At 32.7% G+C, this 285,157-nt stretch overlaps 32 protein-coding genes, 5 long non-coding RNA genes, 1 other non-coding gene and 2 pseudogenes across 53 annotated transcripts; 16 read left to right on the top strand and 24 right to left on the bottom strand.

The window, feature by feature from the left end:
- Positions 1–2,448: 2,448 nt before the first annotated feature.
- LOC107946812 (uncharacterized) lies at positions 2,449–8,555 on the bottom strand. 4 transcript variants are annotated; one of them, XR_005906468.1, is made up of 6 exons: positions 8,159–8,555; positions 4,005–4,173; positions 3,826–3,887; positions 3,390–3,743; positions 3,164–3,264; positions 2,449–2,532 (listed from the first exon to the last, which is right to left on the bottom strand). It is a non-coding gene; the product is annotated as an uncharacterized lncRNA (long non-coding RNA). The 4 variants fall into 4 exon arrangements; XR_005906467.1 differs by lacking the exon at positions 2,449–2,532 and having other exon boundaries at positions 2,880–3,264; positions 3,390–3,738; XR_001697004.2 differs by lacking the exon at positions 2,449–2,532 and having other exon boundaries at positions 2,880–3,264.
- On the top strand, positions 7,122–8,514 carry LOC107946813 (uncharacterized). The gene is made up of 2 exons (XR_001697006.2): positions 7,122–7,520; positions 7,818–8,514. It is a non-coding gene; the product is annotated as an uncharacterized lncRNA (long non-coding RNA).
- A 2,493-nt stretch (positions 8,556–11,048) lies between the features above and the next one.
- Positions 11,049–12,846, bottom strand: LOC107947636 (uncharacterized). Of its 2 annotated transcripts, none has more exons than XM_041083348.1 (5): positions 12,303–12,846; positions 12,074–12,163; positions 11,914–11,962; positions 11,477–11,613; positions 11,049–11,313 (listed from the first exon to the last, which is right to left on the bottom strand). In XM_041083348.1, exons 1-4 carry the CDS (start codon positions 12,624–12,626, stop codon positions 11,525–11,527), a joined length of 552 nt encoding a protein of 183 aa, XP_040939282.1. In that variant the 5' UTR covers positions 12,627–12,846; the 3' UTR covers positions 11,049–11,313; positions 11,477–11,524. The 2 variants fall into 2 exon arrangements, with proteins under 2 accessions (XP_040939282.1, XP_016737710.1); XM_016882221.2 differs by having other exon boundaries at positions 12,074–12,169; positions 12,303–12,832.
- A 4,115-nt stretch (positions 12,847–16,961) lies between these two features.
- Positions 16,962–24,781, top strand: LOC121211464 (beta-galactosidase-like; annotated as a pseudogene).
- Positions 24,782–27,040: 2,259 nt separating this feature from the next.
- Positions 27,041–28,164, top strand: LOC121211091 (protein BOBBER 1). Its single transcript, XM_041083349.1, has one exon. It carries the CDS (start codon positions 27,207–27,209, stop codon positions 28,014–28,016), a length of 810 nt encoding a protein of 269 aa, XP_040939283.1. The 5' UTR covers positions 27,041–27,206; the 3' UTR covers positions 28,017–28,164.
- Positions 28,165–28,887: 723 nt separating this feature from the next.
- On the top strand, positions 28,888–30,336 carry LOC107946803 (probable disease resistance protein At4g19060). The gene has a single exon (XM_016881266.2). It carries the CDS (start codon positions 29,222–29,224, stop codon positions 30,221–30,223), a length of 1,002 nt encoding a protein of 333 aa, XP_016736755.1. The 5' UTR covers positions 28,888–29,221; the 3' UTR covers positions 30,224–30,336.
- Positions 30,337–37,139: 6,803 nt separating this feature from the next.
- Positions 37,140–40,202, bottom strand: LOC107946802 (uncharacterized). The gene has a single exon (XM_016881265.2). The coding sequence runs from the start codon at positions 39,722–39,724 to the stop codon at positions 37,313–37,315; it is 2,412 nt and encodes an 803-aa protein (XP_016736754.1). The 5' UTR covers positions 39,725–40,202; the 3' UTR covers positions 37,140–37,312.
- Positions 40,203–41,238: 1,036 nt separating this feature from the next.
- On the bottom strand, positions 41,239–44,086 carry LOC107946801 (uncharacterized). The gene has a single exon (XM_016881264.2). It carries the CDS (start codon positions 43,884–43,886, stop codon positions 41,418–41,420), a length of 2,469 nt encoding a protein of 822 aa, XP_016736753.2. The 5' UTR covers positions 43,887–44,086; the 3' UTR covers positions 41,239–41,417.
- An 876-nt stretch (positions 44,087–44,962) lies between these two features.
- On the top strand, positions 44,963–50,033 carry LOC107946800 (putative disease resistance protein At4g19050). The gene is made up of 4 exons (XM_016881261.2): positions 44,963–45,145; positions 45,524–45,745; positions 47,298–49,591; positions 49,685–50,033. The coding sequence occupies exons 2-4, from the start codon at positions 45,550–45,552 to the stop codon at positions 49,706–49,708; spliced, it is 2,514 nt and encodes an 837-aa protein (XP_016736750.1). The 5' UTR covers positions 44,963–45,145; positions 45,524–45,549; the 3' UTR covers positions 49,709–50,033.
- Positions 50,034–50,664: 631 nt separating this feature from the next.
- LOC107946799 (MOB kinase activator-like 1A) lies at positions 50,665–55,830 on the top strand. The gene is made up of 7 exons (XM_016881260.2): positions 50,665–51,195; positions 52,461–52,509; positions 53,455–53,563; positions 53,735–53,828; positions 54,553–54,686; positions 54,857–55,020; positions 55,566–55,830. Exons 1-7 carry the CDS (start codon positions 51,173–51,175, stop codon positions 55,638–55,640), a joined length of 648 nt encoding a protein of 215 aa, XP_016736749.1. The 5' UTR covers positions 50,665–51,172; the 3' UTR covers positions 55,641–55,830.
- A 1,968-nt stretch (positions 55,831–57,798) lies between these two features.
- LOC107946796 (protein ENHANCED DISEASE RESISTANCE 2) lies at positions 57,799–67,584 on the top strand. Of its 6 annotated transcripts, none has more exons than XM_041083351.1 (23): positions 57,799–58,067; positions 58,419–58,701; positions 59,071–59,145; positions 59,626–59,679; positions 60,277–60,342; positions 60,521–60,624; positions 61,293–61,360; positions 61,445–61,561; positions 61,713–61,753; positions 61,853–61,953; positions 62,102–62,197; positions 62,775–62,839; positions 62,930–63,001; positions 63,095–63,250; positions 63,638–63,870; positions 63,953–63,992; positions 64,105–64,259; positions 64,364–64,465; positions 65,311–65,355; positions 65,437–65,577; positions 66,672–66,767; positions 66,867–66,968; positions 67,319–67,584. In XM_041083351.1, exons 2-23 carry the CDS (start codon positions 58,564–58,566, stop codon positions 67,433–67,435), a joined length of 2,184 nt encoding a protein of 727 aa, XP_040939285.1. In that variant the 5' UTR covers positions 57,799–58,067; positions 58,419–58,563; the 3' UTR covers positions 67,436–67,584. The 6 variants fall into 6 exon arrangements, with proteins under 6 accessions (XP_040939285.1, XP_040939286.1, XP_040939284.1 ...); XM_041083352.1 differs by having other exon boundaries at positions 57,851–58,067; positions 58,318–58,701; XM_041083350.1 differs by having other exon boundaries at positions 58,012–58,701.
- On the bottom strand, positions 67,562–69,778 carry LOC107946797 (scopoletin glucosyltransferase). The gene has a single exon (XM_016881257.2). It carries the CDS (start codon positions 69,282–69,284, stop codon positions 67,731–67,733), a length of 1,554 nt encoding a protein of 517 aa, XP_016736746.1. The 5' UTR covers positions 69,285–69,778; the 3' UTR covers positions 67,562–67,730.
- A 906-nt stretch (positions 69,779–70,684) lies between these two features.
- Positions 70,685–72,740, bottom strand: LOC107946798 (myb family transcription factor PHL11). Of its 2 annotated transcripts, none has more exons than XM_016881259.2 (6): positions 72,374–72,725; positions 71,979–72,055; positions 71,805–71,868; positions 71,638–71,680; positions 71,382–71,451; positions 70,685–71,292 (listed from the first exon to the last, which is right to left on the bottom strand). In XM_016881259.2, exons 1-6 carry the CDS (start codon positions 72,531–72,533, stop codon positions 71,032–71,034), a joined length of 675 nt encoding a protein of 224 aa, XP_016736748.1. In that variant the 5' UTR covers positions 72,534–72,725; the 3' UTR covers positions 70,685–71,031. The 2 variants fall into 2 exon arrangements, with proteins under 2 accessions (XP_016736748.1, XP_016736747.1); XM_016881258.2 differs by having other exon boundaries at positions 70,688–71,292; positions 71,638–71,716; positions 72,374–72,740.
- Positions 72,741–80,671: 7,931 nt separating this feature from the next.
- Positions 80,672–87,469, top strand: LOC107946795 (CSC1-like protein At1g32090). Its single transcript, XM_016881255.2, has 11 exons — positions 80,672–81,505; positions 82,659–82,811; positions 82,893–83,028; positions 83,251–83,352; positions 83,448–83,567; positions 83,696–83,776; positions 83,907–84,247; positions 84,702–84,947; positions 85,725–86,049; positions 86,323–86,556; positions 86,746–87,469. Exons 1-11 carry the CDS (start codon positions 81,192–81,194, stop codon positions 87,115–87,117), a joined length of 2,424 nt encoding a protein of 807 aa, XP_016736744.2. The 5' UTR covers positions 80,672–81,191; the 3' UTR covers positions 87,118–87,469.
- A 1,406-nt stretch (positions 87,470–88,875) lies between these two features.
- On the top strand, positions 88,876–91,125 carry LOC107946794 (protein BASIC PENTACYSTEINE7). Of its 2 annotated transcripts, XM_016881254.2 has the most exons (3): positions 88,910–89,265; positions 89,613–89,695; positions 90,129–91,125. In XM_016881254.2, exon 3 carries the CDS (start codon positions 90,144–90,146, stop codon positions 90,846–90,848), a length of 705 nt encoding a protein of 234 aa, XP_016736743.1. In that variant the 5' UTR covers positions 88,910–89,265; positions 89,613–89,695; positions 90,129–90,143; the 3' UTR covers positions 90,849–91,125. The 2 variants fall into 2 exon arrangements, with proteins under 2 accessions (XP_016736741.1, XP_016736743.1); XM_016881252.2 differs by lacking the exon at positions 89,613–89,695 and having other exon boundaries at positions 88,876–89,265.
- A 516-nt stretch (positions 91,126–91,641) lies between these two features.
- On the bottom strand, positions 91,642–94,403 carry LOC107946792 (phosphoribulokinase, chloroplastic). Its single transcript, XM_016881251.2, has 5 exons — positions 93,387–94,403; positions 92,755–92,839; positions 92,572–92,656; positions 92,220–92,464; positions 91,642–92,137 (listed from the first exon to the last, which is right to left on the bottom strand). The coding sequence occupies exons 1-5, from the start codon at positions 93,947–93,949 to the stop codon at positions 91,886–91,888; spliced, it is 1,230 nt and encodes a 409-aa protein (XP_016736740.1). The 5' UTR covers positions 93,950–94,403; the 3' UTR covers positions 91,642–91,885.
- A 1,679-nt stretch (positions 94,404–96,082) lies between these two features.
- On the bottom strand, positions 96,083–97,736 carry LOC107946790 (geraniol 8-hydroxylase). Its single transcript, XM_016881249.2, has 2 exons — positions 96,852–97,736; positions 96,083–96,780 (listed from the first exon to the last, which is right to left on the bottom strand). Exons 1-2 carry the CDS (start codon positions 97,734–97,736, stop codon positions 96,166–96,168), a joined length of 1,500 nt encoding a protein of 499 aa, XP_016736738.2. The 3' UTR covers positions 96,083–96,165.
- A 107-nt stretch (positions 97,737–97,843) lies between these two features.
- LOC107946791 (geraniol 8-hydroxylase) lies at positions 97,844–101,218 on the bottom strand. Its single transcript, XM_016881250.2, has 2 exons — positions 100,242–101,218; positions 97,844–98,664 (listed from the first exon to the last, which is right to left on the bottom strand). Exons 1-2 carry the CDS (start codon positions 101,106–101,108, stop codon positions 98,065–98,067), a joined length of 1,467 nt encoding a protein of 488 aa, XP_016736739.2. The 5' UTR covers positions 101,109–101,218; the 3' UTR covers positions 97,844–98,064.
- A 4,547-nt stretch (positions 101,219–105,765) lies between these two features.
- On the top strand, positions 105,766–107,320 carry LOC121211092 (uncharacterized). The gene is made up of 3 exons (XR_005906469.1): positions 105,766–106,324; positions 106,434–106,800; positions 106,919–107,320. It is a non-coding gene; the product is annotated as an uncharacterized lncRNA (long non-coding RNA).
- Positions 107,321–108,252: 932 nt separating this feature from the next.
- LOC107946788 (disease resistance protein RPM1) lies at positions 108,253–111,577 on the top strand. Its single transcript, XM_016881247.2, has one exon. The coding sequence runs from the start codon at positions 108,704–108,706 to the stop codon at positions 111,506–111,508; it is 2,805 nt and encodes a 934-aa protein (XP_016736736.2). The 5' UTR covers positions 108,253–108,703; the 3' UTR covers positions 111,509–111,577.
- A 51-nt stretch (positions 111,578–111,628) lies between these two features.
- Positions 111,629–117,446, bottom strand: LOC107946789 (protein SENSITIVE TO UV 2). Of its 2 annotated transcripts, XM_016881248.2 has the most exons (11): positions 116,945–117,446; positions 116,686–116,724; positions 116,336–116,543; positions 115,920–116,233; positions 115,292–115,360; positions 114,459–114,541; positions 113,729–114,061; positions 113,539–113,645; positions 112,895–113,049; positions 112,427–112,623; positions 111,629–112,172 (listed from the first exon to the last, which is right to left on the bottom strand). In XM_016881248.2, exons 1-11 carry the CDS (start codon positions 117,371–117,373, stop codon positions 111,917–111,919), a joined length of 2,190 nt encoding a protein of 729 aa, XP_016736737.2. In that variant the 5' UTR covers positions 117,374–117,446; the 3' UTR covers positions 111,629–111,916. The 2 variants fall into 2 exon arrangements, with proteins under 2 accessions (XP_016736737.2, XP_040939291.1); XM_041083357.1 differs by lacking the exon at positions 114,459–114,541 and having other exon boundaries at positions 113,729–114,075; positions 116,945–117,407.
- Positions 117,447–125,435: 7,989 nt separating this feature from the next.
- On the top strand, positions 125,436–127,126 carry LOC107946787 (probable disease resistance protein At5g45490). 2 transcript variants are annotated; one of them, XM_016881245.2, is made up of 2 exons: positions 125,436–125,572; positions 125,682–127,126. In XM_016881245.2, exon 2 carries the CDS (start codon positions 125,695–125,697, stop codon positions 126,892–126,894), a length of 1,200 nt encoding a protein of 399 aa, XP_016736734.1. In that variant the 5' UTR covers positions 125,436–125,572; positions 125,682–125,694; the 3' UTR covers positions 126,895–127,126. The 2 variants fall into 2 exon arrangements, with proteins under 2 accessions (XP_016736734.1, XP_016736735.1); XM_016881246.2 differs by having other exon boundaries at positions 125,444–125,593.
- A 316-nt stretch (positions 127,127–127,442) lies between these two features.
- Positions 127,443–131,164, bottom strand: LOC107946785 (uncharacterized). 2 transcript variants are annotated; one of them, XR_005906470.1, is made up of 3 exons: positions 130,871–131,050; positions 130,465–130,581; positions 127,443–127,732 (listed from the first exon to the last, which is right to left on the bottom strand). It is a non-coding gene; the product is annotated as an uncharacterized lncRNA (long non-coding RNA). The 2 variants fall into 2 exon arrangements; XR_001697002.2 differs by lacking the exon at positions 127,443–127,732 and having other exon boundaries at positions 130,103–130,581; positions 130,871–131,164.
- Positions 131,165–142,408: 11,244 nt separating this feature from the next.
- LOC107947635 (uncharacterized) lies at positions 142,409–144,455 on the bottom strand. The gene is made up of 5 exons (XM_041083358.1): positions 144,378–144,455; positions 144,139–144,275; positions 143,972–144,047; positions 142,778–143,877; positions 142,409–142,537 (listed from the first exon to the last, which is right to left on the bottom strand). Exons 1-4 carry the CDS (start codon positions 144,400–144,402, stop codon positions 142,811–142,813), a joined length of 1,305 nt encoding a protein of 434 aa, XP_040939292.1. The 5' UTR covers positions 144,403–144,455; the 3' UTR covers positions 142,409–142,537; positions 142,778–142,810.
- Positions 144,456–144,473: 18 nt separating this feature from the next.
- Positions 144,474–147,613, bottom strand: LOC107914607 (uncharacterized). The gene is made up of 4 exons (XM_041083359.1): positions 147,475–147,613; positions 146,060–146,268; positions 144,788–145,950; positions 144,474–144,671 (listed from the first exon to the last, which is right to left on the bottom strand). The coding sequence occupies exons 2-4, from the start codon at positions 146,265–146,267 to the stop codon at positions 144,567–144,569; spliced, it is 1,476 nt and encodes a 491-aa protein (XP_040939293.1). The 5' UTR covers position 146,268; positions 147,475–147,613; the 3' UTR covers positions 144,474–144,566.
- Positions 147,614–153,141: 5,528 nt separating this feature from the next.
- Positions 153,142–155,889, bottom strand: LOC107946784 (uncharacterized). The gene has a single exon (XM_016881244.2). It carries the CDS (start codon positions 155,813–155,815, stop codon positions 153,332–153,334), a length of 2,484 nt encoding a protein of 827 aa, XP_016736733.2. The 5' UTR covers positions 155,816–155,889; the 3' UTR covers positions 153,142–153,331.
- Positions 155,890–164,055: 8,166 nt separating this feature from the next.
- On the bottom strand, positions 164,056–170,538 carry LOC107946783 (extra-large guanine nucleotide-binding protein 3). Its single transcript, XM_016881241.2, is given in 10 exon segments — positions 164,056–164,814; positions 164,994–165,166; positions 165,375–165,622; positions 165,932–166,109; positions 166,614–166,793; positions 166,869–166,973; positions 167,904–168,041; positions 168,165–168,584; positions 168,587–169,438; positions 170,246–170,538. Coding segments are annotated over 9 exon segments (2,580 nt in total). The 5' UTR covers positions 169,130–169,438; positions 170,246–170,538; the 3' UTR covers positions 164,056–164,219.
- A 2,483-nt stretch (positions 170,539–173,021) lies between these two features.
- LOC107946782 (phosphomevalonate kinase, peroxisomal) lies at positions 173,022–178,765 on the bottom strand. Its single transcript, XM_016881240.2, has 10 exons — positions 178,532–178,765; positions 178,237–178,387; positions 176,999–177,096; positions 176,646–176,755; positions 176,496–176,548; positions 175,724–176,110; positions 175,377–175,481; positions 174,959–175,186; positions 173,853–173,975; positions 173,022–173,513 (listed from the first exon to the last, which is right to left on the bottom strand). The coding sequence occupies exons 1-10, from the start codon at positions 178,537–178,539 to the stop codon at positions 173,247–173,249; spliced, it is 1,530 nt and encodes a 509-aa protein (XP_016736729.1). The 5' UTR covers positions 178,540–178,765; the 3' UTR covers positions 173,022–173,246.
- A 2,967-nt stretch (positions 178,766–181,732) lies between these two features.
- On the top strand, positions 181,733–186,311 carry LOC107946780 (uncharacterized). 2 transcript variants are annotated; one of them, XR_001697001.2, is made up of 7 exons: positions 181,733–182,123; positions 182,997–183,327; positions 183,549–184,200; positions 184,285–184,484; positions 184,562–184,806; positions 184,895–185,993; positions 186,106–186,311. XR_001697001.2 is itself a non-coding variant. In XM_016881238.2 (6 exons), exons 2-6 carry the CDS (start codon positions 183,059–183,061, stop codon positions 185,680–185,682), a joined length of 2,154 nt encoding a protein of 717 aa, XP_016736727.2. In that variant the 5' UTR covers positions 181,733–182,123; positions 182,997–183,058; the 3' UTR covers positions 185,683–186,243. The 2 variants fall into 2 exon arrangements, 1 of the variants encoding a protein (XP_016736727.2); XM_016881238.2 differs by having other exon boundaries at positions 184,895–186,243.
- A 1,270-nt stretch (positions 186,312–187,581) lies between these two features.
- LOC107946781 (protein IWS1 homolog 1) lies at positions 187,582–196,291 on the bottom strand. The gene is made up of 11 exons (XM_016881239.2): positions 196,236–196,291; positions 191,143–191,551; positions 190,291–190,410; positions 189,863–190,083; positions 189,649–189,778; positions 189,488–189,550; positions 189,312–189,389; positions 188,883–188,974; positions 188,703–188,765; positions 188,431–188,617; positions 187,582–188,167 (listed from the first exon to the last, which is right to left on the bottom strand). Exons 1-11 carry the CDS (start codon positions 196,241–196,243, stop codon positions 188,069–188,071), a joined length of 1,470 nt encoding a protein of 489 aa, XP_016736728.2. The 5' UTR covers positions 196,244–196,291; the 3' UTR covers positions 187,582–188,068.
- LOC107946778 (kinesin-like protein KIN-12E) lies at positions 192,220–196,242 on the bottom strand. Its single transcript, XM_016881234.2, has 7 exons — positions 195,654–196,242; positions 195,199–195,262; positions 194,763–194,828; positions 194,238–194,396; positions 194,039–194,143; positions 192,908–192,988; positions 192,220–192,671 (listed from the first exon to the last, which is right to left on the bottom strand). The coding sequence occupies exons 1-6, from the start codon at positions 195,740–195,742 to the stop codon at positions 192,911–192,913; spliced, it is 561 nt and encodes a 186-aa protein (XP_016736723.1). The 5' UTR covers positions 195,743–196,242; the 3' UTR covers positions 192,220–192,671; positions 192,908–192,910.
- Positions 196,292–199,541: 3,250 nt separating the features above from the next.
- LOC107946777 (probable xyloglucan endotransglucosylase/hydrolase protein 30) lies at positions 199,542–201,120 on the top strand. Its single transcript, XM_016881232.2, has 4 exons — positions 199,542–199,843; positions 199,922–200,022; positions 200,132–200,340; positions 200,492–201,120. Exons 1-4 carry the CDS (start codon positions 199,606–199,608, stop codon positions 201,021–201,023), a joined length of 1,080 nt encoding a protein of 359 aa, XP_016736721.2. The 5' UTR covers positions 199,542–199,605; the 3' UTR covers positions 201,024–201,120.
- A 1,056-nt stretch (positions 201,121–202,176) lies between these two features.
- Positions 202,177–202,248, bottom strand: TRNAQ-UUG (transfer RNA glutamine (anticodon UUG)). Its single transcript has one exon. It is a non-coding gene; the product is annotated as a tRNA-Gln (tRNA).
- A 452-nt stretch (positions 202,249–202,700) lies between these two features.
- On the bottom strand, positions 202,701–207,102 carry LOC107948896 (cellulose synthase). Its single transcript, NM_001398629.1, has 4 exons — positions 206,962–207,102; positions 205,878–206,673; positions 204,856–205,663; positions 202,701–204,587 (listed from the first exon to the last, which is right to left on the bottom strand). Exons 2-4 carry the CDS (start codon positions 206,630–206,632, stop codon positions 202,836–202,838), a joined length of 3,315 nt encoding a protein of 1,104 aa, NP_001385558.1. The 5' UTR covers positions 206,633–206,673; positions 206,962–207,102; the 3' UTR covers positions 202,701–202,835.
- A 9,527-nt stretch (positions 207,103–216,629) lies between these two features.
- Positions 216,630–219,203, bottom strand: LOC107946775 (protein DETOXIFICATION 44, chloroplastic-like; annotated as a pseudogene).
- Positions 219,204–227,819: 8,616 nt separating this feature from the next.
- LOC107946774 (alpha/beta hydrolase domain-containing protein 17C) lies at positions 227,820–231,827 on the bottom strand. Its single transcript, XM_016881230.2, has 5 exons — positions 230,838–231,827; positions 229,676–229,712; positions 229,155–229,391; positions 228,881–228,928; positions 227,820–228,513 (listed from the first exon to the last, which is right to left on the bottom strand). Exons 1-5 carry the CDS (start codon positions 231,155–231,157, stop codon positions 228,031–228,033), a joined length of 1,125 nt encoding a protein of 374 aa, XP_016736719.1. The 5' UTR covers positions 231,158–231,827; the 3' UTR covers positions 227,820–228,030.
- Positions 231,828–251,285: 19,458 nt separating this feature from the next.
- LOC121211094 (uncharacterized) lies at positions 251,286–252,509 on the top strand. Its single transcript, XR_005906471.1, has 2 exons — positions 251,286–251,729; positions 251,818–252,509. It is a non-coding gene; the product is annotated as an uncharacterized lncRNA (long non-coding RNA).
- A 551-nt stretch (positions 252,510–253,060) lies between these two features.
- On the bottom strand, positions 253,061–254,689 carry LOC107946773 (dolichyl-diphosphooligosaccharide--protein glycosyltransferase subunit DAD1). The gene is made up of 5 exons (XM_016881229.2): positions 254,404–254,689; positions 254,265–254,312; positions 253,741–253,828; positions 253,615–253,658; positions 253,061–253,369 (listed from the first exon to the last, which is right to left on the bottom strand). Exons 1-5 carry the CDS (start codon positions 254,491–254,493, stop codon positions 253,286–253,288), a joined length of 354 nt encoding a protein of 117 aa, XP_016736718.1. The 5' UTR covers positions 254,494–254,689; the 3' UTR covers positions 253,061–253,285.
- Positions 254,690–255,025: 336 nt separating this feature from the next.
- On the bottom strand, positions 255,026–257,557 carry LOC107946772 (uncharacterized). Its single transcript, XM_016881228.2, has 5 exons — positions 257,394–257,557; positions 257,205–257,278; positions 256,260–256,888; positions 255,917–256,028; positions 255,026–255,435 (listed from the first exon to the last, which is right to left on the bottom strand). Exons 1-5 carry the CDS (start codon positions 257,466–257,468, stop codon positions 255,396–255,398), a joined length of 930 nt encoding a protein of 309 aa, XP_016736717.1. The 5' UTR covers positions 257,469–257,557; the 3' UTR covers positions 255,026–255,395.
- An 18,188-nt stretch (positions 257,558–275,745) lies between these two features.
- LOC121211465 (uncharacterized) lies at positions 275,746–277,357 on the top strand. The gene is made up of 3 exons (XM_041084234.1): positions 275,746–276,331; positions 276,495–277,046; positions 277,128–277,357. The coding sequence occupies exons 1-3, from the start codon at positions 275,746–275,748 to the stop codon at positions 277,355–277,357; spliced, it is 1,368 nt and encodes a 455-aa protein (XP_040940168.1).
- The last annotated feature ends 7,800 nt before the right edge of the window (positions 277,358–285,157 follow it).

Genomic DNA, 285,157 nt, shown 5'->3' on the forward strand with positions numbered 1-285,157 from the left:
AATGATTCAGAAAGATATTTAGGGTTACCAAATTTGGTGTGTAGAGGGAAGAAAACAGCTTTTCAGAATTTGAAGGATAGATTAAAGCAAAGAATTGATAATTGGAGCATTAGGTATCTTTCTCAAGGAGGTAAAGATGTAACGGCCTAATTTTCAGTGGTGTCGGAAATGGTGATTTGAGATCACTAAATTCGACAAATAAGATTAAACAAGATAGTAATTTAATATTTATGAGTCAAGTAAGAATTTAGAAAAATTTGTGAAATGGTGAAATTAGTGAATTAAAAGAATTTATTAGGTCAAACGGGTCAAAAATGAGGTATCGAGACCTCAAAGTTGAAAATCGAGCTATAAATATTTTTATAAATATTTATGGAGTGTCATTGAGTTAGTATTAAAGTTTCGTTAGAAAATTTTAACGTTTGGATGACTAATTAATTAAAAAGGACTAAATTGAAAATAGCACAAAATTTGTTAAATTGTGAGTAAATAGCTTAAGTATTTAAAAAGATGGATTTAAAGAGCAATTAGACCCAAAGGTTAATGGCTGGACGGTTTGGGTATGAAATAAGCAAGAAAACAATGTGAACAAGGGGCAAAATTGGAAATAACATAAAAGTTAATAGTTAAATAATGATGTAATTGAAAAATCTAGACATTTCTTCATATTTTCTCAGCCAAAACGCCATAGAAGGTCTGGAGAAAGCTGGTTTTTCATATTTTTACATCATGTGAGTTTAATTCTTACTTTTCTTGATAATTTTTATGTTTTTATGACTTTTACAATTAGGTCCACTTGTAGAATTCATTAGTTTTTGATTTTATGGGTGAAATTGGAAGTTACCCTGGATGGATAGGGAAATTTTATGATGAATTATTACGAAATTTAAGTTCTAATTTCATATTAAGGTGGTTTTATTAAGTGATTTTGATAGGAAATGATATTTAGGACCTAATTGTGAAAAAGTTGTGAATTGAAGGTTTCTGTTGAAATTAAGAATATAAAAGGTTTTGAAATAGTTTATAATGATAAAATAAAGTGTTAATTGAGAAAAATTAGTTCAATTGATGGGTGAATTGAGCAGGGACTAAATATTGAAAACTGTAAATTTTGGGATAAAAGTGCAATTTCGAAATTTGAACAGCATAAATTGTGAAGTGAAATAGAATTGAAATGGATGCTAATGAAGGAATGATTTTATAATTATAGATCAAGAAAACGAACTGAATCGTGGAAAGGAGAAAATTCAAGAATAGTCCCTGAATTTCTACGAATTTTGCAAATTAGTCCAGGTAAGTTCATATGGCAAAGTTCAATGTTTTGATATGAAAATCTTATGATTGTTAAAGTATTTTATTGTTGATGAATACTATCAATTTGCATTAACTAATGAATAATATGTAACTAAAAGTACAAATTAGTAGGAACAATGGATTTGAGTGCTTCTATTCTGTGACCCTGATGAATTGACGAAAAATATGTGATAAGTGTGCCCGTTTAAGACCATAGCTGGGCTATGGCATCGGTGAAATGTGATAATGTGACTCCGTATAAGACCATAGCTGGGCTATGGCATCGGTATAATGTGATAATGTGATTCCGTATAAGACCATATCTGGGATATGGCTTCGGTATGATATGTGAACCGTGTAAGACCATGGCAAGGCTATGGCTTCGGTGTGTGATGCGTAACAATGTGAAAGTCCATAGTTTACTATGGCAATGTGATAATGAAGCACTCAATTCCCTTATTGTTCCCTAATTTGACAATGAAGTAAATGAGAAATGGGCCTAAGGGAGTTAAATTGTGAGTAGCCATATGGAAATTATTCCAATGAGTTATTAATGAAATTGTGATTTGGAGGATGAAATAGTTAAACTAATAGATATATGATTGTGTACGATATTTGATATGATTTGTGTTTATATGCCTATGAGCTTACTAAGCTTCAATAAGCTTACTTTTGTGTGTTTAATATTTTTATGTAGATTGACTTGAACTGAAGTGGGTAGATCGGATCAACACAACAGGGCACACTATTCAGATCAATTTTGGTAGTTTTTGTTTTATGTTTAAAGATTTATATGGCATGTATAGAGTTTGAATGAATTGAAGTAAAGATGTTATGAACTAGTTAACAATATTTGTACTAAAACAGTTTTTGGTAAGTAGCAGTAGTTTGACTTTGAAAATTCACCATAAATTGTGGAAATTGAGTTAAGGGCTGGGAAAAAAATGAGATTAAAGCCTAATGAGTCTAGTTTCATATAGAAGAAACGGCGTATACAATTGGATTTTATGTTATAAGATGTTTAAATTGTGGTGAGACAGAGTCTGAATGACTTCGAGTTTCCCCTGTTCTGAATTTAGAAAATCATTAAAAATTACACAAAAATAATTACGAGTCATACTGTATATGTATGGATTCCTCATTGGGTCTATTTTTCAGAGAAACAAACGGCATGGTTATTTAAATTTTGTACAGAGAGAAATTTGGTTCGTAGTGCACAGGGGTCAAAGTAGCCAAACCCTGAAACAGGAGAAGATTTAACTAATAAATTGTACTAATTGGACCAACCAAAAATTATATAAAAAATTTGGTAAGTAGATATATGAGTATAAATTCAGAGAAAATTTACGGATTTGGGTTTCGAGTTTTATAACTCGAGATATGAATTATTTAGCAACTATGACGCAGTTGGACAGCTTGTCTGAAAAGTAGGATATCAATTATCTAAATTTGGTTAAGTGCTCAAATAAGTTTAGTAGTGCCTTGTGCTCGACTCCAGCAACGGTCTCGGGTAAGGGGCGTTACAAAAGAGGTCTTTATCAAAGCCGTTTTACAATCCATTCCAACCTAGTCTATGGCTTGTTTTCGTTTCCTAAGTCTTGATGCCAAGAGTTGGAGGGTATAATAGCTAAATTTTTGTGGCAAAAAAATCGAGGGAAAAAAGGAATCCATTGGAGTGCTTGGAAAGATATTTGTGTAGCAACAGAGGCAGGTGGACTTGGTTTTCAAAAACTCGATAAATTTAATATAGCATTATTAGCTAAACAGGGTTGGCGTCTTATTAATTATCCGAATTCTTTGCTAGCCTGTGTTTTGAAAGCTAAATATTATCCAAATGCGTATTTTTTAACTGCCCTATTAGGTAACTCACCTTCACTTATCTGGAAGAGTATCTGGTCGGCAAAATGAGTGCTAGAAGGAGGGTTATGTTGAAGGGTAGGCAAGGGGGATCAAATTTCTGTCTGGACGGATCTTTGGATTTCGGGCAATGAAGAAGATAGATTGCAGCACCAACACATAAATGATAATTTCGTATTAGTATCGGATCTGATCGATGAAGTTAATAGAACATGGAAAGTAGACTTAATTGACAATACCTTCAGAGCGGATTTAGCTAGAAAGATCAAGTAGATTCTTTTGGCAAGTGTAGCACATGAAGACTTTCAAGTCTGAAAAGGAGAGCCTTCGGGTAATTTTTCTGTCCGTACCGCCTACAAACTATTACAGGAGGCTACTCTAAATCCTATTATTATACAGACTGAAACTAAAAGCTTTTTCAAGAAGCTATGGAGTTTACAGATGCCCTCGAAAGTTAAAGTTACAATCTGAAGGATATCTTGGAATTACATCCCAACTTTGGTTAATCTGAAGCAAAGACGAGTTGTTTCTGATGCTCGTTGTTCCCTGTGTCAACAGGAGGAGGAGGACTACTACCATCTTCCGTAGCTGCCCTACAACAATTGAAGTTTGGAGATTTTTAAAGCTTTCTTGGATATTACAAAATAACATAGAAAGTGTATGGAGCTAGTTAACCTGGGTATTCAGTTAAGGGACAGAAGAACAGAGTCGCCTTTTTGATGTGGGCTTTGGATAATCTGGGCAAGTAGAAATAAGTTAATATACGAAAACAAACACTCAACAAGCAGGAGCATTTCATCATAAATTCTAAATTATGTGTTAGAACTAAAAGGAGTTGAGGAGAAAAAACTTACCATAGACACTACATGGTTCCTAAGTCTGACAAAAGAAGACCGACTGTGACGATTTACTTTGATGCGGCTTTTGATCAACAACTCTCAAGATCTGTTTCGGGGCTAGTTGTTCGAAATGAGGAGGGGAAAATATTGGCCTCCAAGTCAGTCATACATTCTAATATTGCAACTTCATTTGCGGCCGAAGCACATGCAGGGTTACAAGCTTCATTTTTAGGAATATCTATGGGGTTTAATGTTTTGCAAGTAATAGGAGATTCAAGAACGGTTATTTCAAAGTGCAAAAGTTCAGAACATGACAGATCGGTGATTGGAGCTATTATTCGAGACATTCAGAATACAAAAAGCCACTTTCAAAACCTTAGATTTCATTTTGTTCCTAGATCAGAAAACATATTGTTGACACCATTTTTTGGATGAAAACGGGGTCGACTTGGATTTTGAAAATGAAACGAAATTGGGAGTCGCCACCAATCTTTTTTGATGAGGTGTGATCGGGTCACCTCGTAAAAACGGTTGTTTTTAATAAACGATTTAGATTTTATTAAAACAACGATTTTTGTCTACGAAATTCAGAAAAATAGGTTCGGGAGTCGGTTACGCACGAGGAAGGATTAGCACCCTCGATGCGCCCAAAATTGGTACCTAGTTGATTAATTAGTGTCTTAGTGTCAAAAATTGAAAATTTGAAGAGTTTTAAAATACGATCCTTAAAAGAAACTCTGATAACGTGAATTGAAATGTAAGATTCTCTTGTTCCGAAGGAATATCACATCCAGCACGTTAGGACACGATACTCTAAACCATCGAAACCAAGATCATCTTATATTTTAATGAAACCATACTTTGAAGCTTTAAGAGGATATTTCGCTATTTAGTCGAACGAGAAATCGAAACCCAGCACGTTAGGGCACGTTTTCTCGATTTTCCAAACGCGAAATATTGCCTCATTTAGAAAAATTTTCCTTTTGATGTTTAGTGTCAATGCTTGACAGAACAACAACGAATACGACAAGGTGAGCAAAGTAAAATGAGTAACAACAATACAATAGGCAAAATGAAATGACGAGGCGATTACATAAGCAAAGCATACAAATAAATAAATAGAACTAACATTTTAGAAAAAGCACAAGTGTACATGAATAAATAAACAAACGCCAAATAACAATGATGACAATAAATACAATTATGTAAAAATGTATATACATGTATAATTTTAAGCCATAAAATAAGAAATGCGTATAAATTATAGAATATGAAAACATAGATAAATATATACATACATAAAAAATCGGTAAATATTATAAAAATAAAAATGTAAATATGTGTTTATATATATTTATAAATTATGATAATATCAAATATATGTATGTGAATTATAAAATATGTGAAATATACAAAAAGCATTTTTAAGAATATAAAGAATATATATAAGTATGTATATGATGTAAAATATGCATAAATATAGGTAAGTATATAAGAATTATGAAATGTGAAAAATATATTTAAGTATGTATAAGTACGTATATATATACATATATATGAATTAAGATGTATGTATTTATGCCTATATCTATGTATACATAAAAATATGAAATATAAAAGTATATTTATAATAAATGAAAAGTATGTACGTAAATATATATTATAAAAATGTATCAACAATTTAAAATTATGAATATTAAAATATTTTAATATAATAATATATAAGATGATGACATATATATTTAGCGATATTAAAAATCCATATAACATACATAGAACATATATAGTATATACCTACCTTAGAAATGATAAGAATAATAATAAAACTATTTTCTATGCTACATAAATACATACACATATATATATATATAAACAATAGTATATACAATATAATATTAGAAAAATGTATATAATAGTGTAAAATGCAACTAATAATATTAAAATATATACAATGATAATATATATAGAAGATATATGTATATATAATTATATAATATAATATTAAAATATAATAATACAACATAAAAAAATATGACACAAATAAAGTATAGTATTAAGAACACATATATAATACATGAAGAATATCATAATACTAAAATATTTAGGTAATATATGCGTATATTAAAAACTAGTAATAATATTACTGAGGTATATACAAATATGTCAAGTATATATACGTATTATAAATATATAAACATATAACAAAGCATAAACTAATAAAAATAATAATAATAATAATAATAATAATAATGATGATAATAATAATAGTAAAATCGAAGAGCATCTAAAAACATAAATAAATGAACTTTTTAATATAAAAAGTTAAAGGAATAAAGAAATAAGTAGATGAACAAGATAATAAATAAAACAATTTAGTTTGAAATTATAAGCAGAAAATAAAATAAATAGAACAAATAAGACAAAAATAACAAATAATATTGATGGAGCAAAAAGGACAGGATATTAATAGTAATAATACAATGAGCAGTTGTAATAAGCCATGAATGTAAAAATAAAGACAATGGTGAAATAAAAAAAAATAAAAAAAAAACAAAATGGAAACTAAAAGAATTTGAATTAACATAAAAAATGAAGTCTAAGGCGTAAAATATAGGTAAATTAATAAATATAAAAATAAAATAAAATATAAAGGGTTGAATTTAAAAAGAGCAAGTAAATAAAATACTAAAGAAATAAAAATAAAAGCAGAATATTGAAAATAATAAAAAAATAAAAAATAAACAAGATTAAATAGTCAAGGAACCGAAAAAAGAAATGAACTTTAAGGGATAAATTAAAAAGTTAGAATTTGAGTTAAAGTGAGATACATGTAAGGGAAGAGGGACTCATATTGTAAATAATGAAAAGAAGGCCATCAAGGATCGAAATGAATCACGTTGAAACAACGAGGGACTAGCTGGAAAATATTCCTAGCCTTTTATGCGCAATGTTTCGAAGGACCCAGATGTAACCCAAACGAAATTTAAGAGCTAAATTAAAAAACAAAAGAAAATAAAAAATGGGGCCTGGTCGAATAGAGTTGCAAAGGAGAAGGACTAATCTAGCAAATCTCCTGTTTAGGGATAGTGCACACCCCACTCCACCAAACACGCCGCTTCATCATCATCATTTAAACCAAAAAATTTCCTTTTTTATTCCATTACCAACTTTCCCTTTTTTATTCCATTACCAACTTTCCCCTTTTTTATTTTTTATTTTATTATTCCATTACCAGCCTTCCCCAACCTTAAACAAAAAATAGAGAGCTTCCCTGCTCTCTCCCCCTTTCCCTTCTCTTTTATTTTCTGCTAGGGTTTCAAAGAAACCCATCATTGCCGCCCTTCAACCACCGCACCACCACCGCACTCGATGGCTGGCGATACACCAAAATGGGCTCCTTTAGCTCTCCCCTTTTTTACTTGTTGGAGGCTAGTTCCAAAAACGAAAAGACAAGGGTTCAACCCCCTTTTTAGACTCAACCACGCCGAACGGAGGGGAAGGCTCCGATAACGCGGCAATGGGCCGGATCTGGTGAGAATCCTTCCTCTTTCCTTTTATATTTTTCTTTTTTGTATCTTTGTTTAATAGATTTGTATAAAAAATAAAAGAAATATTAAAGAAGCAAGAAAACGAAAAACGAAAATAAAGAGAACAAAATCGGAGATCAACCTTCTGTGTGTTTTTTGTTTGATTCCTTGAAAAATATGCGAGTGATACAATTTTTTTGGATCCCCCCCTTTTACTTACAACATTTTCATTCGGGTTTTATAACTCCTCCCCTTTTTTTTTTTTACATCCATCCTCTATTATTTCTGTCTTATCTTGCAGATGTTGGAGAGGTGGAAGTGGTAGACAGCATGGGAGAGTGGGAGTGGCGCTGGTGGCAGACAACATGGGAGAATGGGAGTGGTGCTGGTGGCAGACAGCATGGGAGAATGGGAAGAGGCAAGTGGGAGTCTAGGGTTTTGGGATTGGGCTTGGATGTTGGGCTAGGTTGATTTTAGGTTTTGGGTTTGAGGATGGGTTAAATGGTTTAGGGTATTGAGCTAGGATTTTGGGTTTGCTGTATTTTATTTTATTTGGACAATGGGCCCAGCAAATTTGGGCTTCTACACATATTTGCTCATTTTGTTGCAGTAGAGGCATTAAAGAAGGGGGAAGGTCATTACCTGGTCGGAGATATTCCCAGATCCGTCCGTTGTGCTGTGGAGAGGAAGCGTCCGAGGCATCTAGACTAAAAGAGAAGGAGTGGTTTGAAAATGTAGCAGAAAACTAAAAGATATGAGGAGATCTGCTACCATTAAGGCTGTGTCGGTGATGGGAAATGAAATGACTTAATGGAGGCCAGCTGTCTATCGACTGAATTTTGAATAGGTTTTCTTTCTTGTCATTTGATTAGGTTCTCTTTTTGTCGATTTGTTTCTATTTTAGGCTTTGGGCCAGTCTGTGTGTGGCCCGGTTCCTTTTCAGTTTTTCAGGTCTACTTTATTGGGTCTTAAGCTAAATTTGTGGTTCTTTTGTTGTTTGGATACATTTTCTTTTATAATATTTAGTCAATTTCTTCAACAAAAAAAACAACTCGATTCAGAACTCAATTCTATAAATCAAGTCAATGAAATTATATATAGAATGATTTTCATATTTAACATGAAAATATATTAGTAAAGGGTTAAGTAATTAAATCAATATAATTATTAATTGTAGTGTAGAGATTAAATTATAAAGATGTAATCGTTAATAAATTTTTTACTTGAAAAATAGGGAAGGGTCAAGGGACCTTATTGGATATTATGCCAAGGACATTAGAGTAAATAAACATTAAAGAAAATTTGTTAGTGTTGAAACATGATTATTATCACCTATTAATAATACTAAGAACCTTTAACTTAATTTTTAACCTTTAAATATTAAAATAAATATGTTAATTAAAAACTTAAATTATATAAAACATATTAATGAATGAAAAAACCTTCAAACCTTCTTCTCTCCTCGCCGAAACCATTAGAAAGAAAAGGAAAAAGAAAAAGAAAATTTCCCTCTTTGATTCTTGTTTGCCGTCCAACAAAATTAACTAACTTATTTTGATAATTTCTTATAAATTTAAGCTTAAATAAGTTGGATTTAACAAACCCAATATTTAGATTAATGAATTATCGATGTTTTGATTAAATTTTCATGGTTGAGAAGCTTAGAAAAATTAGTTGTTAAATGCTCAAGTTCATGCATGGTGTTGTTAGTTAATTAGTAGGGAAATGGTGGATTTAATTTGAAATTCAACTAAATTATATAGTTGATTTATGTTATTAGGGACTAAATTGAATAAATTGAAAACTGATGAGAAATTATAATATAGATTAAAAGTACAATGTACTTAATGAGAGAATATGAAATTTGATTTTTGATTCGATGTTAATTATCGAAAAGTATGAGCATTTCGGATATAGAGACTAAAATGCGGATTGTGTTTAATTTATGTTTTTTATGTGATTTAGTGAAAACTAATATCATTTCTATAATTGAATTATTATAAGTAGCTAAAGATAATGTTGAGTCATCTCGAGATAAAGAAAAGATGAGGGTCGTAGACGAGTAGCTATTCCAATTTGTACTTTCATGATTTAAATTCAAATTACATGTATGGATTTTTGCAATTAGCTATGTTTAAGGTAATGAACTTAATTGTCTTATGAATAGATAAGTATAAATTAGTTGGTAACTTGTGAAATTGTGATAATATGCACATGATGATATGAAATGGTATGAATTGAATTGAATTGAACATGATGTAAATTAACTAGTTACAAAACTGTGAAATGTGGATTAGGAATATATGTTTGAAACATTAACTACCCTATTAACTGTTTCAGACAAAGTTGAGTATAATTGACATGCAATAGGATTAGTATGCGAGATTATACTTTGGTTTATACCAATGAGATGCGGAACGCATATTATACTTTGAACATTCCGATAATGTGCTAGGCACATTAATGTACTTTGATTTAAACTGATGAGACGCGAAGTACATATGATACTTCAAATGTACCGATGACACACTAAGTGCTAGATATATTGGTGTGATAGTTAGATGATTCGTGTATGCGTCTTGAATCCATGTCCCGTTAATAGGGAGTATGAAAACATGTATCTTACCCATTGACATTGGTTAATTTTTTTTTATATAAATATTAAATGAAAATAATAAATGACATGGTATTATATATGTTGTAACTTGTAATATATTAGTTACATAAGATTTTAGAAATAACATAATTAATTAACGGTTTAACCAAACGAAATTTTAAAATTTGAAATTTAGATAAGTTAAAAAAAATTAAACTACAACATACAACAAACCAACTAATAAGCAGAAATATTAAATAAACTAAAATAAGGAAGTGTAAGGATCAATCTTGGTTAAAAGAAGAGTTAATTACACCTACAACATTCATTTTAAATTCATCTTTAAACTTTTTAATTACAATTTTTTAATTATTGAAGTTGTATAAAAGGGTCTTTTATTAAAATTATTAATTTATCTGTTAAATAAGATATCAAATCTTATATGACATACTTTAAAATAAAAAGAAAAAAATTCTAAAAATAAATATTGTAAAAATATTATTTTTAAAGTTTTCAAATTTTTTACAAGTTTTTTCAATAAAAAAAATCAAATGAATTCAAAATGGCACGATCTCGGGGCAGGGGATTGTGGAAGCATAGGGTGAAATAGAATCCAAAAACCAAAAGAGAAAAGCAAGATGAAGAGGAATTCAGACCGATATATCTCTCATTCTCTCTCTCCGGTTTTACTTAATTTTGAATTTTAAGTTATGCAAAAGCATTTTACTTTTCCTTAAAAGTTTTATTTTAAATTACAATACCTTAGATTTAACATATCATTTGACAGTTTTAATAATTGAAGGACAAAATTAAAATAACGTCGATAGTTTAAATATGAAACTAGAATATTTTGAAGTTTTAGGGCTAATTTAAAATGAAAATTATAGTTTAGGGATGTGTAGTAAAATTAACTGGCAGAAAAACAACAAAAAAAAAAAAATAAACGGGTTGTTTCATTGAGGCATGTTTTTGCCCGTGTGTTGAGATGATTTCTACTTCCACCTAAATTGTTAGCGGAACCTTGAGCCAACATTTTATTTTTGATCTGTTTTAGCTAATTAAGCTTAATTTTCCCAAAACAGAAACAGCTAGCTACCACGACATAGCAATACACTACACACACTATTTGTCCAACAATAAAAGTCCATTGCTCTGCAAATTATACAGGTCCTCCAAAAGCCAAATTGCTTTTCATCAGTTCCTGAAAATCACAGCTTATTTCAGATACATCAGAAGACGATTACGTAAAATTTAAAGTTATTTCCTATGGGAAGCTGAAACAAAAATGACAAACATACCAAAAAGGAAGTTTATTATATAAGAGATTCATGTAATTAAAAAAAACAAAAAGGTGATAAAAATACCAGAAAAGAAGATCCAGAGGGGAGTGTCGTTCAGTTTCAGAATCAAATCTAAGCGGATGGCATTCCAAATTGGCTGCGGAGATCGTCAATTCGTTTCTCAAATGACTTAGAAAGCTCAGAAATGGAAGTTTTGCAAACTGACAGCAACACAAATGGACAATAAGATGATGAAAATTTCACTAAAATGTAAAATATGTGTGGCGTGATGAAAACTAGATTTACATAGGTAAAGCTAGATGAAGGATCCACCGATTTAAAAGCAACTTAAACATAATCAGTTTCCAGATGATCTTTTATGAACTTTTTCGTTAGGTTCCTATTAATTTTAGACAAATCAGGGAACTCTGCTAAGCAGTAAACACTGTAACACGTATCAATAATAATGAAAGACCGTGTTGAAATAACAGTGGTGATGAAAAGAAGTAGCACGAAAATACCACGGGAAGCAGTGGCTTGTGCATCTGCCATGAATTCTGCATATGAAGCCTGAAATTGAACACAAAGAAAAGGAAATTAGATGATGGTGTCGGAACTGGGAAAAAAATTTAATTGTAGAATATGGTTAATTTCTCATTTATTCAGCGGAGAAATATTTACTTTCATTGCTTCATGGCTTTCATCAATCTTTTCCAATATCTTCTTGTATTCCTTTTCAGCTTCCTCAATCGCTTGTTGGCATGCTTGTGTCTGGATCTGACAAATTAGGAAAAACAATTAGCAGTAGAATAATTTTAAAAAAAAACAGTTATAACAACTTTTAAAATTCAAAGGTCCCCTGATTTCATGTAAATAATCAAACGGATCAGCAGGAATAAGTGAGAGAGACCTTGAAGCGCTTATGGAGGCGCGAGTGAGAGGCGTCAAGATCCTTAAGAATCTCAGAGTGAGATCGGTCGATGAGGTTATGCTTTATATCCTCCAGTCGAGAAGACACAAATTCCTTGAGGTCGGAGATGGTGGTTAGGGTTTTGTGATTAGGCGGTGAGGATTGGAGGTTGAAGAAAGCGGAAGCTGGAGTCGAACGGGAGGCGTTAGCTGCAATAGTCCTCTTCCTTTTGTTGAAAATGATTGATTTGAGCGGAGAATGGTTATCCTCTGGAGCAGGAGATGCCACTGGCAATGGCGATGGTCGATTACTTCTCCTCTGCATTTTCGTTCGCAGGAGCCAGCAATTTTGCTTTCAACTGAATGAATTATATTTGTAGTTGCAAACTGGCTGGCGGGTTTTATTGTTCTCAAATTTCTGTGGTAACCATCTGGAATTACTCGAGTTATGGACGCTGTGTGCTACCAGCTGTATGTGTTAACACGTGGAAGTATATGTCATATCTTCCTTTCTTTAATTCTGAAATTTTGTACTTTTAGGTTTTTCTGAGAGCCAGTTATAATGCATAACAGATCAATCCGCTCTTGGTAATATATATATGGTTGAATTTTCGTCTATTATACATATGATAGTATTAGTATTTTTTTTGGTAGAAATGAAAGCCTAAATATAAGAAAAATTAGTTACTATTTGATTTCATAAAAATACTCGAACGACTATCATCTTCTAGAAAAATCATAATATCAGTTGGTGGTTCTTTAAATATCACTAAATGATCAATAATATTGATAGTATATATTGATATTTATTCAATACATTGATAGTATATATTTATACATTAACAATAAATTATATTGCTAATTATATGTCCTAGAGCATTGCGAACAATGCTGTACTGCAAGAATCGCGACGACAACTGCGCACGAAAAAGGCGGGTTGAGTGAGTATGCATTAACAAATTATAATACATGGATAGTGTATAAATTTATGTATGGAAAATAAGCTACATTGGTAATCTTATGTCCTATGCATGAGTGTTGCGAGCAATACCCGTACATGCAAAATTGGTGACAATAAAAAGGCCGGTTGAGTGATTATGCATTAACAAATTAGAATACATGGATAGTATATAAATTTATGTATAAATGCTAATCTTGTGTCCTATGCATGAGTGTTACGAGCAATGCACGTAAATGCAAAATTGGTGACAATTCCACATGCAAGCATGCAAAAAAGGCTGGTTGAGTGAGTATGCTGGTCCCAAGATCCTCATCCTCTAGATGTGGATGGTGGAAAAGTAGGGCCTAAATATATCATCCAAGTTTAGAAATTTTAGACTCAAAAACTCAACATTCTAACTTTTTAGCCTTCTAAATTTAGTTTTGAAAACAATCTATATTAATTGTTTAGAGAATATTTAAAGTTTATATTTCGCAAATTATAAGATTAATAAATGGTGCATAAATTTAAGTTGTGACCTATTGATGGAATGTTTAAAGTTTAATGTTAAAATCTCATTAACGACTAGTTCAACATTGTTTTTGAAAAAGGATGTGAAAAAAATGTTTGATTAAGATTTAATTGTTTAATATTGTTGTCAAATGTGCCTTTGAAAAATAAAATGTTTGTTCTAAACATGATTTTTTAAAGTAATATATATATATGGATTTAGATAATGTTTAAATTCATTAATATTATATTATTTTAATAAAATATGAGAAAAATATTCTTAAACAATTTTTGAACTAATAGTAAATTAAGTTTATAGATTATATTATAAATTCTATATTATTCTTGCATCAACATGTATTTGATTAAACACTTTATAAACCTTTTTCTATAAAGGTTATATCTTAAATTCTACATTAATTTGCGTGGAATAATAGTAATCGAAATATCATAAAAATGTAATAAAGTTGGTTTGCTATTATAATGGAATGATTAGATTTGCTTCTCATATTCTAGAGTGTTAATAAATGTTGTTTGCAGGCCCGACCTTGGGGGTTGTATGGAGGTGTGACCGCCCAAAGTTGAGAGGAATTCAAAATATTGTTTTCCAATTTTTAAGAGGCCCAAAAAAAGAGTTTTAGCTTTTAAGGACCCGAAATTTTTTTTACCAACTTTTAAGGGACCTAAACAAATTTTTCTTCAAATTTTAAGGAACCTAAAACTCCATTTTATTGTTTTGCCTAGGACCCCAAAAATATTAAGAACGAGCCTCGTTGTTCAGGAGAAGTCTTAAAATAAATTAAAAATTGCATCTGATAATCCACAAAGTTAGTTATACAGATAATAAAAGTTCTCTTACACCATATAGTTGGGTACAATACCATTTAGGAGAATGAAATTAAACACAAACACTAAAGACGGCTCACAAACTATTTAATCTGAGACATTTAAAATTTAGAAATGTGATTGGGAGGATATTTGTTGCCCTAAAAAAGAGATTTCTCATATTAACATTACCACTTTAATGTAGTCTAAAAAATAAGGTTGGATCATGCTAGCAAGTTACTTCATAACTTCATTCGTTGTTTGAATCGAGATGACACATTCCTTTAATAGTATATGGAAGAAGATCTTGGTAATATTAATGATACAAATTCATATTTCGATTAAAATGATGAAGAAATCGGTCAATAACCAATAGATCAATGAGTATATGTTAAATGCTAGAGAGAGAACAACTCAACAAATATGGAATATTAGAACATTTAGATAAAATTGCATATGATCTTTATTTTTATTTGTAATAGTAATGTCGACTATTTTCCTAAACTAACATATTACATATGATAGTTTGACTTCAATTTCGTTGTTTATTTAAAAAAAAACTCCTCAATAATTTTTTATAGTGATTAATTAATATTTTTTTAAAAAATTTAAATTATATATAATTATATTTTTTACCACGAACATAAATTTTTTTATATAATTATATTTTATTATCCAAACACGTTTAAAAATTTATTATTTTTTATAATCATAAAAAAATATAATTACTATTTTAAGCTTTTTATCTAATTTATCAAAAAAATCAAAAACCCCATCTTCCAAGTTATTGTGCTTGTTTCCTTTAATTTTTCGTTCTTTTGATTTGGAATTTTCTTTTAAGTGAAATCTATTGATTTAATTGATAAGACTATAGATGATGTCTTTAATCATCATCTTAAAATGGGATGGGTATCATGCCAATTATCTGAGTAATCAGTAATAGTTTAATTATTTATATAAAATTCCTTATTCTACCAAAAAAAAAGCCTAATTAAAAAAATATTTATTATTAGGATGCTTTTATTTTAATTACTCAAAATAATTTTTTTATATTTTTATCACTTTACTTTTAAAATACTTTCATTTTAGTCACGCACTCTTTAAATCTCTAGCAATGATTAACTATATATGCCACATAATATTTACACTTTCATTTTAATCACTCAACTTATTAGTCGCTTTCATTTTGGTCATCTAAAAAAATTATCATTTTGTAAGTATTATTAAGGTAAAAAAAACATGAAAGATTAAAGTGAACTAAAATAATACTTAAAAAAATGGTCAAATTGTGCCCCTTGCTGAAAATTCTAATTTTTTTCAATATTTAAATTTTAATTTTCAAACACATCAAAATTAATTAAATAAATTATTAAAAAAATTTTATCCCATGATAATGCTAGTCAATGTATTACTATAATATTGAAATTAATTAATTTAATCTCTTTCTAAATTTTAAAATTTTATTTTATGCTTCCAAATTTAAAATCAATTCAAATAACCATCTTGAATAATTATCTATGAAACACAATTTTTTTGTTATATGATCTTGAGTCTTCTATGTTAAGCTAAAAATAAAGAAAAATTCTCACAATTAATTAAATTAATTAATTTTATTTGTCATGCCAAACAAAATCCATACTTTTTTCATCACTTTTTTACCCAAAGAATAAACAAATGATTTAATTAATTGTAATTTCTTTTTTCTTTTCTACTTTAAGGGAAGATTTGAAATTATATAATCAAAGGAGATATAAGTTTCATAGACAGTAATTAAATATGAGTTGAGTTGAATTCTTTAAGAATAATATGGAAACATAAAATAAAATTTTAAAATTTAGAATGAGATTAAATTATTTAATTAAATTAAATTTCATATTATAGTAACAAATCGGTTGACATGGATAAAATTTTTCAATAATTTATAGGTTTTGATGTTTTGGAAATTTAAAATTTCAATACCAAAAAAGAAGAAGAAGAAATTTACAATTTTTGGCAATATGATAAACAAGTACAATTTAATAATTTTTTATGCATTATTTTAATTTCTTTCGTTTTTCACTTTAATCCTTAATTTTTTTGGTACCTCGATAATACTAACAATTGAATGACTAAAATAAAGGCACAATAAAAGTTGAGTAATCAACTAAGATAATTTACCCTTAAAAAAAACATAAATCGAAAGATTTGTGATATTTATTATACTTGGATAAATGGTAGGATAAAAATTACGATAAATAATAAAGAAATTCCAGATAGATATGTTGAAATATTAGATGATGAAGATAGATATGGAAATCCAAAAATTTAATTTATGCAATCATTCATCCCTATATAATAAGGCACCATCTACTCTCGTCACAGTAATCAATTTCAGAGTTTGCAAATATGTGGAACATTTGGATTCTCGTGATTTATTCAACTCTGCTATGCCTATGTAGAAGCTCAGCAATAGAGGTTGATTATGATCCCAAAGCCTTGACATCGATGGGCAACGTAAACTAATATTTTCTGGTGCAATCCACTACCCTCGTAGCACCCCTGTGGTATATTTACTTGAATTTGACCTTTCATTTCTATTTAGGTACATGGAATTGATTTCTTGACACACTGTTTATATGTTGTATAAATAGATGTGGCCAGATCTTATACAGAAAGCTAAAGATGGGGGCCTTGATGCAGTCGAAACATATATCTTTTGGAACGCTCATGAGCCTATCCGCCGACAAGTGATGCTTCTTTTTTCTCATCTTATAATCTTTAAATAACCAGCACTAATCTGCCAATGTCAACCCTTTTTATTAATGGTTTAAAACAGTATAATTTCGAGGGAAACCTGGATTTTGTAAAGTTTTTCAAGCTAGTTCAAGAGGCTGGACTATATGGAATCTTGAGATTAGGCCCTTATGTCTGTGCTGAATGGAATTATGGGTAACATATTTTTCTTCTATCACCTAATGAATTCAATACATTTTGGAATTAATATATATATTTTATGTCGTATGCAGGGGATTCCCTGTGTGGCTAAATAATATTGAAGGAATTGAATTAAGGACAGATAATGAAATATACAAGGTTCCTGCTTTCACTAGTTTTCATATTTGAAGTCTGAACATATGGATTTCAACCATTTTTATCACTTCAAATGCAGAATGAAATGAGAATTTTTGTAACCAAGATTGTGGATATGTGCAAAGAAGCAGAACTTTTTGCTTCACAAGGTGGACCCATCATTTTAGCACAGGTTATCTTTCCTTCCTTCTGTAAATATTTAGCATTGAAGATTGAGAACTTTTGAGACAAAATTCAACCCTTTCTCATGACAGATTGAGAACGAGTACGGAAATATTATGTGGGCTTATAAAGATAAAGGGGTGGCATACGTCAATTGGTGTGCTGAAATGGCTGCAGCCCAAAATATTGGAGTCCCATGGATTATGTGTCAACAGCAGAGTGCTCCACCGCCCATTGTAACTTTTGCTGCTTTTTTTTTTATAGTTTTTTTGTAATTGGTTTTATTATGGTAAATGATGTTTTCTTCTACAGATTAGCACATGCAATGGGTTTTACTGTCATACGTTTAAGCCAAAAAATACCCTGATCCCTAAAATGTTTACGGAAAACTGGACGGGATGGTATTCAATTATGTTCATTTCCTTTAATTTTTTCCCCATTTTCAGATTAAACTAATAAATATATTGGACTATCAAATGTAGGTTCAAAAAATGGGGTCAAAAAGACCCTCACAGACCTGCAGAAGACTTGGCTTATTCAGTAGCTCGTTTTTTTCAAGCTGGTGGAGTGTTGATAAATTACTATATGGTATGGTTATTACTTATCACCTCTTTGTTGTTGAACTTGGCTCCCAATGTCTCTTTCTTTGATCTATCTTTTTAACAAATATGCTTTCAGTACCATGGAGGAACAAACTTTGGACGTACATCTGGAGGGCCATTCATCACAACATCCTATGATTATGATGCCCCACTTGATGAATTCGGTAAGTGAGCCGAAGACTAAAAGCACAATCCTCCACTTCCAAAAACGTAGTAATAGTTAAGATTGGTTCCTGTTTTCAGGCAATTTAAACCAGCCAAAATATGGTCATCTTAAACAACTCCACGCAGCTATTAAAGTGGGGGAGAGGGTTCTCACTAATGGTACAGCAACCACAAAGGTTTATGGCAATGGGGTTGAGGTAAGTGACGGAGTTTTAACGAAATGTGGTAGACGTTGTAGATTTAATGCTGAATGAAATGGCTGTTTTGAATTCGAAATTTATCCAGCTGACGACGTATACCAATAGTATAACCGGGGAAAGTTTTTGTTTCTTGAGCAATAATAATCAAATTGAAGAGGCGACTGTTGTCTTGGAAGAAGGCAATATATTCGTTGTTCCAGCTTGGTCTGTTAGTATCCTTGGTGGCTGCAATAAGGAGATTTTCAACACTGCAAAGGTAGAAACTCTATTTTTTCATGCTTATAAGTCTATCACAGTTTGCTTGAAATAGAATAATAAGCTAACTAGGCGTTTAAAAAAAAAAAACAAACAAATATTGCCCACAGGTTAACACACAGACCTCTATCATGGTGAAAAAACAAATGGATGGTGAAACTGCTAAATTATCCTGGATGTGGACTCCCGAAACAATTAAAGACACCCTCCTTGGGCAAGGAATATTTACAGCTAGGCAGCTTCTTGAACAGAAAAGAGTAACTTCTGATGTTAGTGACTACTTGTGGTGTATGGCAAGGTAATGTCGAAATCCAAAACACATCCTTGTGGTATAAGGTGATTGAGTTCCTTAGAAATGGTAGAATTTTTTGTTTTCTCATTATTATCTGTTGGAGACAGTTTTGATGTTAACGGAACATCCTAGAAAGATGCTACTCTGTCTGTAAAGTCATCCGGTCAAGTCCTTTATGCTTACGTGAACGGCCATCTGATCGGTATCGTTTAACTATATGATCCAAATATAAATATATTCTATTTGCTCAAAAGATGATCAGAATAAATTTACATTTAATTTGTTTGAGCTTTTTTTTTTTTACAGGCTCTCAATCAGGTTACGCATTTCAGTTCAAGAACCCAGTTTCACTGATGCCTGGAACAAACAATCTAACTTTGCTCAGTGTCACAGTTGGTCTACAGGTAGGCAGGCACACCTTAGTGTCACGGGGCTGGACCTTTCGTCTCGCGATCCGTGCGGCCTTAGGCGATTCGCTCGTCCAAACTCGCCCAAGTCAGCCTTTACTCGAATGAGGATTCCTTAAGAACTCCTCCAAGGCACCAACTCGTACAGCGGAAGCAAACTTATGCCAAAAGAAGCTTATAAAGAACAAAAGAAAGGGACGCACACAAAGTGTTTGAGTAAATGCTCTCTATTCTCTTATTCACAAAGAATAATGAAACAATGAATGGAGTGTGTACAAATGAGGGGAGGCTCTCTATTTATACTTGAGCTCCCCCAAAATCGACGGTCAAGATACAATTACATCGACGGACGAGATTAAAGGTTACCTACCATCAAATCTCTAAGAATATAATATCATATCTTCTAAGATTCCATATCTTAGATAAGATATGTAATCTTATAAAATAATATCTTATAAGATTCCATATCATATCTAAGATCTCTAAGATTATAATATCATATCCTCTAAGATTAGTTACCATATTTTGCCTAAGTTGCCATGTCTTCATCATTGGGCCAACCAGGCTTCAATCTGATAGGCTTCTTTAGTAGCTCTTTGAATCGGGCCAGTTCTTGTGGGCTGAATGTCCCCCATCTAATCGATAGACCTCCATGGGGCGCTTCTTGCGGCATGGTCACGGGCTTTGCACTTTGGCCCGTGACATTCTCCCCCACCCAATCTCGCAACGCCCTCGTTGCGTTTTCTGGATGACACTGACTTGATTCATTGTGAAACTCTTTCGTTGCCTCGGCTTCTTCCTGACTCGTCTTGCGATCAGGTTGTCCCTTCCTTCGGAACTTATGCCTCGACTTCCGTCGCCTCTTATCTTGAACTGTTCCACTCGTTGGTACATTCTGTTGGCAAGTAGTCTCCACTTTAACTTGCCCCAATTTTGACTTGTTTCTGTTGGAATCCCCTCGATTCTCATACCTCGGCTTCGTACCGCCCACAGTTCCTTGGCCTCCTCGCTTATGAACTTTGAAAAGGCCCCTACGACCTTGCCAAGCCAACAAGTCAGAATTCAAAACACTATCAGAGTGTTTGCAATGTACCTTACTCGTAGCATTTACTCGTCTCGACTGTCCTTGCATCGCTCCTTTTCCCTTGAAGCCCGATGCACAACCCACCTTTCCCAAAGGTGTCAGCTCCACAGTCGATCCCGCAGGCTTCATATCGGTCCCTTGCGCCACTAACACTTCCGAAGAGGCTTTCGTAGCATTCCGTTTTGCCGATTTAATGTTTCTCCCATACGAAACATCTTCGACTAGTTGGATTGACGACAACACCTTAGTCCCAACTTTTACATCCCGATGCACCGGCACAATACTTTTTGTTGATGGACCGGTGGTAATATGGATTTGATCGGCCCCTATGCCTGAATCCTGACAAGGAAGTTTAAGCCAAGCACAAAATCGTAATCATCTAATTGGATTACCTCGAATTCTTTCTTGCTCTTCCATTCGCCGATTTGTAGTTCCACATCACGAACTACTCCCACAGTTGGGGCTTTCTCAGAAGTTGATACCTTGATCTTCTTATTCGATTTCCTAATCGGCAGACCAAGCTTCTTCGCAGCCATTTCCGACATGAACAAGTCCGATGCTCCCGTATCAATAAGAGCACTCCGCTTCTGACCCGCAATGTTGACGTCCACAAACATCAACCCTTTTCCATTCCTCTTCCCAGGAATGAGTACCATCGAATTGACTTTCGATGTGTTTCCCTCGGTAGGCTTCGCCTCCTCCTTCGGCTCATCATTCTTTGCTGAAATCATCACTTTATTTGGACATTTACGCGCCATGTGTGGTCCTTGACAAAGGAAGCATTTCATCTTCTTCCTCTTGTCCCTTGGGTTGTCTAATCCCCGCTTCGCATCTCGTGGTTTCCCATTGCCACTTGTGCTATCAGTACTGTTGCCCCCATCGCTATGTCCCCTTTCATCTTCTTCATGGTTTCTCTCACCATTGCCCCTTCCATTGGGCTTAGATGCCTCAAGCTTGTCTCCCGCCGGATCAAGCTCAACAAAGGACTCTGCTTCGGCCATGGCTACAGTAAGTTCGGTGATTCCTTGCCTTCGCAACTCTTGCTTTGCCCACGGCTTTAACCCATCCTCGAACCAATAGAATGCTTCTTTCTCGCTCAAGTCGGAGATTTGAAGCATCAACTCGCTAAATGCCTGCACATACTCCCGAACAGTGTCTTGTTGCGTGAGACGACGCAACTTTGCTCGAGCCTCTTTCTCGGCAAACTGAGGGTAAAACTGCTTCTTCAACTCTCCTTGAAGCTCCTCCCAAGTTCCAATAGCCGTTCCTCCACGTTTCTCATCCGTGGACCTACGTCGCCACCACAAGAGAGCAACATCAGAAAAGTAAATCGAAGCAGTGTTTACCTTAATGCCATCATCCTCGATGCCCATCGCTCGAAAGTATTGCTCCATTTCCCGCAAGAAGTTGTCCACATCCCTCGCGGATCGTGCACCCTTAAACTTCTCCGGTTTGGGAACATCCATTGCATGTTGCTTCGGCCTTGAAGACAACATCCCATTACTCAAAGCGGCTTTGTAAATCGCGAGCTCCCCTTTGAGCTCCTCCATTTCTTTCTCCATGGCTAGCACCATATCCTCGAGAGCTTCATCCCTCTCTGCCAGCTTTACCTCAGTGGACTCGAGTAATTCCATTATCTTTTCCCTATTTGCACCGAGAGAATCCAACACAAAATCTCTGAGTTGCTCCTCCATTGAGTCTAACCCATCTGTGCGTCCCTCGACCAATTCAAGCGTCTCTTTCACGTTCCCTACGGATTCCTCGAGATTCACCACTCGATTTTCCAAAGCTGTCAGCATTTCCCTCGAGCGACTGGATTTTCTAGCCCTCCCACGGGTCTCCATTGGCTCACTCTGACCAACGACTTCTTTCGACATCCCAACAGTGCCTTTGAACCAATAGCTCGGATACTTCTTGGTTCGAACTCTAGCTCTGGTACCACTTGTCGCGGGGCTGGACCTTTCGTCTCGCGATCTGTGCGGCCTTAGGCGATTCGCTCATCCAAACTCGCCCAAGTCAGCCTTTACTCGAATGAGGATTCCTTAAGAACTCCTCCAAGGCACCAACTCGTACAGCGGAAGCAAACTTATGCCAAAAGAAGCTTATAAAGAACAAAAGAAAGGGACGCACACAAAGTGTTTGAGTAAATGCTCTCTATTCTCTTATTCACAAAGAATAATGAAACAATGAATGGAGTGTGTACAAATGAGGGGGAGGCTCTCTATTTATACTTGAGCTCCCCCAAAATCGACGGTCAAGATACAATTACATCGACGGACGAGATTAAAGGTTACCTACCATCAAATCTCTAAGAATATAATATCATATCTTCTAAGATTCCATATCTTAGATAAGATATGTAATCTTATAAAATAATATCTTATAAGATTCCATATCATATCTAAGATCTCTAAGATTATAATATCATATCCTCTAAGATTAGTTACCATATTTTGCCTAAGTTGCCATGTCTTCATCATTGGGCCAACCAGGCTTCAATCTGATAGGCTTCTTTAGTAGCTCTTTGAATCGGGCCAGTTCTTGTGGGCTGAATGTCCCCCATCTAATCGATAGACCTCCATGGGGCGCTTCTTGCGGCATGGTCACGGGCTTTGCACTTTGGCCCGTGACACTAGTGGAATGATGATTTGCTAACAATTGAAAATGAACTTCAACATTCATGTAATGTAAATTACCAATTTCAAATTTATTTATATATCATGCTTTCTTTTCGTTATTCAGAACTATGGACAATTTTTTGATAAAGGACCTGAGGGATTAAATGGGGGTCCAGTTGTATTGACTGACAACAAGAATGTTACTATAGATTTGTCATCAAATACTTGGAAATACAAGGTAAGTCTCAAAAGTTAAGGAATTAGAAAATCTCTATTATAGCAATATTATATACAATATTTGATTGAAACTATACTTTATTTTGCCTTGGATAAAGATTGGGTTGAATGGTGAAGCCGAAAGACTTCATGATCCAAAATCTCCCCATGCTAGACTACAGTTTTCATCAGAATTTCTTGAACTTTTCATCGGCATGCCTATGGTTAATTTGGTACAAGGTACTTAAAAGTATAATTCAAATTAACTTTTTCCCTTTTGATTGTGGATTCAAATTATGATTCTAAGCAACTTGTTTTTGCATTGTGTTTGTTTAGACTGAATTCAAAGCTCCGCCAGGAACAGACCCTGTAGTTGTGGATTTACAAGGCATGGGCAAGGGGCATGCCTGGATAAACGGAAACAGCATAGGACGCTTCTGGCCGGCACGAATTACTGATAGCAATGGCTGTGGCACGGAATGTGATTATCGTGGGAAATACAATGAGAGAAAATGTTTATCAAATTGTGGCAATCCTTCTCAAAGATGGTATAAACATCACCTCTCACATAATATTGGTTTACCAGCAACTAATTACTCTCAAAATCCGAAACCTGATACGATATACGTAATGTATTTGTAACAGGTACCATGTACCGAGATCATTCCTAAATGACGACAACAACACGTTGATTTTATTTGAGGAAATGGGTGGAAACCCTTCGCAAGTGTCTTTTCAGACCGTCACTGTGGGTTCGATTTGTGCAAATGTAAGCGAAGGCAACACGTTGGAACTATCATGCCAAGGAGGTCAAACCATATCGCAGATAAAATTCGCCAGCTTTGGTGATCCTCAGGGAAAATGTGGCTCATTCCAAAAAGGCTCTTGTGATGCAGATCTAAGCATATCTTATTTGGAAAAGGTACGTAGTCACGACTACTTTCTCGGCATCAAGATACAGATTATATGTTTCTGTATCTGATAACCTAGTGTTATTAAGTACAAAATATATATTGGTTTCTTGCAGGAGTGTGTTGGGAGGAAGAGATGTTCGATTGATGTCTCGGATGCAACATTTGGATCAACGGAGTGTGCCAACTTTACAAAGAGGCTAGCTGTTGAAGCTATTTGCTAATATAGGATGTTGCACCAGATAAAATTTTAGAAAATTATTTCTAGAAAGTACAACCAATCTAGGCGAAAGAAGTTTTATTGTTTTTCTATTTGTATTTAAATACATATGCTTTTACGCTAGGAGGCTAATAAGTAAAAAAAATTTCAAACTTCATTCAACTCACGAAAATCAATTTTTTTTTTTAAGAATTTTGAGTTAATGAAATTGAATATATTATTAAAAAGTATAATTCTAAAAAAATATAAAATAATCTTTACAAATGAAAAAAAACCCTATAATTAATGTTAAATTATAATAATTTTATTTTTTTTAAAATGATAAATTCAAAGCTTTAAATTAAAAAATTATTAAATCAATTTTATCATATTAAAATATATTATTATCATATTAAAATATATTATTTATCTCTTATTTTGATTTGAAAGAATTGTTGATATATATAAAAATTTACATGTTCTTAGAATCTATTCATAAGTTTTAATTTAATATTTTTTTTTCGATAGTTCACTACTGAAAATTTTTAAATTTAAATTAACATGATAAATTAAGACTTAAAGCTTAACAACTCAAAATTTTTTAAACTTGATACAATCCACAACCTTGATTTCTTTTTCTTTTGCCTTGAATGCTTGCCCCTAAGTCAAATAACTCTTTGTTTAAAATTAAAGATATAAATTTATATAAAAACTTATTTTACTATAATAACTTCAAATAATAAATTTAAGAATTATTTTTGGTATTTTAATACCATAAGAAAATCTAGGATAAATTACATAAATAGTCATCTAATTATCAAAATTTTTCATTTTAGACACTCAAAAATAAAAATTTACAATTTAAACACTCATATTACATAGTTTGATCAATTTGATACTCTCATTACTTTTATTTTAATCTATTCAATGAAAAATTGAAACACGATAATTTCTTGTTGATTCCTTGTTGACATCATATCTAGATAGATAAAATACCTTATTAGATAACTATAACTGTGTAACGACTTTTGCTCTGGGTTTTACATAGACTCATAATTGCTGTTATATTATTATAATATACTTGAAATTCAAAAAGTTTTTTTTTATTGAAAAAAATCAATACTGCTTAATTATGTATCCAGTTTTATTTTCTTATACCATTAGAAAAAGACAAGTAAAGAAGAATCGTCCATAAATTTGCAGTCAATAGTCAATGGTTTCAATTTATTTGTCCTGAATTTTGACTTTTGTAATTGAGAATCCACATTTTCTTTTTCAATAGAAAAAGAAAGGGAAAGTTTTTAGATATTGTGTGTCTTGAGATACTATAACCAATTGAAGGTATGGATCCGATCTAAAAAGAAAAAAGAAAAGGGAGATACTCTCCTTTTTTTGTTTGTAGCCTTTTGGTGACATGGTCAAGCGGTAAGGCGAGGAACTACAAATCCTTTATTCCCCAGTTCAAATTCGGGTGTCGCCTAATCAACAAAAAATCCCCCGGCAAAACTGGGATAAAGTTGAGCCAAAAGATCACGATTCAAGATAAATTCATGGGGAAGTGGGATCTCTTTAGGGTCTACTACAGCATTTAGAAATTGTTTTATCGGTAAAGATACATGTACTTGATGCCCCGCCCAAGAAAGGGACCCAAGTCCCAATGGCTTTGCTAAATGGTGACTTAACATAGATTCTACATCTTGGAACCAAACCAATTTTGGGGCCGCTTTGTGATAATGGAACCAACCGGCAAAAAGCATTAAGGCCGCAAAGACCAATGCACCGATTGCAATACAATAGAGTTGTAATTCACTAGTTATTCCAGATACTCGCCAAATTTGAAAAAAAACTAGAGGTTATTTGTATTCCTTGGAAACCCCCACCTACATTGCCATTCAAGATTTCTTGGCCCACTATTGGCCGAACCACCTGGGCACTAGGTCCAATGTGAGTAGGATCGTTGAACCATGCTTCATAATTGGACAAAGGAGCACCGTGGAAATAAATGCCTCTCAGCCAAAGAAAAATGATGGAGAGTTAGCCAAAATAGGCACTAAATATTTTACGAGAGGTGTCCTCCAAATCACTAATATGGCTATCAAAATTGTATTTTCTAAATAATAATAATATCTAAAATTTTAGTTAATAATATCTTTTAGAACATATTAGAGATTATGTAAGGTGAGAGATTAAATTATAATTTTTTATTTTTAAATGCTTAAAATAAAAACTTTTTGATACATGTAGGTTGCCCAAAAACATGCTGCAAACTGAATTAATATATCTGTGACGAAGGGCTTCCCACTTTGATTTGAACTCGTATACTCCAGGCCTATATCTACGTTCGACGCCTTAAGTCTCCTTCAAGGAAGAAAAAAAGACCTAATAGTTAGTAGATCATCTGTTTCTCTACGCCTCAAACCCTCTCCCCCCCCCCAAGAATTAATTTAACCATGGCCATCCTCTCTGGTTACATAGAAGATGAAGACAACAAGCAATCATCTACTTCTTCTGCTTTGTCTTTCAATGCAGTTCTAGACCCTTCAAATCCTCTAGGGTTTCTCGAATCTGCCTTCAACTTTGTGTCCGAAAACTCTGACATGTTCAACACCGATTCTGTGGAGAAGAAAATATCATCTCTTGTGAAGAACATCAAGGAAAGGACAATGAAAGAAGAGGCAGCAAAGAAAGAGCACGAGACGAAGGAAAAAGAGGAGATCAAGGAGAAGCCGAAGCCGAAGCCGAAGCTAAACCCAAACAAAGACAACGGTCTCGACATGGAGAACCATTCATGGGGACAAAACCTGCAAGAGGTTACTGCTACAGTTCCTGTCCCTCTGGGGACCAAATCCAGGGACGTTATATGCGATGTAAAGAAGGATTATTTGAAGGTTGGGCTCAAGGGTCAGACTCCTATTGTTGATGGGCAGTTGTTCGAGACCGTGAAACCTAACGATTCGTACTGGAGTTTGGAGGACCAAAAGGTAATATATTTGCTAATGACCAAGTGCGACAAAACCAGTTGGTGGAAATCGTTGTTGAAGGGAGGACCGGAGATTGATACTCAAAAGGCAGAACCAGACAAGAGCAAGTTGTCTGATTTGGACATGGAAACGAGGTCCACTGTGGAGAAGATGATGTTTGACCAAAGGCAGAAGCAGTTGGGGCTTCCCACCAGTCAGGAGACAGAGAACCAGAACATGCTCAAGAAATTCATTGCTCAGAATCCAAATTTTGACATCACCAATGCTAAGATGTTTTAGATATAAAGAGCAAAGGTTTAGGATCTTTAAGGTTTAATTAGATAGTAAACAACAGTATCTTGTTAGCACCAAACTCTAATCTCAGCAATTAGTTGTTTATCCGTTTATCAGTGTTTCATAATATAATATCAAGGTTTTTCCTTAGGAACAAGGAGAGATATTCATGAATGATACTAGTATATTCCATGCAAATGCTACAACATGTTGAACCAATGCTGTCCGAGCTAAGCCCAAATTACGTTTGATCGTCTCATGCACGAAAACAGCCCAAGGCTTTTGCATAACGACACTAGAGAGCTTTGTGTTCTTCTAGATAACTGAAGCCATCTATCTGGCCCAAGGTTTTGTTGTTCTAGTTAACGTCTTTTTCTTCTTAAAGGTGTTGGAGTTGGATCGAGTCTGCTGGAGTCTCTCTGATTAGTATAAAAACAAAATAAATTTAATTTTTATTGTTTAATGTTGTTATCACTTTATCCTTAATTTTTTAAAATTATTTCTTTTATGAAAAAGTTGACGGGAAAATTAAAATATGAGCAATATTGATTTGACAATTTACATATTATCTCAAAATTTAAAAATATTCATAATTTTTTTTTTAAAAATTACACATACCTAAAATGAAGTATACATACTTAATTTTAAAGAATCAATGCCAAAATAAAATAAAATAAAAGATTAAAGTGCACATTATCTCAAAACAAGAAACAAAAAATATTAAGAAAAAGGGCTAAAACCATCCAAATTATTTAATTATTAATTTTGGGAACAATAATTAAATTATCTTGTGTATCCATCTTTCTCAAAGGATGTTGTAATAGTAAAATTTTTAATGATTAAAAAAGTTGTCCCGCTTGGCTGCAACATGTGAGAATTTAGCAGTTTTTTAATAATTTTTTATTCATAAAATTTTTAAAGCTCTCGACTTTGTTCATTGACCATAAGAGTCGTGATGTGTTAGTGATAAAAATAGGGTCCCACTAACCTTTTCTTTTTCTTTCATTCAAGTGAATATGTTTCTATATCATTTTGAGGGTTTTGCATAGGATTCCTTGTTCTTTCACTCCCTGTGTCTTCCCATCCATCCTCTCCCATCTCAGCCGAGTGATAATCATTGCGAATCTCTTCTCTATTAAACCATTCGGTTGTACTAGTAGTAATATAAAAGATCTCAACTTTGAAGCAGCTTTGAGTTTGAGAGATAGAATATGGCCGCACCCACTGAACACCAGAAAAAGACCCTGTACGACAAGTACCAAGAGACTTTGACACCCCAAGAGAAGAGCAGCAAGGGGAATTCCTCTCGCTTCTGGAGAAATAAAGATAAGAAACAGAATGGATCGGCCACAGCAGCAGCTGCCCCACCTGCAGGTTCAAACGGGGATGTTACCCCAAACAATCCCGGCGAAGGGAGCTCATCAGAGAAGAAAAAAATTAAAAAGACTTATAAGCCTGCAGCCGCTGTGCGTGGTTTTAAGAAAGATGAGATGTCGCTTGAAATAATGCTTCTCAAAGGTGGATTTAGGGATGAACCCTTCAAGACAATCGGTGTTGTAGGGCTGCCTGGTGTTGGCAAAACAGCCCTTTGCAGGTTCATTCTCCGAAATGAGAGGGTGAAGAGTTGCTACACGCAAATGTTTTGGATAAGCTTGTGGAATGAGGCAGAGGAAACTGAGGAGGAGGTAGAGGAAACTGAGGAGGTGGTAGAGGAAATTGAGGATACACTTCCAGGGGACATCATCAAATTCAAATCCGAAGTGCCTCATCTTCTTAGACGCCTGAGCGATCATCGGGAGAAACTAGCGGAGAACAAGTATTTAATTGTGTTAGATGATGTGGGGGAGGCAGAGGAAGACGGGTATTATGAAGAACTCAAGAAATGCTTGAGCGATGAACATCTTCCAAAGCAGAAAGGGGGAGCGGTTATCGTGACGTGTAGGTCGGAGGAAGCAGCAAAGAAAGTGGTGGGAGACGACAACTTGCATCGACTTCAGCCTCTCAATGATCCAAACAGCTGCTGGTGGATATATAACGAGGCAGTGAAAGGTAAAAAGACAAGTGAAGACACAACAATTTCAAACAAGGTGAAGGAGGAACTGATGAAGAGGTGTGGAGGTCTACCTGGGGCTGCACGAATGATGGGTGAAATCAAGAAGGACAAAAATAAAGCTAACCACACTGTGTCCACTCACTCCACATTTCATGCTTAATTAGATGTGGTATTATTTCTTGTATTTGTATTTTGGAATTGATGAACCTTTTTGCTTGTACTCTGCTCTTTGCCTGCCATGGTAGTTAATTTTAATTCCCAAGTTTTTCCTTCTTTTTTTCTTGTAAATTGCATAATTAGTCCCTCAGCTTTTAGCTTATTTTTATTTGGTCATCAAAGTACCGCAAAAAACTTTCAACCATCAAATTATTGATAAAAATATTGCAGATGTTATCAATTTAAATAATTCAATAAATTTAACTGTCAATAATTACAAATTTTATTTAATATATTTAATTATTTTATAACTTTTTACACCTAGCTCAAAAAGCTAATCTTTTTGGTTGCTTTCACAAAAAATTTCCATTTATTACTATCATTCATCACCTTCTTTTTATACCTAACCCTTTTACCTTTTAATTTATTAAAAGCCATCATTTATCTTTTTTTCTTTGAGAATTACTCCTATATAACCTTCTTCTCTCTCCTTCTTTTTTAATGATTATTATTGAAATCGATTTGAGTAGTGGTGAGTGTTTGATCGAATCAAATTAAGTAAGAAATTTCGAACTAATTAAGTTGACGAGTCCTATTTTATCATCCTAATTCGATTCAAAATTTTTTTGAATTGAGTCGAATGAATTGAAATTCAAAGCGAGTCGGATCGAGTGAAATTGTTCGAGTTAAATTTAAAAAAATTAAACATGTCAAATTAAAATCTTATTACAGTATAACTAATCTCATGTTATAACACATAAATTTGAAACCATATATATTTGAAAAAAAATTCAAAAAAAAAACTTTAGTACGATAAACTTGAACCATTAATTTACTTATTTAGGTTCTAAAAATTATAATTCTATAAATTTTTTTAACTTATATATATATTTAGAATTTTTTAAATATATATTTATAAAATTTGGATTTTTTATAAATATTTTGAATCGTGAAAACTATTTTATAATTTTGTTGAGAGATATCAATTTACTCATTTTCAAACTTAACAAATGCCAAAAGTATATATACAACAATCTGTTATTCGAATTATAAAATTCAACTCGATTCAAATTCGAAACTTGAATTACTAATTCGAGTTGACTCAAGATTTAAATTTTTTTCGAATCAAATCGAGTTTTACTCGCTCCTAAATTTGATTACCCTCAATATTTGAAAGTATAAATCAAGGCTTCTCATATCCTTTAAATCCATCGCCCAATCGTTCTAATATTTCAATTATGGCTTTGTATTCGCTTTGATCTGGCTTGTCATCATCTGAATCTAAAACAAAAATGCTTCAAGCTCGAGTATTTGGTTTGAACAGGAGCTTTTAGGGTTTCTTTAGTTTCTCCTTCCTTTTTCGCTTGTTTGGGTCGGTTAGGGATCCTAGTAAGTTGAAGTGTTTATGGAGTTTTAGATTATCTAGTTGAGTAGATAAAGTTGGCTTCGGCTTGTTAAATGTTACTTATTTATAGGGTAAATTATAGAAATAGTCATTTTTTGTCTCAGATTATATTTTAGTCACTTATGTTTGAAATATTACGTTTTAGTCACTTAGATTATTGTTAAAAAGTGGTCACTCTACTCTTAAATTTCATTACCTCCGTAACGGCTGTCCTAAATGGCAGTCCAAATGGGTTTTAAATGCCAACTTGAATGTCCAATTGTTAGGATGAAAATAGGTTTTCAATTAAATAAATTTAATTTTGACTGTCTCGCAGAATATTTAAGTTGACATTTAAAATTCATTTGGATTGCCACGTAGGACCACTGTTAGGGAGGTAACGGAGCTTAATGGTAGAGTGACCACTTCGTAACAAAACGATAACATAAGTGACTAAAACATAATATTTCAAACATAAATGAGTAAAATATAATATAAGACAAACAAAAATGACTATTTTTAAAATTATAACTATCAATTTTGTTCGGAGTTTTAAAGAAATTAAACAAATAGTAAAAATTTACAAGTTAAAATTGCTACACAACTAACGAAGTGTTTAATGACTAAATTGATGAAAATTATATATGTAGAGAACTAAATTTATTAAATTATTTAAAATTAAGCATGAAATGAGTTTTTCAAAAATTAAATAACGACATTTGCATTATCTCTTCTCAAAACTGAAAAGTGAAAACTGTGAAGCCCATTTGTTGAAGCAATTCACCTGTCACCTGTATTGTATTATGATGGTTTATTATTATTATATATATAATGCGAGAAAATTTTGGTTCTTTTTTGACATTTTTGGAACCTAAAAAATAATAAATTGGGATATTTGTACAAAAATTATAAAATATAATATAATATAATAAAAATATATTAATAATTTATGTTTTATTATATTAAATAAAATAATAAAAACAATTTAGGCCCTTTTCAATCTTGGGTCATAGACAGCCATATTTCTAGGCTATCTCAAAACCGGTCTTAAAAAAATATAAATTTAAACGTAAAACTTATATTTTTCTTAATTATTGTTGTAATGGCCCAAATTTGAGGTTATCGGAACAGTGGTTTCGGAACCACAAATCCGATGAGAAAAAATTTATTTTTCTTATATTTTTATGGTCTACAATTTCACAAAATGATTTTTTGAAAATTTCGTTCGAAAATTTCGACGTTTGGGCACTCAATTTAGTCAAAAGGACTAAATTGTAAACAGTACAAAAGTTGAGTTCTACATGTTAGAGGTGTCCAATTGTTATGAAACTTTAAATTGGAGGTCCTTATATGGTAATTATACCATTGGTAACTTGGTAGACAAAAATGGACATGAGATAAGTGAAATAGAAAATTTTTAAGTTAGGGGCAATTTGGTAATCTAGTAATTAAAATGAATTAAAAGGGAAAAAGATGGCAAAAATCATCATCTTCTTCATATGAACGAAATCAGAAAGGGGGGAAGCCATAGTTAGGGTTTTCAAGCTTCCAAGCTCCATAGTAAGTGATCCCAAGCCCCGTTTTTAATGTTCTTTACGTTTTTTAGATCCCAGTAGCTTAATTTAGCTTATTCTAGCAATAATTTAACCTAGGGTTTATATTTGGAAAAATACCCATAGGTGAAAAGTGTTTATTTTGATGTTTATGATAGAATATGAAGCTAGAAATTATGTTAAACAACTTTTGCTAAGCGATTTTAAGTGAAAACGAGTAAAACGACATAATCGGTAAAAATACCTAATGTTCATAAGTACATGTTAGAGTGGGAATTTGATGTTGCCATAGAAGGGAAAAATGTTCAGAATGTTATAAAACATAAGAATAAGAGATGAAGTTTAATTTCCGAGCCTTGGGGCAAAAATGTAATTATGTAAAAGTTTAGGGGCAAAATTGTAATTTTGAAAAAGTTAGAGTCGAGGGCTGTTTTGATGAATGTGATTATTAAATAAGTTAAATTTACTATTTTAGATCAAGAAGTACGAAACTCGAGGTTAGACAAAGGGAAGAATAAAGTTGAAGACTAAGTTGGTGAATTTGGCTATAATTGGTACCGAGGTAAGTTTACGGTAAATAAATGCAATATTTCAATATTTATTATTAATGCTGTTAATTTCCAGCAATTATGAATTTATTTTATGAATTTATTTGATGATGATCCAAGCATGAAATGATAGAGAATTAAAATTTAAAAGTCCCGTTGATACATAAGGATGGTACTGGATACGAATGTCATGACATTTGGGTAAAGAGATCCCATGTAAGACCATGTCTGGGACATGGCATTGGCATCCTTAAGATCATGAGAGGTCCCCTGTAAGACCATGTCTGGGACATGGCATGGGCACCGAGACGAGAGGTCTCATGTAAGACCATGTCTGGGACATGGCGTTGGCACCGAGATGAGAGGTCCCCTATAAGACCATGTCTGGGACATGGCATGGGCACCATCACGAGAACATCCCATGTAAGACCATGTCTGGGACATGGCTTTGGCATGTTATTATCAGAAGAGACCCGAGTATCCTTATTATTCCAATGTACCTCAACGGGCTTGTAAACGAATCATGTTCATGAAAGTTCAGTTTAAAGCATAAATGGCAAGCTCAGGTAAGTTGTAAGACTTAAGAACTTATTATACTATCAATTGATGTTCAACGATGCAGCAAGGATTGAGTAAGTTATGCACACAAGTATTCTAAGTAAACAAGTAAGAGAACTAGTATGAGATTAACTAAAGAGTAAACTAGAGATATAGACATTGAGTTTAATTATTTAAGTTAAATATTGTTATTTATTTGCTAGTAAACTTACTAAGCTTTATGCTTACTTCTTTTATTTCTCTTTCTCTTATAGTATTGCAAAGCTACTTCAAGGATCCTAAAGAAGTCGGAGATCGTCCACACTATCAACTACAACTGCTCGGTATTTTATATCGAAACACGTTTGAGTTATGGCATGTATAGGGATTTAGTTATTTTGTATGTTTGTAATGATGATTTTGCTAATGAGTGATGTGTAAGTATTTGATGATGTATGGTTATTAAAATGATTAAGGATGAAGGTGTTTGTTGTTATGAAAGATTAGGTGATAAATTATGCATGGAAATCATGAAAGGATAAAATTTTGCAAAGAAACAGAATTCAGGCAGCACAGTGACGTGAATTTGAAAAATCACCCAAGATAGTATAAAATGAATTAGAGGGTGAATGATATATGGAATTAAAGCTTGTTGAGTCTATTTTCATGGAAAAATAATGGTGTAGAAAAAGGAAATTTATATTTTAAGATATGTGAATTTTAATAAGATAGGGTCAGAACTGTTTTTGGAGTCCCCTGTTCTGAGTTTAGAAAATAATTACAAATTGTAAAAAAATGGTTATGAGTTGAAATTTACATGCTTAGATTTCTTAATGAGTCTATTTTCTGTAGAAACAAGTAAGAACTTCACATGAAAATCCTACAGTGAGAAAACTTATTTTTAGTGACTAGAGGTCAGGGCAGTCAGGTGGTGAAACAGGGGAGACTTTAACTAATAAACTGTACTAATTTGCTGAACCAAAAATTCTAAAAATTTTATGGTGAGTAGATATATGAGTCTAGTTTCAGGGAAAATTTACGGAATTAAATTTCGAGTTCTGTAGCTCAAGTTATAATTAATTTAGTAACTGCTACGCGATTGGACAGATTTGTTGCGAATAATGAAATAAATTTTCAAACCTAGTTTTTATGCTCCGAATTGGTAAGATAAGCTAAGTAATGCCTCGTGCTCGACTCTGGAAACCGTCTCGGGTAAGGGGTGTTACAATTGTAATAATAATAATGCTAATTGATTTTTTAATTATAAATTAATTTTTAATTAATTTCATTAAATAGTACAGGGTGAGTTATGTGATTATGTCATACATAAACATATTATTAATTTTTATTTTAAAAAATGAAAGTGAAATTTTAAAAAATAGAATGACTATAATATAAATAGGCCATAAAATATAGTAGAAATAAATTTTTTGACATAATGATAAATTTAATATATAACATTTATTAATATTTACTTTGACCCTAATTTTTTTATTAATTGATCCAAAATTTTAAAATCTAATTAAAATTGTATATTTTTGAACAAAAAAAACCTGACTAATTAATTACAATTGTAATAATATTGACATGATAATTTATATGAGTATACGTAGATAATTTTTTAAAAAAAAATTGTGCATAATTGAAATTTATTGATTTATTTAATGAATTTCTTTTTAAAATTTTTATTTTTCATGGGAGTTGTGAAATAAAATTTGAATAGTAAGCCATAGAAAGAAAAAATAACGGCTATTAGGGGTAAATTTGTAAAATGATTTTCCCAGTCCCCAGCTGTGTACCCCTGTCGTCCTGGAGTTTTAATGCCACGCTATTTGCATTGGTTTGTGGTGACTCAGGCTTGGATGCAATACAGCCAGTGGGTGGACTCTATCTGCCCTAAGTCAATGGCCCAACTGTATGGGTTGGATTTGGTCTATACAAAAAAATTATTTAATTTTCATGAAAAACAAAATAATTATGGATAAGGGCATAAGGCTAAGATACTTTGAAAGCACCCATATTCATCTCCCAGTCAAATTTTTTAAAAGTAAATATTTAAATTAAATTATTATTTATGTTATTTTTTTAGACCAACATTTGATAAAATAAAGTTATAGATAGGGGAGAAAAGGTGATCAGTTAACCAAGTGGGTGAGTATTGTGATATCATAATCATAATTATAGTAATAGAACCGATATTTTTTAGTACCAATAAATTATAAAATAAAATATTAAATAAAATTGGGACTTTTTATTTTGTTTTTTTCCTGTATATAATGAAGTGTTGATAAAAAAAACTTTCTGCATTTTAAGTTTTTGTGGCCTCAACAAATTTTTTGGTGGCCTCTTTCAACCGTAGGCTCTGGATCGTCGCACTTCTAAACTACTCTCAAGGTCGGGTCTGTTTAGTGGTAATCAGAAGTAAATATTATGGAAATAAAAACTTGAATGTGATTAGCTAGTCCAAACCTCTTAAAATCATATCTATTCTTGTTAGGTGTTCGCGATTTCCGACTTATTATCCAATTTAGGTTGATCCGACCCTTTTTATCGTGGTAAGTATATAGTTAACCAAAGCGTATAATTCGCCTCCATGAGTTCGCATTTGATGGGTCCGCGCTCTCATGCAGGCGAACTCATATTCGAGAGGCACGTGTTGACTCAAGAGTAGAGTACATGTTGATACGTGTGAATATCTATCTAATCCTTGTACATCTCATCGAGAAAATCATGCTTTATAAATAGAAAGGAGAAAATTTACGAAAATACTCAACAATTCTCATTTAGTAGTAAATAATTTGGTAGATTATGTTGATGAATAATCTACTAAAGTTGGGAAATAGGCATTATTAAGTTTAGATGTTAAAAGGTAAAATTAATGAATATAGATAAAAGAGCAGAAAAAACAAGACTTTGTTGGATAAAGAAAATTACCATTTCTTCCATAAAGGAAAATACAACAAACTAGGAAAAAAAGAAGGTGAAACTGAAATACAACACAAACTTGTCCGGTGAATTAGAAACAAAGAAACAAGAATGCAAAGTAAATTCAAATGCTCAAAGGTTGAAGTTTATTTGGATTGGACGAACTTTTGCCATACTCCATCGGCATCGCATGGGCAGAATGTGATTCTTGGGCATCTAAGGTTCTCCAAATATTTCAAATTGGGAAATCGTTGCTGCATTTCTTTCCAGTTCATCTTGAAGTTCACCAAAAACTTCAAACGTAAGGTGTCCACATTCCACTTCTGGCCATCCTTATGATTTAGGTAACCCAGTCTTCCACCTCTAATCGACAAATTCGTGAGTTTCTTCATTTTTCTTGGTACCAGCCAAGTAGGTGGTTCCGAGCGAGGGAAACACTGGAGGTCCAGTTTCACCAGTCTCTCAAGGCCTTCCAGATTTTGTGGTTCTCTCCCTTTCATTGACAACCTCCTCCATTTCTTAGCCATCAAAGCTATGTTGGCTGTCCCTCTTAAACCACCTCCCAGCTTCGCGGTCTTTGAATTTGCTTCACCTGCTGCTGCGACTGCACTCCTTTCCCGGTTGCCTTTCTCCTCTCCCTTGTTCACTTTATCAGTCGAGGCTTTTGCTGCTGCACTACTAATACTACTTGCCTGCTTCTTCTTGGTCTTGGATTGCTGTTGTTCGCTACTACTGTCTAGCGTAGAATCCTCTTTTCCTGGCATTCCCCCCCATCCCCACGCTATCCTCAACTTCTCAAGTTTCTGAAATTTAGCGAGAGCGTCCCCTGCCTCATCGATATTGAACTTGGTAGTGTTCACATTGACGCTTAGTTTTCTCAGACTCGATAACTCCGACAAATCATCAAGTGTGCATGAGTTTTTGGCATCCAGAATCACAAACCCTTTAAGGACTTGAAGTTCCGATAGTTTATTCAGCTGTTGGGGAATGTAATCAAGCAGATAGCATTCTGATAAATCCAAGTAAGTCAACTTCTTAAGTGACCCTATCCTCTCTGGTAGCTTCTCCAGATCGTGACATGCTCTTAGATCTAATATCCTCAAATTTTCAAGCTTGCACAGAGTGGTGGGAAGCTTTGGGATACCGGAAATACCTTGAAGGCTAAGAAGCCTTAAATTCTTCATGTTTTTGAACCCTTTTAAGAACTCAATGTCTTCCACCTCAATATGGCGAGCTTGCCCAGCCGTGGCTTCCCATCTACCCAAATAAAGAACTTTAATGCCCGTCATCTTAGAAAACCACTCCGTAGGTAAATCTGGAAATTGCTTACTCAAGTTGAACAAAGTCTGCAATTTATCAATTTGCTGACTAGCACTTATCAATTTCTCCTTATTCAGAAAATTGAACAACATCTGCAGCTTTACTAGATCTGCAGATAGCTTTCCTTGCTCCTGATGTTGCTGCTGCTCTTTAGGCTTTTCTGAATTGCCATCCTTGTCATTGCCTTTAAGATAATCAGCGAACCAGGAAGCAGTAGCTCTTTCTGACTTCACCATACATGCCTTGTTGCAAGATGAAAAATCCATGATGGGCTTTCCATCCGGGTCATAATCGAAGAACCCCGCTTTCTTGGCAAAATGGATCAAGCACGAACGAACAATTGGGGTCACCTTATAGCTTCTGGGTTGTAATCTGTTTTTTTTCAGAACAGGCTCGATTAGCCTCTTCTTCACGAACGTGGTGAGAGTGTCGTTTAAATCTCCCATCTCATCGTTTCCATTTTGGGGGATTAAGTTTTCTCCGACCCACCAAAATCTCAAAAACCTCTTCTTTATCTCCGCATTTTCAGGGAAAATTGAGAAACACAGCAAGCACAGTTTCTGCCTGTCATCAAGGCTTTCATATTTTTCCTCAATTTCTTTAAAATAATAGCTATTTTCAAATATAGGTTGACGATAGAGGTAAGGCAAGTCCCCGGCCTCGCCGGTGGCAAAGGTTGTCTGCAAAGCACGATTACCATCGGAATTTATACTGGCGGCCTGAAGTTGCAAGAGGATCAGGATTTTGACTCGGGTGATGTTGTTTCTGAACACACGTAGATTGTGCTGAACCTGTTTTCGTAACTCGTCTTTTTCGAGATCACTCACGATGTCGTTGACATTGGCCTCAAGAGTTTTGAATGGTTCTGTTAGACTATTTTTTAAGTTCTCCAGGTTCTGGAATGACCTGATCATATAATCGAGTTCTTTGCATAGTTTTCCCAGCTCGTACAGCGGTTCCTTCTTTTTGTCGTTGGTCTCCTGGGCCTGGTTAGCATCTCCATCCTGTTTGTTGGTCCCATCTTGCTCATTTCCAGTACGGTTAGAGCCATCTTGCTCATTTCCAGTACGGTTAGAGCCATCTTGCTCATTTCCAGTCGGGCTATTAGCCGCAGTGTTGGTGGCGACAGTGATTTCGGCCTCTGCACAATCGCTAGTGAGGAGGTTCTTCAGGTTCGTTATGATATTGTTTATGTCCTGAATGGATAAGGGAGGTGGCTTGTCATCTGTTGAAGACATGGCTAGGGCATTAGCTCAAGAAAGTGAGCCTGGACAAGAATATAAACACACACCAGGTAAAAAAGAATCTCTCAACCCAATTAGTAACTAGTCTGCAGGAGAAGCTGGGAAGGTTCCCTTGTATATTCCAAGAAGGAAAAGAGTAAAGAGAAACAAAAAAACAAAGACTTGATTCAGGTCAACAAAAGGGACAAAGTGAAGAAACTTTAAGCAAAGTTACAGCCAAACGCTGCCTTGAAAACTGACAATGACATGGTAATATTGGTAGATTAATCAAGGAGGGAAAGAGTCCAGCCACTTCCTCGGGCCACTTCTTTATTTTTCTGAAAATTTTTGTAAAATATTTTTAAAGACTCGTTGGTTTTTAGGAGTAGATTTTTAACCGAGTCAAGTCAATGCCCTTAAATGATTGCTCGCCGAAACATAAATGCTTTTCCTTTAAACCAATAATTCATTTAGTGAAAGGACACAAGGGTCATCTTTGGAAGAGGAATCTTATTTTCTTTTAGGGAAACGTGGAGTTTTATACAGAAGATGGGACAATTTTCTTCTTTCTTTTTTTTTCAAATAAAAGTCGTGTTTAGATAAATATGAGCAAACAGGGATGTCAGGCTTGTTTGAGTTCCCCACCAACTCTTCATGGCCACACACCAGGTTAATTAATTTACTTCGATGCAACCTTGCCTGCTTCTTTAATCTCCAGCAGAACCCATGAGTTTTTTTTATATATTACGTGTAAGTTCAATGCATGTTCCTTCTGCAAAACAATTAAACAATAGGCAAATTGTATTTTCTCAACCTAGTACACCCATGTAATCCAAGCTGCTGGTAGCAGTGGGAACTGTGAATTTCAGTTTTTCACCCTTAAAAAATGGAAGAAAAATAATCCTAACATGGATGGGTTTGCCCGTTGCTGGTTCCATTTCGTCTTATTAACAGCCAATCCAATGGGTTACATCAAAAAATAAATCATACAGTACAATCTTTTATCTAACTCTTGCTTAGAAAGTTGCAAAGTTTTTTTTTTTAACGAATTACAAGAAAACTTCACATGTATGAGTGTGTCGTGTTATGTTTTTTTATTTTATTCTCTTTTTGTTATATAAAAATTCAGAATGGAGAGCCTTTCACACTTTAAAAAAAAAATCCAACATGCTTGGAAAATTGCAAAATTTTTCATTTTTTTGGGTAATTTGAATAGTGAAAGGCATCCTTTCAGCTGACGCTACTGAATGCGATTTTTGTAGGACATATTTTTTCCTGTCTCTCCTATTTAAAATAGTATAGATCAATACATTTTTAAGAAAATAGCATATATATTCAAATAATTTTTTTTCCAGCATATATTGGAAAAATAGCCCTTTAAAAAATAAATCCAATATGCTTGGAAAATTGCAAAATGTTCCACTTGTTTTTTTGGTAATTTGAATCGTGAAAATAACAGGGCATTTGATCCCTTTCAAGTTGTGCAATAGGCAATGAATAAAAAAGCATACCAAAAATTTGTTCGTTGCTGAAGAAAACACCATAATCTATGATCTTGCGCAATATTACATTTTCCATTTCTCCACAGAAACTTGGAATTTAGCACAATAAAAGCAAAAGCAAACAGAGATGACAAACTTCATATATAAAAAAGACATGATTTAAGGCCGTGGTGGACAAGCATTGATGAAATGTGCGTGCAAAGTGGTTACTTTCCGACAATCAATTTAGCCCTTGCATGTCCCTCGTTGATTTGGAACTGCTCCCCGAGACCAAAATGAGCCATGAGCAACCAAATAAAAGTAATGAGCTCCCCACCTTTGCTGACCTGCTGTGCGTGCGTGTTTGCTCTGCAATGGCTGGCAGCATATGACATCAATTCCACCCAGACTCTGCTCATCAATTTCCATTTATCCAGACCGTCCCCCTCAAGCCTGTTTAGTTCTTGTGCCAACATGCTGGCATCAAACAGAACAGATTTACTTCTATCCCCCTTCACCGCCACAGGTTTAACATTTGTTGTCACCGAAAGAATCGCCTCGCAGGCCTTGGCTTCTACACTTCCGCTCCCTTTCAGCTTTTTTACCAGTGATGGTAATCCCCGGCTAGCAAAGAATCTGTCAGCCTCGGCATAAGTGTCCCTAAATCTTATTTTTCCAATGCCTCCTACAGCAGACATCATTGTTGGCTGCCAGATTAAAAGATACAACATGTAATCCGAAAGAAGCTTACTAAATTCTCGATAATTAAAGCTTTTCTTGTCTAATTTCTTTCCATTGGAAGTATAGTAACATAGATCAGTAGCAATGTGCCACAATATAATGCTTTCATCGTACTGGACATCGGTAATATACGGCATCAGCGAGCTGCGATCAACTTTTGTATCACTGTCTACTATAATCCATTCACCCCTCGCCGCAGATATCCTCTTGGCCGTTTCAGGATCATCTGCATGGTCGGCTTTGGTTTTCAGCTCATCGAATATGAATTCCCATAGCTCTTTGGTGAATGGCTCGCGGGATACATATAATATCTCATCAATGAAGTCCTTGAGCCCCATACTTCCCATGATGAATGTACGAACATGGCCACAAAGTATACTTGTCTTTTTTATGACATGCTGTAGGTTGAGCTTATCGACAACATAGGTGATAGCCGTGCTGACTTTGTTGTTGATAAAATCCAATATCACACAAGACCGTAAACCGGTGATTGCATTGGTGAATTTTTTGATCAAATCAACAGCAAAGTCGAAACATGCGTCAATGCGCAGAAAGGTGCTGATGTCCTTAGCGATAACGAGTGGCCATCTCGTGAATTTGTGGATTCTTCTAGTATGGCTCTGCAGGCAATAACTTATGAAATTGAAGGATGAGAGAGATCCAGACCACCTTCGGAACAAAATGGGAGTTGACAAAACCTTATGACTGATCATCTCAATCGGTTTCTCTTCTGGTTTAAGAGGGGTTGTACACTTGCAGCTTTTCCACCATGGCATCCTGAACCGAAGGAAGCTACTGAAGAGCCAAGCCAAGATCCCGGGATTGGAATCAGGGTCCTTGATGGTAGCAAACGTCCAGTCGGAAAAAATGAGCATCAATAGGGCTATAAGATCCAGGACCACCGCACCCAGGAGCAAGGTGTAGGTGATTCCCACATCAAATTGGTTAAGGTCGTGTTTCCTTGTTCTGAAATGGAAGATAGAAAGAGCTGCTACAATAGAAGCAAAGGCTACACATCGGAATATATATCCCCAAGCGGAATGCACAACTTGTACTTTAGTGTAAAGAACCTCGTATATGAAGTTGAGTTCAACCTCGATGACCCTCAGAGCATCGATTGGTTTTCTCTTTTTGAAGAATTCCCGGCTCTCGTTACGCTCACGGAAGCTAAATATGAGATCCACCACAAGCCCCTTGAAGATTAGGAAGTACTTATAAGCATAATGCACTACTTCGAGATTGTTCAAATTGCCTTCCTTAACTGGCATATCAGTAGCCCTGGCTTCTTTATCAGGCTCTGGAATCATTATAATTCGGGTCGGAAGTTTGTTGTCTCTCTTGGAAGCGTACTCCTCCATAAGCTTTGCGTAGTTAGGCCCAGGATCAGCCTCTTTGAGCATGGAATCTCGAAACCTGTCCAAGCTCGCGAGATACAGAGCACGCGTCCGCTCCACATACTTGATGGTTCCAGCCACAAACATTAGCACGGTGGGAACCCAAAACCTGTTCTTTGGGAGTGACTGAGCAAAGACATAAAGAGTTGCAACAGCTTGAAAGCCGAGACCGAGCAAGTGCCTAAGCCAAAGCTCGTTATCTTCAAGAGCAAAAGCAGTGATTGTATCGGGACCACCCAGATGCAACAAAAGAAAGGGAGCCCAGAAGGCCAGGAGAGCATCGTTACTATGATGAGAAGAAGACTTGGACGTAGAGGAGCCAGATTTTTTAGAACCACCGCCTTGGTTATTGGAGATGAGACCCACAGTGAAATTAGCAGCAGCGTCGGCGAGCAAGTAAGCGGACCAGATGAGCATGATTAAGAGTCTTTTCCTTGTAGATTTGCGGTATGGGGCGAGCAAAACCAGGAAGGTCTGCAATGAGAGACTGAACAGAATGGTGCCTCGGATATTCCATTTGTCCCATACCTTCTGCACCTCCGGCGGGATGGGGTCGACCATTTCTTCACTATTCCTTCTTCTTTCTTTAGTTTTGAGTGTACTTGTCTAGTGAGGAAAGCTCGGTTTAGTTTATAGATTGAAAGAACGCCGAAACTAAGGAAAACCAATAGATTACCATCTTTTTCTTTGAAAAAAAGAAAAAGAAAAAGGAAGGAACTCAGTTATTGCTTGTTCATTTTTATTTTTTTATTTTACTATCTTTCTTAAGGCCGTGTTTGGTAGCTCCACTAAGTGATTTTACCTTTTAGTGAACTTAAGTCAATACTTCAAGCCAATTTTAACCATTTCATTCACAATAAATCTTAAAATTATATTTTTAATTAGATTTATTGTGTATATAAACTCATTTTATTAATTATATATATTAAAATTTAATTTTAGTTAAATGGTATATGTGAAATTCATGCAACTAAATATTAATACGTGATTTAGATGATTGATTAGGAGTAGTTAAGTAACAAATGTTTGTTTAATAAATTATTAAAAAAATGTTAGTTAAATTTTAGTTCGATTGATCGGTATTGTTGTCAATAAATGAGAATATGGGTTTGAATTATTCTCCTATAAAAGTTGAAGAGGGGTTATTATTAGTTTTAGGTATTGCATCAAAAAGAACAAATATGATATTGCTACGATTAAAAAAATTAAATTTATTGATTTAAATTTTTATGCATATTTGATAAATCAAAATAAACACAATTTAATGCAATTTATTTTTATAAAAAATTGTGAAAAATAATAAATAAATAACTGTTAATATTTTCAATTGTTTCAATTTTATTTTATTTATTTTAATTTTATATTATTCTATAAAATTTAATTTAAAATTTAATTTTTTATTTAGAATAAAATGAAAATTTTAAAAATTAAAAATATAATGTAAAATATTTCATAATTTAAAATCTATATTTATCAAACAATTTTATTACATTTCATGATTAATTTAAATAATATAATAAATATATCTTATATTTTTTTTTCAACATTTAATTTTTGGACCTAACTTTTTATAATTATGTTTGGATAATTAAAAACCTAGGGATATTTAAGTCAGAAAAATTTGGAGGACAAAAACATTGACTTGGTCAATTTGATATCCAAAGCCGAATAAGATAAGAAAAAGAATCAATATTCCACAAAACCTCAACTTCAAGCAAGCAGTCAAGCATTGTAAGCAGAAAGAAACGCAAAACAGAAAACACTGATCGCTTACTGAGATTGGGTTCTGCTTCATATCGTTCAATATTCAACCCACTCAGGTTTTTCTTTTTTCTTCCTTTTCTGTTTCCCTTCTTATCTTCTTCTTCCCTTCAGTTTGCTTCATTTTTTGTTTCAGCTTCTAGTTTCCTTTTACTATCTTTATTACTTAGGACAAAGATGAATGGTTTATGTTCATAGTTTCACATGCCTCAGCATTTGGGGAAAGGAAACTGATCTGATTTAAGTGATTATTCAGAAACAATTCGAGCTATATATTTCATTTCTTTTTCATACCTTCTTGATGCTTTCTACTTAAGAGATTTTATTTCCCCCGCTTTCAGGAATCAGGATTGTACTGTGTGCTTTTACTCCTCTTTTATTCATATTAGGTATTATAACTTACTAATTATTCATTTATATACTAATTTCTATACAAGGGAGGGAATCCCTGAGAGTTTGAGAGATGAGTACTAAAGGCAGTTCAAGCCCAGATATCACTGAAGAACCCAATGTAGGTAACACCCACGAAGAGATCAATGAAGAAGCCATTGAAGGTAATACTGACGGTGAAGGATCCAATGGAGGGAATAACCAAGAAGATACCAGTGGAGAACTCAATCAAGGCAGTACCAATGACATTAATGAAGAAGACACTGAAGGTAGTCTCTGTGTGTGTGTGTTTTAATTTCAATAATATTTTGTTGTTCTTATGGCTTTTGTAGAGAACCTGTTTCTGGAGATCTAGACAGTAATAACCCAACTTCAGATTTCAGAGTCAATGCAGGAAAACAAGTTTTAAAAACCTATAATTAGAATGAAATGTAGTAAATCTGTGCCATATTAACCAGGTAATTATATAAATGTAGCTAGTTTGACAGTTCAATTTTGAGAATATAAGCATCTTTAATGGTACTTTTAGATGTGAGGGTGAACTGTAATTGTTGAGATTGAAAGATGGGAAGGCTACATTTGTTTTAGGGTAAAGTACACCAACCCAACTTTGGTTTCAATAACAAAACAGTCACTAAACTTTAGAAAAATAACAAACAGTTACCGTAACCATTTTCGTTACAGACGTAAAGGAGCTCTCATTTTCTTCCCTCTCTCCCCCTACCACCGCTCTCCCATCCCTCTCCCTCTTCCCCACCATCCCTCCCCCTATTCCGATTCTCTCCCTCTCCCCCACCGTCCCTCCCCCCTACTCCGACCCTCTCCCTCTCCCCCACCATCCCTTTCCCTCTGCTAACTCCGATTTCCCGCAAGCTTCAACCTTCTCAATTCACTCCACCAATCGACTGACATATTCTTAATTTTATGGTTGCTTTGTCTTGCGATTATTGCTCTCATCTTCATTATATCGTTGCTCCAAAATCCCTTGCTTGCATTGACCAAATTGCTTCTAAATTATTTGCTGCAAATTGCCGATTGCAATGCTTCCAAAATAGTTGCTGCCCACGTTTATACCAGCTGCCATTTGATCCAATTTCAATCACCAAATAGCCTCTAAACAGTCGACTAAAAAGCCTTCAATATTCTTTAAATAAGCTGCTTCGTTGACCTGCTTGCTTGCTCTCTAATTCACTGCCGATCGAACAAGTATTTGCTGCCCATTGCACCGACCATTGCTTCAAAGAGACTGCTGGTTAGCCAAATTTCTTCCACTGATCAGCCTGGAAATAGTGGCTACTAATTACCATTCCTTCCTCACCGATTGCTCCAATTATTTGCTGCTATTATTTGCTTCAAATTGATGTCGTAATTTCATCCAATTTGCTGCCCCAAATGCTTGAACTTGTTGCTGGATATTTCTTTTTTCTGTAAGAGAAAATTAGGAGAGGGTTAGCAGAGGGAAAGGACGGTGGGGGAGGGGGGAGAGGGGAGAGGGTCGGAGTAGGGGGCAGGGATGGTGGGGCAGTGGGAGAGCGGTGGTAGGGGGAGGGAGACGAGGGAGGGGGGAGAGGGACGGAAAATGACAGCTCCATTATGTCTGTAATGGAAAATTGTTAGGGTGACTGGTTTGTTATTTTTCTAAAGTTTAGTGATTGAGTTGAAAGCTTAGTGACTGTTGGTGTAGTTTTGCCTTTGTTTTACTCTGCTATATGGTGTAGAAAAGAATTTTTTTTTTCTCATAATGTTATTGAAATTCTTTTGTTTAAATTTGATTATCGCTCTCTTATTCTCAATATTATCATTTTCTTCTTGAAATAACAGTTGAAAAATTGACGGCGACAAAGGACAATGCACGGAAGATATTTGATCAGTTAAAAGAAGACGATGTGTCAAAAATCATTCTCCTTGGGGAGACTGGGACTGGGAAAACATGGATGGCAAGTAAAATATGTCAGGTTGCTGTGGAGAAAAAGTATGATGAGCCCATTTGGATCTGTCTGGACAAAAAGCATGATAAGAAGTCTTTTCTGGACACTGTTGCCCGTCGGTTTTCTCTCCCTACTAGTGCAGATGAAAGAGAAGAAGATGGAGAAAAGGAGAAAAAGGATAAGAAAGTGAATAATGCAAAGAGAGTGGCGGAGACAATGATAGGAAAGCTTGACGCGGTGAAAAAGAAAGGTAAGTTTATTCTATTGGTTTTGGATGGTCAACTAGAGATGATGGAGAAAGACCAAAATGAAGAGATGGGGATTGAATGTTACATCAAGGAAGAAATTTTAGGTTTGAAAGATAGCATGAATAATATCGACAGCTTGAAGGTTCTTATCACGAGGAGGAAAAGTGAAAAAGGTGATAATGCTGTGAAAGCAAAGAAGTTTAAACTCGAACCCTTTTCTGAGTTCGAGACATTGGAATTGTTAAAATACAAAGTTGATGTCAATGTGTGTCCTGAAGAGTTTCAAAAAGTATCCGAGCGATGCGGAAGGAAGCCTGCAGAAATCCTTATGTTAGCAGGAACCATAAATTATATTGCAAAAGATAAATCTTGGGAGTTAAAAGCTGCTTTGGAGGCAGCTGCTAATGGTCTGGAGCAACTTCTGCGTTTTGCATATGATAAGGAGCGAGGAAATTCTATGATTGACTGCTTTTGGCATAGTTGGAACTTCTTGGGAAAACATGGTGGTGTTCATTACAATGAGTTGATCACTAGCTGGATAATGGAAGGTTGTCTCAAACACACCAATCAGATTGATAAGGCTTATCTGGAGGGACATGATGTCTTGATGAAGCTTATAGAGTATCACATGCTGAAACTGCAAGAGGACAATATTGTTGTTGTGGAGGGAGCAACTCGTGAGATGAATAAGTTCTGCCGCCGTGGATACTTGGGAACAGCTGATCCTGGTTTGGCTAGCGTGCTCAAGGATATTGATGAAACAGATCTTGAAGAAATACCACCAGCTCAAGTTCTCGAAGGAATAACACCAGCTGATGGCATGATGAGAACACTGTGTGGTGATAAGAAAGAGAAAATGGTCTCCTCATTACTAATTGATGGAAGTCGTCTATGCAGAGAAGTTCATGATGCTTTCTTTGGAGCTAAGGAGAACCTGAGTCTGCTTGCTATTTTTTCTCCCCGGCTCAAATCTCCTGAGGAACTTTCCATATCTAGACCGGAGAAGCTGCTTGTGCTCATGCTCAGAGGCTCTTACCTGTTGGAGAATGTAAATATTGTTGAAAAACTCAAAGCCTTAACTGTTCTTGAAATATCTGGTTCAAGAGCCTGGACGATAAAACTCTCGGATAACTTTTTCCATGAAGTGTCCCGACTTCGGAGCCTTGACTTAACTGGAGCCGGATTTGAATCATTACCTGATAGCTTCTCTGAATTGACTGAACTGCGGAGGCTCATCCTTAGGCAGTGTTCTTCCTTAACACAACTTCCAAAGCTGGCAAAATTCAGTAAACTTGAAGTAATTGATCTTTCTGAATGCACAAGTTTGAAAAAGATCCAAGAAAAGAGCTTCGGGAAACTTGAAAAGCTTAAAGTGATCAACTTTTCCCATACAAAAATCGAGAAACTACCTATTGTTAAGACTCTTAGAAATCTGACCATACTCTTATTAAAAGGATGCAGTGAGTTGTCTGCAATGCGCATGCTCAAACAGGTGTCAAGCCTCAAGATCCTTGATCTTTCAGGTGCAACTAACATAAAAGAAATTAGGTATGACTGCTTTGAAGAAACAGAAAACCTTAGAGAACTCGATCTATCAGAAACTCAGATACAATATTTGCCTCCTGAGATTGGCGATCTTCAGAAACTGAGACTGAAGGGATGTAAATTATTAAGAAATCTACCAGAACTGAGTGGGCATAGTAGACTTGAGGAACTTGAGCTCTCAGGTTGTGAGAGGCTGGAGAACTTGCCAGAGCTGAGTGCTCTTCAAAAACTGAAGATTCTCAATCTAATTGGTTGCAGCAACCTCAAAAGCCTTCCAGATTTAACATCCCTATTGAAACTTGAGAAGCTCGACCTACAAGGTACTGAACTTTGGAGCGAAGATGTGGTTAAATCCCTGAGTCATATTAAAGACCTCCAAATACTACCCCGAAAGGTGAGTACATCCATTTTCAGCATCTCCTGTTACTGTAAGCTTTCACTAAATGATTTAACAAAATTCCACGTTCTACTTCTTTCTACGATCCAGGTGAGCACATTGCCCCCTTCTTGACAGCCATAATTTCTTCATGTAACTTTCGATGAGAGGTTGTTCAAGCTTACCAAGAGGTCTATTGGGAACTGGAGTTGAAATTTGCTTTATTATGGTTTGCACATTTAAAGCACCTTCATCTGCTGGACTTGAAGTTTCCCCCAGAACAAGTTTAGTAGCCTACTGGAGGAGCAGTTATGTGTGTAAAAATAAACTTTTCATTTTGTGTTGGAATTGTGATCTTGCTTGTCTGTGTGTGTGCTATCTATTTCGTACTGTTAGTGCTAAAACTGAATTGGTGTTTGAGGATTTTATCGTAAACTCGAGAACTTTCTGTTGTGCTTTATTTGTTACACTTATTCTCCATAGTAGACTAGTATGCTGTGATTTAGCTTTAGATCTATTAGGCGGAACTAGAAAGGAAACATGGTATATCATGGGTATAACGACCTTTTTTTTTCCCTCTAACTTTACCAAAAAAAAAAAAAATTAATTATTCATTTTTTTAACCTTTTAAACTTATAATTTTTTATCAAATCACCTTTAATGGGTAGAAAAATTAACATTTGTTAGTTTTCTTGATATAACATATATGTGAATCATTACGTAGATGACATGTTAATATTTAATTAATTTATTAAAAATTTAAGAACATAATTTTTTTTATAATTTTTAATAATTTTAATGACTTAATTTTCAGAAATAGTTTTTATAAATTTTTTGAATTTTTAAAATTTTTAAAATTTAATTAAATGTTGACTTGTCATCTATTGGTTAGTTCTCGTATATATGATATTAGCAAAATTCAAAAACATTAACTTTTTATTTATTTAAAAAATTATTTTTATAAAATTAAAAGATCAAATAATTTATTATACGAATTTATGGGGCGGCATTTCCCTTTTAAAACCATAAAAATGGCCTTAACTCTAGTTTTAGCCTCATAACAGTTCTTCTATATCATTATATCAGCCCAAAAGTAGGCCAACTGAACAAAAAAAAAAGAAAGAAATAACAAATTAGATCTCAGAATATTGCAAAATTTGAAACTATAACTTAAAATAAATGGGCTTTAGGATTATTTTGAAAAACGCATTTGATTTAGGTCAATAGTGAATACAAGTGAAAAATATTTGATAATACCTCATACCTATAAGTATCGAATTCTTACCTCAAAACATCCTCACATGTCACACAACTCACAAGAGGCAAGCCCCATCCGCGTCCCAGCCTTTTCTGTCTCCAAATTACAAAACACCCCCCACGAATTTCTTTTATTTTATTTTTTATTTATTGGTTCTTCTAAATCTAGAGTAATGGAACAGAAAGAGATTAAAAAATGCATAAATAATTAGATTATATTTCTCGTAAGAAAATAGTAGGAGGAAAAAAGAGAGGTGAAAGGAAAAGAAAAGAGGCTTTTTCATTTTTCCCACCTGAGGAAACGAAAATCAAACAGTCTTTTTTCTCAATCCCTCTCTAACAATGAGTCTCTTCGGTCTGGGAAGGTGAGTTTTAATTTCTACTTTTAGAGAAGTTTATCTTAAAATGCTTTGTTATTTTTCCTTTAATTAATCTTCTTTTCGTTAATTCCTTCTTTTTTTGCTTATTTCCAATTGCTGCTCATAATTTGCATGTCAGATCTATTATACTTTTGCAGCCTTTTTCTGATTCAAGATCAACGAGCAACTCTACTTTTTTTTTAACCTTCATTAAGTTTAATTCAGATTCTAAAAACATTTCATCTATCATCCTGATTTTACTCCCTGATTCTTTTGTTCCTCTGTTAACTGTAACAACTACAATCCAATTGTTGATTTTGTTAATCCAGTCCCGTTGAGGTCAATTCAATCATTGATCATGGTTTCTGCTTTGAAAATTTTGCTTATATTATTATGTTGAAAAAATCAGTAGCGAATCTTAATGCATGTTGAACTTCTCTTAATGTTCTGGTGTTAAGTAATTAATGATATGTTCTGATTGCTTACGATTCATTTGGTTCAGTGTTAGAACTAGGATTAAAAGCTATGTGACCATGGTTTGTTTTCATGATTGGCAACATTAGAAAGGTCGAAAAGGTCAAGAGCTGAACTCTTGGTTTTTTTAACCTTAAAAGTTATATTGCCATAATCCAGAAGTTTTAGCTTTGTATCATGAAGCGTCGCAAACTAGGTTTGTTGGCACTTTGCAGCCATTGTTTGAAGACTTGTGGTGGCTGAATGAAGTTGAGGAAGTTGAATCAACTGGACGAGAAACAGGAATGTATAAATATAGTCTAATGGGAGCTAATTAATTTTCTAAAAACCAATTGTATGATCAGTTTCAAAGGATGCAGGAGATCTTCTATAGTCTTCAGTAAGATAGGAGTTTGGGCGATTTGTATTGCTCTCAATCATGTATATGCGTCCATGTATGCATGATCAGCTTTGTTCATTATTTCAAGCCATTAAAAGAGAAACACACTGAAAAGTATTTTTTATATTTTGCTTAGATCCAATTACTCTGAACTATTTTGTTTTGAATCTTTATCCCAACGTTACATGCAGTACGGATATGAATACCTTCAATGTATAAAAGCTGTTATGATCATATATATAAATGCAGTAACTTCAAGCTACACAAGCTATGCCATGATCCTATATATAGAGAGAGGAATTAGTGAAACATTGAACGTACCTATTTTAGATGTGTGTATATTTCTATTTCTATTCCCACGTCCGAGCAGTATCTTTTCAGTTGAGATTTTTCTGCTAATAAATTGCTCTGAAAACAGAAATCAGAGAACATTCCGCCCCAAAAAAAGTGCACCTTCTGGAAGTAAGGTTCGTTACTTGTTCCTTCTTTATCTCTATAATAAAGCATAATTAGTTTTGTTCATCTCCTGCCTGTTGAATTTGATATGATATGTTCTCTTACTCTGTGCTTGAATCTGGTTGTTAATTTGATCTGATCACCTTCGCAATTCCCCCCTTCGGAAGTAAATGTTTTCCTGTTTTTGACGACTAAGAACTTCTTCGGTGCGAGCGTGCAACTTTAGCACACTGGAAGTCTATTAGAAGGTGTCCAGAAATATAATAAAAGCAAGCCGAACTTAACACCTAAGACCTAATGCATCCAAAAACCTAAAAAAAGACCCTAGAAAGTTGGCTTTATTTGCAAACAATCTAAGAAAATGGGCTACTGTATTTTTTATTTAATGCCTTCTACTGATTCTTCAACTTGGGTTTTTAGCTACTTGAACGGTTGCCATTATTTATTTGCAAACAAACCAAGAATTCCCACCTTGCCTATCGAGAAAGAAGAAGAAAAGCTCACTTTGCCATTCATATTTCTGTTTTTTAGATTTCATCACTTTTGAAGTCACTGGTTCAGAAAATAACTTTACGTTACAGTGTCTCCTTGAATTTTCAGCAGCAAAGTTGAAATTCTACAAACTTCAATGCTATACTCGCATGCATGACGGTCCTACAGCCTCACCTGTGGGACCCACTCACGAATGTTTGCAAGCGTTATATACACGTACTACATGTGATAATTGTTTTACTAAACAAGCATCTATGTCTAAACTCTAAACATGGTTAGTATTAATGTGTGGTTGAATATGATAATAATTATTAGCCTTTTTCTGGTTCCTCTACAGTTCCTGAGAGTTGTCTTATTTATTGTTTCTTTATTATAAAATACTTTCTGGACTTCAGTCTTCTATATTAGTGGCTTAGCAGTCTTTGCAGTTCTCATCCTAGTGTTGTAATCTTGACATAATGCAGGGTGCACAACTTAAAAAGCACATTGATGCTACCCTGGGCAGTGGAAACCTAAGGGAAGCAGTGAGGCTACCTCCTGGGGAGGATTTAAATGAATGGCTCGCAGTCAACAGTATCTCTCGCTTCCCCTCTTTCTTTCTTACTCACATACGCCTGGATAGCACATTCTGCATAGATCATTCAATATATTTGTAAAACTTTGTATATAATCTATCTATGATTATTCTACTTCAGTATAACTGTGCTGTTACTTACAGTCATAACTGTGTTGGGTCTTTTTCAGCTGTGGATTTCTTCAATCAGGTGAATCTGCTCTATGGTACCCTGACTGAGTTTTGTACTCCTGAGAACTGTCCTACAATGACCGCAGGCCCTAAGTATGATATATAAAACTTGATTCCTTTTGCTCTTTTCAATAAATTAGTTGTACAAATTGTAAATTTCAATATTTTATTATGCTGTATGCTGTATGCCTATGTCATGTTTGTATCTATTTGGTGGTATTAAAAGTGTTTCCATCAGATAATGGTTGGATGTGTTAAGTCTCCAAGGAATTCAGATAAATCAAGACCCCGTTGACTTATTTAGGCTCTTTTATTTCTTTAAAACATACATGCAAATTGCATTTAATTTATTTATTTAGTTATTTAAATATATATAATATGCAAAATGTTATTGAAATATGATGTCTGAATATGTAGCATGAACTTGTCAATTACATGGAAGGACAATGAGCTATGCATTATGTTTTTATTGATTTCATTAATCCTAATATTTGTTGTTGTTTCCATTCTTATTGTCAGTTCGATTTAACTGGTCACTATAATTTGAATTTTTCCTTATATTGTTCAAAGGTCGGTAGAAAAAAATAAAATATGTTTAGAATGTTTTTAGGAATTAAAAGTCCATGTAGTCATTTGATTTTGTCCAATGATTAAATTTTAGTTTTCATGTTTGGTTCTTTTACCTTGCACTGTCTGATCAATCAGTTTAATAATGCTTGTGCACCTTAATTTAGCCTACTCATTTTTAATAATCTTTGAAAGCATATTTCTTGGGTTTTCGGTAGTTGATTATGTGCCATCTTACAAAACTTTACAGGTATGAATATAGATGGGCAGATGGCGTGCAAATCAAGAAACCTATCGAGGTTTCTGCCCCAAAATACGTCGAATATCTAATGGACTGGATCGAAACACAACTTGATGATGAATCAATATTTCCTCAAAAACTGGGTAAAATCTTCAATTCTCTGTGATGAAGTCTGACTCGGACTAGAGAAAGATATTTGTTTATCTATTTATGATGACAACAGTGATGATTAAACTTTAATATATGAAGTTACTTGCCTCTTATCTATCCGGAATATGTTTATATATGTCATTGCACATTTGAAATTTGCTAGGTGCACCATTTCCTCCAAACTTCAAAGATGTAGTGAAGACAATATTCAAAAGACTGTTCCGAGTATATGCCCACATCTATCACTCTCACTTTCAGAAAATTGTGAGCCTTAAGGAGGAAGCCCATTTGAACACATGCTTTAAGCATTTCATACTTTTTACTTGTGTAAGTCTTTCTCTGCTTCTGCTTGATATATATATATATATTATTCTCTGCCCTTCCACTATTTATCTATTTTATACAAATTTAAATAGCAGTTAAATCAGGGCCAATAGCTTAAAGATGTTTGATGCAAATTCCAAAACAGTTAGTTGATGGTTCTTTTAAATCATCGCTAAGTATAAGCTTGCCATTATTTTCTGAATAAGAGTCATGATTTCTTGCCATATATGTATCATGGTTTTCAGAGAAGAGTCTGTTACAGTGACCAAAACAAAAACGGAATATGGTTTTAGTTGTGGAAAGAGAGATGGGCTAAAATACCTTTTGTTCTTCTTTAAGTAACAAGAAGGCACACTGGAGTCTCAAGTTTAACCGTTTAAGATATTAACCTCAATCTTCACCACCCGAGTTAAGGGCCAGGTGACAAGAGTTGAAATGTTCTTTGTATCTTTTAGATCTCTGAAACATTCTTGTAAGAGTTTGGAATTCATGCTTAGTTGAGTAGGAAGTTGTTGGGTTTAATTGAGATTGTTGTTTTGGATGTGCAGGAGTTTGGGCTGATTGACAAGAAAGAGCTAGCTCCACTTCAAGAGCTCATTGAATCCATCATAGTCCCCTACTAATTACAGGACTGGACTTTGGATATCCTGATGATGTTTCTTTCTTCTTCTTTTTTTCTTTTTTTTTTCTTTATTTTAGGGATGCAAAGTCAAATAAATTAAGAGACTGTTATTGCAGACGACTTAAGAAACAAGTGTCTCTAATTTATATCTCTGTGTTATAAATGCAAGTTCATATGTCATGTTCCTTGAATGCCTTGCCTTACATCAAGCATTTTCGAAAAGAAAGCAGCTTGCACTTGAAAGTTATCAGTGTCTTAATTTCCATTTAATTATTCTTCTTATATATGTTGGACAAATTGCAAGTGAATTAATAAAAGGTGGCCAGGCCAGCAGCCCAGAAGCCGAAACCAATCTACCAAAAATTAAATATAACAGATCATTGTTAAACTAATTATCTTGGTTTAAAGATAAGTTTATGTGTAAAATTTTGTTTAAATTTATTTCAATTAATTGATAATGATTTTAATCGGAATCGTTAACATAAATTATAAATTCAAAAAATATATCTATTATAGAGAAAGCTAATAGGTTACTTGGTAGGCACTTGGGAGTGGCGCGATAATCAAGTATCCTTCGTGTTAGGCTTATTACACTGAATAATGAATGGTCCTAACCTGATGATTACCTCGATCCACTCGTTTGCCGCCCGTCTTTTTCTTTAACTAAAAGCCTTCCCCTTTGCCCATTTCCGGCCACGGAAACGAACTGAAGATTGAACACCAAACATTTTGAAATTTACCCCTCCACACATAACAATCTATTTGGACTGGAAAAGCAAACCATTTAAACGCATGACTTTTTAATTAAATTTATGATATTTCATACCTTTCTTTGAATTCTAGTAATACTAGTAACATGTAGCTTTGGGGGAGATGGAGAGAGAGTGGTGGTGGTGGTGGTAAGACAAACCTACAAGGTCATGTAAGTTCCCTTTCAAAGAAACGGGGTCCTTTAATTCCAAAAATTGAGAAAAAAAAGCCTTGGTTGCAGCAGTAAACCCACCCATGCATCAGCCTTAGTTATCACCATCATGAAAGACAAACTCTTGGACTTGGAGACTGCGTCGTCTTCTTATGATCAACTCATCTAATTATCTTAATTTTATATAATTTTCTATTACGATTGAAGAGTTAGTTAAATCAAGTCAATATATATAAACAACATCAACCATTAAAGTAACAATTTTTTTCTCTCTCTTGTTGGTTTCCTAATTTATTATCTTTATTTCAAATACTAAATTTTTGTTGAAACTCTACATATACTGTTAATTTGTTTTGTTGATTTTTTTTTGTGTGTTTATAAAAGAAAAGAAAATCAGAATTAGTTAGCCCTCGTATTACAACATTCTCTATTATAAATATATTATAGACAATAACAGGAGAAACATCATATTTACTATGATAAATGGCGAAACACAAGGCCAATCTAATTAGTTCATCTGTTACTTTATTAAGCTCTCATAGCACGTGATTAATCAGAACCAACTAATATCGTGATATAAGTCCTTTAATTCTTCTGGAAATTGGTAAACTCTCCTCTTCACTTCCTTTAACAATATCGATTGTTTCCTTATAATCCACTTCTGACACAACTTTCGTAGCACCTCTCTCCTATGTGATCGAAAGTCTCTCATAGGCTCCTCATAATTCTACCTCCGATATGGGACATGAGTCAACCCCTTTACTAAAACCTCAAATCCAACAATCATCATGATTTCATGTAATTCCTCCTATTATTGCCATAAAATTAAAACTTAATATACATCCATCCGTATTAACTTTAAACCATTTAAAATTTGAAAATCACCCCACAAGATAATAGAACTTGTGATCATACTACCTCTCATTTTTTTTAATTATCTTCTGACTACGTATAAAAACATTTCATTTCTTAATAGTTTTAGGGGGAAAAAACACATACACACACAAAAATATAGATAATGACAATTTTACACATTATTGGGTGAGGCGTGAATAATCATTTCGTCCATCCAAATTTATATGCTGATACTGACATGGGACCATACATATTACTTTGAAATGCCTTAGGCGCTAGGACTTATATGTAATTAAGCTATTTACTAGTGGCCTAAATATTTGCCCTTTTTCCCCCTGAAAACAGATAAAAATAAGATTTTTCAGATCCAACCCAGCAGCGCAGCCCCAAAAAGAAAGTAAAGTAAACTTGGAAGTCAGCCCTCCTTCTCATTTAAACTTGGCAAAGCGTCACGGTTCTAAAGATACCTCATACCCCACTTACCCAATCATAATCAGACACGTGGTGTCGTATTTGTTCGCGCTCCTCTTTTTTACACTTACGTGGGATCTCTCAATCTCAAATCCAACGTCCGTTAGAATCTTTTCTTCAATTGCGTCGTCGGCATTTCCACTCCACACCATCGCCGATCCCCCCCCATTACCGCGTTAGGTCTCTCCCCAGATTCCCCCCACCCCCGTTATTATTATTTTTATTTTTAATAATATTCATATTTGTAAATTAAAACTAAACATTTCATTTTTTTCTCATTGTTCCATTTTCTTTTTCTCTCAAATTACGGTTTTATATTTCTTCTTCAATTGTCTTCTCTGAAGTTCACTTGATCTTGCTTGCTTTTATCTCTTTGTTTTTTTTAACTTTACTGTTTTCTACTTTTTCTTTTGTCGTCTCTTCGTCGTAGATTCGCTTTTGCGATTCTCGAGTTCACCGGAAATGTGGAAATCGAATACTCGGATTCTTTGAGAAATGATAATTAGGAAACATTTATTTTCTGATTTCTAGATTTGGAAGGTAAAGTGAGAGATGATAAGAGATCAAATGACTTAAGCGGCACTACTTTAGCGGAAGCAAGGATTACGATCTAAGCTTCCAATTTTGCTTGGGAGGAAATTCGGTTGTTGTTGGTGGAATTTTTGAGAGGACTGAAATGTCGAAGGTGGTGTACGAAGGATGGATGGTGAGATATGGAAGAAGGAAGATCGGCCGATCTTTCATACACATGCGATATTTCGTACTCGAAAATCGACTTTTGGCTTATTACAAGCGAAAGCCACAAGATAGTCAGGTGTTTTATTATTATTTTTAGAGTTCTTAATTTTGTTTAGGTTCTTGAATTAAACATGTTATTGAAGCTTTTTACGGTTTTTTAAAAATTTGAAATCGTTTTTTTGGGATTGGAGAAGAGAGAAAATGCTTATTTAGAATGTTAGTGCAATTATATTTTATTTTAATTTTTAATAATAGAACTTGTGCGGCTGGCGCTGCTATGCTTTTAGTAAAAGGAGGAGCATCTTTGTTTACAAAGGTGTCTGAAATCTCTGGGTTACTTCACTGTTTAGGGAAAAGAGAACAGAGTAATTTTTATTTTCGTTTTTCTTTTGAAAAGGCTGTTTCATTTGACTATTCGCTCCCCCCCCCCGGTGGTCTCATTTAGGTTCCAATCAAGACCCTTTTGATAGACGGAAACTATAGAGTGGAGGATCGAGGCTTGAAGACACACCATGGACATGTGAGTTTCCCCTTTTATATGTGTTTGCCTGTTATAACATTTGTGTTATAATGGTAATGACAGTACAAAAACAATGCTTTCGATGGCTGAGAACTTAGACTGTCCAACTTCATATATATTCATCGTGTACACATGCATGTACTCGAGTGTGTGCATAAACATATTGTTAAGTCATGAATAATTATCCATTTCTCTTGCTAAAGATAACTTTGTGTTTTCTATTATCGACTGTTATTGATTTAGGACTCTCCTATTGACCAATTGTAGTTTTATGCTTTGCTTAATATATTTTACTGCTCTTTTATTCCTTTTCTTTCTTTTCATCCGACTCATGCATGCTCTTATTGCCTCAGTTTTTGCATGACAGTTCATGTAGTCCACTATAATGTTCCATTAGCATTTATGCTCTGGTACATGATGAAATGTATTCGTTTAGATGGAACACTCATTTATACTTCCATTAGCATTTATGTTTTGCAGATGCTTTATGTTTTGTCTGTTTACAACAAGAAGGAGAAGTACCACAGAATCACGGTTTGTTGTTTTCATTTTCCTTTTCTTTAATGGATATAGTAAATGAATACGCATTCTTTGATGCTTAATAACCTGAGCTTGCTTGATTGGTTATTCAATTTGGAGAAATTGAAACAAGTTCTTGGCATCTTCTCTCTTAGGCTTGCCACTAATGAGGGGAGGGTGTAGGAATGGATCCCTTGCTATTTATACTTTGCCAAATTAACAGTGGTTTTTTTGCGAGCTCTATGCTGAAGGACTTAGGTCACATTATCAAATAGTGGTCTTGCACTCGCTTTTACCATATGGACATTATCAAATAGTTGAGTTAAAACCCTATTTTTTGAGTTCCGAACTTCAATTTATTGTTATACGGGAGTGAAAGCTTTTCATGATGGAATTAGAGTGGTATCTGTTTAGAAGTGATACTATCCATTGTGTTTCTCTTTGATTCTGCAAGCAAAACTGACACATGCTTCAGATTTACTATGTGGCTTCTTTGACCCGTGTTCATTTTCAGTTTTCGCAGTCTTTGTGTCCTATATATCCTTTTGTGAAATCTTATGCTCTTGAATATTGGGAACCTAAAATAAGTCATGTTTGTATACTTCTTTCTAGATGGCAGCATTCAACATCCAGGAAGTCCTAATATGGAAGGAAAAAATAGAGTCTGTAATTGATCAGGTGCATATCCCGCTTTTTGCATGTTTTGGATTTGCATTGTGAACCTGCTTTCTTTATCAACTTTTGTCACAATGGTTTAGGGTTACAGTTTCTTTACTGAATTGAATGTGTTTTCTTAATATGTTAACCCGTTAGCCAGACTGTTTCAATTGTCTAGTTACATTATTTTTATATGCAGCATCAGGAGCCTCAAATTGCCAACGGTAACAAATATGTTTCTTTTGAATATAAATCTGGGATGGATAATGGGAGGACTGCTTCTTCTTCGGACCATGAATGTCAGTAAGTGCCTGTCTATCACTGTTTTTTAATTTTCTGTTGGTTGTATGTGCTCATAAAAGTGAACGCTTCTTATGTTAGCTGTGAGTCAGCTAGGTCTGTGGCTGAGGACTTCAGTCGAGCTGCCTGAGTGCCTAGAATTCTTTGAGTCAAATACTCATGGGCTGAGGGGTATTTTTTGTAAATGAGTGGGGGAAAGTTAGAATAATTAGTTGTTGTATGAAGAGGTCTTATATTTTGTGGGACTTCATCCTCGCCTTACATCTTCTGAAGTATTGTAACTTCTAAAATATAGCATACATGAAATACATATTTCATGGTTGGAGCAAGTAAATAGTTTTGATAAATAATAGCCAAAGCCTTGTGACTGGTCTGCTGGTTATGATGAATATCAAATGGTTCAATTGCCTTGCTTTACTGTTGGTTTAATGCATATTATCTGCTTCTTGTTAAGTTTATTGGCAAGCTGAATAAAGCACTTGTTCATTTGCTTCAATTTCTATTAAAGGTTGATTGTAAATCAAAATGAAATAAGGTGCCTTGATTCTTATCAGTTCTCAGCCTTTCCCTGATTTTTCTCTCTCTATTTTTATTTATTTTTTCCAATGTCAAGAGAAGTCATTTGTGATCCTTGGTCAATCTTGAAATTTCTTTATTTATTTTTTCTTAAGGTTCAGTGCCCAGGAGGATGAAGTTGGTGCACCATCAAGTTTGCTAAGGAGAACAACAATTGGAAATGGTACACATTTGATTTTCTTTCTCATCTACTTTGAACTATTTAGTTCAATTATCAGAATCTCAACATTTCTAGGAAAAATATCAGGTCCTCCGGATTCAATATTCGACTGGACACAGGAATGTGACTCAGAATTGGCAAATCACAATGCCAACAACCAAGCATTTTCTGGAAAACATTGGCGCCTCCTTCAATGTCAAAATGGTTAGTTTTTCATTTTATTGGCTTTAAGGTTCAATTCAGGTATGAAAATCTCAAAAAAGTAGTTTGTACTGGAAGGGTCTTTTAATTACCACGATACTGTAGTGGCAGTGAGAGATCATTATGAAACTAAACTTTTTCTTTGATTTGACAGGACTTCGCATTTTTGAAGAGCTTGTTGAAGTTGATTACCTTGTATGGAACTATTTCATTGCTTTCTTTATGCCCTGTATTTATTTTTCAGTCATAAAAATGTTTTGGTTATTAAATATTGCATATATTTTCTTAATGCAGCCAAGGAGCTGTAGTAGAGCAATGAAAGCTGTAGGTGTTGTGGAAGCTACTTGTGAGGAAATTTTTGGTCTTGTAATGAGCATGGATGGAACTAGATTTGAGTATGTTTCGTATATTTTCAATTAAAAAATATATATTGTAGTTTTCAATGCCTGAGACAAAAATGCATACCTTTTTTCATCCACACAATATGTTTTAGACTTTTGGCAACTTTCCATATTTTATTAGTATTTTATTTATCTTCTGCAGGTGGGATTGTAGTTTTCAGTACGGTAGTTTAGTTGAAGAGGTAGATGGGCATACAGCTATACTTTATCACAGGCTTCAGTTGGATTGGTTTCCTCTGTAATACTTTATCTCCAATTTAAGTGTTTTCAGTTTATGCTTTATTTCATTGTATATTTATCCTTTGAAGTAGAACTGCCATAGTTTGTTTTGTTTTGGAACCAAAGTAGTCAGGAAAACACATAGAAGAGCTTGTGAATCACCTTTTAGCACATTTCTTTGATTGTTGATATTTTAGCTAACCAAGGCATATAGGAAATTCCAGATGTGGCCAGGTTAAGCTTAGTCTGGATACATGTACCAAAAAAAGGGATGAGATTAAAGGAAGGAATGAGAAAAGATTAAATTCACTGTATCTTTAAAATAGAAGGAAGAAAAAGAAAGAAAAACTGTGGAAGTGGGAAAAGACATAAGAGAAAAGACCTAGAGAGAGCATTTACTTATTATGATACATAATAGGAGTGAGCCTACTTATTATTCAAGGTTTATGATCACTTATGTTCACTTCATTGAGGATTATTTATGCAACATTATGGAATATTTTTAGATTTATGCTAGTTTTCAAAAGATTTCTTCTTTCTTCTTTCTTTATGAAGAATGTGCAATTTTTCAAGGTTATTGCTCTGTGCTTTTGCAGGTTTGTATGGCCCCGTGACCTTTGCTATGTGCGTTATTGGCGCCGAAATGATGATGGAAGTTATGGTAAGTCTTGCAGATTTACATATTGAACTGTATGCTTATTTTTCTAGCTTCAGAATTTTAACTTCTTTTCTCGTCTTGATTATTGTGCAGTTGTATTATTTCGCTCTAGGGAGCATGAGAATTGTGGCCAACAACCAGGATATGTGCGGGCTCATGTTGAAAGTAAGCTCTATGTGAATTCCTTGGTTGTGCCAATACTTGAAAGATGAGTATTTAATTTAGAGTATATTGCATACTATGTACTAAATTTCTCAGGTGGAGGGTTCAACATTTCCCCCCTGAAATCTCGAAATGGGAAGCCTAGAACGCAGGTGCAGCATCTCATGCAGGTTGATTTGAAAGGATGGGGTGTGGGCTATGTTTCATCATTTCAGCAACACTGTCTTCTTCAGATGTTGAATAGTGTTGCTGGTGAGTTATTTTCTCTATCCTGCGTGTTAAAATTTATGGTTTTCTGGGAATTTGACGTCACATTAAAAGATAGGATGCTTTTTCATGTTTCTATAGTTTAGTTCTTTTTGTTCTCATATTTCAATAACATAAAGAAATAGGGAAATATATTCTTTTTGTTGTGATATCTATCTGCATTGCATCTTGACATCCCACACTTGTCCAAATAATTATCAACTTGAAGAAAAAGAAAAAAAGAGAAGAAAAGAAAGGTGTGAGGAGGTGCGAGGGGATGCCATTCCTATAATATATTTTTCAGTCTGATATTAAGGAAACTTCACTCCTATAATATTTGTTTCAGTCATTGCTCATCTACCTTCTGAAAATTGTTGTTACCTATCATGACAGGATTGCGTGAATGGTTTGCTCAAATAGATGAAAGAGGTGCTCCTCCTAGAATTCCTGTTATGGTCAATATGGCCTCATCTTCAGTTTCCTCAGTTAAGACTCAAAAGATAGATGAGTTATCTGTTCCCCCTGGCCCTTCTCTTGATCAAACAAATGCTGCAAGCAGAAACTCTGTGATGATGGATGAATACTCTGACGAAGATGAAGAACAAATGCCTGAGGCAGAACAAGAGGTTTTATATTACCCTTATCTTTAATATTTTTTGTTTGACTTATTATTAACTATGGGGTTTATTGTTTCCTTAAAATTTCCAGGCATGTCCAACAAAAAGCGACAATGATGCCAAGAGAACAGGTGGTGGTCCTAATAATATTATATTGGTTTATTTCGATGTGATTGAATAAGATTTTTAATTTATGAGTCTGACTTCTCATCCCAAATATACTATATGTTTGATGAATTAAAGCCCCCAAAGAAGAACCATTTGAGAAAATTGATTTGTCATGCTTTTCTGGTAATCTACGACGTGATGACCGTGAGAATTCTCGTGATTGTTGGAGAATTTCGGATGGTAACAATTTCAGAGTCCGTAGCAAGCATTTTTGTTTCAACAAAACAAAGGTTCCCATTCTTTTGCTTGTTACTTCTAGTTACTTTATTTACATCTAAATTAATATCTTATGTCTTTGTTTTGTTGTTACTTTTTCCCCTTGTATGCAATGAAGATTCCTGCTGGGAAGCATTTAATGGATCTTGTTGCTGTTGATTGGTTTAAAGACACAAAAAGAATGGACCATGTTGCTAGGCATCATGGCTGCGCTGCACAAGTGAGTCTGAGAAGTTACCATTTAATGTTGTTTGCCTCTGTACTGTTCCACTTCAGAAAGCCATTTTTTAGTATTTCAGTGATATATTAAATAATTCGTACTCCATTTGCTATGCATGGTTTCTCTGTTCTGTTATTTTGTTTATTAGGGAAGTGCCGTGAACATTGTAATCCACATGGGCAAATGGAATTTGATTGCATTAAAACTGATTGGTTCACTTGTATTTTTGAGTTGCATACCTTGCTGGAGTAACTCCATAACCTGCCTGGTAGTTATTGGAATTAGATTCAGGCCATGCATGTGCCATATCAAAATATTTGTCAGGTCAATCGGTTAGGTTGCAAATTGGAAGTATCAGTCCTTTGCCCATCCTCGTATCTTGAAGCCAAGACTTCAGCCTAGGAGGCTAGGACCTCATACTTCTGTAGTAGTGTACCGGGGGTAGAACCACAACCTACATATTCACATTTCTTGAACAGAAATTATATCTTACAGATTCAATACAAGCTAATCAGGAAAAAATTTCTGGAAATGATGAAGGATTAACTTAAACCAGTAAATTTAGTAAAAGGAACTTCAAATTAGGGTAGCTGGTTGTGTTCCTACTATGAACAAGCCACACTTTTTTTTTCTAGGGGAAAAAAAAGGAATGAGTAGGAATCACATTTATTGGTTGATTGCATTAGATCTGAACTGACAGTTAACGGTTAACCTACCATTCTCCTAAGAACCTAAGCATGTACTGCTTAGGTGTTTCTTGGGTTGTCACTATCAACTTTATAGATGTAGAAAACCTATCAATTCTCTATGGAGTATATTTTACAGGTCTTTTCTTGTCTTTGTAGGTTGCTTCAGAAAAGGGGCTTTTCTCTTTGGTCTTTAATGTTCAAGTAAGTTTCCATAATGTTGGTAGTGTTATATCTCAGACTGATGGATCATGACGTTGTCTGATTATGTTATTTTTGTTCCAGGTTCCTGGCTCAACCCACTATAGTATGGTCTTTTATTTTGTGACAAGGGAACTAGTACCTGGGTCCCTTTTGTATCGATTTGTTGAGGGTGATGATGAGTTCCGCAATAGTAGGCTGAAGCTTATTCCCTCAGTGCCAAAGGTATCTATCTTTTTTCATCATGCAAAGATAAATGTTTAAATCAGGATGTTTAGACAGTTGGAAGCAGTCTTCATCGTAACTGTGCCTCCTGAATTTTTGTCATCGCTCTTTATTAGTCTGCCAAGTCCATATCACACACTTGATGTGTGTCACCATTCAAACAATGTACTTTATTCTTAAAAGCTCCTATACGCTGTAAATGCTATTAATTGACTGCACTGCCCTCTTGAGTATGACAAATGTGCCATCTAGATTCTCATGAGCAGTTTCTGAACGTGATTGTCAAAATTGTTTTTATTAATGCCGTAGGAAAACTGGAGTGTAAGTTTTTACATAATATAACACAATTTTTACTGGATCATTGGTTTCTAGTCATGTTCTCCATGATATTCTTAATCCTTTTGACTTCCTTTTATGCATTCGAGCATGAATATATGCATGTTAAGGGTGTACTTAGTTAAGTGGAAAAGTGGAATGACGAAAAAAGGAGTGGAAAAGTGGAAAGAAAATAAATTTTGAGTGTGTTTGGTATGAAAGAGAAGAGGAAAGAAAACAAAAGAGATGACCATTTTCTATCCTAATGCATAAAAAGAAATCATTCCAAACTGGAATGATAAGAGGAGAAAATGAGAGAGATGTAAGTTCAAAATTCTGCATTTTTCAAAAGTTTCATTTCCTTTCCTCTCATTTTTCAACTCTGCCGAGCAATTGGTGAAAAGAAAATTACTTCTTTTTTTTCAATTTTTCAATCTTTCTTATCAAGCACATTAATGGAAAATGTATTTTTTTCTTTCTATTTTTCTGCTTCTTCAATGTTCCATATTTCTAATTTTCTTTCCACTCTACCTAGCAAAGCCTAAAAGAAATAACAAGGTGGATTTGTCAATATTACATAGGTTTTGCTGTTTCAAAGTTACAATTGGTGAACCACTTTTCTAACATAGCTACCTTTAATTAAAGTTGGACATAGTCCTTATCTGCAAACCTGATCCTTAAGTAACATATTGTTGTTATAAATTATTTTGTTCGTTTAATTGTAATTTTCACTTTGCACCTTTGAACTTGTTCTGAATTGTTCACATTGAATTTTGCAGGGATCATGGATTGTGCGACAGAGTGTTGGGAGCACCCCTTGTTTGTTGGGAAAAGCAGTTGATTGCAACTATATCCGTGGTCCCAAGTACTTAGAGGTAAGGATCCTTATGGCTTCTTTATAGTACACATAAATGTAGCATTAAGCAGGGGTCCTTGTTACTGATATGTGTTTACTTGTTCATGTGTCTCTCTAGGTTGATATTGACATAGGTTCTTCTACGGTTGCTAATGGAGTTTTGGGGCTTGTCATTGGTGTAATCACAACATTGGTGGTTGACATGGCTTTCCTTGTACAGGTACGTTCTTCTAAAGCACCAGTTTTTGCTTGTTCATTGTTGATGGTAGCCATAACACATACCAACTTGCTAGCAAAGAGAGTCAGTAGGAAGCAGCATAATCTGATGCAATCAATGTTGTAATGCACATTATTTTCATTATTAATGGCATGTCAATAGCAAAGAGTGCATGATAGTAATATAGGGGGCTCCAGGTAGTAGTTTTACCTAATTCTTAACCACAAAGCGTGGCTAATGTTCAAAATCATTGCCCATTGTTGCTAGAAATTAGGCATGGAGCTCTAAGTTGCATTAGTGGCTTACTTTTGTTGTATTAAAAGTGCTTGCATGTTTTCTTTGCTGCCCACTAGGCAAATACAACAGATGAGCTGCCAGAGCGGCTAATTGGTGCAGTCCGTGTTTCTCATATAGAGCTATCGTCTGCCATAGTTCCGAAGCTGGATGCGGATCCATCACGATTGTATTGACCACACACAGTTCATCTATACGGATTATTTGTTCTAATATTTCATTCACATTTCCTCTTTTATCATTCAACATTACAAAAAAGAAGCCGTCACTTTTGTTTTTCCACATAAGATTTTCAGGAAATGTAATGAAAATTTTAACTTCTATATATAGAACAAAAAAAGTACATGGATCTCTAAGATCAGGATGCCCAAGCAAAAGAAATTAATAAGGTAAATAATAATCCTCAGAATATGTCAATGAAATACAAAGGAATTATATAAATAGATTCCTCCGTGACAGAAACCTTTGTGCTTAATGTGCATTCAGGTTAACAATAAAATCCTTGAAAGCATCCAAAGTAACAGTTGAACTCGCTGGGAAACCCTGCTGAAATTTAGTGCTAAGCATCACAGCTTGCGTTTTAATTTCTTCGTTTCCCATGAGCTTCTCAATCCCTTCAGCAATATCATCCTTCTTGATATTCTGTTGTGCCAGATTATCGGAAATCATGCACCCCACTTTGAGATGATTCACTACCAATTTGGCATTGGAGTGCTGGTCGCCCCTAATAGGCCATGCCAATAATGGCACCCCACGTCCGATTGCTTCCACGGTAGAATTCCATCCACAATGTGATAGAAACCCACCCGTCGATGCATGGCTTAATATTAACAACTGAGGTGCCCATCCGTGTATGATCAATCCTCTTTGACCGACCTTTTGGTCCAAACCATGTGGGAAGTAACCCTCTTCTTCAAAGACTACATCATTGGAATCAGGTTGGTTCCCTAAGAACTGAGGTGGGCCAGGTGGTGGGCCAGATGGTGGACCTGGTCGGCCCGACCCATGTTGGATCACCCATATAAATGGCCTGTTCGAGGCTTCTAATGCATCAGCCAATTGCTGGAACTGTTGTTTGGTGGGAGCAACTTCAGTACCGAAAGACACGTATAGCACTGAACCATGTGGCTTTGAATCTAACCATCCCATCACTTCATCTTCCGTAACGTTCGATTGTTTGTTGGCTCGGATTTCACGATCGTGGAGTAAGGAATCGGATGATTTCCAAAACTGTTGGGGCAATAGGGGCCCAACACCCCAAACTGGTTTACCAATTTGGAGCCTTAAATAGTCAAGAAATGGGCCTTCAAGCTCATGGCAACTATTCAGCATTAATGCGACTGAGTCCTTGGCAGTTTCCATCCATTGTGGTTGTCCACCTGGTTGGGGTGGTCCCATTTTCGGTGGTGGATGTCCAAGAGGAAAGCCGTGCGCTGCCGGCGGTGGTGGTGGTCCTGGAGGCCCACGTGGAAACCCGAAGCCCCCAAGCTGGGGAGGAGGTGGTCCAGGTGGTGGGCCTTGTTTAAGATCGGAATCTGTCAAAGCCATTTCTTCAGGTAACCCAGGAAGCAAAATTGTCTCTCCAGGCTTGATATCTACTACGCGAGCCTTCCACATGGCGAACTCCAGAGCTGCTGAACACGCACCCGAGGTGAAAAACGCAATTGTTGGAATCTTAAGTTTCTTGAAAATGTCTGCTGTCCAATCCATCATATTATCTATTACGGCACAGGCAGGTTGGGAGGTATTCTCCAGCAGACTGGCAATGCCCTGAGCTAAATCTGAGTGATGATGATGGGGGCCGGAACTGAGCTCTGGTGGAGTAGGCGGTGAAGAGGGTATTTGGGCAACCTGAATGAGAGGATGATCATGGAAGGAAGAGGGTATAGAAGAAGAGAGATTGGAGGAAATGATGAGAGTAGCTTTGAAATTGCGAGAGGCTATGTGCTTGCACAGTTCCATGGATGGGAGGAGATGGCCTTGCCCAAAGAACGGAATCACCCATATCTGGCTTTCGCTCGACATTCTTGTTGAAATGAAACAGCTTTGGCTTGGTGATTTCTCAATATCCAAACACGATTGATTCACCCAATTTATAGAGCGGGAAAAGGTAGGAATAGGATGAGATGAAGACTTAGAGGTTAAGGTTTTCACTGGTAGGTGGTCAAGGAAAGAGGGTTGGACTTGTAGTTATGAAAAGTGAAGAGAACCAAATACAAACAAGTCATCAATAATGATGAACAATCTGGAACTTTCCGTGATACTGGATTTGTCCAATGAAGAAAGTTCAATTAAAGTAAGGGTCTATGAAGCACCGGGAAACCTCCTCTTTCCAGTGTCATAAAGGTGCCCGACACGGACACACCACCGACACGGCTGGATACGTATCGGATCAGAAAAAAAAATCAAATTGAACAGTCACAGAAACAGAGAAAAAGAAACAGAATAGAGAAGAAAGACAAGGAAAGATGGGGAAGAAAAGAAACTGAAATGAAAAAAAATGTGGAGAAATCGAAAGGGGCATGAAGCTGAAAATTTTGTGCAGCTCATTATTTATAATTATTGAAGTTCTTTTTAGTACATAATTATTAAAGTAAGCAAATATTATGCTAAATATATATAATGTTTGTCTAATTTATTTATTTATTTTATTAAATTTTAATTTTTACATAAAAAGATTAATTTTAATTATAAATAAATAAATAAAATTATTAATAATTTCATTTAGAAAAGAAACATTATCATGTTATTATTGTCATGTCCACTATACTCGTATTCTAATTCTTTTTAAAATTATCATATCACTATATTCACATCCTATATTACATTTCTGCGTTCGTGCTTCATTAAGTAAAAATGAGAGATCTATAGAATAATAAGAGGGCCAGAAATGCTAGGGTAAGCAAAGCATAGACTGGGAATTTCAGCAGCCCTTGAATTGCATGGATCAGAGTCAACAAACCCGAGGATGAGATTTGATAATTGTGGCTATTGTGGACCAAGACACGATTAAAGCAACAGATGATCTAAGGAATTTGTTAAGAATAAATTAATAGAATTTATGAAAATATTAAAAGGTAAATATATCATTATATTATAATTAAAGAAAATGTCACTGTCATTATTTCATTTATTATGATAAACTAAACAGTTTAATGATAGTGCGAGATCAGCTTAGAGATTGAATTATCGGGTTTAATTATAATTTAAATGTTTTGTTTGATTTTTTATGTTAAAATTTAGAATATCTGAAATGATTTACTCTTGCCACAACCAAAAGGGTATGCTAAAGCTTTAATTCAAACAGGTTGCTTGAAGGCAATCAATGCTATTCAAAATGGATATTTAGGATTTTAAGCAGATGTTAGGCATGTCCTATGAAGAGAAATTAAATTGATTGTTTAACAAACATGTTTTCTATTGAGATTGATGATATGCTGAGAGTAACACATGTGCATAAGGAATTGATTTAGCGAGACAAAGCTGCTGCTACTTTTGTTATCTCATTTTTTATTCACCAAAAAATCTGTCTGACCGAAGTTGCTCTTTCTTCCTCGTTATATGGACACTAATGTGTCATTGCTGTGCTTTTTTTGGTTTCATTTTCTTCTCTTTTTTTGGATAGAAATTGGGTTTCAATTTAATATTTGATACCAAGTGCCTTTCGTGTGTGCTTTGACTTTTGATCATCTTCTGTTGAAGTTGAAGAGTTTTTTAAGAAAAAACTCATGAAAACATGCGGTTTCCATTTACAGCACTAACAAACTTGTAGCTATGTCTGGTCTTTTAAGTCAAAAGCAATGGAATCTCCTTCAACTTCAAGCTTAACATCTTTGCTGTTTTCTCTCCATCTCCCTCCATAATTCTGGAAAGCAGAGCAGTTGACCTTGTTTAAAACGTTGAAGTTTGTTTCTTCCTCACCATTCCCTTCGCAATAATTTATATCAATCGAGACTCTCTTTTGGGCTTTCTCTAATATTGCTTGCAAGTACTTCCCTTGCGCATCTATTCTCATCTGCAGTTTCTTCTCTACCTACAGTAAATACAAATTACAAGCTTGAATAGCAAAATTTGCCAACTAACAGAATATACTACTGTTGTTCTCTTAAAGGGTAAATTAACCTCAAGTTGCTCTTGCAACGTCTGTTGTACTTCCACCTGATTCTTCAATGCTTCTGCCACTGGGATTTGTCTGTTTCATTTGCATATTCAGTGCACTTTTGACAGACCCAAAAACGAAAAACAGTCTGAAAAGATGATATCCTAATTTGATTCTCAATTTCTAGCCGCTGTAAAGTCTGATGTAACCAGTGAATACTCAAGCAGAAGCAGAGGTTCTGATTACAAAGCAGAAATGATAAATAGAGTTGCGAAGTACCTTTGCTCACTGTCAGCTCTTGGTGAATTGGTGATGATAGTCCCTGAAAAATGATTGCTACATTGTACATATGAACTCCCTAAATTAAGGAATTGCAGCCATCACCACAACAACCAACTTATCACCATTTTAAGAAATATTTGTATATTTCTAATCAACAAACTTACCACCATTTACTTTGTTTAGGTCTACTGCATTTTGTTTCCGTGTCTGCTGTCCTAGTCTGTATTTCTATAAAATAAGCAAAATCACCACAGTGCAATGTTAAAAAAAAATAATTGAAAAGCAAAAGGGAAACATGAAGCTTGAAAGCATTAATGGCATTGTCCTATGCTATTTACCTGTAAATGGCTCTTCAAATGGTAGAGTGTTAAGCCCTTCATGCCCATCAACCTTAGGACGGACTTCGGAGTTGCTTCTGAAAGCAGAATTTCACAATAACATCAGACTACAATGTAAAAACTATGCCAAGGTGATATTTCAATATACTTATATCATTTCATTAATAATAAAAAAATAGAATTACAATTTAGTACAAGAAGAAGATTCTACTTAACGAAAACCAGAGTATTTTTCTACTATAAAAATTTTGCTAATAACTCATACACGAATGCCTTATTTGTTTCGTATTGTCTATAACCTGCTTCTTGTTGCACCGTTTATGAAGGAAATTGAAAGATATGTATCTAATTGCACAAAAAAGTAGAAACATCGTAAAGAGTTAGAGAAGACTAACTGTCAGGGCCACCAAGTTTAGTTACGGCATCGACAAATCGGTCGTGAAGATCAGCCGTCCATCTCAGTCTCGGCTTCTGGTCTCTGCTCATCACTACCTCATTTTCGTACCAATAGTTCCCTTCTCCACCACCGCCTCCACCATAGCTTAATCTCTCCATCTCATCAAATTCTCTCCTTAAAACTGAAAGGGAGTTGATTTTCCAAATGTCAAATAGGATTCTTCTGAGAATGAGAATTGTAAACAGAGTTTTTGCTGCTTCAACTTCATATAGATTAGTAGAGTATTTTTATTTTTGATTTACTCAGAAATGGACAAAGAATTTTTATATCTTAACCCCAGAACATGCAGAGCAAAGCTCGGTGACGAATCTTAAAAGCAAACAAACATGATTTGCATTTACAACAGAACAAACGCAGCATAATAATTTTCTCCCACTTCTCCGGTCTACATTTACGTTAGGCGTTCCACCGTTGATTTTCCTAGTTTGATGATCCAACGGTTATTTGAGAGACAATAAAAGTGGATGCAGCTTGGAGGGAGACGTAGCAAATTGGTAAAAAGGGTTCGTGACGGTGCCACGTAAGTGCCAGCGTGTAATATTCGGCGGCAAAAGAGAGGAATGGAATATTCGATGAGTCACGTGGCGGGCCCACAGACGCAAGCGTCATTCAGGATACATCGTCGTCTTTCCACATGGCGTGGGCCGGCAAGAAGGCACGTGTCATATTATCCGTCAATAACGGGGGACTCAATATTTGCAATGGCTCGACCCCAACATGGAGGTAAGGTGCAATGCCCGTAAAAAAGCCAAAAATGGTGCCCAACGAATTAATTAATACAAATTTAATAGTATTTATTTATTTATTTTAGAGTTTTTGATGAGGTGCTACTATATATTTCATTGTTGATGTATAGTGAAATATAAATATATGTATAAATTATTAATCAGCGAGATGATCAAGGTTTTTCCATCTTATCAATAGTTGAAATTTAATTTTTATTCTAGGTATGAAGTAATTTTAAAACTCGTAGCTAGTATTTATCCATTTATTGAACTTACCAAACGTAAAATATTAATCATTAGACTCGCTCAAGTGAATATTTTGGGCAACTAAAAAAAAATTAGTAACCAGTTGTTTAATATATGTCTAAATGGTCCTTAGTGAATCAATACTAAACCTTTTAGATTGGTCCTTAGTTCAATTTTTGTTCACAAGTAGACCTATTTATGGGTTGAACTATTCGCCCAGGCCTAAAAGGCTGCCTGAAATTCGAGAAGATTTGGGCAAAAATATTAAACTCGAAAAATGTGCTTAAGTAAAAAAAAACCCGTTTAAAATATGAGCCGGACTCAGGCTTGAACATTCAAGACTTGAGCCTGGCTCAACCCGACTAGTTTTAAATTTATAATACTTTATATTATGTAATTTTTATATATTATGTAATTTAGAACAAATTAAAAATAAACTAATACTGAATATATAATACTACTCTAATGTAAACATTAAAAAAATGTTAAGATGACTAAAAATTTTCAATAAATAAAAAATATATAAAAATATTAAATATTAAAATAAAACAATATAAATATATTAAAAATATATGGGCGAGCCTAAAATGGGCTTAGATTAGTCTTTTGCAAATATAGACGAGTTTAAACAAAATTTTAGATTCAGATTTACGGTCGAGCCGGGCTTGAACAAACGTAAAGTATATTAACATTATACTTAAGCTCGACATAAACTTGACTTGGCCCAGCCCATGAACACCTCTATTCACAAGTATAATTAATTATTAATTATTATTTTATCATATAAAATTTCTTTATATATAAAGTTACTGACATTAATAAAATTATGCAAAAAGCTATTTTTTAATTTAAAAAAATAAATGAACTGAATCGACTCAACTGTTAGAATTGTGCCTTTAATATTCAATTTGATTTTTTGTTAAAAAAATTAAAATATTGTTGAACAGCCATAAATTTTTTTTTAAAATTCAATCTAAACATCAACATGCACAAAATATATACTAATTTTTTTTAAATAATATTATATATGTAATGCATTATTAATACACGAGTCTGGTACACTATCATTGAATTATATTTACTCACTTCATTAATTAACAAAATAATGAAGTACCTATACATAAATATCCCTAAATTTATTTAAATTGGAAAATTGATATACATTCAACACCATCTCAATAGCTTATTATGACCATCATCATCTTATAAATCATCATTTATTATGTTTAAATAAATTTACGGATATTTATTTATTTATGTGTCTTCCAACATTTTTATTTTACTTTATTTATTAATGATATGATAATTTGTGATTTATTAATAATACATAAGACTCATATATTGAGAGTAGAGGGGAATTCTCGGGGCTGCCAGGGTCCGGCCCCTCTAAAATGAAAAACTATTGTTTTGACTTTTTAGAAAAATTTTAAAATTTTAAATTAATAAAAGTAAAATTACACTTTAACCCTCTAAAATTATGAAAATTTAATTTAATCCTTTAAAACTATAAAGATATAGACTATTAAAAATTAAAATTTTATTTTGGCCCCCTAAGAATATTTTCTTGCTTCGCCCTTATTGAGAGTGTATTTGAAAATTTAACCTGGAAATAAAATGATGAATTCTTAAAGAATTGTGAAATAATTTTGTACACCATTAAAAAAAAGTATTTTTTTTATAAAAAAAAGCATTTTAATATGCATAAAATTATAAAAACATTAGAGACAACTTATTACCATTTAAAGGGTAGATATACCTTATTACATTATTTTCTACAATTTTTAAAATTTTAATTTTAAAAAATATATATTTTTATTTTTGAATTTTAAAAGTTTTTATTTTTTATTTTTAATAAAATTATATATTTTAAAAAAATTAAGATTTTATTAAAATATGATATTTTTAATTTTGTTAATAACTATGCAGTTTTAAAAAGTGAGTATCAAATTGAAAAAAATTATAAATATTGAAGAGCTAAAATGTTATTTTACCTTTATTTTAATTAGTACTACAACAACACTAGCAATAAAGTTGGATGGGGGGCTAATATTTTTAAATAAAAAACACAAAGATTCAATGTTTACAAAATTAAATTATAGAAAAGAGTATGCACATTAAAAACCTTTTCTAATATGGTAGTTTTACACTTATCTATATATATATATACCATTGATATTTTAACGATCCAAACGTCATATTTCATATTCTATTGACATATATGGTTTATGTCAAATTTAATGTGAATTTAAAATTTTTAACTATTTGTTTTATGGAAAACTTTCAACCGTTTAATAAATATTAATATATACAATATCTTAGATTGATATGATAATGATATCAAATTAATTTGAAATTTTATATGCATGATAAGTACAATTATATCGATAGATTCAACAAATGGATTCGTTAAAATATCAATCGTACAAAAATGTATGAGAAGATCTGAAACTATTTTAATTTTATACAGATATAAGTGGGCCTCTCCCTACATATAATTTCTAATTTTTCAGAATATATAATTTTTGACTTACATTTGAAAAACTGCATGTAGTTTATTGGATCTTAGTTCAGTTGGTATCGACATGGTTGTCAGTGTAAAAAATGTGAATTTGAGAGTATTAAAACATATTATCTTCTTATTTAAAGGTCGGAAGGGATATGAGTAGTTATAATATTGCATATAAAAAATTCATACACTAAATCAAAACATTTTTGATACAACAATTGCCCATTTAAAATTCAAATCCTCCGTAAGCAAATTAAAACATTTTTTTATTAACACAAATGAATAAAAAAAAAACAAATTCAACATTTAGCCTAAATTATTTCAAAAGAATTAGGATTACAAAAAGGAAATTACCTTTTGACGGTAAAAGAAAACCCTTTAATTATTCCCTTTTACTTGGTTCCTATTCCTATGCAGCTTCCTCTCCCACAGCCTGTTTCTTTGCATTGCCATCAACTTTGCTCATGCTCATGCTCATGCTCATGCTGTCGCTCTCATCCAAGCCTTTGGTGATGGGTGAAGCCGTCTCGCCGTCTTCACTCACAAGCCCTGCGGCTACTGCTCCTCCAACGTCGCTTATGTTCGCATATATCGAAATCACCATCGCCACTGCTGCTGTGCAGAAAGCGGTTGCGAAAGAAGTTCCAACATTTCCAGCAGCGGCTCCCGACGCTATTGCAAAACCTAAACAAGTCCCCACCATTTTCACCCACGAGTACCAAACTGCAAATGCGCCTTCCTTACCAGCTGGTGAACAGTCCATCAACAAAACTCGCCCAAAAGCATGCAAGACTCCTGCCGATGTGCTTTGCACTGCAGCAAAAATCAGTATATGATGTCTCTGCCAGTTCTCCTTTCGGAACTGGAACCCTGTTCCTGAAGTTACTAGTGATAAAATGAGTCCAAGCAGATGCATTTTCACTGCATTTGCCTTAAAAACAAGCTGAATTGGTTGCAGCAGCGGCAAAGAAACTGAGGGGAAAATGAAATAAATTAACCAGAAATAGAGCAAGAACACTGGCTTGAGGCAGAGTTGTCCAACCAAATAAAGTACCCCTCCTGTGAAAATGCACATTGATGTGAATGAAGAAAGCCAAACAATAATAAGGCTTCCAAGTCCATGATGATATTTAAAAATGGAGAGGAAATGATTTGTTGGTGAAGGAGAGGTAATGGCTTCCCCAGGCCTCAAAGTAAAGACGTGAACTATTCCAGCTAGCCATTTCAGTCCACTGAAAATGGAGACCACCCACAAGCCAGTAAAAATATCTTGAATTCGAAGCATATAATACACGAATGCTGCTATTACAGAAGACCCCAAGCAACCAGCAGCTGTGGCATAGAGCGAGAGCCAACTTGAGACACCTCTTCTAAATGGGAAATGATGTCTTTGAATGGTGGTTCCAGAGAATCCTCGGACCATTAGGCCATGATGGCGGGTGTGAGAAGCAGTAGCAACGATAATGGCAGCCACCACTGGAGCAATATATATGGGGAAGATCCATGTGACTTTGAAGAATCCAACAGGCAGACAAAATAATGCTCCAATGGCTGTTGCAGCTCCAGTAAAAACTTGCAGGTTCTGCCCTTGGTCAAGGTTGGTGGAAATGGAACGGAGTGCCGGTGCAGCCAGAACTAGGCCTATTGCCCAGGAGATTGAAGTCCACTCTAAGGGGGAAACTTTGGAATTGCCAACTGATACTGAACGCTGTGTAAGTCGCTCATACCTGTAATATTTAAACAAGCATATATTATTAATTGCATGATCTTAAGCTGAAAATGATTCGAGAAATATATACCAACTCAACGACGCTTACAGTTTCATTTCATTGATCTTACAAGCCAAGCCCTTGGCACTCTCGCTCCATCCTCGGAGTGGCTCAGTAGGTTCCTCAACTATTTGACCGATAATTAGAGAAAACACTACAGGTATAAGAACTGTATGGACAAAGTAAGAGCACAGTTCATAGGCATACCAAGCCCAAATTTCCTGTCTCGTAGGTTTATGCTCAACCCTCGAATATGTGCTATAAGCTTCCTTATTAGCTCTCTCCAGTTTCATGGAAGTGCCACCCACGTCAAAGATCGACCTAACGATAATTTCCCTTTCATTTGATTCTGGTGCATGGACTAGTCCTTGAGTGTTTTGAAATTCAGAACTCTCTTCTGCCATGTTGGCTGAGTCTTAGCTTTGTTAGATGAAAATTTTGTTGTTTGGGAAAATGAAGGTATACACAGAGTACAAATAGACAAAGATGATGAAGAAACAATAGACGATAAAAAAAATATTTGTCGAGTAACGAGGTCGGCAGTCGATTGGCACTAGGCAGAATGGTGAAGGAAGAGAGGTCGCTATGAGGGTGAAATTGAACAATGTTGGAGAGTATGAGAATAATAGAATATGTTTCATTGTGGTGTGAAATTTTCAAGAGTTTGGGTTTGGCAAAGCAAACCTCGTTGTGTTCATTTATGAATTGATATCGTGGGGATATATTTGGCATCATTCTTTTCCCTCATTCACATTTTGTCTTTATGTGTTCTTTTCAACTCTCAGAAGGAAAAAAGATATATATCAAAGATCTTGTTAAGAATCATCAGTGATATAAACAATGTAAATATCCATCTAAACTAACATTGTTTTCTCAGTTCCTGTACCCAAATTAAAGACCCGCGAATTGGCTTGACAATTTATTGCTCTAAATTTTGATGGGCATATTCACACTAAAGCTGAGAGATCATGGAATTTTTGTCCACAAGCATTTAGCCCAAGACTCCGGCCTAATTAAATATAACGGTGATTTTACCTTAGATTTTAAATGAAAATATTAATTTTTTTTTCTATTTTAATTTATCAAAATTGAATTTTTATACTCATTTACAAATTGAAAAGTTAATCCAATTAAGATAATATTGTTAAATTAATTTAGAAATTGATAATTCAACCACTTATATGCCTATAATTAATAAAAATAAATAATTTAATAATTTATATCCAACAAATTAATAAATAATCAATAATTTAAGCTCATATATTTATCAAAAACGGGACAATTTCTTAATATTTATAAAGTAAAAATATTAAAATTTAACAAATTAAAATTGAAGGATTTTTTATTCAATTATAATAAAATAGATATATAAAATTCAAAATTAAATCAAATGAAAGCTATCCCATCCATCCTTATTTAATTTTTTGAACTTAATCAACTTAATGAGATAATCCTGAATTTAAAAGCCTGAAATAAAATATGTTATGTATTGAGAGAGAGTATCAAGGTTGACATCACAGTATGTTAAAAGATTATTAAATGAATATATTCATAGTTCACTGTATGAGGAGGTCTTTATCCTTATATATTCCTAATTTTTAGACATGTATTTTCATTTTCTATAATAAAAAAAATGAAATCTGTTATAGCTTCTTAAATCTTTATACTGATTGTAATTTTTTTTTTTAAAAAAAGAAGTGAAAGCATGCAAGATAAAAGCTCACAAAAGAAGAAGAATGTGTATGAAGAATATTTTCTTAAAAGGGTATTTAATATGTAATATCTAAACATTTATTTTTTTGATTTTTTCCACCAAGTTGTAAAGCTAAGTACCTAACCATACTCTTGAGGAAAGTGGCATTAATACTGTGGACCGCGTGGGTTCACAACAGTAGATTGTAGAAGTCTAGAGCTTAGACTCTAGTGCACTTTCTCCACCGACCTTATCGAATATGCCCAACATTCAACTAACAAAACAAATTTTTTTTAGTTATAAATAAAATCCATTATAATTAATTTAATTCGAATGAATTAATATAAGATTCGAATATGATACCAAATAATTTTATCTCATCAATTTTCCCTCTTGCCCCCTCCCCCCCTTTTTTTTGTGAATATTTTCCCTCTTGCTTTAAGAAAAAAAAAAGTTGGCATTTTTAAGAGCCTTTTCTTAAATGGAATGTATTCCACTTGTATTAAGGACCGAAAAACAAGCATTAACATTGGTCGAGAAAAAAAAAAGGTTAAAAAAGAAATCCTTTTTGGGATTTTAGAGGCTTGGCTTGGGATTCCAAAAGTCAAAGCTTTTATTTTATTATTATTTCTTTAAATAATTTCATTATAATTTTTTTATTATATTTACTCTTTTAAGATAATATTTTTCTCTAATTCATAAATAAAAAGCTCCAACACATTTAAATTTAAATTTTATTATATTAATAATAATATTTATATAAATTGAATTACCACTCAATCAATAAAACGCCGAAGAAAACAAAATAAGTAAAGCAAAACTTCCCTTTTTTGTTCATCATCATCGATGGAATAAAGCAAGCAAAAATGTGTTAACCTTTTGGAGGGAAAACGATATAATAAAAAGATTAGGAGAATACAGAATCATATCTTTATTGTCTTTTATGTTTAGTACTTTATATCTGATTAAGAAAATAAGAATCATACTTTTATTGCCTGATTTCAAGGCATTGATGGGGGCATCCATCTATCACCTTTCCTCTTCAAAGTATGAAAATATGAAATGGAGAATTATAAATATTTATAATCCTTGTACTATATAAATTTACACTTTATTTCATCTTAATAAAATAAATAAATAAATAAATAAATAATACCGTAAATTCAAAAAAATTTTAACAAACAATCCTTGATGAACCCAACTGCTGACAAAGGCAATATAAACAAGTCCAGAAAAAGCAAACCCCACTTTTTCTCTCTCATATAATAAAACACTAAACAACATGACAGTCATGCTCACACAGTCACATGCACATGAAAACGCTTCCTACTGAGCCCTAAATTCAATTATTAACAACCCAATCAATTATAGTGGTAATAAGTACTTCTTAATTATAGCTTGACAGATCAAAACCATTAATTTCCCACTTCAAAAAATATATATATTGCGTCCCTTCCTTTTCTTTTTTCTTTTTTTTCATTTCCTTTCCTTTATTATTAATTATCCAAAAATATGGTTAAAAAAATAATATTTTTTAAATGTAAAATATATTTTTTATTGGAATCTAAACAAAATAATAAGTAATTAACTCTATTTTCTATTATAAAAAAGAAAACTTTGTTTTCTTCTTCTTTCTTTTTCTGTACGTCACCTTTCATTCTGTTTAGTGTTTACATCAGCAGTCACATATTTTGGACTATTAGGTGCTTGTCTACTTGTCTTGCGTTTTTGCACATCTATTGCGTCTTTTCCTTATCTCTTTCAAAACATCTTCACATCACATGCTTTGTTTTCCTTTTGCTCTGCCTTTTTAGTGAATGGCTACTCTTAGTGATATTGGGGTGTCAGCGTTAATCAATATTCTGAGTGCATTTGCGTTCTTGTTGGCTTTTGCTCTGTTGAGAATTCAACCAGTTAATGACAGAGTTTACTTCCCAAAATGGTATATCAATGGAGAGAGAGCAAGCCCAAGAAGGGGTGGGAATTTTGTGGCGAAGTTCGTCAACCTCGATTTCAAGACTTATCTTACTTTCTTGAACTGGATGCCTCAAGCTTTGAAGATGAGTGAGACCCAGCTTATCAACCATGCTGGCCTTGATTCTGCTGTTTTCCTCAGAATTTACATTCTTGGGTAGTCTTTCCTCTTTTCCTTCCATTTTTAGTGTTCGGTTGTTCATTGCTTGTGGCTACTATTTTCTTCTCATCACAGAAACATTGAGTTTTGAACTATAATTTTCACCGTTTCAAGTTATTTCCATTGTGGGTCTAAACACAAAAAGGAAAAAACTTTACATTTTATTTTCTCCTGTGAATGCATACTCTACGGTTATCAATTTTCTTGTTTTATTCTTCCCTTGTCCTTTTTCTACTTGTTTTAGGTTCTGAGTAGTATTATATTTCTTGAGAAAATTCTGGAATTTGAAGGATAAAAAATTGTGATAAAGATTCGTTTCAAATTATATTTATGTGAAATGATTTCTGGAATCAGATTCGTAAACTTTGACTTAGAACTAGCTCCTTCCCCATTCATTTGAATTTTGATGTAATGAATCTGCTTTTCTATCTAAGTTGACCGCAGTATATGGTTACCCCCTGTGTTAAAGTCATAGTGTAATCCTGTATCGAATTGTACGCGAAGTGTCACATTAATTGAAGTTGGGGTTTCTTTAGTTGTATTTATGTGTGCTTTGAATAACTTGCATTACATTGACAGGTATCAGTTAAATTTTTCTGAAACTGCATTTGTTGTAGAAATATGTAAAGCAGCTCTTTCACACGATTTAAGAGTTCAAAGGCGTGCTACTGTTCCCCATTAATGATCCCTTCCAACCTCCTGTTGATTGCTGTACAGATTAAGCATTGTTTGTAGGACTTAAAAAGGATGAGTAGACTTCATTCATGCTGTTTCTTTTTGTACACTCAAGTCTAGGATGATGGTTTTTACAGATTAGTATGTTTTATCATCTGGTTACCGTATTTCACAGTCATGAAATCTTGATATTATCTGTACTTGCATATTGAGCTTTATCGAATAGATGATTTTATGCATCTTCTCTGTGCATCAATAATCTTAATACTTTTTCTTTTTTAAGAAAAGGTCAAAGTTTCGTTACTTTCACATATTGCCTGCTTCAGAACCATGACTGCTTTTCTTTTCTTCTTCTTCTTCTTTTTATCATTATTATTATTTATAATTGAAGTATTTATGTCCATTTTCAAGATAAGAAAAAGAAACTTTAATATCTGTGACCATCTTTTTAACACTGTTGTTTCTTCTCTGACAGCTTAAAGATTTTTGTGCCCATAGCTGTTGTGGCCCTTCTAATCCTTATTCCAGTGAATGTGTCAAGTGGAACATTATTTTTCCTGAGGAAAGAATTGGTTGTGAGTGACATTGATAAGCTTTCAATATCAAATGTTCCCCCTAAATCTATAAGGTAAATTTAGCATGATATCTTTAATAAACATCTCATTGCTGATTTGATAGCATTTCTAACGAGCTGTGGGTTGAATTTCAGGTTTTTTGTTCATATTGGATTAGAATACTTGTTCACAATTTGGATTTGTTACATGCTCTACAAGGAATATGATAATGTAGCAACAATGAGGTTGCATTTCTTGGCCTCTCAGCGTAGGCGTGCAGAACAGTTCACTGTGAGTTGGGAGCTCTATTTTACTATCTTAAGAACAGTTACAGCATATTTAAAGTTGAGAAGAAACTGTCATGTAGTTGTCTCATCATTCATATGAGGATTAAGATTTTTCTTTTAATTCACTTGAATAACTCTAGTAACCATATCAGTCCCACTTCTTACAATGTTTGCTATCAAATGGTTTATTCAAACATTTGTGGGTAAAATTTTGGTGAATTTTCAGGTAGCTGTGAGGAATGTGCCGCAGATTCCAGGTCACTCAATAGCAGAATCTCTAGACCACTTCTTTAAAACAAATCACCCTGATACTTATCTTTGTCACCAGGTAATCAAATGTATAATATACATATAACACATCCTTGTCCATCTTTGTGGGGCTTTACATGGCGCGTTATAGTTTCTGCATTTTTTTTTATGCAGGCAGTATATAATGCAAACAAATTCGCTTCACTGGTGAGGAAAAGAGATAGGCTTCAAAATTGGCTGGACTATAATCAATTGAAGTTTGAAAGAAACCCGGAGAAGAGACCAACAAAAAACGTAGTTTATGCTTATACAGACCTTCATGGTTATTTATATGTTTTTGTTTGAGATTTTTATCAACTTACAATTTGTCCAATATTTCATGGACCCGGTCATTTGATGCCCTGAATGCTTTCCACTTTCAGATAGGTTTTCTGGGGCTATGGGGTGAAAGAGTTGATTCCATTGATTTCTACAAACAACAAATAAAAGAATTTGATAAAAGAGTAAGCTGCTGCTATTTTGTTCCAATACATTCAATATTCAAATGGTTTTAGCCTATTTTCTTCCTACACTTTTCTAGACCTTTGGATGGCTCTGATACCCTGTCTATTGCATTGTTTTTAATCGTCTCAGATGAAACTAGAGCGCCAGAAAATTCTCAAGGACTCCAAATCTATCCTGCCTGTTGCTTTTGTATCATTCAAATCACGTTGGGGGGCTGCTGTTTGTGCCCAGACACAACAAAGTAAAAATCCTACACTGTGGTTAACAGATTGGGCTCCGGAACCCCGTGATGTTTATTGGCGAAATCTGGCAATACCATTTGTCTCTTTGACCATTCGGAAGCTAATTATATCATTATCAGTATTTGCCTTGGTATTTTTCTACATGATACCCATCGCATTTGTGCAATCTCTTGCAAATTTAGAGGGTCTTGAAAGAGTTGCTCCCTTCCTTAGGCCAGTTATAGAACTGTAAGTTATCTTTTCAATTCTTAGCATATAGATGCAACATTAGTAATTTCCTATATGCATTTATATTTTTAGATGCTCTAAACATTTTTTTATGAAAATTCATGCTTAGCTCTAGTGCTTACTTTTCATATTTATCTCTTCATATCACTTACAAAGGGATAGTCTATGCTTACTTTTCATATTTATCTCTTCATATCACTTACAAAGGGATAGTCTATGTCTTTTTATATACACTGCTGTATACAAAAAAATGGGGTAACGAGCTTTTGTTGGGCTCCATTTTACATTTTCAATTTTCGTATTCTCTGCAACATAGAAGACTTTGGTGATATAATCACCATTATAGCAACTTTCAAACTACTATTATCATTTAATCAAAAAATGGAGTAGTATCTTGCAACTTTGTAAGTTCTTTCAGTATACTCAGAAAGTGTTACTTGAAATTAATATGCAGGAACTTCATCAAATCTTTCTTGCAAGGTTTTCTTCCCGGCCTTGCTCTTAAGATCTTTTTGTATGTTCTTCCTACAATTTTGATGATCATGTCAAAAATTGAGGGACATATAGCCATATCAACTCTTGAACGACGAGCATCAGCAAAGTACTATTATTTTATGTTGGTGAATGTGTTCTTGGGGAGTATAGTGACTGGAACAGCTTTTCAGCAGTTGCACTCGTTCCTTCACCAACCACCAACCCAGTAATTCTCCATTCAACTTTGGTGTTCTTTTTTTTTTTTTTTAATTATTGTCTTAAGATGTTATATAGTTGTTCTAAATTGCTAATTTTTTTTCAGAAACCTGAGATCTCGAGGGTGAAGAGGAACAATAATTTAACATGAATGTCTGCTAGTTTATTGTAAGGAGAGAGACCTACAAGTCTAGATCCCTTTGAATAAAACCTGACTACTATATTTAGCAATCTTAGATGGACTAACATGACAGTGACCCTGAAAACAAGGTCTGACAGAAAGAAAACTATAAAGGGTTCCTTTTGAGCTTCAATTGTTGACAGCACGAAATAGGTTTAGTAAAAAGAGCCTCTCAAGATGCTGGGAATGTGTGCTTCTTGAGATGCTGCAATGGTGAACCTCAATATGCTAGGATGGGGCTGCCTAATAAGGGGATAGAAATCTATAACATGATGCAGCCCTTGAGACCTTTAAAAATACCAACACAAGTGCAACTCATGTCTGATGTTAATTTAAAGTTGGTTCCACAAGAGGCCTAGAGCTTCTGGTGATGCAAACATTAGCCTAGCTATGAACAGTAGTGAGCTGGGAAGATGGCAAAGAGTATTAGTCTTGGGATTTGTTCTTGCGAGTAGAGTAATAGTATGTAAATTTAGCACACTGCAATATTAAGGTCGTGTAAGTCATCTTTCATCCACTTTTAACTTTTGCAAATTTTAGATGATGTTTAGTGCATGGCTTTGAAGATGTCTGATCATGTGATCTGATTATTCCACTCTACTGCAGGATCCCCAGGACCATAGGGGTGTCAATACCAATGAAGGCCACTTTCTTTATTACATATATAATGGTTGATGGATGGGCTGGTATAGCTGGTGAAATTCTCCGACTGAAACCATTGGTTATTTTTCATCTCAAGAACATGTTTTTGGTGAAGACTGAAAGAGACAGAGAAATGGCCATGGACCCTGGCAGTGTGGACTATCCGGAAACTCTCCCAAGTCTCCAACTCTACTTCCTTTTGGGAATTGTATATGCTGTAGTTACTCCCATTCTTCTTCCTTTTATACTAGTCTTCTTTGCCTTTGCCTACCTGGTTTACCGTCATCAGGTTAGTTTATGAACAATGCTTTTCTATTTATATGTGTTCTCTTTCTGCAAGGTCATCTGATAATTTATTCAGTTACTATAAGCCTACCATAAAATGTCTGCATTTGAAACTTAAAACTCAATAGGATGCTCATAGGTCATAACTGATAGAAACCTTTACTCTCAAGAGAGATAAGTCGATTAATTTGAAGATTCTTTTGCAAATTATGTTAGTTGTAGATCTTCTCTTGTTTTTAGAGTTCATTAATCTTATTTTCCATTTGATCATACGCAGATAATTAATGTCTACAATCCCCAGTACGAGAGTGGTGCTGCATTCTGGCCACACGTGCACAGCCGCATAATAGCAAGCTTATTGATCTCTCAACTTCTATTGATGGGCCTGCTCAGTACAAAAGAGGCTGCTAATTCAACTCCTCTGCTTGTTATCTTACCAATATTGACATTATCCTTCCATAAGTATTGCAAGAGCCGCTTTGAACCCGCATTCAGAAAGCATCCACTGGAGGTAAGTTGAGTAGAGCAAATAGCTGACTTTATTGCAATGACAGTTGTAGGTTTTTGGTGGGCAAGGTAGAGAGATTCCTTTTGCCTGCAATTATACTTTCATGGTCTTTAACTGGATGTGAATTTTAATCTCATAAGATTTGAGAATTTTGTTCAAGTATGATGAAAGTTCTTTTATCTTCTTTTGCAGGAAGCAATGGCAAAGGACTTAATGGATCAGACCACTGAATCTGATATAAACTTAAAAGCATTCTTGGCTGATGCTTACTTGCACCCAATTTTCCGATCTTTCGAGGAAGAGGAGTTGGTAGAGATCAGAGTTGATAAAGTTAGAGTTGATAGACACCAATCTTATGCCGACAATGCCCAAACCAGAGATGATATCAGTTCCCCCTCCCCACCTCATCATGCATATCATCCAACCTCCCCCCCTCACCATAGCTATCATCAGCCCACCACCTCTCCACCCCAAGATATCTATCACCATGGCATTCCGCCCCAGTATGATTATAACCTTTATGGCTATCATTATGAAGCAGAGTCATGGACTTCAAGGGACTAAAATGCTTAGAAAGAATCTTAACCAATTTGTCCAATCTCATAACTTACCACCAGGGACTAGTAGGCATTGATGATGAGTCCTTTCCTTTCCTGTAATTATTATTATTATTTAGATTAAGTACATATGGTTCTATCAGTTTGAAGGCATTTTTATTAGAAATTATGTTGAAGTTCCAGCATGCTAAATCTGGTGTCTGCAAAAGAAGTGAGAGATGTTCCGAGTTTCGATCTGTTTGAAGATTTGAACTTCCCTTTGTTACTCGGTTGTAATTTTTGATACTTTGGTTCAATGATTTTCTTTCCTCCTTTATTTGGAAATTATTGATTTGTCAATGTAAAATGACTTTAACATATATCCTTGGCGTAACAGCTCAATTTTAAGCAGGATCATTACTGTTTTAGGGGATAAGGATTCTTTAGCAAGATTATTATTGTTTTAAGTAAGGCATAAGAATGATTCAGAATTGATGTTAATTAACGATTTGAACATTTTACATGCGGTTTAGTTGACTGATTGAATATTGTTTGGATAGTACCTTATGAAAAACAGGAAAAAAGAAGAAGAGAGAGAGTAAAAACAGTGCCAGAAGCTTAAGTTTCTTGGGTTGGGCTTCAATTCTTCTGCAATTTGATTTTTTTAAAGTATAACGTAGATTTGATTAATTAGATTAAGAAATGATTTAATCTAAATTAAAGCAGCAAATTGACTGGACTAACAAAATTAAAAGTCAAACGTGACAATTGTACATGATGACACTTAGAGACATACTTAAATTACGTATGGTTATAATTTTTATGATTTTTAATTTTTAAATCTTGAAAAGGCTTAATTGAATTTTTTTTTTGGTACTAAAACTTTTTTGATATTTTAACCTTATTAATTTTAAATTTTTTTATTTACTTCTAATAAATGAGTAGGGGTTAACTGTATATATGAAACACCAAAACAACTATTTAACCCTAAATTTTAAGGAATGAGCTGTTTTCCCCTAACTTATTCATTTTTCAATAAAAATAACTAAAAAACAATTTAAGATACAATACAGAGATTTTGTGGTATTTTTACAGCATAAATCCTAATGCAGACATTTTATGAATCCTAATCTCCCTTACAGCGTCCCAAAATGTCAGACTTACAACCTGATTCTTAGCCTTGAAGAATGATCCTATGGGCTTTGGCATTCCCTTTCTATTAGTAAACTGTGCAGGGCAGTATCTGGCACATTTTTCGTGCCCCTTGCAACATCTGGACAAAACCAGCAGATAGCTTCATGTAGTAAGACAGGCACTTCTTGTAGCAGAAAGGTATAATGGTTTCATCAATTTATTTTGTAGCCAGAAAGACAAAAGAATCATTGCACTGCTGTAGGGGAAGACAAGCTTACGGCAGAGGAACCATCAATGTTGGACTACTGAATCTGATATTTCATTGTTGAGGAGTCCTGTACGCAGAGTACTGTCTTTGAAGTGGGCTCATTTAGTAGCTCATTTCAATTTAACTTTTACTTGTTCTATAAGAAAGACTCATTTAGCAGTTCAATAACTAATCTTCGTGGCTCATTATAGCAGCCAATTTCTTCTCAAGTCACTCCCTAATTTGTGTATATCTAATATACATGAAACAAGAGATGAGTTTGGTAGTTTTTGTTGGTTTTTAAGGACAAGGAAATAATAATAGTATGCTTTTTCTTAGAGAAATGATAATTTGGACTTTCATAACATGTTAGTATAAATTACAAAAAGAAAAGAAGATTATATTATGAGACAAATGTACTAAGTTTATGCCGCATGGAACATATATCTATGCTGGTGGGAACATCCTACCCTAGTCCCTTGTGCATTTATGGTAATGCTAGCAGTAATGTAAGAGTTATTCGAGGGAAATTAAAATCTTGGGTAAACTTGAGATTTGAGTGCAATAAATAAAAACGAATATTTTATCAATTTTTTAGGCAAAGATAGAAAAGATAGTAAGTTCAGTTACAATGCTTTTGGTGCTCACTGTCACTGCTCAGACAGACTGAGAAACCACTAAACCATACAACTGGAAACTTTCTTTTGGAGATGGCAAATCACTCTGTTCTTTGCCCTTAGATTTTTCAGCCTGAAACTTGCCTAGACCTACCCTCCACTAGATCTTACCAAGCTTGTAAGTTCCTTTTAATACTATATTAATATTTTTTTTCCAGCTTTTAGTGCTTAATATCTTCTTTTCCTTGATGGTTTCTTACCTTATGGTCGCTAGTTGTAAAAAGTTCTCTCTTTTTCCCCCCCTAGACCTGAAGTCTTTTGCCTTTGATTTTTCAGGCTGAGATATGGGTTTATGCAGTTTGTTATTAGTTAGCTTTTATCTTTTATGGTTGCTTTGATGCTTTCCCTCAAATGGGTTTTTGTTTGTAGATCAGGGTTTCGGGTTGTTTCATCTCAATGGGTCAGGCTTTTGCCTTTTATTTGTTTGTTTTGAGATGAGGTTTGTGTGGAATGTTCCTGTTCCAGGTAGCCATTTACTTCGGTTGAGATAGCTTTATCCCCATGTAGTCTGCTATGGTTTTTTATTCTTCAGTTTCTTGGAATTTGGAGTGAGTTCCTCATCTCTCTAATATCTTTTGTTCCTTTTCTTGATAGTAAATTTTCTGTCATGCAATCTGTTTAGCAGCGTTTGCATCCAATTTCTCCCGCATTTATTCATATCTTTAGAACTTTTCCCTTTCTTTTTTAAAAGATGTATATGTTTATGCATGCAAGTTCTCAATTTTTGATGTGTAGAAAAGAGCTTGTGGTCAATATATGGCATTGCTAGGGTAATGTTTTTGTTCTGCGCCTACGCATCCGGCATTGTCGATCAAGGGGAAAGCGGAAGTAGATAATAGGACATTGAATGATATATAAGACATAAGCGGGGCTGTGATTTTTGTTTCTTGAATGCTTAGAAATCATTTATTGTCCTGAGATAATTCTAGAAAATTCTCAAGTGCCTATTGGAATTTTGTTTTCGTTAATGTTTTGCTGCAGGCTCAAGTAATAGCTATGAAGATGAGGTCTTACTCCGATAAGAACGTGATGCCTGAAACTGAAATAGGATCAACCGGTTCACCTTTTTCTTGGCTTTATCATTACAACCCCACATCCAAACCTGGCTTTAGTTCTCTGCAACGAACTGGAATACACCATGAACCTGGTCTTATTGTTTCTCCCATTCGTACCATTGCTGCCACAACTGAATCAGGGAACAACAATGATTTGGGGACCAAAACTACAAAGGTGGGGAAACAGAAGTCTTCTGTGAAGGGTTCTAATCAAATAGCTCCCAAGGTTCTGGGACCAAAGCAGCCCATGAAGAAACCCTCTCTTCCTAAGAAGGGAAAGGGAGCAAGCATTCCGGAAACCAAACGCGAGAAGAAAAATCCCAACATCAATCTTGATGGAACGAAGTTTGATTTCTCTGGGGTGCCTTCCCCCATTTGCTCTTGTACTGGTGTTGCAAGAGTGTGCTACAAGTGGGGTGCCAGTGGTTGGCAATCCTCATGTTGTACCATCAATATATCAGAATGTCCACTTCCCATGAGTCCCACCAGGCCTGGTGCTCGTGTGGCTGGGAGAAAAATGAGCAATGGAGCATATTTCAAACTTCTTCTGAGACTTGCAGCTGAAGGATATGATCTTTCTCATCCTGTTGACTTGAAAGACCACTGGGCTAGGCATGGTACAAACAAGTTCGTTACAATCAAATAGAGATGCAGATGGCTGGTAGCTGAGCATAATATCAATAGTTTCAAATATTTAGTACCCTGCTTTCTAGTTTGAATGTAATTTACTGTTATACCCTAGAGATGATCCGACAACTCGGATTGTAAATATTGTCTCTCTGACTTTGGCTAAAACTTAGAAGGGTATGTTGTTACTTTGCGTTTGGAAGCCTGATGTTGTTAAAACAAAGTTCATGCTATTTGCTTCGACACTGTTTGCTTCTCTGCAGAAAGTTTAGTTAGCAAAGGCGGTTGTAGATAAAGATAGTTGATTTCTGCGCACTAATTTTTCATACTGTTCTTGGTATTAACATATGTAGTTGCTCTCCATTTCGAAGTCTAGCTGTTCAGGATAAAAGCTGCTAAATTTTCTTCCTCCTTTTTCGACCTTGTTGGTAAATGTAACAATTGGAATCCATCTGCCATACTTTTATGTTTATCATCGTTTCCACAATGCAAGTTTAAAGGATTTAAAGCCTTTTTACTCCATTTCCAAGTGAAGACTTGCCAGAAGATTGAGGATGCTTTCAGTTTGTATATCTGACATCAGATCATAGAAGATTGCTATGCTATAAGTTCTATCAGGTTCTACTTTTTGGCTTATTGAATTAATTATAAAAAAGGTTAAACTAAATTCAAGGAAAACGTCACATTATGGCCACGCTTCCATAGCCAAATCCTCTTTATTTGGAGTAAGAAAACCAATGATCTTGACATCATAAATGGTTACAACTTACAACAAGAAGCAGCAATAGGGGGAAATAGAAGTGGAGAGATGATGTCGAAAGGCTTTGTCTTATATGAACTTCTCAATGTTGAAATTGAACTCTGATTTTGTCTCTCTATATTACATATCTCCACTGAATTACAAACATAAAATAAATGCACAGGATCATACTCGACTCTTATGAAAGCAACAACAGCCTAACACTCAAATAAACCTTCGATAGAGGAAAGCTGGAAAGAGGATAATTGGTTATGGACCCAAGGTCTAGTCCAATGTATGAAGAAACTCTAATAATCTTAGGCTTTTGTTGCTTCTAGTGGAGCTGCAGTTTTGCTGGAAGTAATTTGCTCATAGAGATCTCTTATCTTCAATCCGACAATGGTCTGGAAGAGGCCAGTTCCGTTGTTACTTCCTGGGAAATCCGCATGCTTCAACATTTGCTGGGTGACTTCTCCATAGAACCTGGTGGAGATGTTGCTCAAATGGCTTTCAACATAAATAAGTTCATCTAATCTATCAAATTGGCCGTCCATCTCCAGAATAGAAACCTAAAGACAAGCAATGATACCATCAAATTCTGTTGAGAAATGGCTGGCTAAACTAGAATATGGAGAAAGGAATGTAACATACCTCGTTGCCAAAGTAAGTGTCAGGGCCATAGTGGAATTTGATGCCAGGGTAAGAGCAAGTGAGCTTCCTTCCGCATGGTATCCATGAGATGGTTGAGCCTTCATCAAACAGATAAACAGGACTGAAATGCTTAACCCCTTCTTTCATTATCAACCTAACTCTCAAAACCTTCCCTTCATTGTCGTCTGGAATGAGCTGAGTTGGCAGCACTTCGATCACTGCATCAGCATATTTCTTTTGGGGATCTGCACCCAACAAATAGATAAATAATGATCAATGTCTGTCTACAGCAGCTCAAGCAGCTGGGGCTGGGGCATTGACACGGTATTGTGTATATATGTAGTGTTTTTACCAATATAGGCATCGAAATCGGGTTTCCTGGCTTCAATACTAGCTCTAATGCTTTCAAGGCTGTGCCCTCTCTCAGCCATGTCCCTCTGCAACGTTTTCAACAAAGTCAGATCACGCTAATAAACAAAAGCCAGGCATTGAATTTGCAGAACATTTTTTGCCATTAGCGTACAAAGTTTATCACCTGAATTTTCCATGCAAATTTGACCTCATTGCTGATGTCCAAATAGATGCTGAAGTCCAACAGATCCCTCACACGCTCATCGAACCTATATATTAGGACAAAACCCCACATTAAGTAGGTATTTCGAATAAAGATTTGTAGTAAAAGTGATAAAGAAAACTATTAAAATATACCGGAAATAATAAAAAATTAGACTCGTAATAATGCAACATCCTGCATACCAGTAACAGTCAGAGAAATTCAATAAAAGAAAACGTTAGAGGCCAAAAACTTTTGCTGTGAAGTTAAAACCAATAACTATAGTGGGCCAAGTTTTCATTCAGAACAAGCCCAAGTGGCTCAGAACAGCAACAGAACATTTCATGATCCCAAAACTTGTCAGTCAATAGATTTTAATCAAAGATTAATGTTTAAATTGATCAAAATTGAATCAATTCGGGTTTATAAACAGAGTACGAGGAAAGTTATGTTTCTAGATATTAACAAAATCAGTTTTACGGAATCTTCTACTTTTCATCAAAACTGCCCAAAATATGCAGGTAAGATAGTTCCAAAATTTTATGAACAGATGTTTGGCTGAGAAACTGAGAAAGAAATAAATGGGGGACTCTAGTTTTTCTTTTTTAACTTACATAGGGTGTAGTCCTTCGATGACAAGGATCTTAGGAGGCTTGATGAGCTCAGGAGGATCTAAGAGACCAGTAACATGGTTGTAGATAGGCTTGTCCACAGCAACACCGCTCTTGATAGCCTTAACTTGCTCATACATGAGGTCAAAGTCGTTAGCTCTTGGGTCAAGTGCTGTCACCCCCTTCTCTTTCCTTCCAGTTCTGTCGAGTGAATGGTAATCATCTAAGCATATCACAGTGGTCATATCGCTAATGAGCGTGTTTGAATCAGGGTTGCCTCCCTTCGGTGGCTCGGCTGCACCACCAAACACACTTGTTAGCCTCCTCATAAAGGTACTCTTCCCACATCCTGAGTCTGCGGCCAAACCAATCACAACTGTTTGTGAATCACCGGCCGAGCATGTTATCACGCATGGGCCGCTGCTGCTGCCGCTGCCACCTCTCTTGCTGCTTCTCCTATAGAAAACTACTTGCTTTTGGTGAAAACCTAAATGGGTTTTCGCTGGTGTGGAGATTGAACACGTTGAATGGAGGGACTGGGTGGTGTATGCTGAGCAAACTGCCATTGCTTCAGCTCTTTTAGGCTCACCTTGTTTATCTTTCAGCTCGGGAAAGGGAATTTAGAGAGCTTTTTAGACAGGAAGAGAATGTTAAAATGGTGCTTACATGGGCAATAAAAAGACCACTTAAAAATGAGTTTGTCCTCTTTGTCTCCTTTAGATTTCCAAGGAAAAATATGGAACACAAATAAGAAGAAAAGGTTGAAGAAAACAGATGGCAGTGACTGCTGAGTGCTTAAGTGATGGAAAAGCTGAGGTGTCTTTTGTTTGTGAGTTCCATTGACTGCCCCTAGTTTTGGACAAGTTTGAAGGTGATAATAAGGCGCGAAGGAAAGGGACATGAACGGCTTTGACTCATTTGGCAGTGGGTAGAATAGTCATTTCAAAATTTTCATTTTCCTTGGCAAAAGTAAAACTGTTGTAGATATTTTTAGCTACGAAAAAGAATTGTTGATGAGATGATATGAGATGAGGGGCATGGGGGAAGCTTGGTGGTTATTGTTTCAGTTCGGATAATGTGATGCCACGTGGCATGAAAAGGGTGGCTGGTTAAAGACGAGGGGTTTGGGGTGTAGAGTGGTTGAGGTTACATGGTGACCGCGCACCATGCAATGCATTAGCCATACCCAAATTCATTCTTTGGACGGTTCCTGTGTGAGGTGTGGGACACCTACTGTATTATATCTCTCAAAGTATAAGTGTTAACAAAGCCTACGGTTTGCAAATGCTTGTTTTGTGGTACCATGGTCTTCTTTTTTTTTTTTTTAAATTCCAGCTGCATATGAATATTCTATGCAAAAAATAGCATCTTTATCGGCCTTCATACCAAAATCACTAGAAATGAATGGAGATCTCTTTCGTTGATGATTTTTTTTAATAATTTGACTACTATGACTTCATGAAAGGTGAATCTTTATAAATAAATTAAATCTAATTTAAATATTTATATTATTAATCCTAACATTTAGATTAAAAAACAATTTAAGAAAATGTAATTTGGATTTTGATTCTCTTGTTGTTTTCTAATTCAATTTAATTTTTTAATGTTTTAATGTTTAGTGTCATTTTTTTAGTATTGTGTGATTCAAATCTCACTACTTGTTAAAAAATAAAATAGAAAGGCAAAATAGGAAGATTTGGACGGCCGAAGTTGAATCCGTCTAGAATTATAATTTTTCTAAACATTGATTAGGGTTTAAAATTTAAAGTTTAAATTTCACAATATGAATTTTTCACATAAAATTTGTGTGTTAATTTTTTCCCTTTTTACTTTACAATCATTTTACTACCATTATTGATATTTATTATAACATTCTCCATTAGTTTTTAATCTATTTTCTTTTCATTCGACTTCTCTCATCCATCTGGTTCATTTGCTTCAAAATTATGCTTGATTTCACCCTAATAAGAAGGCCAGGAGCTCCTAAGCACAAAATCATACAATACGGTTTCTGAGTTGGATTTTACTCTAATTTCAAAGATCAAGAGGGTTGAGCTTGTTGATAACTTACATTCCAAAGAAAATGCGACTTTCATCTGGTACGAATTGGAGATCGCTCTTCATTTCCTATTCTATAACAACACTGAGACTTTCTAATTCTAGGGCACTCAATGAAGGCTTTATTAGTTTCCTTAGAAGAGCCAAAGGAGTGAGACAAGAGGATTCATTGTACGCTTATCTCTTTGTGATTTGCATTAATGTAGTTTCAGTATGTTGTCGCTAACCATGATGTTTTCTAATTTCATGTTTAATGCTTTGTTGATGATCTCTTAATCTTCACCAAAGGAACATTGCACTTGGTTGCAACAATTAAGACTGTAACAGGGCCTAAATACAAAACTGCTACTATTTGGTAACAAGTTAAAAATAGATAAGATAAGGTCCCCTAACTTAAATTGATATGGACTAACTCCCATCTCGTTATGAATTTTGGTACCTTTTAATTTCCATATTTTTATTTGATTAATAAATTTCGATCCCTTAAATAGCAACATTTTTTTTAATTACTTTTAGATGAGCTTAAATTGTTCATACTTTATTATATATTTTATGCTTAATTTTTTTTTCCTTCGTTTTTTTAATTTATAATTAACGTTTAAAGGAATCAAATTAGATCTAATGGAGCTTACCCTACAATATTAAAGAAAAAAAAATAAGTTTATTTTGGAAGCTTTTGTCAGACAAAATAGGGTTGTACTGATAACATGCTCTCTCTCCATGTTTAATCAAAAGTTTTCATAACAGGGATAGCATAAAGCGGTACAGCTTTCTTCAAAGTCATACCAAAATGCTCTTGCATGTCCAAGTCTTCTGGATTGATCCCCTGAGGAAGTTGCCAATCAAATGAAAGGATCATGGAAGCCAACATCAAATGCACCATCCGAGTAGCAAGAGGCAACCCAAGACACAATCTTCTCCCTGCTCCGAACGGTATAAACTCAAAGCTTCCACCTTTATAATCTATTTTCGACCCAATGAACCTTTCTGGGGCAAATGTAAGGGGCTGATTCCAATACTTTGGGTCTCGGTTCATAGCCCATATATTCACCAAAGCATGAGCTCCCTTCGGTATGGTGTAACCACAGATTTCTACATCAGTCCTTGCTTTATATGGTAAGAGGAGAGGGGCTGCTGGGTGCAGCCGCAGGGTTTCTTTTACAACAGCTTGGAGATATGGGAGTTCATCTATGTCTGATTCTTTCACAGTTCTTTCCGAGCCAATAACTTCAAGGAGTTCCTTCTTTGCCTTTTGCATAACTTGGGGATTTCGAAGAAGCTCTGCCATTGCCCACTCTGTAGTTGTTGCAGATGTCTCACTTCCAGCAATGAACAAGTTCTGTCCAAAGGCTTGATTGTTAAAAGTAAAACAAATGATGCTAAGTGATTCCATTGAAACAAATTTTTTACCTGGATCAAAGGCTTGATTATTTCACGATTGAGAATTGATCTGTTTTCTTCCCATTGATCAAGAAGCACGTCCAAGAAATCACCATTCCTGGTGGTTGAATCTAGTGCTCTGGCCTTCATTCGTTTATCAATCATGTCGTCAAATATCTGATGCATCCCGTCATAATGCAGCCTTGCACGCTTTCTTACTCCCTGCAAATCAAACCTCTTCAGCACCGGAAAATAATCTGATAAATTTGGTTTCCCTGCGTTCTCCACTGTCTTCCACACCAGATCCTTCAACTCTTGAGCTCTACTAAATTCCGGGTCAACAATATCAATTGAAAACATGGTACTGAAAATCAAGTTCAAAGTAGTAGCGAAAACAACTTGACCTATATTAACTTGGGTATTTGAAATTTCACAATGTTTTTTGATATGTTGAATAAGTTGCTCAACTTTTTTGTAGCGTAGGTATTGTAGAGAGTTGAGTTTTTGTCCACTGAACAACTGGGTGCTGCATATTCCACGGAGTTTCCGCCACCTATTGTCATCACTAGGGCCCCATACCAAGGAGGTTTCGAGGTTGGGCATGGAAGCAATAGCATCGGGAATCGGGCGGTCGGAGAAGGATTGAGCATGAGTTTGGAGGACTTGTTTCGCCATTTCAGGGGAGGATAGTACGATAGTTGTGATGGAGCCTAGGCGGAGAGTCATGATGGGGCCATGGACTTTGGCAAGCTCCGCGAGGGACTGGTTTGGATGAGAGCCTAGGGAATGGATGGAGCCGAGTATCGGTAGGCCAATGGGGCCTGGAGGAAGGTTTAAAGTCTTGGAGCGGTGGAATAAGGGCTTCAAAAGTAGGAAGAAGATGGAGATGCAAAATAAGATGATGTAAAATTCCATCTCGGTTAAGATTGCGACCAGGGGATGTGTATGAGAAGTGTATGCGAATATAAACTGATTTATTAAGAATCTATCCAAAAACCCTGCATTATGACTGTTTTTCCAACTTATGCAAATAAAAATATAAATTAACCATTCAAGAGCTAGAGTAGTAGCTAAGCATGCTCAACAAATAAAATACAGGCCAACCATTCAAGAACGTAGTAGGTAGACATGCTTCCTCCTACTAGTACTAGTAGAACAAAAGACAAATAGTGGAAGATTTAATATATATGTTCCCAACAAAGAAAAACAACAAATAGTTTAACCTATTTTGTGTACTATATAGCTAAATAGGAATAGCACAGAGCGGTATAGCTTTCTTGAGAGTCATGCCAAACTGTTCTTGCATGTCCAAGTCTTGTGGATGGATTCCATGAGGCAGTTTCCAATCAAAGGAATGAATCATAGAAGCTAATATCAGATGCACCATACGAACTGCAAGAGGCAAACCCGGGCATATCCTTCGACCAGCTCCAAATGGTATATACTCAAAATAACGACCTCTGAAATCTAAGCTGGAATCAAGAAATCTCTCAGGGCAAAACGAAAAAGGGTGGTTCCAGTAATTGGGGTCTCGGGCAATAGCCCAAGCATTCACCAGAAGCTGAGTGTTGTTGGGTATGGTGTAGCCACATATTTCGACATCATTTTTGGCTTTGTAAGGTAGGAGAAGAGGAGCGGCAGGATGAAGGCGCATTGTCTCTTTGGCCACAGCTTCAAGATATGGGAGTTTATCGAGGTCTGATTCTTGAACAGTTCTTTTAGTTCCAATGACTTCCATTAGTTCCCTTCTTGTTTTTTGTAGCACTCCAGGTTTTCTAAGGAGTTCTGCCATCGCCCATTCTGTTGTTATTGCAGATGTATCACTTCCAGCAATGAATAAGTCCTGTTTAATATTTAATTTTAAAATTAAATATGTGAATTGAGAAAACGTAAAATTGAATGACATCTGAACACTTAACATGCACATAGACAATATAACAATATAACGATAACATACAACAAACAATTAACTATATTGTTTAAAACTAATTATTAATAATACATAAAATTTGTATACTATTAAAATGAAAATATTGAATATTAACAATTTTAACATTAAGATAAATTAATTTACCAATATATAAAATAAATATCATGTAAGAAATTATTAATAATACATAAAATTTGTATACTATTAAAATGAAAATATTGAATATTAACAATTTTAACATTAAGATAAATAAATTTACCAATATATAAAATAAATATCATGTAAGAAATTAATAATATTAATATTATTTAAATTATAATATATTAATATTAATATTCATGATGAATTTTTATATTACTTCAACATTAAATATCATTAATATAAATAATTTTAAATTAGTTAGATTTTTAAAAAATATTTTATAATTGCATTACTTTTTCAATTTATTAATGATTTTTTGAATAAATTCACTAAATTTTTTTAACAAAAATTAATATTATAAAAAAATACTCTAAATTTAAGGGAGGACGTTTTTGGGCGTTACCCTTTTTAAAATGATAAATTTACATTTTAATTTCTCTAAAAATAATAATAAAATTAATTTAATTATTTTAAAATTATAAATATATAAATTATTAAAATAATTTTAAATTATAATTTTATTATTATAAAAATATACGATTTTCATCTAACAGTAACGTGGGTCGGTGAAATCCTAAGAAAGAGTAAGGCTTTCGCTAACTCTTTAATAAAACATAAAAGTGGCAATACTTGGATGACAAATTTCATATAAAAACAAGCTATTTGCCTAGTACAGAAACTCGGATTTGGACAGTTGTCCTACTTAAATCCCAAAACTTTGATACTGTCACCAAAAATTGACATCTTGGAACAATAATGGTGCAACTTCTTACTTAATTAGTTGAGTTAGTTGGGCTTTTCTTTTAATGATGGGCTGAATTAATATTTAAATTAAAAGATATTTATAAACAACAGAAGGCAACCCTTACTTGCAATGAATTTATTTTTTTTAATATAACTAAAGTATTTTTTATGTTTAATTTATTATATAAAGATTAGAATTTATAATTGTTATCTTTAAAATTTTAAAATTTTTACTAAAAATGCAATGAATTTTACTTTCACATTTGCTAATTTATTTTATTATAGGTTAGGGATTGGCTAGTAATTCATCAACTAATCAATAATTCAGTAGTAGCCTACCAGATCCACTTTTTATATTTAAAAATGTCAACTAAAATTTTATCTTATTTCTTTTCACGAGGCTATGTGACGGGAAACGTAACAACTAAAAGATACTGAAATTTTTTAAAATGCTTGTATTATATCTTATAATAATAATTTACACGAGAGGAAGTAACAATGTCGAAATCTTTCATACCCCAGTTTCTAAAAGCATTTTTCTTGTGTCTTAAGGAATGAAATTATTTTCTCATTATTTATGAAAATGAATTAAGCGAAAATCTTACCAGGATCAAAGGCTTGATATTTTGGCGAGTGAAGTCAGACCCATCCTGTTGGCACTGATCAAGCAGAACATCCAACAAATCACCATTTCTGGACACGGAATCTGAAGCTCTAACCTCCATTCTTTCATCTATCATCTCATCAAAAATCTCATGCAACCTCGTGTAAGACGGCCTTATATGCTTTCTTATCCCTTGCAAATCAAACCTTTTTAAGATAGGGAAATAATCTGACAAGTTGGGTTTGGCTGAATCCTCCATTATCCTCCACACCAAATCTTTGAACTCTTGCGCAGTACTGAATTCAGGGTCCACTATATCCGAGGAAAAGATTGTAGTCGATATCAAGTTCAATGTGGTTGCGAAAGCAACTTCCCCTATCTTGACTTGGGACCCTGACGCGCGTTGTTTGTTGATGTGCTGGATAAGTTGCTGGGCTTTTTGGTGTCGAAGGTGTTGAAGTGAGTTGAGTCTTTGCACGGTGAACAACTGGGTGCTGCATAGTCTCCGGCGGTTGCGCCACCTACCATCGCCCGGCGCCCATGCGAGGGTCGACTCGGGGTTAGGCTGGGAGGCCACGCAATCAGGGACAGTGCGGTCGGAGAAGGACTGCTCTTGTGTTTGGAAGACTTGTTTAGCGAATTCAGCGGATGAGACGATGACGGTGGTAACATAACCTATGCGGAGAGTCATGAGAGGGCCATAAGTTTTAGCTAGCTGGTAGAGGGATTGGTTAGGGTGAGAACCTAGGCGATGGAGGGAGCCAAATATAGGAAAGTTGATAGGGCCCAGAGGGAGGCTGTGGGCGGAGGAGCGACGACGAAAGAGAAGGAACAAGAAGATGCAAAACAATAAGATGTAGGGTTCCATCTATGTTCAATGATTATTCGGCTGCTGGAACTTTGTATGGCTAAGGCATTTTAAGTAGCGATGTTGTTAAAAGAGACTTCGGCTTTTTATGCAATTATATATATAAATTTTGATTTTATATAATTTTATAATGGGATGATATTTGAGGGATAAATTATTAAACAATTAGGTTATTTAAAAAAACAAGTTTTTTATTGAAATAAATTAAAAAAAATTATATATCAAAATAGGTTGTCAGATAGATTATTTACTAAAATGGATCATTTTTTTTATTCGTGCTTATTTGACAGACGCGATCCTTTTTTATATTAAAATATTTTTTTTAGATAAAATAATTTTTTTTTATTTTCAGATCAATATAACCCGTTTATAGATACGAATACAGGTTGCGCCTATCTTAGAGGCGCGACTAGTTGAGCTTTTTTCAAAGGCGCAACTAATTGTACCTATCTCAAAGGCACAGATGGTGAGGCCCATATGTTGCTTAGTTTTTCCCCTATTTAGACCTTAAAAATTGTCAATAAAAATAAAAAATAAAATAAAATTACATTATATAAAAATTACATTAAAAAATAGAAAACACTAGCAACATTGATATTTATGAGTATTAAATAATTTATAACTTAATCTTAAATTCACCAAATTCATTTTTTAACCTTATTCTTATTAGTAGATGAAGTCGTAGGACTATATGATTCATCAGAAAAGGGCATGATAGTCACCTTTTTCTGTATAACAGGATTATTAGTCACTCGTTGGATTTATTCAGGACATTTCCCATTAAGTGATTTATATGAATCATTAATCTTTCTTTCATGGGGTTTCTCCCTTATTCATATGGTTTCCTATTTAAAATTTAAAAAGCGCAAAAATAATTTAAGTGCAATAACCGCACCAAGTGCTATTTTTACCCAAGGCTTTGCCACTTCGGGTCTTTTAACCAAAATGCATCAATCTGCAATATTAGCACCTGCTCTCCAATCCCAGTGGTTAATGATGCACGTAAGTATGATGGTATTAGGCTATGCAGCTCTTTTATGTGGATCATTATTATCAGTAGCTCTTCTAGTCATTACATTTCGAAAGGCCATAAAGATTATTGGTGAAAACAATAATTTTTCATTTTCGTTTGGGAAAATCCAATACATGAATGAAAGAAGCAATGTTTTACTAAACACTTATTTTCTTTCTTCTAAAAATTATTACAGATATCAATTGACTCAACAATTGGATCGTTGGAGTTATCGTATTATTAGTCTCGGGTTTATCTTTTTAACCATAGGAATTCTTTCGGGAGCCGTATGGGCTAATGAGGCGTGGGGATCATATTGGAATTGGGACCCCAAGGAAACTTGGGCGTAGATACTAAACTAAACACAACATTGATATTTGTGGGTGTTAAATTTTTTAATTAAAATTTAAATAATTTTAATAAAAGCATTTGTCAATATCTTAATTCATACTTAAAATCAACAATGCATTAAATGGAATTCGAAGATTCATATATTATTTATATTTGTAGATATAAATATCCATATCCCATATTTTTTCACACAGTCAAAACTCTACTCCCATTGTTCAAAATATTTCTTAATTATGAGTTTTGGGAAACGCTTTTAATTGATACTATTAATGTATTATTATAAATTCTTTAATTTTTTTAAGTTGCTGTTAAGTATTGGTATATTAATATTCTTCAATATTTCTACAATCATTATTTTATAAAAATAATTTTAAAGTATATAAATTTATGAAAAAAGTCTGTTATGATTAAACTTGGACAAATTTATATCCAAGTTGATATAAAAAATATGAAATGAGTCTGCAGTAGCAGCAGCAGATGGCACATGGGGGCTGTTTGTGCACTGTTTGGAATAGTACCATTTGCGCCTATCTGTCAAGAACGATTAGTCGCGCCTATCTGATAGGCGCGACCCATTCTCGTGTATTTTTTACTCGTATTTTGACCAGTTGACGATATTTTTACATGTATATAAATTTAAATATTTTTAATAAAAATTAAAAATAATATTTTATTTAAAAATATATATATATTTTAATATAAAAAAAGAGTCGCGCCTGTCAAATAGGCGCGAATGAAAAAAACAACCCATTTTAATAAATAATCCAGCTGACAACCTATTTTGGTATATAATTTTTTTTAATTTATTTTAGTAAAAAACCCTAAAAAAAACTATTAAACAAGTAGGCAACTTAAGTAAAGATAATAAATGGACAATAATAATTCGATAAGGTAGCCCTACACTGGAATTATTGTACTACATTTTCTCACCACATCGACCTTACCCTGTATTCGTAAATACAATTTAAGCTTAAGCTCTCATCTAAGGTTGATATTACAATTGTTCTTGGATCGGGTTGGATCTTGAAGGCTCATTCGAAAAGTGAAAAGATTTAAACAAAAATGTATGTACAAAACTTGAGTTTGGGCAAAAAATAATGTCAGTTTAAAAATGGGTTGGGTCTCAAGTAATATTTTTTGCCTGAACTCGGTTCGAATATGCAAAAAAAGTAATTTTTTTTTGTTTTTTACTGTTTTGTTGCTATTTTGTTACTATTTCACTATTATGATACTACTGTTTTATTGTTATTGTTTAGATATTATATAACTTTTGTTTTATTGTTAATTTTGTTACTATTTTAGAAAAAATAATTTCAATTTGTTAGGAAACATATATTTTAATGTTTTTATAATATTATATATGTTTAAATTTATATAAAAAAATAATATAAAAAATTAATACGGATGAACCAGATTGAACTCAGGTTTTAGTATTTTTATCGAAATCGGACTTAGGTAAAATTTTAAGTCTATTTTTTAAACCGGACCTAAGCCTAACAAACAGGCCTAAAATTTTAGCTAGACCCAACTCAACCTATAAATACCTGAAATTCATACCATATAAGTTTTAGGCTCAAGTTGTCAAATATCGAGATCATAATCAAGCTTGAGACTTAACTGTCAAGATGAAATCTTGCTACCTAAAACTCTCATGGCTAGCCAACAGTTTCAGGCTGGCTTAACTCGGAAGTTGGCCTAGTATTAAATTCGATAAAATTTAGGTCATGTTCAACTAAACTAACTGTTAATAAGCTAAGAAATGGGAGTACGAAGGAAAGTGACGGCCAAAGCGGGTATTTTTTATAAAGCTACGATAAACAATAAAAAGTTTATTTACGTAATTTAATTTTCATAAATTTATAAAGTCTAATTCGATAAGATGAATATATTATTTTTTGAACTCAATACAACAAGAGACTTAACTTCTATGATACTCTTATATAGTAACTTTATTTTTGTACTAAAAAATTAGATTTTTTACCACTAAGTTCGATATCATCAATATAGAGATGTAATGAATGATGAATGTAAATGAGACATCTGTGCTCATAAACTGCTTAGATTCGATTCAATAATTATCAAGGTGAGTTTGAGTAACTCAAGCTATCAATTAAAACGAAATTGAGCTTAATAATATCCAACTTAAATGGCTTGCAAATTTATTGAGCTTTTCATTTTTAATATATATTTAAATAATTTTATATTATTAAATTATATTATTGCCCTTAATATATATATTATTAATCTTAAGTTTAATTATTAAATCAAGCTTGAACTCAAATATGTATGAACATTCGAGTTCGAATTTAAACTTGAGTATGAAAATTCATAAATTAACTTAATTTATATCTCTAATTAAACTTAATCTTAAAAATAAATATTCAAATAAGTTTAAAATTAAATATTGAACTTTTAATTTCGAATCCAGTTGGATTACCCCTACATCAAGTGTGAAATATTTTGGTGATGCTTGGGATTTTTACTTTTGTCTTATTGACTTGAAATGAATCATCAATTGGTCTTTACCAAATGATATAATCAAAATTTTTTAATCTGCATGACTATATTTAATTTACAGTAACTTTTAATTAATTAAAATAATAATGTAAAAATTGTATTTCAACAAATAAATAGTAAACCATTTATATTCACTCGCACAGTGTGTAGGAAAAATTGAATACGAAGTAAACATCTGGTTTGCGCAAAAAATAAGTCCAAGGGCCAAGTTGAATAGCGGTGGGAGGTGAAGTTTTAAAATGGCATAATGGTAAGTTTAGGTGTCAATGCCTGCATTTTTTTTTGTTAATTTGATTTTTATTTTTTAAAATTAAAATTGAATTTTATTCTTTAAAAAAAATTAAATCGTGTTTTTTTAATGAAATTACTGATGAAAAGGTTAATTTTGTTAACTTGCAAGACAATTCATGTATATTTTCATATTAACATGATATTATTTGTCTTATACATTATATCAATAAATAATTTGAAATATATCAAAAATGAAATATTTAAAATTATAAAATTATAAAAAATTTGTAGAAATTGAAAAATTAATGTGAAAGATATGTGGTTGTCATTTGAAATATCATATTAAAAATTTAACATTTTAATTAACATATTTGTTAAAAAAATAATAATTTAATTTTTTTTTAAATGTTCATGATCAAATTAGATTTTTTTTAAAGAAAAAATTAAGAGTCTAAATTAGTTAAAAAATTGAAAAAATAAATAAAAATTGAGATATGTACTTTACAAAAATGGCTTTTAAAATCGGACGCTTTCCAACTATTTAAAACTCTTAACTTCCCACACTCAACAAACTGTTTGGGGTCGGGTTCTCTTCGTAGCTCTGCTTCAAAAAATGACTCCATCAAACATGAGCAATCAATCAATCAAGACCAAGAAGAAGAAGAAGAAGAACAACAACAAATTACCAACATTAGAATACCAAGATGAAGAAAATGTGAAGCTCAATCACCAAGAAACTGAAGAAATTACTCTCAGTGAGAGCAAGAAAGTTAAGAAAAAGCGCAAGAATGACAAAGCAAAGAACTTGACTTCCAAGAAGGGAATCGAGAAGAGAACAAAATGCAGAAGAAAGAGGAAGAAAATGGGGAATTGTGTGAAACTATAAAAGAAAAACAAGATTTAGTTTCATTTGATGGGAAGGTGGGAGTGAGTGGAAAGAGCGCCGAAGAAGCAAAATATGCGCCACTGAAATCGTTTCCTGACTCTAATGTACCAGAGAATGTTTTGGAGTGCTGCAAGGATTTTAGTAGCCCATCTCCCATTCATGCCTGGCCCTTTCTATTGGAAGGTCGTCATTTTATTTGAATTGCAAAAACTGGCTCAGGTACTTACATTTTTGTACTTAACTAGTCTTTTAATTCTTACATAATTGTTGTCTTATGCTGAATCTAAATTTATCTGTGTCGTGTTGGGGCATTGGTCTTTGTGATCAGACAAGACCTATTGACCAAACGAAATGGTAAATCATCGAAGGAGAAGAATCCACTTTGCTTTGTACTTCCCCCTTCCCTACAAGAGAGTTGGCTGAATATGTATGCATTCGTTTGACTTGCTCTTGCATTAGCAATTTGTTTATGGTATATGTAGAAACTTTATGTGTGGGCTGTACTTACATAGTTTCTTCTATTTAGATGTCTTTTTAGCATATGACATCCTTTCCTGGATTTGGTTCAAATTTTCTTGGAGCTGGTTAGGTTGGTGAATCAGTTAAACTAAGGATATAGTCATTAGAAGACCTGGTCGTTTGAAGGATATGATGAATATGGAAGTGTGTCAGCTTATAAGGAGATATCTTTTGTGGTAAGTGGCTGCTGCTTTCTAGTCATTAATGTTTGGAATTATTCACTGGTTCTTCTTTCAAATTGATTTCTCATCTTAATTGGCCCCAATTATATGCCGGTTGGAATGATGTTTCAAGCCACAATAAGAACGTAACGAGGCACTGTCATTATTCAATAAAGGAAGCTGTCGTTTGATGGTATGCTCTTGCAAATTAATTAATGAACATCATTGCTCTAATATTTATTCTGGAACTGGATGTTGACAACAGCAGTGGGATATGTGATTGTTTATGGTGTTGCTATGGTCCAAACAGAAAACACACACACGCATGACACAACCCCTGGGGTTCATGTCAAGTCTACCAAGCATTACTTTTATGTTTTATTTACTTCAAGGAAATTGCTGCTGATGCTCCAAAGGCTAAAAAGTTAATATTTGACAATTCCTGTGACGAAAACTGATTCATGTATGTGGGGCTGCATCAAATTATGATGAATCGGTACATCACCTTTTTATTCTATGATTTTCCACCCTATTTTATTTATTTATAAATCATTGGTTAAATAAATTACAGATTTCGTAGATAGGTATTTAATTAAAATTATTGAAAATCTTTGCTGTACAAAAAATATATATATTGGAAGATTCTGCGAAATCTGCACAAGAGATGAGAAACAGTTTAGTCTTGTGGAAAACTGTCGCTGCACTCTTTAACGACTCAGACAATAGTATTTGACTTTTTCTATTTGTATAATTGTGTGGCTAAGGAGGTTTTACTAATTATATTCTTGTACGCCAAGCTAAGCAAAGCTGCTAATAAATCTTATACATGCACTTCGATCATTCCGACGATAGCCACGTCCACAAGCTTACAAATCATATTCCGAGATTTCTGAGGGCTGAGTTTTTTAACTTCACAAATATGATTTTTTTTTTAAAATCATTATTATTTTTAATATAGATCATACAGATATGTATCTATATATATCAATTAATTGAATTAAATTGATAATTTAGTTTAGTTCGAGTTTTTTATAGTCAGATTCGATTTTAATTAGTTAATATCATTGAATCACATCACATCACATCACATCAATTCAATTTTATTTTAATTTACTTTTTTTAACATTAAAAAGTAAAAATAAAAAAAATCGTTTAAAATTAGAATAAAAATCCTAATTTTTTTTAACATATAAACCCAATAAATAAAATCATTAAAACTAAACAAAACTCATTGGTGCTAATTTCTAAATATAACTTTTATTATACTTTTACCTTTTCTCTAATATTATTATTATTAAATTTTGTTATGTACACTAGTTCGATTTTGATTTGGAAAATAGAAAAACAGGATACTCCTATTGGTTTAAAAAAATCAAACCAATCTTACCATAATTTTGAATCACAGTGAATAAAATAATAATTCAAGAAAATATTTTACAAAAAATACACAAGTAATCAAAGAAGGAAAATTTTAGTATCCTCCCATAAGCAGAGTTATAACCAGATTGGAGCTTTGGGTCGATTTAAAGGATGTAGCTGTCCCATTGCCTAGGAGTGAACAAGCGTCAAGGACTGGGTCTATGGATATCGATGTTTCAGCTGGTTGTGCTAGTCGCCGAACCTATGTGTTCCATTTTCCAAGTCTACCTATCCGTGTCGAATTGCGCAGAAATTACAGATTTGGGTTACTGCGTAACTATTTCTGAAGTGTTTGCCATGAAAGTGGCTAAGGCGTCTGGAATCCGAAGCATATGCCAATTTGTTTGAATAAGTATCACGATTTTTTTTCCTTCTGTGGAATAGTCGACACAAAAGATGATATAGCTTTTAAATGCAAAAAAAAAAACGCGTATATGCCCAAACTACTATAAAGGACATAACTTTGAACTCATAAAACTATTGTATTAGAAAATTGAGGATGGCTGAAATTGCAGTATCATTTCTTCTTGAAAAGCTCACAACTTTTCTGCAAAATGAGGTGGGGCTTTTACAAGGGATCCCTGAAGATTTAGAGTACATCAAGGACGAGTTGCAGAGCTTGAAAGCTGTCCTGAGAGTGGCTGACTCGGTGGGGGAGAGTAACCAAGAACTCAAGGTATGGGTTCAGCAAGTGAGAGAGATTGCTTACGACACTGAAGATACCCTGGATGAATACAAGCTTGACGTTGTCAATGACCATAGGCATGGGCTTGATGCTTTTCTACACCAAGTTTGTTGCTTTACGAAAAACTTGAAAGCCCAACATCGGATTGCTTCCAAGATAAATGGCATCAAATCCAGAATTAGTAACTTATCTGCCAGGCGTCCGAATTTTGACAACAATGGGACTAGTGAGCAAGGTCCAAGCTCCATTGCCACCGTGAATCCATGGATAGACAGAAGAGGGGATGCCCTCCTCCTCGATCGCGTTGACTTAGTTGGTATTGACAACTCCAAAGAGCAGCTCGTCCAATGGTTGGTCGAGGGAAACTCCGGCCGCAAGGTGGTTTCTGTGGTCGGAATGGGTGGCTCCGGAAAAACCACCTTGGCGAAGCAAGTTTATGACAACACCAAAGTGAAGAAACATTTCGCCGTACATGTTTGGATCACCATTTCTCATCCTCTCAAGATAGAGGAGCTCCTAAGAAACATGGTACGGCAACTGTTTGATTCGATCAGGAAGCCGGTTCCTCAAGGTGTCGATGACATGGATTCGTTTCTCCTGAAAATGATAATCAAGGGTTTCCTTCAGCAAAGGAGGTACTTGATTGTTTTAGATGATGTTTGGCATATGAATGAATGGGAAATGCTCGATCACGCATTAGCTAACAATGGCCGTGGTAGCTGTGTGTTGCTCACAACGCGTAACTCTGAGGTAGCTTCGACGTCGTGCATAGAATCTGAAGATAAGATCTTCAACTTAGAGCCCTTGTCTCCGGACGAGTCATGGACTCTTTTCTGTAAGAAATGTTTCCAAAAGAACTCATGTCCTGCTGAATTGGAGAGACATTCTAGACGTATTTTGGACAAGTGTGAGGGGCTGCCCCTTGCAATTGTGGCCATTAGTGGTGTTTTGGCTACTAAAAGGCATACAGTTGCGGAATGGGAGACGGTTTATCGTAGCCTCGGTGCTGAAATTGAGGACAACAGCAGGCTCATCAACTTTAAAGAAGTGCTTTTGCTGAGCTTCAATGATTTGCCATACCACTTGAAATCTTGTTTCTTGTATTTAAGCCTCTTCCCTGGGAACCATCTGATTGAGAATATGAGACTGATTCGACTGTGGATTGCTGAAGGGTTTGTCGAAGCCAAAGAAGGAAAGACACAAGAAGAAGTTGCAGAGGACTACCTTAATGAACTCCTCAATAGAAGCATGATCCAGATAGCCGGGATGACGAACGATGGAAGGGTCAAAGCATGCCGCATTCATGACCTTCTGCGAGAAATCATCATTTCAAATGCTAGGGACCAGAACTTCGTTGCAGTTGCTAAAGAACAAAATGCAACATGGCCTGAAAAGGTTCGGCGCCTTGCAATACATAACGCATTGGCAAATGCACAACAGAATATGAATGCTTCTCATCTACGGTCTCTTTTTGTGTTTGATACGGGTGATCCACTCTCCTCTTCACCAACAGATACATTGATTCCTAATAGTTGCAGGCTGCTTAAGGTGTTGGATTTGCGAGCTGCGCCTATAGAGAATTTTCCAGAGGAAATTAGCAACTTGAGACTGTTAAGGTATCTTAGCTTGAGAGATACCAAAATCACGACAATTCCGAGCTCTATAAGGAAGCTTCAGGACTTGGAGACATTGGACCTTAAACATTCCCAAGTTTCGGAATTGCCAGTTGAGATCCTAAAGCTCCGGAAACTTCATCATCTTCTGGTATACCGTTATGAGTTCACCTCGTATTCACGTTTTCACTCCAAATACGGTTTTCAGGCCTTGTCAGGTATAGGAGCTCTACAATCCCTTCAAAAGCTTTGTTTTATGGATGTAAACCATGATAACGCAATTATCATAGAGCTGGGAAAACTGGTGCAACTTCGAAGACTAGGCATTACAAACATGAGAAAAGAAGATGGAAAGATTTTGTGCTCGTCCATCGAAAAGCTGATCAACCTTCATGCATTGTCGATTGTTTCATCGGTTAAGGAAGAGGTCATTGATCTGCAATGTCTTTCTTCTCCTCCTCAACTACTTCAAAGGCTATACCTGTATGGGCGATTAGAGAAGTTACCAGAGTGGATACCTTGTCTCGAAAGCCTGGCAGTGATATATCTAAAATGGAGTAGGCTGCCAAATGATGCACTTGAATCTCTTCAAAACTTGCCCAACCTTGTACATCTTGAATTGCTGCAAGCTGTGGAAGGAGACACTTTACGTTTTAAGGCTGGCGGTTTCAAGGAGCTTAAACTTCTGGGTATAGACAAATTTGAAGGGCTGAGATGCATACAAGTAGAAGAAGGAGCAATGCCTTGTCTTGAAAAGCTGAGCATCCAACGTTGTAAATTGCTGGAGAGGGTGCCATTAGGGATTCAACATCTGACCAACTTAAAAGTACTCGAGTTTTTCGATATGCCCGAGGAATTAATTATGACCCTTGGTCCTGATGCAAACATTCCAGAAGTTTATTATACTTACTGGAGGAATGGAGAATGGGAGGTCTATTCTCTAGAGGGTTCAGCTGAGAATGGGAGGTCCATTAGCACTGAATCGCTTCAAAGTCGTTTTAAATGATACTAAAATATTTCTGTTTATTAATCTGAATTTGATGGGTATAATCTTCCTTTGCTGGACATTTTTCGACATATGGTAATCAAGTTTGTTTGTTTGTTTATTGTTTTGGCTAAGTATGTATAATGCAATAATACTCTATTTCAAGATTGAAAAAAATGACGATGACCACAACGTAGTATAAGCAGATTGCGTAGAGTTAGGAATCAGCTGTGTTTCAAAATTGCTTTGGCTTTAACTACAAAATATATAGCCAAAATTCCCGGATAAGATCATTTAGATTCAACATCTTTACCGACGCCTTGCTTTCCACCCTGCACCAAAATCTCGGTTTCTTTCTCCAAGAAAAAGCCGTAATCAGGAGAAGCTATGCATTAGAAAATGTAAATCTGATGTTTCACTCACAGCAAGTCACTCTCCAAGATAAGTAGAAACCCTTCTCTTGAACAGTCGTCCCAAGTCAACAATTTCAGATTCTCTCATCTGCTTGGTTATGCTGTCAGACAGCCTTTGAATCTGTTCTTTTCGGGACAATCTGTTTGCAATATCAACTGTTAAACTGACCATATCCCTGCTGTTGGTTAACAATCGCAAGACCGTGGCAGAGTGTATCGGGTTTGACACGAGTCTATTGAGTAATATCAGCACTTCCCGTATCAATAATGTCCTGCAGAAATGCAACTATTACATGAGCAGTCAATGTTTAAGACAAATAAAGTAGAACATCAAAGATTGTCAGCAATGTTTTCAGTATGATTGAAAAAGGATTGCAAGCATTGAGGGCAAAGAGCAAATAATGTGACTCGCAGTTGGGGAATAATCATGCAGGCAGAGCATTGAATGCAGACAATTTCATGCTAACCCAAGCATCACAGAACAATGAAACAAACAGGCATACACACGTACAGAGCCATAGCTTACCTTGCCCTGAAGGTTTCATCAGACTCTGCATTGACTGAGGCTTCCAAGTCTATCTCAGATGCCAATAGTTGCATAATTAGTGTTAGAAAATTTGCTTCTCTAGATAGCTTGTTATTCACTAGTATTTCAAAACCAGATTTTCCAGATGAGGCCACAAAAGCAAGTAAGGTGATTGCATTTTTGCGTAGTTCCAAGGCCTGAAAAGTTATTAGCTTCAGCAATCATATTCCATTACTTAAAAAAAAAAAAAAAAAGAGCAGCAGTCTTCTAGGGAAACCTTGGATAATCTTTAGATCTATTTTTCTGTACCAATAATGCATTAACTCATGAAATAAATCAAGAATGAAACTCTTTAATGTAACCTACTAGTGGAGAACCTAGGATAATCTTTACAACTTTTTTTTCAGTACCAATCATGCATTAACTCATGAAATAAATCAAGAATGAAATTTCTTTAACGTAACCTACTTGTAAACTGTTCCCAGAGCAAGCTATACAGTCAGCCAAACCCTCAAGAATCATAGTGAATCTTTCAGTAGCAGCAGTGTTTTCTGTGCCATTAGCAGCATCAGCACTAGCCTCCGTTGTACAAGCAGAGCAGAATGTGACCACCAATTTAGGACCTTCATCCAACAAAGAACCATAAGCCACTGGGAACAGGCACAGAGATAAAATTTAGTTTGGTTCAGCTTTTATTGAAAAATAACACTGTATTCCCCGGGGGGAGTCTAAAGACATCATTCTATCCCTGGCCTTAAAACCTGAAGATCAGCAAAGAACACATACAGTCCAGGGATAGAAAAGTTCAAATGATCACAGGAAGGAGATTGAGATGGAGTTCTTAAGTTCATGCTTAGGTGCTCCCCTCTTGTACCAAAAAATTGTTCATAGAGAATATTCTAATTGAAAATGCCTAATAGTCTGTCTTGATATTTGTAATATGCTGACTTTAGTATTTAATTTGTTGCCATCCCTAAAGCAACATGTGATTTTAAAGCAGAATAAAATATGTATGATAGATCAACTAACTACTGAGTAGAAGAATAAATTTCAAGCACATTGTTTCCTTTGCATTGAAAGAAAGAGGAAACAAGAAGCAGAAAGAACAGTACAATTTAAAAGCAGGTAAAGAGAGTGCACAGCCTCCTTCTGTACAAGCAATCCAGCTTCCATTTTCAGTAGTTGTGAAACACTTTCAAACACTTCACTGAGGCCAAACCTAGCTCAAGAAAAATAACTTTTAGAAAATAAAAGTATCATATCATCCTAGAAATTTGCAAAAGAAGTACCATACAAACTTACCTTTCTCTCTCTGTGTAAGCATCACTTCTCATTAGAATGACATTCATAATTGAGACTGCTTCCAATCTTACACATTCTTCACTACTCTTCATCACAATTAGATGCATGAATTCAAAGAGATAAATCCAGTTTACATGGGAAAACAATGATGCAGAGCTAGTATCCCAACGTCCTTTCCCGCAGATATATTTTGCTTCAGAAGGTGTTACTCCAGTTGGCATGCAACTAGTGTAAGTCCCATCCATTCCAATGTGTACCCAATCTCGAGTTTCATATCCAAATATATCATCAATGCTGCTCCCAGAGTGAAGATGCTCAGCCAAGAAGTTTTCCCTGAGTAGAGTGCACTGGAAAGATCAAATCAAAGTTCATAAGCACGCAATATGGATAAAGACTTAGAAAGTCTTCCCTTACCAAAGCATAGAGCATTTCCAGCAAAATGAAAAATTGAAAAGCATACAATAGATAAATGGATAAGTACAAATCACAGCTTCATAGACAATACTACAAGTTGTTATTTGGGGGAAGGCATAGGATAAACATTTTGAACATTGTTTCCATTCATAATAAAAGGAAAATTAGATAAAAAAAGGGCAGAACTGCATAAATCCAACCCGATTTTCTGACATATTGAAAGAGATGGATTCTACCAGCCAAAGGTTCAACAAAAGCACATAAAAACCTCATGTCAAAAGGAAAATATGAAACAACATACAAGTGCTAGCCATACCTTCCTCTGGATTTTCTTTCAAAAGTTAAAAGATGACTCAACAAGACATGTAGTATACGCAGTGATCTATAGACAATAACCACCTGTATCAAAAAGGATGATCCTCAGGAATTGCCAATAAAATAAGTAAAACTTAATAATTAAACAAAAAGCACATATTTACACACACAAAAAAGTAACAAATATCTTAGACGCTTTTACAAGGCATGATCAATTAACTTCTCTTCTTTTTCTTTTCGGCCTTGGTGAATGTAGGGCAGCAAGGGGGTTGAGGGAGGGCATACCACTTTTTAAGTAGTTTGATATTGGTCTATAATGTTATTAATGAGTAGAATTTCTTTCAGCAATTTCAAAAATGTTGAATGGTGTATAGTGTCATTCAATCTCTCCTGCCACTGTATCAGACCTCACTAGTAAACTAATAAAGCCAATGGCCATATTGGGTTCTCATGTTACCTAAGCAGCTAATTAAATAAAAAGCACTCATCTAAAAAAATCTAATACTTGAAATGGGAAACAGCATTTATTCCTCATAAGCTCCAACCATTGGCTCTTGATTAGTGGGTCAGGTCTATTACCAAAGGCTAGGTCTAAGGCCCAAAAAACCCTCATAACTGTCATCTAATAAATGGGTGTTGAAATTATTAGAATACCTTTTCATTTTCCAACTTTTTGACATGAATACTTCATGTCAATTTAGTATATATTTCACCATGCACAATTTAATTATATCTTAAGTGAAAAATGTTAACAGAGCATTGCTTCAACAACTGAAATTAAAGAGTGCTTAAGCCATACTCATACCAAGTCCAAATAAGAAATTTGCCACTCACATTTTCAACAGTACAGAGATCAAACAAAGATTCAAATAGATCCTGCAGCTGCAACATTCCACTACTGGTCTGCAACATGGAAATAAATCAATCAGAACAGAAAACATTAACTCTTAAAAACACAGTTAGCTCCAAATATAGATCAATATGTCAAAATGAGGTCATGATCCCATGCCTATTTTACTATAGATCTAATCTCTATTAAGTTAAATAGTTCATTCTTCAGATCAGAATTTCAGGATGAGCCTTGGCACAAAAGTAAGGTTGTTGTCATTTAGAACTGGAGGTCACATACTTTCAAGATGCAGCAATAGCCCGTCTTCTAATCAAAAGTAAGGCTGGCTGTTTATGTTTGGCCCTCCCCAGTGCCCAGACCTCACAATGCAGAAGCTTAATGAACTAGGACCCACCTTATCATGGTGTAACTTTCTTTTTGGTTACAGAAATAGGGAAAAGAGGCGAGGATAGTCAGGAGTTAACTTATCATGATAAAGCTAATATCTCTCATGAGAAATCCTGGTTTTAATTGCTTATGTCTCTATACTTCTTTTGCGCTAAAGATGATAGAACAAGGTACTAGCCCTATCATGTTTAAACAACCATAAGAAACAATAGGATTAAGTAGGACCTTTGTCAGAGCAGAGTAGAAACAAGATATTTTTGCAGCTTCAGCACTAAGAAAAGGATGGATGGAGGTCTGTAGAGACATATCATCTGAGCTCTTAACCGCCGGTGGTTCCATTGTTTTGGAAGGTGAGCTCATTTTAATGAACCCAAACAGGACATCAATATCTGCCGAACAAACTGCAAACAACTTGGATATCAAATTTCTTCCAAACTTTTGTTCACTTGGCAAACCCCAGATGCCCTGCAACTTCTCAGAAAGATCAAGACAAGCACTGAAATTTGTCTGAATTCCACTTGCTTGACAGCTTGACTTGACTACAAAAGACAAGGAACAGAAGCATGAAAAAATATATGTTAAGAACTAAATTAGGGAGGCAGAAGAAACAAATTCAACTATGTCTCCAATTAACTTCTCACCTGTACGTTGGCCAATCTGATCATTAAACGATTTTCTATTTGGAAACTCTTGTACAACCCCATGATGAGCTGCAACAGGGATTCCATGTTCTCTGTCATTGACGCTGATGTCATTCGCATTAGCCACTTTCGCCTCATTGTTTGAATTGGGAAATTTAAGCTGATCCTCCTTGTTTCTTTCCTTCTTAAGTTCCGAACACTCATGCTCCTAAATAGATAGAAACCAATACTTAATTTCAGCAATCTTGCAACAATAGCTTTCAGATTTTTTTTTTTTGGGGGGAGTTGGGGGGTGGGGGGTTATTGGCATGCAAATTCATATTATAGTCATTCAAAACAAAATAACATACCAGGTCCGCAAGCTGCTTTGAAACACGTCCCAACTCCTTCTGCATTAAAAATTCACAATATTTCAATAAAAATTCTCTTATATAGGAAATATTTCCAATACTCTTTTTATTTTTCTTCCAAATACCCAAGTCAAAATCTGTAATGCCATCAATTTCACCGAAACATTTTAAGAATCTCTGATAACTGACTTCTTCTTTTTTCTTCATAAAAGTAAATACAGTAACAAGAGCTCAGAGTAAAGGAGCCTGAAACACTAACCTTTAGGAGCTCGATTTCGAGATCCTTGGCTTTGGAAGATCTGCCACCGCGCCGCGCTGGAGTCGTAGGCGTGGCGCATTTAGCAATAACATCACTCGAATTAGAGGCGCCGCCCAAATCAGTGGGTCTCTGGGAAAGCTCTCTCGGAGGCGAGTAACTGATGGATGGGGGCGGCGTAACATGTATGGGTTGAGGATGTGAGGATAGTGGTGGTTGTGATGGCAGATACGGTAAATAGGAAGAAGAAGAAGTAGGATTGTTTTGGTTAACCTGAGAACGAGAAAGTGCGAGTTCTTCAAATTGGATAAGTTCCTCCAAGAAACTGGCACCCCATTCTTCCAAATTTTCTTCGCTCATAATTTCCTTTTTCGTTCCTTGCTCTGTGCACTGCTTGGGTGAGAGCAAATGACAGTGCTTCTGAGTTTTCATCAGCGGTTTCTTTTTTTTTTTTTTTTTTGAAGTTTTCAAGTTGGGCCAACTGTTGAACTGGTGATCCAGACTTGTGTCCATTTCAGCTTTTTTTTTTCTCTCTTTTAATTTGTTTTTGCAATTAATTAAGTACAAAATTATTAATTTTTAAAATCAACATAAAAAATTAAATATATATTTTTATTCAATAACAGAAAATTGTTATAAATATTTTATTATTGAGAGAATATCTATTAAAATTAAAATATTTTTTATATACATTAAAACTCTAATTTCAATTAGAAGTCGAGTTTTATATTATTTAATTATTATGAATATTATTATGGTTTGACTTCTTTTAAATTGTTTTAAATCTAATTGAATTGTTAAATTATATTATCAAATATTGATAGGTTTATAAGGTTTACTGATGAACTTTGTAGTCTGTTATTTTTACATGATTGTCTAAAAATGTATGATATTTGAACAAAAAAATGTGGTATAATAATATTTTTTTCTTATTTAACATTTTAAAGGATCGAGTTTTGGTAGAAACATATTAGTATCATGTTGTTTTATATTTTAGTACATGTAGTAATTTTTGTTTGGATTGTTTTAAATATTCTTTATTGTTTAAATATATATTGATTGTCAATTTAAATATACGATTTTGTAATATTGAATCCTTTTAAATAAAGAATTTATTGAGACTATAACATCCATTGTCCAACCTAATTGTCGAGTTGAAGTCACAGGATGTTACAATTATTGTTAAAGCAACTAAAAGCAATCATACACTTTTTGACCATTTAAACATATAATTGAGCATTAAATATATCCACAACATCTCACAAAATCATTTATGGGTCTCACACGAGCTTACGAAAGCTCCTTTGCTAACTTGAGTGTGAATCAAGAGCAAAATGTAAAGTTTTTAAGTCTCGAACCAACGTGCATATCCACGTCGTGACGCTACTCGCTATCAGACGAGGTTGCGACGTCAAGGATCCCTCGCCATGACGTTGCCCCTATTTTTGGCTACTTAACACATATTGATATCTATTTACATGTCTTCAACCAAAGCATTTTGTCACAAGCATTCATTTGTCCATTTCATGCCAAACCTAACAAAACATATCAGAATGAACTTGTAACAATTTGAAATTAACCATTTAGCAAAATATACAATCATGTCATTCCTTCAAATTCAATTTCATCATTTATTTATCTAACCATGAAAATTTTGCTTACCTTAGATCAATATATGCATATCTACTCATTTTGAGTATCAAGTGCCCATATGACCTTGAAAAGAACCAAAACAACCATACACTTAACATATGTTTCAAGCATGACCATCATTTTTACCATTTTACAAGTCATTTAGCAAATTAACCATTCTAAGGGTTTTTTTTACTAAAATAAGACAAAAAAATAAAAAAATGTCAAAATAATACAAAGAAAAAATTATGTACCAAAATGGTACATTTTGGTGGTGCCGCCTACGGCAGAGGAGTGACCACCCCATGTCAAATAAAAAATTACTGTTGCTTCCTATCAAATTGCGGCATAGGATTGAAATGTAATAATATAAAGTATTTAGGGACCTGTTATGTAATTGTTTCATTTAGAATGGCTAGTGAAAAAAAAGGGAAAGGGTGCCGCCATATGGCTAATTACCTTGTTAGCCCTCCTTATTTATTATTATTTTTTATTCTCTTTCAACTCACTATATTGTTTTTAAACAAGCCCTTAACCTATTTTTGTAGTTAAATAAGTCTTTAACTTATGGTTTTTACTCATAAAAGGCATCTATTTTAATATTAAAGTAAATATATTTTGAATTTCAAGCTTTTATCTTAATTTTTTGTTGATGCAATAAAAATTATATACACTTTAACATCAACATAAAATCTAAAAAAGTAATCAAAATTTTCGAAAGAGTAGTTAAGAATATCATGTATATAAGCACTCTCAAGAAATTTTAAAATTTTATTTTTTATTTAATAAACTATTCACATTAACATAAAATTTTAAAATTCCTGTACATGATTACATATTTCATTTACGAGTCCTGTAATCAATCAACATTCATATTAGCACCCTGTACTATTTCATAATAACCAATATTCACATGATTTTTTCAATTCAGACTATTTTAAGCCATATGTTCCAAAATCACTAAATTCTACTTAATTCTAACATATAAATAAATTCAAACATAAAATAAAATAGGGTGGTAAGTTCCTTATGAACTTGTTCAAAATATGTAAAGTGGATACTTCAGGGGTTAATCTACAATTTTAGCTTTTTATAGATTAGCTCCACTTCATCTGATTCTTGATCTAAACAATCATTTTATATCATCAATCAATACCAAATATTTTCATACTATGCTATGATATGCATGAACCTATATAAACTTGATTTTTCAATATCTTTAAAATTTTACATTTTATTCAATTTAGTCCTTGAACTCAGGATAGTCATAACTTTCAATTCTTAGCTTCGGATTAAAATCCAATTTCATATATTTTCATCAGGGACCTTATACTTTCTATTTATAACATATTTTCATGAAATATTTTACATTTATTCAATTTGGTCCCTAACATAACAAAGTTAACAAACAAGCTAAATGAATTGTGCAATCTAGTCAATATATATATATATATTGTAAGCTTAAAACCTATCAATTTCAAGCCTAATTCTTCAAGAATCAACAATGACAACTTTCTAAAACTTTAACAGATTTATAAATTGGTACATGGGCTAGCTAAATCAAGCTTCAATGATCTTAAATTCATAAAAAAGTATAAGAAAAAAAAACTTGAATTTGATTACTAATCAATGATTGAATGGTTTGGCTTCAAAATGATTTTCTTCATTTTCTTCCTAGGTTAAATACGGTAAAAGAGACGAGGAAGATGACAATTCTTTCTTTCTTCTCACTTATTTGATTATTTATAGCATAATTAAAACTTAATAATCTTAATAATCATGTTAGTTTAACTAAATTAATCATTAAAAAGCTTAATAAACATGTCATCATCTTCCACTAAAACTTGATTACAAATGGTTTAATTACCCTTTTAGACATTTGGTTAATTGTAATTTAAATCCTCAAGTCTTTTGTCAATTAAAAATTTATTGTGATTAGACTTTTAGAATTTAGTCCCTAAACCTTAATTAATTATTTAATTGACAAAATTTCTCGACCAAACTTCAATATATTTTATATAATAATTTGTAAATATTAATATTTAACATTTACGAACTCGATTTACAGAAATAAAGTTCTGAAACTGCATTTTTTGGTACTACTAAAAATTGAGTTGTTACAAAAACGTGTAGAAGTTCATTCTACTAAATCTGTTGCATTCCCCGCTTTGAAGGCAAGAATTAAAAAAATTAAATACATAACCATTGATGTGATAAGTAACATAATAAAAACTACTAGAACTGAAAATATAATAATAAATTAAGGATATATTCTCTTTTGCTCTTCTATCTCATGTTCTTTTTACTTATTATTATTATTTATTTCATAACAAAAATTAATTAATCTCTACCAAAAGTTTAATTGAAAAGAAAGCGCCGCGTAAGAATAGCTTAATATATTTCTTATTTTTAAAATATACCATGTTTCGGATAATCACAAATAGTTTATCATTTCACTTAAAGAGAAACTCAAGTTAGAAAAATAAAACAAATCTACGTCTATTAATTATATAAAAGGGTGGTCTCATAAGTAGTCTCTGTTTGATTTTTTTTTAGACAAATGATAAATTTTCAATTTTAGATTATATAATAATAGTTAAATTTCAATTTTGATCCCTACGTTACACTCAAATTTAAAATTCAATCTTTATACTTTAACTTTTTAATATAATTTGATACATCATTTTTTTACAATGTTATTGATTTACTCAAATACTTTGTTTTAATTAAAATTATAATATAATTTTTAAGAGTTATTAATAGTATTAAAATTATTTGTTAAATTATTCATAAAAAAAATTATTTATTAAATTTAAGTCAATTACAATATTTATTTTTTGTTATATAACTATTAAGTGATTTTTTTTATTTATTTCAAAATACTACACCAAAAAATTTAATAAAATAATTTAATAGTATTAACAATTGAATTTAAATTTTTAAATTTAAAAAATAAAAAGAATAAATTTCTACATAACTATATATAAAAGGAAAGTCTACTTACACGTGGAATAGCCTCTTCTTTTCTTTTCTTTTTTGCAGGTAAAATTTTAATTTTAATCTATATGCTACACTAAAATTTTATATTGTAGAATAATGGTCAAATTTTAATTTCGATCCCTATGTTACACTCAAATTTAATATTCAATCTTCATACTTCAACTTTTTGATATAATTTGGTACCTCAATTTTTTACAATGCCATTGATTAGCTCAAATATTTTGTTTTGATTAAAATGTTGATGTAACTTTTAAGAAATATTAATATTATTAAATTATTTGTTAAATTTAAGTCTATTGCAATGCTCTTTTTTTTTTCATTACATGGCTACTAAGTGAGTGTTTTTTAAAATTTTAAAATGCTACACCAACGAATTTAACAGAAGAATTTAATGGTGTTAGCAATTGGATCTGAATTTGTAAATTTAAAAAATAGAGAGACTAAATTTTTAAAAATAAAAATACAAATACTAAATGGTTAAATATCAATCTTGGTCTCTTTGATATGTCTACTTTTGAGATTTAATATATATACTTTAATCTTTAACATAATTTATTCTTTATACTTTTATAATGTTTTTAATTACCCCAAATAGTTAATATCGTTAACTCTTCGATTAAAACATTACGTGGTTATATATAATTAATTACCCTAAGAGCCTTAAAGATTAATACGTGACTTCCCATCTTTTAGATTTGAGTAGGTTTTTTTTTTTAATATTATAAGACAATGGTCAAATTTATTTTAGCGTCTACTGTGCTGAAATTTGAGATTTAATTTATATACTTTAATTTTTAAAATAATTTGCTTCATCTACTTTTATAATGTCATTAGTTAGTTTGAATAGTTAATATTGTTAATTATTTCAATCAAAATATTGATATCAATTTTTATCAAGAGCACTATTCCAATAGAAGAAAATTATTTTATCGTGATGATTACAAATGAGATTTTTTTTAGAAAAAAATTATAACAAGTATTTTCAATGGTATTTTTATTATTACATGACTATTAAGTGAGTATTTTTATTTTAATTTCTAAAATTTCACACTTTTAACAGTGTTAACAAGTGCACTTGAATTTTTAAATTCAAAAAGTAGTGAACTAAATTCTAAAAACTAAAAGTATGGAGACTAAATTTCAAACGTACAAAGTGTACAGGGATTTAGAGCATATTTTAACCTTCAAATTTTTATTTTTATAATTTGGCACAAGCAAATAATCAACCTTTCATTTTTTTTTTGCATTATATAAGAAAATGGTAAATTTCCAATTTTAGTCTGTGTGCTACATTCAAATTTTATATTATATAAAAATGATCAAATTTCAATTTTGACCCTTATGCTACACTTAAATTTAAGATTCAATTTTTGTACTTCAAATTTTTTACATAATTAAATACCTCAAATTTTTTACAACGTCATTAATTAGCTCAAATACTTTGTTTTGATTGAAATATTGATATAGCTTTTAAGAGATATTACATTATTAAAATTATTTGTTAAATTCAAATCCACTACAATGTCATTTCTTGTTACATAACTACTGAGCGAATTTATTTTTTTATTTCAAAATGTCACATCACCAGTGAATTTAATAAAAAAATTTAATGGTGTTAACATCTAGATCTAATTTTTTAAATTTGAAAAATAAAAAGACTAAATTTCTAATATAAAACTATAAAGACTAAATTTTAAATATTCAAATACATAGACTTAAACTATATTTTAATATTCAAATACTCACTCTATAATTTGAAAAAAAAAAAATAACTGAACGTAAAAGGGTGAGAGTATCCATACTACTGACTATATATCTGTTGACACGAGTGTCACCAAATTTTTTCCTTTTTCCTTTTTTTTTCTGTATTTTATAAGAAAATGGTAATATTTCAGTTTTGGTCCCTGTGTTAATATACCTATGTATAACACGCGGGTCACTTTTTTTTCCTCCTTTTCTTTTTGCATTAAAATGGTAAAAATTTAGTTTTGGTCCCTATGCTATCATCAAAATCAATATTATACAACAACGGTCAAATTTTAATTTTCATCTCGGTGCTACATCCAAGTCTAAGATTGAATCTTTATACTTCAGTTTTTTGATCAAATTCAGTACCTCAAACTTTTACATTGTCATTTATTAGTTCAAATATATTATTTTGATTAAAATGCTCATGTAACTTTTAAGAGTTGCAAGTACTGATAAAATTATTTATTAAATTTAAGTTTATTTCAATATCATTTTTGTTATGTGACAACTAAGTGAATATTATTTTAACTGTCAAATATAACACTAATAAATTTAACAAAAGAATTTAACGATGTTACCACTTGAGTTTGAATTTTTAAATTTAAAAAATAAGGAGATCAATAAAAGTGTGAAAACTAAATTTGAGACATAAAAAGAGTATTGAGACTTGAAAATTTAGCTCAAAAAACAATACACCAACATGAATCATGGTAGAAACCATGCTATAGTTATCCCTTTTTATTTTGGATATTTATTTAATATTAAATTTTAAGAGTTGAATATAAGTGAATTTAAATTTATATCTTTATACCTTTTTATTTTGTTAAATTCTATTTTTAGTCCCTCTATTATAATTAAATTTGGGATTTAGTTTGTATATTTTAATTTGACATAAATTGATCCTATAATTTTATAATTACATTACTTAATCCTAATAGTTAACACCATTAAATGCTTGGATAAATCTCAAAATTATACATGAACTTTGATTTGGCGCAATTATACATGTGAAGCTCTAATTGTGGTTCAAATGTATACTTGAAACTTTAATTTGATTTAATCATTCACATTTAAAGAAATAATCATATAAATATAAAATGATGTTATATCAATAATTGTGTTAATAATTTACAAGAATTGGACCAAATCAAAATTTCATGTATAAAATTACACAAAATCAAAATTTATGTATACAATTACACATTAAATCATAGATCATGTATTGTTTTGGGATTTATCCCTAAATGCTTCAATTAAATTTCTATGGTAGATTTTTCGTCCAAACACCTAGTCGAATTCAATAGATAAGTAAATAAATAAAAGTTAATGTTAGCATAATCAATTGGAAGGGGTACTTTAAAGGAAAATCCACTTCATTATTTAACAAGAATAGTTAAAGATGTTAACACTTTAGATTAATTAATGATATTATAAAAGTCGAGAAATTAAATTAAAATATAGAAATTAAATTTTAAATTTTAACATAATAAAGAAACTAAAACCACAAATTATACCAAGTATTTGGTCAAATTTTATTAAACGTCCCTCTAAAATGCATATTGACAAATTTTGCCCCTTTACTATAATTGAATTATTTCTAATTTTCAAAATGTGTTATTTTTAGTCCTGAATCATTTTTTTTAATTCCATCAAATAATTTAACAAGTAACAATTTTTTAGTACATTTAAAAAAAAGATAAAAACGAAAGAAAGAAAAGAACTCGTTATTTTGTGTCTGGCATTCACTTTATTCGATTTTCTGTTATATCTAAGTAATTCTTTACTTGGTTCAAAAGTTTAATATTTATTTGTTCAAAAAAAATTAATATTTATATATTTTTTCTTAATTAATTTGTAGAGATAAGTTATGTATACGTGTTTGAATAATAGAAAATGAAAAAAAGAAAGATGATGATTTAGAGTGTATTGATAAATCATTTATACATGTTAATATTATTTTAAGATTTAAAATTTTTATTTAAATATTCTCAAAAAAATTATATGAATAAATAAATAATTAAAGCATTTAGATTCCATTGGTTATCGGTTTATTATTTGTTTTGCTTTCACTTTTCTCTTGTATATATATCCAAGGCTTCATGATTCGTAGTTTCCTATTATGTTCTGCTGCATTCTAAAGTTATTCTTTACTAGCTTCATAAGTTAAAGATTTTATACGTTGATTTTTGTGGGAGTACTTGTTGCATTCTTTGTTTTCCAATAAAGCATCGTTGAATTTTTGTTTTCCAGGTAAACTTCTGTTTTCACATGGTAAGTATATGTGTGTTAATGATTTTAACTTGAAATAATTAATCTGAATGTATCCTCTCTTACGATAATCTGATTTCTGGGCATACAGCAAGCAATCCATCATGAGTCAGCAGAGTAGTAACCAAAATGCAAGCACCGACGGCTCCAGCGAAAAGAAGGCTTGCTCCAGCGAAAAGAAGGCTTTGTACGACAAGTTTCGGGATGGATTTCCTGAAGATGATAAGGGACCTCAACGATATGATGTATTTTCCATGGAAAAATGTCGGTTCTTTGATCTTTCTAATAATCCATCAGGTTCTAGGGACTATTCTGTTGCAGATGGGGACGGGGAAGGGGTGCCCAAAGAAGATTCGGATTCAGATTCTTTCAACCTCAAAGAAGAAGAAATACCACAATTCTTAAACAAGATTTACCAACCGGTGAAACTGGACAAGGTTCATGGTTTCGATTATGACGAGAAGACATTAAAAATGCTGCTTCTCAATGAAAAGAGCCAACAAGACGAGTTGAAGCTACTGGGGGTTGTTGGGATGGTTGGTGTTGGAAAAACCACACTTTGTCGCTTAATTCTGGAGGAAGAACAAGTGAAGCAGAGCTATTTCCCAAGGCTTCTGATCACCATGTCCGGCTCCATGGAAAAGGTTGTTGAAAAAATGCTGGGACATCTGGGAGTTGAACTCGACGAAATAAAAAACTCCATCGCCAACGAAAACAAACTTCCAGGTTTGCTCTATGCTCTTCACCTAAAATTGGAAGGTAAGAAGTTTCTGATCGTGCTTGATAATGTAAAGGAGGAAGATGAGTACTATGAAAAGTCAATATCTGATGTAAAGAAGGAAGGCGAGTACTGTGATAAGCTAATATCTTGCCTAAAATCCGGCCATGGATTCCCCAAGGGGTATGGGGGAGCAGTCATTCTGAATGGTAGAAATGAGGGAGCAATAAAGAAGATAGTTGGAGAACGAAACTTGCACCGACTCCAGCTCCTTTCCGACCCCAAAGACTGCTGGTATATATACCGGTCCTTAGCTTTTGGTGACGATGACCGACCAGATGCTCGAACAGATGAAATTCCAAGCAAACCAATCGAGGAACTGAAGAAGAAATGTGGAGGTCTTCCTTTAGTAGCCCGAATTATGGGTGAATTGAAGCAACGGCAAGACAAGATCCGAGAAAAAAAACATGCCCCACATCAACCATCCAATGGTTCAGGGGTTGATCCAAATGACTCGACTCCGCAGGACAATACGGGATCAAAATCGGGAACACCTGATCAAACTAGAAGCACCAAGGAGGCGTAACCTCGTCTAAATGTCTTTGCTTTTTAACTGGATTGGACTGCCCTTTTTCTCTTCTGTATGATTTGGTTTTTACTACTAGTGATTACATCAAGTAACCACAAAATCTATGCGTGTTTTTACTTTGCTTGTATTTTCTTTTATTGCTTTCTTTGTGAGCATATGTTTATGTTTGGATTCGTGTTTGAACTTTGAGGGTTTTTATTTATTTTTATCATATATGGCTTACTTTTAATTTACTAATTAATTTCATAAATATTGTATATTCTAGAGTAATTTACATTTTTAAGTCATTTAATTTAGCATCAATTTTCATTTAGATCACAAACCTTTATTTTTAATCAAATTACATCTAGAATTTTATCATTAACGAATTAAGTTATTTACGATAAGTCCATTAATTAGTTCTCATGGAAATTTGGCTCAAAATATATAGGTGATTCAACATGAATTACTTAATGGAGTTAGTATAAGTGATTTAATTTGTTGATAAAAGTTAAGTGATGTAATTTGATGAAACTTTCATAAAAAAATTTATTAATTCAAATATCTAAAATAAAAATTATCTTTTTTAAGAAAAAATTCATTAATTCATTTCATGAATGAAATCATACAATTCGGGTAAAATAAAAAACAACAAATGTCTATCATTAGTGGTGAAGGTCAAGCTCCATCAACACGACAAAGGCTTTAATTTCAGTATCAATAGAACATTATGGCATGTTGACAATCGACTTTGTCATAATTCAAGCATGTCCATGTCATTTTTAGAGTGATTGCAAGTAATTATCACAATAAGGAAATTAGCTCTAGATAGTCCAAAGCTGCGGGTGAGCAAAATCTGCAAAAGAATTGAGCATCCATTAAACTAGAGAGGGCAACGACAAAATTATCCCTAAAATCACTTGCAAAAGCAATACTACATGCATAAACAAGACTAAGAAACGTGTTTCAAGAACAGATAAAAATTTCTAAAAGTAAAGATTTATTAAGTAGTGGAAAACAAAAAAGAAATATATAAAACACGAGACAACACGAGCCCAAACCGACTTATGAAATTATTTATTATTAGAAAATACTTTCAAAACTAAAACAAATTAATAAGCCGACGAAAAGCTACCACTTTCTAAGAGAAACTGATGGTGGTTGTGGAGTTTCAGCTACAATAGGCACCATTATTTGTTTATCACAACTTGTGAAGACATCAAAAGATCCTCATAAAATATATTTGCAAATTAAGAAGAGATAAAGACACATTAAGTGAATGAGGAGAAAAAAGCAGGTTGGTGAGAGAGACAAAAAGGCAGATAATAGTCAATGCGAAGACTAACATCGTCACTACTGAACAAATTAAAACAAAAGAGAAAAACAAACAACTTAGGAAAAAAAAAAAGGAAAAGCTTTTAGGGTTTTCCCGAACTTGCAGATGTTGAAATTATCTTTGTTATATGAGTGTACATTACAAGACGGCACCATGAAGAAAATATATTACAATTTTAAGTTAGAAACTACAAACTACAAAGTACTTAATAAAAGCTAACGTGTTGAATAAAAAAAATTTAATTAAAAAAATGAAAAGAGAGAATAAATCATGGAGATAAGGAGGAAGTTAAAAATTTTGTTTGAAGAAGTCGATATAAAATTTTAAAATTTTGAGAGGGTTGAAGTTAAATATTTTACACTAAAAAGATTAGGTTATATAATTAATTTTTAGGAGGGTCAGAATTAAATTTTATTTATTTATTTAAATGATTGAAGGACTTAAAATAAATAATTAATAGGTGACAGGGATTAATGATGAAATTTTCTCATTTGACCATGGGACCAAGACCCCTGCCTCCCTTCGTCTCTGCATAGAGAAAATATTGAGAAGGGGAAAGGCATTAAGTAAAGAGTGAAATCAGAGGGTTTTTTACCCAATATTATAAAAAAAAAATTACACAAAAATGGGTTGTCAACCAAATTAATTACGAAAATGGTATACTTTTTAGGGTCGTGCCTACCTAACAGGCACAACCCATTATTTTATTATTAATTTTTTTTTGTTTTATAAAAATTATTATTATATTATTTTTAATATTTATATTAATATATGGATAAAAATACGAGTTTTACACGGATAAAAAATACCCGAAACGGGTCGAGCCTGTCAGGTAGGCACGGCTAGTCGTGCCTGACAGGCAAGCAGAACACCCTGCACATTTCATTTTACAAAAAATTTATCTTATATCACTTTTGGTCCCTCTACTAGGCCTAAAATTAAAATTCTATTTTTATACTTGAATTTCTATAATAATATTTAGTCCTATTTTTTATAATTTTTTTCCAAATAACTAATATTGTTAATTACTCTGTTAAAGTTTTTGACGTGCTTTTTTAAAATGATATGTTAAGTTAGAATAAATTTTAAATAATAAAATTTCTAATAAAATTGTATTAAAATTTTTGTTAATTACTTTGATAAAATTTTTGATTAGTTTAACAAAACAATGATATGTTAAGTTGGAATAAGTTTTAAATAATAAAATTTCTAATAAAATTGTATTAAAATTTTTGTTAATTACTCTGATAAAATTTTTGACGTGTTTTTTTAAACAAAATATTAGTTTAACAAAACAATGATATTTTAAGTTGAAATACATTTTTGTTAGAAATTTTATCATTTAAAATTTATTACAGCTTAACATATCATTGTTTTGTTAAACTAAACACGTCAAAAATTTTATCAGAGTAATTAACAATATTAATTATTTAGAATAAAATTATAAAAAAATAGGACCAAATATTATTGTAGAAATTCAAGTATAAAAATAGAATTTTAATTTTAAGCCTAGTAGAGGAACCAAAAGTGATATAAGACCAATTTTTTGTAAAATGTAAAAAAAGAAACGGAAAATGTGCAGGGTGTTGTGCCTGCCTGTCAGGCACGACTAGTCGTGCCTACCTAACAGGCTCGACCCGTTTCGGGTATTTTTTATTCATGTAAAATCCGTATTTTTATCCATATATTAATATAAATATTAAAAAAAAATATAATAATAATTTTTGAACATAAACAAAATAATAATAAAATAATAGGTTGTGCTTGTTAGGTAGGCACGACCCCAAAAAGTATAACATTTTCCTAATTAATCTGGCTGACAACCCATTTTCGTGTATAATTTTTTTTAATATTAGGGTAAAAAACCCAAAATCAGATAAAGAAAAGAAATAAAAGAAAATTAGAGAAATTTATATATATATATAGATTCAAGAAGATTTTTTTTGTACAACTCACATGCTAAGATCATTAGTCGGCAATTCTCGTTATTTGATCGAGTTTTGATGTTTTATTTTTTTTTCTAATTTTGATACTTAAATTATTTTTTCTTTAAAATTTTAGGTTCAAAAAGTTAACTGTAAGTACCCAAATTTGCCCAGGCCAAATTAACCAGCCTAAACAATTAAGAAAACATAAAAACAAAAAAAAACAAATAACAAATAGTCCAAGTCCAAATTTGAGCCCAAAAAATATAAAGCCCAACAGGCCCAAAATGTTAAAAATTTTCAGAAACCCTAGGGTTTCTATCCAACCTCTGCGCCGCTACCCATGTGCGTCATACCAGCAGCCTCCGCGCCTGTAGCACCACCCACGTGTCTTTGACACTCCTCGTCCTTGCACCAACCCCGTCCCATCACTTTCGTCTAGACCTGCAAACGAAACAAGGAAAAGAGCAGAGAGACACGCAAAGTAAATAGAAAAACAGAAGCAACAAATAGAAATGGGTAGCAAAATAAATAGGGATTCGGCTATGAAAAAAAGGGGGGATTTTGGAAAAAAAAAGATTGTATTAAACACGAAAAGAAATAAAAAAAATTAGTTTCAAAAGGTGATTTGCGATTTCAATTTTTTTAGTTTTCGAATCTCACTTCTTTTCTATTCTTTAGTCTTTCTTTCTTTTCTTTTGCATAAAGAGAATAAAAGGAGAATAATCCTTACCTCCGGCCTCTCATTGCGTTCCTTCTTCGCGTGGTCGGCCACCGAGTCCGATGGTGGTGAGGTGACGCTCCAAGGTTGAGGTCGAAACCCTAGCTGAAAGGAGGAAGGGAGAAGGAGAGAGCAAAGGCTCTCTGTTTTTTTTTTTTTTTGAAAGATGGGGTTGGAAATGAAAATAATTTTTTTTTAGATTTAAATAATAAACATGAAACAACACTATTTTGAAGTTTAGGTTCAGAGGCCAAAACGACGTCGTTTTGGCCTCTAACCCGAGACCCAACCCAGGAAGGTGGAGGATCCGCGTGTTTTAGACCAGATGGTCTATTTTCCATATAGGCCCTTCTGCATTTTTAAATGTTTTTAAGTCAATTTTTTCTTATTTTTAATTTATCCCTTTAATTTTGTTTCTATTCCATTTCGGTCCATCTGATAGTCATGCACATGTGGACAAAAGGGATATTGTCCCATTCAGTCCCTGTTCTTTTAGCGTGCCTTATTTTGGGCCTTGTTTCTTTTTATAATTTGCAATTTATACCCCATATTTTATTTTGATTTTATTTTCATCCTTAGTCGGTTTAACTCGTTTTTCATTTCACTTTATTTTTAGTCTTAATTTTTTAGAAAAAAAGGTTGTTTTATTTTTTATATATATGCTTCATTTCATTTTTAAAATCGAATCTACATTAAATTTTTTATTTACTTAATTATTTATCTTTTATAGCTCTTTTTTATAGGTATTCTTTTATAAATGTTTTTATATGCATACTTTTATTCCATTTATCTATTATTTAGCTAGTCACTTGTTTATTATTATTATATAGGTTCTTTTAAAAATATAATTGTTTATAACCTCTTATTTACTCCAAATTTTACTATTATCATTATTATATTCTTCATTGTCACTTATTTCCTTTGATACTTTCACGTTTGTCATTTTTTTATATATCATGCATATTCTACTTTCTATCATTATTCTTTTAATATTATTATTTACATTGTTGTTGTTATTATTATTCCTGATTCTATTATTATTCACGTATTATCATCATGCTTCATTTTCATTATTATTATTATTATTATTATTATTATTATTATTATTTTTGAACATATCATGTATTTTAGATTATTATCAATTTTAAATATTTTACATATATTATTTCTTTCAAACTATTATGCGTATTATTTATTTTTAAATTTTTATATACATCTTTGTATTTTAAACCATTATGTATCTATACATATGCATTATTTATTTTAAATTTCTTATATGCTATTTAGTTATATCGTTTTATATGATAACTGTATTAAATTCTTTTATTATTTATTATAAATCTTTCTACTACTATTAATTTTAAAATTTCATATGTTATTTATATTAAACTTTTGCATATATCTTTTATATGTTAATGATTTTAAATTCTTTTTATTGTTATTTATTTTGAACTTCCTATATATTACTTATTTTAATTTTTTTATCTTAAAATTTTACTTTGGATTATATTTATATATAAATTTTCATTTAAGCTGTTTTTGCATACGGTTTATTTTAAATTTCTCACTTATACATTATTTATTTTAAGCTCTCTTATATGTATTTGAAAGGGACCCCTTTTTTATTTTATTTTATGTATTATTTATCTTAATTTATTTAACATATTATTTATATGAAATTTGCTTTATAAACTATTTATTTCAAATTGATTTATACTTTATTTTAAAATTTATATATTGTTTATTCTGAACCGTTTCATATATTATTATTTTAAACCTTTTTTTATATATTATTTATTTTAAACTTTTTATTTTGTACTTTAATTGATTTCATTTATCATTTATTTTAAATCTTGTTATCTTATTTATTTTTATATTATTTTAATTCATTGGTCTTTGATTATTTATGTTGATATTTAAATGATGTATGTTATATATATATATATTTTATTTTATTTTTTTCTTTTTCATTTTCATTTTATTTCATATATTATTGTTTCATAGTGTCCATTAGTCTTTTGTGTTGCTATCTTAATTTTATTTATCTATGGTTGACAACTTGTTATAGTTTTATTCTGATTTGTTTCTTTAATTAGCTATGTTTTTTAGTTTTCATTATTTTGATTATTATTGTTTCGATGTGAGCTCATTACTATTGTGCGTATGTTAATTTGTTTTTTTTATTTTTATACTATTTTCATTCATTAATAAAGTTCGCTATCTATGTATATTTTTCCATGTTTATTCGCCTTTCATTCGCAATTGTCGCATTGTAGTTTTCAACTTATTAATCCAATTAATGATTCCATTTTATTTCAAGTCAAATTAATGTATTTTGAGTTGACTTTATAAAACGAAAGTGATGTTTGATGTTTAGAAATTCGAGGGATTGTGCCCTAATGTGTTGGGTTTCGGTCTTTCGTTTGTCTAAATAGTCAAAATTTCCTTTAAAATTTTGTCCGCGTTTTCTAAACCTTAAAACGAAGGCGATATTTGATGTTTAGAAATTCGAGGGATCGTGCCCTAATGTGTTGGGCTTCGATCTTTTATTTGTCTAAACAATCAGATTTTCATTTTAAATTTCATTCGCATTTTCTAAGCTTTAAAACAAAAGCGACGGTTGATGTTTGGGAATTCGGGAAATCGTGCCCTAATGTGCTGGGTTTCGATTTTTTGTTTATCTAAATAATCAAACATCCCTTTAAAATCCCATCTGCATTTTTCTTCATAAAAGACAATATTTCGTGTTTGGAAATTTCGAGAAATTGTGCCCTACGTGCTGGGTTTTGATTTATCGTTTGACCAAACGACCGAATATCTTTTTAAAATTTCAATGCATAAGTTTTGGAAATTATGAGATGATTTTTGTAACACCCCCTACCTGTATTCCGAGCCTAGAATAGGGTACGAGGCATTACCGAACTTAATATGATCAATCATGTAAAAATCAGCCATAAAATTTCTTCTAAATTAAAAACTTTCATACATATGTTTAACGTCCCTTATATGGGCCTACGGGGCTCAAAACATACATTCAGGGTGGTTCGGGACCAAACTGTAAACATATGAAACTTTTGCAACACTTAGAAAATTTTCACACTTTGGAGAGTCACACGCCCGTGTTTTCAACCCGTGTAACTCTTTGTTTATAACTTCATCACCCTTATTAGTCGTACACTTCATATAAATAACAAGAAACATGTATGGGCTCAATTCTCATTAAATTTCTCATATATATACACAATTTCACGTTAAGTAATCATACAACATATATCAGCCATATATCTGTAATCTAAATATATTTTCATAACAACTTATCTTGATTTCATACTATTTCATATTTAAGCTTAAATAACCAAAGTATTTGAAATATCATCTTTATGCAAATAGTACACATGAGGTATATAATTCCATAATTATGAGTAAACACATTTATCAAACATTTTCCATATTCATATATAAATGTCTCATGTCTCCATATATCAATAATCGTCATTTTCATGAATTCTGAGTTCAATTTCATAATTATTTGTCTCGTGTTCAATTTATTCCATGTCGGAACTTTATTCATTAAAACATTTGAATTATCAATACATATGGACAGTACATTCAAGATGAACAATTATATAATCACAAATGAATTCATTTATCAACCAAGTTCTATACTCATATCTTATCAACTCGTACTTCCTTGTATCACATAATTCCATGTAACATTTACCAGAATTTGTCAAATTAGTGAACGTCTTACGGATTTGAATACTTCGTTTTCTCGATGCCATAGTTCAGCTATGGTCTTACACATCTTCACATAATGATGCCATAGCCCAACTATGGTCTTACACATATTCATATATCGATGCTATAGACCAGCTATGGTCTTACACGTAATCACATATCACATATCGATGCCATAGCCCAGCTATGGTCTTACACGAATCACATAGCCATAGCCCAGCTATGGTCTTACACGAATCACATATCTCACTAATGCCATATCCCAGATATGGTCTTATACAGTAGCATATATCACACTGATGCCATATCCCAGATATGGTCTTATACGGAAATCACTTGTCACTTGTAGCAGAGGCTACCACTATTCACTGATCAGGTAGCCGGAGCTACCACTTTTCACTGATCAGGTAGCCGAAGCTACCACTTCACTTGTTATTTGTCCTTGATCAGATAAGTGTAGCCGAAGGTATCACTTATCACTTTCACTTGTCTTTGATCAGATAAGTGTAGCCGAAGCTATCACTTATCACTTGTTGCCATGGTCCAACCATGGTCTTTTCCTTCAATTCATCTTGTCACTGAACTGAAATGCTCAATTTGATCATTTATTCAATTTTCATGCTTTTACATTATTCACGATTTTATCATCAATACATATGAAATAACACATCATGAAATTCATAAAATTAACAAATAATCACTAAAATTTAGCCATATAAACTCACAATTCAATTTTTGTATTATAACGATAATCTTAATTTCATAATAAATATTCCAAATAAAACATTATATCATTTCTAATCCAACACTTATCGATTAAAATCGGGCATGTGATCAATTTATACACGAGTCATTCATATATTTTTCCTCCTCCTCCTATCCATACACATCCTTGGTATAAATAACACACTTGTAAGTAACCTTATCCATAATTTTCACTAATTACTTATATGAATATTCAAGCTATCCACCCGTGTCATAGTCACTAAATTATTTATATCTGAAGCTAAGGAACTCCAAATTAAGATCTGATAATTTTCCCTGAAACTAGACTCACATATCTTCTTACCATAAAAATTTCATAATTTTTGGTTGAGCCAATTAATACAGTTTATTCATTGAAGTCTCCCCTGTTCTGCTGTCTGACAGTTCCGACCCTTCTTCACTAAAAATTAATTATCTCCTTGTACAAAATTCGAATGATGTTCTCGTTTGTTTCTATTAAAAATAGACTCACTCAGGATTATAAACATATAAATTTAAGCCCATAATTATTTTTATCCAATTTTTGATGATTTTACAAAGTCAGAACAGGGGAACCCGAAATCATTCTGAACTTGTCTCACAAAATTTATCATATCTCATGATTTACAATTCCATTGCTTACATCATTTCTTCTATAAAAAACTAGACTCAATAAGCTTTAATTTCATATTTTATTCATCCTATAATTCCATTTCTACAATTTTTGGTGATTTTTCAAAGTTAGACTACTGCTGCTGTCCTAAACAGTTTTAGTGCAAAATGTTGATTTCCATTTTGCCCCAAATTTCACAATTCATACAATTCAGTCCTTACTCAATTAACCCCTCAATTAAGATAATTTTCTCAATTAATACTTTTCCTAAACATTATAAGTTATTTCATAACTATTTAAATTCAGAATTTTCATATAAAACTCTAACTTCAAACTCTTTTACAATTAGGTCCCAAACATTCACTTTCTATTCAATTCTTTCAATAAAATCAGCATATAAACAATTTAAAGCTCTAATTCCATGCCAAATCATCATATAATTCCAGCACATATTCATAGAAACTTTCAATTTCTTTCATATAATCAAAAACTAATGAATCCAACAAGTGGACCTAGTTGTAAAAGTCACAAAAACACAAAATTTTTTAAAAATAATCAAGAATTGAACTTACTTGAAGTAAAAATATGAAAAACCAGCTTAAGGAAACTCTTACATGGTGTTTTTTCTGATGAGAATGCAGAAAAATAAAGAGAAATCTAGATAATTCCACTTTAGTCCTAGCTTTATTAAGTAAATTTTGCAATTTCCAATTTTTCCCTTAATTCTCCTTATTTTTCTTGCTGATTCCATGCCCTTGCCGTCAAGCCCAAAGAGACATTGGGTCTATTTGCATTTTAAACCCTCTTTCTTTTATCATTTAAGCTATTTAATCATTTTCCACAATTTTACATTTGATACAATTTAGTCCTTTTTGTTCAATTAACTATCAAAACTTTAAATTTTCTTGACGAAACTTTAATACTAACTTATTAACACTCCATAAATATTTATAAAAATATTTATGGTTCGATTTAAAATTCTCGAGGTCTCGATACCTCGTTTTCGATTCTAATTATTTTAAAATTTATTTTTAGTACACTATTCACTATTTCAAATTTTTTCCTAACTTCACATTTAACTTATACTCACTAAATTAATAATATTTCCTACTCATTTTTCGGATTTAGTGATCTCGAATCACTGTTTCGACACCACTGAAAATTAGGCTGTTACAATTTTGGTATCGAGGGTTCAAAATATCGTGTCCTACGTGCTGGATGTGATATTTTATTTCTTCGAAACAAGAGAATCTTAATATCCACTTCAAGCTATCCAAACATTCATAAAAAGGGATCGTGTTTTAAAATTTATTTTAAAATTTTTTCAACTTTCGACTTTAAGACGTTAATCAATCGATTAGGTACCAATTTTGGGCGTGACTAGGGTGCTAACCTTTCCTCGCACGTAACCGACTCCCGAACCCGTTCTCTCAAGTTTCGTAGACCAAAAATGTCGTTTTAGTAAACTAAAATGTTTTATTAAAACAAAGATAATCCGATCACACCTAATAAAGATCGGTGGCGACTCCCAATTTTTGTTTATCATTTTCAAAACCAAAGTCGATCCCCGTTTTTCAAAAAAATAGTTTCGACATTAATGATATTGAAATAAGTATGATACACTTAATTAATAATGTGTAACATATTGAACTTTCATTTATGTCATTAATAACATGACCATTAACCGCTGACCAATAGTTGATCGATGTTTACTTGGACAAATAGATGTCCAACTTCATTTAAATTTGAACAATCATTTTTCATGTTTATTTTAAGTAAGATTGAAAATATAGAAATTAATAAAAATTATAAAATATAACAAACGTTAAAAAGGTGTAAAATATTTTAAAATTACGCTAAAAAATATATAAACTATTAAAAAGTTAAAATTATTTAGAATTGTAAAAAATTGTCACTAAAGGAGTAATATACATAGATACTCAAATTTGTATTCCCATCTCCATCACTTTTTATCCCACCCCATATGCACCCTTATTCATCATCTTCGAAACGAAATTAAGCCTAACCCTCCCCCAAGCAAATTTGTTAAGCTTTTAGTTAATTGAAAGTCAAATTTATATGTAATCTATGTACCCATAATTTATATGAAAAGTCAACATGAAAATATCTTTAAACGATTTTTTTTTAAACATTTTGATGAATATTCAATTGTTTGAATGGTTGAACTTGATGAAATAATATGAGTTTTGTGTTCATTTTTAATATGTTTCAGAAATTTTCAAATTGGGCACATGCACAAAATTTACGTATTTTTCATAACTTTTATTTTTAAAATTTTCATAATTTTAAATTTTTTAATTATTTTTATAATACTTTGAACCACGTTCATAATGAATTTGAACAAGTAGTTATCTATATTCAAACGAACTAGATGTCCATGTGTTTAAATTCATTTTGGACATGCATTTTTAGTTTTTATTTTTATTTTTTAGGATTTTTAATTCTTTTATAATTTTTAATAATTTCTACAACTTTTTATTACTTTTTATAATATTCTAAATCACGTTCAAAATGAACCTGGTCAATATCAGTCAACAACGGTCAACGACCACATCATCGATGACATGAAAAAGTCAGACATGTAGATTGTTCTCATTGATTAAGTGTGCCACCAACTTTTTTAACATTATTTTTTTGGATTAAATTATAATTAAAGAATAGTTTAGGTACCAAATTGAAATAAAAAATCTAGATACCAAAATAAAAAACAAATATAATTTGAGGGCCAAATGTGACATAAACCAAATAAGAACAATAAAGTGAGAAATGCAAGGGCAAAATTTAGAAGAAAAAAAGAGGAGGAAATAATGAAGTAGCGAAGGTGAAAGGTGAAGTAAACGAAAAGTCGAAAAAAAGTGAACAACAAATAAAAATTATCTAAGAAAATGAAACTAATAAATAAGGATTGAGTGAAGAAGAGTAAAGGAAAATATTAAAAATAATTTCAATGAAAAGATAAAGTAGGTATGAAAATTATATAAAATTAAATAATTATTAAAGAATTAAAGGTTAGAGAAAATAGGGAATAAAAGAAGAGATGAGGACAATTTTTTAAAATGAGCCAATTCTGATTATCAACTTTTAGCAAAAAAAAAGTTAAAATAATTTTTTTAACGAGAATACTAATTAAAATGATAAAATTTTAAACATAACAATCTACATGATAATCCACATGTGTGTATATATATATATTTGTTTTTATTTTTATAATTTTTGAATTATTTATTGATATGGCATATAAGACAAATGATGTTATGTTAGCATGACGTGAACATGGACTATTACGCGAGTTGTCATACTAACAATGTTAAAAAATTATGTTTTTGCCATTATTTCTATTAAAAAATTATTTAATTCTTTTTTAAAAGGTTAATGTTTAAAATTAATAATTTATCATTATGTTTTTTTTTTTAAATATGATAAAATTTCATTAAAAAGACTTTCACCAATACAAGTAAAGGGCGCATAAGGGAGCAAAAAGTAATGCTCCATTACATAAAGAAGCATCCGATTTAACTAATTAGTTACATCCAACCTACTGTAAAAACCTTTTGACTAATCTAAATCTAACATACTCCAAACTCTAAGGAAAGGAGTATCAAAAAACTGCAAATCCGCTCAAGTCCACCAATATGCTTCTTTTTTTTTCTTTTTTTTTTATCTAAGACATAAATTAATATATGTGTCAGACTATTATTACAAGAAACACTAAAATATCACGAATGACATAAATTAACATGCACATAAAAAAATAATTTTCACTAAACATTCCAACCCAAAATTTTATAAGAATCAAAAGCATAGTTCCAAGATCTAAACCAATAGATAGACCATGAATTAAACCCTAAACCTATTTTTCACTTAAGCTTCCTTTAAATCTTAAAACCCACCGAAACCAAGCCAATGATAATATAATTTTTCTAGCATATTTAAGTAAAATAGTTCTCGCGACAGACATGAAAATTCACATCTCAATATTTTTTACTTAGCAAGAAAAATCAATATTATCAAAGGAAAAATGAGCATTACCCCCCCCCCCAAAAAAGCAATGACCATAGAAAAAAAAAGTTATATTACAGAGCAATACCTATGTTGAGAGCGTTGATTTCAGTTGTGCCGTTGTATAAGTTATATTCATCTTCTTCAATTTCACATGTATAATTTGGTTATTGAATTTCATTTTCATTAACAAGAGCTCTCTCTTTAAAATTCTCTTTAGATATAGATTTGCTTCCAAAAATTCATCATGAATCCCTTGAAATTTACCTTTTCCTCTACCTCGACTAGTCATCCTTTACAATAACATATATGTTAAATATGAATAAAAACAAATATAAAAATAATAGTGTTTAGTCAAGTCCCACGTTATAGTAACTATGTCTATTTAGGAAGCTTTGTCCTGGCTCAAATCACCTCAGAAAGATTATATAATTCTAGAGTTTGATTATTTGAAAGTAGTTAATGCATTGAATCCGCGTACATCATATTCTTCCAAGTTTGGTTTGATCTTACAAGATTGTTTAATGTTAGAAATCTCAGTTTCATCATTAGCCCTTCCAATGGACTCGACGGAGGACAAATAAGGCAACTCACAATCTTGTTAGGGTGGCTTTATCTTTTGCAACCCATTTTTCTTTTAGTCTTATACCTGATCGCCTTTTGAATATTTTGCAATTGGATGCTACTTTGGACACCACTGTAGAAGAGGATCATGGGACTGGGAGTATTGAATAAGCCTATTGGCTTGGGATTAGAGTGCACCTTCTACATTGGTTTGTGATCTTTCTCTCTTGTTTTAATGGAATTTGCTTTATCCTCAAAAAAAAAAATTGATGAAATAATATTAAATTGTACTATTAAATTGTACTCATACAATAATATTCTCACAAGAACAAATTAAGTGATTAACTCTCTTAATACATTCACCTATGCAAGTCTTTCACTTTGCTTTTAGACTTGCTTACATACAAAGATCTATATCAATTCCCTAGCTTAAACAATAATAAAATAAGTTCAGTACATTATAATAATAACAAACAATGTAAATATGAACTTTTGACAACTCAGTAACTAGAATCAGGATTCAATCTAAAGCCCAGAATCTAAAAAATTATCTTAAGTAATTTCAAATCAATCCAATCACCAATATAAAATTCCCCAATAATATGATATTCTATAATGGATGAAATATCAATCGTATAATTAGTATAGCTCAAATAATGTATTTAATAAATTATCAACACTTTTAATATAAAAATTTTCTCAATACAAATTATCAAAATTAGGCACTCACTCAAACGTTTCAAATTTTTCAACAATTAATAATATATACATGATATTATTATTTCAACCAAACTTTTGAAATATGAGACCAAGTAAATTAAATTTTATATTAATATACTATAAATTCTTGTAATAATTTACTATTAACTTTTTAATATGCTATAAGAATTAATTAGTTTCTCGTTCAAAAAATAGTATCAACTGAAAACAAAATTGTATTTAAAAGGAAATGAAAGGAAAACTAGCTTATATATAAATTTTTCTATTTAACGCTGCACCGGCATTATCGGCCTGCAAAAAATGGAGTGACTTGCTCTGATAGCTCCTGAAAGAAATGAAGCCAAGTCTCTTGATCTTACTACGTTCGTTATTGCGTCAGTTACACAATTACCTTCTCTGTATATATGCACTACCCGAACCACCCAAGACCACTGCAGCATTTGCTGGATTGCTCTGATTGAAGCGTTTGCAAAAACTTTCGTATACGTCTAGCCAATTAGCTTAACTGCCGCTATGCTCTCCATCTTAAGAATGACCTGCTGCGCACCAACTGCCCAAGCCATATTAAGGCCATCGTATGCCCCCCAAAGCTCAGCATTAGAGTCTGTCGAAGTGCCAACCTTCCTTGCAAAACCAGCAAGCCATTTCACAGCATGGTCACGCATTACACCACCACAAGTGGCAAGTCTCGAATCAGTCATAAGTCCTCCGTCACTGTTTATCTTCAACCACCCCAAACGGGGAGGATTCCACCTTATCCACAGCAATTGTTCAGTCCTTGCGGGCCGTGTGATTCCGAATGTTTCTCGATGGGTATGCAGTCATGCCCAGGGATTTAAATTGCGGTCGCGGTCGCGTTTTCGGTCGCGTCGCGTTTGTCGCGGTCGCGGACATAACGGACGCTATTGCGGTCACTGCGGGTATCGCGGTCGTGAATTTTTTTCAAATTCGCACAACTTACTGTAAAACATAGTAATTATAATTATAATTATAAAAAGTCACTTTTAATGATTTTTAGAGTGTTTTCTAACACTTATGAACCTTTATTAATATGACATGAGAACACAACTTTTATAATCATTAATTATTCTTATATTTATTTACGAATTTTCTAAGAATGTTATATTAACTAATAACAAAGTAAAAAAAAAGAAATATTAAACATTTATCATATTTAATAAGTTTGAAAGTTTTTATAAATAAAAGAATTGAGAATTCATACATGAGAGATGTCTTCAATATTTCTTGACAGCTTTGAAGATAGTGAAGATATAAATACGCTGCAAAAGGAAAAAAGGAATAGATAAATTAATGAATAGATTCTCATTAATTATTCCTATTTCCTACCACTTATTCTCATCTCATTCTACTTTCATATATAATTTAACATGCTTCGATTCTTCATTATCTTTTCATAAAATATACTTCATTCATTTATCTAAAGATATATATTATTTTAAATGTTTTAATATCATCAAAATTAAGAACAATAACAAAGGATTTCTTTAAAAAAAACATACCTTACAAATAATGATAGTGGCACGATTTAGTTTTCACCAATTAGTGGAATGACGAGGAAGATCAAATCCTTCACCTTCACTTTGGGAGCGTTCTTGACTTGATTCTCTTGGCCTTTGTCCAAAAATATATCCAAAAAAAGCAACATTTTCACCTTGGTTTTCATTCAATTGATATGGAGGATATATTTGAGGAGGAGGATACATGAAAGGTGGAGGTGGGTGATACATTGGTGGAGGAGGATACATTTGAGGCTGGTATGGCACACCATAATTAGGAAATGGTGGATAATAACCATATGGTTGTGGATAACCATGTGAAGGTTGTTCTGGTGGATAAAAACCTTGAGTGCTAGTAGATGAATCACTATACCCAAGGTTACTAGAACTCGATCTCCTACCACTACCAGATGAAGAGCCTATAGAAGTATGCTTCTTGCCTTTTCCCTTTGATGGAGCTCTAGGTTCACTTCTATCTCTCCTAGGTTCAGGAAACATATTTCCATCAAACTCTGATCTGTCACGAAAATGTCCACCAGTGGTACCACCCTCATATTCTCCTCCATACTGACTAGAAGACCTAATTTCACCTCTATCACCACTATATCCGTCATCCTCATCAATTGGACTTAAACCACCACCATCGGGTCCATCGCCACTCTGACTTGGAGTTGAACTAGAACTTGAATGAGACAAAATTTGTTGTTGCGATTGATCAACATCCATTTCATCATCAGAGGTATCCACAGGCAACACACCGGCATTTTCACCATCTAACAATGGATTCTCTTTCTCATGAAGCCATTCTGATAGTGGATCAACATCTTCAAAGATATAATCAAGGCTGATAGGATTAAAACTAACATTTATATCATCAGTGCTCATTCTTTGTTGATGCCTCATCTTAAGCCTCATATTATAATAGGTAAACACTAGTTTTTCAAGTTTTTTATACTTTAACCTATTTCTTGCCTTGGTGTGAATATAACTAAATGTGCTCCAATTTCGTTCGCAATTTGATGCTGAAGTTGTTTGACTAAGCACTTTAATTGCTAATTTTTGTAATTCGGGAACACATGTGCCATATATCATCCACCACTCAGCTGCATAATATTATTTAAATTTCAAAATAACTTTAAAATGTACAATATAATTAAATAATATAAATTAAATTAAATAATTTAATTAACTGTTTACCCGGATTCATTTGCTTCCAAGCTCTTTGTGCTTGTGGAGTACCGAATGTCTCATGTTTATCTCTAAATAATAACAACTGCATAAATAAAAGATAGAGTAAAAATAAAAATAAAAATTCTATTTCAAATTATTTAACTAAGTTACAAATAATAGTAGTTGAATCTAACCTGATTAACCATTCTGACTTGAGTATCCATAGAAGGTTCTAATCTTTCAATTACTGATCGTGTACCTTCTAATGTTTCTATTAATACATTCTCAGAATGCTCCACCCCAAATTGAAATTGAGGGTTGAGAAAATAACCTAAGTATAATTTATAAGAATATCATCAAATAATAATAATCTAAAGCTTAAAATAATAAAATATAAAAATAGTTCTTAATTATATGAAATATTTTATCTTACCAGCTGAATGCAAGTCGGAATGCATAAAATTCCATCTATTGTCAATAATCTTTTCATACTCTGTGAAATATCGACAATTTTGTTAAATTGCTCGTTTAGCCCTATCAATAGCCTCATAAATAAAGCCCATCGTTGGTTTTTCATCGCTATCCACAAGTCTCAATACTCTTACTAAGGGCTCATAAACTTTTATGAGGTCATTGGCTTTTTTCCAAAAATCTTTTCCCAAAACAATTTTTTTGCTTCATAAGCAGGCCCTGACTTTTGCTTTCCCCATTTTGATTCTTTAAATTCCTATATATTCATAAGAAAAATTTTAAAATAATATAATTTAAATTATTTGGAACTAATAAAATCACTAAAGGTTACTATATTTAAGTAATTATATTAACTAATTATAAAATACTGACCTTTGAATTAAACATTTCTCTCAAACCTTGCTTTTGTCTTGTTATCTCTTCAAGTTGAATGAAATGAGTTGCAAATCGAGTAAGAGCGGGTCGAAGTATTTGTTTCCCTTGTGTATACTTCTTCATCAAATCAACAGTCCAAATGTGATTGTATATAAAGCAAGTCACTTTCTTTGCCTCATCTAACACTTTTGCTACACTGGGCTTTTTCCCAATATCTTCAAGGCATAAATCTAAACAGTGAGCTGCACATGAGGTCCAATATAGATGTTGTCTTTTCAACATTAACTTTTTTCCAGCAGCTTTCATTGCTGCCTCATTATCAGTCACTATTTGGACAATGTAATTTTCTCCAATTTCTTCTACAACTGAATCTAACAAACGGTAGTAGAATTCAGCATCTCTACTACGGACACTTGAGACATCTACCGATTTCCAAAAAATGGTTCCTTTACTGCAATAAACAAGGAAATTAATGATGTGCATTTGATTCAAACTGTTGGTCCAACCATCACACATTAGAGTTGCACCCAATTCTTTCCAATGAGTCTTTAGTACATTTACCCAATCATGAACTCGTTGATACTCTGACTCCAAATACACATCTGAAACCTCATAAGGTGTTGGGAGCTTTACACCTTGTCCAACTTCTGTTGCCACTTGAATTAAGTTATACAACCATGGAGAGCTTGCTAATTGAAAAGGAAGTCTTTCATATATTATAAATTTAGATACCGCTTCTCCTATCTTCCTTCGAAAACTCTTTAAAAAAGAGTCATTGACCTTTGGTTGCTTTGAACTTTTGCTTCTAACCAATTCAGGTATAGCTCCCCTTAAGGTAAACTCAGACTCACCTAGAATAGATTTACTTGTTCTTTCTCTATTATGTTCTCTAGCTGATCCATGAGAAGATCGCCCTTCTTCATAAATGTTATCCCAACCACCAGTACTTCGTCTGAATTCTTCCCTTCTATGCCACTCGTGTTGTGATTGGATACTTTCTCGAGTTGCTTGCCTTATAGCAGAAACCTCATCAATGAATCCCTCATGCTCATCCTCCTCTTCTGTTAATTGAGATAAGAATTCATCTTTTCTCCTCTTTTTGTCTATTTTCTTTGTGTTGCTTTCTTTTAGTACATTCATCATACTTTCTCTAATGACACCTGTTAATAAAATAAAAATAATTCACACTTTATATTATTATCAATTATATATAATCTTTATTGATAAATTTACAATAACATTTAATAATAATAATAAAGTATCACATACCAGTAACATTAGGGCATGGTGCAACATTGCCGGTTTTATGAGCAATGTGCTCTTTAAGTCGTGTTATTCCTCCTTTCACAACTTTACCACAAAGTTTACATACGATACTTCCTCTCGCATTTGGCACTAGAGTTCCAAAGTGCCAACCTATATCATTACTTGGTGCACCCTCCAATCCTTTAGTCGGGAACTCTTCACGTGGTGGCATGCTTTATTTTTATTTATATAAGAAACATAAAATTATATTTAGAAATATAAGCAACTCATTACTTATATAGTTATATTATCAACAATATAATACCAAAAAAAGTAAACAAAATTTAAAGCTAAAGTAAAGACCTAATATTATAGAAATAAATAAATATTGTGTAAAAAAATTTAATAATAATAATACTGGTAATAAATAATAATAATAATAATAATAATAATAATCATGATGATGATGATGATGATGGTATTAATAATAATAATAACAATAATAAAAATCTTAAAATTAAAAATTATATGAAAGGATATACTATATAGATAAATAAAATGATATAATAAAATAAATGTATTTAAAATATTTAGGTAAATAAATATGAAAAGAAATATAATTGAAATAATAATGCAAAACTAATTAAATTTTAATAATATGGTAATAATAACAAGTAAATAAATAATAAAATAAAAAAGGAAAAATAATAATAGTAATAGTAATATTAAATTAATTAATTTAATAATAAAATAGCAAAAATAACAAAAAGGGACTAAATCGAACTTAAAACATAAATTTGCGGCAAATCCGAAATAAATAAAAAGAAAAAGGACCAAATTGAATGCACAAATAACAAAAATGGATCAAATGGGAAATAATCCCCATCCTTCAAAACGCACAGCTTCAAGGTGGACCAAATTGAAATACGAAATAAATTATAGGACAAAATTAAAAAAGAAATAAGCTTGATTGTAAATAATAAAAAATAGGAAGGGCTAAAAGCGCAATTAACCCTTCTGTTAAAAACACGCAGATCCTAGGAAACGGGTCGGGTAAGTGCGCGGGTTAGGCCGAAACGGCGTCGTTTTGGTGCCAGAGTGGCCTGCCCAAAACGGCGTCGTTTTGAAGGCCTATTTAAATGAAAAATTTTCAGAATCTTCATTTCAGCCATTCTTCAAATAATTTTTTTGCCTTTTTCTCTCAATTATTTTCTTCTCTGCCGTTGCCCAGAATCCGGCCATCGGCCACCGTGGCAGCCGCCGATCACCAGCGACGGCGCCGCCGTGCACGGTGGTCGGAAATCGCTGAAAACATTTTAACCCCCTTTTTTGTGTAGAATATAGATCTAGGGATAAAAATATCAAAAAATCACTCTATGTTGCAGATTCAAGACATGCAAGTACTTTACTGGGTTAGACGGTTAGTTTTCTCTACTTACTTGATCTATTGCTTTGCTTGCTGCCTGTGCCCTGTGGCTGTGTTTTTTGCCTTGCCGAAATATGGAGAATGAAGAAATATATTTTGCCTTTTCGTTTGCTTGTGATTCTGTGAAATGTGAGTTTGTGAGTGAGTTTTGATTTTTTAATCGACTTTCAGATTCAGTCTTTTACTTTACTTTGTTTTGATTGCAGGTTGGGAGGGAATATATTCCCTTGTCTTTTGTTTTATTATGAAGTACAATTATTCAGTCTTTCTTCTCACTTTTCACTATTCACTTCAATATTTCATTCACCAGAATCATCATCCATGTCCATCTACACTCTACAGCACTTGATTTTTTTTTAATTTACGGAAACGAAAAATAACGGGAATAGCGGCCCGTTATTGCCGCAATTGTCCGTTATCCGTTAAATTGCGGCCGCTATCCACCGTTATCGGTGTGAATCCGCTTCCCTCCGTTATTTTCAGCAATAGCGGTTTCGGTCGGCGGCGCTACCGCTATATAACGGCCGTTATTCTAAAAACGTTCCGTTATTTGAATCCCTGGTCATGCCATAACCGAATGCTTCTCTCCCATACCCCCTCTCACAGTCAAAGATCATCTTATTGCGTCTCGACATAGACACCAGCAAACAATACCGAACCATACATCCCAATCCCTTTTATTTCTAGCGAAACGTTCAGGCCTGGAGACATTCACAAAGACCCATTCCTTTATATCCATGCTCATACACTTAGCCAGCTTTTCCCGCTTAATTTGTTTTGCTCAAATTTAAAAGGGATAATGTCACATTTGATACCTATACTTTCATGAAATATCCAATGTAGTACTTGTACTTTGAAAATGTTCAATTTCGTACTTGAACTAACAATATGCGTTTCATTATAGTACTTGCACTTTCATATAATGTTGAATGTGGCGCATGTACTTTGAAAATGTCCAATGTGATACCTAAACTATCAATATGTGTTTCATTACGGTACTTGATGTTAATACCTTAGTGAATTGCTAAACTAGCCAATAAAAATTTGACATGTAGAATTATTTTCTAAATCATCAAATCCATGTAGATAATACAACATTATGTGAAAAACTAAATAAAACAAAAAATTAAATTAAAAAAACAAATAACTAAACATATGATTAATAAAAAATATTAAACTTAAGCAAAAACATCATTTTTTTATTTAAGTAAATGATCATCTTCTCCAAAGAATTTTTCATTTGAAATAATATTTTGAACTGATTTTTAAATAACATTTTTATTATCCACGAAAATACAAGTATTTTCATGTTAAGTCTAATATTTAGTTCCTTTTATTAATCATATGTTTAGTTATTTGTTTTTTTTAAATTTAATTCAATTTAATATTTTTTTATTTAGTTTTTCACATAATATTATATTATCCATGTAGACTTGATCATTTTGAAAAAAAAAATTGTGTCAACTTTTCATTGGTTAGCTTAACAATTTTGTAACAGCCCGATTTAGACCCTAATTGGAACGGTGGTTTCGGGATCACGAATCCAAGTCAGAAAAATATTTTAAAATTATTTTCTGTGTTTATTATATGTAAATTTATATCTGTGAAATTTTTATGTTTTAATTTTATCGTTTAAGTGTCCGATTGAATAAAAGAACTTCATCGCGTAAAATAAAAATTTGATGGTTAATTATAAAAGGGCCAAGATGAATGTGTTTTTATAAGAGGAAGTGCTTATGTTGCAATTAAGCCATTTACTTTATGTTTGGATGGCATTAGACATATAATATATGGTTTTATTATAAAACCATTAAGGTTAAATAAGTAAATTAAACATTAAGTTAATATATGTTATAATATAACATAAAACATAAAAAAAAAATAAAGCCATTTTAGTGTTCATATTGTTCTTGCCGAATACAAACGAAAAGAAAAAGAAAATAAACGGGTTTTAGAGTTCGGCTACCTCCAACTTGATTCAAGGTGAGTTTTAGCTCGGTTTTTGATAATTTTTACGTTTTTGAGATCGTTGCTAAGTTATCTACAAGACCCATGCTTGAATTTTTGATTTTGATGAATATTTTGAGTTATGCCATTTTTGAAAGCTTGTGATTTTTGTTATTTGATGATGAAATATGAAAGATATGTTTTGTATTGGAGTTTTTGATAATTTTGAGTAATTAGGACTAAATTCTAAAAATAATAAATTGAGGGACTAAAATGTGAAATAAATGAAATATATGGACTTGGATGGACACTAGGAACATTTGGCCTAACATAGGTGTGTTGAAATTTTGCATATTTTGTGTTTTGTGCAATAGGGACTAAATTGTAAAAAATATGAAATGTCAGTGGAAAAAGTGTAATGTACCCATTTATGTGTTTCTGGATGAATTTGATTGAATATTTGATTAAATAAGTTTAATTTATATTAATTTAGATCAAGAAAAGAAAAAATCAGATTTGGATCGGGGAAAACTAAAGTTGTCGACTAGTCATCCCGTTCCGTTTTTCATCGTCCGAGGTAAGTTTATAAGTAAATAGATGTTGTTTATTTTAATTATATGCAAGCTATATATGCTGAAATGAAATATGTGAATATATATTTAGAATAGCCGAATGTATACAAGCTTGGCAACTATGTTTGTGAATTCATTATGACCGAGTTACGATGTTCGAAAACCCCGTATGAACCTTAGGAATAGCTAGGATACATATGTCATGACATAGGATTCCAATATGTGATGTGCGAGTAAGACCATGGCATCGATATATGTGTGTGAGTAAGACCACGTTTTATATGTTGGCATCAATATGTGACTCCGATATATGTGTGCAAGTAAGACCCTGTCTGGGACAGTAGCATCGATATGTGATTACATGTAAGACCACGTCTGGGACGTTGGCATTATACGATATATGTGATTATCTAAGTGTCCTATCCAATTCCGAATGGTTCATTGGGCAATGATAGGTTGTGATCGAATGTGCAAAATGAGCTAAAATGATCAGGTATGAATTGGTTTATTACCTATTTGAGATAAGGTAAATGAGTTACTAATGTGGACATGTGTGCTATGTGAAGTATATTTGGCCATTGCTATGTATATGTATATGATATCATATTTTGACTCAAGAGTATATGTATATGTGTTAACATAATGATAATTAGCTTTGAAATCGAAAGATATTTTGTTAACATTTATATATGGGTATTCAGCCTTTAGTAAACTTATTTGTAAAAGTATATGTTATAAGTGAAACCATAAGATTCTAGGTCTAATATGATTATGTTAGTATAATTAAATTTACTTTAAATGAATTGTTCATATCATTGAATAGTTTATTTGCTTATGACTTACTAAGCTATAAAAGCTTACTCTGTGTGTGTATGTTTGTAATTGTTTTATAGATTTTGGATCAAGTTACAAGCTCGGCGATCGTCAGCAAATCAGACTATCGACTGTCTTCAGTATCTTTATATGTGAACTTTAAGATCTTTGGCATGTATAGGAAGGATTATGTTTTGAAATGTCGGATTTTGGTTATGTACAATCTAAGCCATGCGAAAATGGCTTAACCTTTAATGTTTGAATTCGGTTATGTTGAGTATGGTTTATGTTCATATTGGTTATGTAGTTACATGCCATGAATGTTTAGTATGTGTGGTTGGTACTATATGCCTTGAAAATGGTTGATAGTTTAGGATGTACATGTGGTTGGTTTGGTTAAGGTTGTGCATGGATAAAAGCATATGTGAATTTGGTTGTTATGTTTGATCTAGGTGTTAATATGTGTGAATTGGCATTAAAGGATACATGCTTATGTTCGAACATGGTAGGAGTTTATTATAGTATGTTGTGTTTTGTGGATGGTTTAGTAATTAGGCTTAGTAATGGAATAAAATTTTGATGATATATATATGTGTGTATTCGAATGAGTATTGGTCAATTTGTTTCGGTTTGTAATGGAAATGTATATGCATAGATTATGTTTGAATGATTGATAAAATAGCTATGATTGATGAAGATAAGTAATGAATATTTATTAGGTATGTTTTGTTAGTTAAATGGATAGTTAATAAGTGACAAGTATATATTTGTATTCGAAAATGAAAATGGTAAATTTTTAACTTAAGATTGAATAGTGAAATTAGTATGATTTTAATGATTAACTTTGATAGCCGAATAGGTAAGTAAATGAATTGAATATGTATCTGTAATTTTGTTATGAAGTTAGCTTATTGATTTTGATATGTTTGATTTGATTACATGATAGTTAAACATATTATTTAGTTAGTATATTAAGTGATATTATCATGTTTAAATTCGGTCTTGACACTTTATAGCATTAGACAAGAGTATGTTATGTGAACTAGGCGGATATGTTTCATTATTAATGTATGAAAATGGTACAAATTTAATGTGGTTAAATACATAAAGAGATTTTAATGTTTAACGGAATTTATTTGATCATTTTGTGAAATTGATAATGCCGCATATGTTAATGGACAAAATGCCATGTGATATGTTTTATTTGGTTAAACATGTGCATGTATAGAATTAAGAAGTAAAATGTTTGATTTTTATTTAGGTATTTGATTATCATTAAAGTGATGAACATATGATTCGTATATCCAATATAATTTATAATGTATGTTAAATTTTTAATTAGTTATATGCTTTTTATATATGAATATGACTTGTGTTAATATGAGAATGTTCGGAACTGTGCTTTTTTTCGGTAATGCCTCGTAACTCCATTCCAGTGACAGATACGGGTTAGGGGTGTTACAAATTCACTGACGATGTTAAAACCATATACCATAATAATACATATATCGATAGTTAATGTACCACATTGGACATTTTTAAAGTAGAGATATCATATTGAACATTTTATAAAAGTAAATGTACCAAAAGAAAATAAATATTGATAGTTCAGGTACCGCATTAAATATTTTCAAAGTACAAATACTACATTGAACATTTCATGAAAGTACAAGTACCAAATGCGAAATTTTCCCAATTTAAAATTTATGCAATCACTTTTGAATAGATTTTAATTTTAAATTTAAATAAATTATTAAACAAAGTTATCTAATTAACATATTTTAAATACTATCTTATATGTAATTAAGAGGTGATATTCGGTAGGCATTTATGTCAATTAACACTTGCCAAGTTATCATGTATTGGGTTTTAAAATTTACTAAAAAATATTAAAAGTTACAATATTTAAATATAAAAATAAATATGAGTACATGAAATTATTTTAAAAAAAATTAATGATTATATTCGGTTTGTAACTTATAAATGTTTAAATAGATACCGAATTTAGTCAATAAATTTATTTATATATATATATAATAGAATAAGATGTGTCTTTTGATATTAATGGCAGAGTACGAAAATTTTTTTCAGGCGGAATTAAATTGTATATTTTTATAATAACAAAAATATAATTTTATCATTTTAATAATCTATATCTTTATAATTTAAAAAGTGTTAAATAAATTTTTTATCATTTTTGGGAGTTAAAAAATATAATTTTATCATTATTAATTTAAAATTTTATAAATTATAAAAAACCTAAATTAAAATTTTATCAGGAGCATGGCCCTCCTACTTCTCTACGAAGCTCGACCACTGTTTGAGATATTAGAACATTTTCTAAGAACTAATACCAACTCATCTCTTTAATTTATTGCAGTTAAGATAAGCATAACTCCGCAAAGGGGGGAGCTTACAACACAGTAATTGACTAAGCAAGCAACTACAGTACATGACACTTATTTCTAGCTGAGGATTTGTGCAGTAACAATAAAAGATAAAACAAAGCATGAAAATGGAAAATAATTGTTTTTTTAATTACTTTCCCACGATTAATTTGGCTCTTGCATGTCCTTCGTTGATTTGGAACTGCTCCCCCAGACCAAAGTGAGCCATCAACAACCAAAAGAAGGTAATAAGCTCTCCACCTTGGCTTACATCTGCTGCATGTGTACTTGCTCGGCAATGACTTGCCGCATATGAGACTAGTTCGACCCACACTTTGCTCATTATTTTCCACTTATTGTTCATCTTATTTAGCTCTTTGGCCAGCATACATGCATCGAACAACACTGATTTACTTCGGTCTCCCTTCACTTCCTGAGGGCCAACATCCGTCCTCACATCCAATAATTCTTCGCAAGCTTTCTTGTCCTGATTTGGATGTAAATCCCCTCTCTTAAAGAACCTTTCAGCCTCAGCACATGTGTCACGAAATCTTATTTTCCCAATACCCGCCACAGCAGACATCATGGTTGGCCGAAATACTAGAAGATACAGCATGTAATCCGACAGGGTTTTACTGAACTGCCGATATGTCAATTCCTCCTTCTCATCTGTCGGATTCTCCACGTCACCATGCTGCCCACCTGTCGGATTCTTGTTGTGAAATAAATTCCAACAGTTCTTCTTGCCATCATCCTGCTGATTTGTATTCTTCCGATCCTTCTCATCATCAGGGTAGTAGCATAGATCTGTGGCAATGTGCCACAAGAGAATGCTCTCATCATACGGAACCTCAATTAGATACCTCAGTAGCTTGCCACGTTGTGTTTCTTCACAAGCATCCGTCAAAGCCCATTCACCTCTGGCTGAGGATATTCTCTTTGCGGTTTCTGGAGTATCTGCAAACTCAGATTTTGTTTTTAGCTCCTCAAAGATGAACTTCCATAGGTCCAGACTGAATGGCTCGAGGGACACATACACCATCTCATCCATAAAATCTTTCGCACAAAAGGAAAAGATTTTTTCGAAACAGGGCCAGAAAATTTTACCTAGACCTTTTCTAATAGGGCTTAAACATTCTTCAATGACGTTGCAAATGCAGGTAGCACATATATTAAAACATTCATAGAGTTTCAAGAAACGAAGTATGCTTTCAAACATGATCTGCCACCAACTAGGGAATTCATGGATGCTTTTCCTATTGCTTTTCAGACAGTACCTTATTAAGTTGTGTGATGAGATGGATCCAGACCACCTTCGAACTACAAGGGGAGTGGCAAGTAGTTTGTGTTCGTGTTTGTCCTCGGGTTTTTCCTCGGGTTTGTCCTCGGGTTTGTGCTTGTACTTACGGTTGCATGTACAAGTCTTCCACCACGGCCTCATGAGGACAAGGAAAGCTTCGTAGATGGGTGCCCACCAGGGTGGACGTTCAGGGTCCTTTATAGAAGCAATACTCCGATCTGAGAAAATGAGCATGAAGATGGCTATTACATCCAGGGCAATGGCACCAAGAAGCAAGGTGTAGGTGATTCCAATATCAACTCCACGGAATTCATGTTTGTTTACTTTGAAATAGAAGATTCCAAGAGTAGCCAAAACACATGCCAGAGCTAGGAATCGCAAAATATAGCCAACATAGATCTTCTTCGTCTTCCAGTGTAGAACTTCCACCTTGGTATAGAGAGTTCCATACAGGAAGTTGAGTTCAGCTTCAATTACCCTTAGAGCATCTTCAGGTTCCCTCCTTTGGAAGAAATCACGGCTCTCGTCGCGCTCACGAAAGCTGAAGATGAGATCAACAACAAGTCCCTTGAATGTTTTGAAGTATTTATAAGCATAATGCACCACCTCCAAGTCCTTCAAGCGGTCATTCTTAGGTGGAATATCAGAAGCCTTGGCTTCTTTATCAGGCTCCAGTGTCGAACTGATTTGTGTTGGGAGTTTGTTCTTTTTCTTGAAGTCATATTCCTCCATAAGTTTAGCGTAGTTGGGCCCAGCATCCGGATCTTTGAGCATGGAATCTCGAAATTTGTCCAAGCTCGCCTTATACAAAGCACATGTCCGCTCGCCGTACTTGATCATACCAGCCACAAACATGAGTAATGTGGGAACCCATAGGTTTATGTTGGGAAGTGACTGGATGAAGACATAAATAACAGCCCCTGCTTGAAAGCCAAGGCCCAGAAAGTGTCTTAGCCAAAGCTCATTATCTTCGAGAGCAAAAGCTGTGATGGTATCAGGGCCTCCGAGGTGTAATAGAAGGAAGGGCGCCCAAAATGCTAACAGATCACTGTTCTCCTGGGGCTTCTGGTTGGCCTTGTGGCCGGCCTTGTCATTTTGATTGCGTTGGCTGTTGGAGATGAGACCAACTGCAAAATTGGCGGCTGCGTCAGCCAGCAAATATGCAAACCAAATGAGGATGATATTGAATTTTCCTCTGGCAGATTTTCTGAGTGGAGCCACCAGAATCAATAGGACCTGCAACCAGAGACTGAACAAAATGGCCCCTCGGATGTTCCATCTGTCCCAAACACTTTTCACTGCTTCAGTGATGTGTAGAGGGATGTAAGGAGGCATTTCCCCGCCCCCCTTCTACACTCTTTTCACTCTTCTCACTTGGCTCTTGTTATGGTTTGGTTGGGTAGAGGTTTGAGTAGGAGTTAAATACTACAGAGTTTTAAACACTGGTGCTTTCGTAGCTCTTACAAAAGCCAATCTTTCGTCATTCATCTTCCTTCACATTAAAGCTAAAGCTTGTGATAGAATAGATACCACCAAAACATTAAAGAGAGCTAAAAAAAGAAAGCCAAAGTAATCATGAAACTAATCTGTCCATTGTTTATACTAACATGTTCAGTAAAGTACGATATATTTATTTTCCTCCAATTTTGGAATAACCCAAGGTCATCACACGTTTATACTTGGATGTGATTCTTAAGTAAGGAATTGTTAAAATATTACACTTTTTTTCTTTTTGCACTTTTATCCGACATGGACATGGTTTAAATGCAAGTCATTCTTATTCCAAGAGAAGGCAATTCATTCATTTGATGATGGAAGTGAGTGAAACACAAGCTCCATTCCCCATTTTAGTTTTGCACTTTATTGCTTCTTCCCACAAGTATTTCACTTTATTCTCCATCCTCTTCCATCGCTGCCATAATGTTTTGGATCGTTTAGCAATGAAGGCCTCATGAATCACGTGGATCTTGCTTAATTATTTGTTTTCTAAACTTCTTAAAAACTTTCCTATCTTCGTATTGAGTTTTAAAACTTTAATTTTAAAATAGTTATATTCCAGTGTCACGAGTAAACTCGACATTAATTCGGTTAACAAATTACTTAAAAAATCTTATTTTAATTAAGAATTGAGTGTTGATATAAATGTGTTTTCATCTTTTTACTACTTTTATAATGACATATTTAACTAAAACAACAATAAAGATATATATATGTATATGTATATAACCAACAAGTGATGGATAGAATGTTAAAAACACATTACAATCTTAAGAAAGAACACAAGTTTAAACTTTGAAAAATATTGAATATGTGCGGTAAAATGTACATGAAAAATATTAATATATATAAACTCGAAGCCTAAAAAATGCTTATCTATAATTACTTCACTATTTCACCTATAACTCGGTTGTTGATTATTTTTTACAGGGGTGGATCCTTCTGGGGGCGTAAGGGGACTTGGTCTCCCCAAAATTTTAAGAAATTTTGATTTCTCCCTTGAATTTTTTAGAAACTTTTAATTAGACTCCCAAAATTTTCAAAAAAAATTACATTTCTCTCTTGAAGTTTTTAGAAAAATTTAATTAGTCCCCTTCAAAATTTTAAAAATTCTCATTATACCTTTTAATTTTTTTTTTTGAAAATTTTATTTAAACTCTCTTAAATTTTTTGAAAATTCTCATTAATCTCACAAAAAAATTAGTATAAACTATACAAATAGCCACACAACAAAGACTGTGTTCCTATTTCGGTCACTCAACTTTAAAAATTCTCAATTTAGGCATTAATATTTGAATTTGTTCCTATTTTAGTCACTCGTGGTTAAATTGATAACGAAAAACCTTTTTCTAACGAGTATAATAACACATTTAGTCCTCAATAGTTACATATTCTATTAATTTGATCTTAATTTTAAATAATTCAATAAATTTAACCCTTCATATTTACAAATTGTATCAATTTGATCTTGAAACTTCTTAATCAAAGCTTTCAGCTTTTAAAACATAGGCATTCCACATCTATTAATTGGCTTATTTATGGTTGAAATTATCCAATTCAGTACATAAAATGGAAAAACCTTTAAAAAAAATACTTTAGACTTACTCTTATTATTAATAGTATGATATTTTTCCTTCAAGATACATAGAAATAGTCCTCAAAGTTGGTCCTTGAAATTGGAAACTAAATTCAAAGTTAAAAAATATGGCTTTGAAAAATACAATTGTTAAATCAATTATTATACAAGAAAAAATTATAAAAAATTGTGAAATAATTAATTGAATTTTATTTTGTTGCATTGATAATGATTTTTTTTAATTTTATAAATTGATTAAGAGATTATTATGTGTTTTATTTATTTTTAATTTTTAAATCCATAATAAGCAATACTTATCAATAATAATATGATTTAGTATCAGATCATTTACTAAATTAATTAAAAATTAAAATTATGCTAGTTAGAGTGAATTTATTTTTATACAAATATTAAGCTATTTATACAATTTTATTATATATTATATTACATTTTAAAATTTGTTTTTCTATTATTTTTAAGAGATAAATCTTAAAATTATGCACGAAATTTTGTTTAATGAGCAATTGTATACGTGAACTTTAGTTTGGTGTAATTATACACGTGAAACTCTAATTGTGGTTTAAATGTATACTTGAAACTTTAATTTTGATTTAATTATACACGTTTAAAGAAATAAATACATCAGTTTATTTTTATATTGAATAAATATAATTTTTTATGTATGCAATATATAAACATAAAATGATGTTATATCAATAATTGTGTTAATAATTTACAAGAATTGAATCAAATCAAAATTTCATGTATAAAATTGCACAAAATCAAAGTTCATGTATACAATTACACATTAAAATATAGTTTATGTACAGTTTTGGAATTTATCCCTATTTTTAATGGTGTTTAGTTAATTTCTAACCCTAACTTCTTAAAAATATAAACAAAAAGGGTTATGTACCGAATTGGATAATTTCAACCATAAATAAAATAATTAATAGATTTTGAATGCCTCTATTTTAAAAGCTGAAAGTTTTTGCTAGGAAGTTTGAGGATCAAATTGATAAAATTTGTAAATGTGAAGGGTTAAATTTATTGAATTATTTAGCATTAGGATCAAATTGATAGAATAAGTAAGTATAGATGACTAAATGTGTTATTATAACAGTTAGAAAAATACTTTCTATTATCAATTTAACAGCGAGTGACCAAAACAGGAACGAATTCAGATATTAGTGCCTAAATTTAAAATTTTTAAAATTGAGTGACCAAAACAGGAATGCATGCATAGTTGGGTGACCATTTTGCCTAGTTCACTAAAATTTTAATCAGACCCCCAATTGTTTTTAAAAATGTTCTCATTAAACTCCTAAAAAAATTGAAAATTTTACTAGACTCCCCACAATTTAGTCCCAAGATTTGCCATTGACTTTTAATAAATATAATTTTAAGGATTATATGTTAAAAAAGCCCTTAAGAAAATGCAAAAAAATTCAATTAATCAATTAAGCCCTCTGATAACATTTTACATCTTTGACCACGTTGACCATTAAAATAATTGGACCAACCAAATGGTAACATGTGGCAACTTCTGGTTTAATCTAATATTTTCCCATAAAATGATTAAAAAATCAGAAAAAATATTAAAATATTAAAAATGCTAAAAATATTAAAATTGATATAAACTTATTAAAATTATAAAAACTAATAAGTATTATAAAAATAAAAAATCTAATAAATTGTAAAAAATTATAAATTAATAAAACTTATTTAAAATTAAAGAATGTATTGGACTTCTTAAAAATAATAAAATTGATATAAACTTATAAAAATTAAAAAAAAATCATAAAAACTTAAATTGGATTGGATAGCCCAAAATAGGCAAGGGTACCAGTCTAAGGAAAGCCATTAGACCGGTTGACTTGGGAATCAGGTGGTTGAACTGATTTTTTAAAAATATTTTTTATCAAATCAAAATTTCATTATCCAACTATTAGCATATATTATAATGAAATATTTTGACTAAGGTTTTCAAAATCAGACTGGTAGCCAAACCGGTCATGTCATTGATTTGCTAGTTCAACTGATCCGCCCAGTTCAATTAAATAAAACATTAAAAAATAGAAAAACATTAAAAAAAATCAGTTCAACCAGCCCGTTCTCATGTCAATCGGTCTAATAATTTCCTTCGAACCAACACGCTTGCTGATTTGAGTCTAGTCGGTCCAACCAACTGATCAAATCTAGTTCAGTTTTTATGATTTTTTTTATAATTTTTATAAGCTTATATCAATTCTAATACTTTTAATATTTTTTTATTATTTCATATATTTTTAATATGTCTTTATAAAATTTTAAATATTTTTATTAATTTTATAATCTTTTATAGTTTATTAGATTTTTTAATATTTTTATAATATTTATAAGTTTTGATGGTTTTAATAAGTTTATATCAATTTTAGTATTTGTAATATTTTTTAATATTTGATTTTTTTTATAATTTTTTAATCTTTTTTAGGGAAAAATATTAAATTAAACCAAAAAATTACTACATATCATAATCTGATTGGTCCAGCAATGTATTTTAACGGTCAACGCCTTTAATGACGGAAATCGTTAACGGATGGGATTAATTAATTATTGTAATTAACGACAATAGCCTAATTGAATGTAAATTTAATACAAAGACTTAATTATTTTTATTTATATTTTCTTAAAAGCTTTTTTCGGCAAATAAATCTAATTTTAATATTATGTTTTTTATTCAATATATGGCAAAACGTATAATTTAATTGTTTTTTCATGTTTTATGAATACAAAAATATACATGCAAGTGCTACATTAATAAAATAAAAACATCATAAGTCTCAAAGCTCAAACTAGCTCCCGTCGGCACCACACTTGAGTCGCCCAACTAGTTTAACGAATTGAATAAACACAAAATGAAATTTTAAATTATAACAAGAAAAAAAAAACTTAGTGAATAAATAAAGGGTGAAATCAAATAAAAGAAAACTAATGAAAATGAAGATTAGAGAAGAATTAAGCATAAAGAAATATGACAAAAATATAAAGTAAATAAATTAAGGTAAAATGAGAAAAGCATGCAGAAATAAGAATAAAAAATTATTATTCGGTACATTAGTGTTTTACGAGTAAATTGAAATTTTGTCACATATCCTTATGTTGTATTAAAAATAAGTAAATAGAATATACGGAAAAATTTTAATCTTACTTGTGAAGTTAAAAAATTCTACTTATATGTACCAAATATTTATTGTAAAAAGTTTAGGAAATAAAAAAGAAATAATAAAGATAAAAGAGAAAAGAAAAAAAAAGGTTTAATATGTAATTTGTCCCCTGAATTTGTCCAAAAGTACCTAGCTGATGCCTAATTTTTTTTAGACCTAGTTGATACTTGAACTTGTACTCTCATATAGTTTGGTACCTTCAAATTTATACTGATGTGATACGGATAGCCAATCACACTGTGACATGTGATAGGGCTCTTTTTGTGACACTGTGACAGATAAAAATACAATTTTAAAAATATATATATATAAATTGATTAAAAAAAGAGTATAATATTTTTCACATTAAGATGTGTTTTTAATAATTTTTATATTTTAATTTTTTACGTTATTATTATTTTGAAAAAAATATACAATTAAAATTTATAAAAATATAAAATGCATACAATTTTTTTCAGGTTCATTCTTGATGTTATTTTTTTATTTTTATTAATTTATATATAAAAATATAAATAATTTGATTTTTTATTAAAATATATAAAATTACTAAAAAAACACATTTAAAATGGATCTGGGCAAGTGGTTGTCCAGATTCAAATAAACCTAGACAATAATTTGTTTAGGTTCATTCTTGATGTGAAAAAGAATTATACTTTTTAATTGATTTATATATTTTTAAAGATTTTTTTTTATATCTGCTATGTGTCATGATGAAAGGTTTTTGCGTGTCATAATGTGATAAACTATTGTTAGAGTTGTGTGACCCGAATCCCATCACTTGTTAAAGAAATAAAATATAGTGGCAAAATAAAGGGATTTGTTGGGGGGTTTAACCTTTTAAATAGATGTAGTTGAAACTTCTATTATATTATTCATTTTTCAACATTAGTAAATTTCTTCTCCTCTGCCTATGTTTTTTTTCTCGAAATGATTTCCACGTAAAATCTATGGGTTTTATTTTTTCTTTTCTTATTGTTTTGATGTCGTTTTATTGTCATTATCAACGTTTATTACAACAACTATCTATGACACATTAGAACAACCTAAAGTTGTTAGTGCAGAGATATTACGGTGTGACAAAATACAAGTTTAATTATCAATTAAGTTTAAAATTTAAATGCCAACTAAATACGTTTAAATAAATTCGGGGAACAGACTATGTATTAATCTAAAACAAAATGTATTTGTGAAGATCAAGTAATTAAAAGGAAAAAGAAAGAAAAAACAAATAAAGGAGTGGAAAAGAGAAAAGTGAGCAAATAAAAATGATTTAGGAAAACAAAACTAACCAATAAAAAAAAAGAATGAAGGAAAAAGAGGGAAGGAAAAAAAAAGTAGGAATGCAAATTATATAAAATTAAATAATTATAAAAGAAAGAAGGATGGAGACTTTATTTTTTTTTTCAGAAATAGAAAAGAATAAGTGAATATCAAGTAAATAAAAGGGAAAAGGGAATAAAGGAAAAAGAAAGACTAAACTATTATTATCAAAGTGCAACAATTTAAGTTGAAGACTCTATGAATAAGTGGTAAATACACCATCTTATTATAGATTTGAATTATATTTGTCTTTTAAAATACAATATTTAGAACTACTTATAGCCTCTCTCAACCCATAAATAAGAGGATCATGCGCTTTAGCGTACTCAAACCCATGTCCTCTTACATTGATAACAAATGCTCATGTCAATTAAGATTATAAAACCATTGTTAAATCTTAAATTTCACTTTTTATCTTAATACAATGTTGAAGTTTGAAAAAATATTCAACCTTGAATTTTAATTTTAGTTTTTGCACTTTAATTTTTTTTACATAATTCAGTTTTTTTCTAATTTTATAATATTTTTGGTTAATCTAAATATCTTATTCTGATTAAAATCTTGACTTGAATTTCTTAAAATTGTTAATACCGTTAAAATTCTCCATTAAATTCAAATCTATTATAATATTTTTTTTTGTTACATAGCTACTAAGTGAATATTTATTTGTTAATTTCAATATGTTACACCAATGAATTTAATAGAAAAATTTTAACAATTTAATCACTGAACTTAAATATTTAAATCCAAAAAAAGAAAATAAAAATAAAAATATGGATGGAGATTAAAATTTTTCTTTTTTGAATAATCTCATTATAGGTTCTGATCATAAACACACTACAAAGAACTATCCATGGCTTCCTCCCAACCCATAAATAGGAGGATAATGTATTTTAGTGCACTTTAATCCATATCCTCCTATATTAGTAACAATAATGTGCCAATCAAATTAAGACTAAATTAGTAAATGGAGATTAATCTTTAAATGTAGAAAAGAAATAAAAATACTAATTAGGTCTCAAGTAAGCTAATCCAATGCAAAGCTTGGACAGTATCCATACTAGTAATTAGGGGTGTGCAAAAGTTTTACAAACCCAAAATGAATGGAACCGAAAATTTTCATTTTTTTCATTTTTGGGTTTAGTCGATTTCAAGGTTTAGTTTAATTGATTTATTCACTCAGTGTTCAATTTTGATATTTTAAATTGAATAAATTAAATAAAAAATTAATTATTAGACCTAAAACCCATTTACATACCTAAATTCAAAATAAAATAAACACTCAATATATATACCCAATACTCAGTAAAACCCCAACCCAACTGATTTATCAAACACTAAATATACATTTCATCTTTGGTTTCAAGTTCGAGAAAGTATGGGAGAATTTTAATTGATAAAATAATTTTAGTTAGACAAATTTGTTAAACATACTTCCAGGACTTTAGATTTCAGTTGAATTGATTTTGACAAAAAAAATTTTGAAAAATAGAAAATTTTCAATTCAATTTAAACTTTTTAATTTGGTTTAATTTAATAATTTTTATGATTAATTTGGTTTATTTAATTTTTAATATATAAAATCCGAACTATTTAGCCGATTAAATTTTAAATCGATTGATATGGACATTATTATTAATGTAAGAAGATGTAGATTCGAATACTTTGAAACATATTATTTTTCTACTTATAAGTTGAGTTGTAAGCATTATAAATCTAAATCTTCGAACCGAAATGCATACCCATATTAGAAACATTTAAAATATTATTTTCCTCAAAAAATAAATCCTCACACCTATTCTCTGCCAAAATATAATAACCGTACAATAAAGTAACATTTAAAAGACAATAAAGTGATGTGCCCGCTAGGCAATCCAGGCCCATGGCACAAGCGACAACTACAACGAAATCTGAAAAAGCTCATTAGGAACCAACCTCTCACCTCTCGCAACAACGCAGTCTGGGAGAATCAAATATGAAGCAAATTTCACTGATATCATTAAATTGATATATATATATAATACAAAAGAGAATAAAAATTACAACAACTAATCCTTATTTAATTAAGTAACAAGGCAAGCACAACACTTATACAATCTTCTTTAAACCGGAAGAACACAAGTAAAATTCAGAATGCACCTCATTCTTGCCTCACAAATGGCGAGGAGCTAACATCTGTGCTGTAAAATGAATCTTCTCCCCCATAGTAGTTTTCATCTTTCTCCTCTTCCCACTTGAGAACCTCCCTTATATACTTAAATGCTTCATCGATACTCACCCGGTGGTCCCTTGCCTTTGCTTGCCAGACAAATAGTTTCCGTCCAGTAAGGGATGCATACAGATCCTTGAACTTCATTGCCACGTAAAAATAGGCCTGTTGAGCCAGGGAGTGATGGTTATGGAGAGGCCTAACTGGACTGAAATCCATGAACCACTCGCATGTACTTAACGGCACCCGATTGACTTTGTCCTCAAACAGATCATACTTGTTTAGTATCAACACGAATGGGGTATCCTTAAAGCAAGGATGCCTTATCATTGTTTCAAATAGCTCCTTTGTCTGCAACATCTTATTTTGAAGTAGCGTTCCACTGCCACTGCTCTCTGGTGATATCGATATCTGATCATAATCACTAAGGGCCACGCAGAAGACTACAGATCGCACATCTTCAAACATTTCCACCCACTTGCATCCCTCATTCATCCCCTTTGCATTTACCCTTATAAGTTGATACCTGTAAAAAGTAAAATTAAAAAAAAAAATGATAAATTAGCTCACGATGCAAGGATGACCTAACATGACAATCTGTAAGATGCAGCACCCCATTGACAGAGTAGGAGGTAATTACATGATTTAGAAACAAATCCATAAATCTTAAACATATGATAATAACAGAATGGTTGGAATAATTACTTGGTCAGGGGCAGGGATGGAGCTTCCAAATTGTCAGTGTAAGTTTCAGACATTGGACTACGATCATCAAGAGAAAACTCTATGAATGCCAAACCATTCCCTTGAGTGATCCCTTCAGCATAAAGGATATCTCGATGAGATGGTTCATATTCATTGCTTGAAACCTCAACGGCCTGAAGGAATCAAAAAGTATATCAGATAGGTCAAAAGATTGCTGTGAATTTGAGATGAGTTGTTTTTTTTTTTCTCTTGGGATCTTCCTCGAGTTGAATAACTTGAAAATCAAATGGCCAAGAAAAATTTGGCAACAATTAAGCCAACATACTAAACATAAAACGTAAAATACAGGCAACAAAGTCAACAGAAAATAAAATGACACACCCTGCTTAAGAAGTACTCAGCAACATCTGGAAGAAAGTGGAGCTCGTCTTTTCTTTTATACGTTTGCTGTATAGCAGGATCTTTCCACAACTCCTCAACCAATGGAGCATACTCACGTGTTGCTGCAGGGAAAAAAGCATCCAAATCTCCGGTGGCTATAATGTCCAGAAGCCAATCAGAAAAATGCTTTAGCCTTGGGTTTATAGAATAGATGCACTGGTTAGTTTCACTAGAGTCGACCTCCCCACCTGAAACAAGATTGAAGTATAGTTTAGATGCTGGAAAAGTTGCGACGCGGTTAAATGATTTTTCTTGCTTTTGGCCAAGAGACCTATAAGCATCATCATGTACCAAACCTCTATACAACACTAGCAGAAAAGTAATGTCAGAAACTATTTTTTCCCTCCTCTTTCAGCCAATTATAAAACAGAAAAAAGCAATATGCATATTAAAAAGACATATATGCAATAAAACATGTCAACCAGGAATAATAAGTTCTACCGTAAAAGCTCAAACTATGTTTAAATAAGAAAGGTTTTGATGTTGTCAAGTGTTACCTGCTTCACTATTCTGGTCATCGGGACCTAGTTCTCTTATACGAGACATTGCTTCCTCCTCAAATCGCTCCCGCCCATCCAGTAATATGCTAAGGTATCTGTACATATTACTCTGGATCATCAACTTGAGATCCTGCAGTTCCTCTGTAGAAAACCCATTCCCATACAAAAATTTTGCCTGTTCAATATGCATACTGAACATTAGAAAAATGACATGGACTGCAATGAAAGACTGAAACAATCAGTTTTCTAGGCTAACTTTGCTTGATAAATGCAGCTGTAGCCAATGCTAATAACTTAATTTGATCACTTGAGCACAAAGGCAATTTGCCCACATCTTAATCATCCGTACACCATAAGACCAATTGTTCCTAAACCAGAAAGCATGAAATAAAACGAAATGCAGCCCGGAACATTAAAAGCATTGTTGAACTATATGCAAAGCTACAAATTCAATGCTTTCATAAACTGCATATCCTTAAATACTCCTCATCTACTAATGGATTGGAATGGCAGAGATTCATGATGTTCATGCAAGATAGCCTAGCTAACTTCCATCTGGGCAATAAATCCCTGAAGTGATTTGACTTTCATTTTCAATGCAAATACACATTTGGCATTGCAATACACAACATAATAGTTAGAGCAAAATAGACTATTAGCAACAAAGAGAAGGCCACACCTGCTTGAAGATGGTGCTTGTTCCAGAGCCTTGAAGCCCAAGTAGAAGAAGTTTCTGGGTTCTTTTCTGCTCGAGATAATTTGGAACAGTAGTATAATTGCTGACCTCCTCTCTTGCTCCTTGAGGTTGACCATGGAGCACAGGCAAAGAGAACAAGGTACAGATAAAACGAGTTGTTGCCTGTATAGCAAAAATCAAATCCAGATCACATCAGAATACCCATGACACAACTGCGGCTGTTCATATTTTACGTACCTTCTCCCAGATGTTTCCTCTAATGTTATTTTGACCTTCTTCCTCATAACGTCCATCATCATAAACCCAAAAATGAGTGTCACGTGGACACTGCACATTTGCCAACTGAAAGCATCAAATGGATACACCAATGATTGGTTAAAGAAGTGAAGATATACATTTAATATATTACTTCATTCCCATTTGCATTTTAATCAGTTGCTGAGGCTAAAACATTTATTAACATGTCTAACAGAAAAGGCGTAATAACAAAAAAGTTAGTTGTTAAAGTGTTTATTAAGAGGAATCTGTTACTTATAAACTGTAATGACAAAGATTCGACAATGGAAGTTACATGCCTAACTTTATGATATTTGAATAGCTGTATACTAGTCGGGACAATTAAAATGGGAAAATTACAATATATATAAATAGAAGGAATGTGAAGCTAAAGCTCTAACAACTTTCTTAGAACCTTGACATGTTAATTCCAATCAACAATATATTTTAACTTCTAACAGTGTTTGGTACATAACAATAGTTATATTTGCCAGGTAATTACAAAAATGAATGTTTACGTGAGAGGTATTGCAAGCACACCAAATAAAACACATGCCTAAACTATTCGACCCAACTCTAATAAAAGCAACAACAAGCACCAAACACTGCTTGTTCCATATCATGGCTGTCAAGAGTAGGCACTAACACCAAGGTATAAACAGACAAAGTACTTTGCTGAAAGCATGCTTAAAACACAATGGACGTAAAAGTGAACATCCGCTGCTCCTGAAGTGCTGACTCAAAGACTATCTTACAAAGTATATAGTAACAACCGGCGTATAATCGCCCTGCTGAGCATCCGAATGTCACACAAGCCCAAACCAGTAATCCCACTAATTCTAAAGCAAATGTCTCTATGGGAAGTAAAAAACGGTGAGAATACTTGGTACCAAAAGGAGCCTGAGATTGAGAATCCTAAAATCAGGGAATAAAACCGAAAAGAAATACCATGATTAAGAAAAACAAATAACAGATCCTGTATTAACTATAAACTACCTTTAGCACCCTCAATTCAAGTTTTGTAATTTGCCGGCCATTGATATAAACTTCAGTATTGCCATTGCTTGCATCAGGATTAAGCTTCCCTGTGAAATTCAAGTTTGAACTAATGATCCGATCAGGTTTTTCTCCCTCCTGCCAATTCAATAAGAAGTCATGAACAAATCAGATCCCCAAATTATAGATGTTTCCCCTTCCTACTTGTTCAATTAGAAAAGCCAAGTGAAACATAAAACAGCATACTGCAATAGAACTTACCTTTCCCCAGAGACCAGATTCCTTATCATACCAATATCTACCAGGCTTCAACTTCCTTGGAGGTAAAGGGCACCCAAGTAATTCTGCCATCTCTTCTGGCTTCAATGGATACCCATTCACAATTAGCTGCTCTGGTCGGAGCTGGTTAGCAGAGCATTCTTTCTCTGCTTTCATAATCTGCTTCACTTCCAGAGGACTAAGTAATCGAGACAAGAGCCTAGAATGTTTGCCTAGTCTTAATCGCTTTGATTCATCGATTGGCTGGCCAATGCATGTCACACATTTCCGTCCTTCAGGCATTGAGCCCATTGCCCTAAGTACACAATTGCTGCAATATTTAGCGTCACAAACAAGGCAAGATTCCTTTGTTTCCCATTTTCTCTTACCACAACGATAACAAATTCTTCTTTTCTTCTTCTTTCCTTTGAAACCCCAACAAATTCAGGGAAAACGGGCTTATCCATATCCACATCTTTCCCCTCTGACCTTTCAACGGTATTAAATGTGACAACTGGCACTCTCCTCAATTCATTAACAGCTTGTTTCGGAGGATTACTTGGAGGATTGCGAACTGAACCAGGAGAAGCTGAAGGAGAAGCTGAAGAAAAATCAGGGTTTTGCAACACAGATACTACTGACTCAGAGCTTGCCGAAACCCTTGGACTCTGTGCAGGCGGACTTGCAACATCAGCAATATAAGATACTGGCAAGGGGATTGGTTCAATAACTGGAGGGCCAGTATTAGCAACTGACCTTTGGGACTCTGAGAGTGACTCTGCAGCAGGTATGGCATGTGGATTCACATCAAGAGGCTCAACTCTAGGCAGTTCATAAGTGACCGGAGGACCCTGATATTCCATAGCTATAGAGTAATCAAGCTGCGAAGAATCTTCAGGGAGAGATGCACCAGGTGGAAGCATTTTCTTCACCAATTCTTTCCAACTCTCACTTTCCTTTTGCTCCATTTTTTTCTTTCTAAAATAATACCAAAGAGCTATGTGCCACACCAGAGTCTCAAACAACTTGTCAAGTATCACCCATATCTATCAAACTCTTTAAAGTCCAGTTATAAACTTCAACATCCTCCCGGCTTTTGTCAGAATAACATAAGAGATAACTTGCAAAACCAGAATCACCCAAAATTACCTGGAAAGCAATCACCAGAACAGTGAATTTCTCGGCCCTTTTCGTTTTTGTTGCTTTCTTGCAATGAAACCAGAAATAGTTACAAAGCAGCCAGAATTTACACACAAATTGTCATCCCATGGGCAAGCCTTCAAGTTGGGAAGGACATATAGGAAAGATCAATAATTTGACCCAAATTAAATGCAATCAAATCAAATCAAATTGTTCATAAGCCGAGAATGGTAAATATGATAGGCCCAAATATCGCTCTAATAAAGTCGAAAATAAAATAACTTGAACAATTGGTGGCGAGACAAAAGAAAATAAAGTCGAAATAAAGGTAAATTCATATTTTAGCCCAAGAGAAGACTTTTACCCTATAATATCCTAAACCCCATATAAGATTATTATGCATGGAAGTCAAATATTTAGAGAGATCCATGTTAGAAAACATAAAACCTTTTTAACTAAAAAAAAGTAAGATTGAATTTGCTTCTAGTCAAAACATTAACAATGGACATTCCAAGCTGAAAAGGAATGATTCGATACTGGAGGCCTAGCAAGACTTTTCAGCTAAAATAGCAAAACAAAAAATGAATCAGTCAACAGTCAAAAACTTTAGCAGTCATGTGTTAGCTGATAAAGCTAAGAGACAATAAATTAAAAATAAAAATAAAAAGGCGTCACACCCATTCCAACATTGAAAAAACTGAGGGTCCATCGAACAAATATAGTATACAGGAAAAAAAATCCAACAAAGAAAACAAACCCTAAGAACAGAAAAACCCAGACACGAACTGATTGAAATAAAGATTATGCAACATATAAAAAGGGATCAAAACAAAAGGAATATGATAAAATTCCCTTTTTTGAGCTAATCTTGCCACTTTGTAAAGTGATGGGAGATAAAAGAAAAGATGAAAAGAAAATAGAGAAGTCAAAGAAAGAAAAGATACCTGAAAGAAAAAGACAAAAATGGAAGTAAATCTCAGAGGCTTAAGCCTGATTTCAAAAATCTATGAGAACCAAACTAAAGTAGAAGAAGAAGAAGAAGAAGAAGAAGAAAATTAGAAAGAAAAAAATAAGTAACAATAAATAGCTTTTTTGCTTTCTGAACTGCTTCGAATTGCTTCGTTTCTGTGCTTTGAAGAACTCGAAAAAGAACAGAGAAATCCCAGATGGAAAAATCAAATATGTAGAGAGAGAATGATGATACTGATATGGTGAAAACTACAGATTGATAGAGAGAGAAACATATGTGGGCCCATTTTCTTTTCTTTATACATGGTAGACTAGTGATATGAAGTGAGTCTTTGTGTTTTTCTTTTTAAGTTAAATAAATTAATTTTTTTATTTCTAATATGGAATTTTTAATCTTATTTATTGAATTACATTTTTTATAAAGAGAGAAAACGGAAATGAGGTAACTTTAATCTATTGAATTGTAGTATGAGGCTAATTTAGCTAAAACTGTCCGAAAAAATATATTTTTTAAAATAGTTTTTTTTAAATTAGGGGAATAGATAAACTTTGGCGAGAGAGTGAAATTTGTGAGAATTTTCTTGCCTTGAATTTAGTCTCGGGTTTTGAATGAGATGAAGGTTAAGGTTATCGTCTTTGATAGTGAAAAATAATAAGTTGATTATATCGGGAATCCCATCGGCTTTTTCCTATAATTATGCTCTCAAACTTATGTATGGTATTTATAAGGCATCATAATTACATAAAATTATGATCAAACTTATGTATGGTATTTATGTATGGTATTTAAAGCGGTATCATAATCCATATAGTTGTCAATGCAAATTCGCCATTTTGGGCTCCAATATCCATCGTATAGACGAAATGGTGTGTTGTTTGAATACCAATAATCCTGAGGGAGGTCGGAAAGAAGTTCCTCCTTTAATAGTAGTTGTAGAATGGCCTATCGTAGTTGTTATCGGTAATAAGATTTATGTGATAGATATGGATTCTAATTTTGGGATGTATTGGGAATACGTAAGGGGACCTTGGCGTCACGTTTTTGACCTTAAATTGAACATATGGAGTCAGATGGTGCCTGAGCCTCCATCCTCTGTGCTTCAAGTTTGTTGGAATTTCGATACTAAGAAAGGAATAATTGTAGAGTAGAAATAAGAAATTTAGCAACAAAATAGTTTGCTAAAGTTTCATATGTTGCACTCTATTTTTGAATAATGAAACATGGGTATTTATAACAAGAAAAACTCCTAATTATGGAAAGAAATAACAAAGATTTTGTGCTAATAAAAATCAAATATACTATGCTAATAAATATTAAATCTCCTAAAGATATAGAAATCATAATCTAAAAGCAGAACTTGCACAAAAGTTCTTTAAATCCAGTTGCTTTGTAGCTTTATGGTTTAGCTTTAGATAGCTCGTATTTTTTTTGTGATCCTAATTCACATTTTTCCTCCAGCCCCAGTTCACATTCTAGTTCGCCAAAGTAATGAGCTTTCCACTAACTATTCATTTGGGGTAGCTCGCCACTTGCTGTGAGTTCGCCAATCTAGGAGGGTTCGCAAAATGTGCTTGCTACATGAATAGTCATCTCACAACACTCCTCCTTGGCCTTCATGCTGTGAGCACCAATTTTATTTCTCAACTTCTCAAACCTCATCTTTCCAAGTGGTTTGGTCAGAATTTCTGCAAGTTGAGTTTCAGTACTGCAATGAATCAGAGTCACTTCTTTGCTTTTTTAACTTCTTTCACAAAATAGGACTGTTATCGCGGATGGTTGTCGCATAAAATTTGGGTTGCTTCAACCTACATAAGATTCAAGTCAAACAAAAGTTTTCTCAACCAAATTTCTTGATTGACTACTATTTTCCAAGCCCAAAATTTTTAACGAATTAAACCGAACATGATCAAACTTAAAAATAAACAAATAAAAGAACTTGTTATTTATAACTGTTGTATATTTTAACGTGGAATGCACACTAGGTCTAATAAATAGATATTAATTACATAAAATTTACCTAATAAATGAATTAAGCATAGAGCTTGACATTTTCAATAAATTTATTTTAAAATTAAAAGAAATATGTTGATAATGAAGATGAAGATAATAATAATAAATTATTGATGATGCATACAAGTGGAGGCCGCATGCCACTTTTGAGTTCACCCGTGACATGTCATTTTCCTTGACTTTGGTTTCAGTCACCAATTCCGCCTACCCCATTTCCTCAATGATATGTATTCATATCTTCTTCTTCTTCTTCTTTATCTTTTTGTCATTTTCTTTTTCATTTTTGATAATCTGCAACCTTTTGTTTCACTTAAATGCATTATGGTCAATTTCATAATAATAAAAATGTATTATGGTCAAAACCTTTTTGATTTAGTGAAAGATATTTATGTTGTGTGATTTAAACGTGCCTTTAATTCCTATGATCCTAGTAGCTTTCTCTGATTATTAATATATGCATCTCATACCAAAGCAATTAAATCAAATAATTGGTGTTTTTATAGTATATTTATGCTTGGATGTAGATCATGAATGTTACAGTTGCAATTATAGGATTTGAATGAATGATGATGGCAGAGTTTTGAGAAGCTTGAACTAAGCCTTGGAAGCAATCACTACAAATTTTGTTCAAGATGTGTGCTAAATATGTGGATAGCAGCACGCCCACAGTAGTTGATTTCACGCTAAAATGTCCATGGTTGTTCGTTCAAGCAAAACATGCAAGGTGAACTCTTAACCAATTGTGCAAAAGGGATAACCTTTTTTCTTATTCTATGGCACTAAAGGAACTTAAATGTACAAGAGCTGATTCTTCCAACGGGGAGGCTTTCTGTTTTTATTTGAAATCATTTCCCAATTAAATTATATCTCCAGAACACAGTACAATTTCTCTGGTAAATCATGTTTTCCACCAAATCTTTAAATGACATCCCTAACTCATCAAACCCAAAACAATTAATCAAAGCTCACTTGATGTTGACTGAAGAAACTGCGGAAATGATTTCCCGGCATCGTGGATCGCCACTTTCTAAGCAAACACCTTGAGGGTCTTCCCTAACTAACAAGGCCAGAACATTGTGCGAACTCCATGCATTTGTCACGTTCCTGCTAGAATCACCCAAGGTAACAGCAAAGACTGCATCAAATCCACCTGCTCCAGGAACCCCGGCCAACAAAACTCCTTCCATATTCATAGTAGCATCCAAAAGTTTAGTCTGTGATTCGGGTTCTATCTGCAATAATGTTCAAGCGATTTATAAAGGATGTAAAATGTAAAGGAAATGCCCTATATTAAAATGAAATACAAAATTTGATCATTATCAGCCTTTGCCTGCTGCAAACAAGTTTATTGGAACAACTCGATATAAAGACAAAGATGGTCCATTTAGGATCTAGCAAGGTCAAGCGATCAATTATGCCTTGCAAGTCAACAGTTTTAATGTCTTAATAGAATCAGATAAAAAAGAGGATAAAATTATTCCATCTTTCACTATTTTTTCTACATCTTTAGCAGACATGAGAATGAAAAATTGGACATTTATAAGCATCAAATCAAAGGGACAATAACATACCGGAACACCTGCTGCCTCTCCCATTGTTCGCATGTGATTTCTGATCTCAAGCATAACCTCCCTTGCCTTTAGCAATACTTTGACAACTTCTGCTTTGATCAGCTCAGTCACTCCCTCCATCCACTGTCCAAGCAATTGGTTTTGGAGACATCATAAAAATCAGCATTTGGAAGGAAAGATAGCACAAAATAGACCAACAAGACTCGGGAAATTAACCAAACAATCTCACCAACTTTCTTAACAATTATGATAAAGAGAGCCTTCTTTGATTATTGATCCAACCATCTACCAAATATACAAGCCAAGAAATTGAAACCAAAATTTGAGCCGTGCGATAAAACAAGTAAGCTATTCTTTTACAGCTTAATAGATCTTTGCAGACCATAGTGTTGTGTAGTATTGCCAACATTGACTATAGCTTGACATCCTTGGAAGGAGAATATCACTAATTTGAAAAGAAGCTGGCATGGAACTCAAGATATTGCATAGAAGGGTAGGAAGGAGAAATATCCGGCCAATGTACTCTTCCCACAGCTATTCACCCACCCACAAGACACAAGTAACCAAAAACGTACACATTAAAATTATGGATCAGACTGCATCTTATCTTTGAGTTTTCATAACAATTCACAGGCACATTTGAAATCTTGCCATAAAATCTCCACTTAGTCAATCTTTGAGGTAAGATACTTGGAACTAGCTGTTTGGCTATCAGTTACAAGGTTTATAATTAGCATTCCTATAGCAGAAAGATGCCCTTAAAAGTCTGTAGCTGTCTTTAAACTCTCAATTGTCCCAAGTACTAGAGAATCTTTCCGAGCAAGAGACTACCATTAATAATGGGTGTAAAATGATTCAACAGATTTCTAGCAATCAGTAAAGCACTATTTCTTCAGCACTAGAAAACCTTCCCGAGCAAGGGACCACTCTAAAAAAGTGAGGTATGACAAAATTAAATAATTTCTTTCTTTTTTTTGCTGAGTTCAGAAGTCTGAAAAAGAAATCAGAATCTAGAAAGACAAAAGTTTCATTTTTTCAATAAAAATATCATGAGGAAATTCTATTTGTTGAATTATAGAATGATGGGGAGTAGTTTAAATCAATACCTTTGCTGGTTTAAGCCTACTACAGTTTTCAATCACGCATTTATAGGCATCCCAGTGTTCTTTGGCTAATTTTCTTAACATGTTGAGTTGTGTCTCAAGTTCTGAATTAGCATCGGCCAGCTTTCTCCATGTTTCTTGGGATTTTTCAGGATCAGCCTTCTGCCATTTTTTAACAGCACCTACCATTGATGGTGTTGATGATCCACCGGTTCCCGGTTCTCCCAGTAACTGTGTCAGCAAACAATCATTTTGACAATTTGACTATACTTGAATTTTAGTAATAAAATATTTTAATAAGATGGACAAGCCACCTTTCAGTTTCTTCACAAAAGAAGAAAAACACAGAGAAAGTACCATTTATGCTTACACAAAAGCATTATAGTCTAAGTGGGAAAATAATGAAGCTCATAATGCTTACAAGTGTCATTAATGGTGGCAAAGAGAATTCAGTCCTCTCATGGTCCCATTTTCCATTTAGAATGTTCCCAATTACTTCCTCTAGTGGCATCCCTTTCACTGCAGCCTGCAACATTGCTAGATATCTTATAAAGAATCCAAATAGAAGTCACTAAAACAGCCATGGTGGTGAACCACAAGCAGCAATGCAATAGCATTAAATGATAACTCATGCAGCTAGTATTATCTCACTCTATATCAACCTAAGGCTGTCACAAAAAATAAAAATACATTGAGCTAAGTTTATGTATTCAGAACTTTGCCATTGCAAAATATTCCAGTCACGCAACCAGGGAGGGAGGGAGAGACCTGAGCAGCAGAAAGCACTTCTGGTGAAAAACGAACATAACGCTGACTCCCATAGACAGCAGAACTGACATCAAAGCCACTGCCAACTTTACCTTGGGCAATACAGTGGGCACTTTGAGCTATCATATGCACAATATCGAGATCTGTGGAATTCTTATTTTCTTGGTGTTGATCTGCAGAAGAGGTGGAAAGGTTAACAACACCAAGATAATGAAGTAAAGCAGCAACTACAGCAGTTGTCATTGCTGCAGATGAACCCAATCCAGTTTTTGCAACTTCAGGTTTGCAATTTGCTCCATTTGATTCCTCAGAATTGAATGTAATTGATGTAAACGGTGGTAGAGTAGCCAATGCTTCAGGTGTCAACGGAAGACCAAGTGCTTCTATCTGCGAAGAATACAAGAACAGGCAGATACTAAAATTTACATGCCACAATAAATAAATAGTAAATATTTGTCTCAAGAAGATATATTCTATTTCTATAAAGAATATCAGAGAGAAAAACCAAGGGTTTTAAAACCAGACCGGTGGTCGAACCAGTCCGACTACTGGTTTTCAGTTCAACCAGCCGATCCGGTTTTAATTAAATAAATTATTTAAAAAAATCGTAAAACCAAGTCAACTAGTTTTTTAGCCCAGATCAACCAGTTCCGAGTGGTTTGCTCAAAAGCTGGTTCTACCCTTTGTCCAGATCAGTAAACTGGCCGATTCCTGGTCCAACGGGTCCGACCAGCCGCTCCAGTTCCAACAACCATTAGAAAAACTAAAATACCTGATTCCTGTATGAGTAAAAGTCATTGCAACCTAAGATCGTAATATCAAGACCTGCATGAATAATTCAGTTCCATTATTAGATCCCTGAAGGTATGGTTTCCGTAATAAGAAGAGAAAATAAATAAATAGATGCAAGGTTAAACATTACCTTGTAAGAGTAGTTTATCTAATGCCTCTTTCTTATTCTTGTCAAATGTTGCATGTGCAGCTGCTATAGTATATTGAATAGCATTTTCTACAAAAGGGTTCCTTGATTCACTGGAATTGTAAGCCAAAAAAATAATTAAACTTAACAATCATTTGCTTCTTTAATAGTTGGCTTATATTTTGTATAAATTGTTGGAATAAAAAAACACAGGGATAACTATTTAAACTTATTTAATGCTAGATACGCATCAATAATAGAAGAGATGCAGTCTATAGGCATCCATAATAAAAAGGATGCAACTATGACACTAGAATATACAAGGAAAAAAACTTCAATCATATGATGTAACTTGCCTTGAAGATACACACTGAAGTGTTAAATGTTTCCGAGACAATTTATACATGCTTTCTCTGGAAAGCTGAGGAGATGTTAGCTTGACATCGGTCCAAGACTGAAAGACAATACAGAGGACAAGAGTTTAGACCACGTGTTACTTCACCAGTAAAGCACGATATAATCCAGTGAAAGTTACCATAGCATTTAATAGTGAATTTGCTGATTACGGCAAGCAAGAAAACTAGTCCTAAATTACAGTTGCGGTTGTTATGTAACACATTGCGGTTGTTGCGGAAATGAATTATAATTCGAAAATCACATTTATTTTTCAAAATCAATTAACAACTATCAGAGGAGATTATTCTTGATCTGACTTGAATTTTAAGCCACACAAAGCTCAAGTTTAACATGAGCTATGACCCTCTAACTTTAGATGAATGAAAAGTCAACATAGAAACATTTATCTAGAAAACTAGGAAATGCTGCAATATCAATTAACATCTCCAAATGCTAATTTGATACTAACGAGTTTTTACATAAAAATAATATATATACACGAAACATATAGAAACACAAAATCTGATAGTAAGGTTAGCATTTAGGCAATATGACAAACACATCTTGTGCATTGAAGAGCAAAACTTGATAAGATGACATATCAACAAAAACACAATTCATGTGCCTAAAATCTCAACAAATGTGAGCAGGAGACAAGAAATAGACAGTAAAAGAAGCACAATCATAACCCATGTAATACCGCTATGTTGCAGCCATTACATTGCATTTGATCGCCATTGCAGCCATTACATAACGGGTTGCAGTTGCAACAGTTGTGATTCAGGTACACAATAGCATTGCGCCAATATTACAGTTTAGTAGTGTTAATTTCCATTATGATGCATCCATAATGTGTTGCGACGGCAATTTAATATTACCAAACCTATTGTTTTTAGAGTGAGGAATAAACAGTTATAAAGCCTGACACTCTAACAATCACCTAGAAAGGGATCAAAGATCAATATCATACGCGCGAGAAGTGAAGTTTTAGAAACTCCACAAGCGACTTTGATTTTGATCATGTTCATTTAATTCAATGAGTTGACTTTATAATTCAGCGTCAGGTTTTCTTATTTACAATAAAATTGAAACATGATAATCATTCATACCAGCTCTCAGAGCTTTTAAAAGCAAGGAAATGATTGCAAGTATAGCAAAAAAGATAGAAGCATGGAAACTAAAGGAAAAAGTAACCTACCCATGCCCAGCTTTCAGGCTTGATAGCTTCATGAATTGGCTTAACAATAGCGTAAAAACGTGCACTTGTACTCAGAACAATCCCAGCATTTGGTCTCTCCAAAATTAAATATCCCCCAGTCATCAAAACCTTTCCCGGAGCAGAAGCAACGCTGTAAATTAACATTCATTAATCAAAACTAAGATTAAAATCATTGGAGTGATCGAAAATAAGATACCCTTTTCATAATTCATGCTAATCTACAACAATTTAAACAAAATTAACAAAATCTTGGGTTGAACGAACTTAAACTTACACTTCCATTGTCGTCAACGATTAGGATTTGGGAGATTGAAAGTGGGTATATAAAGTAATGAAAAGAAAGTGGAAGAAATTTTAGAGCTTTAGAAAGGAATAAGAGATTTTTTCTTTATAGGGGATGGGGATTAAAGCTTGAATCAGAGATTCCGTAACTCAGTAATCAGCAAACCAAACAAGAAGAGTAAATTGGCAGTCAGCACTAAACGGTCAAAATGTTTGTGTTCATTTGACGTCGAGAACTATGTATGGTGGGGCCCGTTCACCAACCAATGCTTATTGCATTTTCTCTCCAATTTAATAAAAAAAAAATGGTTTTGTTGACAATGCTGAGCCTTATTTTGAAGTGAAACTTTTTAGATACATTATTGTTGTGATGTTACTGTTTTTTAATACAATATAATAATTAAATAATTAAATTGTCAAATATGGTAACTTAAAAAAATAGTATTCGGACATTAATTTAGTAAAACACTCAAAAAAAAATATTGTATAATTGTTTTGACTAACTAAGACCGCTGAAATGGAGAAAAAAAGCATTCATTTCAAGATTGTGTTTTTACCTGCCTTTACACTTATTAGAAACAGCTAACCTTTAACCAAAGACCAACGTGCCTTTGAACAAGAAAATTTGACTTACAACTGAATCAACTCACTTGTAACAACAGACTAGTACAGTTGAAGATAATATCCCATTATAATAAATGGTGTGATTTTTGGGAACCCATTGGCACAATTTTCTCGATCTGTTCATCAGAAGCAATAGCGCCTTGTTGCAATTGAAGAAGTGAGCAGATCCCCATTGTGGCTGGAATTGCAATATTTCCTCTTCTTTGTTGCAAGGTCAATCCGACTCGAAGTCCTATTACTATGCTGATTGATCTCTTGATGACAAGTAAGCTAACCAAGAGTGCATTTAAGAATTAAATCAAAAAACAAGCTTGTCAACGATCGTATATCAGCTTCAATCTGTGTCCAAAAATTTGTTTCTGCCAATAATGCTCCAAGCATATCAATGGGGCTTAACTGTTGAGTCATTAGGGAAGCCTTCACAATTGTTCATAGGCAGATGGCAACGAATGCCTTTAAACAGTCTTGAGCTTGCACTGGTTGCCATTTCATACAAAACACACGTTGGAAGTTGAGTGGTTTCGATGTATTTTTTATCCCTGATATAAATTGTTGCAAACAAAACAACCTCGTTTCTACCAAGGACTTATTAGCCGCATACATGGAGTACTTGAGAAGTGAGGCTAGTTCACTAATAAAGAGATGCATCCACCTCCTCGTCAACATCTTCCATAAGATTGTTTTCATTCGTGGCTCCATATGTTAGAGTCAAGATTATCCAGTAATATTTGTTTAGTAACTTGATCAGTTATGATGCGAGATAACTCAGATATATTTATATGTTATCTTTTTTACATGGGCCTTATTAGATATTGTTTTAATAAGTAAATAGATCTCTTGGACGTTGTTATAATAGTATTTAAAGTTAAAAATTAAAAAGGTTATATTTATATTAGAGTTTGAGAATATGGAAGAGATTGAATTTTATGGCTTGTGATGAAATTTTCTCAATCTTAAAAGCATATATCAAGATTATATATCCTAATTATTTTATTGAAGAAGAAGAGTTTATATTGAGTTGTAATAATCGAATAGACAACCAATTCACATGAAAGGGGTACCTCAGTGCTATGTTGATTTGATTAAGTTATCTTTATTATTTTTTTCTTATATTTTCGCACTCTATTATTAGGCTCTCTTTTTTTGTGAGAGGTTGAACCTTTGTACGTAAGGTTTTTATAAGTGGTTGTAAGAAATTAGAATTAACTATTAGAATTACAATTATTTCTTTAGTTACATTAACAAATAATTGTGTGCAAAATCTCTTTATTTCTCTATTTTTTATTTCTATTTTATTATCTAATCAATAATATAACTGAACATAATATTAGACGGACAAACTAAACTTCTAACAAATTAACATGTTTTTTCACCATATATCTCAATCTGATGAAGATCTATGTGGGAAATTTGATCGGACACTTGGTTATCATCACACGCTCCATATAAATTTGGCCCGTAAGAGTGTTATCACACCAGATTTGGATGCTTACCAACATCATGACGAACAAAATCCAAAATGTTTTAAAGGCTGCATCAGCAATGCTCCGCCTCACTGGATTGTTGGAACCGAATTTATGGATGGATGATTAATCTTAATGTTCCTATTAGCTTTAATAAGCTAAATTAATTACCATTATAGTATTAATGAAATCAAATGTTTGCTAGATCACAATTGTTTATTTGAACTCTTAGTAAGAAGAGAAATATTTATTTCAACTCATAAAATATTATAAATTAAACTCTATCCCAAAATTTATTCAAAGCTTCAAATTTCATTCTTCCTTATTCGTAAAGAAAATTTTACTTGTACATGCTTCAATAATATGATTGTAAGTTGAACTTTTCAACTCAAATTGATGCATTTCAAAATATTTTGAATAGTTAAGAGATTGATTTTTAAATTATAAGAATGTATGTGAATTATAAAATATTTAGATTTCATCCAAAAATCGGTTACAAGTTAATTCGTATTTTTATATTTTAAAAAAGTAACTTTAACAAATTTAATCTAATGAATTTCACCCCAATCATTAATGCATCATTTACCCAATGTTTTTGAAACTAAATTGATAGTTGAACCGATTAGACCATTAATTTGTCAGTTCGATCAATTTGAAAAATTTAATTAAATAAATTATTAAAAAATTTATAAAATCTTAAAAATCGATTTAATCAGTCTGTACCAATTTATGACTCAACTAATTTAAAACCACCAATCGAAATAATCATACATTTACTCTTCCTTCAAAAAGATTGTTAAGCTCTCCATGGTAGAATAGGTAGTTAATAGTGTTGGATTAATTGATTTTCTTGGCGATGGAAAAGTTTTATGTTTGAAATATTTACCACATTTTGTTTCGAATGTGCTCATGAATTATTTAGTTTAATGAGTTTATGGATTTTGTGTTAAGTTGATATAAGATGAAATGCGGTGGAGCTAGCAAATAGATGGTAATAGGTAAATGAAGAATTATAAAGAATTTCAGATATATAAAAAAACACATAAAAAGAAATCAAACCTACATCAATCTAAATTACCAAATCCGAAGTCTTCTAAAATGAAAAATATTTTACCCAAAGCCCACGTTTATGTTAAACTTGTGGCCGACCTTCGACACCGTAAGAGAAACACATCTCTGAACAAGCATGCAATGGAAAAGCCCTAAAAACAGGGTAGCCGAAACCCAATATTAGGATATCGAATTCTTATCCCCAAACTAACCCAACTGCTCTCCTTTGCTCTGCACTGTACCAATACAAACTACCTCCTTTTCTTCTACTCAATTTTTGGCGAAAACCCTAAACCCTTCCCTCTAGTATCTCCTTTTTTTTTTTTAGTATTTTCTTTTCTTTTTCTCCATCTATATTTAGCCTGTTCCCTTTGCAGCCAAAAATAGGACTATACCCAGAAATTCTGGAGTGAAGCCTAGCTTTTGCACTCCGGCTCTGATATTGAGGTATTATTTTTCTACTCTTTCTATCTTTTCTAGGATTGTTGATGGGAAAAATCCGATTTTGGTTGGAGTAAATATCACTAAGAAACTTGCTTATGATTCTTTTTTGGCTTCCAAGACTATTTTATTTCAAGTTTTTGGAATTGCGTTGTTAAGCTGCTTAAAATTTGATTGGTTAGTTTTTGCTGGGTTTTTTTTAAACGTATTTCATTCAATCTGCTGTTAGTTGAAGCGATTTTTTTCTTTTTCTTTTAAGGGCATTTTACCCTTTTTAATGAGAGAAATTAATTGGTTTATGTTTTAGTAGTCTGTGGTATGTGCTCAAATAATGAACATTGAAGTTCAATGGGTTGCTCTCTCTTTCTCGAATGATTGGTCTTTGTTTGGTTTTGGAATAGTTTGAGAGAAAAGAGAAGAACATGAATCCCCAAATAAAATTAATTATTATCATTTTGATATATTTAGCTTCATTCGATATATATTTTCATGTATTTGAGACAAGTCAAAATTTTGAAAGAAAAAAAAGGATCTCTAGCTTTTTCAATGTCTTATTCTAGCTTTATTAGTATTTTAGAATTGGTCGAGAAGTGATACTGACTGATATGGGTAGGGTTTGTTTTGCTTTAAGTTTTAAGACCTACTGAAGAAAACAAGTGCATATTATTGGACTTTAATGGTTGCGATCGGGACTTTCAATGATAAGAATTCTCATTGTTGACTAGATGATCGCTATGATCTTGTTTTGTGAAAAATTATCCTTTGTGAATTGTAAGTTTTATTTCTGGAAACGTAATTTACCAAAATGGTTGTTGTTTCATGTTTCATAGAAGCATTGTCATTTTGTTGATCACGGTATTCTGTGCATAATTTTTGCAGGTATGCTGCTGAATCTCATGTTGGCTCAATAGTAGATTTTACACGTTGATAGAAGTCCATAGATGGAGATAGTTGAGTCAATACTTGATATTCCGGTGCAAGATCCACCAGAGGAGGAGTTCTCTTCTGCTGATTTGATTTGGACAAAGTTTGGCACAGCGGAGCACCATGATGATGTAGCACTCATTCCTTATGCTCGAGTAGATGAATTTATAATTGGAGAATGCTCCAATGTAGAATGCCCAACACGATTTCATATTGAGAGGGGACGGAAACGATCAATGGGCAGTTTAAAGGAGTACAAGAGTGATGAATATTTGGAATATAGACTGTAAGTTTGAATCATGCTTGATAATGTTTCCCATTTTGTGCTCTTTTGATTTCCCTTTGCTCTGAACATAAGATTTTTTTCTTCTGGCTGATTCTATCTTCTATCTACAAAACCTGTTATGTTTCCTGAAGTGTTAGAAGATATGATATTCATTTTCTCATTAATATGAGTTCAACCTGAGAATAAACATCTGTTCTTATGTTTCCCATGTATATTTGAAGATATTGGTGTTCCTTTGGTCCTGAAAATTATGGGGAAGGTGGAGGTGTATTACCTAGTCGAAGATACCGTCTAAACACCCGAAATCGGGCTGCTAGACCTCAATCCATGCGAGGATGCACATGCCATTTTGTAGTGAAACGTCTTTATGCTCATCCAACGCTTGCACTTATTATATTCAATGAGAGACGCCATATAAACAAGTCTGGTTTTGTTTGCCATGGGCCACTTGATAAAGATGCCATTGGCCCTGGTGCTAAGAAAATTCCATATATTTCCAATGAGATTCAACAACAAACAATGTCCATGATCTATCTGGGTATTCCTGAAGAAAACGTGCTAGAGAAACACATCGAGTATGTTCAACGGTACTGTGGTTCAGATGCGACAGCTAGTACCCTTGCTTCTCAATATGTCCGCAAACTTGGCATGATCATTAAGAGGTCAACCCACGAGTTAGATCTAGATGATCAAGCTAGCATTCGGATGTGGGTTGAACGCAATAAGAAATCTATATTTTTCTATCAGGACACTTCTGAGACAGATCCTTTCATTCTTGGGATTCAAACAGAATGGCAGTTGCAACAGATGGTTCGTTTTGGCCATCGCAGTCTCATAGCAGCTGATTCAACATTCGGTATTAAAAGACTCAAGGTAATAAACTGGTTATTTTCTGTTTGTTCAGAGCTTTGAGAAGCTATTTTAGTTGGTATCACATGATGGTGTTTCTGAATGCAGTACCCTTTATGCACTCTTCTTGTATTTGATTCAAGACAACATGCATTACCTGTTGCATGGGTCATTACCCGCAGTGTTGCAAAGCCAGATGTGGCTAAATGGATGAAAGCACTGCTTGATCGAGCTCGGAGCGTAGATCCTGGATGGAAGATCAATGGTTTTGTGATTGATGATGCAGCCATGGAGATTGATCCCATAAGGCAGGATATTTTTGCTTTAAAGTTTGGCTTGAATTGAGTGTTTCACTTTCTTACTCCTGTTTTGTCTGTTTTATCAGGGATGCTTTTTGTTGTCCTATCCTATTTTCAATTTGGCGTGTTCGTGGATCCTGGTTGAGGAATGTTGTTAAGAAATGTTCCAACATTGAAGTTCAGCGGGAAATTTTTAAGCGCCTGGGAGAAATAGTTTACAGCATTTGGGGTGGCTTAGACACTTCAGTTGCCTTGGAAGAATTAATTCTTGATTTTGTCGATCAATCTGCATTCATGGAGTATTTCAAATCCACTTGGGTGCCTAAAATTGGTTAGATCCCTCATTACACATCCACAAATATGGCAATGTGATGAAGATTCCCATGTCTGATACTGATGTTGTTTTCTCTGTTTGACAGAAATGTGGCTTTCAACAATTAAAACTTTCCCACTTGCAAGCCAGGAGGCATCTGGTGCCATAGAAGCCTACCATGTGAAGCTTAAAACAAAATTGTTTGATGATTCACATCTTGGTGCACTTCAGAGGGTTGACTGGTTAGTACACAAGCTAACAACTGAGTTGCATTCAGCGTATTGGCTTGACCGGTATGCAGATGAAAGTGATTCTTTTCAACATGTCAAGGAAGAATACATTGCATCTACATCTTGGCACCGAGCGCTGCAAATTCCGGATTCTGCTGTTACATTAGATGATAAGGGCCACCTATTTGCAAAGGTAGCAAGTCAGAAAGACAACAGCAGAACACATTTGGTTTGGAACCCAGGATCAGACTTTGCTTTCTGCGACTGTGCATGGTCAATGCAAGGAAACTTTTGCAAGCACGTCATCAAGGTCAATATGATCTGTGAAAATGCCAAAGGCTGCAGACCTTCCATGTCTTTTTGGTCATTCAGGGAGATATTGATCGATCTTTGCAAGAAACCAATGGATGACTCAATTGGATTAGATGAGTCAGTGGCCTGGACCAACCAGATGCTTGATCAAATCAAACAACTTGTTGAATTAAATAGTTCAAATGATATTGGCATTGTGGTAAATAATATGCCATTGAAATGGATCTCTAAGAAGGGAAGAACATTTGTTGGTATACCAGCTTCACTTCCAGCTCTTCCATCTGATTCCAAGACCATCACAAAGAATGTGCAGAAGAGTCGGAAAAGGAAGAGGTTATCAAGATTAAGATGATCATTGAAGTTGGTTTAGACTGGCCAGCATTTAGCTAACTTCAAACCCTATGGGTGGGGTGCGCTTTGTTTGAAACTATTGTCCATTTCCATGTTGGATAACATCAACTTCATTGCTTGAAGCATGAGAAGCAAAGCTATTCTTTAAATAGTACTATACTTTGCTGCCTCCAAAAATGGATTTGATGGAAACAATTTGTCCATCATTTTGCGCTTGCCGATGTATTCATTTCAGAGGAAGATTCCACATATTCATGTTCGTTCCAGCGCTCATATTGGGGGATGTTTAAGGCCAACATCTTGAAAAGGGAGGTATGCATCTATAACCAATCTATCTATCCATGTTATTGAGAATGCGTCAGAATTTGGAACTCGAGTGTCTGTCTTTTCATTCTCAGGAGGTCCTTCACGTTCATTTTTTCAGGGAAAACAGGGCAAAGCATAAGGCATCATGCCAATGGATGCATGTCTCGCTATTTTTATTGATGGACAATTATAACATATCATGTATAGACTGTTTGGGTTGAGATTTGAATTTGAGTTGCATAGAAAGATTATATTACGTGATAGCATATATGTATACCTTTATTAAATATAGTAAAGATTATACAAGATCTCTTTTTCCTGCAAGCACAACTCAATTATGATTGAAACGTTTTTTTGGTACATTTCCAAAAACCAAGAACTTAAGGCCAAGAGAAACTAATGAAAGCCTTAGAAGCACACCTAGCCTACAGTCTAGTTTCCTTCCTGAGTCACAGATTTTCTATGGTCTCTTGGGAGGGGGCTATAGAGTGGAGGAGACAGATGTCATCAAAAGCCGAAAAAAGCTTCCATCCTCCAATGGTACAGCCAATGAGGTCCCTTTTTGAGGAATTTGCAAGAAGTGACATTATGAGATTTGAGAATCATAAGAATAGATTGTAGCAGTAAAATTTTGGCCTACAGTTTGCTTAATGATCTGTAGCTTTTAACATAGAGCAATTGTGAGCCATTAGATCCCTGTGCAATCGCAAGTTGCAAAAACGATGTGCAAACAAAGAGTCCAGTAGGGGTTTTGGACTCTTGGATTTGGTGATCCAAGGAGTCTAGTTCCAGAGACGATGTGCAGGGAAAGAGTCCAGTTGGGGGTTTGGATTCTTGGATTTGGTGATCTAACATGTCTTCATCCATAGGACCCCAAGTGCCTGGATCAATCAAAAGTTCGATTCTATCTGAGCTCCTCATTTTCAAATGATATGCACATTGTTCACAAATATTCATTTTTGAAATAAGTGATTTCTTATAATTTACTCCATAACAATTTTCGCATTTGCATTGAACCCACAAATTCTTGTATAGATCGAGATCATTAGAACAATTCGCATTTGCATTGAACCCACAAATTCTTGTATAGATCGAGATCATTAGAACCGGAGGAGTATTTGGTTCAAAGGATTTAAGAATAGAAATGTGCAAATCATTGATTCTCTTGAGTGCACTCAAAGCGTTGGGGTCAATTTTCCTAAATGTGAGTACATTTCTAATTTTTCAGATGATCTAGAGGGTCCACCCGACTAAAGAATAGCAGAATTTAGAGTAGTTGGTCTTGATGTCATTTGATTAAATCCACTGAAGTAGCCAAGCAGATACAGAGATGGGTTTAAGGGATTCAAAGCCGAATGAAAGGGAGGATCCAAACCAGACTACTCGTGCAAAGTGAAATTCAAGAAGAAAATGTTTTGGTGTTTCCATACAGGTCATACATAAGGGACGAAAGTCATCAGATATAAAAAAGCGCTTTGAGAAAAAATCCTTAATAGGAAGGCAATTATTGCAGTTTTAATCCATGCTTTATGGAAACTCGGGTCTGATAAGAGTGTGAAGTTCCGATTGCCATAGCAGCAAGTAAACATTCTCATCAAAGAACATGCCATGATCGTATTTCCAAACAATTTTGTCTCTACCATAATAAATTGAGAGAGTATTTCAAAACAGTCTTGTCCTTACCACATTGAATTAAGAGAGGTCCGAGACGCGACTAAGCCCAAGAATTTCTAAGGTCTTTCTATAGTCTTAAACATTCGAACGGAGATTGACACTTTTGAGCATGAAAGGTCGAATCATTTGTTATAGGTAAATGAAGTGACTGTTGAAAACTTTCAGAGACATTACATTAACAAATTTATTTTCACCTAACGCTATCTCTCCAAGTCAAAATATCAAAATAAGTTGAAGATGTTAAAGGGGGCAGCTGCCCGTGTGGTGAACCCCTCTTCAATAATTATTCCAGCTGAATGTAATACACAAACATCTGCATCAAGACACTTCTTATACTGGCCTTTGCATCTCTGATAACGGCAAAGTAAGCTCCACACCATAGCCAATTTGGGCATCTAGGGTATCATTTACAGGTACTTCAGCATACCACGGCCCTCAACACTAAGTTTAGTCGCCTGCAAATTCTTCTTTTTTGGTGCTTTCAACTGTTGCAACTTCTTATTCATCTGCCATGAAAAGGTCAAAACGATCGGTTTCAGGGAAAAATAAACTGAATATAGAACAATCAGAATGCTTGTTTCCAGATAATTATGTATAACCAAGACGTAAATTTAAGGAGGCATTCTTAGTAGTGCAATGTTTGGGGATCAGACAGTTGTATGAACATTATAGATGCATCCCCTTTTGTTTCATTAACCAAAAAAACCCAAAAAACCGTTTCCAAATATTTGAAACCAACACATTTAATTCCAGGGAGATAAAACCAAACCTTTAAACGGCGCTGATCTTGAATAACTTGTTTCACACGGGCCCTAATTTCATCTGGATCAATCTTAGACTGGGGGCGCACAACAAAGTCCATTGGTGTTGCATCAGGCCTTGAAGCATGCAGCCTTGAAGAAGATTCCGACCTTGAAGCATCCTGAGCTGATGTTGATCGTCTAGACTTTTGGTCACTGTAATTTTATAACCAACAGTTGCATTAACGAGCACATAGAATCCGAATAATCATATCAAAGCAAGCATTAGGTTACATCTTACCGAGAAATGTCCAAATCAAAATCACCATCTCTAGATTCCATTGCTGCAGCTCTATTTGCAGGCCTACAAAAGAATATAAAGAAAATAACAATAAGAAACGCAATATGAAAATGCACGTATAAATAAAAAAATTTTAAGCAAACATGATATAATTAGCATAAAACTGACTAAAAGAAGAACCTTTTGACAGGTGGTCTTCGCAAGGGAACCCTATCATCATCAACATTTCTCATGTCCTCAAACCTTGTGCTCTTATTAAAGATTGGTCTACTCTGCATTATGTTCAACATTATTTTAAAGAGTTAATGCAACTCGATAGAAAAGAACTCTTTGAATATATATATAAAGAAACCTTTTAAGACAACCTAGGAAATGTAAATTTGACAAACAGTATTTGATTAAAATAAGGTAAAGGTTTTACAGAAATCACAAGCGCCGAAAATTCAGCAATCAAATTTGTACTCTCTATAAGCAACATACTAATGAATTAAAAATTAAAACATAAAAGCCACAAGGCGTGAGTATTGCTAATATGGTTCCAACCAAGAAAAGAAGGAAATCCGGACAAAATTAGAATATAAAGAACAGGAGCTTCAACCAGAACATTACCCATTTATCAACCAAATCCTTAGCAAGTTTCCTGTTGGAAGTGGCTTCCTCATCTGATTTTGATAAAAACATAATGACCTGCAATAATATTTGAGAGGAAAAAGAATCAAAAGGCAATAAAAAAATGCTAAAAACTAGAAAGCTGGATATTATTATCGCAGAAAGAGGTTCCTAACCTTTCCAAGTCCACTTTTTTTTAGTTGCTCCCTTCTATCATGCTGCTCTAGATCAATTGGAAACTGCGTGAAAAAAGAACATTTCAGTTTTTCGTGTAACAGAATGTTGGGGCAGTGACCATTATTGCACAGGCCAAAATTGAAAGAAGGCCAGTTTGTACATCAGACAAAATCTGCAAAATAGCTGCACGGATATTTATATTTGGCAAGCTTCCATCAGGAAGAGGTTCAAGCCAATTTTTCAACAAGGTTAAAACTCCATGATCTAAGAATTCAGGTTGAAGCTGCTTCCTGCATAGAGAGTAATTTTAAAGATGAGAATAATCCTTTCTAGATAAAGACAAGCAAGCCTTATTTACTTGGCAAGCAGCTTACTTTGAGAGAAGCTCAGTAAGAAGTGGCAATTTCTTGAGTTTACTAATAGCAGGCTTCCCTTGTATATTAAGCTCTGCATCTTCTTCAGCAGTTACCTCAAGCTCAGCCATTACACTCTCAACTAGCAATGCAATTTCTGCAGGACTTTTCTCATTCTTCTTCCTTTTTTTAGCCATCTTAAATAAGTCCTTAATCTCCAGATCCTCGTCATCTTCCTCTGCCTAAAAGATTGTAAAAGTGATCCAAAACCATCTTAAAATTAGACCTCTTCATATCATCAAATTTTAAGAAACCAGTAAATTTGTATTTCTAAGTACATAAATCTATGAATATAATAGCAAACCAGTTTCCTAAAACTCTATTAAAATAAAGACAACAGCGCATTAAATACATAAAAAAAAAGAAAAAAGAAAAAGATGATTGATAACCTGAGGAGCTGCACCAGGCGACCTTGCTTCATTGTCACTTCCATATCTGTCTGCAGGGTCGACTCCACTGTCATCTATGAAGTCATCATCATCCATAGTCCTAGCACCCTCTTGATCATTCTATGCCAGTAGAGATGGTCAATGAGAAACTTAGCTAGCCTTTCACCATCTTTTATTAAATTCCAGAGCAGAAATTTGATTGTGCAAACAAGCTTATCTTAGTAAACCAAGCATACTCAATCAAATAGAACATTGAGAAGTAAAACAGTATCATAAACAGATTAAGAACACATTGAAATTGATATATAACTATCCATTGGAAGAACAACAAGAAGTCAATTTATACTAGTAGCAATAATAATGGTGAGTCTTGAAGCCAATATTTCCAAAGGTGATTCTTAACCTTGTGAGCTATTATGATTAAAACTGGAGATCCTAATGCCTTTTAACTGTAAACTGAAGGGTTGAAAACGATCATAGGAGGCTCACAAATGTTTTTTCTTTCCAACAATAAATTTTATTCTCAACTTTAGGTGAAAAGACAAACTAGTATTTTTTACCGAGAACTAAATTATCTTAACATAAAATAGACAAAAGAGAAAAATGGCAACCAAACATGTTTTCTCTTTTTCTGCTTTACTTTATAACCAAGTTTTAAAGTAAATTAATGCAAACAGATAAAAATTTTACTAAATCCAAATTCCAATAAATAATATAAGAATCTAGCTTCAAGCAATAAACAACATAGTCTATAATTTTTTATGCAACTGAAACCATTGAGAATCCATAAAACTAAAACCCAATTTTCCGAATTCAACCATCAATAATCCAATTACCATAAAAAGAAAATACCTCAGGATTAACCCACTCCCACATCTCATTCACTTCTTCTGACTTCCCCAACTTTTTAACAGTTCCTTTTTCACTAACACCCCCAGAAAATTTCTCCTTGTGCCTCTTCTCCTTCTTCTTGCTCCTCTTCGCATCAGATTCCGATCCTTCCCTCCCAAAATTGGACTCTTCGTCTTCATCTAACAACTCAGGGGCAACCATACTCTCTTTTCCCGTAGAACCTCCTTTCTTAACCAGCCTTTTTCTAGGTTTCCCAACCTTATCGGTATCGTAAACCGGTGTCTGCGATCGTTCTTGTTGGCCCCAATCTTCCAAGTCATCGAGAAGGTCTTGCGGCGGCTCCGGCGATCCGGGGTCCGATTGAAAGTCGTCAAAGTCCATAATCGCCTCTCCTTCCTCATCGCGATAACTATAAGAGACATAAGGGCTAGTTGTTCGTTGCTTTTTGAGAAGTGCTTTTCAAAAGTACTTTTGAGAGAGTGCTTTTCAGAGGTGCTTTTGAGAAATTTAAGTGTTTGGCATTGCTGTCAAAAAGTACTTTTGAAGAATAAAATGTTTATTTTAGACATGAGATTATAATGTAACAAATATGTATTTAAATAATGTTCAAATTAGTTAATATTATGATATTTTAGCAAAAATATAAAAAAATATTTATTATAACTTATAGTTAATATTTTAATATATAATATTAATTTTAAATATTTCTAAGTAATTAATATTAATTATTTATAAAATTTAATTAGAATATATAAAATATATTTAAATATTTAAATATAAAAATTAAAAATTTGTAATTAGATATTGATACGATTGTATTATTATAAAAATTATTTTTTATTTTTAATTAATTAAACACCTATCAATTTTGTTCCAACTGTCATTGTATTGTAATATTATAATGTTTTTGTTCTAATATATGACAATGCACATTGTTTGTCATATTTTTGTTCTGATTTAATGCACACTACTATTTTAGTGTAATGTTTGCCAATAATTGTTTCAAAATGGTATGAACTTTGGACCAAAAGAAAAAAAAAGTTATATAAACAACAATTCAATAGAAAGCCGACAAAATTAATTGAAGTTGGTTCGATTCGATTAATTATTTTAACAGAAAAAAGCTCAATTCAACTAACGGTTTAGTTAATTATAGTTCAATTAACAATGGATCGAACTAACTATTTCATCACCCCTTAGATTAAATGTTTGAGAATATAAAACAAAATACTTAGAATTATAAAAGCAAACATAGTTTCAATTGAACAGTTTAGCGTGTATTGCATTTCATTTAAAGGTTCAACTAAAATCTTTAAACAAAATCAGACCTATAGTAATAAAACTAGTACATACCATGATGTAAAAAAGTACAAGAGAAACAGAAGAGCAAATTTCAGTCCACTCAGATGTTGAACATATTTTGGAAATGTATAAGCAATGTCTGCAACCATACCAGCAAGCATCTCCATTTTGAACCAGACCATCTAACAGGATCCATCTCACTAATTCCAGTTACAACTCCTGTGTATCTGCAAAATGAAAACTTGAATTAAGGCCTTGATCGCTTGGTAGAGTAGGTCTTTCGTCCCTTCTTTAGGCTAAATATAGGACCAATGGTAATTTAAATGTTTTCTCCGCATGAAAAAGGATGTCCCAATACGGTACAGTGCGATTCAGGCTTTAATTAAATGAGGAAACAAGTGAAAAATGCAACCCAAAATCACCCACTTAAAAACCAAGTTGCATCTACAAGCACTAAATTTACCATTCAAACCAGGAGCATAATCCCCACGTTTGTAGTAAGCAGGACTCTTTGCGGCTCTCCACTCAGCCGTCCCCATACCATCTGTTACATGAAATAAATAAAGTCCACAAAAATTTAATAGACCAATAAAATTTCATTCCAATTCAAATTGCTCACAATGATTATTCTCGCAGACCAAAATTGCAGGCAGATCCCAAAGTGCAGAGATGTTCAAATCCTCAAACAACTGCCCTTTGATTAGCAGCCCCATCACCATATAAAGCAAAGAATACAACACTCTAGAGGCAAGCAGTGGTAATCAAGAGCATGCAAGCATTAAAAGAAATAAGAATATAACCAATAATATCAGCAAAAACTGAATCATCAAGACAGAGGGGAAAGACAATTTTCTATATCTTCATCTACAAATTGTACCACTATAAAATCTGATTTCAAGGTCAAGCTTCTTGTTTTCTAGATCAGTTCCTAAAAGAAGTGTACAAATCGGAAAAAATTCTTCAAAGAATGACACCTACGAGTCAACTATACTAAAATAGCATTACATATATCATAACAATGTCCAGCAAAGACAATAAATTGATTACCTTTAAACCTATAAGCTAATAAACAATAAATTGAGGCATTACTGTTGCTCAAAATGAATCATGAGAGTGACTATGCACGAAAAAACACCAAGGTAATAACATTAGCTTAAAAAACCCAACAAAGACAGCACAAAGTAAACAAAATTTACTTCTAGTTTTACGTAATACTCTAGAGTTCAAATCTCACGGAAGCCCTTTATATACTAAAATTTTAAGCATGTCATATTCCTTAAGATTTAAGAACCAAACCTCAAAAAATATTAACTTTGGATCTCTTCTCTTTATTTTGCCTATCAAAAGTCCAACACAAAGTGACAAATTTTACTTCTAATAACTTATCACATTACGCAATACTCCAGAGTTAGATGCCAAGAACAAATCTCACAGAATTCCTTTATAATTTATATTATTAAAATTTTAAGCATGTCCTATTCCTTAAGTTAACTCCCAAACTTTCAAAAATTATTATTAACTTAAACTTTGCGGCCCCAAAGACTGAAACATATAAAATAAAGAAAAGGTACTTCTTTCAAGGCATAGGACATACCAACTGCATAGCTGCCTGGTTTTCAGCAGTCAGTGCTTGTAAAGCGGCTTCTTTCTCCCTTTCCCTCTTGAAGGCCCCAACAAGAGCAACTTCATAATCTTTTTTCTGGATTACAAAATCATAATAGGCATAAAAAGAAAATAGTTTAACAACAGCTCTAGGTTGTGTGTTTCCTCAACAAAGCAAGATTTTTGCATACCTGAGACATCGTTTTATCAGATGAAAGTGGACTGAATGATCCAGGAGGGCATTCCCATTTAAAGGGCCCAGGTGATGCTGGAATGCTTGATGCCAAGTTATCATTATCCAGATTTTCACTTTTGCCATTAACAAAAGCTCGTAGATGAGATACTTCTTTCTGAAAAACAGAATTTTGGATAATAAGGATAACTAGAAACCTGAAAGAATATGAGAACCATGCAAATGAAATAAATAAAATGAATCATTTAAACTTTGGCATGACTTCAGCTCACAAAAATAGAAGATTTTGCTTGCTGCTTGAAAATTTGTAAATTAACATTTATTATTTCTACCTTTATTTTTCAGTTAAGATAAAGCAAAACATAATACAATTACTGCTTGCTCAATAGAAAGGAGATTCAGCAGAGAAGTATAGTGAAACTCATATTGATAAATAGAAACTTAGCAAACCGCCTACTATTACAGTATTACAATAACTTTAAAGGTACTTTCAAATATGATCGTAAGTTTAACAATATTATACCTTCAGCTGTTGAATTTGCAGTCTCATAGCAACAACATCTCCAGATGCATCTTTATTTACCACTGCCTACAATACATTAGTTCAAATCTTTCAATAAATATGACATCCAAAATTTAAAAACTATATACATTAACTAGAATTTGACTAACTGATTAAGAGGTTAAAAGAAATAAAATTTTTTAACAAAAAGTTGTATTTTTAAATATATATACATGAAAAAAACTTGGTATCACTCTACCTTTTTAACTAAATGGGTTCCACAACACAAAACTCTTATTATTAGTATACAAGTATAGATTATGTAGTCTAAACAGGTTCAAAGGCTAGCATCGGTTCCCGTTGGGAACAGAAAATGAAACAGAGGATTTCAGGAAATCACATGAATGACGAGTAAGCCATGCATTGAATTAAAAGTAGCTAAGCAAAGATCTCATACATTGTTCTTAATAAATTTAACCAGCTGTGCAAACTTCAATGTACTTAGTGTCTCCAATGAACAACTGCAGAAAATGCCCAAAAGTTCAAACTTGAACAGTTCCAATGAAACCAAATTAATTTTGAAAACAATTTATAACCATGAACAGTCTCTATATCCTTTGTTTTTCTTTTATCGGTTCTTCACCACATAGTAAATAGGCTCACTCTCATATAAGAATCAAACAAACAATTTACACCACAGTTCCAAATCTCAATCAAATAGAGACTAAAGGAAGAATTAACTAAAAGAAACCACAAAACCAATATGAAGAAACTTTTTAACAGATGAAAGTGGAAGAGTAGCAAAGCAAATCCAGAATATAGGTTTGATCAGATAATACAATTCGAAATTAATGAAAGACCCAGAAAATCTAATCAAATGGGAAGTAATAGGAGGAGTAAAAAAAAAGAAACCTTTCGGCAGTGGCGAGATTGGTGGGCACATCGTCGGTGCAAGCGAATTGCAATGCTGAAACAACTACTTGCTTGTTTCCCTTCTCCATTTCTTTTATCTTGATTCTCAATCCCCAAACCACAGCCGCCGAGTAGAGTAAAGCAAAGCAGTAATCCAGAATTTTCAGGGAAAATTCTAATCGAAAGCAGTAAGCCAAAATTTTGAAAGTGAAAATGTGAAAAAATGGGTATAGAGCTCCTCCAAAGAACCAGAGAAAAGAAACTTTTTGGGGGAGAAGGCAGGTTAAAATGGGAAATTATCAGCCAAACGGACTTTTGGCTGAAGAAATGGAGAAATTTTTAACTTTTCCATCAGCCAAAAAGCACTTCTCAGATGGTGGAAAAATTTTTGAAACGATGGCCGTTCTTCTTTGCTTTTAAGAGAAAAGCCCTTTTTGTTGCAAAAGCCCGTTTAAAAAGCAGAGGAGAACGGGGCCATAAAAGAGACAATCACCGTAAACAAACCCTAGGGCTTTTTTAGAAATATCTTTATATATCTATGAAAGAGTTAAAAACCCAAAATTCAAGAAGAGAAAAGCTTACGAATCCATGGCGTCGGCGATAATCACGGGCACAGAATTAATTTTGATTTTTCTAGTTAGATGATAAATGAGAAAACATAAACCAAGTTATAAGCTACGCAGGAATGTTTCGTTTCACCCGCCAAGTCGGATCGGTCCACTCGGGTTTTTACTCTTTTCAGGTTGGATTGTTTAAAGTTGGTTTAAATTTTTGGTAAACTGCACTGTTAGTCACTAAACTATGTTTAAGTTTTTGTTTTGGTCGCTGAACTTTTTAAAAGTTTTTATTTAAGTCATTGAGTTGTTTAATTTTTTCTCTTAAAAAAAATTTGTTAGTGAGTTCTAAGAGACGATTCGATGATTTGAATGATGGATCAATACCCATTGACGATTAAAAGAATATACCTTAGATCCAAGTCAATATGTGATCAATGTTGAAGATTAGAGAAAAAAGTTATTTAAATTTTGATTCACAGATTGGTGATGCCTAAAAATGTTTTATAAAAGAATTTGAATTGTAGAAGAGAAAGCGTAAGAGAGTTTCGATTGGAGCAAACGATGTGACTAGATATAACATAGTCAGTGGTTTAAAAAAAAATTGAATTGTTCAGTGATCAAATTTTTAGTTAAGTGACCAAAATGAAAGTTTACCCTGAATTTATTGACTAATAGTGTAATTAACTCTTGAACTTTAAATAGGTTGGAAGTTTGTAATTTATACCGTGTATTTAAATTTAGCTTTAAACATGGGGAAAAAAATTGAATTTTTCCCCCGAAGAGATTATTATCGTTAAATATATGCGACCTGTTTCGATTTAAAAGAATTTAATATCTTTATTTTTTGAATTCAAAAATATTTATTCATTTATTAATATATATAAAAAAAATTTATAAGACTAGAAACATATTTTAACTTTAAATTTAATATAATGGATTTACATTTTTAAAAGTAAATTTTAAATAAATATTTATATTTTTATAATTAAATTTAAATAAATATTTTTATATATTGTCAATTTGAATTACAAATTTGACTTCATTTACTTTTATTTAAATATATCTTAAATATTTCATACTTATTTTAAATTTAGTTGTATATTTTTTGTGATAATTCCATTAAATTATTTTCATTTAAAACAAATAAATTAGCATTATTTTAAGATAATTAGCTTAAATTGAAATTTTTTAATTATAAATCAAAATTTTTAAGATTAATAAATATAGGAACTTTTTCAAAATTTTAATTAATACTAATATCGTTTTTCAACAATTACATACATTCTTAGAAATTACGATATCTTAAATCACATTTCATTAAAATTTTAAGTGTTAATTCATTAGTTGGTTTTGGTACATCAATCTAACTTCAATATTAAATTTAGTATTAAAATCTTTTTTATTCTAATTTGATATCTGAATTTATTTTTAATATTCAATTTGATATATATATATTTAAAGTTTTCGCTAAATATTATATATATATTATAGTTTTGTTTATTCGAACACTTTTCATTTCAAGCATTTATCTTTAATTTGGGTAAAATTTTCTCTTAATCCTTATCTTTTAATTTTTAATTTTATACGTTATTCCATTCATTTTTTAAAAATATATATTTTCTTAAGATTTTTTATATTATTAAATATAAAGTTGGTTTTAAATAAATTATATCTTTAAAATATTTTACATAATTAAGTTAAAATTTAAGATTATAATATTAAAATTATTAAAATTTAAATTGTTAAGCTTAAAATATAGTTTTAGAAAAGAAAAATATTAATAATATTTATGAAATTAAATTTATTGTTAATAAGAGTTAATTACATTAATTGATTAAAATGGAGCAAAGATAAATATAAAATTATAAAAAATTGAATATTATTTAAATTATAATAAATTAATATTCAACGATTTTTTGTATTTTTTAATATTAAATATTTTTAAAATCAAATAACATTAATATAACTAAATTTGAATTAGTTAAATGTTTTTAAAAATATTTTATAATTACATTACTTTTTCAATTCATTAATAACAAAAATTAATATTACAAAAATATTATAATAATATACAAAATCAATCTGTGCAAGACGTAGAAATACAAATTAATTGCCAACTATTCCAATTAAACGATATGGAATAGGAGTTAGAATTTGGAAACATTACCCTTTTTTTTAGGTTAAATTCTATTACTTCTCTCTATGTTTTATAAAAGTTGTAGATTTAATCCTTTATATTTTTTATTTTTTTCATTTTTAGTCCTCACCAAACAATAATTGATAAATTTATTAAGTCTATTGTTTCCAAAATTTGATGCACCAAACAAGGGTGGAGCTAAAAAAATTTTTGAGGGGGGTCAGAATAAAGTTGTATATTTTTATGATAGCAAAAGTAAAATTTCACCATTTTAATAACTTATATCTTTATAATTTTTAAAGGATTAAATTAAATTTTTCTCATTCTTGGGGGCAAAGTGTATTTTTATCATATACTAATTTAAATTTTTTAAAATTATAAAAGGACTAAAGGTGAAATTTTCTATTTTAGGGTGGTCTAGGCCCTTACTAGCCCCCTTTAGCTCTACCTATGGTACCAAACATATTATCATATGTGTAATGTCATGTCACTTTATTGTTTCCAAATATTACTCACTAAAAATTCAATTAATGGATTAACGAATGTCATTTACGTCAACACTAAAATTGCAAAATTTAAAAAGTATAGAGATTTAAAATGATCTAATTGAAGAATATGAATTAAATCTACAATTATACGCATAGTACATGATTAATAATTAAATTTATTTAACTAAACAAATTTCAATTTTTTTATAAAATTCTTGTTACCCCAAAAGAATGATGTTAAAACTTTCTTGAGGTTAAATATATTTTGCTATTGCATATATATGTGGGTGAAAAATATATGTAATTTTTTTAAAAAATTTAATATAAAAAATTAAATCAAGTGTAGCTCGAATTGAAATGTTAATAGTTGAAAAATCTTATTAGTTGTACATATTTTTTATATTTTATTTAAAAATTAAAATAAAAATTTATTACTTTATAAAAAATATTTTGAGTGATACCAACCCATTTAACTCTTAAATAATAATATAAATAGATAAATATATATTTAAAAAAATATTAGATGAAAAGGGTATTTATTATCATATTAATTTAAAATTTTGCATGGATGAGATATTTTTTCTTACATAACGAAATCAAGGGCCTTCGTAGGATTAACAGGCAATTAGACCGTTCAGAATCCAGAAGCAACTCCCAGCCCTTCTTTTATTGTGTATAAAATAAAAATAAAATGGAAAGAAATAATACAGGAAGAACCCTAAAAGAATAAATAATAAATAAAAGATCCCGAAATAAGTAAAGGATAAATAATGGGTCATTTTCATTGCTGCTCATATTCAGAGATGTCGTCAACTCCCCTGTCCTTCATATTTTTCTTCTACTTGTTAATCTCATCCTCCTCTTCGTTGTTGTCCTTCAGTAGTGGTGCAGGTTTCAACCTCACCACCATTGCTTTTGATGATGGATACAACCCTCTCTTCGGTGATTTCAACCTCGTTCGCTCCCCCGATGGCCGCAGCGTTCGCCTCCTCCTTGATGTTTCTTCAGGTAATTCATTTATTTAATACCCATGCAAACCCCCTTTTTTCTTTTTAAATTCCGTTTGGGTATTTGATTGAAATTCAGGGTCTGGTTTTATTTCGTCAAGTATGTATGAATATGGATTTTTCAGTGCCAAAATCAAGTTGCCATCTGATTATACTGCCGGAGTTGTGGTTGCCCTCTATGTAAGTTTCTTGGTTTTTAATCTTTTAATCTGGAAATTTGATTTCATTCCCTTAATTAATTTAAAATCGTGATTTATTTTTTGTTTTGTTTTAATGGTGAATGATGCAGGCATCAAACGGTGACGTATTTGAGAAAAACCATGATGAATTAGACATCGAGTTTTTAGGGAACGTAGAAGGTAAGCCATGGAGATTTCAGACTAATCTGTATGGGAATGGCAGCACAAGCCGAGGCCGAGAAGAACGTTACAGACTTTGGTTCGATCCATCAAAGGAATTCCATAGATACAGTATTTTGTGGACGGCCAAGAACATCATGTGTGTTGTCTTAAACGCCTTTTTTTTCTCCGTTTTGTCCTTAATTAATTTCCCCGTTTTTAATGCCTTTCCTACACGGTTTTTTTTGCCTTAGTTCACGCATAAATTAAAGCAACTAACAAGAGAATGTTTTTTTTTTTTTAATCTTCAGTTTTTACGTCGATGAAGTTCCAATTCGTGAAGTGGTACGCAGTGACGAAATGGGCGGTGATTACCCAACAAAGCCGATGTCTATATATGCCACCATTTGGGATGCCTCCAGCTGGGCCACTAATGGTGGCAAAATTAAAGTTAACTACGACTATGCCCCTTTCACTGCCGATTTTAAAGAGCTGGTCCTCGAGGGTTGCCCTATGGATCCCATCCAGGAATACCCCGATTTCACTACCTGTAAAGAAAAAGATGCCTGGCTCGAGACTCGAAACTTCGCCGTCTTAACGCCGAAACGGCGATCCGCTATGCGTAAGTTCAGACAGCATTACATGTACTACTCATGCTGTTACGACGTATGGCGGTACCCCGTTAAACTTCCTGATTGTGTAATCGATCCGATCGAAAAGGCAAGGTTCAATGACACGGGAAGGTTAAGATTTAGCGGAAGCCATAAAAAGCAAGCCAAGATCGCAAAAGCACGACGGAAGAAAAAGCAACGGGCTGCTTCCGATGAACGCACCGATGTATAGTGTTAGATTTGTGTTGGTTAATTAAAAACGTTATCTGTTAATCTGGACCTTCGGTGTTATTCCTTTTCAATCTTATAATTATAGTATAGGATAGAAATCTGGAGGGTCGAATGATTGATTTTTGCACTTACCATTTCTCTCAATGAAAATCAGCCTTGTGTAATTTATGAGGTAAGCTTATCTTATTCATGTATAATAACAAATTAATCATTTAATATTGTGAGATATTTTTCTCAGTTATCCTCAAAAAGAATGGCATTCACCTATTTATATATATATATGATATGAATATTGTTTACAAACATGACATATTGGGTAAGTGGGTTCAATACATGTACATACGTATCTTATCTTAAATTTAACACGTGTTTATAAGGTCTTATACGCAATCTCATGCGCAACCTCGCAATGGATTGCAGTCCACATCTTGTGATCACACATCATCACACGAACTCAACCAAACCCATTCGGATTTGGACCAAAGATAATCACTACTGTAACAAATATATTAGTAAGATACAATAATTTAAGTGATATTAAGTCTCAAATAATTGGAGGAATATGTAAAAGAAATTTGTCTTATGCAGTAGTAGGGCAGATAAATAACTGGAGAAATCCACATTTGGAAATTTACAACTTACGTCACTTCTTAAGTAAAATATTTGTATCCTTTGAAAAAAATTTGTTTACATTTATACAAACTATCAAATACTAAATTCAACCTATATATGAATTCAGTGTTGGTACTCTACATGTCTGTTATATTTGTACCAAATTTCATTTTATTCGTCAATAACGTATGATATTTTAATTTTATTGTATGTATAATAGATTATTTTAATAAAGATAATTTTCCAAAATTTTTATAAATTTTGAAATACATACAAATAAATATTAATTACTAATTCAATTTAAATTATTATTTTTGATTAAAATTAAAGTATTTATAGACTAATTTGTTAATGCTCTTCAAAAACGTAAATAGTTTACCATAAAATTGTTGTATTCCTATTAATATAGAATATTAAGATAAGTAATAACTTGCTCTTTGTTAGCAAAATCTGAAAATATACCGTTAGCATGGGATTGTTGGAAGGTAGAAAATTGTACTACTAACTACCACTTTTTGGTTTCAAAAAATCCTAAGTAAAAAAGGTCCTACCGGGAGTCGAACCCAGGTCGCTGGATTCAAAGTCCAGAGTGCTAACCACTACACCATAGAACCTGTTTGTTAAAATTTTGATACCTAAAGTTCTCCAACGTAAATATCACGTACTCCTAGACCGCCGAATCACTTGGATACGGAATAGTAAAGTTGGAAAAAGTTAAGAGTGGATATATTTTTGCTAGTTGCACAAACCTCGTCAAAATTCTTTGGACGACTTTCAATGGCTTCAGTCTTAAGAGTGGATATATTCTTCATTAGCTTAACACTACTTCAATTAAGATGAGTCTGTCTTTGAGGCAAAAGAAAAGTTGAATTTTGTTTGCAAGGGCATTAATTACCAAGGAATTTATTAAATCTGACCCAAGACAGACACTCGTAAAAAACCGCCATTCGTTTGTGACCAAAAAGTAAATTACTAATGGGGCCGCATATGGGTTTTCATTGCTTCCAAACCAACCCACCTGGATATGCAAACGAAGTTAAAATTGCTTCAACTAAAAGCATAAGGATGGAAGGAATTTAATTGAATCTAATTTCAGAATAATCAACCAATCGCATATATATATTATATAACTTTCAAAGAATGAGTATACAAATGTGCAACCTTCCCCTGCGTAAAACAATACAATGGGAAGTCATGTGAATCAAGGGAACTGGAATGACCCTCCAATATCAGAATTCTGTGATGGGGGATTGATGGCCACCCACAGTAGAGAAATAGAGATTGCAATCAGACCTGACCATACATATACGATCGTAGGTGTTTTTCCTCGTCTTCCCATTAGACCCTTTGCGAAGGGGTACAGATGAGCCAATACCCAGAAGCTGAAGAACACACCTCCTAGCAGATGGCTCCATTCAGGTACATCACTGTATACCGTACGCAGGACTCCGTACGCAATGGCAATCAAATTAACAAATATGATGGTGAGTGGAGGTATCATGAGAGATGTCCATTTGAAGATGTAGAGATCAGCAAAATCATCATCCACATCATCACCAGCGGATTTTGATGTCAGGGTAAATGATATTTCGATACCCGCAATCACCTTTAATAGCCCCTGGAGCACTGCAGCAAGATGAGCACTGGTGCCTCCAATCAACCAGAACTGTTCATTCCTCCACCACTCTTCCAGTTCAATGCCGGACCACTTGATTTCTAGCACCGCAAGAGCACAAAGGGTCAGGGTGATGGCCAAGAGGTAGACGAGGAATGTTACATTGAGTGTCTGAACTATGAATTGATCCGAAAAGAGGGACAGTGCGGGAAGGAAGCAGTAAACAATGAGGAATATGGAAGTGAAAGGGTATATCCCAACATTAAGATAAGCAATCCTCTGTAGAAACTTAAGCCTCGGGCTGCCTAGCAGGGCATTGTTGCGTGAGAAGAATATCTCGACCGAGCCAGTGGCCCAGCGTAGAACCTGGTGAAGTCTATCAGTGAGATTTATTGGAGCAGTGCCACGGAAAGCATCTCTTTTGGTTACGCAATAAACAGATCTCCACCCACGATTATGCATCCTATACCCTGTGACAACATCTTCAGTTACTGATCCGTAGATCCATCCTACACTTTGCCCCCATTCAGTCTTATCTTCATACCAGCATGAGATGACATTGATTGCCTCTGCAATTGTGGATGCATCAAGAGGCTCCCGAGGCATTGTGAGAGCACCAGGTGCTCGTCCGTATTTGATAGAAGGATGATCAGCAAGGGGCTGGCCTTGAATTGCTGCAACCCGGACAGACTCAACAAGTAAAGTCGAGTTCCCAAACTTCTTAGGAATAAGAGCAATATTCATTTCATCATCTTCCCTTAACTGAACATCTTCAGGGTCAAAGTCAGGAGCAGAAGCAACAGTTGCAGGTTTCTTAGTACGGGGAAAGCAGCAGCTACAGCAATCAGGGTCATCTTGTAACCGAGGTGGCTCAAAACCATAAAGGGCAGTGCGGCGAAAGAGGCATCCTGTTCCAACATAGACAGGACCCTGAAGTCCATCAAGAGCTCTCATGTTAACATCAAAGAAGACCGTGTTGTGATTGGCATAGCGGTCAGATGGATCAATTCCTTCAAACCTCTGAGGAAATTGGACATAACAAATACGTTCCCCATCTCGGTCCATCATAAAGCATATTCCTTCTCTCAATGCTAGGGAATTATAAACGTAGTGGTCACAATCAAGATTAAGTATGAAGGGGCCATTGGACATGATGGCAGAAGCTCGAACAAGTGCATTCATGGCCCCCGCCTTCTTGTTGTGATCATAACCAGGTCGCTTTTCACGAGTAACATAAACCAGCATAGGAAGACGAATGTCAACCTCACTCAGATCCATAGAATTTCCATCGCTTTCGGTACCATTTTGAGGCACAGCACTAGGAGGGTCCAACATCACCTACAATTAATAGAGTTCAGGATCTTAGTTCACATAATCATATTATCATTACAAATGATTAACAAACTTATTTAACAACAGCTTTTGTAATATAGCAACAAATGAGGTCAAAGAACACCCCAAGCAGTGGGAACACAAATGCGACCTAAGATTATATTAAAAATGATAAAAAGGAAATAATAATGAGCAGTTGATAATGGCATGATCGCCCCTAGAATGCTCTGGCATATGCATGCCAACTGAAGAGAAGCTATTCTTGAATTCTTACCTGTATGATACTGGCATGATCGCCCCTAGAATGCTCTGGAGCAGGAACTGTCCAAGTGCCAGGCCAGTGGGTGCTATCAGCCATCCAAGTAGCTTTTGGTATCTTCAAAGTTTCCATTGGTTCATCACTATTGTCCTCTCTCCATCGCTTCAAAATATTTACCTCCTCCCTTGTATTGAAGGCATCAGAACGTCGTCGAATTGAATCAGAAAGACCATTTATCCTGACCTTAAATTCATCATACTCACGTTTTACCCGCCTGCGGTCTCGTACAAAATCCCGTCGCACCTTATTCTTGTAAGGATCTCTCTTTAGATTGAAATAGGATTCAGGGTTTCTAGGCTGAATTTCATGTTTCCTGCAAAAAGGAACCCAAATCCTGGCAAAACTGGCAGCTTCCGCCATGGCCTCAAAGGTTAGTAGTGCACCTCCATCATCAGAAACATAACACGCAAGCTTCTCAACAGGGTACTCGGCTGCCAGAATGGAAAGAATGGTATTTGCGGTGACAAGAGGTGGTTCTTTCTCGGGATCGGCAGTAGAAACAAAGACATCTATGCCTGGTAGATCAGATCTTCCCAAAGGATTATTCGGACTAGGTTTTTCAAATTTCTCTTGTAAAGCATTGAGATCAACATCACGATTAACCGGACAAAGCTTAGGAAGCTGATCAAGCAGCCAAGAAAAGGCAAACCATATCTCGCAAACCACGGACATAAGCCACAACCAGATTGCCTCTTCATTTGGGTGGCTGATTCTCCACTCCAAAAATAATCCAAGAACCACAATTCGAATAAGGATTAGGAGCCTGCAAGCGTATGAACAGAGAAACGAATAGAAAATTATTATCATGTCACAGTTATTAAACAAAGCTGTAAAAAACAATCCAATCTCCAAGTTACTTCACGTGTTATGAAATTAGTTGTAGCTTAAAGCTGACCACTAAGCAATTATAACCAAAGCTGGGAGTAGTTATGAAATGTTGTTATCACTTATCACAGAAAAGAATTGAAGAATCATACCGATATGGACTAAGGAGTGCAGCACGTATGCTTGATTTCTGTGTTAGAGGCTTCCACTGCTTGTCATGAAAAAACTTGGTGTCACCACCGATGTCATGCCTGCTCCCATTCGCACCATCCATCGGCCACACCGCATTCCCATATCCGTAACTCTTATTCGTTTCGTACAAATATTGAGTATAATCAAACTCATTACTATGATTCCTCATCAAGAGCTCAGTTGATTCCGCCACTGGAAAACTCCTGTCGGATTTAGACGACCGTGTTCGGCTAGCCGGAGCCATCTCAGACAAATCCAACCCCCTATAATGCTCTCTACAACCGGGACAAAACCCATCACCAGTTGCCAGAGCATCTCTGTAACATTCATTACAAATCCTGAAACCACATTCGCATGGGAACACATCTATGCCTTGTCTATTAGTCAACATCTTGGCACCGCATCCAGGTAGTTCACAAAACGACCCTTCTGCAACCACCGTTGCCGGATCGGAGTCAACGATCTTCTTGGAATGAGCACGAGTAACGCGATTGTAACCCCCAGTAAACATGGAACTCGAAACGTACTGTTCCCCGCTTCCTACCGCTTGCATAGCAATTTCCATCGGCATTGGCTGGTTATCAGGTGTGGGGGGAAGATGAACTGTGTATCTAGAGAAATCTTCACCTCCAATTTCACTATCGAGATCGCCAGCCGAGTTCGTTATATGGTGAATTGTGGGCGTTCTTCTAGTAGCGCGCGATTCACTTGCCATTGTTTGGTCTTTCTCCTAACCAAAAACTCTTTTCCCAGAACCTGTAATGCAGAAAAACACCTTAAAAGCACTGCATAAAGCCTAAAAAACTTAAAACTTTCTCAAAATTCTATATTTTCTTAGTGGAAGATATACCCTTTTTCTTTTCCTCCAAACATAAAGATTGAAGAGAAAAAAAAAAGAAAAAGGAAAAGAGTTAGATCAAGTAGTGATCAAAGTCTCTGAATTTAAGGATTGAACTCTGTAATAGCTTACATATAGACAAGAGTATAATATATATTATTAAAAAAGAAGCGATAATAAGATGAAGTAAATATTCAAAAGCGTACCAGTTTGAACAAAGCAAACAAAGGGCTAAAAACCAAGAAACGACTCAGTCTAAAACATCAATATCAAGCCACCATCATCTTCTTTTCTCCCAAAGACAAAACTGAGGTCGTTCTTTCTTTCAAAAAATAAACACTGAAACCAAAGAGAAGAAAAAAAACAAGGAATTTGCAAAGGTTTAACTTAATAAATTAATTAAGGGATATTTGAATATTTCCTTTTGCAGGGAAAAAAAAGTTGGTCACTACATTATAGTTTGGAAAGTAAGTTGTGGAGATATTCGGACATGGCTTGGCAAGGTACTGCGGAGAACCCGGTTTTTCTTTTTTTCTTTTTTATTAAGGTGAGAGGAGGCGAAAATTTGAGTATTCATGGAGGCTATTTTGGGTATTGAATTTATAACCCGACTTCAACGGTAGAGCGCTGTCTACGCGGTGTAAGGGTTTAGCTTCGGTGCAAGTCAGTTATTTTGGAGCCTGTCAAAGTCAAATTTTTTGATTTTAACTTCCCATGTTGTACACACTTCATATCGCTCCATTTCTTTTTCAAGTGTATAGCTATCCGATAAATAATTAATTATTAACTAAAAATCTATAAAATTCAAAAAATAAATTAACATTAGTTTAATTCTGAGTTTCTTGTATCGATTTTTTACTTTTGACCTAATTACAACATTGTTTTTTCAATATATATAAATAATTTATATTTTTTTCATGTTACGTTTTTGTTTTATTTTATAATAACTATTTTTTTAAAATTAGTTAATTATTTAATTAAAATAAAATGTTGGTAAGATTTAAAGCTCGAAAAATAAGATGAAATTCATTGCCTGCAAAAAATAGAAGTAAAGATATTAATGGAAATTATTGCATAGAGATAGAAAAGGAAATAAATTATTTCCAAAGATTGCTACACGGCTACACCCTCTTTTGGAATATGTTTTCCCATGGGATCGGCTGCAGGTGATCCTAGCCTCAACTGGTGGACTCCACGTGCTGACGCGGAGCATATGAGTTGTAAATTGCGTCTAATAAAGAAAGAAATCAAGCACCTAATCTTATTTTAATTTCATGCAAGGAAAAATAATAATATCAAAAGAAAATTATTTGAAAAAGGGAAATATTTGAATTAAAATAGGAAAACCCTTTTTTTTTGTTGAGAAAACTAAATTATTTTTTCTTCTTTTTTTAATCTAAAACTTTATTTCTCTTTTGGTGGATAAAATGGGACATTCCATGAGGATAGGGAAAATTGATAATCACGAGGAGTCAGAGGATACATTCATTCACCAAAATTAATCTCTAATAATTACTTAGTACTTATCTTTCGGGAATTTAATTACAATTATTGAGATGCTTTTTATTTTTTTTACTTACGACCAATTAACCCTAACTAATTTCATTCACTTAAGTGAAAAGCAATATCAAATTTTGTTCACAATATATGTCATACATCAACTAAGAAATTTGGGTAAAAAAATCCCTAATTAACATAACTTGAATCTAAATTATATTTAAAACGGTGAATATTCTTATCATCAAATTAATATATTAATTTATTTATATTAATAGTTTTAATATCAAAGTAATAAATTAATTTTTTCCTTCTCATATAGATAAGGAAATGGAGTTTTATTATTATTATTAATTCATCAGTATGGTATTATGTACGTATATAAACGATGACATGAAACTCCGTTTATTTTGTTATGGAGGTTTTTGTCTGTCCGTTACGGTAGTTTGTGATTTTATAATAGAATATGCTTTAAAGGATTGTGGAAAGTGCACGCAGACAGACATGTTGTGAAGATTGGATGAAATACTAGCTGTCCGGTTGTCTTTTTATGTGTTTTTGACCTCCAATTAAATATAAAAACTGTTAACATTAATGGAAGACAATTAATAATGGTTGCCATTAACATTAATGGGAGACAATCAATAATGACAACCACCAACTTTGGAAAAGTGGCAAGGGATAATTTTTTTTTGGTCCTTGAGATAATGGGCTATTTATTGTTTGGTCCTTGAACCTCAACTATAAATAGGCCTTCTCATTTCTCATTTCAATTCATCCCAACCAATCTTTCTCTCATAGTTTTCTCTCTTCTCCCATTTGAGAATTCTTAAGGAATTCTATTTGTTTGTAATACTTTGGAGATAGTAAAGTTATCATCTGGTGTTAGTGCCCGAGGACGTAGGTATAATTTATCGAACCTCGTTAAAACTCTTGTGTTCTTTCTTGTCCTATTTTTCTTTCAATATTTGAGGGTATAATAGTAGTATTTAATTGTGCTATTAAATTACTATAGAAGGGATATTCTGTCTAAGGAAAGACTTGGTATTTAAGAGATCCATGTGATCCACCTCTCTTTCCTGGGAATTGAACTTTGTGTGATTTTTTAGTACAATAATTTACACGCTTCCGACCCTATTGGAACAACAAGTGGTATCAGAGCTGAAGGTTAATCGTAGTATGCTCTGTGGTTGTAGTTTGAACTGATCTTCCACATCAGAAAAGATTTCCTTAGGTATATTGAAAGATTATGGAGAAAACGGTCGGTGTAGGAGCTTCAACATCGTCCATGTGGACAAGACCGACAATTGCAAATGCAAGACTGGCCATGGAGATCTTTGATGGCACGAGCCATTTTGGTATGTGGCAAAGTGAGGTTCTAGATGCCCTTTTTCAGCAGGGTCTAGACATTGCCATTGATGAAGAGAAACCAGATGATGTACAGGAGAAAGATTGGAAGGCGATCAATCGGTTGGCATGTGGCACAATTCGATCATGTCTTTCTCGAGAGCAGAGGTATGCTTTTTCAAAGGAGACTTCTGCAAATAAGTTGTGGGTGGCACTTGAAGAAAATTTTTTGAAGAAAAACAGTCAAAATAAGCTCCACTTGAAGAAAAGACTGTTTCGCTTCACATACGTCCCAAGTACCACAATGAATGATCACATCACCAAATTTAATCAGTTAGTCACTGATTTGCTGAATATGGATGAGACATTCAAAGATGAAGATTTGGCTTTGATGCTGTTGGGGTCACTTCCTGAGGAGTTTGAGTTCCTAGAAACTACTCTACTTCATGGCAGGAGTGATATATCTCTGAGCTAAGTCTGTGCGACCTTATACAGTTATGAACAGAGAAAGAAGGACAAACAGAAAAACTCAATCAGAGATACAGAAGCTTTAGTAGTCCGAGGTCGTTCATACACTCGGAAGAAAACTCAAAAGGGGAGATCAAAGTCAAAGTCCAGACTCGGGAAAGATGAATGTGCTTTTTGTCATGAGAAAGGCCACTGGAAGAAAAATTGTCCAAAGCTGAAGAATAAGGGAAAAGCTACTGTAGATGCTTGTGTTGCTAAGCATGATACTAGTGACTCTAAACTATCACTGGTTGCATCATCATCGTCGCTCCATTCAGATGAGTGGATATTGGATTCGGGTTGTACCTATCATATGTCCCCTAACCGGGAGTGGTTCTCTGATTTAGTAGAACTAAATGGAGGAGTTGTTTATATGGGCAATGACAATGCCTGTAAAACTGTTGGGATAGGTTCAATCCAATTAAAGAATAAAGATGGATCAACCAGAGTTCTGACTGATGTTCGGTACGTGCCCAGTTTGAAGAAAAATCTCATCTCATTGGGAGCCTTGGAATCTAATGGTTCAGTTGTTACTATGAGAGATGGGGTTTTGAAAGTGGCATCTGGCGCACTTGTGATATTAAAGGGCATCAGGAAAAATAACTTGTATTACTACCAAGGTAGTACAGTTATTGGAGCAGTCGCTGCAGCTTCCGGCAACAAAGAATTGGACTCAATATAGTTGTGGCATATGAAGTTGGGACATGCCAGCGAAAAATCCTTGCAAATTCTGGCAAAGCAAGGATTGTTGAAAGGTACAAAGGCTTGCAAATTAAAATTTTGCGAGCATTGTGTTCTGGGAAAGCAAAAGAGAGTGAAATTCGGTACTGCTATCCATAATACAAAAGGTATTTTGGAATATGTTCACTCAGATGTGTGGGGGCCTTCCAAGACACCTTCATTGGGAGGAAAACACTACTTTGTTACTTTTGTTGATGACTTTTCCAGAAGAGTTTGGGTGTATACCTTGAGAACTAAGGATGAAGTGCTTAGAGTTTTTCTTAAATGAAAAACTATGATCGAAAACCAGACTGGCAAGAAAATCAAGCGGCTTAGGACAGACAATGGAGGGGAATATAAAAGTGATCCGTTCTTCGATGTGTGCCAAGAGTATGGTATTGTTCGACACTTCACAGTTAGGGATACACCACAGCAGAATGGATTGGCAGAGCGTATGAATCGAACATTGCTGGAGAAAGTTCGATGTATGTTGTCCAATGCTGGGTTGGGCAAGCAATTTTGGGCTGAGGCTGTGACATACGCTGGCCATCTTGTTAATCGTTTGCCATCATCTGCATTAGAAAGAAAAACTCCTATGGAGGTATGGTTTAGAAAATCGGCTACAGATTATGATTCCTTACATGTGTTTGGAACCACTGCATATTACCATGTGAAGGAGTCAAAGTTAGATCCGAGGGCAAAGAAAGCTCTCTTTATGGGAATCACTTCTGGAGTGAAGGGATTTCGTCTTTAGTGCTTAAGCACAAAGAAAATGATCTGTAGCAGAGATGTTACCTTTGATGAATCTGCCACATTGAAAAAGGTAGCAGATAAAGATATTCAGACGAGCAATACTCCACAGCAGGTGGAGTGTACTCCAAAACAGGTGGAGTTTGAGCAGATGGGGATTTGCCCAGTTAATAAGTCTAATTCTCCAGCCACAATGGAGGAATTAGAGGTTAAAGAGGTTCTGACCCAAGAACCACTAAGTACACCAGAACCAGTTGCAGTTGCAAGGCCACGGAGAGAAATTCGTAAACCTGCTCGATTTACTGATATGGTGGCCTACGCCCTTCCCGTTGTTGATGATATTCCTATCACTTATCAAGAAGCAATGCAAAGCTTAGAAAGTGATAAATGGAAAAGCGCCATGGATGAAGAAATGCAGTCTCTCCGGAAGAACAATACTTGGGAGTTGGCGTAATTACCGAAAGGTAAAAGGGCAATCGGATGCAAGTGGGTATTCACAAAGAAAGATGGATCTCCTAGCAAGAAGGATATTCGCTACAAGGCAAGATTGGTAGCTAAAGGCTACGCTCAGAAGGAGGGAATTGACTACAATGATGTATTTTCCCCTGTTGTGAAGCATTCCTCCTTTAGAATTTTGTTGGCCTTGGTAGCACAGTTGAATTTGGAGCTAGCTCAACTTGATGTTAAGACGGCTTTCTTGCATGGTGAGTTAGAAGAGGAGATCTATATGACTCAGCCCGAAGGATACACAGATGCTGGTGGTAGAAATTGGGTTTGTAAGCTGAACAAATCGCTATATGGATTGAAGCAATCCCCGAGGCAGTGGTACAAGCGATTTGATAGCTTTATGAGAAGGCAGAAGTACACAAGAAGCAAATATGACAATTGTGTATATTTGCAGAAGCTGCATGACGGATCTTTCATTTATCTACTCTTGTATGTTGATGATATGTTAATCGCTTCGAAGAGCCAAAATGAGATAGATAAGCTGAAGGCTCAGTTGAATCAAGAGTTCGAGATGAAAGATCTAGGTGAGGCCAAGAAGATTCTCGGCATGAAGATAAGTAGAGATAGACCGAGAAGCAAGCTCTGTTTAAATCAGAAGCAATATCTGAAAAAGGTATTGCAATGTTTTGGTGTAAATGAAAACACAAAACATGTAAGTACCCCACTTGCTTCTCATTTGAAACTTAGTGCTCAATTATCTCTGAAGACTGAAGATGAAAGAGAATATATGGCGAAAGTCCCATATGCTAATGCAGTTGGGAGTTTGATGTATGCGATGGTGTGTACGAGGCCTGACATTTCACAAGCTGTTGGAGTTGTGAGCAGGTATATGCATGATCTTGGAAAAGGACATTGGCAAGCTGTGAAATTGATTCTACGGTATATTCGAAAAACCGTAGATGTTGGTTTAATTTTTGAATAGGATGAAGCACTTGGTCAGTTTGTAGTTGGACATGTTGATTCCGACTTTGCTGGTGATTTAGATAAACGCCGTTCAACTACGGGGTATCTGTTTACTCTTGCGAAAGCCCCAGTGAGTTGGAAGTCTACCTTACAGTCTACAGTAGCTGTGTCTACTACAGAGGCAGAATATATGGCAGTTACAGAAGCTGTTAAGGAGGCTATTTGGCTTAATGGATTGTTGAAAGACTTAGGAGTTGTTCAAAGTCACATAAGTTTATATTGTGACAGTCAGAGCGCTATTCATTTAGCGAAAAATCAAGTCTATCATTCAAGAACCAAGCATATCGACGTAAGATATCACTTTGTGCGGGAAGTCTTTGAAAAAGGAAAAATTCTACTTCAGAAGATTCCGACAGCAGATAATCCCGCAGATATGATGACCAAGGTGGTAACAACAATCAAGTTTAATCATTGTTTGAACTTGATTAACATCCTGAGAATTTGAACACCTTCAGGTGTATGGCGCTCGAGAGCGCATTTGTAGGCACTACAAAAGATAGCTTTATCGAATTTGGGGAGTTGAAGGAAGTGTGTGAAGATGTGATTATCCTAATCAAATCTTCAAGGTGGAGATTGTTAACATTAATGGAAGACAATTAATAATGGTTGCCATTAACATTAATGGGAGGCAATCAATAATGACAACCACCAACTTTGGAAAAGTGGCAAGGGATAATTTTTTTTTGGTCCTTGAGATAATGGGCTATTTATTGTTTGGTCCTTGAACCTCAACTATAAATAGGCCTTCTCATTTCTCATTTCAATTCATCCTAACCAATCTTTCTCTCATAGTTTTCTCTCTTCTCCCATTTGAGAATTCTTAAGGAATTCTATTTGTTTGTAATACTTTGGAGATAGTAAAGTTATCATCTGGTGTTAGTGCCCGAGGACGTAGGTATAATTTACCGAACCTCGTTAAAACTCTTGTGTTCTTTCTTGTCCTATTTTTCTTTCAATATTTGAGGGTATAATAGTAGTATTTAATTGTGCTATTAAATTACTATAGAAGGGATATTCTGTCTAAGGAAAGACTTGGTATTTAAGAGATCCATGTGATCCACCTCTCTTTCCTGGGAATTGAACTTTGTGTGATTTTTTAGTACAATAATTTACACGCTTCCGACCCTATTGGAACAACAAAAACAGGAGCCAAATGTTGAAGTGGCTGGAAATAGTCTTGTAATGAATGCAAGCGGAATGGACAACAGTAGGATCTGCGGTTTCGCCGCTTTGTCTAATATTCTATTCCCAAACGTGTCAACAATCAATACTATAACAATGCGACTTGAGGATTGGACCGGTTTAGAAGAATAATCATGACTCATCCAAACAATAATGCCTGCCTGCAGATTTTAAGATGTTTGAAATGTATGGAGATGTGCCAGGTGGAATTATTTTTGGGATGTCCGGCTTATCACTCCCACAAAATAAAATAACTCAATTAGTTTAATTCTGATTTTCATTCCTTCTGTTTTTTCTTTTTATTTGTTTGAATATTGAAATACCATATGTATCTTCAAATTTAATAAAAAATATTTTTTAAAATCAAATAAATAGAGAGATTGAATTATTAGAATTAGGAACATAGAGATTAAATTGCAAAAGTTAAAAGAGTAGATGCACTGAAAGCAAAAATAGAGCTAATGAATTTTAGAATTATGAGAGTAGTGGGACATCTATGCTTGTGACTAATTGGCTTTACATTTGGAATTAAGTCTGAATGGTGGGTGAAATACAAAGAGAAGATTTGGTGAAAGTGGGAACATTTCAGACTCGTCAATTTCGCATTGAAAGAGATCATAAGAAACGTTTTTAAACTCCTTCCATTTTTCATTTTGATTGCATCAATAATTATTAGAGGTTGGATTCGCAGTGTGAACTTAGGTTGGGTCATAATAAATTTTTGCTCACCTTTCATTTAATTTTAGTTTTTTTATTCTTTAAATTTATATATATTTTTAAATTACCTCAGTGGTAGAGTAACGCCATGGTAAGGCGTAAGTCATCGGTTCAAATCCGATAAGGGGCTTTTGACTTTTTTTTTCATAAAACTCCTATGAAATGGTAGTATTCATATTGAATACTAGGGATGTTGTTTTTATTGGTAATAAAAACCCAACTGTATATGTATAATAATTGAATTAGAAATTGTATAATTTAACTCTAATAAGTTATTATTCTAATGAGTTAGAGTAGAGTAATTCTAAAAGAAAGTTGAAATTATAATGAATAATGATAAGCCGTCATTTTTGAAATCTCTTTTTTCAATGTAACAAAGGACGAAAAAAAAAAGAAATATTGTTTGTCAAAAAAAAAGAAACTCGCAATTGTTTTTTTATTCCCAAGACAAGACTTCTTTCCTTTGGTTCTATATTTCTATCCTGAAATAATGAATTGAGTTTTTATAGGCATTTTTGGCGCCGCTATTGAAATAGCCTTTTTGGCGAAATAAATAAAAAATAATATTTTTTTATTTTATTAACATTACATATATGTGAATGACATATCAACATTTAAGTAATTTTTTAAAATTTAAAAATTCAAAAAAAATTATAAAAATTATTTTTAAAAATTAAAAATAATTAAAAATTATAAAATATATATAATTTTTAAAAATTAATTTAATACCAACGTATTGTCTATATGACAATCAACTTATATGTCACATTAGAAATGTTATTATGTAAAAATTTGATAAAAAGAATAAATTTTAACATTAAAAAAATTAAATTAAATTTAAAATTTTCCTTTTTTAAGTTAAATTGCAAAAAAAAAGAAAGTTATTATGTAAAAATATTAAGGGTGCGTTTGGTTCGCTGTATTGGATTAGAGGTGTATTGGATTAGAGGTGTAATAGCTAATCCACTGTTTGGTTGAATGTAATGGAATAGAGGCGTAATAGTAATCTTGTGTTTGGTTGAATGGAATAGAGGTGTAATAGCATAATGGAAAAAACTAAAATGACTAGAATACCCTTAGCATAAAATTGTTTTGGTAAATGATTATTGTTATTGTTATTTAAATTTTAATAAGATTATTATTATCAGTAATAAATAATTTAATCATATTTTAACATAATTATTATTAAATATATTTTAATTAAAATATATAATTTATAATAAAATTCTTAATAATCAATATTCTTATATGAATTTACTCAAATTATAATATATGATACTATAAAATATAATTTGAAATAATTAATATTAAATATATTTTAATTAAAATATATGATTTAATAAAATTCTTAATATTAAATGTTCTTATATGAATTTTCTAAAATCATAATATATAATACTATAAAATATAATTTAACATAATTATTATTAAATATAAGTTAATAAAAATATATAATTTATCATCATACTATAGATAAATATTGAAATTTGTCACTGTACTTTATTTTTATTTATATTTGCCGTTATTTTTTTAAAAAATGAGTAAATTTGTAACTTAATTTTTATGTTATTGAATTTTACCACTAAAATTTAAATTTTATTAATTTTTGCCACTAACTCTTATTTTTTAGTTAAACTCTTATTTTAAATTTATATCAATAATAAATAATTTAATCAATAATAAATAATTTAATCATATTTTAACATAATTATTATTAAATATATATTAATTAAAATATATAATTTAATAAAATTCTTAATAATAAATATATAATTTAATAAAATTCTCAATTTCGAAGAATCGGACAACTAGCTTTTATAAACCTTTAGAACACTGTAAATCACTTTGCGAGCTTGTTGGTAATTCGCTTGGGAGTAATTAGTTGCAAGAAGAGCCTGTAACAGAAACCAAAAATACATCCAACAGGTTTCATTTGGTGCTACTTTATATGGTATTGTCATAAACATCCTACATTTGGGGTCTTCCAAATGAAAAACCAAAGGACATGCTACCTGACCAGAGAGTGCTAAAGCATCAGTTAACAAAGATACAGCCAACCAAATTTGTACACAAATCTGATGACCAGCCATAGGAATAGGGCCCTGCCTAGCTGCCAGTGATGTTGCAAGTGTGAGAGTTCCAAGAGTGGCTATTGTTCCTACCAATAAGTAGTCCACCTGCAGGTACCATCACAATTTCAATACTAAAATTCAATTGTTTGTTGTTATTTTCATTTTATGAAGCTTAACTATAAGAAAAAATAAGCAGATACTGAAAGTAATACTTAAGATCAGCAAGAAATGTACCAGATTTTAAGTAGAGGGAAACTTTACTCCAGTCAATTTTAGGAGAGATCAGTTCAACTTTCCCATTCAACTCCCACAGAAGTATAATAGCAATCAGATATCTAGTTTCAAAAAATAAATAAAAAAATGAATAGAACATCCAAAATTAGCAGAAATGTTATGAGGCAAATACACTAGAATTATTAAGTTTACCACATTATTGACGTACTCAGAAATCACAGTAGCAACTGCAGCACCACCAACGCCAAAACCAAAGGGAAATATCAAGATTACATCCAATATTGCATTTAGTAAGGTGCCTGCACCTGTTAGTTCAAGCAAGAAATTATCTATAAGCAGCAAAGAGACCCCTTGAGGGAACTTGAAACATAAGGCATGCTGTAATACTTGCCAATGGCATACAAAGGTGTCTTTGTATCCTTAAATCCACGAAAAGTGCCTTGAGCAGCAAGTGCAATTACGACTGGTGGGGCACCAAAGGCTCTCCATGTCAGAAACTGCTCCGCTGGTCCACGCATCGACGAATCCTATGAAAAATAAAAGTAATAAGATATAAGAAATTAAAGCATTACAATTCCAAAATATAATTACAAATACATCATTAGTTATCCTGACATACCATAGGTATACCCATGATATTCATTAAGAAACCCGAGCCAACTGAGAGTACAACCGCTTCTGCAATGCCAAGTCCAGCAGCAAGTGCTAAGGAAGGGAAGAACTTTCTTGCCTTGATGCTCAAATTCACCATCTTAATTATACCAAACCCCAGAGTCAATTAAAAGTTCAACCAAACGATCATTTTCATGAAGTATTGCAGTTATTGTATAATCTTTTCACTGAAAATTACCATCCTTGCTTTTACTAATCAATGCTTGCTCTTCAGCAACAAAGGATGTTGTGATATTAAGTAAAGGAACATTAAACAATCTCGACACCAGATTGAATATCGATACAGATACCCCAACTGCCGCCAATTCAACCGACCCTTCACCACAAAAAAAACTAATATTTATCAGCCAATAGTTACCTGTGTGATTAATAGATAAAGCTACAAAAGCAAGCTTGGTATGATAGTATTAATAATAAAAAAAGAAAAACAAGTATCCAAATGGCCAACAAAGGCTGTATCAACAAGTGAAGCAATGGGATCAGCAGCCAAAGCCAATGCAACAGGCAGTGCAATAGATAGATGCCAATTTTTAACGATAGTTACATGATTCAACTAATTTGATGAATCAAGTCTTAAACTTTCTAAAACCTGAAACTAATGCATGATTCAATTTCTAGAAATGTTGAATCTTCCATCATAGACATTTTAAAAACATAAAAGGAAAACACGTTGAAAGAAAAATGTTAGGGCAGACAATGTTTACCTTGATTGAATTGGAAAGGTTTTCTTGACGGTTTTTTTGGAAATAAAATGTTTACCTTGTTGGGATTTGAAGAACAGAAGTCTGTTTTTGGACTTCCCTTCACTGCATTTGAAGAACAGTTCGGGTGCATTTGGTTCGACAAAACAACAAATGAAAGTGAAACGGGAGCGGTGGAGGTTGCTGGCCTGTTTGATGTTGGGAGGGAGAGTTCTGGAGGTGGATTTTGGCTTGGGAAGATGAGGGTAAAACAGGGCATAGAAAAGATAAGAATGCTAAACGGGAGCTAAACTGAACAAAGGGCAGGGAATAGAAATCGGTAAGAAAGGAGGAATACATATGTAACCGATTCGGCGCGTAATAGGCATTACAGCGAACCAAATGCCGGAATAGGTGGGGCCCACCGATTCGGCGCGTAATGGTAATTTTGATGGGAAAGGGAAAGACAATGATAGCATAACATAGGAATTAGGAATATTGGGGCAGCGTCCGCCCGTTAAACAGGAAAACCCAGACGAAATAGGGGTGGGCGGTCCCGTGTGCACCGCGTGGGTCCACCCATTTCCGCTATCAGCTTTTTTTCCATCTTCTTTTCTTGTAGGCTATGGCGTGAATTATGGCAACTAAAGCAAATCCATTTTTTTTATATAAAATTCTGAACCTGAATTAACGGAAAGTCGTTGGTGAGCTCAATCATCTCTCCTTTCCCCACATGATCTCAACTCAATTCCAAAAGTAGTGCTTTATAGCTTCATAACGTTTCACAAGCTTTCTTTTTCTTTTTTCTTTTTTGTAAAGGAACTTATTAACTTAATTCATAGTTCGGTAGGGTCATTGGCACCAGACAAGCTAGTTCATATGCAACTTTATTCCAAATACATAGTACATTCGAAATAAAATTCGAGGAAGATAGCAAATGAAATTTGCTTCCCTTACATGCTATTGCATCCACTCCACGATTTGCTTCTCTCTATATATGTCAATTTCCAAAGTAGAGTCTTGCAATCATCAATTAGAGTTTGTAACTCAGAGGTTCATAACTAAACTAATGACCGCAAAAGAATCTATTTCCACTTTCACTTTCAGCATTTTCAGAGCATGGTTGAGTCCATCAAGAAGTGTCCATAGCTCCACTTTGGCACTCGTGGCTTTTGGAATGCATCTAAAGGATCCAACGAGCCAAACTCCTTTATGATCTCTGATAACAATACCATCTCCAGCATGCCCAGGATTATCCAAAGCGGAGCCATCAATGTTGATTTAACAAAGTCCAACTTTGGTTTCTGCCAACTAACAGGATTCCCATAGTAGATAAGAGAAGATCCGACCTTGGATTATTATTGAAGAGGATAACATTTCGCAACAGCCAAATCTCCCATAAGGAGAACGCGAAGACGGTTGCCCATGGGATTTTTGGTTTAGACAGCCAACTATTTGCATTGAGATCCCAATCTAGCCAGTTGCTATTCCAATTCAATCCTAGTGAGGATCCGTTTTTTATGGTTGCCCACCAGCAGTTTGTAACCAGGCACTCTCGAAGAATATGTTCAACTGTTTCAGGGAAACTCTTACAAAAGGGGCAATCCCCTGGTTCATTGACTTAATCCCCGGTGTGTGAGGAGGTCATTTGTTGGGATAATTTTCCTAAAACATTTCTAAAGGAAAATCTGTATTTTAGGAGGGAGTTTAGATTTCCAGAGTCTCTCCCAATATTTTTTATATTTTTAGAATTTTTTAAGATTTTCTTGAAGTCATTTTTTCAACTAGTACAAAGTTAATGAACATCAAGATTAGACCGAAAACCTAATTTCAAGGTGTAATTGATTCTTAATTTTCAATTAAGATATTGATTAAGTATAATTTTTGAATAAGAACTCAATTAATTATTTATCTATTTTATAAGGATTTTTATCATTTAAACCTAAATTCATTTTTAGATGAGAGAGTAGAGAGAACTGTTTTTTTTTCTTTAAAAAAAACAATTATAAAGCATATCCAGTATCTCATTTTTTTTATAATTACGTGTGTTTTCATTTACTTTATCATTTGAGTATAATTCTATTCAAGTCAAAAATAATATTCAAATAAAACATTATTAACAATATCAACTTCAAAATTTAAATTTAATCCAAATATTTGATGGTTACATTTTGAAGAACCGAAGCATTAAATATTTTATTAAAACAGCATTTCTTACTTATTAAAACTAAATTCATTTGGAGCTGCCCTAATATGTAAATATATACTTATCCAAAAAAAAAAAAAGTAATGATGGTCTGAAAGCAAATTATTGATTAAAATGTGGGGCTTGGGATGTGATCTGCCCGTCTATTTCTCTAGTTTGAACATGGATGCAATTTATATAACTGTTTGCCCATCTTATCTAGAAGCCTATGAATTTCTACGCTCATTTCCACTGCAACATTGACAAAACACAAATATAATGTTTTTCCCATGAATCAAAGCTATTCATCTAAATCCAGACATTAATCCGACATTAAAAAAAATCTAAAATATGTATATATGAACAAAAAAAAATTAAGCTTATTTTTAGTAATACAAATATTTAAAAATCAAAATTTAGAGTTGCTTTTTAAGATAAATTAATTAATTTAAATGAATATGTGCAAATTTGAATAATATTTTTATGTAAATGGAAATAAAAATAAATAAACCTACTCCACCACACAAATAGTCCATGACTTAATCATTGAATACAAGATGAGTCGCTGCACAAATCAAATTGTTGGTAGTGAATTGTGGCAGAAGATTGTGGCATTTTACTAATTCCTTTGGATCACTTCTTAACTTCAATTATTCACTTATTAATAACACTTTAGTTTGTGGCAGAGAAGTTGACTAAATCTTAACCACGACCAAATCAACTCAATTATTTTCATCAATCTTCCACTTAATTGAGTTTTAGTTCGATTAATATGAGTATTATTATTAATCTAGGAGGACATAGGTTCGAGTGCAATAAAAAGTAATATACTCCTATTTATAGGTGATGGAGGAATTATGGACAATTTTAGTCATTATGTAAAAAAAAACAAATATAATCAGAACTTATAGAACTTATAACGAGATTATTCAAAAAAATTTCTATTATTTATAAAAAACATGATTAAAAAAATTAATTATATATTTTTTTTCACACACTATTAGGGATATAGTGATAGAGTTTAAACTTGTACTTTAATCACCAATTACATTAAATCTTAGATTTCCTTTTATATATATATATATTACCTCAATTAAAAATAAAAAACTAAAAGTCTTAACTTTCATTATTTTTTTAATAAAAAAATAATTATAACATAAAATCAAACTAGCAAAAAATTTAATCGACGAATAACCAAAAGAACTACTCATGACAGATGGTACATTTTAAAATTATAAACTCACATATTATAAGCCCTCAAATATGGAGGGCTTCTTTCCTGATCAACAATGTCAAAGTCTCGTTGACAATTAAATTTTATTATTTTTTTTAGAATTTATAAATATAAAATAATATAATATAATTATAATATAATCATAAATACAAGTACATTAAATTTTATTTTATTTTTAAAAGAAATAACTTTTACTATTAAATAAGTGTAATAGTGCTAAAATTGAAGACTTGGAATTTTTGAAAATTTTTGAAAATTGAAGACTTAGAATTAGTTGTATTATCATTTGTATTTTCTATAATCTATAATTATAATAAGTGTTACTAAACGAAATAATGCTAGTCACAATTACCTCAAACATTATAATACGATCATAAACACATATATCATTAACTTTTATTATTTTTAAATCACTTTAATTTTTATTATTAAATGAGTGTAATACTGCTAGTCGTGGTTTCCTCAACATATTTTTCATAGTTTGATTTTATTTTTACTTTCACTCCGCATTATTATGATTTTGTTTACAGTTTTGTGATTTTATTTTGTCTATAATTTGTAGTTTTTATTTTGGTCACTCAATATTATTTGAAAGCATATGTAATTTTATTTTTAATTTCACTTTTTTTTTATATATGTGAGATTTGTCAATATAAATATGACGCTAGAAGGATAGACCATTTCTGACTTGGCTTTTTGTGCATAAGTGATGTAATAGGTCTTTTGGGGCTTTTGATAGTTCTTTTTGGTTGATCGATATTCATTATCAGGTTGAGTTGATGATGGGAAGGCTCGGTAACAAATTTAGCCATTTCATCATGTTAATGCATCTTTAGTTTATTTCTAATTTGTTCCAGTTTTATAGTTATTGTCACTTTGTCCTTCTCTTCTTCTTTTTTTGAAACTATTCTACTTACATGACATTTGTACATTAGTTTATATTGACTTATTTATTGTTTGTATTATATATCATGTCTTTGTATAACTATTACTAAAATTAATATTTTCTTTAAGAAAAGTGTTAATAGAATTCTCCGTGAGCGAAGTTAACAATTAGATCTAAGTTAATTTTGGTAATTGAACTTGATAATTATTTTTATTTGTCCTTAAATTTTAGAAATGTAAAAATTAAATGATGTAATACTTTAAAACTGTAACACCTCTTACCCGTATTCGTCGCTGAAATAGGGTACGAGGCATTACCGGAGTTTACCGAATTAATTTTTTTCGTTAATACGAGTTAAATACTATTCATTTACTAAAACATGTCATGACGTCCTTTAGATGGGCCTCCAAAGCCCAAAACATACTTCGAGACCAAACCAAAATTAAATCGAAACCATAGGGAATTTTTCACAAAATCCCAAAGTTTTTTTTTTTGCTTAATATAACCCCTTTATAAATATCTAACCTTCCCTGCAAATTTTAAAACCGAGACCAATCCAACCAACCAATTCATTTCAATCAATTTGATACCAAATTATGCTTCTATTATAACTACACTATTTAACATATTCATCATTCTTTACTTTAATGTATATTCATTAAACAAGTCTTAGTATTTATATAATCATCAAATCTTATACATGCCATATAAATCAAAAAGAAAAATTTACAAAAGCTACCGGAGATAATTTGGATAGTATGATCCTCTGTGTTGATCCGATCCTCCGTATACTTCCACATCAATCTATAAGAGACATTGAATATACTCAAGTAAGCTTATAAAAGCTTAGTAAGTTCATAGGCATAAAATATAAATCTTACCAAATATTTATACACTTATATAATATACACAATTATTAAGTTCACCTGTCAACCACAATCATTGGTGAGTTCCCTTGTATAAATTTACTACCACTTATCCATTTCCTTTAATTCTTTTGGGCCCATTTGTCACATATCATTCTTTAACCAAATTAGGGAACGATTGCGGAAAATTGAGTACTTCACTTTCACTTTGCCATAGTATAACTATAGTATTGCGTATGATCACTTATCACTTTTTGAAGTCATAGTCCTGTCACGGTCTTACACTGATCACATTTATCACTTGTCACTGATCAGATAAGTATAGCTAAAACTACCACTTATCACTTATCACTTGTCATTGATCAGATAAGTGTAGCTAAAGCTACCACTTATCATTTATCACTTGTCACTGATCAGATAAGTGTAGCTAAAGCTACCACTTATCACTTGTCACTGATCAGAAGTACTCAAATCCGACGTTCCACTCAATTTGATCATTTATTCGATTTTCGGGTTGTTATTTTATTCTCTATTCATCAATAAATATATTTCATCATACATTATATAATTCATAAAATTAACATATAATCATTAAACTTCAACCATATGAACTTACCTGGGTCGATTTGCAAAATTTGTGAAAGTTCAGGGACTAATCAGCTACTTTTTATTTTCCTCAACTTGCTCCGGGTTCTCGATCTATCATTATAAAATCATTCACTTATCAGTATTGACTTCATCTTCAACCCGCTTATAAGTAATATTATCTATAATTTCATTATTTACTTATGTATATTCCAATGCTGTCCATCCGTGTCATAGTCACTAAATTATTTTTATCTTTTACTAAAGAACTCAAAATTAAGATCCGCTAATTTTTCCTGAAACTAAACCACATATCTTCTTACCATAAAAATTTCATAATTTTTGGTTGGGCCAATTAATACAGTTTATTCATTGAAGTCTCCCCTGTTCTGCTGTCTGACAGTTCCCTACCTTCTTCACTAAAAATTAATTATCTCCTCGTACAGGATTCAAATGATTTTTCCATTTGTTTCTATTGAAAATAGACTCATTCGGAATTCTAAACATATAAATTTAAGCCCCTAATTATTTTTATTCAATTTTTTATGATTTTTCAAAGTCAGAACAGGGGAACCCGAATTTATTCTGACATTGTCTTATAATATATATTATATCTCATGATTTATAATTCTGTTGCTTACACCGTTTCTTCTATAAGAAACTAGAATCGATAACATTTAATTTCATATTTTATTCATTCTATAATTCGATTTATACAATTTTTGGTGATTTTTCAAAGTTAGACTACTGGTGCTATCTAAAACTGTTTTAGTGCAAATGTTGATTTCGATTTTTGCCCCAAATTTCACAGTTCATACAATTCTGTCCTTGATCAATTAACCTCTCAATGAAGCTAATTTTTCCCAATTAATGCTTTACCTAGACATTATAAGTTATTTCACAATTATTTAAATTCAGAATTTCCACATAAAACCTTAACTTCAAACTCTTTCACCATTAAGTCCCAAACATTCACTTTCTATTCAATTCTTTCAATAAAATCAGCATATAAACAATTTAAAGCTCTAATTCCATGCTAAATCATCATATACTTCCTGCACATATTCATAGAAACTTTCAATTTCTTTCATAAAATCAAAAACTAATTAATGAATTAAACAAGTGGACCTAGTTGTAAAAGTCATAAAAACACAAAAATTTCAAGAAATAATCAAGAATTGAACTTACTTGCAGTAAAAATATGAAAACCCAGCTTAATAAAACCTTTCTATGGTGTTTTTGCTGATGAGAATGCAGAAAAATAATGAGAAATCTAGATAATTCCACTTTAGTCCTACCTTTATTACGTAAATTTTGCAATATTCTAATTTTACCCTTAATTCATCAATTTTCCTGCTGAATTCATGCCCCTTGCCGTCCAGCCCAAATAGACCTTGGGTCTATTTGCCTTTTAAACCCTCTTTCTTTTATCATTTAAGCTATTTAATCATTTCTCATAATTTACATTTGCTACAATTTAGTTCTTTTTATTCAATTAACTATCGAAACTTTAAAATTTCTTGACGAAACTTTAATACTAACTTATTAACACTCCATAAATATTTATAAAAATATTTATGGCTCGTTTTAAAATTTTCAAACTCTCGATATCTCGTTTCCGATTCTAATTTTATTAAATATTTATTTCTAGTATACTATTCGCTATTTCAAAAAAAAATTTAACTTCACATTTAACTTATATTCACTAAATAATCACTGTTCCGATACCACTGAAAATTTAATCTATTACAAAAACTGTGATATATTATCATACTTTTACATTTTTAAATTCAAAATTAATTGTTAAATTTAAGTAGCAAAATAAATAAATAAAATCAGATATAAAAGGAGACCTAATTAATAATTTCAATGGTCAAACCCTTGTGAGATTTCTAAACGTCAAATTTGTAAATGATCGGAGGTTGTGTAAATTGTAAGTTTGGGGAGCCTTTTCTTTGGGCTTATTTCGGGGAAAGAGGACTCCTTCAAACGAATCCCACAATTCAATTTTGTGTGTTTGACCAATTGTATCATTTTGTGTAAATTGTGTTGATTTGTAATTTTGAATTTGCAGCAAAAATGGTTTACAGGATTCATCAACTCCGCATCGATATCCAAATTCGTATGGAAAAACGAAAACACCCACCTGACTGAAATGGGTTGTTTGGGTGGAGGGTGGAGCAGAGACAGCACCATTCATTTTTTCTGACACTGACAAAAATCAGTTGATCAAAAAAAATATTATATTAATGGAGGATTACTAATATGCAGCACCAAAATAACCCGTATAACCTAATACAACCAAAAAATTGGTGGTGTCTACCTGACAGGCAGCACCAAAGGAAGCAGTCTCACAAACAATAATATTTTTTATTTTAAAAAAAAGAACAGATTCCTTTAGTGCCGCCTCTGCACTACTCTCCACCCCTAAATAACCCATTCCCGTTATTAATCGAGTGGGATACCATTTTTGAATTTTTTATTTTATTTTATAATATTTGGGTAAAAAAGCCTCTCTTTCGATATTAAGGTGAAGTATGAAATTTTTTCTTGGAGTGGAATTAAGTTGTATATTCTTATGGGAGCTAAAATATAATTTCACAAATTTAATAGTTTATATCTTTATAATTTTAAAAGATTAAATCAAAATTTTATCATCTTGAGGAGTGCCAAAGTATAATTTTACTATTTACTCAATTAAAATTACCAAAGTAAAAATTTTCATTTTTAGGGAGACCAAACCCTGCCAGCGCCCCAACTTTTTCCCTATTTGACATAGTTTAGAACGCAAAAAATAACAACCTTTTTAAGTCAGGGAAAAAACTAAATTATTAATTTTAAGAGGGATCAAAAATGAAAATGCACCATTTAAACAAAAAAAACTAAAACGAAATAATTGTAGGGAGGGACTACAAGTACAAGTTTTTTTTTTTTTCATTTAACCTAGAGAGATTAAGCCCCTACTTGCCCTGAAAGGAAACAAAGAAGAAAGAGTAGCTGGCCTTGCATTGAGGAAGAAATGGTTCATGTCTTCCAATTCCAAAATCACGAAAGTTTCTTTATTGGTTCATTATTTATATACCAAGTCTCCTAATTTCGAGTTGCTTTATAGTGTAAATCATATATTGTATGTTGAAAATCTTTACCTTTTTCAATTCATAACAGAGCCAAGTTGTTGGACAACTCAAGCTTATCTTATTACTATGACCAAGTAGATTCCCCAATTCTAAATCAATGTTTCGTTTCCCATGAAAATGTCAATATTCTACCCACTCCGTTTCTTTTAATCCTAGATTGATGATATATTATAATCTCTCTCTAGAACATTGCATTGTTCATGCCTACTCCCTTTCTTTCACCTTAACTTTTTTAAATATGGGCCATGAGGCCCATAACCAGACATTTCGATACAACAATCCAGTCTGCTGATAAATTTATATGGAATATATCAAAGCAACAGTAGAAAAAGAGATTATATTATTTGAACCACCAAACTAAAATCACTAACTTCAAGAATCCCCAATATGATGAAAATATTCAATCAAATTTCTTTCCCCTAAAAATTATCAGAAAAGGTAGTTCCTCTTTGTTTTGTGTACTACTGCCAATGATTAGAAGGGGGGGGGGATGTTAGCAAGTTGAGCAAATCTATACAGAGCACAATATCACCATTAGCCCTCTTGTTTACCATTTATCCCTTTATGTATACCCACACAACATCTCCATTCTGAGCATTTGAAGCAGAAGCAGCAGCAGCAGCAACTCAACCGGCATTCCGGCTTCCAGCAACAGTTGCAGGGCTTCCAACAACAAAGGCTTTTCGGCAACCGGAAACATTTACCGCATCTTGGTTTTGGACATTTGAGGCATTTAGGTTGGCATATTTTAATCTTACAGCAGCCGTCACCCTGAGCTGAAGAGTTGGTATTTGACCTTGTTGGTAGACTGAGACTTTGCCGAATCCTTTTAAGCCGAATCGCTGTTGTCGTGTTCTCCATTTCATAAATGAACTTGCAAAGATGGAGTATGTAATCAGGGTATAGCTCCAAGTTGCAGTGACCACCTCCTTTGATCCACAAAGGCTCGTAAGGTTCCCTTGCCATTTTCCACAGTCCATTTCCATGCAGCCAATTGACAACATCATCTTCCGTACCCTGATTAATATTCGATCCAACCAACTTAAACTTTGACACTAACAGAAAACTTCTAATGAAAATAATTGACATTTAAGAACTCTTATAAAAGGGCACAAGGTAGATGCAGCTCGGACCATATAACTGAAATCAGCGCAGGAGCTAACTTAAAACAGAAGTTTATCAAAGCAAGTTACAATTCAAGCAACAGAACAAAACAAGTGCTTATTGATTGACTGTAATTAGGAAACTACTATATCCCAGAATTCCCTAAACACTTGTAGAGAATTTTATGTTGAGCTCGTAATTTCAAATGAGCATAGCATGGGGGGATCCTTGAAAAGTGAAATGAGATCTATAATGTTCAGACGATTTTAAAGGTACTTACGTGTATTACAAGCACGGGGCACTTCACCTTCTGAATCTTTTTGATGTTCTGCATTTATGAAGATCATAATTAGCTCAAGCATAGAGCAGATATAGATAGCACAAAAACATCAATGCTGCTCAAATTTAGTTCACAAGCAAGTAACATTCCCACTAGTGTCAACCAACAAGCTGACATTCTTATATCATAAAATAGTACACCAATTATCAGACTGCTAATTATAATAATTATGTTAGATATCTTCCTCACAATGCAGACATGCATATGTCATTACCTGATAAATGTCAAAGCAGAAATTAAACTTAACATGGCAGAGTACACGAAGGCCGGAAAGAATGCCGCTATGCAAAACGACACCTCTTAGCCTCGGAAGTTTAGCTGCCAAATGTAACGTTGGCCCACTTCCAACTGACTGTCCATATAAAATCAAATCTTCCTGACTTATTCCATACTCAGTCTGAAGACACTGATACACTGCCTCTATATCAGCATAAGTGTTGGATTCACTTGGCTGGAAACCATAAAACAGAAACATTAGCAAAGACACCACATACTTCCGAATAAGATAGCTTACTGAAGCCAAAAAACTTAGAATCCAGGTCCATTTCAACAGCAAAGGAACAAGGAGTCTATTGTTTCTAAAGTATCAATAAACAAAAAATGGAAGTCAACTGTAGTTTGATGTAATGCTTAGGTTTATTTTCAAGCAATCAAATAGTGGATGAAAATCCCTAGATTGCATGAGCAAATCAGCTATAATTGGAGCAATGAAGCATTATATAGATGATGACCTACCTTCCCAGTAGATGCTCCATAGCCAGAATAGTCATACCTGCATTATAGCATCCACATGGAAGATAACAGAAATCAAACAATTAATAACATAGTAGGACATGGAACTAAATAGCAGATTAAAACAACAGCTCAATTCCATGTCATTACACCAAAATAAAGCCAGGTGTGATCAATGTGTCTGTGTGTGTGTCTTTGTCCACCATATTCAACACCATCAAATGCAAGATGCAGAAAGGGAAAGACTAATATGAGCCATGTTTTCTTAGGCATAGATTATCTTTTGCACATTTACTGAATCCTTAAACCCGTTGAAGGTTGGAAATAGGCACCTGAATAAGCTGTATTTTGTTTGTTTTGTTTACTTATTGAAGGTGGATTCTAATCATTGTCAATGCTGTTACATATTGTAGCAGAATTTTGCTTTAATTTTACGTATCCAAAAAATAAAAAAAATCTTAAATGGATGTAATATCAACAAAATGAGTAGGATTAGAAACAGATAAAGTAACATTTCTTCAAGATCTGATTTGTATATACATTGAAGCTAAAGTTATAAAGAATTGTAGATCTGTCCAAAGAAAAAATGAACAGCTCATAAGGCGCAGAAGTATAAGAGTGAAAATCAATTACTTTACGTAGGGAAAAATAAAAAGTGACTACAAGCCATCAATGAATTAACCCAGTTTTACTTTTTCAACTTTAAAAAAATAAAAAATTAGTGACTAAAAAGTGGGGGGTGGGGAGGGGGGAGAGAGTTAATTAGCAAGAACTACTACTAATTACAGATCTAAGCAAAATAAGACCATTCAGAACCAAAGCATGAAAACAAAAGAACCCATGAGAAGATAATATTTACATGCTGGAAAAGTAAAGCCAAAAGATTTTTTTTTTTAAAAGGTGAAATTTGTGAAGGCATCAAGTTAGACAAAAAGAATAGAAAAATCCATCAAAAAGGAAACACACACACACACAGAGTAAAGCTCAAAAGAGGCATGAAACACATAATATTTACAAAAGGCAAACAACAATGACGAAAACCACCAACATAGACAAGCAAAATATAAATGAGTTATAAGTGCAGGTGATCATGATTTTCAGCCAGAAAATATGTGAAAATGTAAAAGAGCAACTTTTATAAGGAAAGAAAATAAAATTTACTGACCCCATAAGATTGACTCTGAGGTTGACCTTGAGCTGGACAAAGAGGTCATAGAGTTGGCCAAGGTCAGCAGCATTGCCATGAGAATATAGCACAGTAAGGCGTGCATATGGGTTTTTCAAATAAAAAGCAACAATCTTGTTCCCACGTTTGGTGTCAATCAAAAGCACATCCAAAGAAGGATCATCGGCAACAGGAGCAGGCATCGAAGAAGATGAAACCACCGTAAGTTTCCCATTGTCACCCTTCTTAACCTGATACGTTGGTGGAGATGGTGGAAAGAAAGCAAACTTTGCAGCCAACTGAGATAACATACACCCCATTCACCCCCCAAGAAGATGAGCTAAGACAACTCCAACTCATTGAAAAAGGAACAAGCTTGAGTGCATGACAGAAAAGGGGAGGAAAAAAAAAGTGGGGTCTTTCAGTACTACTGTTTAGGTAAGGAAACACTGAAGGAAAAACACTGGTAACAGTAAGGTGGATTTTAATGGGGTGTCTTTATTTGTGGTGCCGAAGCTGAAGCAGTGGTGGAGAGAACGCAAGGTAAAAAAGATGAGATATTTAGGATAAAGCTCCTGTCTTGCCTAGCTAGATTTGTGTAAAATCATTCAGTTTCTCTCTGGTTTAGCTTCTAACGGGATTAGATTCTGCAAGATGCGTTAGATTAGAGAGATTCAAATGGAGAGGAAGAGAGAGATTTTGCAGGCTAGCTGTTTTTAAGTATATGAGTTGGCAACTGAAGTGACAGAGTACTAGAGAGTTTGGAGAGCTTAGATTAGCAACTTGTTAATGAAACTAGACATTTGCTATGAAAAAAAAATTAGTTGATGGGTTCGTAGAGAGAGAAATTGGTTTGGTTTTGCTTAACTTAAAAGATGAAAAATGATATATATTTTTTCCAACCCAAATTAAAAGAAAGGGAAGTGAAAAACTTGAAAAAGAAACAGAGTCTGAAACTGATATGTGTAAGTGACTTCATTGCGTGGCAGTTGAACAGTACAGGGGAGCGAAGGGGTCAATACTCAAATCTCTATCTTTGCGACCATTTCAGCTACATGACAAATTCCTGTGTTTGTCTTCTTTTTTCTTTCCTTTTTTATTTATTTATTTATGATTTTTCATTTTTTGCAAACTCAGTTTTCTGCGAGTATCAAAACTTAGATACTCGCTTCCCCTTACTTACCCATAAACATAATTTACTTACTTGCATGTTGATTCTTTCCCCTCAAACCTGCTTAATATGTAGTTTCTCAAGCATTTAATTGATATTAAAAGATATTTTTGATCTAGTTAATACTTCAATTTATATCTCTTCAAACATTTTTGTATTTCCACATTAATACAATACAATTAATTTATATTGACGTGGTACTGACAACTACTCACACAATAATACATAATAACCTCTTATTATGGTACATAATAGATATAAATTAAAAAAATTTAAAAATTTAAAAATATATAATTTATTCATATCAAGAATGAACGTTGACAAATAGTTGTCTAGGTTTATTTAAATCTAGACAATCATTTATCCTGATTTATTTAACTTATATTTTTATTAATTTTATATGTTTTTAGATTTTTTTTATAAAATATCATGTCTTTTTATATTATTATTTTAAGGGTAAATATTTGATACATTGATAAGGTATTCTTTTTTATTTCATAAACAGTCTTAAAAAATTCGCATGCCTCTGTTTTAAAAATATTTATTTTTTAATTTTTTACCATACCTTTGTAGCACACTTGTCAACCTTGGAATTTAAAAACTCCTTAATTACAGATAGTGTACCAAATAATTTTTATTATTTTAAAATAAAAAATTAAAAATAAAACCATTTATTCAAATTAGTTTTTAGTAATTTTATCTGTTTTTATTTTTTATAAAATATGAATTTTATATTATTATTTTGAAAAATATATAAAATATAAAACTAAAAAAATCATATATAAAAATGTACACAATTAAAAATATAATGAAAAATAAATTTAAAAAAATTGAAAAATTATAAATATATATAAATATATAATTACCAAAAAGCCACACAGCTATTTCTCTAAGTTCATTATGGAAACTTTTTTTTACTTTTTTTATTGTTATATATTTTTAATTTCAAAAAATAATATGATATTTTATTGAATATAAAATTACTAAAAACACATATGCAATAACCTGAAAAGTTGGCTGTTCTCCCGTTTCATTTTTTATATGAAAAAAATTATTAATTTATATTTTCTTATTTTTTATGTCTGATAAGTATCATAAATTCATAATGAAATAGTATCGTGTGTTGTTGTGTAATTGATTATTATTGTTCAAAAGTGTTTTTTCAAATACAAAAGCTAAAAACTTTAACTTTCACGTTTGGGTTCAAAAGCACATTTAACTTCAAAAACAATTTATTTTTTATTGCTTACATTTTTGAAAAATTCACCCTTAATGTCGATGCCAGAGTGCGACTTCAAAATTTAATTTTACTTCAAATGAAAATTTAAACAGTTCTTTTTATCTTACAGAAATTAAATTAGACCGGTTGATCTAATGAATTGAATTGAGAGTAAACAAATGTATTATTCCAAATAAAATATTTCAAATTACTCAAGACCACCATTAAACTGAAAATAAAAACCTATTAAAAAAATAAGAATCGATAGACAATAACCAAACATAAAAAAATATATATATATGATATATATTTATAACTAACGCTATCAAGAAACTTGAAGATGGGAAATCGTGATTGAAAGACTAAAACAAAAACATTGAAGTTGTCATTTGCTAAACGCTCAAGAAGAAAGAATTGCCATTTGCTTGAAACTATGGAGTGCAGCTACCAACTATCATTTGCTGCTCAGTGAACCCATCTCCTACTACCAATTTTGAAGGCTTGAAGCAGTAGATACTTTGGTTTAAGGTGATAATAATCAATTTGCTATATTAAGTATGGGTTTTTTTTTCAAGACACAAAGTCTTTACAATGTTCTCATTTTCACTTGTTTTTAGTTCATGACTTTTGCAAATTGCAAATTTACATCATGTTCAAAAAACAAAAGCCATTTTCCTTAGGTGTAGACAAAAGACTTTGTGTGGTACCAATTTTGCTAAGGAAATATTAAAATAATTGGCTATTTACTACGTTATTCATATTTTTAACTTTATGTACTATTGTTGAAGCCATCCAAAATAAAATCTATTTGGAAAAAAAAATTAGTAAAAGCGACAAGTAAGATCGAATTAACAGAAACCAGTAATAATCTTATTCTTTCAACTAAAATAAATAAATAATGAATGAGGTTTTAAGAAAAACTTTAAAATTAAAATTAAGACAAAGCAATAATTAAACTTTTGGGAAAAATTAATGAGATGAAATTCTAGTCAAAGTAAAGTATCCGTTTGATTCAAGGGTTTGATCATTTAATGTAAAGATAAATTTCAATGCTATTCAATAAATTGATTATAGTTACCGATAATCTCCAAATAATTTAATCTCTTTTTACCTTCTCGATAATTAAGACAGTTGCTAGTAATTAATTTCGTTATTGACAAATAACTATATAACGATCCTATAGAATTTAATTTATCAGTAATCTTAAGAATTAAAGAGACCTAATTCTAACCAAGAAACGCACAATTAGAGTTTGTTTAAGTTAGATCGCATACCCACATTACAGAAATAATCATACAGTTGTCACAAATATTAAAAATCAATCAATTGACTAATTAACTAATTGACAAAACAATCATTCTAAGCTATCAAATATTGACTGAATATTTAACAAACCTAAACAATTTTAATTAAACCAAAAGAAATGCAAATACTAAAGAGCAAAGAAAGACTAGAAGCAATTTGATCTCATAAACTTACTTATAGAATCAAATTTCAAATATTAATTCAATTACAAAAGAGGTTTAGAAACTCATAAAGAAAACAAAACAAAAGTAAACTAAGAATGGCCAGCTCTATGTCCCCCTAATCTTAACGTCTATTTATAGGGCAAAAATAATATAATAAAAAATACAAAATTTCCCTTAATTAAATTGAATAGAATTTTCTAAGTTTTTTGATTTTTTTCTCGTCAAACTTCTAAGCTGTTTTTGGATGTCTTTATGACGTTTTTGGGTTTTAGTGTGAAACAACTTTAGATAGATTTTTCAATTTCATTTGAATTGATATATTATAGGACCAAAATGGAAGTCTGTAACTCAAGTTATGGCTAAAATAGTAAAATTGTATTGTGTTGTAAGCTCATTTTTCTTTAATTATTCTCTAAATAAATAATAAATAAAATAATTATTCTCTAAATCAATAATAAATAAAATATAGATATAAATAACATAATTCAAAGAAAAAAAATATTACAAATAATTAAAAAATCAATCACTTATCACCTTAATCTAGGTTAATTAGTTTGATAAAAACATCCCATTTTTTATTGACAATTCCAATGTTTTCTTTTTTCAAATCAATTTTAGTAAATTCACTTAATGTTTTTTTTTCTGTGAATTATAATAATAAGGTAAAATTCGAATAATCAATGTGACTAGCTCGATTCGAACCCAAGCCATACTTAGGATCGTGAACACCATTGACCATCAGGCCATCAGATAGGGTTCACTTAATAATTTGTTATTAACCATAGATTTTGGATCTAAATAATGTGTCTCACTTCATGTAGTTTTACTTACATGATAAAATAAATCTTACAAAAAATAGGAATAATTCAACATTGAAATCAACGTTTGATGAATTCAATTTAAAATTTTATCCAGCATAATTAAACCTATAATGTTATATGCATAATTTTATTGAAATTGATATTCGGATAAATCCACCTTGCCATGTTTATTGTTTAATTTTTAGTATTAACTATGTACCATGGCATATGTGTGAATGTGTATTAATGTACGTAAGTGTGTCACGGACTGCGCAAAGAGAGCCTACAATCAAGGCAAACTTGGATGATCCATCTTATTCATAAGGGGTTACATGGCCCAACAGGATTGGTCGTTGCTTGGAAAGATTGAAGTCTCATCTACATAGCATGACAAATATGGGAAGTAATCTTAAGAGGATTTGCAATCTTAGAAGATTTGTAATTTTAGAAAATTTGATTCTGTAAATTTTAGGAGATTCGATTCGTAGATTACTTTTAATCTCGGCCATTGATGTACTTTAATTTGTACTGTTGTATTTTGGGGGAACTCAACTATAAATAGAGACCTCCCCCCTCATTTGTACTCACTTCATAATAATAGAATTCTTTAAAAACATTTACTTAGACTTGGTGTGCTTTTGCTTTTCTGTAGCTTTTTTGTTCGTTCAAGTTCTTTTGTCTTTGAATTGCTTATGTTTTATAATTTGGTGCCATAGAGAAATTCTATGAGAATTCTCACTTTATGATAGTTAGGTTGACTTAAGTGTATTTGAATCGAAAAAAATGCCTAAGGCCACATGGATTGCGGGACAAAAATTCTACTTTCGTGACACGTGAATTTAGATAAAAATACTTTTAGTTGTTGTCATTTAATATTAATTTGAATTGATATGTTTTGCTTGTTGTCAAATACTATTGTACCTTACAAATTGGAAATTTGAACTGAAAAAAAAAAGTTGCATACTTTGTGTGTTTGAGACTTTTACTTACCGCCAATAATTGTAAAATTGTGTTTTGCTTGTTTCCAATTTACTTATAATTTTGTATCCATACTTCCATCTTGTTTATTTTAATTAATAAATTGTATGTCTATATTTGTGATAATAGCATAGACAATGTTCATAGCTTCAATCCATCGAGGCAATCATCATCAAAACAATGTTATCGATCTGCTCAGTCTAAACCCAATCCTATTTGGGCATATGTTGTGGAAGGGAGGGGTAATGGTGGAAGAAAGGCATATACATGTACATTTTGTTCTAAATTTGGTAAATGATGAAATATGTGTAGAATGAATAAATACGCACCTTATTAGCAAAAAGGGGTCATGTTGGGTCGTGCAAGAAAGAGCCTTCAAATGTTCGATTTTTAATGCAATAAAACTTAGCTAAATTTGAAAATCATAAAATAAAATGTAATGATGAGAGAAGTAACAAATCCATTTGGTTGTAGTGTGCATAAATTTAAAGGTAACACGCTGGAATAGCAAGATTATAGAAATATTAATGAAGGCAATAGCTCATCGGCAAAATGAAAAATTAAAGAGTTTTATTGCTTCTTGTTATAGGCATGGAAGCTAGGGTTCAATCCCAAATAACCCTATCTCCTACCCCTAATTAACAAATAAAAATATTGCTTCTTATTTTCCTGGTGGGACAAGTGTTAGATCACAACCCACTATTAAAGTTGCATCACAAGTCAAAGAAATGTGGCATCAAATCGACTTGGTTATTGCTTGATTTTGCTATAATTTTTGTATCCTAATGAATGATGCAGATTCATTTTATTTTTAACTTGACGTCATATCATCTATGAGAATGGGATACAAACGTCCGACATATCATGCCTTACAAAACAATCTACCAGAGGACTCAAAAAATATTACAATTGCTTGTTGATTCTTACAAAAGCATTTGGGCGAAATCTAAACGCAAAGTAATGGGACATGGTTGGAAAGATATTAGATAGCTATCCCTAATCAATTTCCTATTGTATTTTTTAAAGAAATATGCCTCATAAAATTCGTTAGTGAATTTGAACATATTTCAAATGTTAAAACTATTTGCAAAGATTGTGAATTGTTGGTTCAAGCAATGTGGTGCAACTAAATACAAACAATTTTGCAAAGTTTAAAGTTGTTGGGAGATTGCATAACAAGAAGAATCTTGAGGTGTAATATATTATTTGAATTTGATTTTAAAGGATATTGTTAAAACACCTCATGTGGAGAGTTAAGCTTAACATGCTTCTTCTATTACATTTTTGTATATAATCAAATATAGACTTGAAGTTGGTTAAAAAGAAGAAGAGAAGGGTGAATAATGTTTTTTATCTCGATGAAAAATGTTTTCCTACTACTTTTATTGCTTTGAAGAGTTTGCATAATCATAAGTATGATTTGTACATCATGGTCATTTCTAAGGAGCTTTATTGCTTTATTGTTTTATTCCTCACCCTCTAGAGGAACTACTAGTGGCGGTTCTGGTTTTCCCTTAAAAGAGCATGATTATGGTTCTATGATCTTCCTTAATACTGATGGGGCAGTACGTTCGGACACTGGAAACGCTTCTGCTAGGGCGTTACAAGAGACATGAATGGACAGTGGCTCTTTGGCTTTAATCGTTATCTTGGAAAATGTTCGATATTTGATGCTGAACTATGGGGCATTTTTGAAAGGCTTAAACTTGTTCAAAGAAGAGGTCATGATCGAGTGATAATCCTTTCAAAAAATCTGGAAGTTGTTCGGCCCATTCAAGGAAGTAACCTAGCTGTTACGAACTCTGCTTTAATCAGGCGTATTTAGAGTATTCTTTCTCAGGAGAACTCTTGGGCTTTGCGTTATATTCCCAGAGAATAGAATGAAGTTGCTGATTACGTGGCAAAAGAAACATTATCTTCTAGAATTGAGCTGCAATTTTTTGATTTCCACCCTCTTAGGGTTCGGAATTTTTTAGATTTGGATCAATCTAGGGGTTTTTCTCAAGTCTTAGATGTAACTAATTAGCTTTCACCAAAAAAAAAACATGTTTATAAGATTATTTTGGATAATAAGTTTTGGAATGATTACTTGGTGATCATGAAAATTGTTTCTCCATTTGTATGACCATTGATGATAAATGATTCAAACGAAAGACCTGTTTTGGGATATGTTTATAATGGAATGCTCTAGGAACGTAAGGCCATCAAAGAAAATTTTCAATCTAAAAGGTGATTGTACAAGCATTACACTTTAATTTTGAAAGATAAGTTAGAGCATAAATTGCACCAAGATCTCCATTCAGCTACACATTTTTTGAATCCAACATCCAAATACAAGACCATGAACCATTGTCAAGACGTTACTATTATGAAAAGATTTTATCCATTATTGTGAACAAATATATTTCAAGTAGTAAAAGAAGGCTCATCCAACCATTCCCATCTAAACAATTGTCACTAAAATCCCACCAAGATCTACCAAAGCCTTCCTATCACGTCCCAACAAACATCATAAAAGACCTTACCACCAGCTACCTACAACTTAAGTAATCTTATTATAGGTTAAGTCATATCCTATCATGGGATTCTATAACTCTACAACCAACCCTACTTAATAGAACTGTTGCTCATAAAGATTCGAGGACAACTTGAAACCAAACTCACCACCTACATAACCCTTCTATTTTCCTTCAAAATAGGTATTCAAGAGATTTCCACCATTAAAGACTTCACTATCCTCTAACTTTTTCTATGTGGCTATTGTCGCCATCATGTGAACATCCCTGTGTCACCCAACTCAAAACCTTGTATCGATAATTGGTGTCATTTGTGGGAAAAAGACAAAAAGCCATGTATATGCTAAGTTAAACTCTTAACTTTCAACTGTAACGGCCCAAATTTCAGTGGTTTCGGAATAGTGATTCGAGATCACTAAATCCAACATGTGAGTATAGATATTAGTAAGTAAAAGTTAAATGTGGTTTTAGAAAATATTTTTGAATTAGTAAAATTATGAATTAAAGGAAATTTATAGATTAAATGAGATAAAAATATGGTATCAAGACCTCAAATTTATAAACCGAGCTATAAATATTTCTAAAAATATTTATGGAGTGTTAATAAGTTAGTATTAAATTTTCGTTAATAAATTTTACCATTTTGATAGTTAATTGAAGAAAAAAGACTGAATTGAATAAAGTACAAAACTATAAAATATGATTAAATAGCTTAAGAGATTATAATAGGAGTTAAAATGTAAATTGACCCAAATTAGATGGGTTGACAGCATGAGTGTGCGGGAAAAATAAAAATCAAGTGTGAACAAGGGGCAAAATTGGAAATAGGGTTAAAATTTAATTGTAAAATATGATATATTAGGTAAATCTAGATTTTTCTTCATTTTTCTTCATCCTCTCCGGAAAAAACACCATTGAACGGTTCTTTTAAGCTGGTCTCTCATATTTTTATTACATGTAAGCTCAATTCTTGATTATTTCTTGTAATTTTTGTGTTTTTGAGACTTTTACAACTAGGTCCATTTGTTTAATTCATTAGTTTTTGATTTCATGGGTAATTTTGAAAGTTTCCATGAATAAGTGTTGAAATTTTATGATGATTTATCATGGAATTTAGGTTTTAATTTTATTATATGATGATTTTATGAAGAGATTTTTATAAAAATCAATTTTTAGGATCTAATTGTGAAAGTTGTTGAAATTAGGGTTGTGATGAAATTTTGAGTGTTAAAGGATTTGAAGTAGTTTATAATGTCTTGATTGAGAAGAATTAGCTCAATTGATGAATAATTTGAGTAGGGACTAAATTGTAAAAATTGAAAATTTTGGGGTAATAGTGTAATTTTGAAAATTAAAAGGCATAAATTTTGAATTATAATAGAATTGAAATAGATGCTAATGAAGGAATGATTTTATAATTATAGATCAAGAAAATGAAGTGAATCGTGGAAAAGATAAATTGCAAGAATTGTACTTGAATTTCTACGACTTTTGCAAATTAGCGCAGGTAAGCTCATATGGAAAAGTTCAATATTTTATTATGAAAATATTATGATTGCTCAGGTATCTTATTGTAGACGAATACTATCAAATTGTATTAATTACTAAATAATGTTTAACTAAAAGTACAAATTAGTTGGAATTTAGCTAAAAGTACAAATTAGTTGGAACAATGGTTTTGAGTGCTTTCATTTTATCACCATGATAAATTGACGGAAAAGATGTGATATGTGCGCCCGTATAAAACCATAGCTGGGCTATGGCATCGGTGCAATGTGATACGTGTTCCCGTATAAGACCAGAGCTAGGCTATGGCATCGGTGTAATGTGATAATGTGATTCCGTATAAGACCATATCTGGGATATGGCATCGGTATTATATGTGATCCGTGTAAGACCATGGCAGAGCTATGGCTTCGGTGTGTGATATGTGACTATGTGCAAGTCCATGGTTTTTCCATGGCAATGTGATTGTGAAGCACTCAATTCCATTATTGTTCCCTAATTTGTCAATGGAAGTGAATGATAAATGGGCCCAAAGGAGTTAAAGTGAATGATAAATGGGCCCAAAGGAGTTAAATTATGAATAGAAACATGGAAATTATTCAAATGAGCTTATTGATGAATTTGTGATTTACAGGATGAATTAGTTAACTTCAAAGATATATGTTTTTGTACTATGTTCGGTAAGATTTATATTTTATGCCTATGAGCTTACTAAGCTTTTATAAGCTTACTTGTGTATGTTATTTATTTTGTTGATTGATTTATATACAAACGGAGGATCGGATCTACATCAAGTATTACACTATCTAGATAATCCAGTAGATTTTGTTAAACAACTTTTTGATTTATATGGCATGTATAGGGGTTGATTTGATAATGTAATTGTAGGAACGATTAAGTATGCAAAGTAAGTTGAATGTGATGTTTTGTGTTTGGGAATGAAATATACATGTTTTAGCTTGAAATGATTGATTGGTTGAATTCTATTAGTGTGTAATTGTGTTTAAGTGCAGGAAATGGATGAAAGGGTGAGAAAAGTGGCCTAAACCAGCCTATTTTTGTCCACACGGGTAGACACACGGGAGTGTGTTTAGGCCGTGTGTGACACACAGTAAGCCACGGGCGTGTGATATGACCGTGTGTCCTCTGCATCCTTAAATGTGAAGTCAGGATGTACACGGGACAAAGACACGGCTGTGTGTATTGGTCGTGTGAAGGACACAGGTTTCAAGCACGGTCGTGTGTCAAAATTGTGTGAAAATGGCTTAAAAATGGTGAAAAATCAGTGTACCACACGACCTATCCACATGGGCATGTGCCTAGGCCGTGTGCCCCTCTGATACTTAAGAAATTGCAAGTCAGAATTCCACATGGGCTGGCCACACGGGCATGTGATCCCCACGGGCTGGCCACACAGGCGTGCGCCCTTATTTTCAAGGAAAAATTTCTAAAGTTGCCAGTTTAATCCCGAACCACTTCCAAAACTTATATTGGGCCCCGTAGGCCCATATTAGGGACTTTATAGTGAAATTTGAAAAGAATTAATTTGAAATGCAAATTTATGACTCAATTTTGTATAAATGATAATGTATAAGTTCGGTAATGCCTCGTAACCCTATTCCGGTGACAAATATGGGTTAGGGGTGTTACATCAACCTTTAGAATATTCAAATAACACCCAACAATAGCACAACTTAAGTGCCTTCTCAAAATTAACCAACCAACATAAACCACTATACCAATGGTTTCAAATTGATCCCTCCTATGAGTTGTATTAATTATATCCCCATTGTCGTCAAATGTAGGTATATTTACACATGCAAACTCAAGTTGTGCACCAAAACCAACCATTCCCTCCAAAGCTTATGGCCAAAACTCATGTCGAAAAACTTACCCACACTAACCCATCAATAATATTAGGAATTACACATTCAAAAAAAGATTTTGAAGCCCAACTTAGTAGCTAGATCTTTCCCCAATACAAGGAATATTGGCTTTCAACACTCATATCAACCAAAAAGAGCCAAAACATGAAGAACTCACTAGCACCTCCCACGAACAAAAAAATGAAAAAGGCCTTTGCATTAAATTCAATAGTTACACCCTACTCAACGCCTCACTAGTCATCAACATACATCTTAAATGAGGTGGGGAACGAGGGAATATTAAAGGCATTACCACCACCGATATGGTCCAGCCTTGGAAAAAGGCAATCTTTTCTAAAATGCCAATTTGTCAACGATGTCAAACAAAAGACGGAATATTGCCTTTACTTAAAAAAAGTCACTAAAACAACCATAGATAAGTACATCTCAATCAAACTATTAAATAAGCAGCTCAATGAGAGCAAGACAAGGTTGGAACCTAATGAATAAAGCTTGACACCAAGAAAGAAGACTCGTATTATAATGGTAGGAGGAGGAAACCCAAAAAGAAACATCGATACTCACACATCCTCTTACAAAGGTAATTCAAACAGAGGGTGTCATAGACAAGAAAACGAGGATAAGTAAAAAGGTAGCCCTAAACGCTCCCTAAAATATTGTTTACAAGCTTTATCCGGTGAAGCAAAAACATCACCACAAATGAAATAAAATTTCAAAATATTAGTGCAAAAATTAAGGAAGTTACTGAATGTCAGAGCACGTAATAGGAACACCATCACCACTAGCTTATATTTCCCTTTCAAGGGTGAGAATGAAAAAAAGATTTCTTTGAAAAAGAAAGGGTGAAAATTTTCTCATTTTGTTGAGAAAATCAATAACCTTGCCATTGACTACCCATAATATAGTCAGTTGTGTCCTACAAAGGTTGGATCACATCCAAGCAAGGTATCTTATAACTCTACCATGAGTCTAACTTAATAGAACTACTGCTCACAAGAACATGAGAACAGGCTCGACAATAGGACCCCCTCGTCACCCAAAATAGGGATTTAAGAGATTTCAATCACTAAACACTTATTTTATCTCCTAACTTTAAAAAGATGACTTATAATGTGAAAAGTTTAATAAAAACTATATGTAAATTAACTTCATTGAGCGAATAAGATATCCACTTTTGGTATTAATCAACATGAGGTGATTTATCAAGGATAATTTATAAAATACAAATTGTATGACATAAATGTATGACTAAGTCCTAATTTAATTGGCACCAACATTATTATTAGTGTAAGAGAATGTAGGTTTAAACACATTAATATACCTTTATTTTTTATTTAAAAATTGTGGTGGGATGAAAGGAAATAAAAACGTTTAACCTTAAAAATTTGTTTACAATAATAAGATAGGTATTGGTTTTGGTAACAATGTCAATAGTAGCTGCCTTGACTTACAAGACTAGCAACATTAAAGATGTTTTTCATTTTTTGGGCGTGTTAATGCATTTAGATTTCAGACATAATCATCATATTAAAAAAAAAAGTAAAATTTGATGCCAATTAAGTCAAAAAATGCATGCACGAATCATTTATGAAAACTCGAGAAAGAGAAATGGAACACCCTTTTCTTTAATTGCCAAATATCATCATTGAGCACAATTAATTATTGGACCATCCTCCTAAGCTGTTTAATTTCATCTATCTTTAATTTCGATGCAAACCCTTATTCATTTCACACTTCTTTCTTCTAACAGCAACAAAAAGAACAAGAATCATTTATTTTGAATATTAATCTGTCTTGCCTTGGTTTGTTTTAGTTTTCATATATACAACAAAGTCAGAAAATTGCCATAAAAATCATCACATGGAGCTTGGTAAATACACTCACCGAAGGCAAAACCCAAATCACGTGTGCATTTATATGTGGACACCATTTCCCACGTTCCTACAAGTATAAAACATTTTTTCCTTTGGCTTTAACCAACCTTAATATTTTCATATTCATTGCTGCTTAAGCATAAGAAAGTGAGATGAAATTTGTTTGTTAGTATTCTTCTTCTTTTATTGTTTCTCTTTCAAATCAATTAAGAGTATCAAAGCTACCTTTGACAACAAATTTAGATTTGATGACGAATTAAGTTTTTCTAAATTTGTATATTGATTAAGTTGTTCTCATGTGAAGTGTCATATGATTGACGAAAAATAAACATGTTAAATTGACAAATTTTAACAAAAATTATCAATAAAGATAATGATTGGACTAAAATTTTTAAACTTTTAAAATTTAGGGACTAAATCTCAAGTTATATAAAAGTAGAAGGGCTAATAGCATATTTTAACAAAATATCATATATAAAAGATATTAAAGAGTGATTTTTTTCTTATAAAAAGTAGTGGTAGGATTATTTAATAATTGAATTTGAGATTTGTATCGATGAATACAAATTTTTATCACTTCAATCGTAATTTAATTCATGATGTGAATTTGTTTTAAAGAGTGATTCAAAATAATGTTTATGATTTTTTTTAAGGGATGTTTATGATAGGATAAAATTGAAAAGAAAATTTTATGATTTTTATATAATTTTTTATAAATATGTTTGGGCATGTGGGTGCTCTCACTTAACCAAGACAGATAAACAAATATTTATGGGAATTTAATTAATAGTAGAGAAATCCGACTACAAATATTTTCCACTAGGAAAAACAAAACCTCCCTGAATTTATGATACATTAAATTTAAGTCTCAATGCTTTATTTCCCACCAAAACAAAGGTGGTTATTCAATATCTCCAAAAAAAAAAAGGTGCTTATTTAATGTAATATTAATTTTTCTTTAAAGTTATTATGTTTGTAAAATTGGATAATTTTGAAAAGTTCTTTTTTTTTTAAATTATGTTTCATAAATTTGGTCCAAACATATAATTTGATAGCACTCTCTGATTTTAATATTTATTATATTAGTATAAAAAAATAATAAAGTAACATTTAGTACGATGTAAAGTAGTCATTTTCTTAAAAATTTAATCAGCTGTAAAGTGATTTCAACATTTAATATGTCAAACTTTATTTATTTTATTTGGAATCTAATTTTCTTTTAGGAGTTATTTTTCAATGAACATGGCAATGTGATTCACATTACAAATATTAAAACAAAATTAACCATACTTTATATTGGTTTAAAGTATTAGTTTATTAATAAACTTAAAGAAAAAAAAAAGTTATTGTCTTCTTCCTTTATCCTACTACTAGATTTTCTCTATTGTTGTAACGGATTCTTCTCAAGTATTATATATACATAATTTTTTATTTATACATGATTGTATATGTACATCATTACATTTAGAAAATATATGTAAGACCAAATTGAAACAATTTTACTTTCAATTAACATTATAAATTAAAATTTATTATTAAATACTAAATCCAAATGTTTGTTAAGAGTAAAGTTTATTATAAAAATTAAATACATAAATATTATCTATTATTTAACAAGACTAATTTCATAAATTATCGTTATATTTTTAAGAAAATATGTAATGAATAAAACATAATAACTGTTATTTTAATCAATAAGTTTCTATATATACCCAACATAACATAACATAAATGATAAAAATTGATTAGAGCAAAATTGAAAGGAGTCTTAGGTTATCCACAAAAGAAGTATGCCAATCTTATCTCATGATTCTATAATCCTATTCCTTCTCGAGAAAAACGAAAGAGATCCATCAATGTCCCAAATCTAATGATACAAATCTTTTGGTTGGTCCAATAGATTTACTTGTATTAAGAATCATTAATCTCTTTTTTTAGATAAATATAAACAATTTAAAAGAAAATACTGAATTGGCCAAATAATACCTCAAAGACTTACGAAAGGAATAATGTGGTCCGGTTCATTTAAAGAAGTTATTTGTACGGTCACAAATTTAAATATATTTATCATTTTAAAATTATTCTATAATTAAAATATACGAAAAATAATACTCTAATATAAACTCTTAAATTTCTCAAATATTTAATTTTATAATTAACCCAATGTGATTTAAACAAGTTTTTTAGATTTGTAACGTCTTATAAGAATGGAAATCTGTGTGTTTTTGTGTTTAATAATTAATTGGTTGAAGGCCACCGTGTGATGATGTGTGGTTCGAAATTCCCTCCACCTGAAAGCACCAGTTATTTCCCAGACGAGCAGCAGATTGGGGTGGCGCGTGGGTCTCACACCCCACTTGTCAGGGGACATTCGGAGTATCCTTGGTGACCTTCATTTCTCATTTGACTTGAGGAAAGTGGAGTTGAAAGGGAATGCAATCAACTTATCCGATGGTGATGCCTCACCCACTTCAACATTGTTCTGCATCTTACGGCTCTCTACATCCCACTTCTCTACCAGTCTTTGTCCACCACGTGTTTTCATCGGGTCGACTCTGTCTTGCAATAATATTTTGCAAACAATTTTTGCCACCTTTTTAGTAATCTGTTTATTTTGTCCTTTTTTTTTTCCTTATTACAAATCAATAATAAAAATCGATTTTGCCAAAATCATTTTTAGTTTTACAAAATCAAGTCATATCAATTCGAAGTAAAAAAAAAAAGTGATTTCAAACAGGCACTTGCAAGTGAAAGTTATAAAATTAGCAAAGAAAGTTTAAAATTTTAAATAGGACATAGATACACGGACCAATCACACAGTCATGTGACCTGATTGTACGGTAAACACAAGTTGGAAATAAATGTTTTTAAAATCATAAAGTTTCCAAAATCCAAATGGCCCGAAAACACAATTGTGTACCCTGTATTTCATAAAAAAATTTATTTAACTTTAAAATATTATCTCAAATATAATAATGTTAAAAAGATTACCGAGCTCATCTCCAATCTTGATGATTAATTAAAAATATTCAACAAGTTATAATTTTACTTTGAACAAAAAAATTAAAATTTATTATTCTGATAATTAATGTAATATTTCAGTCCGATTATGGTGTGGGATATAGGGATGTTAAATGCGAGTTGTATCTCTAAAACGTTAAAGTCTACATAGATTAGAAAGTGGGCATACGAATGCCAACCAAATATGTTAACAAGTGCATAAAATTTTGGCCAAATTGATTTCAAAGATTCCTACTTGATATGGCAGAGATCCTTGACGTTGGTGTCACTAGATATCTACCCCTCTGAAATTGGTTTTGAGTAACCCAATTTTTCTTTTCTTTTTTTTCTTTCAAATAATTTGAGTAGAAATGAAATTTAAGATTAAAAAAAAAAAGTTCAAAATCAATTTCTCTTTTCCTTAAATCAAAAGTTTTATATATTTGTAGATAATCTCAAACTTACTATAAATTTGCAAAAGAAGAGTGTTTTGTTCGGTAGGATGAAAAGAAATGGAAAGCGTAGGGATCGACTATATAAATAACGAAATAAAAAAATATAAAAGATTGAATACAAATTTTAAATTGAAAACTCTCTTAAAAGATGATAAAAACCATGGGCAAAGAAAGCTTTGGCTTTTCACTAAATGAGTAAATAAACAAGAGTATAATATGGAGAAAATAAACCTAAATGTACTAAACATGCAAACTCAAACCCCAAAAACAAAGCCGTAACTCTCATAAAGTATTCTCTTCATAGTCACCACGAAAACTCTCATCAAAATTCATTTGCGACTACATCTAGTCACCTCCAAAAGAAAAGCATTGTAGTACTACATCTTTAATTGTCTTGCCGAAACAAGGATACAAGGCTCCTTTAAATAGGCAAAGTTTGAAGGGCTAAAGGACTAAAATATCTCTGAAGTAATCATAGTTTGATTAGGAGATGAAGTCCTATTTGGCTATCAAAATGCGGCTGTATTACTTGAGGAATGCGTCGTGTCGTCATGACGTCCCATGCATACTTGTCACGATATCGCCCTATCTGTCAATCGAAGAACTCGTCACGACGTTCTGATGTCCCTCGTCGTGACGTCGCCCCTCATCAGGATATTGGTGTCCTCCACGTCGTGACATCGTGCATATTTCACCTATGTCTTTATTAAGTGCCTGCAAGCTATTCGATAAATGGGAGTCACTCCACAGAAAGGATGGGCCAATAGAAATATGAAATTATAATTTTCCTTTCCATTAGTGCACTTAGATAGATGAAAAAATTGAAAAAAAAAAGTTTTCTTTCCATTCATTACTTGATAGAGTCAAACAGTGGAGGAAAGAAAATGAAACTAATGAAAAATACATATTTTTTATTCCACCCCTCATTTTCTCTTATATGGTTCTAGTTTGGAACAAACTGTTTTTGTAGATTAAAATTGATGGAAAATAATCATTTATGATGTTTTCTTTCTTCTCCCTTTTTCTTCCGATCTAGTATACTCAAAATTTATTTTTTTTTCTATTTTTTCACAAAAAAAACTCATTGGCGTCGAGCGTGAGGGAATGCTAGACATTTGGTAATTTCTCCTCCAGCCAGGAGAAAAGATCCCATTGAAGCAGCCAATCCCATGCATATTGTATGACATCTGTTGCACAAATTGCATAGTATCATAAATAGCTACTCCAAGTATTACCCATCCACCAGTAGAGTTTATAAACAAATATAGATCTTTGGTATCATTCTCTATACTGAGATATACAATAAGAGCAATAAGTTGATTCGATATGTCACTATCAACCTCTCGGCCTAAAAAAAAAAATCTTTTTCGATAAAGTCGGTTGATTAGGATAAAATTGTATCCCTTAGTAGTTTTTTTTTCTACTCAGGTAAGCACACCATTAATTTTTCTTTAATAATGTTTTTATATTTAAAAATATTAAATAATTTTATATTTATTACATTTAACTCAATATATAGAAGTTGTAGTTTAGCCCACCTAATATTCAACATGTCTTGATATTTGTAATTTTTTTGAGTATTCGCCATATCTATATTATGATCCATGTTTGATGTTTGTTGTTGTTTTTTTTAATAATATCATCTCCTTGATTTAAACATGTATCTCTATTTAAGAATAAAACATGTCTTATCATTATATCCAAAAATTATATTGGTTTCAGTTATACTAAAAATATCTTTTTATATATATATATTGGATATAACCTTTTGTTTTAGTTTATTAGGGAATAGGACCTTAACTAATATCAAAGACACATTTAATAACTTTGGGGTTTAATCTAAATCAAATCAGATGGAGAAAGAAAGAGATAATGAATAATCATAATTAAGGTAGAATAATAAATCATAAATAAATAAATAAAAGGAGATAGGGGATGGTGGAGGACACAATTAGTTGAAGTTCTGGGAAGAACATAATTAGTTGGGAGAGTAATAAGAACAGGTAGCATGGCATGGCATGCATGCCTAATGCCTTTTTTTTTTTCTTTGTTTCTTTCAAACACTACTGTACTTCATAATGTTTTACATGGAACATAATAACCATTCATTAAAGACATCATATCTTATCAACAAAATTCAATAGGTGAAAAAGTTTTTGTTTTTTTTTTTTTCAGTCCAATTGATTAAATCTAATTATTGAATTAAATAAATTATTTAATAAATATATAATTAATTTAATGGTATTATTTCAAACTCGTCATTTATATATAAAAATATTTTTTAAAATTATATCAATATATATATATTTACTTCAACGATTTTTACTAGCTCACTAAAAATTGGATTCATAATAATCACTCTTTTATCAAGTCATTGACCCCTTTTTTAGGAATGCAATCATCTCTGCTTTTTGGGGCAAAGTTTTCTTAATTTTCTGTCCAACATGTAAAATGGTATAATTATAAATTGGGTACAAATGAAAGGTAGGTTTAGATGGGTGCATTTAGTTTGTTTTTTTGGCTCCTACTACAGTTTTAATTTTACTGTTACCGTTGTTTTTACAGTAATTGCAAGTAAACGCATTGCCCATCTAAACTCACCCGAAGCTAAAAAAAAAATTATAATTTTTATATATCAATTAAAGATACATGATAATTTTATAATTTATTTGTAAAATTAAAATTTCACTACTTATATATTAAAGATTTGTTGTATCAAAAAGAACATGCATAATGACAAGTATATCTACAGTTACTTATTGATGATATTTAATTATTAACCGATACTGATTATATTGAATTGGGTTACAGGTTAATCAGTATAAATTCAATTGGAAAAACAGTTAATATAATCTTATTAATGGTAATTAGCATTATATTTAAATAAAATAACTAAAAAAACCACAATCCAAGAATTAAACAAATGTTTGTTGTTGAATAAATATTTTATTTTATCCACATTCAAAAATTTTAATTAAAATGAAATGTATTGATATTATTTTATTTAGTTGCATTATGGTAGTTTGAAATTTAGGGAAAGGGTTTCTTAAGCTTTGAACTCTAGACGTCATATACTAACTTAGAAACTAAAAATGTGGAAGCGAATTTTGTGATTAGATCTGTTGCCTGATGACATCCATTATTTTTTATTCAATGTGATAGTAAGATGTTTATTTCTATAAATATATAATTATGAGGTGTCAGAAATCTAAGGCTAATTAATTAATTACATGCGCCCTAAATGAACAACTGTAAATTTTATTTTATATTTGTGAAGGAAGAACAACTGTAAATTTGGTTTAGAAAAGAAATAAATAAGAGAAAGGCAGGCATCATAAATCAGGTTTAGTTACCAAGAAACTGGCAAATTTTAAAACATAGTTGGAGCACTCACTCACGCTAAACAAATGCATCTGTCTGTTTCTGAGTATCGTTACAAGCAAGATGAAAACAATTTTTGGACATTTATCAATGTGAGATGATACGAAAACCTCGTGCATCTAACATTATTATATAATAATATTAATAGATATGCTGTAGGGGGATGTAATCTAATCCTCATTGAAAACTAACATCAAAAGAGTGAAAGGAAAGCATTCTCGTGCTTTGTTCAGTGCGTTTTTAGTTTAACAAATGGGAAGCTGCACAACCAACAATAAACATCGAATACAAGGAGACAAAAAGAAGGGTTTTTTTCTTTTAAAAAAAAGAAGAAGCTTTGCTAGTATTTTCTGATGTTTTCTTCACTCACCATGTGAGCTGCACCTTATATATACACTAACTACATATTACTGCCTTTTGTAAATCTCCAGAAACAGACATAAACATTAGATGTATGTCAGGTCTCTTTGTTATTTAATAATGGAGTCTTTTGTTTTGTTTTGTTTTTTCACAACTTTTGTGGTTGTTAGGACTCTCATTAAGGCCTTCGTAAGAGGCAGACACCACCCACCTCATCGCATTTCCACTCCACGGATCTCTTGCTTGCACCTGGCTCAAATATGTCATATTGGACAAGGTTAGGCCCAATATAAGCATATAGTCTTATGAGAATGCATTAGATTTGACAATTCCTACATGTTTCATGTTTTTCTTTTTGGAAATAGAAGAGAAGGAAGTTCTAAAGCTGGTGTTGCAGAAACAAGTCGTGGTAAAAGTAAAACCCACTGCATCGATGTGAAGGATGGTTTCAATCTCCTTAGTCATAGAACTTCCATGTATCAGCCGCACGATTAGATATGGTTTATTTGGACCTGTCACTGCCTATGAGTAACCTGAATAAGGTTATTTACCATGCTAAGATCTCTCCTGATCATTTCTTTCCCTGTTAGAAGCTTCACAACAGTTTCAACATCATTCGAGCTTCAAGCCTTCATACACTCCCCACAGTGCAGGCCCTAAGCTTCGAGTCATCCTGATCTCCAATCACCTTCAGACTCCGCAGCTGCTCTATTTCCACATTGTCTTGCAGCACTGTATATTTAAGCTTGAACCAGCCTTCCTACGGTTCTTCCACCCAATTTGCCTCTCCATCATGTATGGTCTTCTCCCTCCATCGTTATCTGCCCTACTTGCATACCTTATCCGAGTTAACATCTCCAACAGCAAAGATTATACAATTTCTTGCTCAAGCCCACATATCCAACAAAATGGGGTCATTCGCCATTTCACGCTTACATCTTTCATTCATTATATTTATAACATTAATTTTTCATGTTTATGCAAATATATGGCATCCAAAATTAGCTTATATGTAATGTCTACGTATAAATGAAGTACGGAAAATGTTGAATTCGCATACGTTTCAAGCCCATGAATTGCCGATTGTAATGGTTGCATCGACTATCCGTAAAATTATCCAATTAAGAATTGATGTTATGTTTCAACAAGGTAAATAGAGACCTAACTTCTTATCATAAAAATTGATCAGTTAAACCATGTATCACACAATTCTCATTGGCATATGCAACAAAAGGGTTTTTGCTCACTCTTAGGTCTTGGCACGTTACTTTTCTGCTTAAGGTTGCAATACTTTAATTGAACGAGCACCAATAAAGAATTACAGTGGCAAGTATATTGCTGTAAGAGATATTTAAGCAGTTGGTAGGCACTTCCTAGTCCACGTACCTGCTTCATTAGTCCTACAACTTTCAAATGTTCCATCCATGTATATCCTAGATTAGAAAATCATGAGCCAGTATATGCTCTTAGTAGATGTAAATTTCTAAGTTGAATTTAAGTTCAATGTGAATTTTATGTTTTTCCTTTTAAAATTTCCAGCTACAACTTGTCAAACTATGCATGAAAGAGATCCCAAAATATAAAGTGCTTGTCTAAATGACAATGATGTAAAGAAATCAGAACGATCAAATCTGTACTCAAATGTCTTTTGTTTCTCATCAAGTGATCTTGAAACTCTTTTAGCCAAAGATAAAATATCAAATTCCTACTACAGTTCTGGATCTATGCTCAAGCTCATAATGATGATCTAAGAACTTCATTTCATGCTAAAATTATGAATCACGGCCGGAAACTGAGAAAACAGCAGTCCAGCAAAACCTGGAAATTATGATTTTATCCAAGGAAATTCATGATCACCAAATGGAGCACCAAGTTGCAAAGAACAAAATCTGCAAAAGCTCTCTCAGGTGGTAGATCCTGCAATTGATATGAACATTTTCAAGTTGAGGATTTAACATGCAATCAAATGTTCACACCTATATACATACACCCAGTTGAATTCCCCCCAAATCCAAAAACTTCAAAGGAGAAAAGATGTTATTCCATGAGGTTAAATTGAACTCATCAATTTGAAGTTGGACGGACAATAAGACCATCCAATTTTGTTTTTATTCTCCTGCCCGAAGAACTACTGGAATGTAAGACAACTTTGAAATGCTTACCTTGAATTCCTTGTTTTCCTTGTTAACCTGAATGCGAAGACAAACTGCATCAATCAAAACCAAAAGGGTGTCAGATAAGTCTTCTATCTAGTAAAGCCAAAGAGCGATGATGCAAAGTCCACTTACCAGCAAGGACAGCAGTCCCAACACAAGAAAGCACTCCAGAAAGAAAAGAGTTGAAAGGAAATGATCCCACGCTAGCCATGTAAACCACCTGTGGATCCTCAAGGTAACTCAAGATTTAACAACGTATAATGAACTAAACTAAATATATTCGATAGAATTACACAAAAAAAATCATAAGATACACGACTCAGTACAACAATTAAACAGTCGGCAATCGACTCAGTACAACAATTAAACAGTCGGCAATCGTTTGACACTATTATAAGCTGGTTTTCATGGAATTTCATTCAAAACATTGAGCATGATTATATACAAACTCATTAATTCCTTCAATCTATACTTACATTTCCAATTTCTTATTCTGATTATCTATTTTTTTTAAGTGCGTTTCAAGGAAGACAGCTACGATGGATTAAATATAGAGCGAAAGCAAAGAATTAGAGACCCCAGAAGAACAAATCAATGTATTTCAGTCACTAAAAATGAGGGAGAGAAAACGGATTTCTAAAGATGAGCGAAAGTACCTGGATCAGAGCGGTGAAGACTGCGAAACCCACATACAGATCAATGATCTGTACTTAGAAAACCCCCAAAAAAAACACACAAGGATTAGAAAAAGGAAGTGAGAGCTAAAAAGGGAAGGAAGGAGAGTGCAAGAGAGACCTTGAGATTGACTGGAGTGGCAGCATAAGCAGAGCGAAGAGAATGGAATAAAGCTTGAGCATTTTCTTTGCTGGATGATGTTCTCGCCATTTTTGCTCTGCCCTAATTTCCCAATTGCCCAATGGGTTTCCTATTGCTGAACTAGCTAACGCCATACTGAATCGTCTCTCTTATAATAACAATGAACCTTTTCGGTCAACCGAGATCGATTGTCAAGATTAAATCTCCACCATTCATTCTTCTAATTTTATTTAAAATATATATTAATCAGTTTATAAAAAGAAGAAAGAAATTAAAAAGCTAACTGATGTTAAAATTCTTCAAATTTATAAGTTTGATTAAATAAATTATTAATAAAAAATATTTAAAATTAATTCAACCAATTTTTTAATTCACCGGTTTGTGAATTAGTTTCTCTTCATATCAATGCCTCAACAAATTAGTCTGATTTAAACAACCATGATTAATCCTACCATAAGAATTGAGAGATAATTCTAGTAAATTTAAAAGAACTAAATGTTTAGAATTTATTAGCTACTAATGCAATGTGACGATATATAATATTAGTTTTTTATGCCAACGATCTTAAGTGGATTTGAGCTTATGTTGAATCCAACCCAAATTAACAAAAATGAATGTTGATCACTTTGATGGCCTTCCCATTACTTCTAACAGTACAAGCAACACATAATAAGCTGTGCAATCCAAAGTATCTAACAAAGTAACATGCCTAAGCGAACTTAGCACTATTTAGACCTATTAACAGGATCATCAGCAAAGCTGTTCCTTAAACCATGCAGCCGTTATCTGATAATTTCTTGAATTTGTTGCACAATCCGAGCATGTCTACTACACTTCGTATCTTGGTCATACATTCTCACGTTCCTTTCTTGCCTACCAAATAAATGTAGGGATTCCATGCAATGTGCAGGACGACTGATATCTGGGATCTCGCCCTGTAGCAGTCCACATTGCATAATAAGAATTGCTTATCACTGCCTTCTCTTAGCAATACTCTGCTCCACAAGGTACCTGCATATCAATGTTAAACTTCTATATGATTAGAGAGCTCAACACAAGTCTATTATTTTATTTGATACATACGTTTAAAAGCAATGTATTGGCAGAGTTAACAAAATACTTTTATATCTGAGATAGGGAATGTACTGGCATACCCAATGAAAGAAATAGTCAACACATCCAGCAGGCATGTATCAACCTAATTAATAAATTCTCTTAAGAGATTACATCAGACTGGATACCTGATTCTTAGTGAATATAGTACTTGCCATTTAAACAAATTATCACAAATATGTATCCCACAAGACATATTTATTAATTTCAGATGCTTGTGAGTTACTTATTAGTATTAGCGTTAATACAAGACTGTCTGAGACGAAAGATATATTTTTGCAAATGCTCATTCATCATAATCATTAGGGGAAAAGAAGAGGAGAAAGAAATGTATTCAGGTTTCTGACAATTCGAGAAGTGGCTTAGTGGAATCACTTACTTTCCTGTATAGAAGCCGGCAGAATACCATGCATTTAAAAGTACAGTGAGATCAGTTTCACAACTAGTACTTTGATTCATTTCCTCCTCACCATCTTTCTTCCCCTTGTTCTCTGCATTCAATGCAAATATAAATCTATGAGAAATTTAATACACATCAAAATAGTGCTGAACAAGATTCAACCATTATTGAATAACAAAAAAGGCAAGAGTATACTAATCAACTTGGGCTAAATTTATGGGCATAACACTTCACTTTTGCTAACACATTACGGAAACAAGCTTGAGACGGTAAAACAAAAAGCCTGATAACTCTTTACGACACTTGGGAAAGCCATAGTTACCTTCATTTACGTTAGGATTAATAGAAGCTTTTGTTGTCATAGAGGATATAGCTTTTTCTGCAGCTCCCATAGCTGTTTTAACAATGTCGGAATCTATGAAAGGTGGTAAGTTTCCATAAGCCATTGCACCGTTTGGTTCAGTGCTAATTTTACCAACAGATGTCCCAGCCAAAGAACAGCAAGGATATGATGTGCATGTTGTTGCCAGAGATTGACATGCATATGGGCAACACGAACAGATGACAGTGGAGTGTGCAGCTTGACTTGTAGGAATGGGATACTCCTGAGAAGCACAGGACTGTGCAGCTGTGCTAGAACCCTCACCCGAGTATTGATAATTCCAACTACCAAATTGCTGAAGCTGCTGCAGAATCATTTGCCTCTTGTCTTCAACCTCATAATACTGGTTGAGTAATTGGTTATAATCCTGCGCAGCTTGTGAATCCGAATAGGCCATATTCCCATCTTGGTTATCCTGCATTGGCAGACTAGTTGATGAATCTATGTAAGTCTCAGGAGTCTGTAACTTTACAGTATGACTTTCTTTAACTGGTTCAACATCCTTCGCCGCCTCCATTTCCATCCCAGTATTAGCTCTGGAACTGCTGTTCTCTCCTGCATCCCTGGGTCTTTATAAACCAGAAGTATGTAAAAATGTAAGTAAACAAAGAAAATTTTAAGTAACCCTAAAGAAGGAGAAAGGCAATAAAGATGGGAAGAAATCAAACTGAAATAACATATCTTGATTCTTGAAATTCAAAATTATCAAAATTGAACTTCATATCAACATCACATTTGATCAAGAAGAGAATTATTACATTCCCAAGTGGTTAAAAATATATACCGTCAACAGTATATTTCATTCAATAATAATTTTTGAATATTAACCAAAATCGTATTTTCTGCAAATAACAAAGGAAAAAGAATAAGGAAACAAAGGCTTACTTTATGGCCTCATCACCGGTTTGATGAACAGAAACAGAGACATTGGCCTCACTGTTTTTCTTTCCATGCATTTTCTGCAGCAGAAATGCATATACCATTAAAACAACAAATTATAAACTTGAAAAAAGTTTGATTGTTGCAACCACAAACCCAAATTAAAATAAACGAAAAGAAGAGGGAGGGGGAAACCTTATATTTGGACATGGCGTTGTCGAAGGCATCGATGAGGGCGGAGTCGTCCCAAAGCTCACTTTCTTTGCCCATGTTTTCGTTCGAAGGTTTCCAGAGCAGTGGCAGGAAGGGCTAAAACCCCTGTCCCCTTTCATAGTTTCTTTTGGGCCTTAAGCCCTAAACCCCCTTTGTGCTTTTCTTCTCCATAATAATATCCCCTATTAAATTCTCACCATGTTAAAGCACTTGATTATTAGATATGAATTTTGTTTGTCGAGATAATAACATTTCAACTCATGTCTCTTTAATTTTTTCACCTTTCTATTTTATCAATAAATAAAAGCTTAGTTTACTTTAAATAAAATAAATTATATTATTAAAATATATTTTAGTCTTTTTATTTTTTAAAGACAATAAAAAAATTGCATGTGTAGGGATTTAAGCTTAGAAGTGATAATGGGTTGTGCTCATGTAAGGTATCTAGTCAATTTTTCAAGCTTGAGTCCAACTCAATTCAAAAAATAGGTTTATTTTTTGTGCAAGTCCAGCCCAAATCAAAAAAAGATAAATCAAGCCCTACTAGACTTTTCCATATTTGATTTTTTTTAAGATTAATCTTTATCTAAAAATATTTTTTTAAATATATAATACACTAAATGCACTAAAAACTATCAAAAATAAATATTTTCTTACACATTAAAAATACATTAAAGAAGTATTTATATTAAAAATACCAATATAAATGTAATAATGATTTTATTATATTAAATATATTTTTTAATTTTTAAAATTTTGGGTTAGATTATTTAGGGCCCGTTCGAATGGACGTTATAGTATTACTATAATATTTAATCTCACTACTACTGTTGTTTTTAAACTAATCACAAGAAAATGCACTACCCACCTAAAGGAGCCCTTACTTGGGTAGTTTTTTTGGGCTTTAAATAATGAGTTTAATTATTATTGCACGAGTGACTCAATATAAATATGTATAATTATTATTTAATATATATATAATTAATTTTTATAATACAATATATTATGAGCCGAGCTTTCAGCTAAAAAAATGTTATCTGAATTCCAATTTATATAGAAATTGACTTTAAATTTTACTCAAATCTATTTTTTTAATTAGTATTTTCATTTAAAACTTTTTATTTTTTGAATGAAACTTCAGATTTAGATAAATAGCCCAGCCATAAACATTTATAGCTAGCTACGTAGATTTGGAATGTGCTTCGAAATGATCTGTTAAACATGAAGGTTATGTGTAGTCCTTTATTTTGTGTTTAGGCTTTACAGCCTCTTTGTCACCGAAAAGAAAAATTATCCTAACCCTTTTAATGTTTTCTATAAATTTAATTATTATCTAATTTCAATGATTTAAAAATATAAAATGTTGTTTGAGACAGAACTTAAGCGACGTAGAAAGTTCAGAGTACCCCTGAAATTTAGTCCAATGTAGGCCCAATATGGTTTTCCCAAGTCTTTAAGTCTAAGTCTTTGTTTTTTTAAATTAGAACTACAATGCTATCATATTGAAAGCCATAACAATACCATCCAAAAGTTAAAAAACTAATTCGGCTTTATTGGCAAATGGCAAAGTAGTAGGCGAGAAGCATCGTCTTCATTTCTTTTTTGCTGGCGTTATAAAATAGAGTGAAATAGATTCGTCAACACGTAAAATCAGAAACACCCAAGGAAGATTCTAATGTTATTGTCCTAAAAAGACTAGACCCAAGTGTATAAAAAAATCTGGATACTGTCAGGGGCAGAGTTGGGGGCTGGTAGAGACCCCTTCTAAAATAGAAAATTATTTATTTAAATTTTTTAAAATTTTAAAATTTTAAATTAATAAAAATAAATTTATACTTTCCAATTTCCTCCTCTAAACTAGTTTTTTAACTTCCCGTAGATAGTGTGAAGCAATAAGCACTAAGAAGGAAGCGTTGAAGAAAAAAAGGGCACATCAATTTGCATAGAATAAAGAAATTTGAATAAGTGGAATTATTCAGTGTAGAATAGCCGGCACATAAAAAAAGAAATTAATGTTGCGTGGAATATATTTAATTTTCTTTTTGGGTCGACTACTTGGCCAACAAGTTTATGAGATCACCACCCCGCAATTATTGTCCATACATTCCTATCCAACTAAACAAATATCTTTTACCTAATTAATTTATTCAACCTTCTACCAAGTCTTTCTTTAATAGGGATGTTGAAGTTTTCGAATTTCTAAGAGTTGGTTCCCAATCTTATTTTATATATGAGTTTTTATTCAATTTATATTTATTATTATATTTTAATATTAATTTTATTATAAATTTTTATCATAATTATTTTTTATATAATGTTTAAAATTACATAGAGCTCATTTCAATCTTTAAATGAGAGAATAATATATTCAGCATACTCAAACTCACGACTTCTTGTACTGACAATAATATCAATATTGATCGAGTTAAAACTCAATAATACCGTTTGTATGTTTGAAAAAACAAAGGTTGTTTACTATGAAAAAGATTATAAATGATTGACATGTTTAATATACTAAACAACATCGACTTTTTTACAATTTAAGCTCCATTTGATTTTTGTTAATATAGGTTGTTTTTATTTTAGGTTTTTTGTAAAAATGAAAAATACTAAAAAAAATGTATTTAGTTTAATTTTTTTTAAAATTATTTAATATATTAAATAATATGTTTGTTACCCTTAGTTTAGTGTAGTTGTTACACAAATAATTATACTCAATTCCAATTACCATGCTGCTTTCAAATACACTCCTACTTAATTTAAGTTTAAAAAGTTATTTTTATACCATAACAATAATATTTTAATTTTAGGTCATATATATATATATAATTATACGTTATTTTACTAATCTCATTTTAACAATCTATAAATTTTATTTACTAGATAATTATTCATACATTTTGATCTACTAAATAATTAACTAATTTAAATAGTATTATTACACCTTATATCCTATGAGACGCATGGATCTCCTCCCTAGTTAGAGTAACTTGTTATAAAGATTCTCCTGTAAAGGTCTAGTTCCACGTCCCCGCTTAAGCTATATCGACATTCTTTTCTCCCAAATATCACAGCATTGAGACCCTTGCAATATATATATATATATATTAGAAAAAAAACCCCCACGAAGGCACCCATCAATCCATCACATATTATAGCTCCTTTGCTTGGTTCCTTCAAGTCAAATCTCAGAGCACCCTTGGCTAACACCTACCACCTTACCATGGCACTTAAGCTCGGTGGATACTTAGCATTACTCTCCTCAGATCTCTCTTCATCACCTCTTTAAGTCTCCAAGTATAGCTATTCTCTACACCTCCTACAATATGAATCATCCTCGCCCTAGCAGCTCTTTGCATCCAATATAGTGTAAGCAGTCATTACAAGCCACCATCATATTTTATGTTGTAACAAGTAATTATTGTGAATTAATTGTAATTGCTTTAACTAAATTACAAAGCATTTACTATTGATTATCTATACTTAATCAATAATCAAGCGCTGATGATAAGGAGTACACGTTTAATTTTAGAGAGGGAATAACCTAACAAATATAAAATGCTTGAGTAAATAAATAAATTTGCATGGGATGTTTTATTTTTTTGTTAATTCTACTAGTAATCATATTGTTGATTACTACTAACATATTATACTTGATGATTTGATTTTAAATAGTTACTTGTTTAGAGATTTTTTTTCTCAATTACAATTGATCACTTTTATAATAATTAATATATTTTAAAAAATTTTAAAATCATGTAGTTATGTAATTACAATTTATGCTATCAAACATGACATAGAGAATTGCAATCTAATTGCATTTCGTAAATCAAACACATCTAGGTAATTAGAATATCTAATAATTACACTTTCATCTAACTAATTCGTGATGTCCAAACAAACTCTTAAAAAACTTCATTTTATTGAAAATGAAAAAACTTTGACATCAATATTTTAAATGTGTTTGATGATTGTGTTTTTTTTTTATCTAATATAAAATTCTCAACAAAAACTTGGTAACTAAGATAAGTTGACACCTATCTCTTAATATTGAAATTGTAAAGTTGTTTTTTTTAAATAATTATATTTGAAATAAATTATCTCTATTTCAATTTCGACATATTACTTTTAGGGACAATGGCATATTTGCCCCTTGCACTTTATCAAATCTTTCAATGTGGTATTTACAATTTCAAATGTTTAATGTTCCCCAGTAATTTTATTTTGTCTTCTAATATGGTATCTAGGTCTAACGACATTAATGCTTGACTTGTTAAGACACATAGACCACTCTTATGACGCCACTGTCGATACCATTTTTTATTTGAAAAAAGGGAGTCGACTTAAAAACAAAAATGGAGTTGCCACCGATCTTTTTTCGAGATATGATCGGATCACCTTGAGATTGATCATTTTAATAAAATATTTTGATTTATTAAAGCAATGATTTTGAGTCTACGAAATTCGAGAAAAAGGGTTCGGGAGTCAGTTCCTCACGAGGAAGGGTTAGCACCCTCGTAACCCCCAAAATTGGTACCAATTGATTAATTAATGTCCTATTGTCTAAAATTTAAAAAACTATTTTGAACTACAATTTCTTTTAAAACATTTGAATAACTCAAATTGAACATTAAAATTCTCTTGTTTCGAAGGAATATAATATCACATCCAGCACGTTAGGACATGATTATTTCAACCTTCGAAACCACGATCAATTCTTGATTTCCAAAAGCTCATACATTTGAAAATTACAAAATGATATTCGATTATTTGGTCCAACGAAAAATCGAAACCCAACACGTTAGGGCACGATTTCTCAGATTTCCAAACATAAAACATTGCCTTTATTTTTTTAGAAATCTTTATCTCGAGATTCAAAATGTCATATCCAATGAGTTAGGACACAACACCTCGAATTCCTGAGAATAAACTTTTATTTGAAACTTATGCGTTTTGATTGAAAAAGGGGTACTCGGTTACTTATATTCAACGAGGAAAATTGTAACCCAGTAAGTTAGGGCACAATCTTCTCGAAGATACCAAATACCGAGTATTGCCTTATTTTGAAAACTTTTGAATAAAATGATTTTAAAACTTAAACGATATTAAAACACGACCTTTTAAGCAAATAAAATGCGATGGAATAATAATGTACAACGCAAAGTAATAATTCATAAACAAAATATTATAATAACGAATCACAAATAACAAATAAATACAAAGTAAGAAAATCTAAAATAAAATATAAAACAATTCTAAGCAAATGATACATAAAAAGAATTTAAAATGGATGTTATAAAAGCAATCTAAAGTATATAAAATAATTTTTTAAAAAAGTTAGTATCCATTCAAGATAAAATAATATATAAAACTCTTTAAAAATAATATATAAACAATCCAAAATATATAATGTATAAAAAAAGTTTGAAATACATAATATATGAAAATATTAAAGTAAATAATGTATAAAAATTTAAAATGAGCGTTATATAAAAAGTTAAAACAAATAATAACAAAAAAATGTAAAATAAATAAATAAATAGAATGTTAATAACAAAAGTAAAAAACATATATAAGAAAAATAATAATGAAAATAATACTAGTATATATATAGAAATAAAAATATAATAAATAGAAATATAATAATAGTAGAAATATAAATAGATAAATAATAATAGTATTAGAATAACAAAATAAATATAAATAGAAACATAATAATAATAGCAATAATATATTAAATTAGTTAATTTGATAATAAAATAGTGAAAATAAAAAAAAGATTAAATCGGACCTTAAAGCAAAATTTTGGGTCAAATAAAAAATAAATAAAAGGAAATGGACCAATTTGAACATGTGAATAACAAGAAGGGACCAAAAGGGAAATAATCTCCACCCTCCAAAACGCACAGCTTCAAGGAGGACCAAAATGCAGTCAAAACAAATTTTAGGGCAAAAAAATGAAAACTTAATTGTAAAATAATAAAAAAATAGAAAGGCTAAAAGCAATTGGACGAATTTAGAAAAAACAAAGAAATTGAAATGAAATGGATAAAATTCCCACGTAATTGAAAGAGAAAAGAAAATAATTCAATTCCAATGGAAATAGGAAAAGAGAGAATAATCCAATTCCAAATTGAAGTAAGAATACAAAAGTCCCCTCTTCAAAGAACAAAATACCCCTATTTATATACATAGATTTACTAAAAATAGCCTAAATAATTTAATAATAAAATAAAAACAAAACAAAAAAAAAATCATATCTTCCTATTTTTAGCCTTTTACCAAGTCAACAAATTTTGAACTCCTTGGCTTTCTCCATCTTTTTTATTTGGCCACAATTTAATGATTGTCTTTCAATTTGGCCCTTTTTGACTCGTTTTCGACCAATTGCATCCTTTGACTTTATTTATTCGGTTATTATTTTTTGGGAGCCCAGGCCAAAATTAGCCTATTACATGTCACATTTGTACAGAAAAATAAATTCACATGTCAAGTCAAAGGGCTTTGAAATAATTTTACAAATTTTTCTTTTCCAAGGCAAAAAAATTCATACAGTAATAGAAGCGACGTTAGAAGTAAGTCCGCTATCTAAAGGTAAGCCTTTTTCAAGTTTGAATGAAACGCTGAAAAAGTGAATTTTGAACATTTTCATAGTGGCAATTGTTTTGATGCCAACATAGTTGAAGAGAGGATTGGGAGATGACCTAAAGATTTATGAGATAGAAATGTGACCAAATAATTTATTTACAAGAAAACTCTTGTAAAATTTATAACAACTCTTTTTTCAGTAATGTAGGAAATAGTGGTTTCGGGGCTACCAAATTCGACGAGTAATTTCGTAAATATTATTATTTAATATTTACGAGTCAAATGTGATTTAAAAAAAAAGATTTTTTATTTGATAATTTATGTTATATAAGTGATTTATTAAGTTCAAGTGGTTTTAGAAAATGAGGTATTAGGGCCTTATTTTTTATAAATCGAGCTGTAAATATTTTTATAAATATTTACATAGTGCCATTAAGGTGGTATTAAAGTTTCATTGAAAAATTTTAACGTTTCGATAGTTAATTAATTAAAAAGAACCAAATTAAAAAAAATGCATCCCTGGGACTCTATTTTCATAAATCGAACTCGTAAATATTTATTAAAAATATTTACAAATCTAGTTGTGTAGTTAATTAGGTTTCGATTAAGTTAATTTGCTTGAATTAAAAGTAATTAGGTATAAAGACTAAATTGCATATAGGGTGAAAGTTGAATTATAGATTAAAGAAAAAATAGAAGTGCTACATAAGAAACTATGTCATTGCTGATAAATGAGGTGGCATAAGTGTTTATTATTAAAAAAAAATTAAAGTTAAAATATGTGTTATAATATTGTAATATTATATCTTAATGTTTGAAATAAAAGAAACAGAGAAGCAAAAACGAAGCAAGAGAAAAAGAAAGAAAGGAGAAAATTGAGGTTTCAAAGTTGCAAGTTTAATTGGTTAGTCAATTTAGTCTATTCTTTTATAATTTTTATGTTTTTGGAATCCTGGTATTAAATACTACTCGACTCATGTCAAAATTTTAGAAATTACTGAGTTTTTAAATGTTGTTAATGTTGAATAATTTTAGTATTAGGGATTAAATTGATAGATTTTTAAGTAAGAAGTAAAAAAGGATTTAATTGTAGAATAAATTGTAAATTTTGAGTAATAGAGACTAAATTGTGAAAAGTTTGAAATTTATGGATTTAAGTGGAATTAGAGAGTTAAATCTAGTTTAAAGTGAAAGTTGAATGAAAATATACAATTTATTGTGAAGAAATAAAATTAGTCTCGATTTAGGGACTAAATTGGAATTTAGACAAATGTTGAGTAAAAATTGAAATATGCAATATGAAATTGTATTGTATTGTATTGTATTGATGAATTTTAATTGTTCTAATTCTATAGCTAACGTCGTACCGGAATCTTAGACTAAAAAGGAAAAAGACAAAGTCGACGTGGAATAGCTCGGAATTCCTAGTTTGTATTTCTATAATCCGAAATTAGTTATTAATTGTTGTAATTTTTATTTAATGTATATGGTAAGTGTTGAGGTGAGTAATTGATATTTTGATAATTGATTGAATGAATTGAATTAGTAGATATATATATTGAATTAATTAATTTTTTAATTAAAATAAATATATGTGTAATTATGTGATTATATGAAAAATCAGTATTGGAAATTGATTATATCTAAAATGTGAAATTAAACATTATTAATTGTATCGGGCTGAGTCGGATATAGATGACATGTCATATGATTGGAAGAGTTCAGGGATTTTTTCAACTTCGAGTCGATGAGACACTGGATGTCAGTTTATTTCAGTTAAGCTGATGAGACACTGGGTGTCAAATTATTACTTCGAATTATCCGATGAGGCACTGAGTGTCAAACTGGTGTGTTTTGGTTGGATTCGTATATCCTTTCGAGTCTGAGTCATGTTAACGGGAGTAAATGAATAATAAAGTTTTATAATTTATATTGAAATGGTCTGGTACGAGAAATGGAAGTGAAATAGTGAATTAAAAATAGAATGTGAAAATATATGGAATATATGAGTTATATACTCATGAAATGACTATGGAATGGTTATTACAATTGTATAATGAAATGTGAAATAAATTGTGAAATGCTATTTATATAGCAAGTATGAGAATTGAGATATTTGTGAAACAAATTAAATATGATATAGTTGTTGTAATAATTAAATATTAATATGTGTTTATATTTAAATTGCATATTTGTAATTCCTTATATTTAAATATTCGGATTATAGAAATATCACTGAGTTTATACTCAGCGTACGGTTTTGTTTCCCGTGCGCAAGTTAGGTACTTAACTTTTGATTGTCGATTCAACATCCAATAACGATCCCGAACTCAAAGGTGGTGATGTTTATCGTTTGTGTCGGCAGGTACCTAGGGCGTCTAAATAATAGTTATTTTGTGGTTTTATTGTAAATGAGGTTATAAGTTTAATTTTGGTTGGTTTAACACATATAAATATGTGTTTATTTTTGAAGTCATATTATAGCATGGTAAGTTGAACTAAATCTAGATAGGTGCATGTGAATTTAATTCTATGTTTATGTGCTCATGAACTAGGCAAAATTGATTTTGATTTGATATGTTTAAAATTTGGATTAAAATGATGCTTTGATGACTTGTTTGATGATATGAAATGTTTGAAAATTCTGTCTGTTTGATCTGTAAACTCCGGTATTGCTCCGTAACCCGGTTTCGGCGAGGGATACGGGCTGGAGGTATTACAAAACTCTTGTATCATTTTCCTATAAATAGGAGCTATGAATGGACCTAATTACACAAGAAATTGGGTGTCGTTATTCTATTAGAAAATAGTGGTAATTTATTCACAAGAATAAATTCTATTTCTTGAAAAGCTCAAAGTTTCCAGTTTCCATAAAAAGAAAATTAACTTTCTCATTGAAAGTTAATAAAAGTTTTCATTATGTGCATTCAATTCATTTTTTTGTACCTATGCTTAAAACAATTCAGGGTTCAAGGATTATAAAGAAAATTGATTGGTAGAAAGCCAAGAAACAACCTAGACCACCACGCATAAAGTACATATAATAATTTGATTTAAGGTTTATTACTATAAATACCTTAAGGCTCAATTTTGATAAAAAATTTAAACTTTCGCTATGCCTAAAAAATCTATTTTCTAAATCAAAATTTCCAATAGAGATTTGCTTTATGGGCTTGGAATAATATTCTTGAAAGAATGAAGCTCCTAAAATGATAGTTGTGTTGGAATGTTGGAAATGGTCGTAACATTTTAATTTGGTGGGACTAATGGATCCTTAGCATTGAAAGATCTCAAAGTTTCAAAGAACCTTACCAAGTGGATGCTACTTTGGTGAGTGGACTTACTCTAGTGACTCTTTTCTCATAAAAAAGTTGAAGCTATTCACATTGGAAAAAAAGGGTGACATAATGTGGTATTTCACAAATAAGATATGAAGTATATAGTGAGGTAAAGGTATAATATACTAGTGAATTCACCAATGGAAGGCATAATGGATTAAACCTTTAATCAAACCACCAATAAAACAAAAATTTAGAAATCTATTTGGAATCTCAAAACCACTCCTAAGGTTAAATTTTTTGTTTGATATATGTGTATTGATGTTATTGCTTCTAAAGAAAATATGACAAAATGACATAGAAGTTTCATGGCAGATTGTCATAGGTGTGAGTAGGGTAAAGAATATATGGAAGACATTCTTTTCTATTCCTGTTGGAGATCGATCTGTATAAACAATGAAAGAGAAAAATATAGAAGATCGAACATACAATTTTTTTTTGTGGAAAACTCCTTCGAATAAGATAAAAACCATGAGCAAAGGAGGTTTTGGCTTTTCACTAAATGAGTAAACAAATGAGAGTATAATATGGAGAAAATAAACTTAAATATACTAAACATACAAACCCAAAACCCCTAAAATAAAGCCTTAACTGTAACACCCCCTAACCCCAAGCCATTATCGAAATAGGGCTACGAGGTATTGCCAGACTTATACATTAACATTTATACAAAACCGAGTCATAAACTTTACATTCCAGATCAATATTCATTAAACTTCATCATAAAGTCCCTAAAATCGGCCTACGGGGCCCAATATATGTTTTAGAAGTGATTCGGGACTAAACTGGCAACTTTAGAAATTTTTTCTTGAAGATAGGGGCACACGCCCGTGTGGCCTGGGACATGGCCGTGGGGCCAGGCCATGGGCAGATTCTGACTTATTCACACGGCCTGGGCACACGCCCATGTGACTTGGCCGTGTGAAAACATGATTTTTGACCATTTTTAAGCTATTTTCACATGCTAAACACATCTATTTCATGCCCAAACATTTACTAATAGTTCTTAAATCAAATATCATTCATTATGCCATTCAAACTTAGCAAATATTCATTCATTCACTCAATACCTCTTAAGAATTATGTACCACAATTCATATCAAAATTATACAACATTATCATACTAGTCAAACTCATGTAAGTTTAACTTCCAAAATATGCATATTTCATACCATGCTTCAACAACTTTCATGTTTATACACTATCATATACAAAATAACATCTTAATAACCTAGGTACATGCCATTTTGCCAAAAGAAAAGTATTCACCACTTTGAGTTCAGGATTGGCTTGGATGCTGAGTCCTTAACTTTCTTTCGTACCTAGACCTGCGCATGGAAACATACCGTACGCTGAGTATACACTCAGTGGTATTTCTATAAACTAATACTTAAAACAATAATAAGCTATGTATATATATTGTAACATAACTTTTTATTTCATAATCTTATTAGCTTCATCACTTACCTTTAACTAAGAGCTCTTAAATGTATTTAAACTATTCTTTTTATACTTTTCATATCCTTCAATATCTTTTAATACTTGTATAACAGTCACTGGCATAATCAATAGCAGTCAGTCTTTGTCTTTAGTACTTTCAATTACCCCTATTAACATAACTCGGACCTGGACGGATACACGGATCCAACCCACACACCGGGGATAATATATAGTGTTTTATCGGCCGAAACCGAAATAACCAGTAACAGTCATAGTCAGGTATAGAGTAGCTTTTCGGAACGAATCTAGAACGGTCACAGTAGTCGACACATATAGTGTCTCATCGACACACAGTCGAAATATCCCTAAACATTTCCAATCCTATGGCATGCCAATTATATCCGACTAGTCCGACACTTGTTAATAGGGTGTAAAATCGTTACATTTCAATACAAAAGCAGTAATAATTTCTATCATATCATTCATTATACATTCTAACTACTAAGAATAGCAATTATATTGTATCAAATCATTAAGCATAGTTTATAGAAATACAAACCGAATTTCTCGAGTTTACTCGATATCCTCGATCACTTTCTCCTTTCTCTTTTTTGATGACATTTTCGGTGCTACGTTAGCTACATAAAATTTAACATTTAAAATTATCAATATATATTATTTAATAACACACTCTTATATTTTCATGTATCTTTTACTTAAATTTCAATTTAGTCCTTCCACCTTAACCATTCTTTTTCTTCAAAACAAATCCTATATTTTCATCCAATTATCATTTTAAACTATTCTAACTCTTAAATTTACAGCATAAAACACTAATTATAACATCTTCTCAATTCAATCCCTATTATTGCAAGACATATATTTTCTTTCACAATTTAATCCTTCTCCCACTTCTAACTTGAATTTCCATCAAATTAATACTTAATTCTTCCATTTATTCAACTTAATCAACATCTAAAAATTTAATAACTTTCTAAATTTCAACATAACTCGAGTAGTACTCTTTCCTAGGATTCCATAGCCCTCAAAATTACAAGAAAATGGATCAAATTGACTTACCAATCAAGTTTGGAACTCCAAAACCTTAAAATTTCCTTTTTTTTTCTTTCTTTCTTTCCCTGCTCTGTTTCATTTTCATTCTTTTTTTTATTTCTTTCTTTTCTGTAATAACCTAAATTTTTAGTGGTGTCGGAACAGTGATTTGAGATCACTAAATCCGACAAATGAGTAGAAAATATTAATAATTTAGTGAATATAAGTTAAATGTAAAGTTAGAAAAATTTTTGAAATAGCGAATAGTGTACTAGAAATAAATATTTAAAAAAAATTAGAATAAAAAATGAGGTATCGAGAGTTTGAAAATTTTAAAACGAGCCATAAATATTTTTATAAATATTTATGGAGTGTTAATAAGTTAGTATTAAAGTTTCATCAAGAAATTTTAAAGTTCCGATAGTTAATTGAATAAAAAGGACTAAATTGTAACAAATTTAAAATTATGAGAAATGATTAAATAACTTAAATGATAAAAGAAAGAGGGTTTAAAAGGCAAAGAGACCCAAGGTCTATTTGGGCTGGACGGCAAGGGGCATGAAATCAGCAGGAAAATTGATGAATTAAGGGCAAAATTGGAATATTGCAAAATTTACTTAATAAAGCTAGGACTAATGTCGAATTATCTAGATTTCTCTTTATTTTTCTGAATTCTCATCAGCAAAAACACCATAAAAGGGTTTCCTTAAGCTGGTTTTTCATATTTTTACTGCAAGTAAGTTCAATTCTTGATTATTTCTTGAAATTTTTTTGTTTTTATGACTTTTACAACTAGGTCCACTTGTTGAATTCTTTAGTTTTTGATTCTATGAAAGAAATTGGAAGTTTCTATGAATATGTGCTGGAAGTATATGATGATTTAGCATGGAATTAGACTTTAAATTGTTTATATGCTGATTTTATTGAAAGAATTGAATAGAAAGTGAATGTTTGGGACCTAATGGTGAAAGAGTTTGAAGTTAAGGTTTTATGTGGAAATTCTGAATTTTAATAGTTGTGAAATAACTTATAATGTCTAGGTAAAGTATTGATTGAGAAAAATCAGCTCAATTGAGAGGCTAATTGAGTAGGGATGAAATTGTTATTTATTAAAAGCTTAGGGGAAAAATGGTAATAAACAGCTTGCACTAAAACAAATTTGGACAGCAGCAGTAGACTAAATTTGAAAAATCACCATAAATTGTAGAAATCGAATTAGAAGGTGAAAAAAATATGAAATTAAATCCTATTGAGTCTAGTTTCTCATAGAGAATTTATGTAAACAATGGATTTTTAAATCATGAGATATAATAAATTTTGTGAGACAATGTCAGAATGAATTCGAGTTTCCCTGTTCTGACTTTGAAAAATCATAAAAAATTGAATAAAAATAATTAGGGGCTTAAATTTATATGTATAGAATCCTGAATGAGTATATTTTCAAGAGAAACAAATGGGAACATCATCCGAATTTCGTACGAGGAGATAATTAATTTTTAGTGAAGAAGGGCCGGAACTGTCAGATAGCAAAATAGGGGTGACTTTAAAGAATAAAATGTACTTATTGGCTAAACTAAAAATTCTAAAAATTTGATGATAAGAAGATATGTGAGTCTAGTTTTAGGGAAAATTAGCGGATCCTAATTTGGAGTTCTGTAGCTCAAGATAAAAATAATTTAGTGACTATGACATGGATGGAGAGCATTGAATATACATAGATAAATAGTGAAATTGCAGATAATGTTACTTATAAGCGAGTTATAAACATTAAGGATGTGAAATAGAATGAATGTGAAGTCAATACTGATAAGTGAAAAAATTTTATATTATAGATCAAGAAATCAAGGATAAACGAGGAAAAGAGAAAATTCCGGAATAGTTCCAGAAATCTCTACAACTACTGCAAATTGTTCCGGGTAAGTTCGTACGGTTAAATTATTAAATTTCAATATTATATTATGAATGGTGATTAATATTTATGTATGTTAATTGTTGAAAATAAGTAAATTGCGTACAAAAGTTATGAAACTGAACTGAGTATTTAGGAGGAACGGAACGTTGGAAATGAGTACGATATTTCAGTGAACAAGATGAATTGACGGTAAATTACCCAAGTAAACCGAGATTCAGCATTTGTTGCGAATTCTTGTGTTTGTTTTCTGTTTAGCTCTTACGAGCTTCCATTAACTCATATGAGTTTCAGTTAACCCTTTTGGGGTTTCAGTTCAGCTCTAGTGAGCTTCAGTTAGCCTTCGGGCTTCCGTTTAGCACTTATGTGCTTCAGTTAGACTTCGGGCTTCAGATCACAATGTACTCAAATCCGTAAGTTGGTAAGTCGTAATTGTAACGTATGGAAAAAGAAATTTAAGTAATATTATCATTATTTTTTAGCTCAATTAAGTAATTTATTTTAAAAATAAGATTATGACTTACAGGATGAAAGTAACTTACTTGAAATGTCCATATGATTTGAATTTTGGAAACTAATATTTGGTAAGGTTTATGGTTTAAGCCGACGAACTTACTAAGCTATAGTCAGCTTACTTGTAATGTTTATTGCTCTTTGTAGATTAATGAGAGGGTCAGAGGATCGGATCATCACGCTCAAGTCACACTATCTCGATTTTCCGGTAGATTTTGTTATAACTACTTTAAATGGTTTATATCGCATGTATAGGAGCTTATATGACTATGTTTTGTATCAACTCATGAATATATTAGTTAAGTTAATATAAGTTGATATATGATATGAATGGATATAATGTTAGATAAAATAAGGATTAGTGATATTGTTATGAAACGAATGTGATCTGGATGAAGATTGTATTTGTTGAGTTGTTGTTGTTGTGTTGACTTGGTTGTAAATTTGAAATTGTAGGGATGGTTAGATGTTTCTAAAGGGGTTATATATTGAATTTTTTTTAAATAATAATTATTATATTACGAAAAATTTCCGGAGTACTTGAATAAGTCCCTATTCATTTATAATACGTGATTTAGGCCTCGAGGGTTCATAAAAGAGACCTAAATATTTAATTTTAATATATTTGTTGTTTATTCATGAATTGTTTGTAAATTAACCTGTAACGGCCTAATTTTCAGTGGTGTCAGAAATGGTGATTTGAGATCACTAAATTCGACAAATAAGATTGAACAAGATAGTAATTTAATATTTATGAGTCAAGTAAGAATTTAGAAGAATTTGTGAAATGGTGAAATTAGTGAATTAAAAGAATTTATTAGGTCAAACGGATCAAAAATGAGGTATCGAGACCTCAAAGTTGAAAATTGAGCTATAAATATTTTTATAAATATTTATGGTGTGTATTTGAGTTAGTATTAAAGTTTCGTTAGAAAATTTTAACGTTTGGATGGCTAATTAATTAAAAATGACTAAATTGAAAATAGCGCAAAATTTGTTAAATTGTGAGTAAATAGCTTAAGTATTTAAAAATATGGATTTAAAGAGCAATTAGACCCAAAGGTTAATGGCTGGACGGTTTGGGTATGAAATAAGCAAGAAAACAATGTGAACAAGGGGCAAAATTGGAAATAGCATAAAAGTTAATAGTTAAATAATGATGTAATTGAAAAATCTAGACATTTCTTCATATTTTCTCAGCCAAAACGCCATAGAAGGTCTGGAGAAAGCTGGTTTTTCATATTTTTACATCATGTGAGTTTAATTCTTACTTTTCTTGATAATTTTTATGTTTTTATGACTTTTACAATTAGGTCCACTTGTAGAATTCATTAGTTTTTGATTTTATGGGTGAAATTGGAAGTTACCCTGGATGGATAAGGGAATTTTATGATGAATTATTATGAAATTTAAGTTCTAATTTCATATTAAGGTGGTTTTATTAAGTGATTTTGATAGGAAATGATATTTAGGACCTAATTGTGAAAAAGTTGTGAATTGAAGGTTTCTGTTGAAATTAAGAATATAAAAGGTTTTTAAATAGTTTATAATGATAAAATAAAGTGTTAATTGAGAAAAATTAGTTCAATTGATGGGTGAATTGAGCAGGGACTAAATTGTGAAAACTGTAAATTTTGGGGTAAAAGTGAAATTTCGAAATTTGAACAGCATAAATTGTGAAGTGAAATAGAATTGAAATGGATGCTAATGAAGGAATGATTTTATAATTATAGATCAAGAAAACGAACTGAATCGTGGAAAGGAGAAAATTCAAGAATAGTCCCTGAATTTCTACGACTTTTGCAAATTAGTCCAGGTAAGTTCATATGGCAAAGTTCAATGTTTTGATATGAAAATCTTATGATTGTTAAAGTATTTTATTGTTGATGAATACTATCAATTTGCATTAACTAATGAATAATGTGTAACTAAAAGTACAAATTAGTAGGAACAATGGATTTGAGTGCTTCTATTCTGTGACCCTGATGAATTGACGAAAAATATGTGATAAGTGTGCCCGTTTAAGACCATAGCTGGGCTATGGCATCGGTGCAATGTGATAATGTGACTCCGTATAAGACCATAGCTGGGATATGGCATCGGTATAATGTGATAATGTGATTCCGTATAAGACCATGTCTAGGATATGGCTTCGGTATGATATGTGAACCGTGTAAGACCATGGCAAGGCTATGGCTTCGGTGTGTGATGCGTAACAATGTGAAAGTCCATAGTTTACTATGGCAATGTGATAATGAAGCACTCAATTCCCTTATTGTTCCTTAAATTGACAATGAAGTAAATGAGAAATGGGCCTAAGGGAGTTAAATTGTGAGTAGCCATATGGAAATTATTCCAATGAATTATTAATGAAATTGTGATTTGGAGGATAAAATAGTTAAACTAATAGATATAAGATTGTGTACGATATTTGATATGATTTGTGTTTATATGCCTATGAGCTTACTAAGCTTCAATAAGCTTACTTGTGTGTGTTTAATATTTTTATGTAGATTGACTTGAAGTGAAGTGGGTAGATCGGATCAACACGACAGGGCACACTATTCAGATCAATTCTGGTAGTTTTTGTTTTATGTTTAAAGATTTATATGGCATGTATAGAGCTTGAATGAATTGAAGTAAAGATGTTATGAACTAGTTAACAATATTTGTACTAAAACAGTTTTTGGTAAGTAGCAGTAGTTTGACTTTGAAAATTCACCATAAATTGTGGAAATTGAGTTAAGGGCTGGGAAAAAATGAGATTAAAGCCTAATGAGTCTAGTTTCATATAGAGGAAACGATGCATGCAATTGGATTTTATGTTATGAGATATTTAAATTGTGGTGAGACAGAATATGAATGACTTCGAGTTCCCCTGTTCTGATTTTGGAAAATCATTAAAAATTGCAAAACAATAATTATGAGTCATACTGTATATGTATGGATTCCTCATTGGGTCTATTTTTAAGATAAACAAACGGCATGGTTATTTGAATTTTGTACAGAGAGAAATTTTGTTCGTAGTGCACAGGGGTCAAAGTAGCCAAACCCTGAAACAGGGGAGGATTTAACTAATAAACTGTAATAATTGGACCAACCAAAAATTATAAAAAAAATTGGTAAGTAGATATATGAGTATAAATTCAGGGAAATTTTACGGATTTGGGTTTCGAGTTTTATAACTCGAGATATGAATTATTTAGCAACTATGACGCCGTTGGACAGCTTGTCTGAAAAGTATGATATAAATTATCTAAATTTGGTTAAGTGCTCAAATAAGTTTAGTAGTGCCTTTTGCTCGACTCCGGCAACGGTCTCGGGTAAGGGGCGTTACATTTATTGGTATCAGAGCTTCGGTTTAGCCGATTCTCGGAATATGTATGATGTGAAAAGTGTCTAGAATTACATGCCATATAAATCTGTGATAGTGTGCTGTGTATGATCCGATCTAATCCTTGTTTTTATTATAGATTATCTTCGATTTGAAAAGATGTCAGATAGACCAGAACAAACTGAGCAAGAAGAAGTTAATAGCAAAGTACAAACCTCTGAACAAGGAACAAGTAGTGAAGCTCCGATTTCATTGATGCGAGAACAAGAACTCAAAAATATGATTTATGGATTCATGAATCAGTGGTATAATGAGAATGTGCGAGAAAGAAATCAGACTACACAACCTCCTCCCCCTATCTCAACATCTATAGTACCCCCGGTTGCTCCTCCACCTCCCCCGACAACTGAATTTGGCAAACGTTCTCCATTTGAAAAGCTCAGAAAACATGGGGCTGAAGAATTTCGGGGAAGAACAGATGATGACCCCGTTAAAGCTGAATATTGGTTACAAAGTATAATGAGGGTTTTTAAGCAAATGGCGTGCTCACCAGATGATTACTTAATATGTGCCGTGTCATTATTGAAAGAAGAAGCTTATAACTGGTGGGAAACAATAGAAGTGTTGTACCAGCTGAGAAGATCACTTGGGAATTTTTTCAAAATGAATTTAAGAAGAAATATGTCGGAAGAAGATATCTGGATAAGAAGAAAAGAGAATTTCTCGACTTGCGACAGGGAAACAAGTCAGTGGCTGAATATGAAAGAGAATTTGTTTATCTGAGCAAATATGCTCGAGATATAATACCCACAGAATAAGAAATGTGTATCAGATTTGAAGAAGGGCTTAATGATGAGATTAAAATAATGATAGGGGCATTGAGATACGAGAATTTGTTGTTCTATCAGATCGTGCTCAGAAGCTTGAAGAAGTATATAATAAAAAGATGCAACGAGATAGAAGAAGTAAAGAATTTTTCAAAAGAAGTGCATCTAAGTCATTTTCAGCTTTACCAGTGAAGAAATCTAAAGAGGAATTCAGTCGAGCCACTTTAGTACCGGAAAGATCAGGAAAAAGTAGGCCAAGACAATCTGATTACAAAGCATCTGACAGACCTGCTGTTAGTGTGGGTAGTGTACAAAATACCCAAAGGCCTAAGTGTCAACATTGTGGAAGAAGTCACCCCGGTGAATGTAGAAGTAAGTTAGGGGCTTGTCATAAATGTGGGGCCACTGATCACTTTATTCGTGATTGTCCCCAATTACAAGTAGAAGAAGTGGAACAGAGGGAGAAACAGAAAATTCTTCCTCAAAAAGGAAGACGCTCTGGTCAGAGCAGTGCTACAGGGGCTACTCGTTCGGGTATGAAAGATGCTGCTAGCCAATCAGAAGTTAGGGCTCCTGCTCGTACTTATGCCATTCGAGCGAGAGAAGAAGCAACAACTCCAGATGTAATTGCTGGTACTTTCTATCTTTATGATGTTCCTGTGTATGTTTTAATAGACCCTGGGTCTACTCATTCATATATTTGCACTATGTTAGCATCTGAAAAGAACTTATTTGTTGAGCCTACTGATTATGGTGTACAAGTTACAAATCCGTTAGGTCAAAGTGTGGTAGTTAATTTAATATGTCATAACTGTCCACTGAAAGTTAAGGGCTGTGATTTCCCCGCTGATTTGATGCTGCTGCCCTTTAGTGAATTTGATATTATCTTGGGCATGGACTGGTTAATGAAACATGACACGGTAGTGAATTGTCGAGAAAAATGAATTAGCTTGAAATGTCAAACAGGAGATATTGTTTTGGTTGAGTCTGGGAATTTGGATGACATGGTTAGAATGATTTCCTTTATGTCTGCTCAGAAATTGTTACGTAAAGGAAATGAGGCTTATTTAGCCTATATTCTTGATACTCGAAGTTCTAAATCAAAGTTAGAGCAACTATCTGTTGTAAATGAATTCATGGATGTATTTCCTGAAGAATTACCAGGTTTACCACCCGATAGAGAAGTTGAGTTCGTGATAGATGTGCTTCCAGGAACAGCTCCCATATCAGTGACACCGTATAGAATGGCTCCAGCAGAATTAAGAGAGTTAAAAGCGCAGTTGCAAGAACTGTTAGACAAAGGGTTTATCAGACCGAGTATGTCACCATGGGGTGCACCTGTCTTATTTGTGAAAAAGAAGGATGGTTCATTGAGGTTGTGCATAGATTACAGGCAGCTGAATAAGGTAACAATTAAAAATAAATATCCTTTGCCTCGTATTGATGATTTATTCGATCAGCTTAAGGATGCTACAGTGTTTTCAAAAATAGATCTCAGATCTGGGTATTATCAGTTAAAGGTAAAGGAATGTGATGTACCGAAAACATCTTTTAGAACTCGGTATGGTCATTATGAGTTTTTAGTTATGCCATTCGGTTTGACAAATGCTCCTGTTGCTTTTATGGATTTAATGAATCGAATTTTCCAGTCTTACCTGGATAGATTTGTGGTTGTGTTTATTGACGATATACTGATCTATTCAAAGACAGAATCCGAGCATGCTCAGCACTTGAGAATTGTACTACAGATATTAAGGGAAAAACAATTATATGCAAAATTTAGTAAATGTGAATTTTGGCTTCATGAAGTGGGATTCTTGGGTCACATTGTGTCAGTTGATGGTATACGGGTAGATCCGAGTAAGGTGTCAGCGGTGATTAATTGGAAAACTCCAAAGAATGTTACGGAAGTGCGAAGTTTCCTTGGATTAGTTGGTTACTATCGTCGATTTGTGAAAGATTTTTCACTGATTGCTTCACCGATAACTAAATTATTACAGAAGAATGTTGAGTTGTATGGTCTGATGAGTGCCAACAAAGTTTTGATCAATTAAAGAAAATGTTGACAGAGGCTCCGGTGTTAACTCAGCCTGAATCAGGTGTGCCATATGTAGTATATAGTGATGCGTCTCTGAATGGTTTAGGTTGTGTATTGATGCAGTCAGGAAAAGTTGTAGCATATGCTTCTCGACAGTTGAAACCACATAAGAGGAACTACCCTACACATGATCTTGAATTAGCTGCCATAGTATTTGCTTTAAAAATTTGGAGACACTACCTATATGGAGAGAAATGTTATGTGTATACAGACCATAAAAGTTTGAAATATTTAATGTCGCAGAAATAGCTGAATTTGAGATAGAGGCGATGGTTAGAGCTGTTGAAAGATTACGATCTTATCATTGATTATCATCCGGGTAAGGCAAATGTAGTGGCAGATGCACTTAGTCAGAAATCATCATTATTTGCTCTTCGGGCGTTAAATGCTCATTTGTCTGTTAATGAAAATGGTTCTATATTAGCTGAATTAAAGACAAAACCAGTATTCTTTCAACGAATTCGGGAATTGCAAGATGAAGATCCGAAGTTGGTGTTGAAACGACAAGTGGTTCGGGATAATTTGAACTTAGATTACTCTATTGATAATAGTGGTATGTTATACCATCGTAATGGAATTTGTGTCCCGAATAATCTAGAATTGAAGAAGGATATCTTATCAGAGGCTCATAGTAGTATGTATTCGATTCATCCGGGTAGTACGAAGATGTATTATGATTTGAAAAAAATGTATTGGTGGCCTGGTATGAAACGGGAAATTTGTGAATTTGTGGCAAAATGTTTAATCTGTCAACAGGTAAAAGCTGAACATCAAGTGCCTACAGGTTTGTTACAACCCGTAATGATTCCAGAATGGAAGTGGGAACATGTGACGATGGATTTTGTATCTGGATTGCCAGTGACTCCGAAGAAAAAAGATTCGATTTGGGTGATAGTAGACAGATTCACTAAATCAGCGCATTTTATTCCGGTCGGAACAGATTTTTCACTTGATAAGTTAGCGGAATTATATGTGTCAGAAATTGTGAGATTACATGGGGTGCCGACATCAATTATTTCTGATCGAGATCCGAGGTTTACTTCGAGATTTTGGAATAAACTGCAGGAAGCTTTAGGTACTAAGTTAAAATTTAGTATAGCTTTTCACCCTCAGACAGATGGACAATCAGAGCGAGTGATTCAGATTTTGGAAGATATGTTAAGGTGTTGTATACTCGAGTTCAGTGGCAGCTGGGAAAGGTACTTACCTTTAGCTGAATTTGCTTATAATAACAGTTATCAAGCTAGTATGAAAATGGCACCGTTTGAAGCTCTGTATGGAAGGAAGTGCAGAACCCCATTATATTGGTTAGAATTAAGTGAATCGAAATTAGTCGGAGTGGATTTAATTCGGGAAACTGAAGAGAAAGTTCAGATTATTCGGGAAAGTTTGAAAGCTGCTTCCGATCGTCAAAAGTCGTATGCAAATTTGAAAAGAAGAGATATAGAGTTCAATGTGGGTGATCGTGTGTTCTTGAAAGTTTCTCCGTGGAAGAAATTTTTACGGTTTGGTAGAAAATGAAAGCTTAGGCCACGATTTATTGGACCATACGAAATCATTGAGAGGATCGGTCCGGTAGCTTATAGATTGGCCTTGCCTCCAGAACTTGAGAAGATCCATAATGTATTTCATGTATCTATGTTGAGACGATATAGATCAGACCCTTCACATGTGATTCCTTATACTGAGATAGAGCTACAATCAGATATGACTTATTCGGAGGAACCAGTGAAAATATTAGCTCGAGAAGTTAAAGAACTACGGAATAAACGAGTACCGTTAGTAAAAGTGTTATGGCATCGACATGGATTGGAGGAGGCAACCTGGGAAACAGAGAAGTCAATGAGATCACAATATCCAAATCTGTTTTCAGGTAACAAATTTTGAGGACGAAATTTTTAAAGGGGGGAGAGTTGTAACGGCCTAATTTTCAGTGGTTTCAGAAATGGTGATTTGAGATCACTAAATTCGACAAATAAAATTGAACAAGATAGTAATTTAATATTTATGAGTCAAGTAAGAATTTAGAAGAATTTGTGAAATGGTGAAATTAGTGAATTAAAAGAATTTATTAGGTCAAACGGGTCAAAAATGAGGTATCGAGACCTCAAAGTTGAAAATTGAGCTATAAATATTTTTATAAATATTTATGGAGTGTCATTGAGTTAGTAGTAAAGTTTCGTTAGAAAATTTTAACGTTTGGATGGCTAATTAATTAAAAAGGACTAAATTGAAAATAGCGCAAAATTTGTTAAATTGTGAGTAAATAGCTTAAGTATTTAAAAAGATGGATTTAAAGAGCAATTAGACCCAAAGGTTAATGGCTGGACGGTTTGGGTATGAAATAAGCAAGAAAACAATGTGAACAAGGGGCAAAATTGGAAATAGCATAAAAGTTAATAGTTAAATAATGATGTAATTGAAAAATCTAGACATTTCTTCATATTTTCTCAGCCAAAACGCCATATAAGGTCTGGAGAAAGCTGGTTTTTCATATTTTTACATCATGTGAGTTTAATTCTTACTTTTCTTGATAATTTTTATGTTTTTATGACTTTTACAATTAGGTCCACTTGTAGAATTCATTAGTTTTTGATTTTATGGGTGAAATTGGAAGTTACCCTGGATGGATAAGGGAATTTTATGATGAATTATTATGAAATTTAAGTTCTAATTTCATATTAAGGTGGTTTTATTAAGTGATTTTGATAGGAAATGATATTTAGGACCTAATTGTGAAAAAGTTGCGAATTGAAGGTTTCTGTTGAAATTAAGAATATAAAAGGTTTTTAAATAGTTTATAATGATAAAATAAAGTGTTAATTGAGAAAAATTAGTTCAATTGATGGGTGAATTGAGCAGGGACTAAATTGTGAAAACTGTAAATTTTGGGGTAAAAGTGAAATTTCAAAATTTGAACAGCATAAATTGTGAAGTGAAATAGAATTGAAATGGATGCTAATGAAGGAATGATTTTATAATTATAGATCAAGAAAACGAACTGAATCGTGGAAAGGAGAAAATTCAAGAATAGTCCCTGAATTTCTACGACTTTTGCAAATTAGTCCAGGTAAGTTCATATGGCAAAGTTCAATGTTTTGATATGAAAATCTTATAATTGTTAAAGTATTTTATTGTTGATGAATACTATCAATTTGCATTAACTAATGAATAATGTGTAACTAAAAGTACAAATTAGTAGGAACAATGGATTTGAGTGCTTCTATTCTGTGACCCTGATGAATTGACGAAAAATATGTGATAAGTGTGCCCGTTTAAGACCATAGCTGGGCTATGGCATCAGTGCAATGTGATAATGTGATTCCGTATAAGACCATAGCTGGGATATGGCATCGGTATAATGTGATAATGTGATTCCGTATAAGACCATGTCTGGATATGGCTTCGGTATGATATGTGAACCGTGTAAGACCATGGCAAGGCTATGGCTTCGGTGTGTGATGCGTAACAATGTGAAAGTCCATAGTTTACTATGGCAATGTGATAATGAAGCACTCAATTCCCTTATTGTTCCTTAAATTGACAATGAAGTAAATGAGAAATGGGCCTAAGGGAGTTAAATTGTGAGTAGCCATATGGAAATTATTCCAATGAGTTATTAATGAAATTGTGATTTGGAGGATGAAATAGTTAAACTAATAGATATAAGATTGTGTACGATATTTGATATGATTTGTGTTTATATGCCTATGAGCTTACTAAGCTTCAATAAGCTTACTTGTGTGTGTTTAATATTTTTATGTAGATTGACTTGAAGTGAAGTGGGTAGATCGGATCAACACGACAGGGCACACTATTCAGATCAATTCTGGTAGTTTTTGTTTTATGTTTAAAGATTTATATGGCATGTATAGAGCTTGAATGAATTGAAGTAAAGATGTTATGAACTAGTTAACAATATTTGTACTAAAACAGTTTTTGGTAAGTAGCAGTAGTTTGACTTTGAAAATTCACCATAAATTGTGGAAATTGAGTTAATGGCTGGGAAAAAAATGAGATTAAAGCCTAATGAGTCTAGTTTCATATAGAGGAAATGGTGCATGCAATTGGATTTTATGTTATGAGATATTTAAATTGTGGTGAGACAGAGTCTGAATGACTTCGAGTTCCCCTGTTCTGATTTTAGAAAATCATTAAAAATTGAAAAAAATAATTATGAGTCATACTATATATGTATGGATTCCTCATTGGGTCTATTTTTAAGAGAAACAAACGGCATGGTTATTTGAATTTTGTACAGAGAGAAATTTGGTTCGTAGTGCACAGGGGTCAAAGTAGCCAAACCCCGAAACAGGGGAGGATTTAACTAATAAACTGTACTAATTGGACCAACCAAAAATTATAAAAAAAAATTGGTAAGTAGATATATGAGTATAAATTCGGAGAAAATTTACGGATTTGGGTTTTGAGTTTTATAACTCAAGATATGAATTATTTAGCAACTATGACGCAGTTGGACAGCTTGTCTGAAAAGTATGATATAAATTATCTAAATTTGGTTAAGTGCTCAAATAAGTTTAGTAGTGCCTTGTGCTCGACTCCGGCAACGGTCTCGGGTAAGGGGCGTTACATAACCAATACGTTCGGTAACGCCTCGTAACCCTATTTCGACGACAGTTTGGGATTAGGGGGTGTTACATTTTCTTTTATTTGTTTTATTTAATTACTTTATTATATTATATTATTATAATATACTTTAATCATTATTATTATTTTCTTATAAAATAAGTAAATAGACATGTTTATTACATGTGTACCATTTATATTTTTACACGTTTGTCACCTTATGGCCTAATTGCTAATTTAGTCCCTTCGCTTTCCTACAGTTTATAATTAAACCTTCACACTTTATTCAATCTAGTCCTTTCACTAAATTAGCCTTAATTCAAGCTAATTCACTTAATCAAAGTCTAATCAACTACACTACTAGCTTCGTAAATATTTCTAATAAATATTTACGAATTCATTTTGCAAAAATAATGACCCGAAAATTTCAATTTTTCCAATGACCTTAAAATTTGGTTCATTACATTAACTCCCATAAAGTTCTCTTAAAAATGGTAAAAAATTATCTCCATAATTACTACGAAAACTCTCGCCAAAACTCATTTATGACTATGTCTTGTTGTTTCCAAAAGAAAAGCATTGTAGTACTACATCTTCAATTGCCTTATTGAAACAGGGATACAAGGCCTCTTTATATAGGTTAAGTTTAAAGGGCTAAAATGATAAAAATATCCTTAAAGTAATCAGAGTTCGACTAGGAAAAGAAGTTCTACTTGGCTGTCAAAATGCGGTTATATTACTTGAGGAATACATCGCGTCATTGTGACTTCGCATGCATGCTCTGCACGACGTTGCCCTTTCCATCAATTGGAGAACTCATCGTGTCATCACGACGTCCAAACAATCCTCGTCGTGATGTCACCTTTCGTCACGATGTCGTTGTCATGATATGTATCATTCTCATACTATTTTCTTATAAACATATATCATTTGTTTTCCTCCTCCTCCTCTCCATTCCACATCCTTAATGTATATAACATTCTTGTGAGTACAATTTCACAATTTACTTATTAATGCTCACATTAAGCTGTTCACACGAGTCATAGTCACTCAATTATTTATAATTCAAGCTACAGAGCTCCAAATTAAGATCCGTAAATTTTTCCTGAAACTACACTCACATATCATTCCACCATAAAATTTTCAGAATTTTTTGTTCAGCCAATTAGTACTGTTTATTCATTTAAATTTTCCCTATTTCACTATCTGACAGTTCTAACCTCTCTTCACTAAAAATTAATTATATCACAGTACAAAACTCGGATAATGTTCCCGTTGATTTTTATTGAAAATAGACTCATTAAGGATTATAAAAATATAAATTTTAGCCTCTAATTAATTTTATCCAATTTTTGTGATTTTCCAAAGTCAAAACAGGGGAACCCAAATTCATTCTAACCTTGTCTCACAAAATTCATTATATCTCATAATTTACAATTCAATTGCTTACACCGTTTCTTCAATGAGAAACTAGACTCAATAAGATTTAATTTCATATATTATTAATCCTCTAATTCGATTTTTATAATTTATGGTGATTTTTCAAAGTCAACCTACTGCTGTCCAAAACTGTTTTAGTTCAAGATGTTTATCATCATTTTTCTTCAGAAAAAACGCCATGGGAGGTCTGAAAGCTGCTGGTTTTTCATAATTTGACTATGTGAGTTCAATTCTTGCCCTTTTCTTTGAGATTTTTATGTTTTTGTGACTTTTACAATTAGGTCCAAGTGTTTAATTCATTAGTTTTTGATTTTATGAACAAAATTAAAAGCTATCATTGATAAGTGTTTGGCTGTTTATGATGAAATAAAATGAATTTGAAGCTTTGATTTTGTTTTTTTGATGATTTTATCAACTAATTTCAATAGAAATTGATTTTAGGACCTAATTGTGAAAAAGTTGTGAATTAAGGTTTAGTGTTAAAATTTTGATTTTCAAAGGTTGTGTAATAGTTTAGAATGATGGAATAAAATGTTAATTGAGAAAAATTAGCTTAATAGATGGGCTAATTGAGCAAGGACTGAATTGTATATACGACTAGTTTCAATATGATGCTTGT

Source organism: Gossypium hirsutum, chromosome A12 (genome assembly GCF_007990345.1).
Source record: "Gossypium hirsutum isolate 1008001.06 chromosome A12, Gossypium_hirsutum_v2.1, whole genome shotgun sequence".
NCBI classification, from domain to species: domain Eukaryota; kingdom Viridiplantae; phylum Streptophyta; class Magnoliopsida; order Malvales; family Malvaceae; genus Gossypium; species Gossypium hirsutum.

Coding starts and splice junctions, on each gene's coding strand:
- LOC107946788 (XM_016881247.2), top strand. CDS start 108,704: ATGGCTGAAATTGCAGTATCATTTCTTCTTGAAAAGCTCACAACTTTT.
- LOC107946777 (XM_016881232.2), top strand. CDS start 199,606: ATGGGTCATTTTCATTGCTGCTCATATTCAGAGATGTCGTCAACTCCC. Junction 200,023..200,131: donor GAGTTGTGGTTGCCCTCTAT/GTAAGTTTCTTG, acceptor TGAATGATGCAG/GCATCAAACGGTGACGTATT. Junction 200,341..200,491: donor TGGACGGCCAAGAACATCAT/GTGTGTTGTCTT, acceptor TTTAATCTTCAG/TTTTTACGTCGATGAAGTTC.
- LOC107946800 (XM_016881261.2), top strand. CDS start 45,550: ATGAGTACTAAAGGCAGTTCAAGCCCAGATATCACTGAAGAACCCAAT. Junction 45,746..47,297: donor TAATGAAGAAGACACTGAAG/GTAGTCTCTGTG, acceptor TTGAAATAACAG/TTGAAAAATTGACGGCGACA. Junction 49,592..49,684: donor TCCAAATACTACCCCGAAAG/GTGAGTACATCC, acceptor TCTACGATCCAG/GTGAGCACATTGCCCCCTTC.
- LOC121211091 (XM_041083349.1), top strand. CDS start 27,207: ATGGCCATCCTCTCTGGTTACATAGAAGATGAAGACAACAAGCAATCA.
- LOC107946801 (XM_016881264.2), bottom strand. CDS start 43,886: ATGGTCGACCCCATCCCGCCGGAGGTGCAGAAGGTATGGGACAAATGG.
- LOC107946797 (XM_016881257.2), bottom strand. CDS start 69,284: ATGTCGAGCGAAAGCCAGATATGGGTGATTCCGTTCTTTGGGCAAGGC.
- LOC107947635 (XM_041083358.1), bottom strand. CDS start 144,402: ATGCATTCCGACTTGCATTCAGCTG. Junction 144,276..144,377: donor TTCCGACTTGCATTCAGCTG/GTAAGATAAAAT, acceptor AATTATACTTAG/GTTATTTTCTCAACCCTCAA. Junction 144,048..144,138: donor AAGTCAGAATGGTTAATCAG/GTTAGATTCAAC, acceptor TTATTTATGCAG/TTGTTATTATTTAGAGATAA.
- LOC107946781 (XM_016881239.2), bottom strand. Junction 190,084..190,290: donor CGCCTGGTGCAGCTCCTCAG/GTTATCAATCAT, acceptor ACAATCTTTTAG/GCAGAGGAAGATGACGAGGA. Junction 189,551..189,648: donor TTTTGCAGATTTTGTCTGAT/GTACAAACTGGC, acceptor TTTTTCACGCAG/TTTCCAATTGATCTAGAGCA.
- LOC107946780 (XM_016881238.2), top strand. CDS start 183,059: ATGGAGATAGTTGAGTCAATACTTGATATTCCGGTGCAAGATCCACCA. Junction 183,328..183,548: donor GAATATTTGGAATATAGACT/GTAAGTTTGAAT, acceptor GTATATTTGAAG/ATATTGGTGTTCCTTTGGTC. Junction 184,807..184,894: donor CACTTGGGTGCCTAAAATTG/GTTAGATCCCTC, acceptor TCTGTTTGACAG/AAATGTGGCTTTCAACAATT.
- LOC107946792 (XM_016881251.2), bottom strand. CDS start 93,949: ATGGCAGTTTGCTCAGCATACACCACCCAGTCCCTCCATTCAACGTGT. Junction 92,840..93,386: donor ATCGAAGGACTACACCCTAT/GTAAGTTAAAAA, acceptor CCTAATATATAG/GTTCGATGAGCGTGTGAGGG. Junction 92,138..92,219: donor ACACTTACTTTGGCAACGAG/GTATGTTACATT, acceptor GCTTGTCTTTAG/GTTTCTATTCTGGAGATGGA.
- LOC107946794 (XM_016881252.2), top strand. CDS start 90,144: ATGAAGATGAGGTCTTACTCCGATAAGAACGTGATGCCTGAAACTGAA.
- LOC121211465 (XM_041084234.1), top strand. CDS start 275,746: ATGTCAGATAGACCAGAACAAACTGAGCAAGAAGAAGTTAATAGCAAA. Junction 276,332..276,494: donor GACTTGCGACAGGGAAACAA/GTCAGTGGCTGA, acceptor TTGTTCTATCAG/ATCGTGCTCAGAAGCTTGAA. Junction 277,047..277,127: donor AACTCCAGATGTAATTGCTG/GTACTTTCTATC, acceptor GCACTATGTTAG/CATCTGAAAAGAACTTATTT.
- LOC107946787 (XM_016881245.2), top strand. CDS start 125,695: ATGAGTCAGCAGAGTAGTAACCAAAATGCAAGCACCGACGGCTCCAGC.
- LOC107946798 (XM_016881258.2), bottom strand. CDS start 72,533: ATGGAGAGATTAAGCTATGGTGGAGGCGGTGGTGGAGAAGGGAACTAT. Junction 71,717..71,804: donor CCTAAACAAAGTAAATGGTG/GTAAGTTTGTTG, acceptor TCCTTAATTTAG/GGAGTTCATATGTACAATGT. Junction 71,293..71,381: donor CGTTGCAAGAGCAACTTGAG/GTTAATTTACCC, acceptor TATTTACTGTAG/GTAGAGAAGAAACTGCAGAT.
- LOC107946773 (XM_016881229.2), bottom strand. CDS start 254,493: ATGGCGAGAACATCATCCAGCAAAGAAAATGCTCAAGCTTTATTCCAT. Junction 253,659..253,740: donor TGGGACTGCTGTCCTTGCTG/GTAAGTGGACTT, acceptor TGATTGATGCAG/TTTGTCTTCGCATTCAGGTT. Junction 253,370..253,614: donor AGGAAAACAAGGAATTCAAG/GTAAGCATTTCA, acceptor TATCAATTGCAG/GATCTACCACCTGAGAGAGC.
- LOC107946799 (XM_016881260.2), top strand. CDS start 51,173: ATGAGTCTCTTCGGTCTGGGAAG. Junction 53,829..54,552: donor ACAATGACCGCAGGCCCTAA/GTATGATATATA, acceptor AAAACTTTACAG/GTATGAATATAGATGGGCAG. Junction 54,687..54,856: donor AATATTTCCTCAAAAACTGG/GTAAAATCTTCA, acceptor GAAATTTGCTAG/GTGCACCATTTCCTCCAAAC.
- LOC107946790 (XM_016881249.2), bottom strand. CDS start 97,736: ATGGAATTTTACATCATCTTATTTTGCATCTCCATCTTCTTCCTACTT. Junction 96,781..96,851: donor TAATCAAGCCTTTGATCCAG/GTAAAAAATTTG, acceptor GCCTTTGGACAG/AACTTGTTCATTGCTGGAAG.
- LOC107946772 (XM_016881228.2), bottom strand. CDS start 257,468: ATGGGCAAAGAAAGTGAGCTTTGGGACGACTCCGCCCTCATCGATGCC. Junction 257,279..257,393: donor ACGCCATGTCCAAATATAAG/GTTTCCCCCTCC, acceptor TTTCTGCTGCAG/AAAATGCATGGAAAGAAAAA. Junction 255,436..255,916: donor GCCGGCTTCTATACAGGAAA/GTAAGTGATTCC, acceptor ATTGATATGCAG/GTACCTTGTGGAGCAGAGTA.
- LOC107947636 (XM_016882221.2), bottom strand. CDS start 12,626: ATGCAGAGGAGAAGTAATCGACCATCGCCATTGCCAGTGGCATCTCCT. Junction 12,170..12,302: donor GCCTCCATAAGCGCTTCAAG/GTCTCTCTCACT, acceptor CTAATTTGTCAG/ATCCAGACACAAGCATGCCA. Junction 11,963..12,073: donor AAAGCCATGAAGCAATGAAA/GTAAATATTTCT, acceptor GTTCAATTTCAG/GCTTCATATGCAGAATTCAT.
- LOC107946803 (XM_016881266.2), top strand. CDS start 29,222: ATGGCCGCACCCACTGAACACCAGAAAAAGACCCTGTACGACAAGTAC.
- LOC107946778 (XM_016881234.2), bottom strand. CDS start 195,742: ATGGAGAAGGGAAACAAGCAAGTAGTTGTTTCAGCATTGCAATTCGCT. Junction 195,263..195,653: donor AATCTCGCCACTGCCGAAAG/GTTTCTTTTTTT, acceptor CATTTTCTGCAG/TTGTTCATTGGAGACACTAA. Junction 192,989..194,038: donor ACCAGGCAGCTATGCAGTTG/GTATGTCCTATG, acceptor TTCATGTAACAG/ATGGTATGGGGACGGCTGAG.
- LOC107946784 (XM_016881244.2), bottom strand. CDS start 155,815: ATGCCTCCTTACATCCCTCTACACATCACTGAAGCAGTGAAAAGTGTT.
- LOC107946796 (XM_041083351.1), top strand. CDS start 58,564: ATGTCGAAGGTGGTGTACGAAGGATGGATGGTGAGATATGGAAGAAGG. Junction 63,002..63,094: donor TGTGCGGGCTCATGTTGAAA/GTAAGCTCTATG, acceptor TAAATTTCTCAG/GTGGAGGGTTCAACATTTCC. Junction 65,578..66,671: donor TTATTCCCTCAGTGCCAAAG/GTATCTATCTTT, acceptor TGAATTTTGCAG/GGATCATGGATTGTGCGACA.
- LOC107914607 (XM_041083359.1), bottom strand. CDS start 146,267: ATGCCACCACGTGAAGAGTTCCCGACTAAAGGATTGGAGGGTGCACCA. Junction 145,951..146,059: donor ACCATGCCCTAATGTTACTG/GTATGTGATACT, acceptor TTTTATTAACAG/GTGTCATTAGAGAAAGTATG. Junction 144,672..144,787: donor GAGAAATGTTTAATTCAAAG/GTCAGTATTTTA, acceptor ATGAATATATAG/GAATTTAAAGAATCAAAATG.
- LOC107946791 (XM_016881250.2), bottom strand. CDS start 101,108: ATGGAACCCTACATCTTATTGTTTTGCATCTTCTTGTTCCTTCTCTTT. Junction 98,665..100,241: donor ATATCAAGCCTTTGATCCTG/GTAAGATTTTCG, acceptor AATATTAAACAG/GACTTATTCATTGCTGGAAG.
- LOC107946789 (XM_016881248.2), bottom strand. CDS start 117,373: ATGAAAACTCAGAAGCACTGTCATTTGCTCTCACCCAAGCAGTGCACA. Junction 116,544..116,685: donor CAAAGCAGCTTGCGGACCTG/GTATGTTATTTT, acceptor CTATCTATTTAG/GAGCATGAGTGTTCGGAACT. Junction 114,062..114,458: donor GAAAGAAAATCCAGAGGAAG/GTATGGCTAGCA, acceptor CACTCTACTCAG/GGAAAACTTCTTGGCTGAGC.
- LOC107946782 (XM_016881240.2), bottom strand. Junction 175,482..175,723: donor AAGTGCTTTCTGCTGCTCAG/GTCTCTCCCTCC, acceptor GCAATGTTGCAG/GCTGCAGTGAAAGGGATGCC. Junction 173,976..174,958: donor GTAGGCTTAAACCAGCAAAG/GTATTGATTTAA, acceptor TTGCTTGGACAG/TGGATGGAGGGAGTGACTGA.
- LOC107946802 (XM_016881265.2), bottom strand. CDS start 39,724: ATGTCTTCAACAGATGACAAGCCACCTCCCTTATCCATTCAGGACATA.
- LOC107946795 (XM_016881255.2), top strand. CDS start 81,192: ATGGCTACTCTTAGTGATATTGGGGTGTCAGCGTTAATCAATATTCTG. Junction 83,353..83,447: donor ATACTTATCTTTGTCACCAG/GTAATCAAATGT, acceptor TTTTTTATGCAG/GCAGTATATAATGCAAACAA. Junction 83,568..83,695: donor AGAAGAGACCAACAAAAAAC/GTAGTTTATGCT, acceptor TTCCACTTTCAG/ATAGGTTTTCTGGGGCTATG.
- LOC107948896 (NM_001398629.1), bottom strand. CDS start 206,632: ATGGCAAGTGAATCGCGCGCTACTAGAAGAACGCCCACAATTCACCAT. Junction 205,664..205,877: donor GCACTCCTTAGTCCATATCG/GTATGATTCTTC, acceptor ATACGCTTGCAG/GCTCCTAATCCTTATTCGAA. Junction 204,588..204,855: donor ATCATGCCAGTATCATACAG/GTAAGAATTCAA, acceptor TATTAATTGTAG/GTGATGTTGGACCCTCCTAG.
- LOC107946774 (XM_016881230.2), bottom strand. CDS start 231,157: ATGGGGTGTATGTTATCTCAGTTGGCTGCAAAGTTTGCTTTCTTTCCA. Junction 228,929..229,154: donor TCTGCTTTGACATTTATCAG/GTAATGACATAT, acceptor TCATAAATGCAG/AACATCAAAAAGATTCAGAA. Junction 228,514..228,880: donor GCCCCGTGCTTGTAATACAC/GTAAGTACCTTT, acceptor AATATTAATCAG/GGTACGGAAGATGATGTTGT.